The sequence below is a fragment of the Budorcas taxicolor genome, chromosome 4 (assembly GCF_023091745.1).
Source record: "Budorcas taxicolor isolate Tak-1 chromosome 4, Takin1.1, whole genome shotgun sequence".
NCBI lineage: Eukaryota > Metazoa > Chordata > Mammalia > Artiodactyla > Bovidae > Budorcas > Budorcas taxicolor.
The window spans coordinates 15,335,319-15,623,676 of NC_068913.1; the positions used below are offsets into that span (position 1 = coordinate 15,335,319).

The 288,358-nt window shown below is 43.0% G+C and overlaps 1 protein-coding gene and 1 non-coding gene across 4 annotated transcripts; one reads left to right on the forward strand and one right to left on the reverse strand.

Annotated features, from left to right (window-relative positions):
- Positions 1–309: 309 nt before the first annotated feature.
- Positions 310–230,305, reverse strand: SLC25A13 (solute carrier family 25 member 13). 3 transcript variants are annotated; one of them, XM_052638583.1, is made up of 18 exons: positions 230,175–230,305; positions 198,506–198,559; positions 182,814–182,956; positions 144,675–144,790; positions 106,793–106,932; positions 88,569–88,715; positions 86,092–86,230; positions 85,008–85,101; positions 84,716–84,800; positions 81,265–81,349; positions 80,636–80,794; positions 65,905–65,957; positions 64,496–64,576; positions 36,179–36,319; positions 14,166–14,304; positions 1,820–1,978; positions 1,636–1,726; positions 310–1,374 (listed from the first exon to the last, which is right to left on the reverse strand). In XM_052638583.1, exons 1-18 carry the CDS (start codon positions 230,187–230,189, stop codon positions 1,188–1,190), a joined length of 2,028 nt encoding a protein of 675 aa, XP_052494543.1. In that variant the 5' UTR covers positions 230,190–230,305; the 3' UTR covers positions 310–1,187. The 3 variants fall into 3 exon arrangements, with proteins under 3 accessions (XP_052494543.1, XP_052494542.1, XP_052494544.1); XM_052638582.1 differs by having other exon boundaries at positions 81,265–81,352; XM_052638584.1 differs by lacking the exon at positions 64,496–64,576 and having other exon boundaries at positions 81,265–81,352.
- LOC128047137 (small nucleolar RNA SNORA70) lies at positions 204,762–204,896 on the forward strand. The gene has a single exon (XR_008199323.1). It is a non-coding gene; the product is annotated as a small nucleolar RNA SNORA70 (small nucleolar RNA).
- Positions 230,306–288,358: the final 58,053 nt, after the last annotated feature.

Genomic DNA, 288,358 nt, shown 5'->3' on the forward strand with positions numbered 1-288,358 from the left:
CTAGAGCAAGAGTCAGTTTGCTAGGGCCCTCACTCATCGGGATCAAACGTAAACAGCCTCTCTTACTCACACTGAACACTGGCATACTGAAGATGTGTGCACATCCCCCTGAGAGACCAGCGAGACAAACCCAGGGGTTCATGAACAAGCCACCCTCAAAATGAGACTCCGAGTCCAATCATGACCACTCTTGCAGTCATTTGCCACATGACGTAACGAGCAAAAACACTCAGTAGCTTTAAAAATAGTTTATTTCCTTCTTCACGGACACACGAGCCTTCTGACCATTGTTTGAGGCACCACAAATTAAATAAAAATGCATATTATAATGTATTTTTCCATGATTCAAGATAAAGTGGATTTTAAAAGCAAATGGATGCCAACTACGGCGGGCTGGGAGGGGCGAGGGTAGGTATCAGTAAAGGAGAGCACGTGTTTTTCTGCAGTGTTTACTGAAACAGGTGGTGGTCAGCACATGTGCCTCCTACGAGCAGTCATCCCAAGCCAGGAGTGGGGCTGTGTCTCTGGGTTTCTCCGTCCGTCGAGTGCAGAGCCAAGAGTAGTTTCTCTAAAGTACAAAGACCTCCCCCTGGTAGCCCGAGTACCAGTAACAGAATATGATTATTAAACATCTTCAATGTGATTTTCATTACGAAACAACATGTTTCACATCAAAGCTTCATAATATAATCCAGAGTCAGAATTAGTGTGTGCTTAGAATCCGAAGCCGGGCTGGCTATTTCTGATAATACTCATTTCTCCCAGTGTTTTTTCCTCTTTTTATAAACATGCGCCCAGTCTCCTGCACAGGAACACTTGCTTGGAGCACCATGATTGCTTCTCAGTAGCTTCTTCTGGGCTGTAATCCTAATTTGAGGAGACTGGTTCTAATTTCTATTCAGACTTGCTTCTTCCTCCAGATCGGGTTAACGTTGGCCAAATCCCAGGAGATGTCAGGTACCAGCACAGGTTTGTGAGAAGAGGCCCAAAGAATAATTATGAATAATTTCACAATGATCTAGTTAGGAGAACACACAGAAAAAGGAATGATTTCACTATCAAAAGCCTCGACTTGAATTTAAACAGGAGATGTAAGTGACAGGGCTGAAGTGTTTCCACTGAGGTGGGGTGTTCTCTCCAACAGTCACACCAGAGACGCAGCGATGGCCCAGTGGGTGCCAGGCCTCCTACTGGCCTCCACCCATGGCTTGTGAGGTAGATGCTGACGGCTTGAAGAGAGGTAGGTAAAGTCCAAATTTGTTTTCAATCCCTGCAAATGTTGCAACTGCCAGTTTGTAGCCCCCAACGTGATCAGGATTGGGAGCAGGCAGGGTGATCCTGGATTTAGGAACTGGCTCTGATCCCATGGGTTTCCTACAAGAAGGGAAAATAGAGTGAGAATCTGAGGGTTTTTGTTTAACTTGGTAAAAGCAACATTCAAAAACTGCTAACATCTGGATCACAGAGGAGCTGTGGAATTCTGGTTACTTGTATGTTCCCTTTTGAAATGAATCTGATAACATGATTTCAGTATTTTCCTACATCTTTTCTACTTCATCACAGGGACTAAAAGGACATACCTTTCTGGATGACGACAGAGTATTAGAAGCAGCTGAAGTTTAGCAAGATACTTACACTCCTCCGAAATCAACGTAGAACCATCGCTGCAGCAATTCATAGGTCAGCAAAGTCACACCAAACTGCGGGGAGGACCGAAACACACGAGCTTGGGGGGAGAACAGGAAGTAACAGACAGGGTTAAGATTTTAAAAATTTGCCTGATACCAAAGGTTTAATCAAGAGCCAATTATTTCTGTACCGCCAGCTCCTTTCCACAAAGCTTTCGGGCCTTCCTCTCGCAGGATCTTCCGAAAGCAGTCGATCACTCCGCTGTAAGTGGTCTGGCCAGCCCGGGCGGCCACCTGTAATCGCGTCTTGATGACATCAGCAGGGGTCACCAGTGAGGCTGCAGGCATACCTGCCAGAAAAGACAACATCTTTGCAGTCGGGTCCCGTTCTCACCGTGTAAAAGACACTGCTGTGCACTGCCGGCCACGGAAAGAAAGCTGAGGCTGGGATTGAGTCAAGTGTCTGCTCGCTGTCGCCTCCGGGAAACGCAGCTGTGACTCTGGTCTGCCAGGCATGGAGGCTCCGCCACACCTAATGGAGTATACGCCTCGCCTCGCCTTCCCCAGACCACCAACTTCCATTAGTTACGCTGACATTCTTACACAGTCTCAAGGAATTATGTATCAACACAACTTCAAGTGGTTGAAAACAAATGGAGAAAGATTTGGGGGGTTTTTTTGGTTGTTGTTTTTTTACCTTTTTTTTTGTTATCCTGTTGAAATCAGAGTTATTGGGTCTGATTTTTCAGAGGTGAAGCTTGTTATCCGTTTCCTCTTCCTGCTTCTCTGCGGCTGCTGGCAGTCAGCGGAGGTGCCTTCTCACACACATTCAACCACTCGCACCCTCCAAACCCTAAGCTCTCCAGTTACACCAGGAAAGACTTTACTGATAGCTAAACAAACATTGTATGTGTGTGTATATGTGTGTGTGTATGCATATATGAAGGTGGTGGGTGACCTGAGGGGGACACACCCACAGATAATACTTTAGGATTCCTCTTTCCTATGACTGACATCTCCCGAAAAAAATATCTGCCAGAAATCTTAAAATTTATACTGGCTGATAATCAATGAAAAAGAAACAATAACAACAACAAAACCCTCCCAAAATTACCAATGGGAAATTTTTCTACAGTCATTTTATCCAAACTGGGGCAGCCCATGTTTAGATTTTTTAAAAGCGAGACTGTACTCAGAAGACGCTGTCTCTTATGGTTTTATTACTTTTCCATTATGAACCTATTCCAAACCAAATTGGTCAAATGCAGATGCATAAATCTCCTTTGCTTTTTTTAAGGCTTAATAATTCTGTAAGAATTTCGGTCCAAACCAACGTGGTCTGGCTCACGGCTCCATCTCATCCTTCTAAGAGACAGCTTTAAAGTTACAGGGTGTGCGTGTGCGCCCGGGGGAATCCGCATAGTACACGTTTGCATTTATATCGCTAAGCTGTATCTTCTTCTCCTCTTCCATCTTTCCTGAGGCTCCTCAACCGTTCATCTGAACAGTTTTTATGAAATACATGGCATCTTTGCATGTGAAAAAGCTCGCTTTATATCCAGCGCTTCACTGGATAAGTCATACTGAATTTCCTATTAGCTTAGAGGAATTATTTTAACTTTAAGCCAGGAATTTATCTTCCAACATAATGGAAGGAAACATGAAAAATGCTTAGAAACCCACTGTGTTCACACCACCAATTTTGTTTCACTTCCTGGTTTAGAAAGAGTTTAGCAAGGCTGTCTGCTTTAGACATGTAATAAAATCCTTCTTACAAGGGTGGGCAGGCATGGCAGAGTGAGACTCTGAAAGACACACAAGCAATAAAATGGGTAACAAGTTTCCTTCAGTTAGGGTAGTTTTCATAAATAGCTACTTGCTATGAAAAAAGAGAGAAGTGTTGGCGAGGGCAGGGAGGAAAGACACTGATCCGGGGAATAAGAATGCTAAGGGAAGCGTGTGAGATGTTTAATAAGTTGTCTGGCAAAACTGATTGGGATGTGTGGGTGTGTGTGTGGAGTCGGGGCGGGTGCTGGAAACGGGGCGGCCTGCACAGGACTCTCATCCTCTCCACCACCAGCTCCCACCTCTCCCTGGAGGACAGCTGCTAGGGCTGCCGAGGGGCAGAGCACATCCCTGTGGACGGGATTTCTGGTGTGGAGACTTGCTAAATTCACCAGTCCAGCAACATCAGGCTGCTCCACAGCTAGGCCAGGAGGGCAGCATTTACAGGGAAGAGCTTGGCTCCCGGACATGTGTGAATTTGGGGGATCAGGGATGGAAAAGACTCGGAGCAACTTTGCCTGGTTTCTCCTGGCTTGCTTAAGGATAAGATGACGCTGATCAAGAGGTCAAATTTTCTCCGGTCCCAAAGATGGGAGAGCGAGAGGAGGCTAGGAAAACAGGGACGGGACCCGCCTCCCCGCTGATGCTTCCGTGATGAGACATATGATGAGATCTTTGAACCACCTACTGCGTATGACAGGGATGTTCTCCAGCCAATCAAAAAAATAACAATTCTTTAAGGGGATGCCCAGCAGCTAGACGGTAGAAGTTTGTTTACCACAAAAAGAAAGCATGATTGGCAAAATACAACTTTGGTACAAGGACATATTGTATAACACGGGGGATGTAGCCAATATTTTACAATAATTACAAATGGAATATAACCTTTAAAAATTGTGAATCACTATGCTGTACATATGAAACATTATACTATATATAACCTGTACCTCAAAAAAAAAAAGACCCTAGCAAAGACCAATAAACAGATATCATAAGACAAAAAAAAAAAAACCCAAACCAAATCTGGGGTGAGTCATCCTTAATTTTAACAAATATTCCATTAGTATTTGTTAAAAAAAAAAAAGTGCTTCTCTGTTTATGGGACACAAAAGTTAATAGCTACTTATTTGGGAATCAAGGTTAAGCGTTTGCCAAAATCCCTCTGCACCCTTATGTACATTACGTACATGATGTATCAGTTGCTAAGAAAAGCACAAAGATTTTCATTTAGAAAGTATCACATTATCGTCATACTTCTAACTTGAGGTTTTATAAGACAACATTATGTTGATACTACAGTGAGGCTCCTTGGTGAATTTTACGTAAGTGTGAAATACGCCTCTGTGCTTCTGAATGCTGTTTTTAAACCCTGAATCCCATTCAGTTTGACATTATTATTGCTACACTTGCTTATCATTGGTATTTGCCGGGTACATATCTTTCCATCCATTCTCTTTCCATCTTTCTATGTCACTGTTTTCTCAAACTTCAGATGACTAGATTTCCTTTCACAACTTAGCTAAAAAGCGTTAGCTTTCACTGGGGGCACTGAAGGCATTCAGCTGTGTCTCAGAGGCGATTCCGGCCATCCTGGGTTGGGGTCCCGGTTTTTATTTTCTCTGCTTCTAGGTGTTTCCCTTTTGATTTCACCCTTTCCTGACTCGGTTCAGCTGAATAATGTGTGTTTGCTGCACAGGTGTGACAGTTACAGCGTGTGCAGCTGATGAGCCCTGACGTCTTCTCTGCAAGTTGAGGATCTGGCACCGCACAGCCGCCCCCCCCCCCCCCGACCCCGCCCAGCCTTGTCCTCCTTTCTGTTGCCTGCCTCCCAGTGACCCTTCCTGGATAAAAAACACAAACCAAAGTGAGCAGTTATGCAGACCGACTCTAGGGTCTAACTTTGATTTGCTCAGTTCTGTACATTCACATCCTCCTCTTCCTTAAATTCACTTCCATTCATTCTGCCTGCCAGAGGTCTGCGGGGGTCCCTGAGCCCTGGCTGGGAGGGACGCCCTCGGGACTGGCACCCGCTCCTGAAGGCGAGTGCGCCCACTGGGAAGGAGACTGCGGTTCATGCCCTCCCCTCCTGGGCTTGTGAGGGAGCCCGGCACCATGGACGAGCAGCCAGTCTTCCATTCCTGGCTGTTTTCTGTCCTCTTTGCCTTATACTTCTCCCTGGGTGAGTCCCATTAAACTGACGTTAGACCTCCCAGGCTCATCTTACCTACCTCTTAAATCTGTTATTTCTCGCCTCTGTATTTGTGATCCATGTACAGTTGCTCAGTCATGTCCGACTCTTTGCGACCCCATGGACCGTAGCACGCCGGGCTCCTTCTGTCCATGGGATTTCCCAGGCAAGTATACTGGAGTGGTTTGCCATTTCCTCCTCCAGGGGATCTTCCTGACCCAGGGGTCGAACCCGCATCTCTGGCATTGCAGCGGATTCTTCATCAGTGAGCCACCTGGGAAGCCCCATTTGTGATCCATATTCTAGAGGGTTTTGTTTGTTTTCTCCCATGCCTTTATTTCCCATGCGTCAAATCTGGTGTTTTTCTGTGGACTTTAAATTCTAGCCATCTTTTCATTAACTTTCGAGAAAGCTTCCTGACTGGTTGTTTCTTTCAAATCTGAGGACCTTAATTATAGTTCTTAACAGTCCTCCTCTGTTCCCTGAATGGCCTGTTTTCTCGGTCATTCTTCTGTTTACTTAGCTTATTGCTCCTCTTGTCTGAGGACCCCTGGCTGTCTACTGGCATTCAAGTTCAAAGGCCAGGCTGATGAGTGCTGTGGACGGCTCCCGCTGTACCCGGGTCAGCCTCACCCACGTGGCTCCTGAATGGAGGGCGGTCCATTCACAGGTTTTGTGAAATGGGTGAGGCCTGGTAACTGGACAGGAGTTAAAGATAGGCCTGCCGGGCAGGGACCTTCCAAATCCTGCCACGCTGGATGTAGAAGGAATTATTTCCTACCCTTCTTTGGAAGAGCTGCCGTTAGTTCATTTTTTCTCCCCCCTGCGCCTTTGGTAAAGGTCTGGAATTACCATAAACCTTGCCCTGCTCTCCAGTCTTTACAACTGCCCTCTCCAGGCAAGTGTTTCCTTTTTTTAGAACATAGCTTTGGGCTTTTAGCGGGGATTCAAATATTGCCTGAAGCTTCACATAAAAAGGAGGAGAGAGGAGCAAGCCGACCTTCCCGGCAGTAAATGAAGTTCCTTAACTCGTGTTAACCATTTACCCTACAACCTCCCTCCCACACTCCAGGCATTTTATCCATTGTTCACTTGGAGGTTGAAATTATCTGGTTGTGATCTGACAATAAAGGACAGAAATGGTATGGACCAAACAGAAGCAGAAGATATAAAGAACAGGTGGCAAGAATACACAGAACTGTACAAGAAAGATCTTCATGACCCAGATAACCACGATGGTGTGACCACTCACCTAGAGCCAGACATCCTAGAATGCAGTCAAGTGGGCCTTAGGAAGCACCACTAAGAACAAAACTAGTGGAGGTGATGGAATTCCAGTTGAGCTCTTTCAAATCCTAAAAGATGATGCTGTGAAAGTGCTGCACTCAATATGCCAGCAAATTTGGAAAACTCAGTAGTGGCCACAGGACTGGAAAAGGTCAGTTCTCATTCCAATCCCAAAGAAAGGTAATGCCAAAGAATGCTCAAACTACCGCACAATTGCACCCATCTCACACACTAGCAAAGTAATGCTCAAAATTCTCCAAGTTAGGCTTCAACAGTTCATGAACCGTGAACTTCCAGATGTTTAAGCTGGATTTAGAAAAGGCAGACGAACCAGAGATCAAATTGCCAACATCCACTGGATCACTGAAAAAGCAAGAGAGTTCCAGAAAAACATCTACTTCTGCTTTATTGACTATGCCAAGGCCTTTGACTGTGTGGCTCACAAAAAATTGAGGAAAATTCTGAAACAGATGGGAATACCAGACCACCTGACCTGCCTCTTGAGAAATCTGTATGCAGGTCAAGAAGCAACAGTTAGAACTGGACATGGAACAACAGACTGGTTCCAAATTGGGAAAGGAGTACGTCAAGGCTGTATATTTTTACCTTGCTTATTTAATTTATATATGGAGTACATCATGAGAAATGATGGGATGGATGAAGCACAAGCTGGAATCAAGATTGCTGGGAGAAATATCAATAACCTCAGATATGCAGATGACACCACCCTTATGGCAGAAAGCAAAGAAGTAAGGAGCCTCTTGATGAAAGTGAAAGAGGAGAGTTAAAAAGTTGGCTTAAAGCTCAACATTCAGAAAACTAAGATCATGGCAACTGGTCCCATCACTTCATGTCAAATAGATGGGGAAACAGTGCAGGTCACTTGCTGTTTTCAACTCTTTGTGACCCCATGGACTGCAGCACACCAGGCTTCCCTGTCCATCACCAACTCCCAGAGTTTACTCAGACTCATGTCCATTGAGCCGGTGATGACATCCAACCATCTCATCCTCTGTCGTCCCCTTCTCCTCCTGCCTTCAATCTTTCCCAGCATCAGGGTCTTTTCAAATGAGTCAGTTCTTCACATCGGGTGGCCAAAGTATTAAGAGTTTCAGCTTCAATATCAGTCCTTCCAAAGAATATTCAGAACTGATCTCCTTTAGGATGGGCTGGTTAGATCTCCTTGCAGTCCAAGGGACTCTCAAGAGTCTTCTCCAACACCACAGTTCAAAAGCATCAATTCTTTGGCGCTCAGCTTTCTTTATAGTCCAACTCTCACATCCATACATGACTACTGGAAAAACCATAGCTTTGACTGGATGGACCTTTGTCGGCAAAGTAATGTCTCTCTTATTTAATATGCTGTCTAGGTTGGTCATAACTTTTCTTCCAAGGAGCAAGTGTCTTTTAATTTCATGGCTGCAGTCACCATCTGCAGGGATTCTGGAGCTCCCAAAAATAAAGTCTGTCATTGTTTCCAGTTTCCCCTTCTATTTGCCATGAAGTGATGGGACCAGATGCCATGATCTTAGTTTTCTGAATGTTGAGTTTGAAGCCAACTTTTTCACTCTCCTCTTTCACTTTCATCAAGAGGCTCTTCTTCGCTTTCTGCCATAAGGGTGGTGTCATCTGTGTATCTGAGGTTATTGATATTTCTCCCAGCAGTCTTGATTCCAGCTTGTGCTTCATCTAGCCCAGCGTTTCTCATGATGTACTCTGCATATAAGTTAAATAAGCAGGGTGACAGTACACAGCCTTGATGTACTCCTTTCCCGGTTGGAACCAGTCTGTTCCAAATCAGACTGGAAACAATTCAATGGAAACAGTGACAGACTTTATTTTGGGGGGTTCCAAAATCACTGCAGATAGTGACTGCAGCCATGAAATTAAAAGACACTTGCTCCTTGGAAGAAAAGCTATGACCCACCTAGACAGCATATTAAAAAGCAGAGACATTACTTTGCTAACAAAGTTCCGTCTAGTTAAAGCTATGGTTTTTCCAGTTGTCATGTATGGATGTGAGAGTTGGACTATAAAGAAAGGTGACCACTGAAAAATTGATGCTTTTCAACTGTGGTGTTGGAGAAGACTCTTGAGAGTTCCATGGACTGCAAGGAGGTCCAGTCAGTCAATCCTAAAGGAGATCAGTCCTGAATATTCATTGGGAGGACTGATGCTGAAACTCCAGTACTTTGGCTACTTAATGTGAAGAACTGACTCATTTGAAGAGAAGAGACCCTGATGCTGGGAAAGATTGAAGGTGGGAGGAGAAAGGGACAACAGAGGTTGAGATGGTTGGATGGCATCACCGACTCAATGGACATGAGTTTGTCAACTCCAGGAGTTGGTGAGGGACAGGGAAGCCTGGTGTGCTGCAGTCCATGGGCTGCAAAGATTCGGACATGACTGAGCGACTGAACTGAACTGATCTGCATTAATAAAAGCAGCTTCTCCTGCCTGTTTTGGGCTATGGCTTTTTTTTTGCCATTTCAAATTTGGTTCCTGTCTTCTGAAGGCTGGTACTAATAAGGACTTATAGAAAGTATTTTCTAACATTTTAAGGTATCTGCGAGGCAAGATGGATGAACATGCTCAGTCCATTGCCTTCATCCACCTTCTCTACTACTAGTTTTTTTTTAAAGGATATAAGATCACTGACTCGATGGACATGAATCTGAGTGAACTCCGGGAGTTGGTGATAGACAGGGAGGCCTGGCGTGCTGTGATTCATGGGGTCGCAAAGAGTCGGACATGACTGAGTGACTGAACTGAACTGAAGAACTGCTTTTAAATTATCTTAAGCTTTATGTCTACACAATTTAAAAATTGTTATAGTTTATATAATTATGTGCCAATGGTACTTTTCTCCTAACTCAATTCTTCTAATACATTTGTGAAAGCATCATGATCGGTCGCCTCATAACTCTCCCATATCTGTACTTTGAACAGCTGTTAAAAGATATTCCTGAATTGCTACTTAAACTAATTAATTCAACAATCACAGGACCATCACTGCAGTCTGACTTGTTCCTCTACCTCACCACTCTGAAATTAAGACCCTCTGGGATGAGCTGCTCTGTAATATTTGATAAGTATTAGATATCCTTCATTTGATATTATCCATAAAGCACTTTGAAATGCCCTTCTTTAATCAAAAAAGCAACACTTAATTAGAGTGAATTAGACCTTGGTTCCTTAATTTCAGGTCCCTGGCGTTAACCCTCACCTTCTGACACGTGAAGCACTTTGGCTAATGAACATAAATTCAGACATCCGTTAGTCTTAACTCAGTCCTGTGAATTAATGGAGATGTTCCCAGTATTTAAAGATCTTCCAAGTTTATAACCAGATATACACAGACCCAAAACCTGTAATATTCTCTACATTTTAAGATACCAACGACCACATGTTAAAAAGTTGCATATTACCAAAGCAACCTGACTTTAAATCAAATCAAATTTTTTGGAGAAAGTCAGGTAATACTTACTGAATAACTGAAACTGCTGTCAAAACATAAAAGGGGAAAATCATATTCATTGAACCCAGATGGATCTTATGTATAATAGCATTGTCCAACAAAAAATATATGCAGCCTGTGTAAGAATCAACTGAAGTATAAGATATAAAAATTATATTTTGTATAAAAATGTGTATTCTGTCACATAAAAATAGTACTGAGATGTTTCTCATAGTAAGTAAGTTAGTGGTCAATTACTATTCCTTACAGCTTATTTTGAGATCAGATTTCCTCCTTTCTCTTAATGACAAAGATCAGTTTGGCCTTGGAACCCACCTACTCCCTGGGGTTCGTGACTATGCACCCCATCAACATGTCCTCTCCCGATTCATTTTTAGGTATTTTAATTTGGAATTTCAGGTAAATAATCATTTTCAAATGATAGACTCATTTCTTCTAATACGTATGACTGTTACTTCCCTTTCACGTTTACCATATTGACTGGCACCTCCAAAACAAGGCTCAAAAAAAGGGTAACCAAAACCTTAATTTTAATGAGACTGGAGGTCAGGACATTTGCCATGGCTTCTGATATTTGTTATGAAATTAAGGAAGTAGCTCAGTTCTCCTTACACAGTTGATGCAGATCTGTGGAATATTCAAGACCATCAAGCTTTGTGGCTGACCTGTGCTTTCGGGACCAATGACAACCTCTGTCTTACATATCGCCCTGTCTTACAGGGAAGGGGAGGTGGACAGTGAGACGGAGGGAAGCCTTCCATGGTCACAGGGCAGCTCGCTCCCAAATGAGCCTCAGTGGGCTTCCCTCCTGATGTTCTGACCTCTGCCTCTCTGTCGTCTCCGTGACATTACAGAGGCTGATCAGGATGACCAACGGGACAGTGTGGAAATGAAGGGGTGAGGCTGTTCATAAAGACACTGCAGCTTCTGCTTCCTCTTCTTCTCTCCTACCCCGCCCTCATCTTGCTCTGAGGGCAGCCAGCGGCCGTGGCATGAGGACACCCAAGGAGCCACAGAGAGGCCACGTGGCAAGGGATCGATGGACCAGCCAATGCCATGTGATCGAGCCATCCTGAAAATGCTTCCTCCACCCCGGCCAGGCCTTCCGGAGCCCTGGCTGACATTCCCACAACAGACTTGAGCTAGAGGGCACCCACGGAAGCTGCTCCTGACCCACAGATCCTGGCATAATAAACATTTGTTGTTTTAAGCTGGTCAGTTTTGGCATAATGTGTCATGTGGCAACCAATAACTAACATAGACGGTATCTGGAGAACAACTCTGAAAGATGATAGGATGGTTAGAGGGCTAAAATAATAGCAGCATGGGGATATAAACTAGTATGCCTTTAACTACATATATATATAATTATTTTTCACCAGCAAACTCATTTCAGAGAATCTATGTCTCCCAAAGAAATGATCTAAAACAGGGAGAAAAGTCTTATGCACAAAGATATTTAACAATATCATGTATTTACATTTTTTCTGAAAAAAGTTTATCATCTAAGATTGACGATGATGCAATAAGCATACAGAAATTAAAAATTTCATTTACAAAGTTTTAAATTAAGAAAATTAATACTAGTACTGAACATTCAAAAATACTTATTAGAAAAAAATAATAAAAATACTTATTATGTCCCAGGTTCTTTCCTGGATCTTTATATCTATTAATTTACTTGATCTTCATAATAGTCTTATGAGACTAAGTCTATTCTTAGCTCCATCCATAGGTGGAGAAACAGAGAGACATTAAGTAACTCATTCGGGTCACATAGCTCTCAATGGGGAAACTGGAATTTGAACCTAGATAGCCTGACCCCACAGCACCTGCCGTTTTGCATTTTGCCATGATGGTGAGCAATGCTTCAGACATGATCGTGAGTGAAGAGCATGCCCACAGTGTGATCACAACCCTGTTAAAAACCACCCAAGGGGGAGAAATCAGCAAAAATGTTAAATGATGATCATCTTAGGTTCACAGAATAATGGAGTTGTTGCTGTGCAGTCTCTAAATCGTGTCCCATTCTTTGGCGACCCCATGGACTGTAGCCCTCCAGGCTCCTCTGTCCGTGGGATTTTCCAGGCAGGAATACTGGAGTGGGTTGCCATTTCCTCCTCCAGGGGGTCTTCCCGACCCAGGGATTGAACCCTTGGCTCCTGCATCGGCAGGGAGATTCTAAGTGGTATGCTAGTTCTCCCCAGTAGGTCCTCCTGGTAAGCTGGTAAGTTTTTCACTTATTTTGGGGAAGTGATTTAAAATAAATGGTATTATAACCTTTGGGCTCAAAACATTGTCATTTATACATCTGTAAATGACATATAAAGGAGACAGTGAGTCAATGGCCAAACTGGCATTAAAACTGGGAATTCAATGCTCTAGTTATAAAATCATGACTTTCTGATGTAGGTAATCTCACTGTGGATTCATATAATAAGGCTCCCTGAGCTGCCAGGAAAGGATAACCCTGCCTCATACACCAACATCACGACCTTTGAAGAAAAACAATTAACCAAGAATTTAAGGCTTCCCTGGTTATTCAGATGGTAAAGAATCTGCCTGCAATGCAGGAGACCTGGGTTCGAGATGGACATTGGCTGAGCACAGCACTCAGCAGAATCGTAAGAATTTAAAGAGTAGTTCCAGGGGTTCCTGCCTCCAGGGCTCCTAGGCTACAGGCAGGACACAGGGGCTCACAAGACAGCAAAACGTTTCTCAGAGCAGGGGGTAGGTGTCCAGAGGGGCAAGCCACAAGTCTGAGGAGAATACAGCTTGTATGGAAACTTTGAAGCCAGGCACCCCATGACTGCCTCAGGGTCTGTTAACTCATTAAATGTTTGTCACCACCTGGGGAGTTAATCCAGATTGTTCTACCCTTGGGGTCTCTAAACAAGGAGCAGCCTCAAAGAGCACAGTCATTTCTGTTGGGGCTATAACCAAACTTCCTCAAGGGATTTACATTGGGAGTGGAAAAGCCAGCTTCCGCATCTGTTTTCTTCCCTTCATACTTGTACCGTAGCACTAGAGAAGACAGTCACTTCTCGCTGGGATTCAGTACATGCACAAACTCCAATCTTACAACCTTATACAGCTACCTGGAATCGGACCCACGCTGCTTCCAGTTCCACTACATTTCTTTTTCTCTGGATGAGAATAACTATTGCTTAAATTTCCTGGATGAGCTTTTATGTATTACTTCGGTTAGACACCTTTAGGGCACAAGTATTAACATTTATGTGATTCCCTGGTGGCTCAGATGGTAAAGTGTCTGCCCGCAATGTGGGAGAGCCAGGGTTCGATCCCTGGGTCCGGAAGATCGCCTGGAGAAGGAAACAGCAACCCACTCCAGTACTCTTGCCTGGAAAATTCCATGGATGGAGGAGCCTACTGGGCTACAGTCCATGGGGTCACAAAGAGTCGGACACGACTGAGTGACTTCACTTTCTTTTTCTCACATTAACAGTTAAAAAAAAAAAAAGTCTGATTGAATAGCTCTTGTTCTTACACTAGTAAGTGAAACTACGAAAGGACATGAGCTTGAATTGGAATCTGACAATGTTACAAAATGCACTGATCTTTAATGAGCCCCCCCACTTTTTTTTTGGTGGTGGTAGCGGGGGAGGTAGTTAACGAATTAAGCTTGTCTAACAGCCAGATCTGCCAGAAGTAAGATTCATTTCTTTCCCTTTCTTTTCAGGAGCTCTTCAAAGCAAACTCTGGCCATCTCACATCAATAATGTAAGCAAAGACCCCGGCGCAGGGGCATGGGTGGGAGCAGAGCTCCGAGGACACTCACCAGCTACGGCGCCAGCCAAGAGCAGGCTTCCAGGGCTAACCTGCCCGTCTTCGTTTGCGAGGGCCGCCTTCACATGAGCGTAGCACGGGAAGTAGATGGCCGAGAAAGGAATGTCCCGCAGGAAGCAAGCTTTGGCACCCTGTGCGTTTGAAAGGGAAGGGAAACCACATGAAACACATATCCCATTGAGAAGATCAAGCTTCTCTGGAACTACCCTCAGAACAAAATATTCTTGGAGAAGACCAAATGTGTACTTACAAGCTGAAAGGGGAATGGAAAAAAGTACATATAACCCGGATTCTGCAAGTAATAAGTCAGAATTTTGTAATTTGAAGTAAAGCATTTTATTGCATGGTATGAGCAAGAAGGGAGAGTTCTTCCTTATTCTAATGGTAAGGTTTTGGTGATTTGGAACTCTGCCTGCAACATTCTTTTGAATCCCTAACTGATGGCAGGTCACTGACATTTCAAGGAGGATTTGTTCTCAGAAGGTAGGCATCAACAATCAAGATGCCTCTTCGTTATACACCTGGAAGTGGGCAAATTATAGAGGTGGCAGGGGAAGGGGGTTGTGTTTTGTATTGTTTTTGAGACTCTCATGAAAATGTTGGATTTTTTCCCAGAAAAATTACACATATGTAAAAAATTATATACCTTTTCAAGGGGTTCATGGATCCCCCAATTTATTCATGTACTTACCCTACTCTCCAGGGTCTATGAAACGTTGATAAATGCCTGTACTAAAACCTTAAAATGTTTATAATAATTCCTGTACATTTAAGAGCTCTGTGTAGAACAATTAGCAGCTAAGGCAAGGTCTTCACCAAATCATTTCTGGTGCCAAAATAATGCTATGGGGAGGCCTTGAAAATTGATGCATGCCCAGAAACATGATATAAAATTCTACCAAAAACCACAAGACATATAATGTGTTTTAGGTAGGCTAAATGGGAAGGAAGCCCCCCTTTTCAACACCATTTCTTTCACAGATTTCTAATACCTAAAAATTTTCACCAAATTGAGAGAGTCTTCAAAGACAGGAATGAATCCATTCAATTCCACAGATCTAGCCAAGCCCAGTGACATTTATTGAGGTCTAGTGATGTTGGATCTCGGCTATTAGCCTGATGCCAGGCTTCAATCTGTCAGAGCTCCTTAACACTACACATCTGTTATCGTAGCCTTTCCTGCTCTGACACCCGAATTACACTCCTGACTCACACTGAGCTTGTGGGTAATAAAACCCTTAGTCTTTTTCATAGGAACTGTTATTAACGTAGGTCTACTGTAACTTAATTGATTGCCCTAAACAAGTAACATAAGCAGGGCTTTATGTTTAATCCTATTAAACTTCATCCTGGTTTGGCCCATCCTTCCAATTGGAACAAATGCTTGGAATCTGGATTCTGTCATGTTGGCTGTTCTTCAACCACCTCACCCATGGATGTGTTAATAAGCTGCCTCTGTCCACTGTGAGTACAGATATTCTAAATAAATAAATAAAGGACATATCTCTATCACATAGGGCCAATCAGCCCACACGTCTGTTAACCCAACCTGTTAAATGACTAACGGAAAAGAAGAACCACAGAATTCACCACAGCCAAATTCCTCATTTTATACATGTGCAAAATGATGCCCAGGACAGTTAACCTATCAATTGCATATTTATTAACGGCTTTGCTGTTGACTTGCTCAAGGGACTTCCTTGGAGGCAGTGCCAGAGACGGGTCCAAAATGTAGGATGCTCGAGTTTTTGCCATCTGGCCCAGTTTTTTCAAGAGGAAAAAGTACAGTATAAGACCAGTATCCATGCAGCATTCAATCCTTTCCTAATGATTTGTGTTTTTAAAGGTTAAAATCCGGGGAGTTCCTGTGTAGGGGTAATATTGTTACTCATAATATTGTTTGTCTATTTCCACTTCCTCTTCCCTATTTTGCCTCCAAACCTGCCTGTTAAGTTCTCTTCCCTATTTGCTCACAAGCAGAGTCTGTCCAGGAGACATTCAAATTAGATACCAAATGACCATCTCAAATTAAGATCAGTTAAAACTTCTTTGTGTTTGACACTCCCTCAGTATAGTAAAAAAAGCAAAGTGCCATTTTACTGACTTCCTAAACAAGTCACTTTGGAGTAATTGTTTAGAGCGATGTCACTCCTCACACAAAGCTAGCTACTAATCTGTTCGTTTTTACCTATTGACCTCATCTCACGAATCTTTGCATCTACAGAACTTTAGTCTATATGCTCTGGTAATACTACTGGTACTATTTTCCCTTTAACATATTTTCCTCTCTGATTATAAAGTATTAAGTGCTGATCTCAGACAATACAGGAGAATATTAACAATTTAAATTGCCCTTAATTTTCGACAACAAGAGATAAACACTGCAACTACCATGTATGTTTTGGAGCACCACCTGCAAAAGTAATAGTAACAACCATCCCACATTTGGGATCATGTTCCTGTGGTTCATTTACGCCTTTTCTTCTCCTGTAACTCATGCTATCTGGGTTTCTTTCTGTGGGCGAGTGAGGGGGTGATATGGTCTAACACAGCCTTAGCCAAAACGCCTAAATTTCGTTTCTATATGCTGTTTCAAAAACTCCACCGTCATCGTGGTCTTGGCTGTCCTTGGATTAGACCCGGTATTCTCACCTTTGTCAAAGCTTTCGAATGGCTTCCCTGTCCCATGTTCCTCTCCTGGGCAGCCTGATTCCTCTCAGTGAAAGCCTCATTCATCTGATCAATGAAGGCACACCTATCACTCTGCATCTTCTCTGATGACGGTTAAGCTAGGCACATGGAGCTCTCTCACATACCTCCTCTTCATTCATTTAAACCCAAACACCACTCTTTCAAAGTAAGTAGAAAACAGACAAGGAGGGGATTCCACACGGCTCCACACTGTCTGGCCTTCCCGGGGGCAAGGTGCTAAGGAACCCATCTGCCAATGCAGGAGACTCAAGGGACGCGGATTGAACATCACGAAGATCCCCTGGAGGAGAAAATGGCAACCTACTCCAGTTTTCTTGCCTGGAGAATCCCATGGACAGAGAAGCCTGTCCATGGGGTTGTGGAGTCAGACACGACTGAGCTTGCGGACACCACACTGTCCGAGACCTCTCCTCGACGCTATCCTGAGACCGCTTCCGGCTCTTCTGTCTGCCTGGATCACTGCTGCCTGCTTCAGAGTATAAACAACCGGGACCCAGAAACTACATCTGATTTAATTCAGCAAACAACAAACGCCTTGGCTGTTAGTTAGGGCCTAAGACACATTCCCGGTGACACGGATTTGGCTTTGCCAACTCCCATAGAAAACACCACAACTGAGAGGCTCGGGATACACCGATATGTGATCTGAAATGAGAAACATCCCTTACTCTGACACAGAAGAGTAAGGTGAAGTGAAGAAGCAGCTGGGTTTTCCTGAGAAGGAACTCTGCTTTCCTGAAATCATGGCAGTCAGCCATGTATCACTGTGAGAACAAGAGGCTAACAAGGGGTGTAGTGTGCTTTAAGAGATGTTTGAAAACAGCTCCAGATGACTAAGAAGAAAAATGACTTGATCAAAACACAATGAACAAACAAAACCCATCGAAGGAAAAGGTGGAGCTCCACTGTGAAACATGAAAGGAAAAACGGTCGGGAATTTGTTATCTTTTTTTCTACCAGGGATCAGACAATGTGGTCAAATAAGTTACATATGCTGGAGCCAAGGTGAGACCCTGCAAGAGGTTTTAGGTATCTGATTATCTGGAAAAAAAAAAAAAGGAAGAAAAGAGAAGAGTGGAAGGAGAAAGATATTTTGCAGAACAGCCACCATCTCTGCTCCATAGAAGCAGGGATGTCTTGTCCACAAATGAAAACTTTTAAAAACTCTGCTTTCCACGGAGTGAGTTGTGAAGGGGCCCTGGGGCCTAACAGATGTACCATCTCCTGGGGCTACATGGCCCGGCGCTAGAGGAGCAGGGAGGCAAGTTAAAGGCGAAATCCTCCACTTCTACCAAAAAGGCCGACCGAAGGTTGCCTGCTTTGGGGCAGGCAGGGGAACGGGTTTGGGAATCCACGAGGAGATAATTATTAAAGTCCCAGGTAAAGTATCAAGTCCAGTGCAAGTGTGAGGGCTGGTGGGGACGAGGAGGTCTGTGGTCCCTGCCTCTCCTGGCACCTGCACCCTGCCCAGATTGGCACCTGCTCGGGCATGTCTTGGCAGCCACGGCTTCTCCCTAGCCATGAGGTGCCCCTCGCCTCTCTCACACGCCAGGCGTTAAAGCCCAATTCCCGAGGAAAGCTACCTCTGAAAAGGGTTGAGGGAAAAGGCACAGACTTATTAAATTTCCCTGGTCTCCTTTCTCTCCCACTTCCTTCAGGTCTAGGCACAAAGGCAGGTGCCGATTTGTAAGGCTGCCTCAGGCAACACCTGACCTGTTGCTCCCGCACCTCGGACAGAGGCCGGACGTGAGGGAGGCTTTTCAAGTTCCAACAGTGAGAATGTTTCCCAGATTCACCCATTCTCCCGTCCTACATCAAAACATAAACCTGTTTGACTCGAATGCTACTTGCCCCACGTACAGTTTTTACTAAGTCGTCACCCATTCTGAACAGGCAACCTTATATTTAATAATAAAGGGAAACATTCCACACTGCCCAAAAGCCTGCGTCAGCAACACAAAATTAAGTACTTTGGCCATTAAAAAATTAATAAATGACAAAGGGTGTACCACCCAAAATAAATCTTTACATGTTCCTCCCCATAAGAAAAATCCACAGATTTCCCTGCTGTAGGCAGCCCTGCCCTCAAACATTCCCTGGCTGGCCCCGAATTTCCTTTGTACACACAGTAAAATCACTTGGGGGAAATTAATATATGAAAAATGCAATCATCTAATTTTCTTATTCTCCATTAAAGCACTCTTTCACTGAAAAGGGGAAATTATGTGTGTGTGGGTTTTTTTCTTGTTAATAAAAGACCCACTAATAACACACAGGAACAGTAAATGGCATCTTAGGGGAGACCTATATATGTATGAACTAGAATCAAAACTCAGATCTAGATTAATTATCAACTCTGGCTCCATTCCAATCCCATATCCATCCAGAGTCTCTTGATCACCATTGTATTTAATAAGGTCTAGGAACTTCACTTACCCCTGTGTTAATAGTCCATGATGGACAGGACAATTAAGACGGTTTAGAGACGCTGGCCACAGCACAGCCAGGGTAAAGGAATTATTTGTTTTGCGTCTCATTTTTTTTTCTCTTTTCCTGATGTGGACACTATGGTGAAAGCCCAAGGGAACTTTAATCAGTTCTTAAGTTGCCGTAATCATCCACCCAAGTTTACTCTGCCAGCTCTGTCTGGCATGAAATTGTCCAAAGATGTAGCACAACAGGATTTGTATTTGACACACACATACACGTTGCTATCTCCAGTGTCTTTCTCCTTCTTTGAAAGCTCTTCATCTTGGATGGCATCACACCTGCCCAATAATCCGAGGGGCGGCGGGAGGGGGTGGGGGGTGGGGAATCCTGAAGGATGGTGGCTGATAAAGAAGACAGGGCCAGGGCAGGTCTTTTCACATGCTAATTCCCGCCTATTCTAGCTGCACCTACAAATAGAGCTCCAAACAGACTACTTCTAATACAGGGGAAGGTAATTACACTCACAAAGGCACCTCTGTGTCAGGGCCCGGCACCAGGAGCCAGCAGGTCTGGGAGACGGAGGCTTAACAGAGACTCCTGCAGTGAATACACATTGTCTAACACGAGGGAAAACGCCAGACCGGGGGACCCTGCCGCCTGCAGCACAACAGTGGTGCACCTTGTCTGGGAAGGTTATTTAATGCCTCTGGCACCTGTAGGCAGAGCCACCCCTCTTTTCCTACCTTCCAGGTTTAGAATTTATTTGGCATGTATAATTGTATATTTTGATCCTGGAGCGACCAACAATGGGCGGCATGTCATGTCTTGATCCCTGAGCATTTCCTCTTAGTTTCTCCCAAGCGAGTTAACCCTTGGGTACTCAACCTGACAGCACCTTTCCAACCCAGTCAAGGGACAGTTAAGGATTTGGAAAGGGTGCATTTCAGCATCTTAACAGAAATACCACTGGTGCCTAGCCCGTTATGTTGTGTCACTGGTGTTAAAGCCGAATCAACCAGTCAACAATCGGAGACTCCATGTAAGTGACACTGAAGTTAACTTCAACTTGTATGCTGCTAAGTCACTTCAGTCGTGTCCGACTCTGTGTGACCCCATAGACGGCAGCCCACCAGGCTCCCCCGTCCCTGGGATTCTCCCGGCAAGAACCCTGGAGTGGGTTGCCATTTCCTTCTCCAATGCATGAAAGGGAAAAGTGAAAGTGAAGTCGCTCAGTCGTCTCCGACTGTTCGCGACCCCATGGACTGCAGCCCCCAGGCTCCCCCGTCCATGGGATTTTCCAGGCAAGAGTACTGGAGTGGGGTGCCATTGCCTTCTCAATGCTTATTCTTTGCTTTCTTTATTTAGTCCAGGGACTTTTAGGATATTGGTGTCTCTTTAATTTCATTGCAGTCCTAACAAAAGCACCTTGACAACTTGAGGGATTTGGGTAGGAAATGCCACACCTGCACCAGGTGTAATTCTCTAGTCTTCTACCATTGAATGTTGCTTTGCCATCAATGATGCTCATCATTCAGATGGGATGGAGAGCTTTACTACATGGGATTTTAGTCTCAAACAAGTTTTGTTTTCTTCACAAAGCTAATCTGTAAACTATGTCCCATGTTTTCAATTTTTCTTTCCTTTCATGCCTTCCTTGCCCCCAACTTTTCCGTGCTACTCATTTACAAGTTGCATACTTTGTTTCTAGTCTCAAGGTTTAGATCCTGAAAAATTTAATACAAATACCCTGTAATCTTCACCTTCCTCTTATATGATACTTGCACATTAGACTATTTAAATTATAAGCAACTCCATCTTATTGTTATGTATTTAATTCTAGCTCAAATTACATTAAGCATTATAATTACCATTATATATAGATATTACATTTAAACTCAGGCAAAGTTATTTAGAGTAAATATTTACCACTTTCTTTGCTCTTCATCCCTTGTTCCATCTCCAAACTATCATCTGGAATCACTTTCATCTTACCTGAAGTGCATTCTAGAGTTTCCTTTGGGAAGGTTCTACCAATGATACGTTTTCGGAGTTTTGCTAGTCTAAAAAATATCTGTATTTTACCCTGTTCCTGGAAGACATTTTCATAGGCCATAGAATTCTAGGTTGAAAGGCTTTTTTTTTTCCTGTACACACTGATGATGTCATTCCAATGACCTCCAGCTTCCTCTGTTCCTGCTTCTAAGTTAGCCAACAGTTCAACTGTTCCCCTTTAAAGACGATCTGCTTTCCTCGCTAGCCACCCTTCAGCTTCTCTTCAGCTTCAGTGTTTAGCAGTTTCACTGTGATATGTCTAGTCTGGATTAATTTATTCAGATTGGGATTTGCTGTACTTCTTGCGTATCCAGATTGATCGCTTCCAATAGTCGCAGAGAATTTCCAGCCATCATTTCCTCCTGGTTTTTGTTTATCCCCGTGAAACCAGCTCACAGTTTCCTCTGTACCACTCTATGCCTCTATTCCGAATAATTCTCCTATCTTCTAGTTCACTAATTCTCTCTTCAGCTGTGTTTACTTGGCTGTTAAAGGCAGAATTTTGAAATGTTGAATTTTAAATTTCAATCATCGTAAATATTTTCACTTCTACATTAAAAAACATTCACTTTATAGTGACAATAATTTTGAAATTTTAAATCTTTGAAGGTTTAAAATGCTGTCAGGTTGCGTCTGCCCTCTTTTCAAAGTGTCTTGTTTCCTTGTGTGATTTGAGAGGTTTAAGAGCTGCTCATTTTCCTTGGAACTATCTATGAAAATTGTTTAACATTTGAGCTGAAGGTGGGTTCATCTTGAGAAAACTTGTGTTCTTCTCTCAGGTAGCTAGAGGCACTACCAATTCAAGATTATTTAAAAATAAATTCCTGTATCTTAAGAGCTTTCGTATCACTGAAGAAACATAAATGCAGTCTGTAAACTCATGTGAGACAAGCTTGGCATTCCTGATGCTTAGGGAAGGGTTTTCCCCACCCCCTTTTCTCTCCCTCCACTCAGAAACAAAGCAATTTTCCTTGCTGTCTAGACAGTATAAGAGAGCATTAAAAAAAAGCTTTTTTTACTCAACTACACTTGATTTACAATACTGCATTAATTTTAGGTGGACAGCAAAGTGATTCAGTTATACACACACACACACACACACACACACACACACACACGCACATCTATGTGCAACTCTTCTCAAAGAGGATGAGAAGAGGTAGACTGCATTCAAAGAAATAGTAAAAATATATCATCTCCACTGTGGATCTATATCTGAATTCTGCCAGCTCCACATCAATGGCCAGGATACTGCAAGAGCAAGAGTACAGGCTGCAGAGTCAGAAACCTGGGCTCAGATCATTACTCTGCCACTGAACTACAGTATGTTGGGCAAAGTTCTTAAAACCTCTGCACCTCAAGTTCCTCTCCAAAACCAGCGAGGAACATTTGTACTGACATAAGATTTAATTTAAATCCAATGATTAATATAAAGTGCCTAGTACAAGCATCTTCAATTAAAAAAGTGATGCTATAAAGATAATTACTATTATCAGTGAAAAGCACACTGTCCTGTCAAAGAGGAAGATAGAAATAGTTGACATATTCTTTAAAAAGCTGGCACCTGGAGTACGACTCCTATATGGTTTCTACATGAATCACAGCGAGAGTTCTACCTTTACCAGGCTAAGAGCAAATCTTTTATTTGGCAACAGACCTAATTCTATCAAGTAAATTTAAAGACGTTTGCTACACTGATCATACCCCACATTGGACTCTGGCTGTCACGAGACATATCTCCTTTATTTTATATTCAGTGCATATCTCTCAGGTTAGCCATCTTTTAAACGCAGACCATGGTCAAAATTAGAAACGAGAGAAATGAAAGAACAAATTATAAGAAATATACCTATCACTTCTGGAAAATATATTCAGAGCCCTCTACGAACAGTGGATTGGTAGCATTGTTTTCAGTACTTCTAAATATAAAGGACAGCAAATTATATTCCAAAAGTTAAGCTGAAATAAAAAAAAGTGTTTTGTTGAAACTAATCCTGCAAGCACTTAGCAAAAAACAAAAACAAAGAAAAAACAAAATAAAAATACTAACTTGATAAAAATGTTTGCCTCTAGAAAGATAGGTTACCCATAGCATGAGGCTAGGAGATTAATGTTCTGTTATTACATACCTTTTTATAGATGAACTTTCTTCTTTTAAAAACTATACTACCTGTTAACATTAACTTTTGAAAGAACTTTACCTCCCTTAACACTCATCACTCTGAAGGCAGTGAGGCCACCCTCATCTACATAACTCAGCACACCTCATAGAAGGTCAGCCCTCAACAAATATTTGGTCAATGAATGGAAGAATGATAAAAAACCCAACCCATTTCTAATATTTTAAAGGATCTTTTTCTAGTTCTGTTCAGCACATTCAGTTCCTTTAGGCATCATTTAATAAAAAATATTTTTCACAGTATCTCCCTTTATTTGCTGTTATAAGTGTAGATACTAGTAATATCCCCTTTTTACAGATAATGCATCTGAAATGTAGGAACAGAGAGATTTAAAAAAGATTTTCTTCTAGTTTATTTTCTTTTAATGCAAATTTCTAAGCACTATATGGACAGTATTACATCATTTTGAATATTAGACACAAGTTCACACCACATCAGATACAAAACCCGGCCTCTTGATGTACTTGATACTCCTTAATTTCTAAAATTTTGCCTTTTAATAAGACAAAATGTCCCAAATGTTCATTTCATGGCAGATGTTAATGACAAAGTTGTCAGGAAGGCATAAAGTTATTTTCTAATACTATCATTTGAATAGCCACTTGGCTGTCAGATTATGTGTCTCTCTGCAAGGCAGGCAGACTGCACACTGCTACGTTGGTCAATGCAAGAGTTAAGGAAACAGAACTGCCTCACAATGGATAATTTTAATTTCTATAATTTAAAGAGCTGATAGAAGATCAAAGATAATGTGCTTATTCTAAACAACAAAACAAAGCAAAATTGAGTCATTCTATCTAACGTTTTAAAAAAGCATTTGGTATTAAAAGCAACTAGGAAAAAAAATGATCCTTTAACTACCCTAGACTAAACTATCACACAATTCATGGCATTTAGTGACTTCTCATCCCAGGGACGGGGGAGCCTGGTGGGCTGCCATCTCTGGGGTTGCACAGAGTCGGACACGACTGAAGCGACTTAGCAGCAGCAGCAGTTCTTTTCATTTCCATTTCCTTAGCAAGCAAGTGTCAACAATGACACCAGACCTGTGCACTGCTCCATATCTGTGCACAGCACGGAACCTTGTCTTTAGACTTCCTTGCATTATCTATCAGGCACAGGCTTTCTCTTACCCGCCTTGATATCTCTGTGTGATACCCTGCGTTCCACAGAGAGACTACACTGAGTTTGAAACCCAGCCTCCCACTTCCTTATAAGGTATAGGACCTTAGAAAAATTACCTAAACCCATCACGCGTTCCTTTCCTCAACTGTAACTTGGAACTGCTTAAAAACAAAACAACAATCTGCATCATAGGCTGTAAGTAACTGTTAGTCGCTCAGTCATGTCAGCTCTGCGACCCCCTAGACCATAGCCTGCCGGGCTCCTCTGTCCATGGAATTCTCCAGGCAAGAATACTGGAGTGGGTTACCATTTCCTTGTCCAGAAGATGTTCCCGACCCAGGAATCAAGCCCGGGTCTCCTGCATTGTAGGTGGATTCTTTACTGTCTGGGCCGTCAGGGGAGCCCATCATAGGCTGTAATAGGGATTAAACGAGGTAAACTGTATAAAGTGCTAAGTTAGAGGCCTAGCTCAGAGTGAGCGTTGGCCCTGAAGAGCTTGTGTGCACACATTAACACACTCACTCACACACATACACACCTAAGACTGGACCCTGCTTCTGCCCCTCCTGAAAGTCCTAGCACCATATTTGACCCTGCTATGTTTTCAGATTTTTCAAATCCTTCCATCGTCAGTGACTCTTCTGTCTACAGACAGGCATGGTTCTCCCAACAAAATTAGAAAAAAAAAACAAAACAATAAATCTCCCAACCTCTTCTCCCTGCTAACATTACTGCTCGGCTCCATTTTTTCTTCCAGTTGCTATATGCTTTCCCTTTTGTTTTTTGCACAGTAAAATCTTTAGACTGAGTGGTTTGAATCTGTGAATATTTTCTCCTCCAGATTTCTACCTCTGCCAGTCTCCTTAAATTGATTTCTGAAAGATAACCAGTGACTTCCATCTTTCAGTTCACAGGCCTTTTCTTGGACTTCAGTCCCCTGGTCTCTGCAGGACTTGAAAAGCACTCGCCTCCTTCTCCTCCACTTCCAGCTCGTCACTCCTGGGGCTCCCACCTGTTCCTCCCAGTTCTCCACTGGACAGCTGTTTCTACTACCCTCTGCCCCACACTTACTTATCCCTGAACCCAAACGAGGGCCGTTGTCGAGTTCCACAATTGGTGTCCCATCAGTTTGGGGGTCTTACCTCATGCACACACATGACCCCTAAAGAACATCTCAAGCCCCCGTCCTCTGACAAGGCTCGAGCCCTACATTCAGCGGGTGGAGTAAGAACACCACCAGAAAGGGGGTCAGGAGAAGTCTCGGTCCTAGCCGTGCCTCCACCTGCCAATCACCTAGCAGATTCTCCTGAGATTTCTGTGCTTTGATTCCTCAGTTAAAAAGGTAACACCAAACAGAAGGTTTTTTTAAGGTCTCTTGCAGCTTGTCAAATATTATGAAATTACAAAATTCACAGTATCATCAGCCACCCAGGTGCTCAAGCCAGAAATCTGGCTTTTAATCTTCCTATACTTTTCTTGTTTCGTTACTTTCCAAGACTCAGTAAGTCTAACTCTCACATACCTTTTAAACAGATCACCTCCCCCCAAAAACACACCCATCCACCCCCCCCACACACACACCATCGCTCCCTAGTTTAGGCCACGGTCATCCCTCCTCCCCGCCATCCCCAGCCTTCCTCTTGCTCTTGAACACGGCACTCTCCACACTGATGCTGAATGACCCCTCCTCAAACACAAACCCAATCATGCCACTTGTCTCTCCTTCTCCCTGGCTAACTACACCTCATCTTTCAATGCCATCTCCCCTTTGGAAGCCTTTCTGGCTTTCTTGCTATGCGTCAGCTCCATCTCTGTTAGAATGGGGCACGGCTGACCCTCTGACAGCCCTTCTCAATTGCACAAGTTGTAATTCAACGATCTCGTTACTTGTCTGACTGCTCCCACAAGATGGTAAACTACTTACTAAACCCTGCATTAGGGATGCCCTGGTGGCAGAATGGTAAAGAATCCACCTGCCAATGCTGGAGTCTCGGGTTTGATCCCTGGTCCAGGAAGATCCCACAAGCCACAGAGCAACTGAGCCCATGTGCCGCCAACTACGGAGCCTGTGGGTCATAACTACTGAGGCCTGTGTGCCTAGAGCCCACGCCCTGCCACAGGAGAAGCCCACACACTGCAGCTGGAAGGGGGACCCCACTTGCCGCAGCTGGAGGAAAGCCCACGCAGATGCAAGCAAACGAAGTCTGCAAGCCCAACGAAGACGCGAGCAAACCCAAATGAATAAATAATTTTAAAAGTATGCACTAGAACTCACTCTCATATTCCCAGTGCGCAGGGCAAAGCCTGTGGATAAATAAACGGAGGCCTCAGAGTTCGGGAAAGCGCTCTCTCACCTAATCTGCTATTTTCTTCACCTTCAGCTGCCCCAGTATCCTAGTGGTCTTTGGTCATTACTTGCCAACTTATCCTCTTTCTGTGCTTTCATATCCTTGCTATATGGCAACACCTGGCTTTTGCTTACCATTCATTTGCTCGACGAATATCGATCAAATGTCTACTCTTGCACCAGAGGCTGTCACAAGGACGCAGCAGTGAGCAAGTGAGGTCTCTTCTATCACAGTTCACTTTGGAGGAGGAGAGACAAGAGGGGAGTGTCAGGCGGTGATGGGCCACTTAGAGACCTGGATGAGGGGATGTGACAGCCAGGGACGGGGTGTCCCTCCAAGCAGGTATCTGAGGAGCCAAGATGTGAGGGGAAGGGCCTTCAGGCAACTGAAAATGAAGGGATGAGCCTAAAGGATCTGAAGAGGAAGGGCAGCCAGTGTAGTGAGCAGAGTAGGCGGTTGGAGGGGGTGGGGTGGCCGGGGTGCAGGGCGGAGAGGAAGGGCCGGCAGGGAAGGGGAGGGGCTGGGGTCTACATGCAGCAGCACAGACGCTGCTGGACAGGTTTCCACCAGAGACGTGGTTTCTGTCGGGCACACTAGCCTCTTCTTGCCTCTGGTTTCTTCTCAAATATCATCAGCTTAGAGATGCCTTTCTGACCACTCTACTACGTCCGAGTCAAGTATGGATGTGAGAGTTGGTACATAAAGAAGGCTGAGCACCGAAGAACTGATGCTTTTGAACTGTGGTGTTGGAGAAGACTCTTGAGAGTCCCTTGGACTGCAAGGAGATCCAACCAGTCCATCCTAAAGGAGATCAGTCCTGGGTGTTCATTGGAAGGCCTGATGCTGAAGCTGAAACTCCAATACTCTGGCTACCTCATGCGAAGAGCTGACTCATTTGAAAAGACCCTGAGGCTGAGAAAGATTGGGGGCAAGAGGAGAAGGGGACACAGAGGATGAGATGGTTGGATGGCATCACCAACTCAATGGACATGAGTTTGGGTGAACTCCGGGAGTTGGTGATGGACAGGGAGGCCTGGCGTGCTGCGGTTCATGGGGTCGCAAAGAGTCGGACACGGCTGAGCAACTGAACTGAACTGAACTGCGATTCCATGGACTGGGACCCACCAGGCTCCTCTGTCCATGGAATTCTCCAGGCAAGAATACTGGAGTGGGTAGCCATTTCCTTCTCCAGGAGATCTTCCGACCCAGGGACTGGACCTGGGTCTCCTGCATTGCAGGCAGATTCTTTCCCATCTGAACTAGGGAAGCCCTATTACAAGCATGCCCACCCCCCATCCCCCCACTTTCATCTGGAGTCGGCCCTTCTCCAGCCCTTCATCCTGCCTCCTGTTTCTTCAAGGTTCTCAGCCTCACTTGATGTCATACAGTCTTCTGAATGGCTGACTTCTTTTACCCACATGAGTGTCAGCGGGGACTTGGCTTTTCCTAGAGACATTCTAAACGACTAGACCAGTGCCAGGCACACAGTCAGAATGAGTTAATCTGACTTATATTTTAAATTTAGATCACTCTGGCTTCTGTGGGGACTGTGGACTTGAGGGAATCAAGAAACAGAGAAACCCACAAGGAGGCTTTCACAGAGCTTCAGGTGAAAGAGATGGATGGATGAATTACTGCTTTGGTGGTTGTAAAGCCATATAAACATCCCCTGATATTAGAAAATTAGCATGGCACGATGTCCTCCAAGTCATGACTAAACACTTGTTTTCCTTATGTGGGGCTAAGAACTCATAAGAGCAGGTATTTTTATAAACTGCTATCTTGAGAAATTACTCTGACGTATTTGTATATTGCTAAGATAAAAGTGATAAACTGATGGGATTTGACAAACTCTACTAATGCTAACAACTGCACATGCCCCTTGACCTAACAATTTCATTGCTAGGGATTCACTGTATTTATTCACAAAAGTATATCACAATATCTGCAGGGATATTCACTCTGTCATTGCTTGTAATGTCCCCAAACTACAAACAAGTACTCATCAGTAAGAGACTGCTTAAAAAAACAACAACAACAACAAAAAACCTGTATACAATTATTAAATGAGAAAAGAGCATTAAGATACACTGTGCTGAGATGGATTTTGTTTTTGTTAAAAAACAGATATAACATTGATGTGTGTGTGTGTGTGTGTGTTTGTGTGTGTGTGTACAACTTGTGATAGGAGAGAGAGAGGAGAGAAATAAATAAAAATTTAAATTATTTATAAAAATATATGCAGTGGTAATCTTTTGAAGACAAAATAGAATGGTAGGGAGTAAAGAGGAAATTTTACTTTCTCATAGACATTTATGAATTATTTGATTTTGTTTTGAAACAAGCTTGTATTTTACTTTAAAAGACCAAACAATATCCTTTTGAGATAACTAGCAGAATAATCAAGTCTAGAGGTCTCTTCAACAAAAGAAGACATACCAAGGGACATTTCATACAAAAATAGGCACAATAAAGGACACAAATGGTATGGATCTAACAGAAGCAGAAGATATTAAGAAGAGGTGGCAAGAATATGCAGAAGAACTGTACAAAAAAGATCTTCACGACCCAGATAATCACGATGGTGTGATCACTCACCTAGAGCCAGACATCTTGGAATGTGAAGTCAAGTGGGTCTTAGGAAGCATCACTACGAACAAAGTTAGTGGAGGTGATGGAATTACAGTTGAGCTATTTCAAATCCTGAAAGATGATGCTGTGAAAGTGCTGCACTCAATATACCAACAAATTTGGAAAACTCAGCAGTGGTCACAGGATTGGAAAAGGTCAGTTTTCACTTCAACCCCAAAGAAAGGCAATGCCAAAGAATGCTCAAACTACTGCACAACTGTACTCATCTCACATGCTAGCAAAGTAATGCTCAAAACTCTAAGCTAGGCTTCAACAGTACATGAACTGTGAACTTCCAGATGCTCAAGCTGGATTTAGAAAAGGCAGAGGAACCAGAAATCAAATTGCCAACACCTGTTAGATCAAAAAAGCAAGAGAGTTCCAGAAAAACATCTATGTCTGCTTTATCGACTACACCAAAGCCTTTGATTGTGTGCATCACAACAAACTGTGGAAAATTCTTAAAGAGTCAGGAATAGCAGACCACCTTCCCTGCCTCCTGAGAAACCTGTATGCGGGTCAAGAAGCAACAGCTAGAACTGGACTGGCTCAAAATTGGGAAAGGAGTATGTCAAGGCTGTATAGTGTCACCCTGCTTATTTAACTAATATGCAGAGTACATCATGTGAAATGCTGGGCTGGATGAAGCACAAGCTGGAATCAAGATTGCAGGGAGAAATATTAATAACCTCAAATATGAAGATGACACCACTCTTATGACAGAAAGTAAAGAGGAACTAAAGAGCCTCTTGATAAAAGTGAAAGAGGAGAGTGATAAGCTGGCTTAAAACTCAACATTAAGAAAACGAAGATCATGGCATCTAGTCCCGTCACTTCATGGCATACAAATGGGAAACAATTGAAACAGTGACAGACTTTATTTTCCTGGGCTCTAAAATCACTGCAGATGGTGACTGCAACCATGAAATTAAAAGACACTTGCTCCTTGGAAGAAAAGCTATGACCAACCTAGACAGCATATTCAAAAGCATAGACATTACTTTGCTGACAAAGGTCTGTATAGTCAAAGTTACAGTTTTTCCAGTAGTCATATATGGATGTGAGAGTTGGAGCATAAAGCTGAGAAGTCAAGAACTGATGTTTTTGAACTGTGGTGTTGGAGAAAACTCTTATGAGTCCCTTGGACTGCAAGGAGATCCAACCAGTCAATCCTAAAGGAAATCAGTCCTGAATATTCATTGGAAGGACTGATGCTGAAGCTCTAATACTTCAGCTACATGATGCAAAGAACTGACCTGTTAGAAGAGAACCTGATGCCGGTAAAGATTGAAGGCAGGAGGAGAAGGGGATGACAGAGGATGAGATGCCTGGATGGCATCATCGACTCAATGGACATGAGTTTGCACAAGCTCTGGGAGTTGCTGGTGGACAGGGAAGCCTGGCATGCTGCAGTATCCACGGGGTCACAGAGTCGGACAGGACTGAGCGACTGAACTGAACTGAATCGAGAACGTATTTCATTACTTCCTTTCTGATTTTATGAACAGTAGCTCCAATAACTCCTTTACATACACGCTTCGAATGAGAACACATATACAACATCCAGGAATCTGGATGGAATATACAGCTGAATGTGAAGCCTGTGCTACAGAGGACCAGCTGTATTCATTATTCTACACCATTTTATATACGGGACTTGAGCATCTGTCCCCACGGGTACTGAAGGGACATCTTACTCTGTCAAATGCAGTGGGGCAGAGACCTTTGATTAGAAAACAGCAGACAGGGCTCAGATTCCTAGGTGACTTTCCATGCTAGTTGGAAGTGTTTAATTTGCAATTACACAATCTGGAAACAATTTTCAACAAAGCTTGATGGATCTTTACCATCACTGCTTCACTGACCACTTTTTGTTCTCAAAAAGAGCCATGAATTATCCCATTGCTTCATACGGAAGCATCTTTCAGTCTACCTTAGCTGTGCTGCCATTTAACATTAAGTAAATCCTATTTCATTAAGAAGGTGCAATCTATGCCCTAAATAAAGCTCTGTTGGCACCTAAGGAAAAGCAATAATCAAAAGTAGATACGTATCGCTTATCTATATAGAATTTATTTTGCTTATACTTTAGTTACCTAATGAAAGGGAAACACCAACTCATGGTTTCTTAAGAAAAGTAGTATATGTTGTAGATTTTTAAAAACTACATTATATTCAAATAGCTCTTTTAAGGACAATTAATTATCCTGCCTTTACTTCAATTACCTGTGGACTCTGAGCTGTAACTCTCTAAATGTTACCAAAATGGGGGCGGGGGGGGGGGGGGTACTTTGTTTACAGAGCCCGCTTCTATCTAAACTATTTCTAGCTTTAGGAATGTGAAATGTTTACCACATCCACATTTTTTTTCAGTTGCAAATGTATATCCAAAGCAACTATTCTAATTACCTTTTACTGGGAAGTCACAGTTGGAATAGCTGGGTATTTTGCAAGTCAATTCAGGAGAAAAACAGAAAGCCTGGTTAAGTCCAATTAAGTGAGGTTAAACACTGCAGGTCTAAACACACAGACAGAGCCTCCCCTCACCCCTCCTAGATCCCACATTGTCATGTTAACAACAGCAAACAAAAGGTGCAATGGAAGGAAAAATGAAGACTATCTGTTCCACCCAAAACTAGGACAGAGGTCCTCTTTTTCCAGACCCACCCAGAAGGACACTGAACCAGATTTAACAGTATTAGTCACCCCAGGTCACTGACAATTTTCTACTTGGCACCAAGACTAGAAACAGAGAAAACTTGAGCACTGAAAAGAGGAATGCTGAAGCAACGACTTGGCACGGTACACAGCGATGCTGAAGCTGCGAACGTCGCTCGGGCACGTCCGACTCTCTGCAGCCCCTTGGACTAGCCTGCCAGGCTCCTCAGTCTGTGCCATTCTCCAGGCCAGAATACTGGAGTGGGTAGCTGTTCCCTTCTCCAGGGTATCTTCCAGACCCAGGAATAGAACTGGGGTCTCCTGCATTGCAGGTGGATTTTTTACCAGCTGAGCTACCAGGGAAGCCCTAAAAAAGAAAATTTTTTTTAAAATTTTATTTATTTGGCTGCACCGGGTCTTAGTTGAGGCATGTAGGATCTTTGATCTTTGTTGCTGTGTGTAGGATCTAGTTCCCTGACCAGGGATCAAACCTGGGCCCCCAGCACTAGAAGCATGCCGCTTTAGCCACTGGGCCCTCAGGGAAGTCCCTCTACTCAGTCGTGTCCAACTCTTGGTGACCCCACGGACTGTAGCCCCAAAGACCCCTTTGTCCATGGGGATTCTCCAGGCGATGCCCCTCAAAGGCAGAATCTGGAATCAATAGAGATTTCTGACCAGGGAGGATTGGGGCAAAGTAGATAAGCCCAGAGAAAAGGAAACTCACGGGAAAGAAAACCTAAGGCTGGAAAGCAGGACAAAACAAATGAGAATGAGCCAGGGTGGAGACACAGCCCAATCAGACTGAGTGGAGAGGGGTACTTGCTGACCTGCTGAGGACACCCGTGGCCAGCAGAATGGAAGGGCCTGCCTGCCAGGTCATTCTCTCGCAAGGCAATCAAGTTTCCAGAAGCTCAAAGCTCAAATTGTTAGTGACTTCACTTGGTAATTACCAATACACCGAAAGCAGTGTTTTGAAAAGCAGCAGCCAGGCCTGTGGAATGCCTCTGAACTAGATTAAGCCACCAGGCTAGTAATTAAACTAACTTTATATGGGAGAGGTCTCTTGCTCAAACTTGAGCAATCCTGCTCATGTCAAGAAAGCCATTTTAGCACAAAAGTGGAAACAAGAAACTTTTGAGCCTCAATTTCAGCTCAGATACCACCGTTGGCACCTCTGTTCTAACTACAAAATTAGGAGAATGACTCCTTCCAAGGGGCGTTAAAGAGGATTAAGATTATGAAATACTATGAAGATGAAAAGGACTGAGTCTGAGTCTTGAAAAATTTGCAGGTAGTTTAACAGTCTCTGTTTCTGTGTCAGCAAACAAGTTTTTACCATTTTATCCATCTAGACATTTCGATAGCAGTCATTGCCATAGCACCTAAGTGCTTTTTACCAGACAAGCCACTGAAAGACTGCTTGGCATCTTGTCAAAATGACATGCTGCTATATCATGTGGAAGTCTGCACGAGCCTAAAAATTCAGAACAGAAGATGACTTTTCTTCAAATTGATGATGAATGCTATGCCTCATGACAATCCTGTTTATTTCTTACAGCTGGATCACCATTTGGCAAATGAAACAGCCATCACATCGTGTTCCACTGCACGATCACACTGAGCATTTTAAGTGTTACTTAAAAAAAAAAAAAAACTAGCTTAAGACTTGCCTGGTGGTTCAGTGGGTGAAGAACCTGCCTGCCAGTGCAGGGCTTTGAGACATGGGTTTTGATCCCTGATCCAGGAAGATCCCACATGGCGCAGAGCAACTAAGCCCAAGAGCCACAACTACTGAGCCCACGGCTGCAACTCCTGAAGCCCAGGTGCCCTAGAGCCAGTGCTCCACAACAAGCAAAGCCACGGCAGCGAGAAGCCTGGACACCATGGCTAGAAAGTAGCCCCTGCTCGCTGCAGCTAGAGAAAGGCCCGCAGAGCAATGATCCAGTATCATGTGACGCCTTCTTAGTGTTCTGGGAAGACCGTGTTCTCCTTGCCCCCTTCCCGTGCTGAGGAAGGCACAGTCATGTCTCTTTAACTGGACACCTCTTGACTTTCACTTCATGGCTGCCTTTGTGTGCTTGGCTTTGAGTCTTGTGGTGGCAGTTGATTGCGCTTCAAGGAATGTTTGTCACTATAGCGTGAGGACTTGGGGGAGGCCAACAGGAGTCTCTCTGTGTTGGACCAGGTCTCTGGTGTTGACTCTCTTTTAGCCTCCACGTGAAGGAAACAGAGCCTGACCCAAGTCCTCCCAGGCAGGCACTATATTTTGATAGACCCAGCACGGCCAAAAATACATACCTAAATAAAATTACTTAAAAAAAAAATCAGCATGTTTATTCTTAAACACTACAAGATGTCTAAATAAAAGGCGAGGTTCTCCCCAAAACACTAAGAGGGCATCACATAATATTTGATCCTCACAAAGTCTCAGATCTTCGAGTACTCTTCCTACTACTTGACCTTGAGAAGTATGGAGTTCCAGGTGAGGAAGGCAGACTTGCTTGAAACAACCTCGGTTATCACTCACACTGACTGTTTACCAAGGTCACCTAAAAAACTGAGTTGAAAAGGATAAAAAAATATTCCTAGGGTATACTTCTATAAATGCTGTGCTGAATGGCAAAACTAGGCATTGAAAGTTCACTTGAAAAAGCAGTATGTTACACATGGACCATTTATATCCATTCAGGATAAATTGGGAATAGAAAAAAAAAAGGAACAACCCTAATGTTATGCGTCTGTGGGACAAGGTTTCCTGGGCCAGTATTACACAACGTCCAAAAGGCCTTCCTCTTGCCAGCGTGGAATGAAAATGAAGATGGCAGGCTTTGCAAAACCATATGAACTGCTGATTTTAATGTGGAGCAAGTGGTGATCACGAAACTGGTTCAAAACTCATATGAAGAATTAAATATTTCTAGATATGTTTACATAGAAAAAAGCTACATTAATTCTATACAATGTGATTTTATATATCTACGTGTAAACAAATGAAAGATATTTTAAGTAGACACTTGACTTACCTTCTTATATCCCTGACGGTTTACTTATTCAAATTGGCCATGAAACTGCTTTTTAAAAATCTTCTCATTGAAAAACAGTGGACACCTTATGTTTGATGAAGCCTTCCAGCAGGGCATAACATAAAGCTTAGTTCTAGTTCATTACAACTTATTTGGCAGAAAAGCATAAATAACAAATTTGAAGAATCTTCTAAAGTTTTTGTTTTGCAATTGTTCTCAAAATCTATTTCCTTAATGATAAACGGCTACCATGCAAAACAATTATGACAAGGCACACATGTGGATAGGTTTGGAACATAAATTCCTGATCTAGCACGGGCTTCACATGTGTGGGTAAACTGAACTCAGCCCGTCTCCTTGCAAGATGGCGCCCCGTGAGCCTGGCAGCTGCCATTCATGGGCAGCGGAGCTGAGAACCAGATTTTTACATCAGTAACGACTCGATGGACATGGGTTTGGGTGTACTCTGGGAGTTGGTGATGGACAGGGAGGCCGGGTGTGCTGTGGTTCATGGGGTCGCAGAGTCGACCCCTTGAGTCGACCTCACAACTGAGCAACTGAACTGAACTGAAACTGAACAGATCCAAACAAAACTCTAGCCAGTGCCGTGGCAAACTGTGTGCAGGGATCACGGCATCATATTCATCCTTGATTTATGCCTTCTAAGGACAGCTACTTGGCAGATGCCAGGAAGGGGCACCTCTCCCTAGCTGGCATGAAGATGTCCTATGAGCTCTGGCAGATCTTCTCCAGGTACACGAATGTGAGGAATCAATTTCACACCAATGAACACCTACTAGTGTAGGAGATGAGCATGCGCTCCAAGAAATGACTAACAGGACTTACCTTGTAGATCCCGAAGAAGCCCAAGTCCCTGACGACGGACAGCGCGCTGACTCGGGGCCCCGTGGTGATCTCTCCAGCCACTTGCAGACGGATCTTGACAATTTCCAAAGGGTTGGTGAAAATCACCTGGGAGCCCCCTGCCTAGAAAAGGAGGAAAAGAAAAGATTTAGTATAAAGCAGGGTGGTTCAGGAAGAGATGAGTGATTCTCCTCAAAGGAGTGGAGAATATTCTATTCTCAATAGACTGGAGTTTCAATTCTTGCCCCAACAATTAAAACAGCGATTATGAGTTTGAATCAAAATACAGTGCCTGCCTGGGAGGACTTGAGTCAGGCTCTGTTTCCTTCACGTGGAGGCTGAAAGACAGCCAACACCAGAGACCTGGTCCAACACAGAGAGACTCCTGTTGGCCTCCCCCAAGTCCTCACGCTACAGTGACAAACATTCCTTGAAGCGCAATCAACTGCCACCACAAGACTCAAAGCCAAGCACACAAAGGCAGCCACGAAGTGAAAGTCAAGAGGTGTCCAGTTAAAGAGACACAACTGTGCCTTCCTCAGCACGGGAAGGGGGCAAGGAGAACACGGGCTTTCCCATGATTTTTTTTTTTTTATAAATACTTCACAATTCTATCACTATTTCAAAAATTGCCAGAGAACAGACAAACTTAGATGAAAGCTATTTTACTTCTCTTAAAAAATCAGATCCCTCATCAAACACCATTTTATGGACTTAGGCATTATTATATTTTATTTCTGTATTAACCTGAGTATAGAATTGTTCTTTTCATATAAGATAAATATTAAAGTAGTAAAAAAAATATGCATTAAATCAATTACAGCCAAAACTACGAACAACATGTGTTCATTCTGGCAAATGGCTGGATGCCACACCTCCAAGATCATCTGTGGAAATCTCTAAAGTGCACACTCTAAGGGAAATTTTAAGCTATTTTGAAGCTATACGCCTATATTTATTATAAGCAATCACATTCTTACTATACTTCAACTTGTTATTCCTTGTCTCAAACTTATTACATGTTTATATCTTCCAAACTAAGGCTGACACACGCATGTAGTTCAGAATCTTCATTACGCAGCCACATCACCAAACCAGACCACAGACACGGTGCTGACGTTTACAGCTTAGCAGATGCTATCGTGGTAACAGGCACAGTTTGGGTGAATTTCATACCAAACTACTTCTTGCTAGAGTCTCTGATCCTACCAACGTGTGTGCCCTCAGAAAATGGCTTGTATTAATCAAAACCAGTTATAGGAATGGCCTCTGAAGTATTGTTTAATACCTGGAAATAAAAATCAGAAACATAAATATGCAGTGGGAAGGGACAGATTAAATGCCCTTGAGCATATGCCTGCAATGAGATATTATGCTGCCAATAAGAATAAGGTGGGAGACACTCAATACGCATTATGAAGCAAAAACTCTCAGATGTGTAAACACACGCATGCCTCTCTCCCTGCTATCCCTGACCATCACGTAGCAGAGATACAGATGGTTTATTTTCTTTTCTGCTATATTTTTTGTTTCTTCCACATAGACCATGTGATGCTTCCAGAAAGAAAAATAAACACTGCTGCATAACTTATCTAATACAAGAGGTAATGTTAACCAAAAAAAAAAAGAAAACCAAAGAAAAATGTTCATCCTTTAACTGTCTGAATCAAATCATTTTTCCATTTTTACCAAACTTAGTCAAGACACACATTCTTAAAAACAGTCTAGGATGTTCCCCTCTCCCCACATATAAACTATGGAGAAGTCTGTCTAGACAGCCACCGACTCCCTGTTTGTACTTGCTTATCTCATGTTTCACCCATCATCTTCATCTCTCCTGGGTGACTTAGGAAGTTGTAGAGAAAACCTGGTTTGGATTCATGAAAAGCCCCACAGAAGGCCCCCCTCTAGAGGGGAAGGAGAGCCTGCTGGGGTCTTCTGCCCACACGAAGCCATGCTGCTTCCCCTGCTCTGGGGCTCGGAACAGCCACACCTTGCTCACACGCCTGCGACCTGCAGGTGGGCCAGAAGACCCAACCCTGCCTGTCTACAGCCCTGGAATATTTTGTGAGTTTGCACCTGCATCTTTCCAAGTGACAGGGAGGGAGCTGCCTAAGGGAGGCAAAACGAAGAGCTGAAAGGGACCTGGCCTGATACCAGGGCTGAGGGCACAGTAAAGGACTGTGTTCGTGCTTCTGGACTTGAGTTTTCATGTTGCGAAGATAAATAAAAATTAAAAAACTGTTCCATGGGGCAGAACTGCTGGGAAGGATTTGCTGAGCTGGAATTAGCCTGAGGCTGACTTTTAAAAGCTCAAAAGTAGGGAAGACCATGTCCACCAAGGGTAGAATAGAGAGCAGTCGGCACACATGTACTTGGATCTTCTAGAAGAACAGAACAGAAATCCAACGCACACTCCCCACGTGCTGCCAAGAGCGGTTAAGGGGCAGCCGAGCATCACGTGTGACGACAGAGCCTCGGTCACTGCTAGTCGAACCATCTCACTTGTCATGAGGATCAAAGAGATGGCAAATGTACAGCAGCCGGCGCGGTGCTCAGTGATTCTAAACACACTGGTTTCCCTTCCTCTAGCTCTCAGGCTGATGACTGTCCTCCCTGGTGGCATGCTATGGCTGCTTGAAGAGCTTCTCAAAAGCAGTGACTCCTAGATCTTACTGTTGGCAAATTAAATGAGAATTTCTGCATCTGCCCCTCCCTATGTGATTAAAATGTGCAGTCAGAGTTGAGAATCATTTCACTTCACTACATCATCTCTAGGCTGCCTTTCAACTCTGAGAGGCTGCTTAAAGGGCTTAAGGCTTTGATTTCTAATTCTAGTTTTCTACATACTTTCAGAGAGAAACATTTACATGTTTTACATCTGCACTTCTAACAAACCTTTTATACATATCCAAGTAGTAATAACATTATTAAAGGTTATGATGTTTAGGTATAGAATTGCTGTCTTATTCATTACCTTTGTTGTTACTGTCTAGTTGCTAAGTTGTGTCTGACTCTTTAGCAACCTCATGGACTGCAGTCCGCCGGGCTCCTCTATTTATGGGACTTTCCCAGCCAAGAATACTGGAGTGGGCTGACGTTTCCTTCTCCACAGGATCTTCCTGACCCAGGGATCGAACCCGCATCTCCTGCATGGCAGGCAGATTCTTTACCGCTGAGCCACCAGGGAAGCCCATTCATTATCTTATAAATAATACTCACAAAAGTTAATATTATATACAATAAAATAAGAAATAATACACACCTCCCTTGACTCCAAGCCAACTGATACATATCAACCTTTTAGGACAGCACAGTAAAGTCTAATCACTAAGGACGATGCAAAAGTTCCCTTCAGAGAGCTGCAGAAAATAGAGGCAGTGGGGAGAAAAGAGTGCAGTGATATTAGGAAGAAACGATGATGGGCTCATTACCTCTGGGGCTTCAGAAAGAAAGAACCTACAGACTCAAAGTGGCACGCTGGAGTGGGGCTGAAGACGAATCAGTCCTTTGGAGTCAAACTGGAAGGAAATGAGAGACTCCGAGGCACCAAGAGAAGATGCTTATCATCAGATGCACGGGGTCTGGGCACCACCACGACCCGCTCACTGAATGGTGTGCCACGGCTGCTCTTCAGCCTCCTGGCCGATTGTCCATTCACAGCGCCGTACCCACACCCCTCCTCTGCAGAGATCAAAGACAGCTGAATCTGCAGACAGCGGACAGGAACACCTATTGTGCATGTGTTATCTCCGTGTCCCTCATCACTTGAGGCCTCTGGCTGGGAAGATACTGCTTTTTGTATGTGTACAATTTTGTCACAAAGCACTTCCCGGTGACTTTCTGGAGTCTGTGGCAAGCAGGCCAGGTGACAGTTTTGCACGTCAGAACCAGAATAAAATATTTACAGTGGGGACGCTGACTTCTTTTCAGGCTTCTCAGTATAGTTTTCATGATTGAAATCTTACTTAATATCCAGTATCTGGATCCACCTAAACAGAAACTCACGCGCCTATTGCAGATTCACTTCTGAGGCTTGATCATTCATTCATGTATTTATTTGACAAATTAAAAAAGAAACATATACATATAGATGTATATATTCGGCTGTGCTGGTCTTAGTTGAGGTATGTGGGATCTAGTTCTCTGACCAGGAATCGAACCTGGGCTTCCTGCACTGAGAGCCCATAGTCTTAGTCACTGGACCACCAAGGAAGTCCCAAGTCACCAAATATTTTTACCAATCAGGTTCCAAGTTTGTCCTAGCAACAGTAAGGACACAAGATGAGTGAGAAGGCATTCCTGTTCTCAAGGAGTTTTAAAGAGGACTGGAGGTAATAAACATTCATTAAGCATCCATCAGAGGCCATTAGGGTGTTGTCTTGCATGCATCAATATTCTATATGCTTTCTGTTCACTCAAGGGGTAATTTTTTCCCCAGATTTTACATAAGAGGAAACCGAGGCATAGAAAGATGGAAGCAACTATTATGTGCTGAACAGTATTCCACCAAAATTCATATATTAAAGTCTCAGCCCTTAGTATCTTAGAATGTGACTAAAATCAAATACAGGACTTCATAAGAACTAATTAAGGGAAACTGAAATCCTGTGGGTAGGCCCTAATCCAATGTGACTGGTGTCCTTACAGTAAGAGGAAGCCAAGATGCAGACACATGTATACACAGAGAAAGGGCCGTGGAGCAGAGCAAGAAGGCAGCCGCCTCCACGCCAAGAAGAGGAGCCTCAGAAGGAACCAACCCTGCACACACCTCGGTCTTGGACTTCCAGCCTTCAGGAATGTGAGAAAATCAATTTACCTTGTCACCCCACCAGTGGGTATTCTGTTACGGCAGCTCTAACAAACTAATACAGCAACTTACACTTCAGAGCTAAACAACCAACAAGCAGAAGGAAGGGTTTTCTACGGACTCCAAGAAATATATCCCTTTTGAATACAAAAAATGGCACGTAAGATAAATATGTGGGAAGAGCTAAGGTCCAGACACACTGCTGTGAAATTCAAAGGAGGGAAAGGTTTCTGCTAGCTTGGATAATCTGGGGAGGCAGTAAAATACATAAGGAGATAACAGGTGCACAGATGTTTTTAAAGTTGAGATAGCTTCATTTGTCTAACCTTGCTCCTGGGCCCTTGGTGTCATACCAAGAAATCACTGCCGAATCCAACGTCATGAAGTTTCTCCCCTGTGCTTTCTTCTAGTAGTTTTATGGTTTCAGGTCTTACATTTAATGTAAGGTTAGGGTCCAAATTAATTTTTTTGCATGTGGATATCTGTTTTTCTCAAGGGCTCCCCAGGTGGGAAAGAACCCCTGCCTGCAAATGCAAGAGACATAAAAGACGTGGGTTCATCCCTGCGTGGGGGAGATCCCCTGGAGGCGGGCACGGACACCCACTCCAGTATTCTTGCCTGGAGAATCCCACGGACAGAGGAGCCCAGCAGGCCACAGTCTGTAGGGTCACAAAGAGTTGGACACGACTGAAGTGACTTAGCATGCATGCATATTCAGTTTTCTCAACACCCTTTGTTGGAAAAAACCATTCTTTCTCCCACGGAGTGGTCTTGCCACTTCCATATGCACAAGGGTGTGTTTCTCAGTCCTCTATTCTATTCCATTAGCTTCATGTGCCTGGTTTTCAGCCAGTACCATGCTGCTTGGTTACCGTGGCTTTGTATAACTTGTCCTGTTTTTTTAAGACACCCTTTCCCTTTTACTGCTTGATGCATCTTACAGTAGATGTCACACAACAGAGTTTCTACCTCTACAGGATTCAGCTTGGCTCCCTAAATGTGCGGATATTTTCTAACAAAATCACAATATTATTTTCACTCATACTGTTTCTTTGGTATCATCTCATACCTAGTCCAAAGTTAAAAATACAAATTGGCTCCAAAATGTGTTTACTGGTTTCTTTGAATCAAGATTTAAACAAGGTTTCCACTTTGGCTTGATTGTATCTCTAAGTACCTTTTTTTTAAGGAGAATATTGAAAATATGCCAAAATGTCCATCAGCCAATGAATATACAAAGAAAAGGTGGGACATACATACATTGGACTGTTATTTAGGGAAGAGATTCTGCCACATGCTACAACATGCGTGAACCTCAAGCTATGGTTGCCAGGGATTGGCAGAGGGAAGAAAAGAGAAATTGTTCTAAGAGCAGAGTTTCCGTTTTTTAAGATGAAAAACTTCTAGAGATGTGTTGCATAGCTGTACGAATACAGGTAACACTACTAAATCGTACAGTTACGAATGGTTAAGGACTTCTCCTGTGGTCATGTATGGATGTGAGAGTTGGACTGTGAAGAAAGCTGAGCGCCAAAGAATTGATGCTTTCGAACTGTGGTGTTGGAGAAGACTCTTGAGAGCTCCTTGGACTGCAAGGAGATCCAACCAGTGCATTCTGAGGGAGATCAGCCCTGGGATTTCTTTGGAAGGAGTGATGCTAAAGCTGAAACTCCAGTACTTTGGCCACCTCATGCGAAAGTTGACTCACTGGAAAAGACTCTGATGCTGGGAGGGATTGGGGGCAGGAGGAGAAGGGGACGACAGAGGATGAGATGGCTGGATGGCATCACTGACTCGATGAACCTGAGTCTGAGTGAACTCCGGGAGTTGGTGATGAACAGAGAGGCCTGGCGTGCTGCGATTCATGGGGTCGCAAAGAGTTGGACACGACTGAGCAACTGAACTGAACTGAAGAATTTCTCTAGTGGTACAATGGATAGGAATCCGCCTGCCAATGCTAGGGCCTCGGGCCCGATCCCTGGTCCGAGAGGATCCTATATATGCAACAGGCAACTGAAGGCTGTGAGCCACAGCTACTGAGCCCACGCACCAAGAGCCGTGCTCTGCAACGAGAGAAGCCACCACCACGGGAGACTGTGCGGCACAACATAGCAGCCGCACTCACTGCAGCGGGAAAGCCCTCACACAGCAGCAAAGCCCAGCGCAGTCAAAACCAAACAGACAAATCAAGAAACAAGAACGGTCAGGATGGTGAATTATGTGTCATGTGTTTTTGCCACAACTAAAATTAAAAAATAAAAAGCAGGACTGGTGAAAGAAGACAAAAGTAGGTAACATGTAAACTGGTCACTGAACCGCAGTTAGGGTTTAGGTAATTCCACTGCAAGGAGACCCAACCAGTCCATTCTGAAGGACATCAGCCCTGGGGTTTCTTTAGAGGGAATGATGCTAAAGCTGAAACTCCAGTACTTTGGCCACCTCATGCGAAGAGTTGACTCGTTGGAAAAGACTCTGATGCTGGGGGAGATTGGGGACAGGAGGAGAAGGGGATGACAGAGGATGAGATGGCTGGATGGCATCACTGGCTCGATGGATGCGAGTTTGAGTGAACTCTGGGAGTTGGTGATGGACAGGGAGGCCTGGTGTGCTGTGATTCACGGGGTCGCAAAGAGTTGGACACAACTGAGCGACTGAAATGAACTGAATCCAGGCAAAGACACAGTCACCCTGACAAGAGCTTGTGCCACACAGAAGGGAAATAAAACCAGCAGCACAACTGTCCAAAGAGATTCCAATAAGGATAACTATGATGAAATTAACACGATCATCCCAGAACATCTATTGAGTGCTTGCCAAAAGCTCTATCAGACTTTCTCTTTGAGTCCTCAAAACATCATCAGATAGGTGATAATAGTATTCTCATTTTATAAGTAAGCAAGTGAGGCTGAAAGGAGGTTATGTACCTTGCCAGAGGTCACACACCTAAGAAGGTGAAGCCTGGATTCAAAACTAGACCTGCTGGATGCCAGAGCCTGAGCACTGATTTCCACTGCTAATCGTGGGAGCATGGAAGAATCATCGCTTCAGATGGCTGGAAGGGGTATGAGACGGTATGGTGGAAAATAAGACTCCTGGGGCCAGTGCGGGGAAGGCCTGCACTGCCACCGTCGGTGAGTGGAGCTGCCCCCTGGGGAGATGCCTGGGCGTGAGCCTGTGGTAGGAGGGAAGCTGGCAAGTTTAGGAGCCGGCCAATGTTGGGACTAGTATCCAGGTCTCAGAAAGGTGACTGGGCAGCAAAGTGAAGTGAAAGTCGCTCAGTCGTGTCCGACTCTGCGACCCCGTGAACTATACAGTCCATGGAATTCTCCAGGCCTGAATACTGGAGTGGGTAGCCTTTCCCTTCTCCAGGGGATCTTCCCCACCCAGGAATCAAACTGGGGTCTCTCGCACTGTAGGTGCCAGCTGAGCCACAAGCGAAGCCCAAGAATACTGGAGTGGGTGGCCTATTCCTTCTCCAGGGGATCTTCCCGACCCAGGAATCAAACCGGGGTCTCCTCCATTGCAGGCAGATTCTTTACCAACTGAGCTGTGAGGGGAGAGTTTACTAGGAGGGAGAACCCTGAGGCAGGGATAAAAAGTAAGCATTTAGCAGACTAGGTGAGAGAGAAGAAAGGCCGGAATTAGAACCGTTACTTGGTGATGAGGTAGGGGCGGGGGTGTGTGTTCAATCACTAAGCTGTGTCTGACTTTTTTGACCCCGTGGTCTGGAGCCCACCAGGCTCCTCTGTCCATGGACTTCTCCAGGCAAGAATACTGGAGTGGGTGCCTGCAGGGGAACCCTCCTCCAGGGGGTCGTCCCGACCAGGGATCAGACTCACATCTCGTGTGTCTTCTGCATGCACAGGCAGGTTCTTTACCGCTGAGCCGTCAGGGAGGCCCTGAGACAGGCGGTGGGGAGAAGCAGTAGAGATCAGCAGGGCTTGGAGCTGAGCGCGGGGCTAAGAGTGGGTAGGATCAGAGAAAGGATCAGAGTTTTTGCATGCGTGTAAAATGGAGGAACAAAGAGACCTAGAGAAATGACACATCCAGAGGCAATAAAAGGGCAAGGTGGGAATTAAGGACTGAGACACGGATAAGGGCATCACCCTACGTATGTGCTGCCTGAAGGCGAGGGTTCATACGGGGTGAAAGGAAGACGAAACACCCAGGAGAGAGGGCTTCCTTGGTGGTTCAGAGGTAAACAATCTGCCTGCTAATATCGGAGACGCGGGTTTGAACCCTGGGTTGGGAAGATTCCCCTGAAGGAGGAAATGGCAACCCACTCCAGCGTCCTTGCCTGGAGAATTCCATGGTCTTAGGAGCCTGATGGGTGACAGTCGATGGCGTCGCAAAGAGTCAGACACAATTAAGTGACTAAGAAAGCAACAAAGCGCTAAGAAATGATGAGACCCTCCAGCTGCACACCACGGTGCACGGTGACACAGCCACGGATGTCAAGAGAGGGGCTTCCTGAAGGGCAGAGGGCAGCCAGCCAAGGCTGCTGAGACGGGGAGGCCAAGTCCAGCGCGTGCAGCGACCTGTGATTGCAGAGGGAGGCTGAGAAATTAGAGAGCGCCTGTCATCTCCATTTCTCAAGGGAAGCGGAGAAGGAGAGAATGCTAGTCATTTACGGAAGCAAGCAAGGTGGAATGAAAATTTATTTAGGGTATTAAGGAGAAAAAGATCTAGGGAGAGTGAAAAGATAAACAGATAATTATGTTACACTTAAGCAGAACAGCACAAGTTCTGAGGCGAGGAGGAGGGGTGGAGGGGAGCTTTGTAAAGCTTGCAGATTTGCTTTAATGACACACACAGAGTTGTGGGATAATTTCGATTCACAGCAGAAACTGACAATTATTAGTCTCAGTCTTACTATATAGCCTTCAAAGATACAGAGAATAGAATCAAATGGATCGGGATTCGGCGTAAGGAGCCACAACTCAAGTTCTAAAGCATAAATCAAAACAGCAACGTAAGAGCCCTAAGCAGCAACAGCAGAGTTACTCTGGCTCTCCCGTGGAAGTTACGGCAGAGTCAGTCTGACCTGCAACATAGATGAGAGGATGAAGCAGTTAGTGACCTCTAAGGAAGAGCCCCAGGCCCCTGCTCATGCCTTCATGCCCTCTGCCCGAAGACTGGAAGATGGAGCAGGCAGCTAGAGTTTAAACACTACACAGGGCTGCTCTGATCAGGGCATCCAGTCCCACCACTCCATGGCAAACAGGTAGGGAAAGTGGAAACAGTGAAAGATTTTATTTTGCGGGGCTCCAAAATCACTGTGGGTGGTGACCGCAGCCATGAAATTTAAAAGATGCTTGCTCCTTGGGAGAAAAGTTATGACAAACCTAGACAGTGCATTAAAAAGTAGAGACAAAAAAATAAACAAGTAAAAAGCCGAGACATCACTTTGCCAACAAGGGCCATCTAGTCAAAGCTATGGTTTTTCCAGTAGTCATGTACAGGTGTGAGAGCTGGGCCACTAAAAAGGCTGAGAACTAAGAACTGATGCCTTCGAACTGTGGTGCTGGAGAAGACTCTTGAGAGTCCCGTGGACAGCAAGAAGATCAAACCAGTCAATCCTAAAGGAAATCAACTCTGAATATTCACTGGAAGGACTGATGCCGAAGCTGAAGCTACAGTACTTTGGCCACCTGATGCGAACAGCCAACTTACTGGAAAAGCCCCTGACGCTGAGAAAGATAGAGGGCAGGAGGAACAGGGGGCAACAGAGGATGAGATGGTTGGAAAGCAACACCGACTCACTGGACTTGAGTTTGAGAAAACTCCAAGAGATAGTGAAGGACAGGAAAACCTGGTATGTTGCAGTCCACTGGGTCACAAAGAGTCAGACATGATTTAGCTACTGAACAACAACAAAGAGTTGTAACCATTTCGTAGACTCATTGTGAGGACTAAATAAAGCAGTATGTACCGACACCCAGCACAGGGCCTGACACAGAGCAGCTGCTCAAGCAACGGGGGGCGCTGTTGGGAGTCGGTGTGGCCCCATGATTGACAGCCTAGGCTCTGACAAGCTTCTTACAGGCTCAAAAGTTACTTGAACTGTAAAATGGACACAGTGACATTAGGCTCTTCATGCTTTCAATGTGCCAACTGTATAATCGGGTGGACAGGAATAAACGAAACTGACCCAAATCCTCACCCTCGTGGAGCCCATATTTTGGGTGTTATTTAGAGGGTGATGAGAGCAGAACATGGAAACAAGAACCGGATTTGGTACCAAATCAAGTACCAAGCACCAGCACACCACAGCGCTCAATCAGTGGTACTGCTGCTGCTAAGTCGCTTCAGTCGTGTCCGACTCTGTGCGACCCCATAGATGGCAGCCCACCAGGCTCCTCCGTCCCTGGGATTCTCCAGGCAAGAACACTGGAGTGGGTTGCCGTTTCCTTCTCCAATGCATGAAAGTGAAAAGTGAAAGTGAAGTCGCTCAGTTGTGTCTGATTCATAGCGACCCCATGGACTGTAGCCTACCAGGCTCCTCCGCCCATGGGATTTTCCAGGCAAGAGTCCTGGAGTGGGGTGTCATTGCCTTCTTCGTCAGTGGTACTGAGTACCATTAATATATACATGATGGAACTCTGTTTAGGTGAATTTAGTTTAAACAAGCCTTTTTAAAGCCAGTGCAATTGAGTTTTCAAATTTTTCTTTCCTAGGAACTTGCAAATTAAACCTTTTTTCATAGGAAAGCACGGTCATAATCAGGATTCCTAGGAAGTGGCCTTATCAGGTCAAAAAAAAGGAGGGGAGTAAAAAAAGGATGGAAAGAACTCCTCTGAGTGACAGGTGATGCCCTAGAGCTCAGCATAACCTGATGGCTTTTGTTTAATACAAATTCATTCAATTATATTTAATGAAATTCACACTAACATTCAATACATTCTGGGTACTTATATATTTTGAAGTTTATTTTGTTTTTTGTTTTTTTTTTTACTAAGAAACAGTTAATCATGACGTCCTGGTAAAAATGACAGTGGCTAGGTAGATAACCAGCACAGGTTATAACACTATCTGTGGACTGGTCTCTGTTCTATTAGGTGTGGGCTGCTCTCAACAGCTGGCAAGCCGCTGTGGAAATGTGCACAGAAGGAGCTGAGAAAGAGACTAGACGGAGTGCAGTACAGAAGAGCTTCCCCTGCCGAAAACGACGCACCATGCACTCCTGATCAGGCGATACGACGGCTATAAGGGAAAGGCAACACAGTCACCCTTAATGCTCAAGATCGAGTTTTAATATTTGGCTTTTAAAGCCATCCCAACAGGATGCTAGGGTTTATGGTGGCACTCGTGATAAAGAATAAATGCCTGCCAATGCAGGAGACCTAAGAGACACAGGTTCGACTCCTGGGTCAAGAAGATCCCCTGGAGAAGGAAACGCCAACCCACTCCAGTGCCTGGAGAATCCCATGGACAGAGGAGCCCGCGGGCCACAGTCCATGGGGTCAACACAAAGAGCTGGACACGACTGAAGCAACGGAGAAGAGTGCAAGTGGATGCCAGACGCCTGATCTTGCTCCGGACACAAATGGAAGTGCACGTCTCCATATGCCAGTTTTAGCTGCGCGAGTCCCTCTAAAGTCCGTGATCTTCATCAATTCACTTCTGCTTCCAGGAGGGCTGAGAGCAACCAGAGAGGGACGTGGGGCTATGGAAGCTACAACTATGTCAGCATGAAGCCGGAGCACCAAGCTTTTCAAGTGAATGGCGCTCTATCGACACAAAGCATCATTCTTTACAAATGCTCTAATTTTTCCCATGATACGGGCCTCAAGCCTCTAAGTAAAATATAGGTTTTTTTCTTCCAATACCCCCTCTCTGAAATGGGTGAGATAGTGTGCAAAGAACCTGAAATGTGGCTTCTCTCACAGCTTTTGCTCAGTGCCAAGTGCTTCTGTCGGCTTGATTTTTTCTTCTCTTTCTCCCACTTTTGCCACCCAAATTCCTTCTGCCGTATTACATGATTTACTTCATTACTAACACTTCTGATCTGCACAGTTAACTTTATTGGGGGAAGAAATAGTTCTTTCTTAAAAACAGAATTTCAAGAAATTAAATATTTAGAAAGGCAACAGCGTCCAGAATCTTGCTGTGTTGCCCAAATTCTCTGTTCCAAGAACAGTGCTCTCCACTAAAATGCAACTTATTTTAGGGCCAATGGTTATGACCAAGTAGGTTTTAAAGTCATATGGGAATAGAGAATTTCCTGATAGTCCAGTGGTTAGGACTTGGTGCTTTCACTGCCAGGCTCCATCCAGGTTCAATCCCAGGTTGGGGAACTAAGATCTCTCAAACTGCGGGGTGGGAACAAACAAACAAAAAAGTTACACAGGAATTAAACATGACTTGAGGCATTCTGCTCACGACTACAATCACAGGAAACAGCAGCAGCCTAAACACATTATTGAAACGATAACCTTTTAGATAATGTAAAAGGCGTTCGGGAGCCCCCATAACTCATTTTCTCTCACCTGTTACAAACTAAACGAGCCTTTCTCTTAATGCTTCTGTACTAACCAAGATGCATTCCTTGAACATTCTTTCTCGGAATTTGGGAGGCATCAAAAGAACTCACGAGATGATAAAGCCCTTATGATCTCTGTTCCTGCCCCCACCATTCTAGGCAATAGTCTTGTGAATACTCAGAGAATAGTAATAGTGTTCCACGTAAAAAAAATTTTGATTCAGTCATCAATCTGCTGTCCACAGAAAACACAGCAGTGTATTTTTTTAACACAGTGTAATTTCTGCTATATTTTAAACTAAAAGCATTAAATATAACTATAATTTAATCACCTCCCTTTAATTTGAATTCACATGGTAGATACTTAGAGCTACTTAAAAAATTAAGTGGCAAAATGTATATGAAGAATATGTATCTTGATATTTTAATTATGCTCAATTGAATGTACTTAGATTTAAAGTGCCTTTCACAAGTGACATGTGCTAAGAATATCTAATTGCACAGTGACATTCAAATATGTGTGCTTACATGTGTCAAAAATAGATTAATATGAAGTTATGGAGTATGAGGTGTTTTTTAAAACTAAAACCTATGTACATTAATTTAATTATTTAGATACAAATAAAACTATAAAATTGTAACTACAATCAAGGTCTACACTAGTAAATGTCTAATGATTTGTGATTTAGTCACTAAGTTGTGTCTGACTCTTGTGACCCCATGGACTGTAGCTTGCAGGCTCCTCTTATCCATGGGATTCTCTAGGCAAGAACACTGGAGTGGGTTGCCACTTCCTTCTCCAGGGTATCTTCCCAACCCAGGAATCGAACCCAGGTCTCTTGAACTGCAGGCAGATTCTTTACCAACTGAGCTATGAGGGAATACAGCATGATAAAGAGTGTGATCTTTGAATAAACTGGGAAACAAAGATTTCTTAGGAAATCTAAGCTTCGACACATTTTCCATTTACTCTCTACCTCAGTGTTAAATGGAGGCATGAAAATAACTTGCATGCCACTTGTATGCAGTGCAGGTATTATCATGGTGTATGAAGAACACATGTACAAAAGCAGATATTCAGATAATAACAGTGAGTGACTTAAATTCAAACTCAGTGCCCAACAGCACTCGGCTGCTGTTCACAAATATTGAAGATGGGCAGGTGCTCGGCAATATTAAAGATAAACTGGCAAGTATGAGGGCATGAGGCTGAGGTGCCGCTCACTCTATCCAGCTGTGAAGGGAAAATGCTGGACCCAGTGGCCGCATGAGGGGTCAGCACCCTGCTGTGATCAAGAGCCTGAACCTTTACTGCAGCTGAGAAAAGAACTCTTAACTCCTGGGCTTATGGGCTGAATCCTGTCCCTCCAAAATTCATATGCTGAAGACCTGAGCCTATACTTCTTACGTGACTGAACTTGGAGACAGGGCCTTTTAAGAAGTGATGAAGGGAACATGAGGTCATATGCACGTGTGCTAAAGTCGCTTCAGTCATGTCCAACTCCTTGCAACCCTATAGACTGTAGCCCTCCAGGCTCCTCTGTTCATGGGATTCTCCAGACAAGAATACTGGAATGGGTTGCCATTTCCTCTTCCAGGGGACCTTTCCAACCCAGGGATTCGAACTTGCATCTCTTATGTCTCTTGCATTGGCAGGCAGGTTCTTTACCACTACAGCCACGTGGGAAGCCCATGAAGTCACGTGCGTCATGCCTGCTAAGCCGCTTCAGGCCTGACAGACAGTTTGTGAAGTCTTATAACTCAAGGCTCTCAGTCATGTCCGACTCCTTGCAACCCCATGGACTGTAGCCTACCAGGCTCCTCTGTCCATGGGATTTTCCAGGTAATAGTACTGGAGTGGATTGCCATTTCCTTCTCCAGCGGATCTTCCCGACCCAGGGATCGAACCCGGGTCTCCCGCATTGTAGATGCTTTAGCGTCTCAGCCACCAGGGAAGTCTTTGTGAAGTCTTATGGGTGTGCCCTAACTCAATATGACCGGAGTCCTTAAGAGATTAGGATAAAGACAATACACAGATTGAGGGGTTGGCCATGTGAGGATTCAGGGGGAAGATAGCCACCTGCAAGCAAAGGAAAGAAGTTTAAGAAGAAAATCAAACTTGCAGACACCTTGATCTTGGACTTCCTGCTTCTAAAAGTGTGAGGAAAACGTTTTCTATTGTTTAAGCCATGCTTCTATTGTTAAGCCTGTGGCATTTTGCTATGGCAGCCTAGAAAACTACTACACCTAGTTAAACTTATTAAATGCACGCCTCTTAACACAAAGCAATATGGAATTTTCTTCTTTGATTTGATGTGTAAATTAAGCTTTTAAGTGAAAAATCTGTGACTTGACTGTTAAGAATTCTGAAAAGAGAATAGATTCTTACCACTTACCTGTTTTTGAGACAGACACCAAATTGAAATCTCCTATTCTTAATTTCTTAACTACATGGCAAGGCAGAAAAAACGTACACTGTTAATGTGGTTTACAAATATTAAGCTTCAAGTTTTAATATGCCTATAGAAGCCTAACCAACAAACTGAAGTGGAATTGGTTTGACTGATATTAAGAACTATTTACGTATAGACCTGTCAAATACATTCACATTTGGGCTCTGCCTGTTATATTATGTCTATTTTGACTACAGAATTCCTTAATAATTTACAGACCTTCAATGTCTAAAGTATCTTAACTGTATTAAAGATGGGACCCAACCTTTCTTCATATTTTCATATTACAACAAATCCCTCTCCTATTTATTAGAAAACCAGAAGGACGACCCAGGGTTTGAACTGTGTTGAGTCAAACAAAAACTCAGAGATTTTCCCAAAGAAGGGGAAGGGAGGAGAACAGAAGAGCAACAGCTGGCTGGCTCAGGGTCTATCACGAGATGGACGTGCTTCAGGTCAGACGATGTCTCTGAGGCACCAAGGCAGCCTTTGGCTTCCCTGGGGGTTCAGATGATAAAGTATTTGTCTGCAAAGCAGGAGACTGGGGTTCGATCCCTGAGTCAGGAAGACCCCCTGGCGAAGGGAATGGCTACCACTCCAGAGTTCTTTACCCTGAGAGTTCATGGACAGAGTAGCCTGGTGGGGCACAGACCCTGGGGTTACAACTGAGGGGCTGACACACACACAAAGGCAGCCCTCAGCCAATTAGGCCAGCGTTTGGAACTCTGACTGCCATCAGATATCTTCTATTTTTTCCCCAAGTTCAAGTACAAGTCTGGAGAAAGAGTTTTCCATAGCACCAGGCAAGCCATAGAATTCTTACTGCAGCCCAGTGCCTTAATCCTACCCCCCAGAAGACTTACTGGGCTAACTGTGAAGGAGCAAAATTATTTTCGTAATCCTCCAAAATCCAGAGTTTAATTAAGGTTCACTCAAGGAGGTGTATAGTCCATAGGTTTGGGAAAATAGTTACTGACATATTAGCAGCGTTATACTATGGTTTTTCCAGTGGTCATGCATGGATGTGAGAGTTGGACTGCGAAGAAAACTGAGTGCCGAAGAATTGATACTTCTGAACTGTGGTGTTGGAGAAGACTCTTGAGAGTCCCTTGGACTGCAAGGAGATCCAACCAGTCCATTCTAAAGGAGATCAGTCCTGGGTGTTCATTGGAAGGACTGGTGCTGAAGCTGAAACTCCAATACTTTGGCCACCTCACGCGGAGAGTTGACTCATTGGAAAAGACCCTGATGATGGGAGGGATTGGGGGCAGGAGGAGAAGGGGATGACAGAGGATGAGATGGCTGGATGGCATCACCGACTCGATGGACATGAGTTTGGGTGAACTCTGGGAGTTGGTGATGGACAGGGAGGCCTGGCGTGCTGTGATTCATGGGGTCGCAAAGAGTCGAACAAGACTGAGCGACTGAACTGAACTGAATATCATACAAAGTATTTTCACTGCCCTAAAAATCCTGTGTTCTGCTTATTCATCCCTTCCTCCTCCCAACGCCTGGCAACCACTGACCCTTTTGCTGTCTGCATAGTTTTGCCTTTTACAGGATGTCCTGTGGTTGGAACCATACAGTATGTAGCAGTTTTAAGGCTTTTGCTGAAAACATAAGTTTTCAACCCCTTTGAGTAAATACCAAAGAATGTAGTTATTGGATCTTACTGTGAGAGGAGGTTTCGCTGAGAAACCTCCAAACTGTCTTCCAAAGTGGCTGCGCCACTGTGCACCATCACCAGGAACAAATGAGAGTTTTTGCTGCTCCACATCCTCACCAGCCCGGGTACTGTCAGTGTTCTCGATTTTACCTACTCTAGCAGGTGTGTTGTGGTATTTGAGTGTTGTCGGTCTTTTTTTTTTAAAAAAAGCCATTCTTTTCTATGATTCCTTCATGATTCTGACATAATTTCACATGTTAACCATCCAATAAAATCTTTTCTACTAAGAACATAAGCAATAATGAGTAAGTTATACCAAGTGCCCCAAGTTGTATATCTTCATCCTGTTCTTAAGATCCTGCATATATTTGCAGGTTAGTTTATTTGCCATTTTTAGAATTGAAGTCAAATAAACCAATATGAGCTTTTTAAACCTTGGTTCCTTTCCTGAGTGACCAATGAAAATATTATTTGAGAAACATCGGGGGGTGTACATGTGTAGGCATGTTAGAGGTATTCCCTAAGGTCCATCAATTCCTTCACCCTGTTCCAATCCCTGGAGGTACGGTGTCTTCACTGCCCATTTATAATTAAGTCAGTGGCAGCACAGTGTATCAAATGACTATCCTACATTACTGCCCTCATCACCAACACTAGTCGAGCATTTATTTAATCATTTCATAAATGTTTTTAAGCCTTTCCCAGATGTCAGGCACAATGTTCTGCAGAGGCAGAAGAGTGAGACAAGAGTCCTAGCCTGGGCATTTACAGATGTCTCAGTTCTGTCAACATCTACCCAAGGCCCCCAGGATACAATGAGCTGTCAGCACAAAGTTATAAAGGAAGAGCTCAAATAGCAAAGCAGGATCACATCTGACAAAGACAACAGGTCATGCATATTAATAATACCTGATACAACCTCTGAGCCTTGAAGTCAGTAGAGTTGGAAGTCAGGGAAAAAGCGTAAATACAGATTAAGAAAACTGACAATGTGAGAACTGAAGAATTATGGACAGTTTCTTTTGCTTAGTTTTCTACTCGAGCTTTAATATGGTTATTTTTTAAATGAAAAATCACAATCATATGTTGAAAGACAGAAAACGTTTATGATACAATCTTGACTAAAATACGTATGTTTGGTACAATTTTTTTGTTTGTAAAAATATGAAAATGATTTTAAATAATCGAAAGTTTATGAAACAAGGATAATTTAATTCACTATAATCTCGTTGGAAGTCATCTATTAAACTATTATTATAAATTACCATGGTGGGGGGAAGCTTACAACATGGTTTTGTATTTTCAGGGATATGCAAAAAGTCTCCTAGAGATACTCCAAATAAAAACAATAATGAAATGTAACTAGCTGTTAGATTTTCATTAAACTATAAATAAATTGCAATGTAAGTATTAAAACCAAAGCATCATTATAACACATAATAAATCTTGCTACTTGACATGTGACACAGCAGCAATCTCAGAGAAATTCAACTTAATGACTGAGTCCTGTATCAGTCTCTATTTCTAAGTAGGATATATGTCCCTGCACAGAGGAATGAGAATTCTGCCTTCAGAACACTATACCATGAGGCCACATCTCCACAGAAACCCTGGGAAGAGAATGATCACAGAAGACTTAAATCCAAGTGAGACCCTCTGACGACCAGCTCTGATTGCCAGGACACATGTGTTCATTACATGAGGGAATTTTCTCCCTGGTTTGAAATGACTGACTGGAAGGGATTCCACGCTCAGTCATAAGGAATAAGGCCTTGGGTATATTTTATGACAGAAGTACCTATACTGTTAGTCACAGGATACTTACAGAACTCAAACTAAGAACCAAAATGGTGCAGCAAGGGTTTGAACACATTTATAAATACTTGAAAACAAACAGATTTGTCAAGCAAAGGCATGAATATCTGGCATGTCATGGGCTTCCCTGGAGGCTCAGATGATAAAGAATCTGCCTGCAATGCCGAAGACTCGGGTTCAATCCCTGGCTCAGGACGATCCCCTGGAGAAGGGAATGCCAACTCACTCCAGTACTCTTGCCTGGAGAATCCCAAGGACAGAGAAGTCTGGCAGGCTACAATCCAAGGGATAACAAAGAGTTGGATATGACTGACTGACACACACACACACACACACACACACACTAGTGCTCTACGACCAAGCACACAAGTTGAGGCTTACCAGTCAAATTTCCTCTCAAAAAATTAAATGAAAAACAAAACAAAATTAAGCAATTAGCTAGAGCTGAGGATAATAATAAGTTGAAGGTCAAAATGTAAAGTGAGGGACCAGATGGCCAGCAAAAATATGAAAGGAATTCTTGAAGAAGTGAACACCATGAGGAAGAGAAGATGGATTACAGAAGTAAAGAGATGCATGGAACACCGACAGCACAAATGCTGGCACGGATGCAAAGCGGCCTTGCTGGCAGGATGCAAAATGGCACAGCCACTTTGGAGAGCAGTTAGGAGGTTCCTTAAAAACTAAACACAGTCTCACAGTGAAGATTCAACAATCGCACTGTTTGGTATTTACCCAAAGGAGTTGAAAACTTTATGTTTTCAACAAAAATCTGGCTCAAGGATGTTTACAGCAGTTTTATTTGCAACTGCCAAAACGTGGAAGAAACCAAGATGCCCCTCGGTAGGAGGACAGACAAACTATGACACACTCAAAGGAATACTGTTGCTGTTCAGATGCCAAGTCATGCCTGACTCTTTTGTGACCCCATGGACTGGTAGGCCACCAGGCTCCTCTGTCTGTGGGATTTCCCAGGCAAGAATACTGGAGTGGGCTGCCGTTTCCTTCTCCAGGGGATCTTCACGACCCAGGGATCGAAGGCAGATCTTCTGTTTGGCAGGTGAATTCTTTACCACTGGGCTATTAGGGAAGCCCTGTGAAAGACGTGGAACCTTAAACGCACATTACTAAGTGAAAAGAGTCAATCTGGAGAGACTACAAAACTGCATGGTTCCAACCATAAGACATTCTGAAAAAGGTAAAACTATGGAGACAGCAAAAACACCAATGGCTGCTAGGGGTGGGGCAGGGAGGAAAACATGGATGGATAGATGGAGCACAGATTTTCGGGGCAGTGAAAACACTCTGCATGATATTACAGTGACGGGTATATGTCATTATGCATTTGTCCAAAGCCACAGAATCCATGACACCACGAATGACCCCTAATGTAAACTATGCACTCTGAAGGACTAATGTGTCGACGTAGTTTCATCGGTTGTAACAGATGCACCACTCCAGTGGGGATGTTGATCATGGGGAGGCTATGCAGGTATGTGGGCAGGGGGTACATCGGGAATCTTTGTTTCTTTTTCTCAATGTTGTGAATCTAAAACTGCTCTAAAAAAAGCAAAGCCTTGTAGCTGATTCACTTCACTGTACAGTAGAAACTAACACAAACATTGCAAAGGAATTATATTCCAATAAGAAAAAAGGAAAGTCTTTTAAAACTATGCAGAGATGCAAAGTCACTGTGAGAGAGACCAAGCAGCCACAGAGAAAACAGAGAGAGTAGCCCACTTCAATTCTCAAGAGCCCTTGATTTCATATATACCCTTAATGGAAACTTTGACTGAGTTACTCCTTTTTCAGTGAGCTTCTGTTCCCTGCAACCAAGAGTGCTGTGGACCAGGAATGGGTTCTAGAATCACCAACAGGTCCTTGGAGAAGACGTGATTAACTACGAAACCTTCATAAAGTGCAGGGCAATGAGGATGCTCTTGTCCCATGACACTGCTAACTGAACCCTCCAGTGACAGTTTAAAGATTCTTTGCCGTCATTCTCATTCACTCAGAGACTGAGTCTAACTTCTCTCCTCCTGAAGCTGAACTGGCAGAGCGCTTGTCTGACCAACAGAATGCAGCGAAATGCTATTGAAAGCTAGGCCATACGAAGTTTTGCAGTGTCTACCCAGTACCCTTAGAATGCTTGTTTTGGGGAAGCATTCTCTTAGAATCAAGCTGCCAAGGTTTGAAAAGCTCAAGCTACAGTGAGGAACCTAGCAGGTGCTCTGGAGAAGAGCCCCAGACACTCCCGGGCCAGAGTAAGCACCAGCCATATGCGGGAGCCATCCTGGCTGTCCAGTACAGCCTTCAGACGATGCCAACCCAGCTGCTGTCTGCCCGTCACCACACGGAGATCACAGGCAAGAACTGCCCCAGTGCACCCAGTCAGCCCACAGAACCGGGAGAAAGAGTCGTCAACTGCTGTTTGAAGCCACTACTGTTTCAGGATGACTTGTTACACAACAATAGATAGCCAGAACCTCCTTCCTCCACAGTGATGGAGAAACACTGACATCATTCCCGTTAGGAAGAAGAGCAGGAGTCGGGACAGTAAGGCAGGTGGGGAGCTTGTGCACCACTCCAGTGGATGGAACTATCACCAGCCATACCGAGCCAAGTCAAGCCAGAAAGAGAAACAGTATATTAACACATATATATGGAATCTAGAAAATGGTACTGATGAACTGTTTTGAGGGAAGGAATGGAGACACAGAAGCAGAGAATGGAAGGGCTTGTGGACACGGTGGGAGAGGGAGCGAGTGGGATGAACGGGGAATGCACAATCGACACATATGCACTATCACATATAGGATGGAGGGCTGGGGAGAAGATGCTGGGCAGCACAGGGAGCCCAGTCTGGCGCCCTGTGATGACCCAGAGGGATGCAACGGGTGAAGGGAGGGAACTCAAGAGCGAGGGGATATATGTATAACTATGACTGATTCCTGTTGTATGACAGAGACCAACACAACACTGTAAAAATTGAAAAAAAAAAAAAAACAAGAAATAAAAAAATATACCATTCCAACTATATTTATGCAAAATCCTATAAATCCACACATCCGTAAGACAGACTGACTGTATGCCAGCCACACTAGAGCATTTGAAAATAATATCTGCATTTACTATTCTTTTCTTCCAAGTAAAGCACACAGTTGCACTAGGAAGAAAGTACGCAAAGGCGCCAGTACAGGAATCTCTGGGTCTGTGATCCTGTTGCACTGGGTCAGAACCAGGTATCCGAAAGCAAACACTGACCTAGCTTAGGGACACGCTCAGATGGCACAGTAAGTATAAAGAGCAGGTGTGGGGGTGAAAAGCACCAATTTCAGGGTAGGTTTATCTCTCGGGAGATGGGGGAGCTATTGGGACAGGTACATGCGGGCTTCTGGCTGCATTTATCAAGTTTGACATCTTAAGTGGTAGGCACATGGGTGTCTGTGTCTTTTAATTTTTCTAAACCATAAAAACTAATTGCAATTGAATGTAAAGCAAAAAAAAAAAGTTATAAAAACATCCCTTAAAAATGGTATTTTGATACACAGCTATACACACAGGCATAAAAACATCATGTATGTGGAAATTACCACAGTAATGGGAATATCGGCAACAATATTAGGGTCATACTTACTTCTGGGGGTGAGCAATTAACTTACTGAACAGAGACGTATTAATACATCTTTTGTTACTTAGACAGTATTGACAGGAGATATTTCAATATTTACTTACATAACAAATCAAACGCCCATAAGCATTAATTTCTGCAAAAATCCCCCAGTCAACAGTGTGTTGAGGTTGCTCCTCATGTCATGTTTTTCCATGAACATATTCTCACCAATCCCTTTCAGAACCAATGATGTGAACACATCAACTATTTCTTTCTCTTAAAACGAATATAAACTCCTATAAGCATTAGATAGATTCACATATACACACACACAAACGTACATGTTGATGGAAAAATTACCAATGGCATTTTTCAAAGAACTAGAACAAAACATCTTAAAAGTTGTATGCAGACACAAAAGACCCCAAAGAGACAAAGCAATCTTAAGACTTAAGAAAAAGGGAGCTGGAGGAATCAGGCTCCCTGAATTCAGACTATACTACAAAGCGACAGTCATCAAAAATGTATGGTACTGGCACAAAAACAGATCAACGGAACATGACAGAAAGCTCAGAAATAAACCCACATACCTACGGTCAATTAATTTATGACAAAGGAGGCAAGATTACACAGTGAAGGAAAGACAATCTCTTTAAGAAATGGTGCTGGGAAAACTGGACAGTTACATGTGAAGAATGAAATAAAACATTCTTTAACAACATACACAAAAATAAACTCAATATGGATTAAAGACCTAAATGTACGATCAGATATTATAAAATTCTTAGAGAAAAACATAGGGGCAAAACATTTTTTGACATAAACTGCAATATCTTTTTTGCAGTTTCCATTACTATCTTTCCATTACTCCTACAGTAGTGGAAATAAAAACAAAACAAAAAAACCCAAATGGGATCTAATGAAACTCAGAAGTTTTTGCATAGCAAAGGGATCCATAAACCAAAGACAACCCACAAAATAGGTGAAAATATCTGCAAATAATGTGGCAAATGAGGGATTAATCTCCAAAATTCACAAACTGCTCATGTGTCTCAACATCAAAAACGGCCAAACAATCCAATCAAAAGATGGGCAGAAGATCTAAATAGATATTTCTCCAAAGAAGACACACAGATGATCAACAGGCACATGAATAGATGCTCAACATTGCTAGTTATTAGAGAAATGCAAATCAAAACTATGAGATACCACCTCATATCAGTCAGAATGGCCATCACCAAAAACAAAACAAAACAAAACTCTACAAACAATAAATGTTAGAGAGGACGTGGAGAAAAGGGAGCCCTCCTACACTGTTGGTAGGAATGTAAATTGGTACAGCCACTATGGAGAACAGTATGGAAGTTCCTCAAAAAACTAAAAACAGACCTAACATATGACCTAACAATCCCACTCTGTGCATATCCAGAGAAAAACATGGTTTGAAAGGATATGTGCACCACGATGCTCACTGAAGCACTATCCACAACAGCCAGGACATGGAGGCAACCGGCATGCCCAGAGACAGAAGGTGTGCATACGCACAGCGGAATACTGCTCAGCCATGAGAAAGAGGGAAACGACGCCATCTGCAGCAATACCGACGGACCTAGAGATCATCATTCGAAGTGAAGTTAAGCCACACAAAGACGAACACCATAAGACAATGCTCACATCCAGAATCTTTTAAAAACGCTGATACAGATAAACTTTTTCACAAAACAGAGATGCAGTAGGAAATGGCAACCCACTCCAGAGTTCTTGCCTGGAGGATTCCATGGACAGAGGAACCTGGCAGGCTACAGTCCATGGGGTTGTGGAAAGCAGACTCGACTAAGTGACTGAGCGCTCATGCACACAGAAAAGAGAAACAGACTCATGGACTTAGAGAACAAACTTACAGTCAACTGGGTGGCGGGGGGTGGACGGAGAATGAATTTGAGATCAACATGAACACCCTGCTATTTTTAAAATAGATAACAAACAGGACCTACTGTGTAGAACAGGGAGCTTTGCTCAATAGTCTGTAATAACCTAAATTGGAAAAGAATTTTTAAAAGAATACATACATGTATATATATAACTGAATTACTTTGCTGTACACCTAAAACATAACACTGTTAATCAACTGTACTTCAATATAAAATAAAAATTTTTTTAAAAGAAAGAAAAATACTGTGGACCCATTATGTTCAGTAGCATTTAACTCTTCGTGACTCCATGGACTGCAGCCTGCCAGACTCCTCTGTCCATGGGATTCTCCAGGCAAGAATACTGGAGCATATTGCCATTTCTTCCTTCAGGGAATCTTCCCAACTCAGGGATTTAACTGGTGTTGCTTGCATCTCCTGCGCTGGCAGGCAGATTCCTTACCACTGAGGTACCAGGGAAGCCCATTATCAAAGGACTACTGTTCAAGAGTATATTTGCTTGTCTTTCCAAAAATTACTGCAGAATACTATTAAATTTTATTGGTATGTGATAATTTTTACTAAATACAAGCTTTATAGGATGGAGGTTTATCCTTTTTTGACATTTTTTCCCAGTGAATATCATTTCATTTCTTTTCATTTCAATGTAGATTTTCAGGCCAAGTAGATTAGACTGCTAATCTAATGATGCCATGATGGAACCATTTGTGTCTCCTTTTCAGACAGCCTTAAGATCAGAGATCAAATGCCAAAGACCCCAGTGCCTTCAGGATTTCAAGCCTCTATTCCACTAGAACAGGCACATAAGACTCACTTGAATTGAGGACTATAACCTACAGACCACATGGCACCGTATATGTTATTTTTTCTTAAAGCAGCAGCAACACTGTAATCACAACAACATACTCAGAGATGACATGTCAGGTTTAAAGTCACTGGGAACCTAACTGGAGATGGGTAGTGGCGACAGGTCCTCTGTCCTCTGCCCCATATCCTGAGAGCCGCCACCATTGCTGACCGTGACCACCCCAGAGCGGTCTCCCTCCTGGACTGAGCTCCCGACCCAGGAAGGAAAGAAAGGATGGAAGAAACAGATTGAATTCTCTTAAAAATTAACGAATGAAACCTATTTTATTCTCTCTCCTCCAACCCTTTCCTTCAAATTTACTATCATTTCTGTTGTTTTCCTGATACATATCTTATAAAACAAGCCTTAGTTTAGCTAGGAGACAGTTAAGGTTAGGAGACAAGGACCTCCTTGCATCTTACCCTTGTTTTTGTACGAAACAGATTACAAACTAACCACACACACAAAAACCATCTTCAAAGAAACCAGAATTTGGGGTTATAAGTGCAAAAGCCAGCCATGTATGCTAATCCTCTATAATAATAAGGCAAGGTGAGCTCCCGTGGCTGGGCAATGCCTGGGTGAGCTAAGGGGAACTGCCCATGTGACACCATCTTTTAAGCTCTCTGTTGTCCAGGCTGGCCAGCAAGGCAGAAGCACTCTCACAGGACCCTCTAAGGGGGCATGTGACGGGCTCTGAGGATGGGGACACGGCCACCAGGGCCTGCAGAGAAAGATGCGGCTGCTTACTTCCAAAACACACGCTGAATGCAACCAGCCACCCACTCCTCAGAGATCTAAAGGACCTGGATTGTTTGCCACCTACAGGATTGCTTACCTGAAGAATAAACTCCTACTTCTTAAAGCAGTGGCATGGGGGAAGGAGGGGCAGGACGAATCAAAACAGGAGACTTGAAACACGGAGGACCACTGTCTCCCCAACCTTTGAGATGAAGGATGGCAAACCTCATTTTGCAGATATTTTAAGTAGCTGTAAAGCCCCAGTGGCTCCAATTTTAAGCCTGTGTTTAGATCAGGTTTGCAAAGGGGCTGCACCACTTTACAATAACTAGGCACCACGTCTGATGCCAATCGGTGCTTTGTATTTGAAATGGGCGACCACAAACGAAAAAACAAGACCACCTACGGCAGACGATACGTGCCACGACCAATCTCCTTGGCACCCAGGCCTGTGTGTGGGCAAAATGCTTTCATAAAAAGAAAATAAAGCTCAAGATTATTGCCAAAAATCTTGAGTAGTATCACATAGTTAGTTTTCCACTTTAAATTCTTACAGAGATATATAATCATGTCTTTTCAGCAAGTTTAAAACCTGACTTAAAAAAAAAAAAAAACCTACCTGACCTACTGAAACGGCCCGTTTTCTCGGGCCCCTGGTAGCAGCCTTGAGGATACACTAAATATCGCCCATGGTTATGCCTAATGAAAATCAGAAAACCTAGTTATTCAACTGGAAGCTAGAGTTGTTTTAAAGGCATACTTACTGGCAAAAGCCATGTCTGCAACTCCTCATATTCTTTTTGATTATTATTGTGTGTCCTTTTCACTTAGGACATTAAAGGCTCCCTTTTTCCATCCTCAATGCTCCTAAAGTTACAGGACAAGGGGCTCTTACCTGGCCGTCTCTGACAGGTCAGTGATCAAACAGAAAGAGTCAAGCCGGAGCCAAATTCCGTCCGCCTCTTAAGAATCACCAGAGGCTAGGACTCTGTCGCTCCTGCTACACTCAGGGAACCCATTCAATGTTAGGACAATAAGCCCTCTCCAGACAAAGGTTTAATATTCTCGGGTGTTTTCCCAACTTCTAAACTCAATGACTTTTCAAGAAAAGATCATTTTATGATCACCAATTCCTGCACAGAACAAGTGAATTTTTTTTAAAAATTAAAAAGTGATCTCGTCTTTTGTATAAGAAACACAGGTTTAGATGGAAAATATACCCATATTTATTGCCCCAGTGATCAAAGACCGTTTACTTAACCAAACTTATCTTTAAATAGCACCCGTCTTTGTAGAAGAGTTTAACTTACTTAAGGTATTTACATTCACATGAACAAACCAGTACGTGAACTAAAAAAAGACACGATGTTTTGCCGAGCTCAGGAACAAGATGCAGATCGTTCGTCCACATAAAGAAATACTCATTCCAAGCGTTTCTGACAATGCAGAGCGCACTCTGCCCATCACCCCCCACCTCCTTCTCCCGGAAGCACGGGGAGCGCCTTGAAGACCTGCTGGTGTGTGTGAAGTAAAGCAAAGCAGAGGGCTATGGCTGCTGGCTTCAAACTACAAATTCCAGTGCCTGACCCAGCAGAGGGTGCCGTAGGAGAGACTGCACAAAAAATAAAAGTCCAGGAAAGGTCAGCAAAGATGTGCTCAAAGGCCAAACACTTCTGCCACAGACGACTTCTACTGCAGAACGAGCTGCAAGCAATGACGGATTTAACAGGCATGACTCAACAGGCAGTAAGACCAGAGACGTTTACCCCTTCCACCTCAGGAACGGCTGCCTGTCTAGGAAACGCCAGGGTGCCCTAGGAGACAGTGCCCTTGAGCAGGATCTGTGGGGAACAGAAGCCTTAGTCCACACTTGGGTAGGATGGTAGGGCTATGCACATGAAACAAGTCTCTTCAGTGTTGAGATCCGCAAAAGGTACTTACACATCCTCCGGCAAGAATTTCTGCTGCCAGTGGGACTGAGCCATCTTTGCGCATAAATTTATCCCTCACAAAATCATTCACCTTGAAGAAAAATATTTAGAAAAGCTAGTAAAAAATACAGAGACAGTCATCAAATACACATATACAACTGTACATAAATGTTATTTTTCTTTCAGTGTTTTGGAGTAATCATAAACTAAATAAAAGAACGATCTTAAGAGTTTGCTCTTGATCTCATATATGTCGTTTTTGAAAGCTAGAATATATAGACATGCATTCCTGATGTTTGGGGGAGAAAATAAATTAAGAGAGGTGGTTTAACAAGCCTAATTCATGTATGTCTGCAATTACCATAGCATAGAAAGAGAGACATATTAACAAAGAGACACAATTAAAACATACATTTTGTAACTTAAAAACTTCTGGAAGACTTGATTAAAAATCACTTTCAAGTCTTCTAACAGGATTTAATCTCAACAGCTTCATCACTGAAACACATTTAGCTGATCAGATCTTTCAGCGTGGTGGAAACTCAGCACCTCAGAAATTTCTCAAGGATTCTCAAAGAACATCAAGAGCATTAACTAATTAAGAACAATATTCTCAAAATGGTGTACACTACAAGCAATTTTAAGGACCAATCAGAAGATTAGCTGTCCCACCAGTCACATCGGAAGATGATAAAAGGACCATTTCAGCACCAACACTACACAGCCCAGTACAGAGGGAAGGTTTAACTCTCTGGGGCTTTATGACCTTAGTGATGAAAATGTGATCACTGACCCGTTCCAGAAATCCGTACTAACTACTTACCACCTGTCAGATAGGAGTCAGGCACTGGGAAACCAATCTGATGGAGCACCAACTTCAACCAGAAATCAGACTGCTCAACCTGTTGCTCTGGCAAATGTTACACAATACACCTCGAACACAAATTACTTGTGTACTTGAGTGATACGTTCTGGAGTCAGAAAAAAACTGCTTTTGGATTCTAGCTTTCCCACAGATGAAGTGTGCAAACGCAGGCAAATACTTCACCCTCGTGGGCCTCACTCTCCGTATCTGTAAACTGTACGCGGTGTGCGCGAGATGAAAGCAACCACAGGTAGACCGTGAAAGCACCTACTACAGTCAGCACTGAAGGGAATTTCGCTGCTGCCGCTGCCCCTGCTATGATGATGATAATGGTGACAACCACCAAAAATCTTGTTCAAATACATTATCACATTTTCGGATGTTCAGTAATACCTCGGGGAATAATAAAAAGCTGTGCGTGGTGAGTGCCCTACATTCGAATCAGTTAGCGCCTCCGAGGAAACACAGACCTGCTATTTCACGTAAGAATCTCTGCTAGATTCCTGAATATGTGCAAACTACCTTCATCAGAAGCATCAAATCAAAAGACTTACTGTAAGTTTTATGGCCTTCTCTGGGGCGACTCCCAATAACTGTGGCAACAGACCTGAGAAACAACGAAAAGGAGAAGCATATTAAATAAATTAACATTGACTAAACATATCAACAGCTCTAAAGAAGGGATCACCGTGTAAAAACCAGGGCAATCTGGGCTGCAATTTTCTGTTCTTACCTTTGATGAGAATACTCGAAACGGACTGTTTAGGTACTAATGTCTGAGAGCCAGGTCTGAGCAAATTCCCACTCACATTTTAGATCATTTGCACGTTGGGTAGGTCAACAGTGTCGGTGAATCAGGAAATCTCATTATTCACAAATTTGCTCTTTTCCCTCCCACCTCTTAAACAAGTGGACTTTAGTCAATACATTCTTTCTTTTAAATACTTTTCTCATCTCCCCACCCTGCTCCCTCACTGCCCACAGTTCAGCCATTTATACCCTTAGCAACTAGGACTTGGTGACGAGCACCAGACAGACAAGGTTCCTGCTCTGACCAGGGTCAGATGGAAGGAGGGGAGAGGCCTTCCTGCAAAAGTGACAGTTACTGGGAAGCAGGCATTTCAGGGAGGGGAGTACACGGGGCAAAGTCAGCAGAGCGGGAACAAGTCTGTTGTGCCCAAACATGAAGGGGCACATCAGCGTGCCCTCTTGGACGAGGCGGGCACTGGGAGACACAGCTGGGGCCAGGGGCAGGAGCCACACCCAAACCAGGACCCGGGCTTGATAACCTGCAGGTTAGGAGAGAAGGTTTTCCATCTGGAGGAGAGTGATGCGCTAACGCACACTGTCGAATGACTGCTCTTGCTCCTGTGGAGACAAGGCATATTGGTGTGCATTGATGTGTGTGGGTGTGAGTGTGTGCGTGCGGAGAGAGGGGACTGTGAGAGACAACCGTCTGACTGCTAGTGCTTGGTTTTTTTAGTACTAAAAAACTACCTGGTGGAAATGAAGATGGCTGTAGAGAGTAACAGGATGCGGGTGGAGAGGGAGGAGCTCAGGCCTGAGCACGTCAGCGGGAGTGGGAATCAATCAGCGCGCAGGGCTTCCCAGGTGGTTCAGTGGTAAAGAAGCAGGCCTGCCAGTATAGGAGATGCAGGTTCAGTCCCTGGGTCAGGACAATGCCCTCGGCAAGGGACTGGCAACTCGCTCCAGTACTCCTGCCCGGGAAACCTCATGGACAGGGGAGACTGGAGTGCTTCAGGCCGTGGGGTCTCAGAGTCAGACACGACCGCGTGACTAAACAATGATAAGAATCAAAACACGAGGAGGAGGTGTGGTCTTTGACAGGAAAGGGCCACTTCTAGGAAAGGTGGTTATGACAGTAGTGGGCCTACCTGTCTGAGCTAAAACTAAGTTATCTTTTCATCTGTTCTAAGAAAATAAAATCAAAGACAGATGCTTTTCCTTGGAAACCCAAGGGTCAGAATATATTGTTCCCGGGCCATGCTGCTATCCTTGGAAGGGGCTTCATGGTGTCATCCTTCACCAGTAAGCTCGCTTTCCTAATTCCCTATATAAAAAGCTCTGCTTCCAGCCTCTTTGGAGAGACCAGCTCTGGCCACACCATCTTCTTAAAGGAACAGTCTACAACCAAGTCTCTAGCGCCAGGGCTGTGTGCATCCAGTCTGCAGATGTGTTTTGCTGAGTAGCACAGGTTTGAAACCTAATTTGAGCTTATTTTAAAGATAAATAGATGTCTGGATGGACGACTGGACTGATGGACTGACTGGGTAATGATCTGACAACTCTGGGCTTCCTTCTGACATTATAGCAATCTATCTCCCTTTGGGGGAGGCTCCACCCTTTAGACAGGACCCAAGCATCAATTCAGCAAGGTCCCTACCACACCCTAATGCCAGCATGGCAATAAGGGCAAGTACTGCTCATCATTTTTCATGCTCTGTTGATATCCTCACACTAGAGGAGACATCTCTCTGTGCTTGAGGCTCTGCAAAAAGGGGAGAAACTAAAGCACTAATGAAACCAAGACAGCTTCATGTTTTAGGAAAATTGAGGAAAGTTCATTTCATTGTAAAAATAAATGACAAGGATGCTGATGCCAATCAAAATGTTCTCTAAAAACACAGCTAACATACTGTTTACTCTATGTCAGGGGTCATTTTAAGCACTTTACTAACTCTTTAATCCTTAATCCCTGCAGAGAGGAAACTGAGGCATACAGAGATTGAGTCATTTGTTCTAAGTTGTGCAGATGATAGATAGTGAGATTGGGATTCAAGTCTAAGCCCTCTCCCTCAAGAGTCTATGCCTTTAGACAACACCCAACTCTGCTGGATGGCATCACAGACTCAACGGACATGAGTTTGAGCAAGCTCCAGGAGCTGGTGATGGACAGGGAAGCCTGGTGTGCTGTAGTCCATGGGGTCACAGTCAGACATGACTGAGCGACTGAACTGACTAACTCTGTCCTATGCCTAATATGTGGAGAGGGAAATAGCAACCCACTCCAGCGTTCTTGCCTGGAGAATCCCAGGGACGGCCGAGCCTGATGGGCTGCCGTCTATGCGGTCGCACGGAGTCGGACATGACTGAAGCGACGCAGCAGCAGCAGCAGCAGCAGCAGCAGCAGCATGCCTAATACGCAAACGTGTATCTGCTCTTCCATATCCAGCCTCATTTGTTCACTGCCTGGATCCTATAATTATTTGGGTTTGCAGCATCTTCTCTAGCCAGCCATGTTTGAACCTCCAGGGCTACAGCTGATTGGACAAGGCACCCAAAGGCGAATAACCGATGAGTTCAGCAACCTGGACCTCACCACAAGCAGAGCCATGGAGTCCAGAATCCTTCTCCCAGGAGCATGACAGAGTCATCAGAGGGGGCAGTGTTGTTGAGTTGCTAAGTTGTGTCCAACTCTATGACCCCATGGACTGCAATGTGCCAGCCTTCCCTGTCTTTCACTATTTCCTGGAATTTGCTCAAACTCATGTCCATCTGAGTCTAGGATGCCATCCAACCATCTCACCCTCTGTTGCCGCCTTCTCCTCTTGCCCTCAATCTTTCCCAGAATCAGGGTCTTTTCCAATGAGCTGCTTTTTCACATCAGGTGGCTAAAGTGTTGGAGTTTCAGCATCAGTCCTTATAATGAATATTCAGGGTTGATTTTCTATAGGATTGACTGGTTTTACCTCCTTGCAGTTCAAGGGACTCTCAAAAGCATCTTCTCCAGCACGACAATTCAATAGCATCAATTCTTTGGCACTCAGCTTTCTTTATGGTCCAACTCTCACATCCATACATGACCACTGGAGAAAGCACTGCTCTGACTATACGGACCTTTGTTGGCAAAGCAATGTTTCTGCTTTTTAATACTCTGTCTAGGTTTGTCATAGCTTTGCTTCCAAGGAGCATGCGTCTTTTAAATTTCATGGCTGCAGTCACTGTCCACAGTGACTTTGGAGTCCAAGAAAATAAAATCTGTCACTGTTTCTACTTTTTCCCCTCTTATTTGCCATGAAGTTACAGGACCAGATGCCATGATCCTCATTTTTTGAATGCTGAGTTTTAAGTCAGCCTTTTCACCTCCTCTTTCACCCTCATCAAGGGGCTTTTTAATTCCTAAAAGGTGAGGAGCCAGCTAAAACAGAGGCACAAGCTGAGAAGGTGCCACGTGGCATGGGAAAAGTGGCCAGTCGAAGCCACGTATGTGTGAGTGCCAGAAGGAAGTAGAGACTATGATAGGAAAGGAAGTGGCCTAGCAGGGAGGAGAAATGTGCCACAAATAGAATACGGACGCCAGAGAGAACACACAGGCTGGAAGGGTGCCCCGATGGGAGAGTCGCCCTCAACCAGCTTCTGGTCCCACTGGGGCCAGATTCCAGTGAAACTCCTGCCCGGGGATCCCTGTGAGTGCTTGGTTTCCCTTCTCCCTCATGAACTCTTACGGAACGTTCCCCTATGCTCTTGCTAGCTTGAGTATGGCCATGCTCTTTTTAATCTAAATGAACCGAAACAGCACAGAAAATGTGAACATGGAACCATCTGGGCAAAGCAAGCACTCTTATTCAAAGTGAGAATTTCCTCCTCCTGAACTATACTCACTTATTAGTCCTTTACTTACACCATGAGATAATATCTATGAGGGAAAAAAGCACTATTATTACTTTATGAAAACACAACATTCATTTCTACCAGTAAAATTCAGGCATAAGCCATTTAAACTACATCGTAACATTCACAATTTCCATTCTACTCTCTACATTGAGGTCAAGTACGGAAATGTTTAGTTAAATATTTACTTGCTGGATGTATTTTTCTCATCATTAAATTGCAGACCAAAACCATGGATGGGTTGATGGCACTGTGATTTGCGTGATGATCTCGTCTCTAGCACTACCCTGTGACAGTCTTTTTAAATGACTAATGAAAAACAGCCCCCACAGCCAAATGACTACAGCGTTAGAGACAATCACTCCAGCCAGGCTTTTAAGCGACCGAGATTTGTCTTTCTCACTATAAATTTAGTAATGCCCTGTGAACAGCAGAGACCAAAACAAAACAATAGAGAAAACCCTGCATTTAAGACTAAATATAGGGCGGCAAATATTTATTTGTTCAGCAAACATTTACCAAATGCTCTCTGTGCCTGGTACTGGAAGAAACTAGGTTGAAATAGTAAGATCTGCGGCGTCGCCTGGAGCCAGCGTCAGTTTAGAGAAAGAGGGAGACCCAGGTGTCTGTGTGTGCCAAAGAGGGGACACAGCCCCTAAAAACAGAGCGTCGGGTGTCACAGCCCTGGGGCACCAAAGAGCTCTGGGAACACAGTGGAGAGAACCAGCTATTCTGCGTGCAGGGTGGAGCAGGGCCTCAGAGAGGAGACACTGCGCGTGATTCTTTAAGGACAAGCAGAGGTTCACTGGAGGAGAGAGACACGAGTAGGATGGAGAGCCAGGCGGCCTGTGCAGAGAGAACAGACTGTGAGAAGGCGCCCAAATCTCAAGTTTACAAGTTCACGGCACAGGCAGGGCCGGGGCGAGGTCACAGACCTCGTAAACACACAATGGTAGTAGAGGTCATTGAACGAATCAACAACAGTGGAGATAATGACGGTGTCGGGGGCACTTATTACATGCCACACACTACTGTGTGCTGTACGGGAATCAACATATGAAACCCACGCCACAGAAAGTGAAAGTGTCAGTCACTCAGTCGTGTCCCACTCTTTGCAACCCCATGGACTGTAGCTCGCCAGGCCCCTCTGTCCATGGAATTCTCCAGGCAGGAATACTGGAGTGGGCTGCCATTCCCGTCTCCAGGGGATCTTCCTGACCCAGGGATTCAACTCAGGTCTACGGCATCACAGGCAGATTCCTTCCTATCTGAACCACTAGGAAAGCCCCAATGTGAAACCCACAGCACGGAAAGTGTTAGTCACTCAGTCATGTCCAACTCTTTGCGACCCCGTGGACTGTAACCCACTAGACTCCTCTGTCCATGGGATTCTCCAGGCAGGAATACTGGAGTGGGTCGCATGCCCTTTCCCAGGGGATCTTCCCCACTCAGGCACTGAACCCAGGTCTCCTTACCGTCCTTATCTCCAGGCAGACTCCTTACCATCTGAGCCACAAGGAAAGCCCCAATATGAAACGCACACCACTCAGTAGCAAAACTCGGTGCATGTCATTTTTATCCCATCAACGGATGAGGAAACTGAGGCAGACTTCCAGAAGCCGGCCCAGGGTCACTCAGCCGGTATGTGGGGCACTGGAGTTCAACCCAGGCAGTCTGGCTCTCGGGGGTGCTCCTGAACAAGTACACTGTGCTGTTTCTCCAAGGGCCACGTGAAGGGGCTTGGGAAAAAGTCTGGGTGGCTTTTAAAGAGGAAACTTCGAAAAGAAAGAGAGTTCTGGAGGCAGGTGAAGGACAGATGGTAAGGGCAGAGACCCAAGGCAGGAAGAATAATTGGGAGGTTAAGGTAATTTAATATTAGGCCCTGAGTTTCACTGTATAAAATGAGTAACTTAATCCAGTAAGAATAAAACCAAAGTACAAATCCCTTCCTAAGACCTAGGCCAGATGCTGGCACTCAGGGAGGCACTGGATCAGTATCATTCTTGTGGTGGTGACCCTGGGAATCAAGGGTGGCTGCGAATGGCAATCTGAGAGCCAGCAGAGATGTGGGCCTTGACGCCATCAGTCGTGGCCAAACGCCCTCCGGGAGGGGTCCTGATCTGCAGGACAAGGGAAGCCAGAGAGCTGGGGATTTCAACAACCTCCTGATTCCCTGACCTCAGAAAGAGGAAGAGTGATGTGGCTGGGTAATGCCTAAAACAGCCAGTCTGGTGAAGGCGGCTCAACACGATCACACTGAAGTTTAAAGCACATGTGTGTCTGACAGCTGGATAACTCAGCAGAAAAATTAGGCTTCTAATACAAGATGTTTCTGTTGGATTCTGGAAATTCATTTTAACCATTAGAAACAGAGAATGCATGTGTGTGTTGTTTCTGACTTGTCAAAACAGCAGTCTGTTTTCCAACTGCCTCAAATGAAATTTATTAGTGTGGTTAGTTTTCTAATCTTCTCATTTCAGTTCAGCTCCATCAGCACATGTGGCAATCTTCCTTGGCAAACTTTACCAGAAGGCCGCTAATGCGAGAAAAGATTTACAGGGTACAGTATTAATGTAGTATTTTGTCTTCAGATTTCACGGGGTTGAGATATAAATCACACTATCCCCTCGGATCCCCGTCCTTTATGCAACTCGATGAGAAAGGACTGAGCAAAAGATGTGGAAGCTAAGCCCACACCACGAACCTCAACTGCAGGCTTTACACAGAACCCCCAAAAGGAAGTTTCTGAGAACAGTATGCTGACCAGAGGGCTACTGAGCTGCAGTTTTTACTTAAAAACTTTTTTAGAAATAAAAAATCTCACCCAGAATCTCAGGGTGAGAAGGGACTATGAGAGAAACTCATTAATAACAGTGGCATGATTAAAGCTACCTGTTCCCAATGGCTTGGCAACAAAATGAATGGCTTGGAGCATTAGGGCCTTGGAGGTTGACAAACCAGGACCAAGGAATCCTAGGTCTGCCCTGCTCTCATGCTGAGTGATCTTGGGGACGTTATCCTTTGAACTCTTAAGTTCCTCATTAGTAAGCCAAGGAGGCTAATTACGACTCACTGGTTTATTATGATAATGATATGAGTAACTGTATATAAAGAACCAGACACTGTTCACAGCCTAGACTGTATTCCGAAAAGGTCACGTTTCTCTCCACCTATCTGTTCATGGCATATTCTTGATTCTCCTCTTGCCTCTAGAAGGCAATTCACCCCGAATAGTGCTCACAGTCAAGCATGAGGAAAGTATGGGAGTATGGGAATTAGGGGAGTATGACAGGAGTATAATGCTCTTCCCCATGGCTATGCCCCAAGCTCAGAAGCACTGACAGCGTCCAGCAGCACCACGTACTTTAGCAAAGGTGAGGAAGCAGTACAGACATAACACCACATCTTCAGCTAGATTTTGAGCTAAAATAAAATGCCTTAGCTCAGGACTCAAAACAGTTCTCAACCTCCGATGATAAGCAACTTTTTAATTTCTCCTGAGGGGCAGAAGAGCCAGGTGATTAACAGCATGGAGTCTGAAGCCAGGCTGTTGGGTTTGAATTCTGACTCTTGTTATTTAGTAGCTGTGCAGTTGTGATTAAGTTACCCCCACCTTCCTGAACCTCAGTTTCCGCATCTGTAGAATGGGGATAAGCACAGCACCATGCACACGGGGCAGTCCTGAAGATGCAACAATACACACAAAACCCTCGGAGGCATATCAGCACACAGCAAGCACTCTAGATGTGTGTTTCGGTTGTTGTTCTTTATGCTCTTCATCGTCACCATCCTCCCCCTCCTTCAGGGAAAGTGGCTCTAAAAGGCTGAGCAGTGTCTCCCCAGTCCCTCACAACGTGGTGCCTGTGCAGTGGCTGAGTTGAATGTGGCCCCACTCCGCCTCTCAAAACAAGGCTCTCTGCCCCTCAACGCTCATTTTCCGCCTGTTCACCCTAGTGGACTTCCTGCTCCAACCTCCTCTGGTCTACAGAGGCATTTCTTCCAGCCCAGAATGTTCTGCAATGCTTCTCTGAGCGCCAGTTGCACTGGGCTGGCAGGTTGCACGGCTGGGCCCTTTCCCACTGCACAGAAGGGAGAAGGCACTGGCCGGCAGAGGCGAACTGCAGGTTACGACCTGGTGAACAAGTGGGAATCAGGGCGCAGCTGGGGAACGAGGCTCAGAGAAAGCAGTGGGTCAGGGGCTGGACTGACAGCCCAACCACTATAAGCGTCACACGGCGTGTGTCCCAACAGATCACTCTGGACAAGACACGGGAGGAGCACAGATGATGCAGGGCCATGACAAGGGAGAAATCTCATCACATCACTTCTGTATCAGCTCGGACAAAAAACAAGTTCCAAAGTGACCGGCCCAACCTGGAGAAAGGTAGCTTAGAGCGTGTAAGGTGGGGTGGAAGGCAGGCAGGGCAGAGCCAGGCTGCAGGGCCGGTAGACGATGTTAATGCAGAAAATACTCCTATTGCTGTGGCCGGAGCCACATCCAGTGCCCCCTGTTATCTAATTTCAACCCCGAGGCGGCCCCTCCGAGGTTAAATTCTTAGCCTCCTGACCTCTTCACGGAGGTCCCTCTACTTGCTCCCATCTTCCCAGAGAGCCTGCCTTGCTTTCAACATCAGATTAACCTTTATTCTGGAGCTATCAGCGCCCTGCGCACCCTGCCTCACGGCTTTTATTCCTGCTCCTATTTCCGTGGCCTTCTCTCTTCACTTGTTCAAGCTTTCTTCCCTCCTCCCTTCCCCTGTGTCTGTCTGTTTTTGATTCACACAGCCCCCAGGCATGAGGCACCCCCCCACACCCCCACCAACTACACTATCCCCTTTCATGGCCCTTCTTGCAATCCAGTTTTCCACCGGCTCTTGGGGTGTCACCCCAAGGCAAGTGTATGGTGGAGCAGGGCACATGGCAGATATTAAGATTTAAATGCTTGCTTGTCTGGGTCAGATGCTTTTGTTCAAAATGTCAAGAACCATCTGCTATTTTAGCTAAGGCTCGGGATGGCTTTGGGAGACTGAGTGTTAAAGCACAGAGGGATGATATTGTCATGGTCTAGAAAAAGCACGGTTCCTGTGAGTCCTCCCTGGGAACTTCCTAGGAGATCATTGGGAAGAAGAACCGTACTGTTCCTCCTTGAGTTTTTCACTCTGGTATATAGCAACTTTCGGGGTCCTGGTTATCTTTTCTTCTATCTAAACTTCCTGGGTGCTGAGATTTTGTCTATTGCCCTTGTTTCAGCCTCAGCAATGGCAATGAAAAGTGAAAGTGTTAGTTGCTCAGTCGTGTCCGACTCTTAATGACCCCATGGACAGTAGCCTGCCAGGCTCCTCTGACAACGGAATTCTTTAGGCAAGAATACTGGAGTGGGTAGCCATTCCCTTCTCCAGGAGATCTTTCCAACCCAAGAATCGAACCTGGGTTTCCTGCATTGCAGGCAGATTCTTTACCATCTGAGCTACCAGGGAAGCCCTAGGAAAGGCAGTAGCTAGTTATAAATGATCATCCTTGAGGCCTGGAACTAATCTGTTCGCTAATTAATCTTCTCTTCTCCAGGCTCTGCCTAGTTTCCTCTTTCCCAATTTTCTAAGCTCCTCACTGTTCTCCATCAGGCCCTCTCCAGCCTCTGATGATCCACTCCCATCCACCCCAGTGGCGAGTCGCCATCACCTGTCTCCCGTTTGAAAGCTCTGTGCTCACGGTAGAGTTTTGGAGATTTGATTACCCAGCTCAGGAACTGTCCAAGCTTTCTGTTCATTTTTGTTTGATTTCCTACAACCAAATATCTGCTTTTTGATCTAGTCACAACTTATCGCCCTAAACGAAAACGTGCAGAAACTGGCCAAGAAAATGAGGAGCAAAACAAACCATTCTGCACTCGTGAGACGTGCTGGTGGACACTATGAGTCAGCACAGTGCACAGACTGGTTTGTGCCAAGACGCCAGCCTTCTTGTAGGACCTCCAACTGCTTTATTTTGGTGATAGGATTTTGGGACTTATTTTTATCCACAAGGATTAAAGAAGGGATCTCACTGTGGGTCCACATAATTTGGAGCCTCCCCTCTATAGAACCATGAGCCACATCCAGGAGACCTAGCTTAAACTAGCTGTCCAACCACACCTCCTTCTAGAATGCAAACATATCAAAAACTTCCTGAGATATCACCACATCATCCTCTAGATGTCACCTTGAGAACATTCCAGGATGGAAGATGACTGCTTTTGAAGCACACAGACAACCTGAAATAGATACATTTAAAACTCTGCAAGCCTGGTCCATGGGCTGATTAAAAAACATCTTCTTCTTTTTTTTTTCTTGCTAATTGCCTCAAAGACTAAGTAGTACTCCAAATTAAGTTTAAATCATAAAATTATCTAATTTCCTTTTCTGGCAGATTTTCCTCTTTTCCCCGGCAAAAGCAGAAGTAAAAAACTAAAACCTTCCTTTAAGAAGTATTTTTCCTGAATCCATCCTTTTCCCCATGGCCTTCCCTCCCCAAAACATTTTCCAGTTTCTAAGGGTACTCATGTCATTACTTCAAGCATCTGAGGGAGGAGAGTGTGACAAAAATTTTAAGGCAGAAATTAGTTATCCGCTGTGATTCATGGAGCTGCAAAGAGTTGGACACGACTGAGCAACTGAACTGAACTGGAACGTTAAGAGCATTTAATTATGGATGATCACTCAATCAATCGTTTCTCTTTAATAAGCCAAGTCTACAGCCGGCCAATAACTGATTCATCTGGTCATGCGGTTCATTCAAATCAAATGAGCTGTCAGGTAATTCATTAAGGATTTTAAACACCTCGGTGCATTAAATCAATTTGGAGACTGGGGAGGAAACAGAGGAAGACTTTTACATGTGACTTCAGGGAGATTTGGATTATCTTGGGTGTTATTTCCTGTGATACAGATATACTTAGCCTAGGGGGCCTGAATTTCAAAAACTACAGGCCTAGAAAAATCAATTAATTTTCCTGTAAAGAAAAGTAGTCTGTATTACAGAGAATGGTTGCAGGGTCAGTCTCATAGGAAGGGGATCTTTCTAAGGGGATCTTTTCTAACCACCAAACTTACCCCCAAAGTTAAGAGGCTCTGATGGACAAAGAAGCGGGGAAGTGCACAGAAATATGGGGAGAGGACCTCACCAACTCACAACACTAGAAGCCCTTGGACTCAGCATCCATGGAAGACAACACGAACAGTCCCCAGAAGTACTTTATCGGTAGCCTCCCTGATTATGATCAGAAAACTTCCAGGACCACGAGCGATGCTGGCAACTGACAGAGAAAAGGACAGGGGAAAACAACTCGCGCTGAAAGCGTTCTTTAACAATAACAATCACTCGTGGAGTTCCACAAGAACTACTTCTAAATACAAAGCAGCTCCCTTTAGAATCCTGTGTTCTCACTGTAAGAAGGAAAAAGAGAAAGAGGCTATATACTTTTTCTCCAAATATACACAAAGATAATTTTAAAACAGGGGCGAGAACTTACTTATGCAATATCCCCAAATTATCCTCCTCAGGAGATATTAGCAATTATATATGTCCTGATGCAGAAAAATTACATGTTAAGCAAAATTCCACAATAGGAAAAAATAGGCTCAATATTTTGAAACATGTTTATAAATTAGAGATGTACTCTGCCATCTTTTCAAGTATTGCTAGCTAGAGTGTGCACAGCAGCATTTCTAAGTTCTCAAAATTAAAATTTAACTATTTTCCCCTGGAATATTAAATTTTTAAACAATAAAATTACATTGAATAAGAAATTTATAGTCAAAGAATCACATGTGGGTGATTATAGCTTGATTTTGTATACAAAAGTTAGAATACGGACTCTCAGAAATGGTTGGGGTTTTTCTGTTTCTATTATCATTTTTTTGCTGGTAATGACAGTTTCCCATTTTCATCTGATCCTTCTTATTCAATGATAAGCATTTACAAATATGCAGTTACATATAATTATTAATCAATGATTATGTGCAAGGCACAAAAGGGAATTAGTCCCCAGCCAATCAAGAATAGGAATAATTCATTTATGAAGATTATAAACACTTTTTCAAAAACGCTGTCAATCACCTCTTTGCTCTCAAGATCCAAATTACAAAACAGAAACTAAAAAAGTTTTACAGTTCATCTTTTGTTCTAAAATTATCAACTAGAAGAGATAAGAAGTCAGGGAGAAATGAACGTAGGTGACTCCCAGCACTCCTCACCTTATATTCACACTCTACTCATCACTTCTGACAAGAGAACCCCTTAGGGATCAGACACCCCACACGGGTTAGATAAATGGCTCTTTCTAACCAGAAAAACGATGAGGAGTCGCCTCTTTGGTGTTCAAAGGGAGTCTCCATGCCTGCCTAGTAGGCGGACACAGCCCCTTTCCCTGAGGAGTTAAAACCAGTTCCTCCAGTCTCTCCGATGTAACTGAAACAGCATGAGGTTTAGGGGATGGCCCAGAGCAGCTCAGAACTCAGGTACACTTCAAGCTGTTTTGTCCATGGGGTCAAAAGGACAGGTCAAGGAAGGAATTCCAGGTGCTCCCAAGAATCAGGAGCCACCAGGTGTGGTCAAAGAGGAAAGAGAAGGGACTCAAAATTCAAACAAACCAGGTCAACACATTAGGGGCATTCACAGGACAGAAATTATTTTCTTACAATTCTAAGGCACCCTTGATCTTTAGCCCAATACCAAGGGAAGCCCACAGACCAGCGTGGTCCAGCTTGAGGTTCAAAACTGTCCCCGCAGAAAACAACCCACTTGAACACGTCAGGTGGTCGCCTTTGCTTGAGTCACTCAGCGCAGAGCAGGAACCGCGACATTAACCTTGTACTACTTGGGGGGACTTTTCATTTGCAAGGCTTGTTGTCACTAGGAGGGAGAAGTATTTCAGATGGAAGGCAGTGACCCTGTAGGGGTCATCATCAATCACCTGGGGTCAAAGACCTTCCCAATTGTGAGAAGAGGCAGGGGATGAGGGAAAGAGAGCAGAGAAAGATCAAAAGGCCTTTGATGGAGGTTATCTACCTGCACCAACGAACCTGCAAAATGGAGCTTCTCTGGAGTTTGAAACCCGCTCATTTCTAAGGTGCAAGATTTTAAGAGGGATCTTTGTTGTTGATTTTTTTTTTTTTTAACTTGGGTGCTTAAGAAGAAGACTGAAGTCAGCAGATGGCAGAAGAGGCCTAGCGGCACAGGCTTACATGGCTGCCAATTTCCGTGTCTGTCTCTGAAAGTATTAAATACCATTTTCTTCTTCAAGAGCAAGTACTGGTTGGGTAAGGGAGGGACCCCCTGCCCACCACCTTCCATCTGCCAAACAGCAACGTGGCTCAGCTGGAACTGTCTCACAACACTGGATTTTAGCTGAGGCAAATACCTTTACTTCTTTTCTCTTTATGCAAAGCAATCACAGAGGGAAGGGCTGGGACGTTAAGTCCTGGCTTTTAGGCCACTGGTCCGGCAGTCAGTGTCTGTGGGATCCTTTGTGATGATCCTTTTGATCACATACTTCTTGCTACTTTTCTTGTTGCTTAAATGAGCCTTAGATGATGAAAGGAACAGCTGGATAGAGAAGTCCCTGGCTACAGTGGCAGGTGAATCAACTCCCCTGGGTACAGAGTCTGAGGAAGGGAAAGGGGCAGCTTTAACTCAGGAAAAGACAGTGAATGATAGTCCGGGGACTAAGACTCCGGGGTCCCAGCGCAGGGGGTCCCCGTTGGATCCCACATGCCAAAACTAAGACCAGGTGCAGCCAAGTGAATAAATAAATATTTGAGGTGGTGAGGTGGCACTTCCCAGGTGGCGCTAGTGGTAAAGAACCTGCCTGCTGAAGCAGGAGAAGAAAAAGATGCAGGTTCGATCCCTGACTTGGGAAGCTCCTGTGGAGAAGGGCATGACAGCCCATTCCAGTGTTCTTGTTTGGAGAACCCCACGGACAGGTGAGCCTGGTAGGCTACAGTCCACGGGGTCACAAAGAGTAGGACACACGACTGGAGTAACTGAACACACACACGCTGCAAGCCCAGTGGTTAAGAGCCCACCTTCCAATGGAGGGGATGCAGGTTTGATCCCTGGTCAGGGAACTAAGATCCCACATGCTTCAGGGCAACTAAGCCTGAATGCTTCCACTAGAGAGCCTACACTCTATAATGAAAAATTTTTAATTTCAAAACTAAAAAAAAAAAAAAAAGACAGTGAAAGAAGGAGGGCTGCACTGAACCCCTGGTTAGAGGCTTGATGGATGATTTTGTGGAATTTTCAAGGAGAATCATTGTCCCAAGTAAGTTCTGTCCTATCCTCCAGCTGCTTTTCCCTGTTAACTGGTGAGCAGAGTTATTTCAAGAACACAGACACTATGAGTCTTTTAAAAACTTACTGGACATGTTTATAAAAATAATTATTTTTAAGAAACGAAACATACTGCAGAGCAATATAAATGGCTTTCAGATTATGGGCTGTTTTGATTCGCCATGCCCTAGAGCCTCCAGCCTACACCCATCAGCATGGATAATTGAGAATCTGCTGTATTTCCATTTTAACACAGTCTCTCTAATACATTTCAGGCATTCAGATGGAAAAACCAAACCTCCGACTACTATTTCACCTTTCATGAATTTAGCACATGGCACTAACCTCTATACAGTCCAAAGAAGCCTTCATAGCGCAGCACTTTCTTAAAACAGTCAAAGCTGTTTTTATACATAAGTTCTCCTACGAAAGAGCCGGTCGATCGTTGGTTCTGCATTCGAGTTTTTACCAGATCGATAGGATACACCGCAGTGGCTCCGACAGCTACAATCAAATAATACCAATAATTCAGAAGAAATTAAGGTCACAGGAAAGAAAGGAGGTGGTTAAAGTCAAAGATAAGATTGATGAAATAAAGAAATTGTGCACATGTTAATTTTAAAATGAACTTTCTAAACAACAGTGGCTTTCACTCAAGGGTCTCCTGATAAAAGGATACCACTGAGTTCAAATTTTAAAAAGCAGATCACTACAGCCTAGCCTCATTACTAACCAATATCTAGAAGCCCACCTGCAGACAGATGTGAGAAAAAAGTTGCTTCTAAGTCCCTGATCAAATGCAGGTACGAAGCAAAATTTCCCTTTGTTGTTATCCCATCACATAGATACAGATTTGGTAACTAGCTTGGGAAAAGACCAGAGAAGGTTGTTTCCTTCGATATTTCAAAGTGGAAAAAATCAGAGGAAAAACAGGAATAATAACAATGAACAATCTGCCCTCATCCATGACTCACCTCCAGCAATAGAACCGAGACCAAACCTGTAGGCTGACTCTGCAATCTGCAAGAGAACTGGTCGAGATGAATCAACTGATGCCTTCTTCTTTGCGTGCACAGGAATTGCAGAGTGGGAAGACAGGAGACGGAAAGGAAATTGAAACAAAAATGAGCACGCTATTTTATTTTTAAATTACAACTGCGTTCTTAAACTCATGATACAGCTAAAATGTCAAAAAGGAAGAAGGTATGGTTAGATTTTTATAAATTCTTGTTAATAAAAAGCAATTATTGCCGTCAATTTTTAAAATCAAGTTTCAGTATAATGAAAGACACTACTGTGTCCCCCAAAATGTTATGAATATGAACTCATCTTCAAATGTTCAATTCTCATTAGTGATCAAAGAGATATAAATTGAAAACCACTAATGAGACATCATTCTTCAACAAATTGTCAAACTGGTAGGTATGGGGAGTTTTGTCTGTTTTTAATGGCAATGCCCAACCTGGCAGAAGATGACAAAAAACAGGGCTTCTCAAATCTGCCATTTAATCAAGTATAAACTGAAGGGAAATTTGGCAATACACACTGAACACTTAAAATGTACAAATGCTTAAATTGACCCTGCAATTCTACTTCTAAAAAGTTAGGCTAGAAAATAATCATCTATATAAACAAGGATCAAGCTACAATAATAATAAAAAGCAGTACTGTTTAAAAAAAAAAAAAAAGGCAGTACCATTTTAAGAGCAAAACCTCTGAGAATACCCAAAGGTCCAATAACGGAGGACTGGTTAAAAATAATGCTATAGCTCTAAAACAAAATTGCATGTCATTAAAAAACAATACTGTGAAAAATATTTGATGTTCAGAAAAAGTGTACATACAGTATTATAAAGAAAAAACAGGCTAAAAAAACAATATGGTGCGTAGACAGGTATTTATTATCTATTTCTCTCTACCTTTTAAACTGTATGGAATGTTTCATGATTATCTTTTTAAAACCAGTGTTGAAGACTGTGTGTGAATATGCTGTGCTTTTCATTAAAATTATTTTGGTATGTATATGCATATAAAAATAACACTAGCGTTTTGGCTATCACATCACCCAGAGATACTGAATTGTTTATAGTGGCTACAACTAAGTGGTTATATTACAGGTGATCTGATATTTTCTCTTTTTTGTCCATCTCTTCTAAATTCACACTTCAGGCCAGTCAATTGTTGTATTATTATCAGTGTTCTTTTGACCTTCTGTTCTTATGGTGTTTTTGATGTCAGAACATTTCAGAGTATTTTACTCCTCTGTCTACATAAATAAAACAGTAATTTTAGGGCACACAGAGCTGTCACACGAGGGTGGCATATAGTTAGTGCTTAATAAATACCTGTTGAGTGAATAAATACATTCAATAAAATTTGTTTTTTCATAAGCCATGATAATTAAGATTGGTGAACAATGAAAATAATTACCCACCCCAACTATCAACCCACTGAATTTTAGTTGCTGTCAGTGGAGCAATTCTAATACAATGAGATAATTTGGAATCTCCTTCCAAGTGAACTGAAAATAGCTTTATGCAGAAATACGCATTTTTAAGAAAGTAAAACATTTCTTCTGCAAATTCCATGGGGTGCTTCCAAGGGTATCCCCGTATAGATGGATGACCTCCATCTATATCTATTATGCATAGTAACTTCATTTTGACAGCTGCATCGGTAAGAAAGGCACTGCTTTATGTACACAGATATAAACTGGCAATACGAAAAAAGGTTCTGGCATCAAAACAATGAGTGAAAATACTTTGAAAACAACAGGTTGATACCTACCACTATCACTAATTCATCTAAAGACAAACAAAACCCCAGACTTTCAGATAACTTTTCTGAAGCTAGAAGTGTGGCATCCTCACAAAACGAATACTAGAAAAGATTCCTCTTCCCACACTCCTCTCTCGAGGAGAAGAGTTAGCTCCCTAGCCTGGCAGGCGGGTGACCTCTGTTGCTTGAGTCTGCCAATGTTGTCAGGCCCACCAGGGTTCACATAAGTAAAGAATATTCCAGGCAAGGCCTCAGTGAATTGCTCTGAACCTCCAAGCAGCAGCCAATCATTTCCTGCTGTAAAACCTCATCAATCTCATCCAACCCTCTCATGGACAGGATCAGGAAGCACCCACCATCAGAAACTTGCTAAAGCTGCAGAGAGCATAGAGGAGAAACTGTGGGGCACCACTGTCACAGGAGAACAGCGGGGATCTTTTTTTTTAATTCTCTTTTTCTTAATCCCCCAATTTCTACAGGAGTTAGTAGCACAAAGGCAAAGAGATAATCATCTGGTAAGTGGTGTTTAAAAATCATAGGGAGGGGAGAGTGGGGCTGTGTCCCCCTCTCCATGTGATTCCACACTCCTCTCTCTTGCACTCGGGGAAACTGGCTTCCTCTTTTAACAGCGACCAGCTGGTTTTCCAGAGGTGCCTAGCGAGGGTTTGCTGCGCGCACGCCCACCACGCTGCACACAGAACCCGCCGCTGCCATCGGGTGGGAAAGAGCTGAAAGGAGGGCGTCCTGGCTCCAGGCCTGCCCGTCCTAAAAATGCAGCCCGCATCAACCCATTGTGGTCAAACTGGCGTCTCAGTACAGACCCAGAGCTCCCAGCCAAAAACTGTTAAGTCTCACAGGATTCGGAGATGGCTTTGCCTTAAAGGAGGTATTTTTCTGAAACGACGACGCTCGTCTGTGAGGGGATTTATTTTACAAACATCGTGGAAGCACAACAGACGCTCTGAAGGCTTTTATTCTCTAATCCCGATCTATAGAAAGTCGAGCAAGAGTTAAGCGTAAGGGGTCCCAAGTCTTAGGTTTCTGACTCCCACAACTTCAAGAGATTGGTTTCTGTTAACCATAAAATAAAATTTAGCATTCCTCAAATTGTTTCCACATAACTTATGAATCCTTTCACAAAGAAAATAGGTCTAAAAGCCTCCAAACTATGACTCCAGACTAAACAAAATTATCTCATTTTGATATTCAGAAAAACGGCAGGCATGGCAGTCAGGCGGTGCCCTGCCGGAGCGCCTCTCTGCGAGGCAGAGCCGGCCCTCATGTCTCGACATGATGCTGGGACGTGACACCCAAAGCGGGCTGTGGCCCCAGCTCTGCCAGCATAAGGCTGCGGGAAGGAGGAAAGATAAAGATCTTCCTCCTCTTTGGGGAGGGTGAGGCTTCCCATGCAGCTAAGAAATCATCCCATCTTCCGCAGAAGAGAGCAAATGCCAGTTATCTGTTACTTAGAACATTTTTAAGTAAGTACTCTTTCCAGCCTTCTGAAATAGTCTGGTTTTCTTTTTTGGTGCAAAACAGAGAAACGGTAGGTCAGGAACCAGTGCCTCAAAGGCAACTGCAAGTGAAAAGGGGCTGTGGGGCCTTATCAAGGCAACACCGGGAAGCATGTGTGACCCTTCTGCCCACCTGCCTCTGGGCTTCAGCCAAGTTGAAGGGCAGAGTCCCCTCCTCCAGAGGAGCAATCCGTTCGATGTCGGCCAAGGTCATGCGTCTAGAACGAAAAGCAAACATAAGCAACAGCAAAACACAAATTAAAATTTAAGGTATGGAATTTTAAAATGTTCCTTTTCTTGTTTCCCACATTTCAGAGTCACCTTTAATTTGGTTTCTTTTTCTCCAGGCTTGCTGCCCTCCCCCTACTCCCACCTCCTAACCTTCCTTTATTAAGCTAATTAAAAGAAAAAAAAGGCCAACTTACCCCCGTGGCTCATACAAATCTGCTAACTGAAACAAGATGTCAACTTCCATGGGTGTAACCTGACCAAATTTCTGAGCTGCCAGAACAAACTCCTCTGTATGGAAAAAGAGTTAAAAGGGAAAGATTCAAGAAGGAATAGCCACTAAACGCAGCATTAACTCAAGGCACTGGAATGAGCGAACATCACCAAACTTTATTATTAACAGTCACAGAAAGCAAGTCAATCCAAATAGGGTAGGAATTTTTGCAGTTCTTTCATTCGTCTGGAAAGAGTGTGCAGAATGCTTGCTCTAATAGTGACTTTAAAAGGTTGGTGTCACCTGAAGGCTTTGAATAAATGACACAGGAAGCCATTCAAATTGTAAGTCAAGGAGAACCAGGAAGGAGATATGAAATTCCATACACATAGGTCCCAGGATATCATATTAATGAAGCTGGGATTTCCAAAGGGAATTCTTGTTTCTTTTTTTTTTTTAATCCCATTAAAATGCTGATATCTTGATCAAAGATTGTCGATCAACACACACTGTCAGCAGTATAAGTTTAAGAATTCCTTGTGTACTTTCGAGGGTCATTCTAGAGGATGTCAGTTTAGTTTAGGTTTTATTAAGATTTGAAAATATTTCAGAAACTTTGGGGGCTTCCCAGATGGCACTAGTGATCAAGAACCCGCTTACCAGTGCAGGCAGACTTAGGAGATGGGTTTGATCCCTGGGTAGGAAGGATCCCCTGGAGGAGGAAATAGCAACCCACTCCGGTATTGCTGCCTGGAGAATCCCATGGACAGAGGAGCCTGGTGGGCTACGACCCACAGAGAGTGGGACATGACTGATGAGACGTAGCACACACGCAAGACACTTTACATGGTTCCCTCATTCAAAGAAAGCCTTGGATTTATTTACAATGTGCTGAAGACTGTTTCATTTGTTTCAAAGAGTGGAGAACACACAAGTACCAAATGGTCAATCAGACAGAAAACTAGGGATAGAAAACTCTATAACATCAACTTTTGGTTGTCTTCTTCCCTCTAATAATACTTCACCAAGATACTTGCCGGCAAGAATTCCAACTTAGTCGCACTCACCCTTGGTCACCTCTACGTCTTTCCTGTTGCCAGCCAGAGTGCTGTAGATCTTTCTAATGAGTTCCATGTTGTTCAGGAGCGAGTTAAATCCATTAAAATAGGAGAAACTAACTTGATGGGATGTGGTACCTCCAGCAGCCTCAAGTAAGTTGAAAATAAGAGGGGGGGAGAAGAAAAATAAACAAAGGATTTATAGAATGAAGAAGATTCAGAAGTACGTATATCAAATGCTAGTTTGGGAAGTAATCAAAAAAGCATGTATAGCAAAAAGTGGCCAGAAGTATTTTTCTTTCACATTAAAAGAAAAAAAAGCTATAAATGATTTTTAGAAGTAACTGCAACTAATCACGACCAGAACTTGTACTCTCCACACACAGGTCCTAGAAAACTAAATAAATACACATGTAGGATTATAACAACAGGACCAGTAGTAATTTACAGAGTTCAAATTTCCATTGGAAATGTTTTATAAGTTTGTTTATTTCATCTAATGAGCAATTCTTAAAAGCTTAGACATGCAAAACTGTATTATACACAGGCCCACATGTGTATACTTAAGCATGCAGAACTGTTATACCAACACAACATGCTGTGAGAAGTGGCTAATCTAACACTAATATCATGATTTGTCATGTTACTTCTAAGTAGTAATAAATAATCATTTAAGTACATACTTTGTATTGGTAGGATTTCCAGCAAACAAGCACATTATGATAAAATTATGAGATGTCATATGCTTTGATGGGGGTTAAGACTGGCCAGGACTCTTGATAATCAGAATTTGTAAGAAACCATATTTCTTCACAGGATAAGGGAAACAGACAGCGTGTCCATTATAAATGGAACTTCAGTTTGGGGTTTCAAATTCTATCCTTCCCTAACAAGGCAAAATATTTTTATTAGGAAAGCACTTCTTTATAAGGTAACAACCACATAAATCTTCACTTCATAAACGTTTGAAATAGCTGACATGAGAGTTTAGATTGGGCTAGGGACGGGAAGGACCAAGAAAAGGAGCTAGCGTGCCAGAGTGGGAAGTCCTTATTAGAACACCATTATCTTCAAAAAGAGGGAGCAGTGAAAATAAAGAGGAAAAATGAAAAGCTACTCTGAGTTCTCACTTAAGGTAAGCATTATGGGAAACTCAGATGCCGGTGAAACACTCAAAAAGTCCTCTCCCCAGGATTAACACAAGAAGAGTTACCACTGCACATGGGTCCAAAATCTAGGGGCTCATCACAATTATCTGAGAAGCTCTGGAAATTAGGTATGAGGACTTCCCTGGTGGTCCAGGATTAAGAATCTGCCTGCCAGTGCCGGCACCACAGGTTCAGTCCCTAGTCCAGGCAGATTGCACGAGCCACGGGGCAACTAAGCCCAGGTGCCACAGCCACTGAGCTCAGGTGCCTGGAGCCTGTGCTCCACACGAGATGCCACCGCGACCAGGGAGCAGCCCGGCTCACAGCAACTGGAGAAAACGCATGCACAGCAATGGACCCAGCGCAGGCAAAAATGAGCAACTAAATAAAGCTTAAAAAATTTAAAGGAAAATAAATCAGGTCACCACTGTGGATGGTGGATCAGGAGGCCCAGGAAAGACCTCAGAATATGCACTTTTAATAACAATCCCTGATGATTCTTAAGCTCCGTGATCAAGGCTTGGGAACCACCACCATGGAATGTTCCAGGACATCCTCAGGGCCCATGAGAAGCTCCACAACAGAGGACAGCAGAGACCTGCCCGCCACATGGGCCACTGCTGCCTCAACACACAGGGTGCACGAGTGACTGAACCCAAGGCTTAGAGTTGCTCTTCTGCCGACTCCTCAAATATATCTATGCACACTTTTTTTTTTTAATACCTTTTCTTGGAGAACTTGTAAAAGTGAAGACAAGCATTTGACATATCTCAAAATACAAAGCAAACCAATATGCAATTATATAGCTGTTTTTCCTTTTGTTAAAAAAAAAGCCTAGTTAATACATTTCTTTAAGATATTTCATACTATCCAGCTAACAAATTAAGACACCCACTAACACTGACAAAGCACTTCCTGTAACTTTGGTAATGGATGCAATACCATTGAGCAAAGAAGAAAACGTCAGTGCTTAAACAGAAAAAAACTCTACATAATTTATAAGACTTGTTCTTACAATTCCTTATCTACTGAGCTTATGCCAGATAGAATAAATTATTTCATTAGGGCAAATTACAACTTGGGGGGGAGACATAAACTGGGAGATTGGAATTGATACAGACACACTACTATACATGAAAGAGATAATAACGACCTACTGCGTAGCATAGGGAATGCTACTCAATATTCTATAATGACCTCTATGGAAACAGACTCTTACAAAGAGTTGATACACAAATATGTAGAGCTGATCACCTCGGCTATATACCTGAAATGAGGACAACATTGTAAATTAAAGTATACTCCATCAAAAATTAAAAAACAACACCCCCTACTTACTGCCACTAGACATTCTTCTACAAAAGGCGTCAGGACGTGAGGGCGAATGGTGACCATGATGTCCTGGAAGTCAATGGCTGTGACTTTCCCAGTCCTGGCATTGTCCCTCTGAACAAAGGCTTGCTTTGCATGTTCCAGCTGTATCTCCTACAAATAAAGAAGGTGAATGTATATGTCTGGCTGCATTCCTTTGCTGTTCACCTGAAACTATCATAACACTGGCTTCCCTGGTGGCTCAGACGGTAAAGAATCCACCGGCAGTGCAGAAGTCCAGGGTTCGATCCCTGGGTCAGGAAGATCCCCTGGAGGAGAAAAGAGCAACCCACTCCAGTATTCCTGCCTGGAGAATTCCATGGATGGGCTACATCCAGTCCACGAGGTTGCGACAGGGCAACTAACACACACACCACAACACTGCTAATTAGCTATAACCCAATACACACTAAACGCTTAAAGCTTGGAAGAAAAAAAAAGGTGGAATTATTTGTATTTCTCAGTTACTATAAATGACATGTATGGATGTGAGAGTTGGACTGTGAAGAAAGCTGAGCACCGAAGAATTGATGCTTTTGAACTGTGGTGTTGGAGAAGACTCTTGAGAGTCCCTTGGACTGCAAGGAGATCCAACCAGTCCATTCTAAAGGAGATCAGCCCTGGGATTTCTTTGGAGGGAATGATGCTGAAGCTGTAGCTCCAGTACTTTGGCCACCTCATGCGAAGAGTTGACTCATTGGAAAAGACTCTGATGCTGGGAGGGATTGGGGGCAGGAGGAGAAGGGGACGACAGAGGATGAGATGGCTGGATGGCATCACCGACTCGATGGACATGAGTTTGGGTAAACTCCAGGAGCTGGTGATGGATAGGGAGGCCTGCTGCTGCTGCTGCTGCTGCTGCTAAGTCGCTTCAGGCATGTCTGACTCTGTGCGACCCCATAGACGGCAGCCCACTAGGCTCCTCTGTCCCTGGGATTCTCCAGGCAAGAATACTGGAGTGGGTTGCCTTTTCCTTCTCCAATGCACGAAAGTGAAAGGTAAAAGTGAAGTCGCCCAGTCGTGCCCAACTCTTAGCGACCCCGTGGACTGCACCTTATCAGGCTCCTCTGTCCATGGGATTTTCCAGGCAAGACTACTGGAGTGGGTTGCCACTGGCGTGCTGCAATTCATGGGGTCGCAAAGAGTTGGACACAACTGAGCAACTGAACTGAACTGATAAATGACTGTTCAATTTCAAATCAGGGTGAAGAAACAGATATTATATCTTGAATTACCGAGCCCCACACTTGTTCAATAGCACCCCCAAGTTATTATCTCCTTCCAAAGAGGAAACTTTGCTCAGACTGGTGAATATGTCTTGAGAAAGTGCATCCCCCCCTTAAATCTCTTACCCAAAGAAACCAAATCACTTCTGTTCGAGTCCAAAGACACGAGGGAAATAAAAACTAGAATGAAGCTTGCTAGGCTCAAAGAGGGCTTCCTTGGTGGCTCAGATGGTAAAGAATCTGCCTGCAATGCATGAGACCTGTGTTCGGTTCCTGGATTGGGAAGATCCCCTGGAGGAGGCCAGGGCCAACCCACTGTAGTACTCTTGCCTGGAGAATCCCCATGGACAGAGGAGCCTGGAGGGCTACAGTCCATGCGGTCACAAAGAGCTGAACACGATTGAGCAACTAAGCACAGAACAGCACGCACGCAATGATCCGGCCAAACCCTGCTTGGGTGATGCAAGTGATCAAAGGAAAACCAGCTAAAAGGACGTTAACCTCTCCCCAAAGAAGAGAGAAAAATTCTTAATGGTAACTTGGTTCACAAACACGGGATGTAACAACGGATTGAAAAGGGTGGTTCTGCTCCAGAAGGTGCTATTCCTCTACGTTACTGGTGCCTGGGGGTGGGTGAAGCCTTCGTTACATGGGCTTTTCTGAGCATTCCTCCCCTCTCTCCACCAGATACTGCAGCCCCTTTCCAAGGCCATGGCAATCAAGAATGTCTTCAGGGAGGGCCTTACGTCCTAATTGAGGACCAATGCCCTAAAATTAGGAATTGAATGGTATGTGGGTCAGAGATGGCCAAACTGTGGCAGTGTCGCTGGGACGTATCTTTTAATTCGTATGATCTATGGATGAAGAGCCCAATCGTAAGATCTCTTTTGATATTCCTGGAGATAAGTGTGCACACATAATAAAACACAGCCTCCCATCAGAACCCAGTGTGTGCCACGTAGGAGGTGCATTCATTCTACAGAGAGTCTTCCTCACAACACTCTGCCCATTTCCCAAACGGGCCCTTGGAGTGAGATCTCATCTCAATGAAATGAAACGGCATCATGGATGAGGGTTTTGAGGACCTTAAATTGTTTCAAGTTTAATAAGCTTTGTTAGATGATATTGAGGAGTTAATAAATACTGAAAATGATAGAAGCTGGAGTGAGAACATGGCAGGTCATGATTCCCTTACCTTTACTTTCGTGCAGTTTGAAAGTGTCTACAATAGAACCTTTTTAAAGACAAAACAACAATAAGAACCCGAGTTCTAATTCTATGGAAAAGCCCCTTTTCAGTTATACCATCTGCCAGTGCTGGCCAGGCCCATCCCTGCTGGAACTCTTGCCTGGGACCTAATCTTGCCTCTTCCACTCACTCCTTAAATGGGAGGCACCAATCAGCCCTCTGTCCTTGGGTCCTGAATCAACTCTGCTCTGCAAAGAACTCCCCTCCCTAGGTCTTCTTTTAAGACCTCTCATGGGTCTGGATTCCCAGATCCAAGTCTCTCGCTCCTATCTTCTGCACCAGAACTCCTGACAGCTTAGAGAATCTACCCATGGGGGATCTTGTAAAGCCCGTAAAATTCCACGTCACTCAACGTGCTGTTGGGTGTCCCCCACCCAGCCCTCAAATCTGGTCTCTCTCCTGTGTTCCAAACTTCATTATTAGCATCTTGTTTTCCTGGTCATCTACCCTGGAAACCGGTCATTTTCAATTCTTCAAGCTTCTTTCCCTCAGAGTAAACCAGTTACTAAATTAAGTCACTTAGACCTTTGAAAGTTCACTCAAATGCATCTTTTCCTTTTCATTCCTGACACCACGCATTCAAGTCCTCCTCAGAACACGGCTCAATGGCCACCATGAGTCCAACTTTCAGTCTAGCACTCTCTCTGATCTCTGCATGCCCCTTGCACACAACAACAGCTGCCTTTAAGCATCTCAAACCCGACTCCCACCACCCTTGCCTGAACCCTTTCATCATAAAGATCTGTCTCCAAAGCAAGACTCTTGAGACACTACAAGGCGTTACTCTCAGCCTGGTCTCCAGTACCCAGGCCCAGCCCAGCCAGACCTTCCACACACCCAGGCCTTTGTCCATACTCTTTCCTCCGCCTGGTGCAGACCATAGCCTTCTTCTCTAGCTCCTGAAATCCTCCAATTTGCTGGCTCAAATGCCACCACTTGGGTAACTATAACGAGGCCTCCTAACTGAAAATAACTGATCTGATCACGTGGTCTCCTGAGTGGCCCTCAATTATAAGACTTTGTCTTATTCCATCCTACATTAAAATCAGTTGTTTGCAATCCTGTCTTTCCCCCACCTTCCTGTGCCCTGCTCATCCTCCTTGCGGCGTGGGCAGAATGCTTTAGATATAGTAGGCACTCAATAAACCACAGACGTATCATCAGTGATATGAAATTGTATAAAACCAACTGAGTGAAGAAATTACAATGTATTGAACAAAAAGGGGTCCTCTGCACAAGTGTCTCCAATTTATGAGGAAGGCTGGAACCAACTGTTAAACACCCTGTAGTGAAAAATGACCACAGTATGTATTCAATTGGAAGTAAATGAACAGAGTCTTTGAATTGCCAGACCCACTGCTAAAACTATCGTAAGCCAAGATTGCTCTTGACCATACCAGACCGTGTGTTCAGTTATTTACCACTTTCCCTACTTTATAACTAAAGTAGTCTTGGGGATCCTCAGATCATTATACCCCAAACAGTATCACTTTCCCTGGCCACTCCCCCTCCTCAGAGAGCAGGAAGCCACCACATTGAGACCAACCTGTCCGAAATGTTGAGCTGGGAAGCGGACACCCACCTGGGGGCTGATGCTCCCATTACAGGACGGGGTGCACTGGTAACGCGGATGAACACCGTCACCATGGACTTTGGTGCTCGATTAATTGTAAGCGGCAGGGACCCCGCAATCATTGGGGAAGAAAGCACTTTCAGCCCTAACGAAGAACTTGAGAATGCATTTCCAACAGTTCTTAGGAGACTGGGAACACTATAAATTCCATGAAAAACGTGAAGGCAGATCATGCAGTTCTCTATTAATAGCAGGAAATAGTAAAAACGTTGAGCTATGTGTTTCCCTAAACTTAAAAGTAGCTTCTGAAGATGGGGCCCGCCTTCTGAAGAACACCTGTTTATGTCATGACTGTTTCTTGCTCTAGGTAAGGAAATGAAAACTATTACCTCAAACAATAAAACAGAGACAGTAACAGCATTTCGTGAGCATGCATCACCCGCCAGACTGTTCTAAAGTACTCTGCAGTACCACTCATTTAATGTTCACAGCAACCCTACGATTTAGGAACCACTATTAACCTTACTGCAGCAGATGAGGAAACGGAGGTCTCACTGACAGGAGGCAGCAAAGCTGGCCTTTAAGCCCAGGCGGCCCCACTGCCCTGACCTTGCTCCTCACACCACACTAGACTGCATGCGAGCCTGCATGGCGCTGCTCTCAGGAACTGGATTACAAAATACTCGTGACACTTAGGAGAGGATGAGCTTTCAATCTGCTTTTAAATTATTCTCAGGCTCTAGATTTTTCTGTTGCCAACTTTCATGAGAAAACAAGATAATTTCCGAAAGCTTTTCATTAAGGCAAAAATGCTCGCAATTGCCACAACCGTCTTCCTAACAACAGCAGAGAACCTGGAAGAGAGAAACCACATCTACAAGGCCTTCTACCGGCCGTGCACACAAGCAGAAGACTGAGGAGGACAAAGATCAGCAAGGAGGCCTGGGGGAGCAAAGACAGGGCCTCTATAAATACTGAATTCAAGAATGAACGACTTTTGAAACAAAGCCAGGCTTGCTACTTTTGGCAGAGGAACTTCTAAGTTCTCCTCTGACACCTCTACAGCTGATTAAGGAAAATGTAGTCCTATTCTGTGAGGGCTGGACATATCTGAATCCAGAAGGGTAAGGCTGGGACGGAAAGCTTTTGGGATGCATGGTGTGCAAAGCATGGGTAGCTACTGGTCATTTCCAAATGAAAGGGGCCAGAATGGATCAACTCGCCCTGTGTGTGGGAGAGAGGAGAACAATGGGAGAAGCAATAGTTACATTCAAATATTTAATGGTCTAAAGGACTACCAGGTAAAAAGAAGTTAGACTGCCTCTCTGTTATTTACGAAAGAAAATCAGTGGAGAGAAAATAGAGGGATCAGGTTTTGGCACAAAGCATAGAGGTATTTAGCCTACACAACTATTCAGCAATGAAATGGGCTACCTTGCAAAACAGCAGGTTCCCAGTCACTGGAAATATCTGTTCAACTACCGGCTGAGAAACACATATCAAGGAATTTAGTTTAATTTAGCTTTATTTAATACAGGGGGTTGTGGAAGCAAGATGTTATGATGATAAAAATCTTAAATCTGGGACCGCAATGGGCAGAGCTCAAGTCTCAGTTGTGGTGCTCCAAGTTGGCAGGGCTTAGGGAGTCGTGTTTGAATCTTAGAATGAAATACCCAGCAACACCATGCCGTACAGGGTGGTAAAAACTAGACGTCACGTGCAATAGGCACTTCATAAAAAGGAGCATTAATTTTGGTCAAAGTGAATGGTTTAAAAACCTCTCCAATCCTTTCCAATATAAGTACTTTGGAGTCTTTCAAAAAATCCCTAGTAAGGAACAGTGGTACTGCTAAATTACTCTGAACCAGCAAGAGGGACAGAGAGTGAAACCCAGTTAGGGCAGAGGGTGACAGAAACAGCTGAAGGCCTGAACACTTCCTCTAGGCTGGGGACTCTGTCAAGAACTCCAGAGATGGTATTTCATTCAAGTTTCACAATAATCCTGTAAAGTAATAACATCTTCATCTCCCAGAGGCACCTGAAGCTCATGGAGGTTAAGTTACTAGTCCAAAGTCACACAGTGAGGAGGAAGCCAGGCTTCGCTCTCTACATCAAAGTATTATCAGATTCCAAAACTGAGATTTTAACCACTAACTTATGCTGCCTTGGGCAAAACCTTAAGTAAGGGGATCATAAGTGATGTGGACAGATAACTAGAAAAGAGATTTTTAAGGAAAGTTTGGGTGGTGATTCGTATCTAAAAATGGAACAAGAGTTTCTAAAAGAATTCTCACCTTGGAGAATGGGGGAATCTGCCACAAAAGAATATGCTTCAGGGGAAAGAAATGAGGTTGTTGACCATGAGGGAGAACCTGGAGTGAGATGAGCTTAAGTTATACACGAAAGTTAAGCAGAAACCAAAAAACGTCAGAGATGTGTGTGGAAGCATACATCTGGGAAATGCAGACAACAGACTTTTAGAAGAAAAATGCCCGCAAGAGACCGTGAACGTGAACGTGAAGTCACTCAGTCGTGTCCGACTCTTCGCGACCCCATGGACTGTAGCCCACCAGGCTCCTCTGTCCATGGGATTTTCCAGGCAAGAGTGCTGGCGTGGATTGCCATTTCTTCTCCAAGGGATCTTCCCAACCCAGGGATCGAACCCGGGTCTCCCACATCGTAGACAGACGCTTTACCGTCTGAGCCACCAGGGAAGTCCCCAAGAGACCATGTTTACCATTATTCAGTGTAGGTTATACTGAATGTGTAGGGACAGTTGCATTTTCCTACTTCATCATCTCAATAGCCTTCTAAGGTGGGGCTGCCCATCACCTCCATTTTGTAGCTGGAAAAATAAAGGAAAGGGCAGCTGGGGGTCATATGACACTAAGGGTGAGGCTGGATGTGCAGCGGGGTGGTCTGGCTCCAGAGCCATATTCTTAACCTTCACGGACTTCCTGTTCCTTTGAAGGGAAGGCCTGCCAAAAACCAGAAGGAAAAGAAAAAAAAAAGTTGTACCAATGGATGAGATCATCCTAGGATACACAGAAAGAGTGGGCAGGTGACAGAAACAGAACCGATACCTATAGGAGTACAAACGATAAATCTGAGGGGCCTGAGACCCTGTGGAAAACCCAGAGAGCCGGGGGGAAGACGGCTCTACGGAGAATGAGGGCTCTTATCAGTAACAGGCCACGGGGCGCTTCCTAAGCTGCTGATGGAGCCAGGAAGAACTGTGCAGAGAAAGGGGGCTCCTTCATCTAAGGCCAGGGCACCGCACCAGCACACAGCTGGGCCACGGCCTCTAAGGCGGTCCTACCCCTGCACGTGAAAGGAATCTCCCAGTTTCTTTACATTTGCAAGTGAACTATTTTCTGTCCCCTCTCTTCTGGGGCATAATGATTAATGGACTCGCCTTCTCCTTTAGCAGCTTCCAGCACCTTCAACACAACCATTCAGAATGCTATAGGAAGGGGGTTAAAAAATCAAACTCTTCAAAACTGCTAGCTGTACAGAAATACACATATATAGGGGTTACAGCACTTTCGGTTTAACATTCATGCTTCTTCTAAAAGTTCAGGCTTGTCATTTCCTTAATAATTTCCAATTTTCAATTGGGTATATTTTGAATGCAGAAATGTTCTCTACTTCTATTCAGACACATAAGTTTGTGCTTCAACCTCAACAATGTATCAGGAACCAAAGAAGGGGGGGGGGGTGGGTACAAAAAAAGACCCCTTTTCATTTTTTGTGTTTTGTACAGTTTTGAAATTAAAAATAAATATCTAAAACTTTAATAAAACCAGGGACTATCAACAAGGATTTGTATCAAATTTATACTGTTATGATTAAAAAAACTCCTTTTGAAAGTGGTGGTTTAAGAATTCTGAGGAAAATGCAGGTTAATTATTTATGAAAACGAGGAATAAAAAGGTGTAAAGAAGGTTCGCTTACAAAATATGGTATCATATTTTGCTCTATTTCAAATAAATTGTATATTACATCAAGTATCAGGACCTGTACCATTTAATATGTTAAGTATCATTTTCATAATCCTGTGCTAACTCAGAGGAAAAAAATTCTAGTTAAAATAAAAATCCACATATTTTTAAACGGAATCAAAAAGAGAATCTGGCGCTGGAGCAGGCAGAGAAAGCAGTTGTTCCCATCGCAACATTTTTCTGTGCTGCCCACATTCAGCCTAAGCAGTCAGACTTCCAGAGCTTGGGGTGAAAACTTATCCCCATTTCACTGGGTGGGGCCTCTAATTTTTAAAGTTGTCTTAAAAAAATTAAAATTAAAATTAAAAAAGGGTTCTTAAGAAGCAGTAATTATTTGGCATGTAGCATGTGGAACCACCCACACAGCAACACCTTGGCGGCAACCAAATACAGAGCTTTTCCATCTCAATTTCCTGGCTCTCCTGATTCAACGTTAAACTTCACAGTGGGTAACAGCTGTATGGTGTGTTCATTTTCACCAGGATGTTACTGTAAACGCTTGCACAACAGGCCACTGCACAGAACAGCAAGCTGACAAACACCGTGGACACGACAGCACAATGAACTCTGATTTCCTGTGCCCAGAGAGCAGGAAGTGCAGAGTGAATGAGACGAGTCCTGCATGGAAATCTCCAAGTGACCAGGCTTTTCCCACACCTCTCGTCACCCACTGCCAAACCGGCGGTGGCTGCTATTTGGACACAAAACACGATCTCATCTCTTAGAAAAGCTGAGAGCAAAACGACGTGAGTGACACCTTTACTCATTATTCCATCTTGGATCATCAAGGGGCGCTGTGTTTATGAAGCAGGACCAAAGGCGTATGGCAGATCCCATCTGGTCCAACTTAAAATCAACATAAAGAGCACATGCGTGTTAAAAATGCAAATATAATCATGGTCTCTGGCTACTTAAGATCCATGGTCTAGATATTTTAGTTAATACAGATGGCAAGCTGGGAGAGCCAGGGGAGGCACACACGGCTTGGGTTACTCAATCCTAAGCAAAGACTTGGTTAGCGGTTCACTAACTGGTTGAAACAATCGTGGCTTCAGCAAGTCCTACTTACAAAGCATTATTTTTTGTTAACACCTGAAATGCTCTTTCAGTTTCAAAGCTTGAGAACTTGGTGTTGCCGAGGTTGAAGGTTATGTTTCTTTTGTTTGGTGATGTTAAGAGTAGCAGCAGGGGGAACAATTTCTTTTTTTAACAAGATAGCCTATTGTGTTGAAAGTTTTGCCTTAAACTAGTATACACTGGGGCTTCCCTGGTGGCTCAGATAGTAAAGCATCTGTCTGCAATGCAGGAGACGAGGGTTCAATCCCTGGGTTGAGAAGATCCCCTGGAAAAGGAAACGGCAGCCCACTCCAGTATTCTTGCCTGGAAAATCCCATGGACGGTGGAGCCTGGTAGGCTACTGTCCATGGAGTCGCAAAGAGTAGGATACGACTGAGCAACTTCACTTATGTATACACTGACATACACAGTCGCAAACCTATGATGAAAAACATCTGATTAGGAGCAGTGAAACTCTGGCCTCAAGAAGGACTTGGGAGCTGCCCACTTTCAGAACTCTGCTCTCTAGGACCAAAATGCCCATTTTACACAAAAGACTTGGGTTGATCTGTATGCCGTGCCGACCCATAAGCCAAAATACTGGTCAATTTGATTAAACAAAGAACCAAAATTGTTCAGCTGTGTTGTTTGCATGAATATGCTTTGGCATCTCACAAAGTTATCTTGGGGCTTACGTGATCTGAAGACAAAAGCTTTGAGGAATATGAATGGCTGATCTGGGACACAAGACAGCTCTGAACCCTAGGTTCTAGTCCTGGCTCCACCAACTATGATTCGCCTCTCCTGGGGTCACCATTCTTCTGACAAAAGGAGGACCTGAATAAAGTTATGATAAAACACTCATACCTTCATGATGAAGGCTTTCTGTTGGGTCAGGTAACTTCATGCCCAAACTCTATTTGATAAGACAACATTAGAAAGAATTATTAGCCCCACTCTCTCCCGAGTCAGCTATCCCATTTCTTGGCTAACGAATGGAATCCTGACACTAATATCTGGTCTCTCTACCAATTTAGAGCACTGCTACTTTCTGAATGAGTCCTCTTCCTACAGCAAGAGGAGGAAGGCCTCTAGAAACAAAGAAATGTCCTGTCTCCGCGAAATGAAGGAAAGAGAATTTTCTTGGAAATGCCCAGGTCTGTGGGGCCATCAGTAGGGCGTCTATGAGATCCTAACTCCAAGGAACTGATGATGAGGTGGAAACAACTCAACCACACACAAGTCACTGGAGATTATGTGCAAAGCGCTCCTAACAGCCCTTCGTCCACATGCTCTCCATCCCTGCCCCCGCTGCCCCCAACCTCAGTAAATCACCACCGTCCGTCCACTTGCCCAAAGCCTAAAATACAGGAGAGAACTACACGTTACGCATATGCGTACCTGTCCCCATCCTAACAAATCACCAAGCCTGGCCAGGTCCATCCCTTTAATTTCTCTTGAAACCCATCTTCTTCAGCTCATCACTGTTCCCAGCTGTTACACTGGAAAGTGGCCAGCTGGTCTCCCTCTCTCCATCACAGGACTCTCCACTTCATTCTCCACACAACAGCCAGAGTGATCCTTCTGAAACACCAACCTCATCATGTCTGCCTCTCTGAGCTCCCCATCAACCTTAGGATGAGACCTGAACACCAGATTCTGTGCTTTTAAATGGTCAGGGTTTGTCATCTAGATCAGCGTTTCTCAGTGTGTGGCCCTCGGACCAACTGGGACATCACAATTCAGGATGCTTGTCTGAAAGGCAACTTCTTAAGCCCTATCCAGACTTACTGAATCAAACTTTGTGGGGACAGATTGGCCCAGGGTGCAGCCTTTTAAAATAATCACTTCAGAAAAAAATTCATATAAAATTTGAAAACACTGCTAGAGATTTAGGAAACTTAAAACCAACTTGTGTTCCACCTGTCTCATCTTGAACAAAATCAGAAAACTCCATGCTTCTATGTGCTCATCTTTCATACAGAAACAGTAGCCACTCAACACCTAAAGTGACTGTAAAGACCAACAAAAGCCAAAGCACTTGCCAAGTTGGAAGATGCTATAGGAGAAGTAGTTAACAACCAACAGCTTTCTAGTCAACAAGTATTTCACAATGGGGAGCAACCCAAGATACTCGGAGACAGGAGCCGTTGGAAACTCCTGTGTGCAGATTATTTTTAAACTGTAATTCAGTTCAGTTCAGTTACTGACTCTTTGCGACCTCATGAACCGCAGCACGCCAGGCCTCCCTGTCCATCACCAGCTGCCAGAGTCTACCCAAACTCATGTCCATTGAGTCAGTGATGCCATCCAGCCATCTCATCCTCTGTCGTCCCCTTCTCCTCCTGCCCTCAATCTTTCCCAGCATCAGGGTCTTTTCAAATGAGTCAGCTCTTCTCATCAGGTGGACAAAGTATTGGAGTTTTAGCCTCAGCATCAGTCCTTCCAATGAACACCGAGGGCTGGTCTCCTTTAGGATGGACTGGTTTGATCTTCTTGCAGTCCAAGGGACTCTCAAGAGTGTCCTCTAACACCACAGTTTAAAACCATCAATTCTTCTGCACTCAGCTTTCTTTATAGTCCAACTCTCACATCAATACATGACTACTGGAAAAACCACAGCCTTGACTAGACGGACCTTAATTGACAAAGTAATGTCTCTGCTTTTTCATATGCTGTCTAGGTTGGTCATAACTTTCCTTCCAAGGAGTAAGCGTCTTTTAATTTCATGGCTGCAGTCACCATCTGCAGTGATTTTGGAGCCCCCCAAAATAAAGTCAGCCACTGTTTCCACTGTTTCCCCATCTATTTGCCATGAAGTGATGGGACTGGATGCCATGATCTTAGTTTTCTGAATGTTGAGCTTTAAGCCAACTTTTTCACTCTTCTCATTCACTTTCATCAAGAGGCTTAGTTTTTCTTCACTTTCTGCCATAAGGGTGGTGTCATCTGCATATCTGAGGTTATTGATATTAAATATATACACATGATTATAAAACACTATCAAAAAATAACTGGAGGGGAATTCCATGGCAGTCCAGCGGGTAGGACTATGGCCAGGGCCCAGGTTCAATCCCTGGTCGGGGAACAAAGGTCCCACAAGCTGTGCAGTGAGGCCAAGAAAAGAAAAAAGTAACTGGAAACAACAGTAACACACACCCTACTATGGCTTTATCATCATATCTGGCAACTATTGGGCAGGGATCAAGAATTCTAAATGTCCAATAATGCATGACTGTACATCCCCATTAAGAGATATGGCCCCTCCAGGAACCGAAACTGACTTCACAGCACAGCCCTGGAGACAGTGCAGTGGGGTCTAACTGGTCATGGCACCGTATTGTTTGATTCCTCACATGTCTGTGATCTTATGGAAGAAGTTAAGCTCCAGAACAGTTGTTCTGCACTCTTTGGGGATATTCCTTTTGTAACCTAATGAAAGTCATGAGCATTTCCCAAAAACAGTATCTGAAAATGCAAAATTTTACCCTAGAGTCTGTTTATTCTTTTGCATATAATAGGGGAGAATGATCATAACCTCTTAGGATACTGGGGATGCTATTGTCAGAAACAGAATATTTTAAAAAGCACTTCGTAAATTACAAACATTGTTACTATTATTCCTTTTTTTTTTTTTCTGAGTGACTGTCACTGCCGACTCTACAGAATTATTTGGCAGAGAAGCTTAAGGGCCTTCCTTTCACTCTGTGCTCACAGTTGCCTACAACTCCCATCCAGTAAGAAAGGCGGTAATGGATTTCAGGAGATATACCTTCAAAGAAAACATACAAGTGGCAACAGGCATATGAAAAGATGCTCAGTCACAGGAGATACTGCTAAGAGACTCTAATGTAAAGGCCTAGTCTCCTCATCTGTAAAATGAGGCTGTTAACTACCTTAGACGGGTATCTGGACCTTTAATTTTGTACTTTGGATGGCTGTTATAACCAGACTCTGAAACTACTGGTTTCGAATTGACACCTGCCTCAAGGGTTTATGCTACAAAGCTTCAAGGATTTTTGTTATAAAAGAGCACCTTCATAGGGTATACATTGTGTATCTGCTTGCAATTGCGCCTTTTGAGCTGTCAGGCAGAAACACACAGGAATGATGCTCAGACTTGTACACTGTGTCCCGAAAGCTGTCATTCCCTCTGCACCTCTGAGTCTTTTGCACAAAGCCTCTTGACAAATCCTACATCCCCAGCAAGTATTTCTTGAGTTGGGTGGATTGCTCCATGCAAGTAACAATCACAGAAATACTCCCAAACAAGATATTCTATGCTAATATCATTTATGAACAGGAATTCCATCAGGCACAGGATACAAAAATTCCTCTGAACTGGTTTCTAAATATACTGCTTTCAGTATATTAAAAACCCATTTTTCAACTCAGAATCATAAAATTACAGCTTTGCCCGAAGAGCTGAGAGGAAAGAGATGTTGGAAATGCATATAGACTATTCTAAAACCCCCACATATATACCCATATATAAAACTATATTCACGGGCTTCCCCGTGTTTCAGGGGTTAGGGATCCACTTTACGATTCAGGGGACACAGGTTCAATCCCTGGGCTGGGAAGATCCCGCATACCATGGAGCAACTAAGCCCGTGTGCCACGTCTACTGAAGCCTGCACACCTTGAGCCGCTGCTCCATAACAAGAGAAGCCAGAGCAATGAGAAGCTGGCACGCTGCACTGGACAGGAGTCCCCACTCACTGCAGCCAGAGAAAGCCCACACAGCAACGAAGACCCAGCGCAGCCAAAAATAAATAAAACTGTATTCACATTCACACGCACACACCACCACTCATGCAGTTAACTAGAGATGACAGAACCAGGCATAAGAAACCAGCAGCAGTGGGTGCAACGGTCTCAAGGATGGTGACAGGGCTGTAGCCATTATCCCTTCTGAAATCCTTCCCTGTCTTGAGGAACAAGACTAGGTAGCAGGCTTTGCATCTCTGCTACTTGCTTCAATGCTATCATTTAGATACAAAGTACAAATGAGGCTTTGTACTTTGTATCTAAACGATACAAAAAAAGACTGAAGGCCGGAGAAGGGGATGACAGAGGATGAGATGGTTGGATGGCCTCACCATCCATGAATTTGAGCAAGCTCCAGGAGCTGGTGATGGACAGGGAAGCCTAGCATGCTACAGTCCATGGGGTCGCAAAGAGTTGAACACAACTGTGCGACTGAACTGAACAAACAAGGCAAATGTAGTTCAAAGTTTCTCAAACTGATTCACCCCTTTATGACAGAAAACAGCATGCCAGCTCAGCATTCAACCCATGCCCGTGACCAGCACCGCCTCAGACAATGCGCGGACGAGCCTGTGGACACATGGAGCCCTCACAGCCACATGGCGGCCTGTAACAAACACACACCTGCTCCCGCATGCTGAAATATTTTTTAAATGAAGGGGGAAAGTAACTGACCTCGCAGAGAACAGCACTGTCCATTGGGCACAAACAGGAGCACTTATATGAGCACAGGTAACACACCAGACTGTGAGGCTGCGTTAGCTGAAACCAATCCAAGCCACCGTCTAGGACCTCCAGGCTCCTTGAAGCCACAAGCGTGTCTCAGCTGACCCCACAGTTGCTCCTCCTCCTCCTCAGGTGACAAGCAGGGACACGCACAGTGGCAGTTCTTTCAAGACCCGGGCACCAGCCAGGGAGCTGGAGCCTGTGTTTCTATAACCTGCCCCAGAGCAGAAAGGCAGGCATCATGCTTAACACAGCAAGAGCCCTAAAGGCCACTGACATCTTTAAGAAGTTCCCTTAATCCAGAAAACAGTCCAAAAGGACAATTAAAGTGTTTAAAGTTGAGATCATTCAGAAAAGACTTCAAAGGAAGCATCTGAGTGGGGGCAGTGGGAGAGAGACCCAACGGCAGACGTCAAAACTGGTAATACACTGGCATTTATATCAAGTCTATCACGACACACACATCAGTTCTTTGAAATCTGGGCCTGGAGTGGAATCAAAAGCAAGGCCCGAATTATCTACCTAAACCATCTTAACCTAGTCAACGTTTTAGCACTTGTAATCTTGCTATGAAGTCAAAATCATCCCATGAAGGGCACCGAGGGATGAATGCATTCACCATTACATAGAGAATGGAGTCGGATACAAGTAAATGCCTGCAAGCTGCAGCTGGAAACCTAGTCAGTAACCCCTGAGTCATCTCATCTCTGCTTCTGGCTCGTCCGTATCTCGAGGAAGACCCAGAAGAATCTGGGTGGCTTACAGCTGACTCATGAGTCCACATAATTGATATCTGCTTAAAGGGAAAGGTGATCATCCTTACTACTGCTAACAACCCATTAAGCCTAAAAGTTAATTAGGCTGTATTCCATAAAGTCAATTGGAGGCATTTGTCTCAATAGCATTATCGCAATTATTCCTCATCAAAACGAACACCACCTCCTACTGCGCATGATGTCTTGCGTAAACAACAGCACAAACCTAACTCATAGGCCATCTCCACCTGAGTTACGTAAGCAGGTTGATGTTTATACAGAACTGCAACCAGGAATTCATAGATATTAACACGTTTTTTAAAAAAATACAAAGGCATGTATTTAATAAATCTTGTTTTATATTTTCAGAGGTTGGGAAAATAAAAGTGTAACAAATTCTATATATCATAATGATGCATGTGAAAGTCAGAAAGAGAAGGCACCTATGAAAGCCAGCCAGTTAGAAATGCTGGCGCCTAAGAATGGAGCCCACAAAATGCTGACTGAATGGCCACAGGGCACAGCACACGTGCGCCCTCAGACCCTCCCCCTCCACCCAACAGCTGTGCTTCAAACCACTCCTCAGGGTTCCAGCAAGGTCTCAGGCACACAGGAAACAGGCATCACGAAGCCCACTGCCATATCCACTGCTAATGTTACTAATAACAGAAGAGAAGGTGGCTTGAGGAGGTGGATGGGGTGGTGGCTGGGATGAAAAGGTGATGGAAAGTAAGAGAGCGGTAAACCTCCAGGAAAAAAAAATCAATAAGCCATGACAATGTCATATACAACATGAGGGTTATGGTCAACACTGTAATAACTTTGTTACTACATGTAACTACATGTTACTAGACGTATCATGGTGGCCATTTCATAATGTATGGAAATGTCAAACCACTATCAGTTCAGTTCAGTTCAGTCGCTCAGTCGTGTCTGACTCTTTGCGACCCCATGAATCGCAGCACGCCAAGCCTCCCTGTCCATCACCATCTCCCAGAGTTCACTCAGACTCACGTCCATCAAGTCGGTGATGCCATCCAGCCATCTCATCCTCTGTCGTCCCCTTCTCCTCCTGCCCCCAATCCCTCCCAGCAGCAGAGTCTTTTCCAACGTGTCAACTCTTCACATCAGGTGGCCAAAGTACTGGAGTTTCAGCTTTAGCATCAGTCCTTCCAAAGAAATCCCAGGCTGATCTCCTTCAGAAAGGACTGGTTGGATCTCCTTGCAGTCCAAGGGACTCTCAAGAGTCTTCTCCAACACCACAGTTCAAAAGCATCAATTCTTCGGTGCTCAGCCTTCTTCACAGTCCAACTCTCACATCCATACATGACTACTGGAAAAACCATAGCCTTGACTAGATGGACCTTAGTCGGCAAAGTAATGTCTCTGCTTTCGAATATGCTATCTAGGTTGGTCGTAACTTTTCTTCCAAGGAGTAAGCGTCTCTTAATTTCATGGTTGCAGTCACCATCTGCAGTGATTTTGGAGCCCCCAAAAATAAAGTCTGACATTGTTTCCACTGTTTCCCCATCTATTTTATACAGTACACCTAAAACTAACATAACACTGTACATTAACTACACTTCAATTAAAAAAAGAAAAAGATGATCTCCTTGGCAAATTTTTCCTGAGGACCCAGAATTAAAACACAGCAAACCAATTCTTTTAAACAAGTCTTTTAAACATTATGTCAATATTTAATAATGTATAAATAAAATCAAATTGTTAAGAGAAACAAAACAAATGCATAAAAATCTGAAAGAGTGGTTTATCACGCAGACCTACATATTATACAGATATTGATCTCTACTGACTAAACAGTATCAGAATAACACCATCTTACGCTTTGGGAGGAAAACTAAACGGTGGTCATATTTTGTTACGAGTCTTCTGTTGGCGTCATCAATGGCCCAGTGAAAGCACCCCAACGGGGGAAGTGAAGAGTGGAGGAAGGAGGGACTGGACCGAGGGGCATGCCAGAAATGCAGACAACTCCCGCAGAGCTGAACCCCAACTACGGATAGCATGTGCCCTGAACCGTGTTTCTCACACTTAGCTACACAACAGAAGTGCCTCAAAAGACTCCAAGCACCAGGCAGGCCCTCTCTGCCCTTCACCACAGACACAAACACACACCCGACACACAGACTCTAATCTCTAGCGGTGGGGGACCAAAACAATAATAGTTTCAAAAACTCCCCAGGTGATTCCAATATGCAGGCAAGTTTTAGATCCAATGTCTTGTCTATAAAAGGCTAACAATCCTACAGTTAGATGCTGATGATGACATCTGTCCATTTCTCAAGGGATAACAAAATTATTAGTAAGTAGTCGTGGAACCAGTCATAAGCCAAGAAGTCAAACTCGCCTGCCAGTGCAGAGGTAACAGATGTGAGTTCAGTCCCTGGGTGGGCAAGATCCCCTGGAGTAGGAAATAGCAACCCACTGCAGTATTCTTGCCTGGAGAATTCCACGGACAGAAGAGCCTGGCGGGCTACGGTCCGTAGGGTTGCAAAGAGACACCCCTGAGTGACTTAGCACGGACACAGTAGTGGAACCACTCATAAGCCCAGAGTTCGGGTTCTAATTCGCCCCTCTTGATGTACATAACCTTTCAGCAGATCACTTAATTTCTGGGGTCCTCAGAGTGTATTCCATTAAGCATGAAATGGTTCTACAGAGTGTGTCAGAGCGTGTTTAACCCTATAGTTTCTACATACTAATGAAGAAATACTTCCGAATAGGATGGTTTGGCCAGGGTTAGCAAATTTGGATTGGGATCCTAGTTTTATTTATTCATCCATTCTTTTTAACTTTTTACAAGAGCTGGACTCACCAGTAAAAACTGAGTGAATTCTGCGTAGGTCAGGTGTCTTTTTCTTTCTTTTCCAAAGTGTAGTTGCACAAATTCTGAATCCCAGTTAAATGGAATATGTTGATGGATTGTCGTCTGTCCAAAAACTTGCTTAACGTCCTCTGAAGAAAGAAAAAGAAAGGCTGATTACAACAAAGCAAATCAGGTACTTCCTTCTAAAACCTGTTATTAAATGCATATTGCTACGCTCTTTATATAAAAAGGAACTCCACTTTAAAGACGCAGGTTTTAAAGTCATGGCAGAAATAGACGTAGGAGTCTAACGGAGTAGAAGGAAACAATCCCATCCAATAAAACAGAAAAAATCAAGAGGTCACACAAACACAAAAAGGCCTGAAGGCAGCAGCAGGCCAGCATCTATCAGCTAAGTCTCGTATCATCATCTGTTCAGTTTCAACAAATACTATTTTCTAGGCACAGAAAATATAAATCAGTCTTCAGTGGCAGGAAGCTCACACATTCATAAAGACACACTGAGAACGCAATACAACTCTTAAATGTAGCCCTCCTTATCAAGCCGTTAAAATGTTTCTGAGGACTTGGAAATGAGATATAAACCTTCAAGCATATATTCAACAGCGTTAAGACTTAAAAGAGTTTTAAAACATTCCACTGTTCACCAGGCCACACTTGAAGGCAATGGGGAAACGAGCCAACAGTCCAATCCTTTAACTTTATCCTGAACACTCCGACTTGACACATACCGATTCTCCCCCTCTTTTTATCCTCTACTATGGGGTTTTCCCAGCAGCTCAGACCGTAAAGAATCTGTGTGCAATGCAGGAGACCCAGGGTCCATCCCTGAGTCGGGAGAAGGAAATGGCAACCTACTCCATCCAATAGTTTTGCCTGGAGAATTCCATGGACAGAAGAGCCTGGTGGGCTATAATCCATGGGGTAGCAAAGAATTAGACAGAACTGAGCAACTAATACTTATAAATAAAAAAAAAACCTAAAGACAAAACTGTAAGGGGACTGGCAGAGAACAGAAAAAATGATACAAAAAAACCCCTACTTTTCTAAAGCTTCATGTTTTTATTTACTAGTCTCCCCACCTTCCAACAAGAGTACACGCTTGGAGGGTACAGGGACACGAATCACATAACTGGATTTGTCCTGGCCTTCACATCTTTAAATATATCTACCAAACCTGCTCACTTTTATGAGCAAACTGTGTCTACTACCTTGTTCTCCTTCCCCTTTGCAACTATTTTAAAAAAGAAAAAAAGAAGTAAATTCTTTAGTTCTCTAAAGGGTGCCAAAAACTTTGGCATGTATTTCCACTGATTCCCCCAAATTTCCTACTTCCAACCCCCCTTACACCCACAAGTTTTTATTCCATGCTTTTAAAGTTTCCAGAGAGTTTTTAAGTCTGGCCATGAAGAAACAGGAGTGCTGCCATCAGCATAAGATTGGGTGTGTATCTGCACGGAGGAGGCAGTAAAAATCAGAATTATGCCAGGCATAAATTTTATAAAAGATGGCAGAAAACCTCAGGCTGGCCCTGATGAGGACAATAAAATAAAAACTTTTTAAGTGTAACCCTCAGTTTCTTTGCATTTATTCCGTTTCTCTACTTTAGGAAGAAAAGAAAAGAGAGCGCCAGGACATAAGAAAATGAAGTGAAACTAGAATTGAGATTTAAGAATTGAGCCACTGGTGGCTCAGTGGTAAAGAATCTGCCTGCCAATGCAGAGACACGGGTATGACCCCTTGTCCAGGAAGACCCTACGTTCAGTCAGTTCAGTTCAGTTGCTCAGCCGTGTCTGACTGTGACCCCATGGACTGCAGCACGCCAGGCCTCCCTGTCCATCACCAACTGCCGGAGTTCGCTCAAACTCAAGTCCATCGAGTCAGTGATGCCATCCAGCCATCTCATGCTCTATCATCCCCTTCTCCTCCAGCCTTCAATCTTTCCCAGCATCAGGGTGTTTTCAAATGAGTCAGTTCTTCGCATCAGTGGCCAAAGTACTGAAGCTTCAGCTTCAGCATGAGTCCTTCAGATGAATACTCAGGACTGATTTCCTATACGATGGACTGGTTGGAAGTCCTTGAAGTCCAAGGGACTCTCAAGAGTCTTCTCCAACACCACAGTTCAAAAGCATCAATCCTTTGGTGCTCAGCTTTCTTTATGGTCTAACTCTCACATCCATACATGACTACTAAAAAAACTATAGCTTTGACTAGATGGACCTTTGTCAGCAAAGTAATGTCTCTGCGTTTTAATATGCTGTCTAGGTTGGTCATAGCTTTTCTTCCAAGGAGCAAACATCTTTGATGTGACCAAAAGAAAGAAACCTTTTAATCTATAAAATCTATTAATTTACATTTTTAATCTATAAAAAATGTTTATATACTATAATAAAATTTTAGAGAAATATACAAACAAAAATGACTTTCTGGCCATTTTTCTGACAAGCTGGAGAAGTGGAGTCCTTTCTGCCAACCATTTTGATAAAATAATGGTCAACGAAATAATCATAGGATAACTATCAAAAATGAGGTCCTTCCTTTTCTTGATCTCTCCCTCAATGTCCTATAGGAAGTAAGGAAAGATATTAACTGGAATCATGGGTGGATGGAAAATAAGTAAAAGTCATAAGGAAATGATGTCTCTGGAGAACAAAACGGCCAGCACTGCAGACCTTGAGGAGGTTAGCGATACAGCTGAAGAGCCAAGTTCATGATGAAAGTTTAGTGTGCCGTAACAGAAGACTTCAGAGGTGACAGGACATGAGATCTACGTGCTGTGCTGTTTTTGTATTGTTGAGGTCATGGCCCTTAGAATCTGAAAAGTGACTACTTTGTGCCCCCATGGACTGTAGCTCACAGGCTCCTCCGTCCCTGGGACTCTCCAGGCAAGAACACTGGAGTAGGTAGCCATTCCCTTCTCCAGGGGATCTTCCTGACCCAGGGGTCAAATCCAGGTCACCTGCACTGCACAGATTCTTTACCATCTGGGCCACCAGGGAAGCCCAAATGAGGCGGTGGCATAAAATAATATGACTTCCATCCTTATTAAGAAAAACAGGTTAGGACATGGACATGCAGAGGAAGACCACGTGAAGTCACAAGGAGATGACTATCATTTACAAGCAGAGAGGCCTCAAAAGATACCCACCACGCCAACACCGCGACCCTGAACTCTTGCCTCTAGAACTGTAAGAAATTAGTTTCAGTTGTTTAAGCCACCCAGCCTGTGGCACTTTGTTACAGCAAGCCCAGCAAACTATTACAATGAGCAACAGGAACTTCCCTGGCAGTGATGAGGAAAATTACCCTCTGTATCTCCTGCCAGCATCAGCAAGATGAGAGACATTTACAAAAGCAGGCATGTTATAAAAAGGGTGCATCGGCTGGATAGTAAAATCAATTAAATGTAGCAAAAATGTGTTTCAGGTTAAACACATGCAAACTAAATGTTTTAATACAAAAAAAAAAGTAACAGAAGATATTAACTTGACATTGGCATATAAAGCTAAGGCTATTTAAAATCCATTTTAATATTTATACGCTATCAGTTCAGTTCAGTCGCTCAGTCACGTCCGACTCTTTGCGACCCCATGAATTGCAGCACGCCAGGCCTCCCTGTCCATCACCAACTCCTGGAGTTCACTCAGACTCACGTCCATCGAGTCAGTGATGCCATCCAGCCATCTCATCCTCGGTCGTCCCCTTCTCCTCCTGCCCCCAATCCCTCCCAGCAGCAGAGTCTTTTTCAATGAGTCAACTCTTCCAATGAGGTGGTCAAAGTACTGGAGCTTCAGCTTTAGCATCATTCCTTCCAAAGAAATCCCAGGGTAGATCTCCTTCAGAATGGACTGGTTGGATCTCCTTGCAGTCCAAGGGACTCTCAAGAGTCTTCTCCAACACCACAGTTCAAAAGCATCAATTCTTCGGCGCTCAGCCTTCTTCACAGTCCAACTCTCACATCCATACATGACCACTGGAAAAACCATAGCCTTGACTAGACGGACCTTAATTGACAAAGTAATGTCTCTGCTTTGGAATATGCTATCTAGGTTGGTCATAACTTTTCTTCCAAGGAGTAAGCATCTTTTAATTTCATGGTTGCAGTCACCACCTGCAGTGATTTTGGAGCCCCAGAAAATAAAGTCTGACACTGTTTCCACTGTTTCCCCATCTATTTCCCATTATATGCTATAGAAGTATAAATTAAGTAAATTTAGTTACTCAAAACTTAGTAAATGAATTTAAAATACATCTCATATGTCCCTTCCCTCTTGAACCGCCCTCCCATCTCCTTCCCCATCCCACCCCTCTAGGTTGATACAGAGCCCCTGTTTGAGTTCCCTGAGACAGCAAATTCCCATTGGCTGTCTATTTTACATAGGGTAATGTGAAGTTTCCATGTTACTCTCTCCATACATATGTACACCTATGGCTGATTGATGTTGATATTTGACAGAAAACAAAATTCTGTAAAGCAATTATCCTTCAATTAAAAAATAAAATAAATAAATAAAATGCATCTCACTCTAACCAACAATCTTATTTTTCCTATAAGTAACTATCATTTATTGCTTACTAGAGTTCTGACTCGAATTCAAAACTGTGAACTCTGAACCCTAAGTACAGAGTTTTCTCCACTATTCCGTGGGAGTCTGTCTCTCTTACGCAAATGTCTGCCTGAAGAATTGAAATCTCATCCCCCTGAAGTTTAGAGCTAAATGTGATCTCTGAGACATGTTATCTCTACAAACTGTCTATCCTACAGATCTGAACTACTGATGTGTTTTCAAAAAGATAGGTCTAAGTATGCAGTTAGGTCTGTGTGAATATACATTTTTTTATCTATCTTTTCTTTCTACATAGATTATTAGCACCTTTCTACACAGAGGAGAGTGAAAAAGTTGGCTTAAAGCTCAACATTCAGAAAACTAAGATCATGACATCTGGTCCCATCACTTCATGGCAAATAAATGGGGAAATAGTTGAAACAGTGGCTGACTTTATTTGGGGGGGGCTCCAAAATCACTGCAGATGGTGATTGCAGCCATGAAATTAAAAGATGCTTACTCCTTGGAAGGAAAGTTATGACCAACCTAGACAGCATGTTAAAAAAGAGAGACATTACTTTGTCAACAAAGGTCCATCTAGTCAAGGCTGTGGTTTTTCCAGTAGTGATGTATGGATGTGAGAGTTGGACTATAAGGAAAGCTGAGCGCTGAAGAATTGATGCTTTTGAACTGCGGTGTTGGAGAAGACTCTTGAGAGTCCCTTGGACTGCAAGAAGATCCAACCAGTACATCCTAAAGGAGATCAGTCCTGGGTATTCACTGGAAGGACTGATGCTGAAGCTGAAGCTTCAATACTTTGGCCACCTGATGCGAAGAGCTGACTCATATGAAAAGACCCTGATGCTGGGAAAGATTGCAGGTATGAGAAGAAGGGGACGACCGAGGATGAGATGGCTGGATGGCATCACTGACTCGACGGATGTGAGTCTGAGTGAACTCCAGCAGTTGGTGATGGACAGGGAGGCCTGGTGTGCTGTGGTTCATGGGGTCACAAAGAGTCAGACACGACTGAGCGACTGAACTGAACTGACATAGATTATTAACAAAGACTATATTTTTCCCATCTGGTTCTCCCCCACGCCTGCACCATGGTGGGCATAGAGCAAATAAATACTCACTAAGCTGTGGCTGAATTTATGAATTTAACTGAAGAAGAAAAGGTTTACAACAGTGTAGCGGGTTGAGGACAGTGGCATTAACCTTTTGAGGCACTACAGTTTGCACCCTACTGAAGTCACTTCATCAATCATATCCTAAGATTTTAGTGAAGTGCATAAGGATCGTTAACTGGGCTTCCCTGGTGGCTCAGTGGTAAAGAATCTGCCTGCCAATGCAGGAGATGTAGGTTCAATCCCTGGTCTAGGAAGATCTGCTACAGAAGGAAACGGCAACCCACTCCAGTATTCTTGCCTGGATAAGCCCATGGACAGAAGGGCCTGGCTGGCTACAGTTCATAGGGTCACAATGAGTTGGACATGACTTAGGGATTGACGCCCCCCCCCCCCCACACACACACACATAAGAATTATCAGTCTTGCTTATAGAAGTCTTCAGGCCCTCGCCTAGGCTGATACAAGTGGACTAAAGAAGCTGCATTTTAATTAACATCCTACATTTTTCTAGGACTTCCCTAGTAGCTCAGCAGTAAAGAATCTGCCTACAATACAGACCCTGGGTTTGATACCTGGGTCAGGAAGGTCCTCTGGAGAAGGAAATGGCAATCCAGTATTCTTGCCTGGGAAATCCCACGGATAGAGGAGCCTGGCAGGCTACAGTCCCTGGGGTCGCAAAGAGTCAGACACGACTTAGTGACTGAACCACCACCGTATTTTTCTAATTTAAGGGTCCAGAACCTCTGAAAAACACTGTCCTAACGGGCTATAGAAGGGTTTTAAAGCCCGGATTGAAACAGACCAAAGATATGAAAGGAAGGAAGTAGGAAAGATTTTTCAGGAGGGCTAATGTAAGGCAGTAAGGGTACACACTGACCACCTGGAGACCCCGGAGACAGGCAGGTCGTACAACCCGGTGAACAACATTCACGTCCTGGCCTATGTGGCCGGTGTTGCCTGGAGCTGGACAGTGTCCAAACTACACGAGCCTGGGAACGGTGTTCATCTTCAGGTCTCCTTTGTTCTAACACGCTGGCCACTTAAAAAATGCCAACTGTCAGCCAGCCTACCCAGGTGGGAGCACTGTGCCAGGTCCGGGAAGCAGGAGGGCCAGAGAAGACACAGTGCCGACTCCAAGGCCAGTCCTCGAGAAACAGCTGAACAGCACATCCACACACCATGCTGGATTAAGGGCTAAAGGGCCAGGGTCCCTAGCAGCAAGGAAACACAAGTCTAAGGATGGATGCACTTACAAAGTGGGAGAGAAAAGGCTTCCCGGAGAAGATAAAGCTCGATCTGGGTCCTGAAAGTTGTGGAGGATTTATTCAGATGCATCTGTGAGGGAGTTTTTTCAGTAAAGAGCAACAGCATGAAGAAGAGTTCCTTTCTTCTGAAGTGAATTAAGGGTCCAATCGGAATACTGAGGATCAAAGCCAGCTGGTGTCACTGAGACAGGACAGATCCTGGCTGAGGTACTTAATAGATGCTGGCATCACTTGCCAGCAGCAGGTATTATTTTTCAGATCCTAAGATCTTGACACAACATTTGTGGTGAAGAAAAGGTCACTATGGGAAGAACAACTGGTCATGGAATTCTACAGGAAAAAAAGAAAAAGTAAAAAAGACCTGGAGTTTTTTTATTATTTGGTAAAATCTCTACAAAATTTCTTTTTCACTCTCCAAACTTAGCTAACAGAGGTGTGTGTACTAAAATATTGTAAGATTACCAAATTCTAGTTAAACAAACCAAATGATACGTGTAAGAGGGAAGAAGGACTGTGGACAAAGGAAAAGTAGCAAGGTTTCTGTAGTCATTTTGGTTGACTCATTGGAAAAGACCCTGATGCTGCGAGGGATTGGGGGCAGGAGGCGAAGGGGACGACAGAGGATGAGATGGCTGGATGGCATCACCGACTCGATGGACGTGAGTCTGAGTGAACTCCGGGAGTTGGTGATGCATAGGGAGGCCTGGCGTGCTGCGATTCATGGGGTCGCGAAGAGTTGGACACGACTGAGCGACTGAACTGAACTTTCAAGGCTAATCAACTCTTAAGAAATTAAAGTATTAAATCTTGTCAGTTGTGAAAACTCACACTTTTTCTCTGAAAATATTTTATAGATACTTAAGTATTTGAATACTTCATCCTGTTCCAATAAGTCACTCTGGGGTACTGGTTTTCTTGGCCTTGACATTTTCCTGTGCATTTATGAATAGGAATACTGAAAAGCCCAAGGGTCACACTGAGTTCTGAAATTCCTTCCTCACTTTGGAAGACACTCTAATATCATCCCTGGTTATATTCTTTTCTCCTTTTAGGAGACTCAAATCAGTTTTTCATTTAACATTTGATTAAGATTTCCCCATGCCTTGATGAGGCATTCAGAGGTAATGGTACCCCTTCCATCACATAACTGGAAAATGAGAAACTAAAAACCAAAATATTTTCAAATTCTGCGCTGTACTCTTGCTTTCATGGAAAATTCCATGAGTTTTACCATGAAAGACTCTAGCAGGCTATCTTAGGACCATTCCTATCACTAAACCTTTACCATTGAGCTTTCTAAACCTATCATCCTAACTTGTAGTTCTGGAAAGGAAAGGGGAAAATGTTTTATGCTTTTTGGTTTCTTATTTGGTTCAGTGAAATAAATACATATATACATACTTACATACAGATGACTGTAATTCATAATACACCAGCTAATGGCTTTCAAATAAGCATTACTTGGCAGATTCATTACTAACTTAAAAAATTAGATGGTCCTCTCCCCAAAGTACAAGGTCTTAAAAATCATACCCGAGGTTGAGCCCATATAGGCAAAGAAGCAAAACTGAATTAGAAGTAAAATTTAAATGAAATCAGAAGTGAAGTGAATTAGAACTGAAATATAAATACCTAAATATTAGATATATATTTTGGATATTAGTTTTCTCAGCTCAATCACTCCTTCTGAAAGTAAAAACAAATTAGAATGCTTATCTCTTAAAGTATAATCATTGTTATTGTAATATGGGCCAAACAAACTACGTTTGGAAGGTCAAAAGTTCCCATAATATCACAAAATAATGATGATGTTATTTAAAGCAAGACTTTACCAAATAAACTCAGAGTCTTTGAGTTTATTTTGGGGGACTTCGACTTCCCTGGTGGCTCAGAGGTTAAAGTGTCTGCCTGGAATGCAGGAGACCCGGGTTCAATCCCTGAGTCAGGAAGATCTGCTGGAGAAGGAAATGGCAACCCACTCTAGTACTCTTGCCTGGAGAATCCCATGGAGGGAGGAGCCTGGTAGGCTATAGTCCATGGGGTCGCAAAGAGTCAGACACGACTGAGCAACTTCACTTCACTTTCACTTTGCTTCCAACACAAATGTTTCTAGCTTAAAAGTCTGCTGCAATTTTTTTTTAAGATCATAAAAAGACAATTACAAAGTGATAATCACTTCTTTCCTAAATATAATCTCAAAAACTCAACCGATTCTCCTCAATATATTTCCCAGGACACACAGTATTATTGTAGTTAAAAAAAAAAAAAAAAGAGCTGTGATTTTTAAAAGCTGGGTCATAGATGACATGACCTTATATTCAAAGTCCTAAGGAATCCACTAAAAAACTCTTTGAACTAATAAACCCAGCAGTGTTGAAGGATACAAGATCAGTGTACAAAAATCAAATGTACTTCTATGCACTGGAAGTAAGTAACCCCAAAAAGAAATTAATAAAATGATTCAATTTACAATAGTCTTAAAAGGAATAAGTATCTGAATGCAGAGTTCCAAAGAACAGCAAGAAGAGATAAGAAAGCCTTCTTCAGTGATCAATGCAAAGAAATAGAGGAAAACAACAGAATGGGAAAGATTAGAGATCTCTTCAAGAAAATTAGAGACACCAAGGGAACATTTCATGCAAAGATGGGCTCGATAAAGGACAGAAATGGTCTGGACCTAACAGAAGCAGAAGATATTAAGAAGAGGTGGCAAGAATACATGGAAGAACTGTACAAAAAAGATCTTCATGACCCAGATAATCATGATGATGTGATCACTAATCTAGAGCCAGACATCTTGGAATGTGAAGTCAAGTGGGCCTTAGAAAGCATCACTATGAACAAAGCTAGTGGAGGTGATGGAATTCCAGTGGAGCTGTTTCAAATCCTGAAAGATGATGCTGTGAAAGTGCTGCACTCAATATGCCAGCAAGTTTGGAAAACTCAGTGGTGGCCACAGGACTGGAAAAGGTCAGTTTTCATTCCAATCCCAAAGAAAGGCAATGCCAAAGAATGCTCAAACTACCGCACAATTGCACTCATCTCACACACTAGTAAAGTAATGCTCAAAATTCTCCAAGCCAGGCTTCAGAAATATGTGAACTGTGAACTCCCTGATGTTCAAGCTGGTTTTAGAAAAGGCAGAGGAACCAGAGATCAAATTGCCAACATCCGCTGGATCATGGAAAAAGCAGGAGAGTTCCAGAAAAACATCTGTTTCTGCTTTATTGACTATGCCAAAGCCTTTGACTGTGTGGATCACAATAAACTTTGAAAATTCTGAAAGAGATGGGAATACCAGAGCACCTGACCTGCCTCTTGAGAAATCTGTATGCAGGTCAGGAAGCAACAGTTAGAACTGGACATGGAACAACAGACTGGTTCCAAATAGAAAAAGGAGTACGTCAAGGCTGTATTTTGTCGCCCTGCTTATTTAACTTCTATGCAGAGTACATAATGAGAAACGCTGGACTGGAAGAAACACAAGCTGGAATCAAGATTGCCGGGAGAAATATCAATCACCTCAGATATGCAGATGACACCACCCTTATGGCAGGAAGTGAAGAGGAGCCAAAAAGCCTCTTGATGAAAGTGAAAGAGGTGAGTGAAAAAGTTGGCTTAAAGCTCAACATTCAGAAAACGAAGATCATGGCATCTGGTCCCATCACTTCATTGGAAATAGATGGGGAAACAGTAGAAACAGTGTCAGACTTTATTTTTTTGGGCTCCAAAATCACTGCAGATGGTGACTGCAACCATGAAATTAAAAGACGCTTACTCCTTGGAAGGAAAGTTATGACCAACCCAGATAGCATATTGAAAATCAGAGACATTACTTTGCCGACTAAGGTCCGTCTAGTCAAGGCTATGGTTTTTCCTGTGGTCATGTATGGATGTGAGAGTTGGACTGTGAAGAAGGCTAAGCGCTGAAGAATTGATGCTTTTGAACTGTGGTGTTGGAGAAGACTCTTGAGAGTCCTTTGGACTGCAAGGAGATCCAACCAGTCCATTCTGAAGGAGATCTACCCTGGGATTTCTTTGGAAGGAATGATGCTAAAGCTGAAGCTCCAGTACTCTGGCCACCTGATGCGAAGACTCGACTCACTGGAAAAGACTCTGCTGCTGGGAGGGATTGGGGGCAGGAGGAGAAGGGGACGACCGAGGATGAGATGGCTGGATGGCATCATGGACTTGATGGACATGAGTCTGAGTGAACTCCAGGAGATGGTGATGGACAGGGAGGCCTGGCGTGCTGCGATTCATGGGGTCACAAAGTCGGACACGACTGAGTGACTGAACTGAAGTGAAGTAAAAGGAATAAAATACTTAGGAAAAAAATTAACAAAAGACAGGCAAAACCTATAAAAGCTATCAAACATTGTCAGAAGAAATGAAAGACCTAAATAGATGGAAAGACAGACTGTAGCCAGAAGGACTTAATGCTCTCCAGATGATAATACTCCACAAAGTGACAGATTCAGTGTAATCCTTATCAAAAGTCCAGCTACTGTCTTTCTAGAAACTGAGAAGCAAATCCTAAAATTCACATAGAAATTCAAGGGGCCCAGAATAACCAAAACAATCTCAAGAAAGAAGAACAAAGTTGTATTTCAAATTTACCTCAAAGCCACTGTAATCAAGACTATGTGGTATTGGCATAAAGATAAACATATAAGACAAGTTGGAGAAGGAATTGGCAACTCACGCCAGTATTCTCATCTGGAGACAACTGGATATCCACATGCAAAAGAAGGTAGAACCTACCTCACATCATATATAAAAACTAACTCAAAAATGGAGCGAAGACCTAAATGCATGCTTGCTATGTCACTTCAGTAATGTCTGACTCTTTTAGACCCTATGGAGTGTAGCCAGTCAGACTCCTCTGCCCATGGAATTTTCCAAGCAAGAATAATGGAGTGGGTTGCCATTCCCTTCTCCAGGGGATCTTCCCAACCCAGGGATCGAACCAGCATCTCTTATGTCTCCTGCATCGGCAGTCGGGCTCTTTACCACCAGCACCACATGGGAAGCCCAAAGACCTAAACGTATGAGCTAAAACTGTGAAGCTCTTAAAGGAAAACATAGGCATAAATCTTTGTGACTCTGCATTAGAAAAGTTTCTTAGATATAATATTAAAAACACAAGCAACAAAAGACAATAATATATAAATTGGACTTCTTCAAAATTTAAAACTTTTCTACTCCAAACGATACCATCGACCAAGTGAAAAAACAGAATACACAATGGGAGAAAAACGCTGCAAATCAAGTATCTGATACAGAACTCTGGAATAACATAAAGACCTCTCGCAACTGAAATAATAAAAAGACGATTCACTCAATTTTTAAAATGGGCAGAGGATTTGAGTAGACATTTTTCCAAAGACAAATGGCCAATAAGCACATGACAAGATGTTCAACATCATTAGCCATTAAGGAAATGCAAATAAAATGAGATATCACAATGAGATTGCAGAAGGGCATGGCAACCCACTCCAGTATTCTTGCCTGGAGAATCCCATGGGCAGAGGAGCCTGGCAGGCTACCGTCCATGGAGTCACAAGAGTCAGACGTGACTAAACCACCAAACCACCATCACAATCAGATACTATTTCACCCCCACAAGCAGCAAGTGTTGGTGAAGACGGAAAGAAACCTGAAATCAACATACATTGACAGCGGGAATGCAAAAGGGCACGGTCACTTCAGAAAAGAGTTTGGCAGTTCTTCAGAAAGTTAAACACAATTACCAAGTGACCCAGAGCTTCCCTGATGGCTCAGACGGTAAAACAATCTGCCCGCAACGCAGGAGACCCAGAATCGATCCCTGGACTGGGCAGATCCCCTGGGAAAGGAAATGGCTACCCACTCCAGTATTCTGGCCTGGGAAATCCCATGGACAGAGGAGCCTGGTGGGCTACAGTCCATGGGGTCGCAGAGATATGACTGAGTGACTAACTACTAAGTGACCCAGCAACTCCACCCCTAGGCATATGTCCAAGAGTAGTGAAAACGCATGTTCACATAAAAACCTGTGCACAATGTTCAAAGCAGCATTATACACGACAGCTAAAAAGTGGAAACAACTAGATTGTCCGTAACTGAAAGATGGATGAAGAAAATGTGGTATATCCAGCAACAATGTGATAAATAAAAAGGAAAACAGTTCCATTCCAAGCTACAACATGGCTGAACCCTGAAAACATAAAAACCAGTCATAAAAGACCACATGTATGATGCTATTTATAGCAATGTCCAGGATGGGGTGTGAGGATTGCTAAGCAACAGTGTTTCTTGTTGGGGTGATGAAAATATTCTAAAACTTACGGTTGCAGAAATATGTGTATAGACTAAAAATCACAGAATAATACACTTTAGATGGGTGTACTATATCTCAAAAAAAAAAAGCTGTTTTTAAAAACTAAAAACCTGGAGCCCTCAAATCTGCTTCACACTAATGAGTGATATTAGGCAAATTACTTTCTCTAACTCCATTCTCTCAATGTATAAACAGAATAAAATACCTCAAGGGTTGCTTTGTAGCTAAGTGTGCCCAGTACAATTTTCTAAACCTAGTAGGTAACCATTAAAATGGTAAAGTTTCAAAATCTAAAGTCTTAATTATAATGAAGATTGTTATCTGGGCACCAAATATTTACAAATGATACAAAAAAATCAGGCATAGTGTCATTGAAAATATCATAGTTTATATATTTCTCAAAAAGCAATAATTTTCCTCAAACACTTAAAATTCATCTTTCTTTTAGTTCACATATTAAAATTTTGAATGAAAAGTGATCAAAAACTAATTTTCTATTATGTTTCTGAAAGTATGAAATTAAGAAAGATTAAGAACCTCCACTCTTTACTTTGAAGATCTTTCAGATACTAGAAATATTTAATTGGCAAATTACTTGCACATGCCATTAAGTGGTTAGACTGAATTTGTTTTTACAAATTCTATGGCCTCTTATTCCTTAACCTCCACCACACTATAATCTGAAATCATCGAGGTCTTCACTTATGCAAATTCTAACTTTCTACATTTTTGTTTCCATACAGTATAACTAAATTAGTGCACTTTCATTTCCAAAAGATTCACTTTTTGAAGCTGCAAATCAAGGAAAACGAGTTTCCCATTAAAATAAAAAAGGTTCATCAAGCTACATTATTCCAAACACTGAACCATAATCTCTCTCACTCTCATGGACCCTAAAAATTTCATTAATACAATAAACACAGAAAGGATGTTTCAGTTAAACCCAAAAGTAATCCATCTCTCTGAGGCAAAGGGAGAGCTGCGAACAGCGCCCTTTACTCCTCAACAGCTTCACTGGGGTGCTTTTTCTACTGTGTGGCTAAATCCTCAAAGAAAGTTGCAGTTTCGCTTGAAGGGATTTAATATTCCGCCCTGCTGATACGGTTAACAGCAGCTTATATGGCCAACATCTTCTAAGCAGAGAGCAAAAGACAAATTGTTGAATTCGGAAGCTAAATAACATAATGGAGCAAAGTGGATGCAGACCTGTCTCTACTGCCACACGCACCAGCATCAAGGTTTGCCATTTCCAACCCTTTTGACAAGTGCCTCTTCCTATTAATCACAGTTAAGGGTCTGAAGAGGAAAGAAGTGTTCTGGCTACAATTCAGACTCGCTCAAGGAAGTTCTGGGGGAAGATGGGTGCCATTAAAAGCACTTCACACGCTCGACTCTTCTCATTAAATTGAGTTCTCTACAAGTCCCTGTAAACTTTCTATTATTAGTATTATTATTATTCTGAGCATGCAGGTACAGTAGTAATAAGTATCTTTCAAAAAATAAGTGTACACACAGACTCATGTACACACACACAGTTAAGCTGAGCTGAACATAGTTTTGAAGCCATATGAGGTGTTGATGCATGTAGAAATTAGGGCTAAATTTAAACCTCTTCCAAGACATCCCTATTGGTCCAGTGGTTAAGACTCTGAGCTTCCACAATGAAGAGAGCATGGTTAGATATCTGGTCGGGGAACCAGGATCCCACATGCTTTGGGGTGTGGCCAAAAATATATAATAATAATAAAAATAAATAAATAAATGAAGGCTCAGAACCCCCCACACCACCACCAACAAAAAAAAACTCTTGCAATTCTGTGCAGAGAGATACATGGGACTATCCTGATATGAGGTCACGGGGCATTCTAGAAAATAATATCATCCGTCGGTTAGTGTCAGAAGACAAAGTTGTGGTTCCTATGAAAACAGTCACCTTCCCCTCCCTGTACCTGTTTCCGTGTCCATGAAATAAAGCCATAAGTGACACCAGCCATTGTTCGACTGCAGGGTGAACCGTGTGCCCTGGGAGAGCTTGTCCAAAACACATTCCCAAGCCCCACGCCCACAAACTTTTATTCAGCAGCTTTGCGATGGAGCCAGAGAGTCCAGAGTCGTAATGAACACCCCCCCCCCCGCCACTACTACAATGAGAGCCTGTGCTCTGGCTTATTGATAAGAATCCTTCCTATTCTAAAACGTGATGGATCTATTAATCCTCAAGATTAATACACTATTTAAGCCATCATAGTGAGTGCTGGTTCACAATGAAAAACGTTCCCAGTTGGCAACTAAGTGGCATTTGACACTAATCCTCTATCATAGGCACTATCTAAATCAAACAGTGAGAGCGGCCAACTGAGATATTTCCAACCTATCTGAAAGAAAAAGTGATTTTCAATTGGAGAGAATAAATCATTAGCAGTCTTCCATAAAATCAAAAGTAGGTCATTAAAAATGGTGTGTGGAGGTATACACAGCAGACTGCGGTCATTCTCCAGATGTGTAAGCTTGTATTAATTCTTGCTAATTCATCTGTTGTGTTAATTTCTGTTAACTTTCCTTACCACTGGAGAGGAACACACCAAAACACTCTCAACTCTCTGAAATTTTTAAAGCAGTACAAAGAATCCTGATTCACTCCTTAAATGCAAGTATAATCTCTCTATTGTTTAAAACACCAATTTCCTAAGCCAGTTTCCTTAGACGGATGTTATCAAAAATAATTTTCTTGCAAAAGCATTAACATACATTTAACCCTACTTAAATGCTCAAGAGCAGATGCACTACAAATGTACACCCACAGTGATCCCTTATTAGTATAAAACTGTTTTATTTCAATTAAAATGTCTAACTATCCACCCCCAACATATACCTAAACTGTAATTTTCTCTGAGAACTTCCAATATGTTCTTGATTTTGTTTCCTTTATCCACCTATCGGAGCAAAAACTGCCTTGCAAGTGTTGGAAGAAATCAGTCATTAGCAGCAAGATTACAGCAAATTTTCCAATTTAGAAAAACTGTATTTTTATCTCCTCCTATACTGAAAGAATAATGGTATAATTTTACTATTTTTAAGTGAGCAGAACAGTTTAAAAGAGTCAAATCTTCCCCAGGACTCCAAGTTTTAGGATTTACCGCTAGCTTTCTGGTTTCCACACCTTCTCTCCTGTTCACCAGTTCTTCTCTTCCTTCATCTTACACACACATGTGCACACACACATACACATGCGCGCTCACATGCACACCAGAAGCCCCCAATTCGGCCTCTCCACACTGACCAGCTTCTAAAGAACAGTTAACCTTCAGGCGATAGTTAACTAAGGAGTGGCTTCACAGGGTTACTGTCATTTACTCTCCGATTGACATTCCTTCACCTACAGGCCTCCCTGCCCCCAACTCCCTATTTTTAAAATGGAGTGAGGAAGTAGCAAAAGCAGCACGATATTTTAGCCATCTGAGCATGGACGAGTCTCAAATTATCCCACCAACTGGAAGTGCTCTCCGATACCACTATCTTTCAAAATTGAAGCCATTACGGTCAATCGTGCAAATCCGCCTTTAGCTTTTCGCAAATAGTGGATTTTTGACCCAATGAACTGGCACAGCTTCTGCGCAGTCTCTAGGATCTCAGACAAGCCACTCTGCCCCCAGGCACACCAGTTCTCAGCAATGTTGAGGTTATTTAGTCTTAAAATTCACACTGCTCTTACTCAGTATTTCCATTCTCTATCGGAATGTGCGTAAGAAACTATACTTGGGACCTCCCTAAAACATGAAATAAAATCTACTACAGGGTAATAATGTCCTCTCACCAAAATAACATGCTTTTGTGAAATATCAAAATCAGAATTTACATTAACAGTGAACTTTGCTCAAAAAATGGCCCTTATGATTCAACCATTTTCCCTCTCAGTCATTGTTCTCAATATTTCATTTCTCAAGTGTCTTTACAAAGGTAATAATAAAGGGCCTTCTTTCTAGTGGGCTTCAAAAAATTATGGCAAAAGTCCTTTTCTAGTCCAATACCTGCATTTCATTAGCTTTTTACATTTATTATTAAATTTGAGTGTCTATCTTCAAAACTTATTTGTGTGCTTTTTGCTCTCATCGTTTTCTTCAACTGGAATCAGAATGACTGAAGCAGGCTGTTTCCACATAATCCCTCATGTCATCTAACCTGTCCACGTTCCCAGAACATTCCAATTCCATTTCATCACAGCAGGTGTTCCTGCACAAATCCAACTGTGAACCCAGGAAAAGCCCCTCCAAATACCAACATACACGTCAGAGACTTAACTAGAGAAGGATGTTAGAGGTTGCTTCATTAGTTCTGTGGATTCTGTTTACGTCTCACACACAAAGGAATGGTAGGCTCTGTTCAAATAGTTGGACAAAGTTAATTTATTTTTCTCCGCAGGACTTCTCAGAGCCTTCGTAAAGTAAAAATTTGTCTAATTGGAGGATCCTGTCTCATACAACACTACCATAAACAGGAGATACCACTTTAAAGTAACCAAATTTAAGACTATCACTCAATAGTTAAGATTAAAGGACAAGAGGCCACTGCAGTTTACAATAAAAGATCAACATTGGGCTAGTTTCTTTTGGATTCCAGGCTAACTGACAGAGCTGAAACAGCAAAGCAGCCAAGTTTCCCAGTGTGGCTCAGAGAAAAGATGATTTTACAATTGAAGTTTTTAAACAGCAATACTGGAAAAGTCTTAACTGACATATGTCTACTCATTCAAAGTCCCTCTTTAAAAAAGCAAATAGTTCCAGTCATTCGGCAGATCACTGACTCCTTTGAGATCTGCTCAAAGAAAACGCTCATTTCGACAAAACATTAACTAACAACTGTGGCCATTCAAGGACTCTCTAACACTCATCTAGAACTAGACAGTTGAGAATCCCTGTTGCTAAAGGTCAGTTAAGAACTGTGGACGGACACACCACCAACCAAACAATGAAACTGAGTGCTTATGTTCATATACTAAGAATGGAAACTTCAAAACTGCATATAAAACATTTCATGAAATTTTGTTTACAAGTAATTAAAAAAAAAGTCAAAGGAAAACAAAGATGTGATGGCATTAAGCAAGTAAAACTGTTGCATTTCAACTTAAAGGGAGTACTCTGGTATACAATGTACTCTGAATTTTCAGAAGGTTGATTGGGACTTTCGCTAGACAGAGTTAAGATTCAGGTCCTCCACTAGTACTGAGTTAGGCTATTACTGTTGCCTACTGCAGATACAACTGCTAAGAAACACTGATCAGTAGGGTAGTTAATGTTAAATTAGCATCATGAGAAAACCAATCACTGGTAGGTGTACTAAATATATCAGATTAACAGTTTCACTAAACATACACACACCCCTTTGTTAAAATTCATAATGAAAATGCTTTGCTTTCGCAGCATTAACAAATAAGAAACCTGGGGAAATGAAAGTTTTGGAAAACCACCCTACACCAACTTGCTCAGAAGGTGGGTAAGTACTTTCAAACCCGGACTTTCAGTCCGTCCACTCACAAAATGGGAGTGGTCATCAACCTCTCTGTTTCAGGAATCCAGGATCCCAGGCACACCTACCTCTGGCTTTGCCCACTCCAGTCAGCACAACAAACCCTACCTTTTCCAAGCATCACTCGGATTCTGTCCCTGTCCTCTCAGCAGCACTGGAGGACTCCCAACTGCTTCTCCTAACCAAAAAAAAAAACCTGCTCAGAGGCCTACGGTGGACGTGCCATCACATGGGGCCCCTGCTCCCAGCACCCACACTTCAATCAAGGGACCGCCCCTACTATCCTCCATCTGCACAAAGGCCACCTCCCCTCCCCTTCCCACAACTCCATGACTCCCCCTTCACTCAAAAATCTGCTCACATCAAAAGATAAAGCCACCTAGGCAGGTAGAGCCCATCACAAGTGCCTCTTGACAAAATACTTGGACGTCTGTAACCAGGGCATTTCTATGTGTACTGAGAACTCTAATCCAGGGACCTTCTTATAATTACTTTCCAGTCTGGTAAATCTTTAATTAACGCATTTACTTGTTGTTCTTTACTTCTTCGCAGAAAAACTGCCCCCCCCCCCCCAAAAAAAAGGGGAGGTGAACGGGCACCTACGTGGATCACAAAGGCAGGCGGTCCTCACAGAACCTGGCCAGCGCCAGCGGGAGGCGGTGTGGCACAGAGAATGAGGCCGGCTGCTACCCCGCCTCCACCACAGGCAACTCCAGGACCACAGAGGAGCTACTCAACCTCCCAAGGCCGTTTCCTCATCAGAAAAATGAGAATTATACCAGGACGGGCCTCCAAGGCTGTGAGGGTTACATAGTTAATTACATGTAAAGCACTTAGCTCAGGTCGGGTATGAAGTGGTGATCAATAAACTTCAACATCACAATGACAGCTACTTCCCTTCTCTCACCAGGGCCTTCCCTGATGGCTCACCTGGTAAAGAATGCCCCCTGCAATGCGGGAAACCTGGGTTCGATCCCTGGGTTGGGAATCTCCTGGAGAAGGGAAAGGCTACCCCCTCTGGTGTTCTGGCCTGGAGAATTCCATGGACTGTATAGTCCATGGGGTCATGGAGAGTCGGACATGACGGAGCAACTTTCACTTGCCCTTCTCTCAGAAGATTATGTAAAACCACAAGTCATCGAGGGGAACAAGCTACTCCCAGGCTACTCCCAGGTCCCCGCCTCTTCCTTTCCTCTGACCCCTTTTCACCCAGCGCCAATCAGGGGCCAAGTCATACAGGACTCCTTCTTGGGAACGGCCCCGCTGGTGCCCAGTCCAGGCTTCCATCACCCCTGCCTGGACTGTCAGCACCTCCCAAGTGACCATGACCTCCAGGCCCCACAGCTCTACCTCTTCCCGAAATGTGAGCTTAGTCGGCTCGGGTGCGCCCAACCGAGTCTTTGCGACCCCATAGACTGTAGCCCACCAGGCTCCTCAGTCCATGGAATTCTCCAGGCAAGAATACTGCAGTGGGTTGCCATTTCCTTCTCCAGGGGATCTTCCCCACCCAGGGGTCAAACCCAGGTCTTCCGCATTGCAGGCAGATTCTTTACTATCTGAGCCACATAATTCATATCATGTCACTTTGGGACACAGACTCTTCCAGGTCTGCCTGGCCAGCCTCCATCCCTCCTCCCCACTGAGTCTGCTTTACCTTATGGATAGATAGAACCTGACATCATACTTAATTTGTTTCCTGTGTCTCTCTCCCTACAACGTAAGCTGCCTGAATGGAAGGATTTTTCCGTCTTGTCATTGCTGTACCTCCAGGCCTACAACATAGTAAGCATTCAATAGACACCCCATCTTAATCTTTTATCTTCCTTGTCCAGTTGAATGGCTTCATACACTACCTATTTGCTGATAACTACTAAATATCTATCTCCCAAATTCTACACTCATACCTAAGTGCCTATTTTATCTCCCCACTTCGATATCCAGTAGGCATCAAAATGGGCTTCCCACGTGGCTCAGATGGTAAAGAATCTGCCTGCAGTGCAAGAGACCTGGGTTTGATCCTTGGGTCAGGAAGATTCCTTGGAGAAGAGAATGGCAACCTACTCCAGTGTTCTTGCCTGGAGAATTCCATGGACAGAGGAACCTGGCAGGCTACAGTCCATGGGGTCACAAAGAGTCAGACACGACTGAGCAACTCACACATACACAGACATATGCCTTAAACCAACACATTCACCAGTGGGCTCCTGTTCTGTCCCCCAGCACCCTAAGCCTGCAGTCCTCCAAGTTATCAGCGGATACTCCACTCTTCCAGTTAATCTGGCCAGAGACTCTGGAATCGTTCTTGCCTCTTGTATCTCTCTCACAGCCCACATCCAACCTGTCACAGACCCCTTGTTGATTCTCTCTTCAAAGCATCCCTAACAGGTCCAAGCCACCACGACCCGTCGTTTGGGTACTGCACCAGCTTCCTAACCATTCTCTCCTCCTCCTCGAGCCCTTCTATGATCTGTTCTCAACACGACAGCCAGAGTGATGTGTTAAAATATAAGCCAGACTATGGCACTCCTCTGGTAAAAACAAATGAACAAATCCAGCAACCGGCAATGGTTTCCCAGTTCACACACCATCAAAGTCAAGTCCTAACCTTGGCCTACAGCGTCCTCCTTGAGCAGATCCATGTCTGAGCTCCTCTCCCACCAGGACCCCCTTGCCTCACTTAGTTCACATGGGTCCCCCTTGTTGTTCCCTAAACGTGCCAAGAACATACCCTCCTTCCAACCAAGGGCAAAGGCCATTTTCCCTCCCCTCCTTCATCCCTGTTCCATATGATGAACTACCTTACCTCTTTCAAATTTGTGTTCAAAAGTCACTTTCTCAAGCCAATCAAACCATGTTACACACAAAGAAGAGACCCTTCTTTGTTTCCCAGCTCGTGGCAGACACCCAGATATCACCACAACCAAACCATTCTACCAAGTGTCTTAATCCCTAGTCTTAACACCATCAACTGGAGTATGTTCCTGTTAATACACTGATGGAAGGGTCAGCGAATTATGATCCGCTGGCCACCAGCTGTCTTTACAAACTGAGTTTGTTGGAACACAGCCACATGCATCCACAGAACAGCAGAACTGAGTCACTGTGAGAATGAGCCTATGAACCACAGAGCCCCCAATATTTACTATCTGGCCCTTTACAGGAAAAAGTCTGCTGTCTCGGATCTACCAATTAAGGCCATAAAGCTCTGGTGCAGAACAGATAATTATGAGAGGACAGAGTTCAGAAACAGACCCACGCCTGACTCAGGACAGCAGTGTCACCGCAGCTCTGAAGAGTGGCCCTCTCCCAGTGGTGCTGGGCGAATCAGATGCCCACAGCAGGGCCAGGATCTCAACACCCGGCTACACCCAAGGATGAGCCACCAAAAAGCCAGCAGATCCAAAAAGATTAACATCTGAATTTGAAAGGAAAACAAAGCTTCTGTTAAGATAATATAGGAGGACCTCCCTGATGGTACACTGAACAAGAACCCGCCTGCCAAGGCAGGGGACGGGGGTTTGATCCCTGGGTCTGGAAGACCCCACATGCCATGGGGCAACTGAGCCCCTGCACCACAAGTGCGGAAGCCCACGTGCCCAGAGCCCGAGCATCGCACCTAGAGATGCTCTCTCCCCACACAGTTAGAGAAAGCCCGGGATGCAGTGAAGACCGAGTGCAACCAAAAACAGAAATATAATAAACAAAACTAAAAACAAATATAAATACCAAAAACATTAAAACAAAACATATTAAAAAATACAGGAGACGGGACTTCCCTGGCAGTCCAGTGGTTAAAACTGTTTCCACTGCAGGGGGAGAAGGTTCAGTCCTTGGTGGGGGGGACCTAAGAGTCCATATGCTGTGACGTGGAGCCAAAACATTAAAAAAAAAAAAGGTAGTATAAAAAATATCCTCATGACTGTGGGGTAAGCAGTGATTTCTTAAATCTAAGAAAAGCACTATTGATTAAAAAAAAATATTGGTGATATGAAGCATTTACAAATTAAAACTAGGAACTTTAAAATTAAGAACTTAAGTTCCTCGGGATTCCTTGAATTGAATAAAAGTACAAGTCCCAGAGTAAAAACACCCACAAAGGCCTTTTACCTAGAAAGCAGAAACATACTAAAGAGGACACTCAAATGGCCAATAAAGACTTTTCTACAGTTGTGCAACCCATAAGTAATCAGAAAAATGCAAATTAAAGCCATGGGTGGAACACTAAAATGAAACTGACTTACAACAGCAAGTGTCTGCAGAGAAGTACACTAACTCGAACTCTCACACACTGATGGCATGATTGTAAACTGCTACAACCACTGCGGAAAACTGTTTGGCAATATCTACTGAAGCTCAATACATGTATTTTCTATGCCTCAGCAATTCTGCTCCTACAATACCTACACACACACCATGCACACACACAAATATATAAAACTATGTTCAGAACTTACGGTTGCCGGGGGGAAGAATGGGACAAGATCTACACGCTGCTAGATTTAAAATGGATAGCCAGCAAGGTCCTACTGTGTATAGCACAGGGAACTCTGCTCAGTGTTATGTGGCAGCCGGATGGGAGTGCAGTTTGGAGGAGAATGGACAGATGTGTATATATGGTTGAATCCCTTTGCTATCTACCTAAAACCATCACAAGATTGTTAATCAGATATATTCCAATATAAAATAAAAAGCTTAAAAAAAAACCCAGAATGTTCAGAGCACCTTTGCAGCAATCAAAACTGAAAATGTGCAAATGTCTATTAACACTAGAATGAGTAACAATATTAGGGTATTAGTCATATTACGGAATATTACACATCGAAGAAAAAGAAAGTAAAAATACATATAGCAAAAACATGGACGAACCTCACAAATAACATGCGAACAAAAGAAATGAAAGAGTACATTCTGCATCACTCCATCTTAATTATGTTTAAAAGCAAGCAAATAAACGTCAGTTGTTATCACTGGGACCAGAGTGGGGTGGTGGGCACTAACTGGGACGGGATCTATTCTCCTTCTGATCTGTATGGTGGTAAAAACAAGTTATGATTACTGTGCAAAGTCATCAAAATTCACACTTATGACATGAATCCTTCTGCATGTATGGTCTACTCTTCAATAAAGTATACTTAAAAATCACGAGTAAATAATCACTATCACATAAAATAGAATAAAAATGCAAATATTTAGAACAGAATCTTTTTTTCCTTCAATCACACAGAACAGCAAACTGTGAAGTAGAATTTTCTACTTACACTGTTATGTTAATATACCTGTTGATATAAAATACACTTACAAGTATCAGGTATCAAAATAAGAAAACACGGTGAGAACAAGAATATTGGAGACATGTTTTCCCTCAAAGGAAATGGGAGAACATAATGATGTAGATATCAAAGGAACAAAATAGGCCTACTCAAGATCTTTTCATTGTAGCAAACACAGGGAGTGATCGAGACATGAAAATACGGTAAACATAAACAAGGTCTGGGAAAACACCGGGCAAGGATTCACTCAACAGTGACACTGAAACGCTCCATGAGATCTGTTTAGTGTGTATCAGAATCAGCATTAGTGGGAGCACGGGCATTGCTGCTTGTTGACAAGCACTGGTGCTTACTGAGCTTAGCCCTGGAAGCCCTGCTTCAAATGAGCTCTTACGTGGAAACCCAGTATGTATGTAAACAGATAAAGAATGTAACGCCCTCCTCTGGATGAAATACAAGGCCAGGAGACATGGAGGGTCTGAAGCTACTCACCGCCTTCCCAATAGCCCCTGGGGAGGCCACAGATGACTTGCTGTTGAGTGCAAGAACAATGCTCACCTTGTGACCACAGCTGACTGTACCCATCTGGGAGGCGAAAAGAGAGCCTTTCCTCTCTTGCCAGTCCATGGTTCCCCCTCCCAAAGATGCATACTCAGGTGGGAAACCTTTTGATGTACAAAAGGGTCACTCTTGAAAGAAGGATTTGCAGAGAGCTGAGGAAGTAACCCAAGGAAAGAGTGTGTCTCTCAAACAACCTCATGGACAGAGAGCCAGGGCACAGATCCAAATTCTCTTATAATACTGTGGGTTCTGAGACTGAAACTGACAGGGTATGTCCACTTTTCTGCCCAACTCCTAGAGGAGAACATAGGCAAAACACTCTCCGACATAAATCACAGCAGAATCCTCTATGATCCACCTCCCAGAATTCTGGAAATAAAAGCAAAAATAAACAAATGGGACCTAATGTGTGTTCTTCTGCACAACAAAAGAAACTTTAAGCAAGGTGAAAAGACAGCCTTCAGAATGGGAGAAAATAATAGCAAATGAAGCAACTGACAAACAACCAATCTCAAAAATACACAAGCAACTCCTATAGCTCAATTCCAGAAAAATAAACGACCCAATCAAAATGGGCCAAAGAACTAAATAGACATTTCTCCAAAGAAGACATATGGATGGCTAACAAACACATGAAAAGATGCTCAACATCACTCATTATCAGAGAAATGCAAATCAAAACCACAATGAGGTACCATTTCATGCCAGTCAGAATGGCTGCAATCCAAAAGTCCACAAGTAATAAATGCTAGAGAGGGTGTGGAGAAAAGGGAACCCTCTTACACTGTCGGTGGGAAAGCAAACTAGTACAGCCACTATGGAGAAGAGTGGAGATTCCTTAAAAAAACTGGAAATAGAACTGCCTTATGACCCAGCAATCCCACTGCTGGGCATACACACCGAGGAAACCAGAATTGAAAGAGAATAGCCAGGACATGGAAGCAACCTAGATGTCCATCAGCAGATGAATGGATAAGAAAGCTGTGGTACATATACACAGTGGAGTATTACTCAGCCATTAAAAAGAATACATTTGAATCAGTTCTAATGAGGTGGATGAAACTCGAGCCTATTATACAAAGTAAGCCAGAAAGAAAAACACCAATATAGTATACTAATGCATATATATGGAATTTAGAAAGATGGTAATGATAACCCTGTATGCGAGACAGCAAAAGAGACAGTCTTTTGGATTCTGTGGAAGAGGGCGAGGGTGGGATGATTTGGGAGAACAGCACTGAAACATATATAATATTATATATGAAATGAATCGCCAGTCCAGGTTCGATGCATGATACTGGATGCTTGGGGCTGGTGCACCGGGATGACCCAGAGGGATGGTACAGGGAGGGAGGAGGGAGGGGAGTTCAGGATGGGGAACACGTGTATACCTGTGGCGGATTCATGTTGATGTATGGCAAAACCAATACAATATTGTAAAGTAATTAACCTCCAATCAAAATAAATAAACTTATATTAAAAAAAATTTCTTTAACCCCATTGAGTTTCCTGAAAAACCAACTATCTGTTGGCTTCTTCTAAAGGTACAGGCTAAGAAAACACTCCTAAGGTTGCCACACTTGTTATACGATGTGTTTACCTGGCAAAAGCCTGTTGTACAGAGCACTCACCTCCACTGAAGGATTCTGCCTGACTCAATGAAAAATGTTGTCAGCTATTATTTTGCAATTTGATGGTCATTTGAGTATCGTCTTCATATGGCTCTTTCAATTTAATCCTAAATAGGTATTAACAGCTCAGAAAAGCCCAGGCTACATTTTATGACATCCACAGAGTGAAGACCCCATCAGCTCATCATCAACAGACAGAGGACACACCCTGTTTGTGTTCTGTGAGGCAGGTGGATTTTGGAACAAATTACCTGCACAAGGCAGGCTTCCGGGAGATAAGCTACAAACTCTGCCACAATAGTCACACACACCTGAGGACAGAAGCAGAATTTTGGCTGCCTGCGTGCGAGCATGCTAAGCTGCTTTAGTCCTGTCCAGCTCTCTGCAACCCTATGGACTGCAGCCGGCCAGGCTCTTCTGTCCATGGGATTTCCAAGGTAAGAATACTGGAGTGGGTTGCCATCTCTCCTCCAGGGAATCTTCTCCACCCAGGAATCAAACCTGCATCTCGTGTGTCTCTGGCATTGGCAGGTGGGCTCATTACCTCTAGCACCACCTGGGAAGGCTGTTAGCTGCCTAGAAGCCTTGATTTCTTATGTACTCTTCAGAAATAGACATTTGCCCAACACATGACAGTAAGTAAATTACTGGCTATCTGGTCAGTGATTAAACTGCAAGTTCAAACCCAGGTCTCCTGTACTGCAGGCAGATCTTTACTATCTGAGCCAGCTAGGAAGCCCAAGTTAACATAAAGGGTTTCTCAAACAAAAAAAGAAGGGAAAAAAAAAGAAAATCCTCCTTGTTCTCTCACATTACTTCTACTAATAATATCATTTTTAAAAATTTTTTTATTGAAGAGTAATTGCTTTACAGAATTTTGTTGTTTTCTATCAAACCTCAGCATGAATCAGCCATAGGTATACACATATCCCCTCCCTTTTGAACCTCCCTCCAGTCTCCCACCCCATCCCACCCCTCTAGCTTGATACAGGGCCCCTGTTTGAGTTTCCTGAGCCACACAGCAAATTCCTGTTGGCCATCTATTTTACAGATGGCAATGTAGGTTTCCATGTTATTCTTTCCATAACATCTCACCCTCTCCTCCCCTCTCCCCATGTCCATAAGTCTATTCTCTATGTCTGATTCTCCACTGCTGTCCTGAAAGTAAATTCTTCAGAACCATGTTTCTAGATTCCATATATGTGTGTTAGAAAACAATATTTATCTTTCTCTTTCTGACTTACTTCACTTGGTATAATAGGTTCTAGGTCCATCCACCTCATTAGAACTGACTCAAATGCATTCCTTTTTATGGCTAATATTCCACTGTGTATATGGGCCACAGCTTCTTTATCCATTCATCTGTTGATGGACATCTAGGCTGCTTCCATGTTCTAGCTATTGTCAATAGTGCTGCAATGAACACTGGGGTACATGTGTCTTTTTCAATTTTGGTTTCCTCAGGGTATATGCCTAGGAGTGGGATTGCTGGGTCATATGACGGTTTTATTCCTAGTTTTTTAAGGAATCTCCATATCATCTTCCATAGTGGCTGTACCAATTTACATTCCCACCATCAGTGCAAGAGCATCGCCTTTTCTCCACTCTCTCTCCAGCATTTATTGTCTGTAGACTTTTTGATGAGAGCCATTCTGACCAAGGTGAGGTGATATCTCACTGTAGTTTTGATTTGCATTTCTCTAATAATGAGCAATGTTGAGTATTTCTCAGGTATTTGTTAGCCATCTATATGTCTTCTTTGGAGAAATGTCTGTTTAGGTCTTTTTCCCACTTTTCAATTGTTTTTTTTTTTTTTTTCCTGGTATTAAGTTGTATGAGCTGCTTGTATATTTTGGAAATTAATCCTTTGTCAGTTGTTCCATTTGCTATTATTTTCTCCCATTCTGAGGGTTGTCTTTTCACTTTGCTTATAGTTTCCTTTGCTGTGCAAAAACTTTTAAGTTTAATCAGGTCCCACCTGTTTACTTCTGTTTTTATTTCCGTTACTTTAGGAGGTGGGTCATAGAGGATCTTGTTTTGATTTATGTCATCGAGTATCCTGCCTATGTTTTCCTCTAAGAGTTTCATAGTTTCTGGTCTTACATGTAGATCTTTAATCCACTTTATCTTGGTGTATGGTGTTAGGAAGTGTTCCAATTTCATTCTTTTACATGCAGCTGTCCAGTTTTCCCAGTACCATTTATTAAAGAGGATATCTTTGCCCCATTGTATATTCTTGCCTCCTTTGTCAAAAATAAGGTACCCCTAGGTGCATGGGTTTATTTCTGGGCTTTCTATCTTGTTCCATTGGTCTATATTTCTGTTTTTATGCTGGTACCATACTGTCTTGATGACTGTAGCTTTGTAGTATAATCTGAAGTCAGGAAGGTTGATTCCTCCACCTCCATTCTTCTTTCTCAAGACTGCTTTGGCTATTAGGGGTTTTTTGTGTTTCCACATGAATTGTGAAATTTTTCAATCTAGTTCTGTGAAAAATGTCATTGGTAATTTAACAGGGATTTCACTGACTCTATAGATTGCATTTGGTAGTATAGTCATTTTCACAATATTGATTCTTTCTACCCAGGAACATGGAATATCTCTCCATCTTTTTATGTCACCTTTGATTTCTATCATTAGTGTCTTATAATTTTCTGTGTACAGTTCTTTTGTCTCCTTAGGTACGTTTATTCCTAGATGTTTAATTCTTTTTGTTGCAATGGGGAATGGGACTGACTCCTTAATATTTCTTTCTGATTTTTCATTGTTAGTATATAGAAATGTAAGTGATTTCTGTGTACTGATTTTGTATCCAGCAACTTTGCTGTATTCACTGATTAGCTCTAGTAATTTTCTGATACTATCTTTAGGATTTTCTATGTACAGTATTATGTCATCTGCAAACAGGGAGAGCTTTTCTTCTTCTTTTCCAATCTGGATTACTTTTCTTTTTCTTCTCTGATTGCTGTAGCTAGGACTTTCAGAACAATGTTGAATAATAGTGGTGAAAGTAGATACCCTTGTCTTGTTCCTGATCTTATGGGGAATGCTTTCAGTTTTTTACCACTGAGAATAATGTTTGCTGTAGGCTTATCATATATGGCCTGTACCATGGTAAGGTAGGTTCCTTCTATGCCCATTTTTTAAAGAGCTTTAATCATAAATGGGTGAATTTTGTCAAAGGCTTTTTCTGCATCTATTGAGATTACATATGGTTTCTATTTTTCAATTGGTTAATACAGTGTATCCCATTGATTGATTTGCATATACTGAATAATCCTTACATCTCTGGAATAAACCCAACTTGATCATGGTGTATGAGCTTTTGGATGTGTTGCTGAATTCTGTTTGCTAACATTTCGTTGAGGATTTTTGCATCTATGTTCATCAGTGATATTGGCCTGTAGTTTTCTTTTTTTGTGTTGTCTTTGATTTTGGTGTCAGGGTGATGGTGGCCTCATAGAATGAGTATGGAAGTGATCCCTCCTCTGACATTTTTTAGAATAGTTTTAGAAGGATAGGCATTAGCTCTTCTCTAAATGTTTGACAGAATTCTCCTGTGAAGCCACCTGGCCCTGGGCTTTTGTATTTTGGGAGGTTTTTGATCATAGCTTCAATATCAGTGCTTATAATTGGGTTGTTCATAATTTCTGTTTCTATGAATCTTCCCATTTCTTCCAGGTTATCCATTTTATTGCCATATAGTTGTTCGTAATAGTCTCTTATAATCCTTCGTATTTCCACATTGTCTGTTGTAACCTCTCCTTTTAGATTTCTAATTTTGTTGATTTGATTCTTCTCTCTTTTTTTCTTGATGAGTCTGGCCAAAGGTTTGGCAATTTTCTTTATCTTGACTAAAAGAACTAGCTTTCAGTCTTATTAATTTTGCTATAGTTTCTTTCATTTCTTTTTCATTTATTTCTGCTCAGATCTTCATGATTTCTTTCCTTCTAGGAATGTTGGGGGTTTTGTTCTTCTTTTTCTGGTTGTTTTACATGTAAAGTTAGGTTGTCTATTCGATGTGTTTATTTCCTGGGGTAGGACTGTCCTGCTATAAATTTCCCTCTTAGGAGTGCTTTCGCTGCATCCCATCAGTTTGGAGTTGTCGTGTTTTCACTGTCATTTGTTTCTAGAAATTTTTTTATTTCTTCAGTAACCTGCTGGTTATTTTAAAATGTATTGTTTAATCTTCATATATTTGTGTTTCTTACAGTTTTTTTCCTGTGATTGATATCGAGTCTCATAGCGTTGTGGTTGGAGAAAACGCTTCATACGATTTCGATTTTCTTATATTTACTGAGGTTTGATTTGTGACCCAAGATGTGGTCTATCCTGGAGAATGTTCCATGTGCCCTTGAGAAGAAAGTGTATTCTTCTGCATTTGGATGGACTGTCCCGATGATATCAATGACATCCATCACATCTAATGTATCATTTAAGACTTGTGTTTCCTTATTAACTTTCTGTTTTGATGATCTGTCCATTGGTGTGAGTGGGGTGTTAAAGTCTCCTACCATTATTGTGTTACTGTCAGTTTCTCCTTTTATGTCTGTTTTTGTCTTATGTATTGAGGTGCTCCTATGTTGGATGCATAGATATTTACAACTGTTATGCCTTCCTCTTGGATTGATCCCTTGATCATTATGTACTGTTCTTCCTTATCTCTTAAAAAATTCTTTAAGGTCTACTTTGTCTTATATGAGAACAGATATTCCAGCTTTGCTTCCCATTTGCATGGAATATATTTTTCCATCCTCTCACTTTTGGTCTATATGTGTCTTGAGGTCCGAAGTGGGTTTCTTGTAGACACCATATAGACAGGTCTTGTTTTTGTATCCATTCAGCCAGCCTGTGTCTTTTGGTCAGAGCATTTAATCCATTTACAGTTAAAGTAATTATTGATATATATGTTCCTATTGTCATTTTCTCAACTGTTTCAGGTTGATTTTGTAGATCTTTTTTTCTTCTATTTCTTGACTATATAAGTCCCTTTCTTTAACATTTGTTGTAAAGCTGGTTTGGCGGTACTGAATTCTCTTAACTTTTGCTCGTCTGAAAAGCTTTTCCTTCTCCATCAATTTTGAATGAGATCCACGCTGGGTACAGTAATCTTGGTTGTAGATTTTTCCCTTTCAGTATTTTAAATATATCCTGCCATTCCCTTCTGGCAGGCAGAGTTTCTGCTGAAAGATCAGCATGTGAGGTTTCCCTTGTATGTTACTTACTGCTTTTCCCTCACTACTTTCAATATTCTTTCTCTGTGTTTAGTCTCTCTTAGTTTGATTAGTATGTGTCTTGGTGTGTTTCTCCTTGGGTTTATCCTGTATGGGACTCTTCGTGCCTCCTGGACTTGATTATTTCCTTTTCCATGTTGGGGAAATTTTCAACTATAATCTCTTCAAAAATTTTCTCATACCCTTTATTTTTGTTTTCTTCTTCTGGGACCCCTATAATTCAAATGCTGGTGCATTTGATATTGTCCCAGAGTTCTCTGAGACTATCCTCAGTTCTTTTCATTCTTTTTTACTTTATTCTGCACTTCAGAAGATATTTCCCTCATTTTACCTTCCAGCTCACTGATTTGTTCTTCTGCTTCCGATATTCTGCTACTGATTCCTTCCAGAGTCTTCTTAATTTCAGTAACTGTGTTGTCTGACTCTGTATGTTTATTCTTTAATTCTTCTAGGTCTTTGTTAATTGGTTCTTACATTTCCTCCATTTTGCTTTCAAGGTTCTTGAACATCTTTACTATCATTATTCTGAATTCTTTTTCAGGTAGTTTGCCTATTTCCTCTTCATTTATTTGGACTTCTGTGTTTCTAATTTCTTCCTTCATTTGTGAGGTATTTCTCTGCCTTTTCATTATTTTTTTTAAAACTTATTGTGTTTGAGGTCTCCTTTTCCCAGCCTTCAGGGCTGAATTCTTTTTTCCTTTTGGTTTCTGCCCTCTCAAGATTGGTCCAGTGGCTTGTGTAAGCTTTGTATAGGTGAGATTTGTGCTGAGTTTTTTTTTCGTTTGGTTTTCCTCTGATGGGCAAGGCTGAGTGAGGTGGTGATCCTGTCTGCTGATGACTGGGTTTGTATTTTGTTTTGTTTGTTGTTTAGATGAGGCATCCTGCACAAAGAGTTACTGGTGGTTAGGTGATGCCGGGTCTGCTATTCAAGTGGTTTCCTTCGTGTGAGTTCTCACTATTTGATACTTCCTAGGGTTAGTTCTCTGGTTGTCTAGGGTCTTGGAGTCAGTGCTCCCACTCCAAAGGCTCAGGGCTTGATCTCTCATCAGGAACGAAGATTCCACAAGTGGTTTGTTATGACATTAATGAGATTAAAACAAATACCCAAAAATGAGATACCAAAGAGGAACCCCAGACAAATGGCAGTTATAAAATCAGGCAAATAATAATTAAAATAATGGAATAGATACATACACATATACACCCATAAGCAAAGTCAAAACAGTCCAACTAAAAGTACAGTAGATTGACCCAGCGAAGAAAGGAAATCAAAAATTTTATTTACCAGTTAAGAACAAAACTAACTAAAGCAAAAACTGGAAAACAAAACTAAAGCAAGGTGCCAACTGGGGAATAAAGCAATGAAAATAAAACTAACAAGTATGTTGAGAGGAAAAGAAAGAAAGAATAGATATGCAAAGTTAAATAGAGGTAGCTAAAGAAGATTTATATACCTTAAAGATTAACTGCAAGGGGAAAAGAACAGTAGGAAAAGCAAAGGAATAAATGTAGAAAAAATAAGTTTTAAAAATTTAAAAAAGAGAAACAAACAAAAAAAAAGGAGAACACCACAGAACTGCAAAAGCCCAATATAGAGGCAGAGATTTATAAGAACAATAAAAAATGTGACTGAGGGGAAAAAAAAAAAAAGCTCAAAAGCTTAATTAGATTTCATAGTGCCAATAAAATTGACAACTACAATTGTCAATTGTAGAGAGGGGGGAATAAAAAGGGAAAAAAAAAAAAACAAGAAAAAAAATCCAAAAGAATCTACAGAACAAGTCAAAACATTAGAATAACAAAAGTTTCTCTAGAGTTACTGCTGTCAGAGTCCTTTCCCTCACTGGGGGTCAGTCCACGTCACCTCCGAGTATGCCCTCCAACTCTAGGCTGATCTCTGGACCTGCTGTGGGTGCAGCTCAGATTCTAATCTGGTCCTACTCCTGTGTGTTCTTGCCTCCAACATCCACAGCTATCAGAACTAGTGCATTTTCTTTTGTGGGAGCTCTCAATGACCTTTTATATATTCCATAGATACAGAGTCTGCCTAGTTGATCATGTGGATTTAACCTGCAGCTTGTACAGCTGGTGGGGAGGCTTTGGGTCTTCTTCCTTAGCCACACTGCCCCTGGGTTTCAACTGTGGCTTTATTCCCACCTCTGCATGTGGGTCGTCCACTGGGGGTTGCTCCTGAGGCTGCCCTGGAGGACTTGGGTCTGCCCCTGTGAGGGCCAGGTGTGGAGGTGGGGCAGCTGCTTGTGGTGCAGGGGTTCTGGCAGCACCAGTTACTCAGGGGAGTTGGCGGCTAGGGCAGCAGGAAATATAGTGCTCTAGAAGGGTATGGTAAGCAGTATTGGCCAATATGCTCCAATATTCTTGCCTGGAGAACCCCTCTGGTAGAGAAACCTGGCAGGCCACAGTCGACAGGGTCACAAAGAGTTGGACACGACCGAAGCAAACCTGCACACACAGAACCAAGACTTTTTTTTGCCTGTGGCAGCTCTGCCCTTGTAAGAGTTGGGCGTGAAGGTGGCGTAGCTGCTTGGCTTGCAGAGACTCTGGTGGTGCCAAGTGTACAGGGACACAGACTGCTCCCACTGCAGGAGTTATGGTCCCATCAGAGTCCTTTTTCAAGCCTATTGTAACTGGCGATCAGAAGGCCTTTTCAGCCAGTCTTTCTCCATAGCTCCGCCCTTTCAGGCACTTACAGGGCTCCCTTGCCTGGGGTCCTTCTCTGTAGATCAGCACATGAGGCACTTAAAGGGGCACCCTGGGTGGGGTCCTACTCTGTAATTCAGGGCGTCAGGCATTTGATGGGCCAGCCTCTCTATTATTCAGCGGCTGAAGCAGGCGTGTGGGGTGAGAGAGGCTATGGTTATGGGTACACCCACTACGGGTGACTCAGCAGTATCACTTTGCTTCCACTGCTGCCCAGCTTTCCTCCACAGGCACTCCCCACCACAATCTCCTCCCTCACATGCCCTTGATCCATCTCTCCTCAGTCAACAGCAGCCCTTGCCCTGGGTTTACCCCACAATCCCTAAACTCCAGCTCCCAGCCATTGCACCCTCCAGGGGACCTTGTCCCTGTCCAGGGTATGTATGGCTGCAGCAAGGACTGTCTGATTCTCATTCCATTTAGGCTGCCACAAATCAGCTGTTTCCCTCTCAGCCTTAAACGTTTCTCCTCTGACTCAGACAATTGCCCCAGGGTGGGGATCGGGGCCCTACCTCAGTTTCCCCACCTGCCGAGGGCCGGTCCAGTCCTACTAACACTCCTGTTTCTCCCCAGTTCCTTCTTCCTACAGAGTTTTGCGTGGGTCTATATATTCTTTTCCACCACAGGTCGGGTACTCCTGTCCGTTCTCAGCTGGTGTTCTGCATGCTCTTCTGTGTCTGAAGGTGTAGTCCTGATCTATCAGTGGAGAGAGATGTACTCCACATCCACCCACTCCTCTGCCACCTTGTTCCTTTTAGTAGTATCATTTTTGTAAAGGCTTTTGTTTTCCACATAGCCCGTTTTTGTGCAATAGGTCTTTTAACCCTTATGTAGTCTTGGAAGGCAGGTTATTACCCGAATTTTATAGATAAGGAAAATAAGACTCAAAAAGCAGAAATGACTTCCCCATCAACAGCCAGCCAGTAAAAAGCAGAAACAGAGTTTGAATTCCCCATCAACAGCCAGCCAGCAAGAAGCAGAAACAGAGTTTTCAAGCCACTGTTCTTCCTACAGAGCAAAGACGGCTCCCACGTACCTTCCTCCTGCTGTTTACCTGGTCTTTTCTTCTAGTCACACTAACACCCCTTGCAGCGCTGGCAAAAGTCTTTTGTTTCTTTCCTCCACCAGGCCGGCAGCGTGCTGGTGCCAACAGCAGCCCTCACCACCCCACACCCATAAAGGGAAGATGGACCGGAGTCAAGGAGAACGTCTGAAGTCCATTCCTCAGCCCTCCATCTCCAACCCAGCTCTCTCCCAGCCCTTACTCCAGACCTGCTGCAGAAAGGGGGAAAGCAATAGAGAGCGAGCGAGCATGCACCTGTGCTGAACTCACTGACGCTTACAGGCTCTCCCTGTTCATCCCAAGCCAATGCAATCATAACATCCTCATCAAACTGACTTTCACTGGATAAATCAACACCACCATGAGCTAGCCACTCATTTATTATTTGTGGACTTTAACAGAGACATTTTGACTGGGGTTCCATTGAAAACCTGTGGTTACAGTGATGTAAGAGGAATTAGGTGACAGAAAGGGAAAAACCTAAAATTATTCCCAGGATTTTAAAATATTAAATAATATTCATGAAGTGCTAATGGAAAGCATCTGAGTTGCTAGACGATATGAAACAAAATCAGGTAAATCTACATGTTTCACCTTTATCCTGGCTGGCCTAGCCTTAAGTAACTGTCATGTCAAATGAACATGGAGGAATGGGTGGAGAGGGGGAGGGCTAATAGGATATATCTATCACAGTGCTTGACCTAGACTTTATGTAATTATTATCGTCATTCCTCATAAGGAAAATCAAGACCTGAAAGGATCCTTAGCTTGGCTCAGAGACAGAAGTGGCAGAGCTGGAAGGAGTGCCGCTCTTGTTCAGTCGCTAAGTCGTGTCCGACTCTTTGCAACCCCGTGATCTGCAGCACACCAGGCCTCACTGTTCCTCGCCATCTCCTGGAGTTCATCCAAGTTCATGTCCATTGAATTGGTGATGCTATCCAACCATTTCATCCTATGTTGCCCTCTTCTCCTTTTGCCTTCAATCTTTCCCAGCATCAGGGTCTTTTCCAATGAGTCAGTTCTTCACATCAGGTGGCCAAAATAATAGAGCTTCAGCTTCAGCATCAATTGCTCCAATGAGTACTCAGGGTTGATTACCTTTAGGATTGATTGTTTTGATCTCCTTGTAGTCCAAGAGACTCTCAAGAGTCCTCTCCAGCACCACAGTTCAAAATTCTTCAGTGCTCAGCCTTCCTTATGGTCCAACTCTCATATCCATACATGACTACTGGCAAGACCATAGTTCCTTTGGAAGGAGCTAAGTCTCTCCAATTGTAGAACCATCCAGAATATATGGTGCTCTATTACACCATCTGTATTCCCCCATCTATACATTCCTTACGAGGAGGACAAGCCCAAGAGTTCTGAATAAATTAGCAACAACAGAGATGTTTAAAGCGGGTGCATTAGCTATTTCCCCTGAATGCACAATTTGTGCAAAGGAGCTCTGAAGTTCTTTATGGCAAAACTGTTTACACCAAGCTCACACACGCAGACAACATACACTGGACACTGCAGAGTCCGAGAGAAATGGGGTACATTCTGCCCAATGTAACCAGTGTATTAAAAAAAAAAAACTTACCACTGTCCTGGTTTCCCCTTTCTTCTAATCCATAAAGACTTCCAGGGTTTCTGCAGCTTAGCAGCTGACCCCTGTGAAGATGGCGCCGCCCTTTCAACAGAAGGTGGCGGTGGGATAACAGACGCCCTCAGTCCAGCCAAAGGGAACCGTGTTATTTAGAAAAGCAAGGTTCGCCACATACTGCTCCGAGCTACCATCTCACGTGCTGCCTCTGGATTTCAGCCACTCCATGAGCACAAGGTAAGGAGACAAGGTACTGGGAACACGAGCCCCCTCTGTTCTTAGGCACTGTATTAATGTCTTCACTAATCCGGAAAGGCACGACCAACTGCGAGGGGAATGAACCGGACACTCAAATCCTGTCTGCCTCTCGCCTTCTATAACCCTGTGACTGAGTCGTGCTCCATCCTTCCTCGCCTTAAACCACAGTGTCAGACCTACTGAGCCAGGACTCCTCCGGTGGTCCAGTGGTTAAGAATCCGCCTGCCAAGGTAGGGGACACAGGTTCAATCCCTGCTCCAGGAAGATCCCACATGCTGCGGAGCAACTGAGCCTGTGCTCTGGAGCCCACACCAAGAGAAGCCACTGCAATGAGAAGCCCACTCTCAGCAGCGAGAGAGGAGCCCCTGCTGGCCACAACTAGCGGGAGCTTGCGGCACAGCAACCAAGACCCAGCACAGCCAAAATAATTCAAAATCAATAATAATGAGCCAGAAACTTAAATTTTCATGAAGGAAGATTTTTGAAGCATTACAGCCTGAAAACACTGGGCTATCTTGTTAAAGTGAAAGTGAAGTCGCTCAGTCGTGTCCGACTCTTTGCGACCCCGTGGACTGTAGCCCACCAGGCTCCTCCGTCCATGGGATTCTCCAGGCAAGAATACTGGAGTGGGGTGCCATTTCCTAAAAGAAACAGCCTAACTTCTTAAAAGCATTTCTACATACTTCATTCTTGGGGAAGAACTCAAACTGGTCACACAAGTCTGCATGTCTTTAGGTGTGCACACACTCACATCACTTACCGAAAGTAACTTCTCCTTTGCCAGCTTTGTCAAACAGCTGGAAGGCCACCATAAACAGAGCATCCGGGGCACACAGGACAGATTCAAATGCCACAAATTCTTGAAAGGATATTAATCTGCAACATAAGATAAGCACAAAGCATAGCGTCAATAGCTTGTGAAAGATAAAAGCATACACAAATATACGGTGAGGGGAAAAATAAAACATCACTGTCAAACACCAAAATTCAAACCTAACAACATGTATAAACACTCAGCATTCCCTTTTACACAGAGTGGACTGAAATAACAACACAGAATCTAAAAGACACGACAGATTTGAGGATAGGGTGACACATTAAATACATTATAATTTCAAATGTAACTGTTTTACCCAACATACTACTTTTGTTTCGGGCATGTTGTTAAGATTCTAAAATTAGAGCTTAGACACTTTAGATTAATATAACAAAACAGCCAGCTCTGTCACTCATTCATACCTTTTCCACACCATGTAACACGGTTCACAAAGACTCACTCATTACTGGCACCTGCCGACCACACGCAGATTAAAGGATGACACCAGGGCGAGGGGTAAAATCCAGATAAATTAGACATGAAATGCGGCTTCCCCAGTGGCCCAGACGATAAAACATCTGCCTGCGATGCAGGAGACCCAGGCCAGGCTCAACCCCTGGGTCAGAAAGATCCCCTGGAGAAGGGAATGGCTACCCACTTTAGTATCTTGCCTGGAGAATCCCAAGGACAGAGGGGCCTGGCGGGTTACAGCCCGTGGGGCTGCAAAGATTCGGACATGACTGAGCAACTAACACTTTCCCTTCCAGACATGAAAAGTGACACCAAGACACTTGTAGTCTGGTAAAACAGATGATACTAACCTAGACTACTATACAGGGAAGACGAATCATACGACAGGCACCAATATGACGGCGACAGAATTTTGGTAAGAAATCGAGGAAAGCTTTGCAGAGCGGGTCTCAAAAATTAGTGAAGTTCTGGTGTGCAGTAGAAGTGGGGGAGGGGTCACCTTAGGGGAAACGGCTGCAGAAAGGCAGGTGCAAAACAGTATGGGAGTCTGTAAAGAAAACAGTGAGGAACTAATGTTCTCTGGACAGTAAAGTGCATCAGAGAACACTGGAAGGAGATCAGAAGTTGAGAGATATAAGTTTCTGAACAAGGCCATGATCTGATCAAACCTATCCATCAGGAAGAACAAAACAGGCCACAGAGGCTTTGACTTCCAACGAGTAAACAAATCCACGGAGGCTGTCTTAGAAAAGTTCTTTGCCAGTTTTGTATTGCTGTTTAGTCATGGAGTCGTGTCCGACTCTTTGCGACCCCATGGACTGTAGCCTGCCAGGCTCCTGTCCATGGGGTTCTCCAGGCAAGAATACTGGAGTGGGTTGCCATGCCCTCCTCCAGGGGACCTTTCCATTCCAGGATCAAACCCTCAGCTCCTGCTTTGACAAGAAGATTCTTGACCACTGAGCCACATGGGAAGCCCCGTTTTGTATTATAAACATCCAAATATTTCAGTGATACATTGGGATAGTCCAAGTCTCGAGGAGATAGAAGGAGAAAGAGAACAGGAGTGGTTTCCTCTGTTTCACTGAACACTTCTTAACATTTAACAGAGAAAACACATTTTCATACAGAGCATGAGCTACAAAGGTAACTTTGCTATTTCCCAGAATGTCACCTAATTATGACGATAATGCCACCAAGAGAGGAAAACTCTGGTGTGTTCATTACACCATCTCTATGTTGCTCGCTACGGGAAACACACCCTTCCGAAAGCAGGGGAACATTCAGGCACAGCAGGTGCTATGGGAAAACACTTGCTCAGAAGGTTTTCTCCTCAACCGTAGTCTGCCTCATGGAGAATCTCGCTGTGAGCAGGACCGGGCGTGCGTGGGCATGGCGGAGAAAGGCAAACACGGAGTGGAAGGTCCTGGCCTGGAGCAGCTGACAGCTGCTCGGGGGTGGGAGGCGGCCACATGCATCTGTCTCCCCGAGAACGCAAGCTGCGTGTCAGAAGTAAAACGAAGAAGAGATAAAGCGTTCGGGGGCACAGTGATTTACACTGCCTGGAAGAATGTAGGAAGGCTCCGCAAAGCTGTGGCATTTAAAGAGCAAATTTTCAAGCTGAAAAGATATTAGAGATCATCGACTTGCACCCCCTCCTTTTACTTGTGAGAAAACCAGAAGATGTTATGGCTTGTGTGAGGTGAGACAACTGGCTTCTGCCACTTTGGCCTAAGAACAAAGTCTCCTGGTTCCCATTTGACTGAGACCGCATTCCAAGTGGTAAGGAAGGATGCAGAGGTGAGAGAAGGGGCGGGGGGACGATCCACACGGAGGGAATAACTCCACACAGAGGTGACCACCAACAGAGCGTGCTGTGCTTGGAGAGGGACGGAGGCACTACCCACCCTGCATCTCGTGACCCTGCGGAGTCGAAGGGTGGTCGAGCTGTCATGCCAGCCACCTGTGAAGGCCTAGAAAGATCAGCTGGAGAATCCTGATTTTTTCTTTTCTTTTTCTCTTTTTGCAGGCAGTAAGAAATCACTGGAGGTTTGGGGGTTAAAAAACATCAGGGTCAGATATTCGTTTTATTTATTTTTATTTTTTTTTTCAGATATTCGTTTTAGAAAAGGAACTGGGACACAAGATGAACGTAACAGAAGAAAGATGAAACGTGGGGGAAAAGGACGAGATGTGGGGAAGACAGCCTGACAGCTAGAGTAAGCAGGGGTCTAAACCAGAGCTGGAACACTAGGACAGGAGAAAGGGGAAAGGAGGGAAAATACAACTGCCGCAGGAATGACTCAGCACGCACGCACGCACGCACGCACTGTGAATGAAGCTGCCCGCACGCGTTCACTCAGGGATGCGCGCGTTCACTCAGGGATGCGCGCGTTCACGCAGGGATGCGCGCGTTCACGCAGGGATGCGCGCGTTCACTCAGGGATGCGCGCGCACCCAGCTCCAGACCACGGAAGGGCAGCGCAGAAACGTGTTTCTGATTGGCTGCTTTCCTCTCGCCACCACCCAGCACGCCCTGGGACATCCTCAACGCCGCACCAACAACCCCACAACCACACACTCACCAGCTTAACCTTGCTGGCAGTTTGGCAAGGCAAAAAAATATTCACGTTCGCTAAATTACCCCTGCACAGATGGTGGTGAATTAAGACAAATCACAAAGTGTGAGTAGAAACGGGATGTCTCTTTAATGTGAATAAAGGAAGACGTAAATAACCAGAAAAAGAGAATCTCGTCTCTCTTAGAACGAAGCCTCCTCTGGCAACATCAGAGTGATTTCATAACTGGCCAAAGAATGCTCTGGTATTTTAGGCATGTTACAGATACCAAAAAGGTATGTAATTTGCTAATCCTGTTAGATACAAGCATCATGTCGATAGATCTACGTAGGAGGTATACAGATGAACTATGAAATAATAATGCTTTACTATTCATCAATGTCATTTTGGATTTTCAAGGTAATCTGACTAGAAGGCTATCAGAATAATTATATAGGACTATATTTATTTACAGTGTGATATCTATAAACATTGTGTGTACATATATATTTTTTTTCATATAAACAGTACTCCAGACTCACTTTACAGATTTAATGGGATTAACATAAATTACAATAAAGAATCCAAGCATAATCAGTTTCAGACCTGGCTGGTGAGCTCACTCACTTCCTTTTCTACCCTCAACTTCCCAAAACTTCGACAGGGGTGTGTGAGTGCTCAGTCACCTCAGTCCGGTCCGCCTCTTTGAGACCCTATGGACCACAGCCTGCCAGGCTCCTCTGTCCATGAGGTTTCCCAGGCAAGAATACTGGGGTGGGGGGGGGGGGGGGCGGTTTGCCATGCCCTTCTCCAGGGGATCTTCCCGACTCAGGGATCAAACCAAGGTCCCCTCCATCTTCTGTATTGTGACTGGATTCTTCACCACTGAGCCAGCAGGGAAGCCCTGGACAGTGGTAGATGCCCTCTCTGATAAATCACACAACTCTGACAAGCTCTGTGACTGGTCTCTAAGGAACAGTCACGCTGGGACACTGATGCTCACCTTCAGCACCTGACTGACAGTGGGGTACGGGGAATCTCAAGATTCAGGGAGAGTAGGTTTCCAGCTACACTATTTCATGGTTCTGACATGAGCAGAGAGTTTTGTGGGTTTTTTTTTTTTTTAAAGCAAATCATTTTTGTTCTCCAAACCACCAGAGCTATTGTTCTTCTGAAAGCCGTTTATAACAGCACCTACAAGTCCTTTAAAGTCTGGGTAAAACAGCTGAAGCACTGCACACTGCTTTCACACACCAAGCCAAGGAGGAAGGGGATTAAAAGTGGAGTGCCTCTTCACATTATGCTTAGGATGATGCAAGATTGCACATCTACTCTGGACAGAGGAAGATACCAGAGGATACCTATACCAAAGTGATGGCAGTGCTTCTTTTTTATTATTATTTATTTTTAATTGGAGGATAGTTGCTTTATGATGTTGTGGTGGTTTCTGCCATACAACAATGTGAATCAGCCATAAGTGTTAAAGTGTGTGTGTGTGTATCTCCTCCCTCTAGAGCCTCCCTCCCACCCTGCCCCGCCCCGCCATCCCACCCCTCTAGGTCATCACAGTGCGCCAAGCTGGGCTCTCTGTGTTATACAGCAGCTTCCCACTAGCTATCTGTTGTATTCCCAGTAATGTATATATGTCAACGCTACTGTCTCAACTGGTGCCACCCTCTCCTTCCGCCTCAGCAGTGCTTCTTTACAGTGGCATACTGTAGGCCTCCTCTCCTGCCCTTCTCATTTTGCAAGGGCTAGCTCTCAGCCTGGAGAGACTTACAGGAGAGAATATATACTGAAAATTATGACATTATGGAAAAAGTCATAAGCCACGTAAGAGACGTAGAGATAAACTGCTGTATGAATTCAGAGGAGGGAAAGGGTACCGTTACACTGAGAGAAAGGAGGAGATGGAGAAAGTAAAATTGGGAACACAGGGCATCAGAGGGAAGCTGTGACCACGTGGTCATGTAATGTTGGTCTTGTAGGAGAAAGCAGATGATCAAGTAGAGAGGGCAGGCAGGGGATGGAGAGACCGTTGACTCCAGTGGGAATCTGGGGTGGGTCTCTGTGCTGAGCACAGGCCCGTGCTATGAACACACAGAGGAAAAGTACAACTTCTGCCCCGAACACCTGGAGGTCTGAGGCTGGGGAGGGGAAGGGCAGCTGGTGAGTGAGGAACCAAGGAAAGCAGACTGCAGATGAAGAGCCACAGGAAGGGCAAGCAAGCTCGAGTAACGGCGAGTGCAAAGGCAGGCATGGTGTTTGCAATAGCAGATGAAGTCTGAAACTTTTAGTGATGTGATGTGTTTGGGCTTCAGACCATTCGATCTGGCAGAAGAGTGTAAAGTGAACTGGAGGGAGAAGAGCCTGGGTATGCGGAGACTGCTGGCTGTATCCAGGGTAGACTCCTGAAGACCTGAAGGAGAAAGAAAGGCTCCTTACGACAAGAGGATCAAAGCACATGGCACCTCGCTCTGCAGAGGGCAACCCGACAGCGCAGCGAGTCTCTCCTCTGTTTAACTGGAAGATAACTGCTTTACAGTGCTGTGTTGGTTTCTGGGTACAGCTTCGTGAACCAGCTGTAAGTGTACATAGGTCCCCTCCCTCCTGAAGCTCCCTCCCACTCCTCTAGGTCGTCACAGAGCACCAGGCTGAGCTCCCTGCATCATACAGCGAATTCTCATTAGCCACAGATAGAGTCTGAACAATGCCCACGCTCTTTGACACCACAATCCGACTTCTCAGAATTTACCCTAAAAAATAATCAACGGACATGTGGAAACTTAAACCTATAGGAATGTTCAAGCAGTATGGTTAACAGTGAAAAGAGGGAAAACCACCTCAATATGTGACAATGCGTGACTGATTAAAGAACCATTCATACACAGAAAACCATCTAACCACTACCAACTGCAATAAACAAATTCATGTCATTAAGTAGAAAATCGGTTACACAAATTATATACAGACAACAAGCCCACTTTGTTAAAAATGGACAAAAAAACAATACACAAAAAGAGTTTTGAGAATGGACACCAAACTGTTAGAGGTATCTCTAGGAAATTAAAAGATTAGAAATTACAATTTTTTTTTCTTTTTGCTTGCCTATATTTTCTAATCTTTTCAACACACACATACTGACTTACTTGTGTAGTAAGAAAAAAAAATTCTATGAAACAAAACAGCAAGGACCTAAACTTGGGTACTGGCAGAAAGACAGAATAAGATGGGGTGTGGGGGGAGAACTAAAAAAAGCAGCAAACAACTGTGGAGAGGCTCACACCACCGCTGGCCATCCAAGGTGGAACACCTCCAGTTCTCTTCCTCCCTGCTGTTGCTTATTCTTAGTGGGCAGTAGCTTGTACCCCATGAGGTCCCTTTCATCTCTCGCCTGGTTCCCATCTCCAGGCCAACTCTGCGGCTATGAAAGTTTAAGCAACTGCACATAAGGATCTGATCGCTTTAGACTCAGAAACTTCGGTCGTAGACAATGCACCATATCAAACTCCAATAACCACTTTTACTTAAGGTTCCTAACCACAAGAGTGCTTCGCAAAAATAACTTCTCCTTATAACCCTCTTCTGTGTGTCACAACAGAAGCTAAACAATTGCACAGATTAATGGCAGAGATAAAAGTAATATCTAACTCCAAAAGCTGGGTTCCAAACACCACACCACCAGGACCACAGATGGACAAAAAAAGAACAAAAACAGAACTAGGCTCTCCTGTGATCACCAGTTTATCAGAAGAGCTTTGTTCTCCATGACTTGAACATCTCTAACAGCTTTGGGGGTTTTCCAGTCTTTTATCTCCCTCCTGAATGCCTGGCAAATATACACTGTTCAGGCCACCGAAATATTTGTACCCTACACTTATTATAAGCCAGGCAATGCTCTTGGCACTGGGGATACCATGAAAACAAATAGGTGGACAGAATCCATGTCCTCGAGGAATTTCCAGTCCACTGGAGAAGGGAGGCAATAAGCACAAACATACACAAATAAAGATGAGATGATTCTAGATCAGGTAACAGTTGTGTAGAAGATAAATCTGAAAAAGGCATTAAAGTAGTGCTTCTTAGTCCTGGCAAGCCTATTTAATGGACATGAGGAGGGAGCAGATCAATCAACTTTTTATTTCTTTTGCTATAAACTTTTTATTTTGTATTGGGGGTATAGCCGATTAACAACGTTGTGACAGTTTCAGGTGAACAGCAAAGGGACTCAGACATATAAATGCATGTATCCATTCTCCCCCAAACCCTGCTCCCATCCAGGCCAGCACATAACACTGAAGAGTTCCATGGGCTGTACGTTGGTTATCCATCTTAAATATAGCAGTGTGTCAGTTCAGTTCAGTTCAGTTGCTCACTCGTGTCCGACTCTTTGCAACCCCATGAATTGCAGCACGCCAGGCCTCCCTGTCCATCACCAACTCCCGGAGTTCACTCAGACTCACGTCCATCAAGTTGGTGATGCCATCCAGCCATCTCATCCCCTGTAGTCCCCTTCTCCTCCTGCCCCCAATCCCTCCCAGCAGCAGTCTTTTCCAATGAGTCAACTCTTCGCATGAGGTGGCCAAAGTACTGGAGTTTCAGCTTTACCATCAGTCTTTCCAAAGAACCCCCAGGACTGATCTTTAGAATGGACTGGTTGGATCTCCTTGCAGTCCAAGGGCCTCTCAAGAGTCTTCTCCAACACCACAGTTCAAAAGCATCAGTTCTTCGGCGCTCAGCCCTCTGCACAGTCCAACTCTCACATCCGTACATGACTACTGGAAAAACCATAGCCTTGACTAGACAGACCTTTGTTGGCAAAGTAACATCTCTGCTTTTGAATATGCTATCTAGGTTGGTCATAACTTTCCTTCCAAGGAGTAAGCGTCTTTTAATTTCATGGCTGCAGTCACCATCTGCAGTGATTTTGGAGCCCCCCAAAATAAAGTCTGCCACTGTTTCCACTGTTTCCCCATCTATTTGCCATGAAGTGATGGGACCAGATGCCATGATCTTCGTTTTCTGAATGCTGAGCTTTAAGCCAACTTTTTCACTCTCCTCTTTCACTTTCATCAAGAGGCTTTTTAGCTCCTCTTCACTTTCTGCCATAAAGGTGGTGTCATCTGCATATCTGAGGTTATTGATATTTCTCCTGGCAATATTGACTGCAGCTTTTGCTTCTTCCAGCCCAGCGTTTCTCATGATGCACTCTGCATAGAAGTTAAATAAGCAGGGTGACAATATACACTCTTGACATACTCCTTTTTCTATTTGGAACCAGTCTGTTGTTCCATGACCAGTTCTAACTGTTGCTTCCTGCATATAGGTTTCTCAAGAGGCAGGTCAGGTGCTCTGGTATTCGCATCTGTTTCAGAATTTTCCACAGTTTATTGTGATCCACACAGTCAAAGGCTTTGGCATAGTCAATAAAGCAGAAATAGATGTTTTTCTGGAACTCTCTTGCTTTTTTGATGATCTAGCAGATGTTGGCAATTTGATCTCTGGTTCCTCTGCCTTTTCTAAAACCAGCTTGAACATCTGGAAGTTCATGGTTCACGTATTGCTGAAGCCTGGCTTGGAGAATTTTGAGCATTACTTTACTAGTGTGTGAGATGAGTGCAATTGTGCAGTAGTTTGAGCATTCTTTGCCATTGCCTTTCTTTGGGATTGGAATGAAAACTGACCTTTTCCAGTCCTGTGGCCACTGCTGAGTTTTCCAAACTTGCTGGCATATGGAGTGCAGCACTTTCACAGCATCATCTTTCAGGATTTGAAATAGCTCAACTGGAACTCCATCACCTCCACTAGCTTTGTTCGTAGTGATGCTTTCTAAAGTCCACTTGACTTCACATTCCAGGACATCTGGCTCTAGGTTAAGTCATCACACCATCGTGATTATCTTGGTCGTGAAGGTCTTTTTTGTACAGTTCTGTGTATTGCTGCCATCTCTTCTTAATATCTTCTGCTTCTTTTAGGTCCAGACCATTTCTGTCCTTTATCGAGCTCATCTTTGCATGAAATGTTCCCTTGGTATCTCTAATTTTCCATTCTGTTCTTTTCTTCTATTTCTTTGCATTGATCGTTGAGGAAGGCTTTCTTATCTCTTCTTGCTATTCTTTGGAACTCTGCATTCAGATGCTTATATCTTTCCTTTTCTCCTTTGCTTTTCACTTGTCTTCTTTTCACAGCTATTTGTAAGACCTCCCCAGACAGCCATTTTGCCTTTTTGCATTTCTTTTCCATGGGGATGGTCTTGATCCCTGTCTCCTGTACAATGTCATGAACCTCATTCCATAGTTCATCAGCCACTCTATCTATCAGATCTAGGCCCTTAAACCTATTTCTCACTTCCACTGTATAATCATAAGGGATTTGATTTAGGTCATACCTGAATGGTGTAGCGGTTTTCCCTACTTTCTTCAATTTCAGTCTGAATTTGGCAATAAGGAGTTCATGATCTGAGCCACAGTCAGCTCCTGGTCTTGTTTTTGTTGACTGTATAGAGCTTCTCCATCTTTGGCTGCATAGAATATAATCAATCTGATTTCGGTGTTGACCATCTGGTGATGTCCATGTGTAGAGTCTTTTCTTGTATCGTTGGAAGAGGGTGTTTGCTATGACCAGTGCATTCTCTTGGCAAAAGTCTATTAGCCTTTGCCGTGCTTCATTCTGCATTCCAAGGCCAAATTTGCCTGTTACTCCAGGTGTTTCTTGACTTCCTACTTTTGCATTCCAGTCCCCTATCATGAAAAGGACATCTTTTTGGGGTTAGTTCTAAAAGGTCTTGTAGGTCTTCATAGAACCATTCAACTTCAGCTTCTTCAGCGTTACTGGTTGGGGCATAGACTTGGATTACTGTGATATTGAATAGTTTGTCTTGGAAATGAAGAGAGATCATTCTGTCGTTTTTGAGACTGCATCCAAGTACTGCATTTCAGACTCTTTTGTTGACCATGATGGCTACTTCATTTCTTGTAAGGGATTCCTGCCCACAGTAGTAGATATAATGGTCATCTGAGTTAAATTCACCCATTCCAGTCCATTTTAGTTTGCTGATTCCTAGAATGTCGACATTCACTCTTGCCATCTCCTGTTTGACCACTTCCAATTTACCTTGATTCATGGACCTGACATTCCAGGTTCCTATGCAATACTGCTCTTTACACTATCAGACCTTGCTTCTATCACCAGTCACATCCACAGCTGGGTATTGTTTTTGCTTTGGCTCCATCCCTTCACTCTTTCTGGAGTGATTTCTCCACTGATCTCCAGTAGCATATTGGGCACCTACTGACCTGGGGAGTAGTGTACCAGTGTGTACATGCGTTTGTTTATTTTTTAAACTTCCCATGCAGCTGAGCTTGAGAACAATGGGGCTAGGTGGCGAGCAGATGCCTCTTGGGGAGGTGGCATTAAGATCTGAATGATGAAGAGGAGGGAGCACGGGAAGAACTGGATCAAGGGTATTTTGGTGGAAGAAAGCTCACTGTGAAGTCTGGCCCTACCACCTATCTTGGCAAGTTCCCAGAGCAGGGGGTGGGGGTGGGGGGTGGTGTGTAGTCAGAGAGAGAGGGATGAAGGAGGGTGCAGGGCACCCAGATTGCATTTCATCCACACACTTGGATTTCATTCCAAGTACATCACTCCCCTCTGCTGAGGACCTCCAGTCATGTTGGAGGGTCTTTGGCAGGGGGAGTGATGTGAGCTCCTGGAAAGAACACTCGGGACACCTTGGAGCATGGACTGCAGGTGAAGCAGTGAGTCCAGTTTCAAGTGGGTGGGACCAGGGCCTTGCAGGAGAGTGAGAAACGTAAGTGGCCAAATCCAGGACACGTGCTCTAGACAGAGCTGGTGGGCTTGTCCCAGAAGTCAAAGCACACAGCTTTTAAAGCCCCGGAGCCAGTCAGGTGTGCCCTGGGGACGCCCGGTGGCCTGAAGCCACTAGAGCAGCACAGACTACTAAGGATATGAGATCGGCTTCTTGAGCAGATGATGGAGGTCATAAATAAAGATTTTCTTCAATACCCAATAGACTGTTAGTAAGTACACAAACTAAGCTTCAATAGCCCTAAGCATATAAATTTAAAGCAACTGTTAACACTCTCTAGAAAGAGACAATGAGTTATGACCTCTTTTTATATTCTAACAACCAGTTATACATGGGAATCTAGAAAAGCGGTACTGATGAACTCATTTGCAGGGCAGGAAAAGAGACACAGAGGACAGAGGCAGAGGCTTGCGGACCTGGCAGGGGCTGGGGGGTGTGGAGGAAGAGGGTGGGCCGAGTTGAGAGAGGAGCCCTGACACATACACTGCTGTGCGTGGCACAGACAGCTGGTGGGAGGCTGCCGCGTGGCACAGGAGCGCAGCCTGGGGCCGTGGCGACCAGAGGGGTGGAGGGGCTGGTGAGGGAAGGAGGTTCCAGACAGAGCGGCGGAACCATACTTACGGCTGATGCATCTTGCTGTATGGCAGAAACCAACATACCATTGTAAAATAACATTGTAAATTATACTCCAATTAAAAAAAATTTTTTTAATCAGTAACAAGGTAGAAAGAAGCTGGAGTTCTAGTTTTCCCTTTGCCTAACTGGCAGCATGGTTCTGCTGGGCAGGTTGGAACAGACCTCCTTTCCTCATCTTTCACAGGTGCCCTACAGTTCCATTTTCTTCCCTCTTCAGGCACAGGGAGCCGTCCACAGCCACCCTGGCTCCAATGCCAGTTTGCATTTCCAGGAGGGCATCTGTTCTTGGGCCAACTGGGGTCCCCTGCTCCACTATGCATTCAGGTTGAAGTCTCACGGCAGCGTTTGCCAAGGGGCTATTTAAATTCATTGGCGGCAATGAAATCTGGCAGACTGAATATTGTTCAAACAAGCAGGCCACTGTCTGGCTTCAAAAACCTAATAAAGATTTTATTAGCAATTTTACTGTATTGTTATCATGAATTTAGCCTATAAATACCACCTCTGCATATATCATGGTCCCCATATTGCCAAAAGAAGATAAATATACAGGCTTTCGTAACTGTGAGCTTAACTCGGTAACTGATACGCCCATACTTCCAGAACTACCTGTCTGGCCACTGCCTTGCAGTTCATTTCAAACAGCATGTGAGCTGCCCAAGTCTGGCTGTTCCAAGCACTGGGGTTAATAGAGGGTGTTCTTCTATCTCTAATATTTTCTTCCTTATCAGAGGGATCAAACATGTTTAACACATGTGGTTAATCCCTGTTCTACTCCACTTTTGCTAACAGTTCATTCAGTTACATACCAAAAAGTATGTAACCTACACATCCGCTATACCCCATTGCCTCTTTCCTTCCTTGTTAAATGATACTGCCCAAGGACCTCAAGAGAACTGTCTGGCCACCTCCCATCTTTCAACCTCTGAGTTATAAAAATGTTCTGCTGCTAAGTCACTTCAGTCATGTCTGACTCTGTGTGACCCCATCCCTAGAAGAGTGATACTACGTTAAGAAAAAGAACCACCACAAACTTTGTAAAACTGAGAGAAAATCATATTCTCTGTCTCCATAAGATTCTATTCTGTTTTTTGTAAATAAATGATTATTTTAAAAAGGAAACTCCAAAAAGCTATCTTATTATATTACATTGTATCTATTCTGAATAGTTACCTATTTGGAGAGATTTCAATATGGTATACCACAAATCATCTTTATTTTAATTATATCACTGGGGCATTTTGAGTTCTGGCCAAAGACTTTTATTCTTTTAAATAAAAAGCCTACTCTGCTCCTGAGAATATAAATTGGTGCAGCCACTGTGGAAAACAGTACAGAGGTTTCTCAAAAAATTAAAAATAGAACGACCATTATGACCCAGCAATTTCACTCCTGAGTATATATCTCAAGAGGAAGAGAACACTAATTTGAAAAGTTACCAATGTTCACAGCAGCATTATTTGCAACAGCTAAGATAAGGAAGCAACCTAAGTGTACATGAACTTATCTGAATGGATGAATGGATGTGTACATGAATGGATAAAGAAGAGGTGACTGATACACAAAGAATGAACTACTCAGCCATAAAGAAAGAATAAAAATGTTTGCCATCTGTAGCATCATGGATGGACTTGGAGAATATTATGCTAGGTGAAATAAGTCAGACAGAGAAAGACAAATATTGTATGATATAAGTTATATGTGGAGCCTAAAAAATACAACCAACTAAAAAAAAAAAAAGAAAAACAAAATACAACAAACTAGTGAATATAACAAAAAAGCAACAGACCCACAGACACAGAGAACAAACTAGTGGTCAGCAGTGTTGGGAGCAAGACGGGGTGAGGTGAAGTATAGCGGGAGGGGATTAAGAGGTACAAATTATCATGTGAAAACTAAGCTACACAGATATACTGTATGACACAAGGAACATAGCCAATATTTTTAAATAACTAAAAAGAAATTAAATTATTAAAAGACTGATGAAAAAGAAAATAAAAGAAAAAGTATACAAAGTTACAAAAAAAAAAAAAAAACCACTATAAATGACTCATTTTAAACTGGGGATTGCCTGTAAAGGGGAAAAAAGCTGAAAGACAGAAAGACCATTGGTGAAAAAAGGGAAAAGCAGTTGCTGTAACTATATTGAAAAATCCATTTGGGTAAGAGATGGGAATACCAAAACACTTTACCTGCCTCCTGCAAAACACGTATGCAGGTCAAGAGGTAATAGTTAGAACCAGACATGGAACAATGGACTGGTTCAAAATTGGGAAAGGAGTATGTCAAGGCTGTATATTGTCACCCTGCTTATTTAGTTTATACGGAGAGTACATCATGTGAAATGTCAGGCTGGATGAATCATAAGCTGGAATCAAGATTGCCGTGAGAAGTATCAATACCCTCAGATACATGGCAGAAAGCAAAGAGAAACTAAAAAGCCTCTTGATGAAGACTAAAGGAGGTCAACCCTGAATATTTACAGGAAGGACCGATGCTGAAGCTCCAATACTTTGGCCCCTGATGTGAAGAGTCAACTCACCGGAAAAGACCAATGCTGGGAAACAGAGGGTAGGACGAGAAGGGAGCAACGGAAGATGAGATGGTTGGATGGCATCATCGACTCAATGGACGTGAGTTGGAGCAAACTCTGGGAGACAATGAAGGATGGGGGAGTGTGCTGCAGTCCATGGGGTCACAAAGCATCGGACACAACTGAGCAACTGAACACCACCAAAGTAGATTTTTTAAAAAATCTAGGTTTCTGAGATCTTCCCTAATTCTTTTAAGGCTGGATGAGAAGGCTTTCAATGCTATTTAAATGGTTAATGCCTAAAAATAAAAATAAAATGTAAAAAAAGGCACTTCCTAGCAGTCCAGTGGTTAAGACTCCATGCTTCTAGCGCAGGGGGCACAGGTTCAATCCCTGGTTGGGGAACTAAGATCCCACATGCTATGCAGCATGGCCATAAATAAATACATTAATTAAATAGCAAATGAAGAAGGATAGGGGGAGATGAAATGCAGATAAGCCTGATAAATCAGTAACTGAAAAGTCAGCAGGCATACACATTGTTAACTAGCATTTTTTAAGTGACCTCTATCACTGCATAACGCAGCCGGCTAGCTGTCAGATCACTGCGGAAATCAGTACTTTAAGTGCTTCCAGTAGACTACATGCCACCAGTCCCTTTGGAATATGCAACTTCAGTCTCCAGTTTGCTTAGTACAGTTGGGAGCTGAAAAGCACAAAAGCAACCTGCACTCCAGAGACTCTGTGAGCAGCTATAGCACAGCAGACAGATCAGGGGGCAACCTTCTCATGCCTCCTGTTAGCAGACATCCATGCTGCCTGGGTTTCCCAGGTGGCGCCAGTGGTAAAGAACCCGCCTGCCGATGCAGGAGACAGGTTCAATCCCTGGGTTGGGAACATTCCCTAAAGGAGGGCACAGCAACCCACTCCAGTATTCTTGCCTGGAGAACTGCATGGACAGAGGAGCCTGGTGGGCTACAGTCCATGGGGTCACAGAGAGTCAGACATGACCGAGCATGCACTGCGTGCTACCTGTGGGGCCGCGGAAGAGTCAGACACAACTTAGTGACCGAACAACAGCAACATGTTCCCTGTGGGGGTTTTTTTGTTCAAATAACATTTTAAAATACCAAAAGCTGATTGAGTCAAATCATTCTGTGATTGCAACACAACACCTTTCTCAATGAGTCTTTCTGATCTCTGGAGCAAAGTGACGATTAAAGTGATATTCAGAACCAAATAAGAGCATCTAAGTAAGCACTGGCACACAAAAAGTGGCAAGAGCAAAGTGCCACTGGCTGGCATCTGCCAGTGCAGCAAGGGCCTGGCTAGACACGCTGTGACTACAGAGCAGAAAGCCAAATTTTTTAAAAAACATGTGAAATCAAGTTTTACTGATTCCCCTTTGAAAAACCTTACCAGGTATTGAGAAATATTTTAACATTTTTCTTTCATTTATGAATTTCACATTATGGATACACACAATAAGCTTTTTTGTTGTGATCAGAACAGAAGCCCTGAGCACCGCAAAAAATTCAGTGGCTGAAATGGCCTTTATCATATTTTTCTAAATAAAATTATTCATGGTGTGGGCAGGAAGAAACAGAAGTACATAAGCTTGAGCCAGAATATCACATGCACACACAAAAAAAGCCAACATTAATATCTGCTGTGCCAGCTGAATTCAAATTAACCTAATTTTACATGTTAATTAAACCAGCTATTTTCTTCTTATTGTATTTTTGCTTCTTAAATAGTAGAGTCTACAAGTGGTTCCCAACAGACTTGTTCCAATAACAATGACGTATTCATTTACTTCTATTATGACCGTACAATACAGTAACTGAGCAGTAATTTTTCACAGTCAATTACATGTGTGGTTCTTTATGCTTAAAGATGCTGAAATAATGTGTACTATAGAGCCATATGCCTGACTCTCTAGTCTGCCTGAGGCAGTTGCCTGGGTAACACATTTTCTCTTCGGTTTAGCATAACCCTTCATTGAATATCATTAGGTGTCATTAAATAGCAAACATTAACATGAACTTCAATACACTACTTAGATAGAGTCATTTTACCCATGTAAACAAGTGCTCCATCATTTACAGGAAGCTTAAAATAGATTATGATTTTCTGTATTTAAGACCATGAAAAAGAAATTTTAAAAGTGCCCACGTGTTGATTCCAAACTGAATTTGCAGAAATTTCTCTTATATTAAGAAGAGAACTCAGACCAAGTTTCACAGGCAATACTTCTCATCAATAGGGTCATAATATTTCAATGTAAGCAAAGAAGGATTAGGGTTTTAAATTTTACTTTAAATTTACTCAAAGTTGTAAAATAACCATCGATCGCATCTCAGACCATCAAAGACTTTTACTCTCTTTTCTAGCGAGGCGAGAGGAAGCATGAGTTCGGTAACAAAATTAAGACTAAGGTCGTTAAAAATCAAGGCATATGGTAAGAAACAGAAAGTATGGGATAAATTATGCATTCTCTAAAACATTTTAAATTTAAAAATTTAATGAAGTGTTCTATAGCTCAGAAATGGTAATGTGTGGTTTATACAGGGTATTTCAGAGCAATGTCTGCATCAAGAATGGCAGCTGTCCCCAATAATCTCCACCAGGCCTCCACCCACCCCCGCCACTCCAGATGAGCATCCCTAAGGAAAAAAAATGACATTCTTGCTCCACAAAGTCTCAGCACTTAAGCCTTCTCCCTCCCCCCCCCCCACATTCCCAAGCAGATTACAGCTCCTAAACCATGGAATTATGATTTTTCTGAGATACATCGTAATTCCATGTAAGCCTAACCTCTCAACCTATAAACAATTACAACTTGTTCTTTATAACCTGCATCACAGAGGGCCTCCAAATTTTCTACGTTTATCTTAAAGGACACACACAAAAAGAATACGAATCATCAAATGGCACGGCTGTCTCCAACACACTTTCTCACCTTTCCTAGCAAGGGAGAAAAACCTGCGTGTGCTAGCTGCTTCACTCGTATCTGACCTCTTTGCAACCCTACGGGCTGTGGCCCGCCAGGCTCTTCTGTCCAAGGGATTCTCCAGGCAAGAATACTGGAGTGGGTGGCCATTTCTTCCTCTGGGAGTCTTCCCAGGGATCAAACCCGCATCTCCTATGTTTCTTTACCACTAGCGCCACCGAGAAAAGCAGGTTCTCCAAAATGCTGCAAGTGGGGGTGGGGGGTACTGATCAAGGTTCCAAAGGCAGCCCCAGCACTGTCCTTGGTCAGCCTGAGTAAAGAGACAGATCTGCCAAGAGCAAAGAGCTTCTTGCTGGTGAGGATTGAGATACCAGCAATAGCTCTGATGACGAACCGGGATCTTCTTTCTCTTCTCCACATCTGTTTCAAAATAAGGAAGAAATGGCCACACAGAACGCAATGACTTAGCCTCGGGTGCCACACTTCCACCTCCCACTGCCACACAAATGTTCACATAACTATCTAAGGAAAAGCTCAGTCACCATGTTCAGCCCAGCCACTGAGATGTGGTTGGCGAGGAGAAAATTATTTGATATTAAGTGTATATTCTGTTTTGGCTTCAACACTCTGAAGTGAGGTAAATCATGAGAAACAATTTGAGAGGACAAATAAATCTTTAAGCAAAACCTGTTCAAGGTATTACTGTGATCAGTATAGATTCAGTCACATCTTTGAAGCCTTTATAATTGGTATCATGAATGATTATCTAAGATACTCCAGGATTGAAAATAAAACTTTAAAATTAAAACTAGATTGTATACACTGTTATTGCAGAGAAAAGTAGCCTAAAAAGAAATATTATTAATGAGAATTGAAATAAAGAGTGATTTCTGCTTACATTATTCTGATTAGGTAATATTTCTGGATATTACCCCAAATCTACAATAAACAAAATGCTTTTTCCACCTCTATCTTCCATACAGATTAATTTAAATTTTACCACATAAGCATAATTTGCTTAAGAGCCAGCACAAGATCTGATAAAGAAAAATGTAAGTTTTTCATATTTAATTATGTTTTGCTAAACAAATAATCACTAACAAAACACAATAAATTCACCTATTAACACAGGCTACCCATGAACATAGAGTCTTATTAAAATAACCAAGAACATTTATTATAACTACATGAGTCTGCTCTACTTAGCTTTATAGTTTATTTTACTCTCTGGAAGAACCTACATCAATTCTCAAAAAAAAAGGGTAAGAAAAGAAAAATTTTTCCATCCAATATATTTCCCCATCCTATCCCACACAGTCTCTGCATTCATTAGCAAGTCCTGTTTCTAAAGATCTCATAATAATATCAAGGTTTTTAAGCAGGCAATTAGAACACAGAATAGCAATTGTAAAAAAAAAAAAAGCAAAATTAGAAACTGTTGGGAGTGCTTTTATACTTTTGCAAAAGCAAATTGGGCTACAAGACTTTTGAGACTTGCTTTTTCTAGGTACAACTATTGCTAATTGCGGAACAGCAACATCAGTGTTTTAAAGCCTTTTCCTTAAATTGACTTTCATTTCCTGACTAAAATTAAAAAAGAAAACCTTCTGAAATTATTACAATATTGTTTGTTAATGGATCATAACCCAATACAAAAAAAAAAAAAAAAAAAACCTCTGTAAGATTATACTCCAATACAAAAAAAAAAAAACCCAACTCTGTAAGAAAGCACTACTCAGGAAATTATAAAGCCATAGAAAGAAGCTTTACATGTTCAGCGAATCTCAGATACCTTCAAGGGAGGCTTTCCCTAGATGGAAATGCAATACCCCTAGTGAATTTTAAAAATTATATTCAAAATAAATAACTGGGAAATGATATGAACTAAACTCTATTAGAAGCGACATGGCTGCATTTCTTCAACTCTGCCACAGCAGGTTATAGCTTACCACACGATAAGCAGAGGACAGAGGGGCAGAGACAGGCAGTGGCATATGGTGCCCAGCTAGCCAACTCCTCGGCCTTCACAGGGCACTCAAAGGGACGGGAAGGAATCGAAAAAGGATCAGTAACTTAATCACATGGATGGTCTTCTCAATACAAAGAACCCCTCACAGTAATTTTACAAAAACAAAGACTGACCCCAGACTACTGTGGTACCAGCCTACTTGGAGAGGATAAAAGTGAAGTGAAAGTGAAAGTCACTCAGTCGTGTCCGACTCTTGCGACCCCATGGACTGCAGCCCACCAGGCTCCTCTGTCCATGGAATTCTTCAGGCAAGAATATTGGAGTGGGTTGCCATTTCCTTCTCCAGGGGATCTTCCTGACCCAGGAATCGAACCTGAGCCCCCTGCATTGCAGGCAGATTCTTTACTGACTGAACTAAGCCCACAGAAGTGAAGACAGGATAAGAAAAAAGATTAGCTAAAAGTTTCAGTATCTGTTACAGACAGATTCAGATTGCATAAGACGTCGTTAGAGTTCCTAGGAGAAAATGACAACCAGGGAGCTCAGTACGTTGAATTCCAGTACGGAACCAGAAAGACAGCCTGAGAATCCTGCTTCTGACTCATTCTATGAGACCACCATCACCCTGATACCAAAACCAGACAAAGACATCACAAAAAGGGAAAATTAGAGGTCAATAACACTGATGAACACAGATGAAAAAATTCTCAACAAAATCCTAGCAAACCAACTCCACCAATACATTAGAAGTATCATACACCATGATCAAGTGGGATTTATCTCAGGGACATAAGGATTTTTCAATATCACATATCAATCATGTGATATATCATACTAACAAACTGAAGAACAGAAGCCATATGATTATCTCAATTGATGAGGGAAAAACTTTTGATAAAATTCAACATTCATTTATGATAACTCTTTATAAAGTAGGCAGAGAGGGGACATATTTCAACACCATAAAAGACATATGTGATAAACCTATAGCTAACATTATACTCAGCGTTGAAAAGCTAAAAGCATTTCCTCTAAGATCAGGAACAACTCAAGGATGTCTACTCTCACCACTCATATTCAACATTATTTTGGAAATCCTAGACAACCTATGGTCTGGGAGAAAATATTTGCAAACAATGCCACCAAGGGATTAATTTCCAAAATGTACAAACAGCTCATATAGTTTAATTTTTTTTTTAAGTAAAAAAATAAGCAGAAGACCTAAATAGACATTTTTCCCTACAAAACGTACAGATGGCCAACGGGCATATGAAAAGATACTCAATGTTGCTAATTATTTTTTAAAATGCAAATCAAAATTACAATGCGGTATCACATCACACTGGTCAGAGTGGCCATCATCAAAAAATTTACAAGTAATAAATGCTAGGGAGGGTGGGGAGGAAAAGGAACCCTTCTACACTGTTGGTGGGATACGGAGGCTCCTTAAAAAACTAAAAACAGAATTATCATATGATCCAGCAATCCCACTCCTGGGCATAAATCCAGAGAAAACTCTAATTTGAAAAGATGCATGTACTTCAGCATTCCTAGCAGTACTATTTACAACAGGCAAGTCATGGAAGCGTCCAAAATGTCCATCAACAGAGGGACAGATAAAGAAGATGTGGTATACATATACAGTATATCCCATCACCTCACGGCAAATAGATGGGAAAACATGGAAACGGAGACAGACTTTATTTTCTTGGGCTCCAAAAAAAATCACTGCAGACGGTAACTGCAGCCATGAAATGAAAAGATGCTTGCTCCTCTGAAGAAAAGCTATAACTTATTTGCAGAATCTTAAAAAATGATACAAATGAACTTATTTACAAAACAGAAGTAGATTCACAGACATAAAAAGCAAACTTAAGGTTACCGATGGGAATAATAGGGGGCAGGGGAGGAAGAGATAAATCAGGAATTTATGATCAACATATATACACTACTAAACATAAACAGCAAATTCCTAGCGTATAGCACAGGAAACTATTCAATATCTTGTAATAACTATAATGGAAAAGAATCTGAAATATGTATGTATGTATGTATGTATGTATGTATGTATAATTGAATTACTTTGCTGTGCATTTCAGACTAACACAGTATTGTAAATTAACTACACCTCAATTTCTAAAAAAGCTTGCCGAATACATAAATAACCTGAGTTCATAATACTCATTATATAAAAAAAGAAACGTCCCCATTCCCACAAAACAACACCTAACCCATTGAGCCTTCAGAAGTTATTACACCAACTCCTTATGCTGAAAACTGGCTCAGATCAAGAAAGTAGTTGGGTTGACTCCTATTTCTAACCCAGACCTTTCCCCTGAAATTAATCCAATCCTTACAGTATCTGCCTACATCTCTCCAACTACATGTTTAATAGGCATCTGAACACTATCATGCCCAAAAGAAACCTTCCAAACCTATTCCTCCCTCAGAAGGCCTGGAGTCCCTGAGATGGCTCTCTCATATGTATATCCAACCTGTCAAGAAAATCCCAAATCCAATCACTTTTATCATCTCCACAACTAGCCTCCAAGTCCTGCCATCTGTTTTCTTTCCTTCACTCTGCCTGCTTTTTTCCACTCTCTGCAAATCAGCTAGAGAGATCCTTTCAATCTGTGATTCTGATGATGTCAGTCTAGTGCTCAAAAACTCATGACGTCTACCTACATGTGAAATAAAATACTACAATATCTTTATAATCTGGCTCCCGGATACCTTTCTGACTTCCTCCACACTTCTGCTTATCATCACCAGGCCCTAAACAAACTGGTTTCCTTGCTTCATCTCAAAGATGTCAAGCACACTTTTATCTCAGGCTCTCTGCATCTTGTATTCCCTCAGCTGGAAAGCTCAACTCATAGATTCGCACGTGGCTCACTCTCATTGAGGTCTCTGCCTACACGTCACTTTTCAAAGAGGTCTTCCCCGACCACCCTATCAACTGTAGCACCCCAGAGGCCACGGTCACGCACCATCTCCCTCCCTTGCTTGCTTTAACAGGTACAGCCACCCTCCTCTCAATCACGTGTATCTACTGGTTTACACTGTCTACTGGCTATATAAGAGCACAACATTTATCCGTTTTGTGTAGAACAGTGCCTAGCACATTTGCTGTGCTGTGTTTGGTCGCTCAATCGTGTCTGACTCTTTGCGACCCCTTGACTGTAGCCTGCCAGGCTCCTCTGTCCTTGGGGATTCTCCAGGCAAGAATACTAGAGTAGGTTGCCATGCCTGCCTCCAGGGGATCTTCCCAACTCAGGTATTGAACCCAGGTCTCCCACACTGCAGGTAGATTCTTTACCATCTGAAACACCAGGGAAGCTTCTAACACATAGCTGGTGTCAATAAATATTCATTAAATAAATTAATAAATCTGAAATTGACACAGATACTGAAAGTATCAATGTTTTGTCAGGTAGAGAACACAAGGCCACTCTATAAATCTTTTATTACAGGGGCTTTCTAGGTGGTTCAGTGGTAAAGAACCAGCCTGCCAACGCAGGAGACAACGGTTTGATCCCTGGGTGGGGAGATGCCCTGGAGAAGGAAATGGCAACCCACTCCAGTCCTCTTGCCTGGGAAATCCCATGAACAGAGGAGCCTGGCAGGCTACAGTCCATGGTGTCGTAAGAGCTGGACACAAACTTAGCAACTAAACAGACCTCCCTGGTGGCTCCGATGGTAAAGTATCCGCCTGTAATGCAAGAGAGCTGGGTTCGACCCCTGGGTTGGGAAGATTCCCCTGGAGAAGGAAACGGCAACCCACTCCAGTATTCTTGCCTGCGGAATCCCATGGACAGAGGAGCCTGGAGGACGACAGTCTGTGCGGCCGCAAAGAGTCAGACATGACTGAGCAGCAAACACACTAGCAACTAAGCACCAACAGAGACTCTATAATAAATATTAATGAAGGTTCTCTATAATTTCTGTGAAAGTTAAATAGTTATCTTCTTTCATCTCTTGCTTTTCCAGACTGAAGATCCCCAAATCTTTAAATCAGACTGCTGTGGCAGCGTTACCCTCCCAAACCTTCGTTAATTCTGAGAATCTCACTTGGTTCATTAGGAAGTGACTCACTGACAATTATGCCACCACCAATGGGAATGTTAACAGGCACGATCCCCTCACATCTGACTTCAGAAATTCCTCACAACTTAGCACAAGACTTTCAGTTTAAGCAACTGCCAAATCCTGTACCAACGACACTTCATCGCAGAAAGAAATCTGCAAGTGGCCATGAAGCAGAGCTTACATTCGACCCTTTCCTCTAAAATCTTAGATCTGAGTTTTAAACACCGATGGGGCAGATAAAGCAATGCCAGACAACCAAACAAGGAAAGGGAGAGGGAAGGGACAGCATTTGCTCTTCAAACATTTTCTGAGCACCCTGACATACTGGGAGGGACGTGGAGGAAAGGTTGCTATTTGCAGCTGGCCCAGAAAAAGCAAGCATCCTGAGAATCCTGGGTGCAATCTTACCTCAAGGTTGAGTCTGTGAGGAATAAAAGGGGAAGAGTATTCCAAAAACTATTCCTAGCCTTAAAAAAAAAAGTGAGGAATGTGAGGACAATTTTCCCTAAGTTTGTGGGTATGGATGAGATAGTTGGGATCATTCTCATGAAGGTTTCAGGTCCACCTTAAATTGGTCAAATAATCAGTCTTAGGAACTAAGGGTACTACAAAGGGCATCAGAACTTCTAAGCAAAGATGTATGCAAAGTTCTCATTCAAGGCTCCATTTTTAATATTCTTCTCTAAATACAAAGCTCATAGCAGAGCAGACTGGGCACAAACCAAAAAAGGACTGGGTCCAAATTCTAATTCCACCACTAGATATATTACTTCAAGAAAATTATACTGGACTTCCCTGGTGGCTCAGTGATAAAGAACCCGTCTGCCAATGCAGGGGATAAGGGCTCCACCTCTGGTCTGGGAAGAGTCCACATGCTTCAGAGCAACTAAGTCTGTGTGCCACAACTACTGAGCCGTCCTCTAGGGCCCTCAAGTCTCAGCCACCAGGCCTGTGCCCCGCGGTTGTAAGCTTGTGTGCCTAGAGCCCAGGCTCCACAACGAGAGAGGCCGGTGCAGCAGAAGCCCAGGCACCAGACTAGAGAGTGGCCCACACAGACAGCCAAAGACCTGGCGCGACCAAAAACAAACAGCATTTTAAACAGCAAGCCCTGAGAAAAACCAAACTTAAAAAACTGCTTAAACTTTATGATTCTGCACCTAAGTTTGTGCGAATGAGCATTAAGTACCTATTTTAAGGACCTGTTGCAAGGATTAAACAAGAAAAAGGGTGGAAATTATTAGCACCGGATCTGGAACCTTCTTTCTCTTTTCATCCTTTAACCATCTATGATAAAAAACATCAGCAGAAAGCTCCAATCCCACAAAATATTTTTGCTTTAAAAGTTCTTCAAGGGACCTCCCAGTGGTCCAGTGATGAAGACTCTGTGTTCCATATGCAGGTACATGGGCTTCATCCCTGGTTGGGAAAGGTCCCACGGGACGCATGGTGTGCCCCCTCCCACCAAAGTTCTTCAAGTAATAAGACTGCCCTTCCCCAGGTTTCCCTGCCTCTCTGTCTCCCAGCAGGCGCAATCTGGAGCCCTCAGGACAATCTCATTGTACCCTTTATCCTGTGCCTGTGGACCTCCGCCAGCAGCCCCAGACTCCCAGTTCACGCCTCTTCACCCACACCAAATCCCCACTGGGGCTCAGCTCTTCCCTATTCTGTCACCTCCCCATCTCCCAGAAACCCCCCAACTGCGCCCTCTAGAACTCACAGCCTGTGATGAGCACAAAGTCACCCTGTTGGGAAGGGAATCTCTTCCCAAGGAATCCTGTAAATATCCCTTCACCCATCCACTGTAACCAACACCTGGCTCCTCCCCGAGGTCCATGCCTCCAAGGCAGTGAGGAGCTTCCCTCTGCAGGCCCGGGTTGCACCCTGTTTATAAGCAGGGGAGGTGTACTTCTCTCTCCCACCATCCCCCAAGCCTTCCTTCCTAACCCCTTTTAAACACATCATCTGACTAGTGCACAGCACCTCTCCTTGTTTCTATCACCTAATAACCCCAGACTCGCACCTCCCCACCACGTTTTACCTCCTGCCTCCCTGATATGCTTGGCAACCTACTCCTACCTCAATTCTCAATAATTTCAAACACCCAGGCCTCCCAATTAGTTGAACTTGCCTCTTCCGATGATCTTTTCTTCACTCACTCTCAGTCACTCAGTCCCATGGTCAGACTCCAGACTTCTGCCAGGACCAGTAACTGCAACACCTCCTTATTCTCAATTGGATGCGTCTCACATTTTTTTTGGCCACTATCTTCCAGTTTTCCTGCTCACTCTCTCCTATAACCCAACTTCAACAATTGTCAGCCACACTGAAATCAACAATTCATTAAACCTACCCCCTCTTCTCACTGCTTCCTATTCCGTGTCCCTTGCCCCTTCATCCAGATTAAATCCACAGTCGAACATTATAATTACTCCCCTGCATGCCCCTCACCTCCCTGCTGTATCTCCTACTCTGAGTTATTCAATGGGCAAGCCTGCAACTCTGGTTATAGCCAACACCTCTGGCTCCCTGCCTGCCTCTGTGCAGCCGAACTCAGAAGCCAGAAAACAAACAGCCACGCTAGGTGGTCTCACTTGTGAATTTCAAGACCACAAGCCCATGGGTGGATCCTCAAGTGAGTCCCATGCGGCAGTCAGGCTACATTTCCTTACCCGTTCAGTTCTGAATAAATAGTTACTATTAATATATTCTCCCCTCTCCTCAAACTGTCAATACTTCACCTGCATCCTTCTTATCTACCTCCCAGAGAAAAACCAAGGAGATCAGAAGGAAACTTCCCCGAAATCCCACCACATCTACACAACACATCTGCCCCACTGTGGTACCTGACCTTCCACTTTTCTAGCTCAGCATTTTTCCCACTTTCAAGTCTCAGGAGCCCTTTGAGTGCTTTTGAATTACTGAGGATTCCGAAGGGCTTTTATTTATCTGTACCTATCATATCTTGTACCTATCATATTTACTGTGTGAGAAATTAAAACTGATACATTTTTAAAATGTTAATTCTTGCAAAGTGAATAAACCTATTACATGGTAATAGAAATAACATTTATATGAAAAATAAATAAAACACAAAATGTAGTGAGAAAAAAGTAGTATTATGTCTTTGCAAATCTCTTAAATATCAGATTTCATGGAAGACAGCTGCATTCAAAATGCTGTAATATGTTGTTTGGGTTGAAGGATATGAAAGATTTCAGCTTTATACAGATTCATAGTTAGAAAAGGAAGGAGCATTTTAACAGCCTTTTTTCATTATTATTATTTTAAAATTTTTACAATGTTGTGTTTGTCCCTGCTACAACAAGTCAAATCAACCATAATTATACATCCATCCCCCTCCTTCTTGAGCCTCCCTCCCTCCCCCTCAACCCCCCTGCAGGTCATCACAGAGCACCAGACTGGGCTTCCTGTGTCAGTAACACCTGGGGATATTCTGTGATATATCAAATCCCAACAAGGGGTAGTTTCTTAAAGATTAGTTGCAATATGAAATCTGAAACTGTGATCAATGACCTGTTCCCACTCTGTTACATTAAAACCCACCGGTCTGTCTGCACTTTGAATACAAGTTTGACTCAGGATTTTCTAACACCATGTACTGCGTAACAAGAAAAGATGTTTCCCTAAGTAACAAGAAAAGATGTTTCCCTAAGCTATGTAGATCTTCCAAATGTTGACACATTTCAATTGCTGCTAAGCCGCTTCAGTCATGTCTGACCCTGTGCGACCCCACAGACGGCAGCCCACCAGGCTCCCCCGTCCCTGGGATTCTCCAGGCAAGAACACTGGAGTGGGTTGCCATTTCCTTCTCCAATGTGTGAAAGTGAAAAGTGAAAGTGAAGTCGCTCAGTTGTGTCTGACTCTTCACGACCCCATGGACTGCAGCCCACCAGGCTCCTCCGTCCATGGGATTTTCCAGGCAAGAGTACTGGAGTGGGGTGCCACTGCCTTCTCCAACACATTTCATTACACTATGTTAAAAAAACCACATTATTACTATCACCACTAGCTACATCAGAAAAGGCTTTAAGTATCAGAAGGCTGTCAGGTGAAAATTTTCTCTCAAAAAGTTTTCCTTTGGAAAAAAAAATGACTAGCTCAGCAAGCACCTGAGTTGCTTCCCCTCTGACAACTGCTACAGGCCAGTGCCCAGCAGTCTTGACGCATGCTTCCCCCTCAGTTACTCGAATTTGTAGATGATACGTAGTAAAAGGTGAGATTTCATAGAAAGTCAGTGACTTTACTTCTTCTTCAAAGGCATTATCGTTACTGCCTTATTGTGAACTACTGGTGCTGAACAATACAATGACCACTCGTACTCTTGGGTCTGGTGTTGCTGCTGAGCTGCTGCTAACCAGCAGTTCTAGAATCTGGCTTTTAAAACCATCAGTTAAAGTACAACACAACAAAAAAAGGTAGATGATGTCTTAGCAATTTTATGTCAACAGTTCAGACTTCATGGACTCCTTATAAAGACCTCAGAGACCCCAAGCGGTCTACCGACCACACTCTGAGAACAGCTATCCTAAATGAACTTTCCATGTTATCAAAAGAGACCACCGCCCTCTCTGAATGTACCAGAATTTCCCCCCTCTTCTCTCTGACACTGTCAGTACTCCACTCACTGTATTCATTTCCATCAGCGTGCATTACGCTGTTCTCTACCCACTTTATAAAGACCCTGTCTTTCACCTACGTTCCCCCTCCAGCTATAGCCCCATTTCTCACCTTGCTTTGACAGCAAAACTCTGCAAAAGAGGGCCAGGCTTGGTAAGCAGAAGCGGGAAGAGGAGGAGGGCTAACTCTACATATGAATGAGGAGTGAAATCAGCACCTCGTCTTTAATCAATCCTTTCTGGAATTAAAAAGAAAAACAACCCAGGCACCTGACACTCCTAAAGGTTTGCTAATATACCTGCGACATAATACAAACCTTTTTAAGAGTTCTTTCTAATTTACTCTGCGCAGACAGCGTCTAGCCACCACACTGCACGCACCACCACCCCCATGACTTCAGACATCAAATATTAACACAAAGTGAGTAATGCAAAAAGAAAGGGGGTTAATCAGACACCTTGAGAGAAAGAAAAAATAACACTGATTCAACGAGAGCTGCTAATGAGGCTTTTTGTTTTGGTGGATTAATTTGGGAGTCTGATGACTAAGAAGAAAATTTAAGCTTCTCAGGTGACTGCTGTTGATTATTACCATTTTTTTTTCTTAATTAAAGAGATGCCTTTGCTTAATTCTACAGCTTATGAATTCCAGGTATTTATCTAAAATCTGTGTCCACCTGAGTAATGCAGACAACTATCCTCATTAGTAAATGGAAAGACCTCCTCTTATTGATTATGGATTCTATTTGACAGACAATGAACATTTCAGGCTGTGAACTGCTGTATGTTCAAATACATTACCCTAATACTCTTTAAGCATTGCCAATTGTCAACCTCATTAACTCTCAGCATGTGGCCAGGGCCTGGATTTCATCGCAACAGCCTCACAAAGTGAAAACAGGTATATAAAAATGATTTTATCATCAACAACATTATTATATTCTCCTTCACCTTGTGAAGTATTTAAAAGGCCTTTTTTTTCCCCTTCTCAGAAGGATAAACAGCGAACGTGGGAAACACAGAGAACACACTTTATTTATATAGCCGCGTGTTTTAAAACACAAGATTTCCTTTTTTATCTTTTCTCCTTTGACACCCTTATTCCTCATGCCTCAAAATGGGAACTGTCCCAGGACTGACTGACTGTACTCTGAAGAAAAAAAGACTTATTTGTGGATGCCAACTATATTATCATTTTGTTTCAACAGAACAGGAGGCTAACAAGGTGTTATGCTGGACGCGTCAGCTTGTCATGAGGAAATCAGGATTTCACTTTTCGGTATGGTTCAAATTTTTCATAATTAAAATGTCCGAGGAGGGGGGAGAAAGGAAATCAGGATTTCTAACATTGCTGTTTTCAAAAGAAAAAGCCAACTTTTGTTCTCTCATGGAGAACAAAGAGTCTCCACACCTGAGACAGAAAATACACAGTAAATTCATGCTTGACCCTAGCAAACCAGTTAGATACCAGTGCAGACCAGTACCCACCCCACACTGATGGGGTCAGACCTGTATCGGCCGACAGCATCCTGAGCCCAAGAGGCCAGGCAGCCCACACCTCCAGCTTCTTTGGGTGATGCTTTGTCTTCCCAAGTGACGCCAAGTAAACGCAACAGCATCTGCATTACCAGGATCTCCCTAGGCCCCTCTAACGAGACTTCAGTCCATAAACCACATCTAGAAACATGTTTGCCAAGCTCGAAGGGACACAAACACAATTTATTTTTCCCCTTGCTCTTAGGAGATAGCTAGGCGAACAATGTACTAAAACTGCAGGTAAAAAAGTTTCATTTTAAACAAAAACATAACAGGGACAACCAAACCGAAAAGACACACCAAAAATTATCCAAACACAACCTCAAGGAGAAAATTCACATCGTCCAGTCAAGGTAAGAGGACCTAAGTGGGAGGAGCTGAGAGACCCAACCTCTCCCCTTCTCCCTCCTCAGAGGCTCAGAAAACCCTCCGCACCTAGAGGCTCATTTGACAAAGAGCTTCCAGGCTTGTGCACCCTCAAGGAACCTCACACACTGATTAAACTCATCACCAAATCTATTAAAACAAGGGAATGCAGAGAAATCTAAACACAACAGGCAGTTAGAAGGGAAAGTGAGGACTGGTGAAATCAAAGAAGATTAATAGGGAAGATCGTGTTTAGCGTGCAGGGCATGCCAACCCTCCAGCTCACAGGACCCTGTGATGGCTCGTCATTGGTCCTGTGACAAAGACCCCCAACCTTAATATCAAGTACAAGTTCCCACACAGTCTAGCGTGGCCCACCTCTCCCCGACCATGCCCTGCACTTGCCATGCTCTGGGCCTGCCAGCCTCAGCATTTCAGAATGTGACTTTGAAGCTACTGTTGCCTCTGTCTCCAACGTTGTCCTCTGTCCCCAACGCCCGGCCCAGTAACCTTTCCAGTTCCCATGGCTCAAGAATCCTTCCTGATCTCCCCATCGGCATGAAGCCCCCAGGCCGTCTCCCACACCACCTCTCTGCAACATAACACCCATCACAACATCAATTCACATTTATTTGTGGTTCTCTGATGAACAGCTGTCTGTTCCACTAGTTAAGAAGCACCCAACGGACAAGCACTCCTTTTCCCCCCATTCACCACGGCATCCTGCACACACAGAACAGCGCCAGGCACAGAGATGAGGGTCTCAAACAGCTGCTAAATGACTGAGTGGACAGCCCTCCACAACAGGCTCACAGTGTGGAAGGCTGGCCAAGCCTCAGGAATCATTAAATTAGTGTCAAGAGGGCTCCAGGAGAATAAGATCCCTTTGCCAGAAAGCCTCTAAGTCCATGCAGTGCACAGGTGTTTAACTTCCATGCTGAAGTCTCCCCAACCCTAAGCGTAGCTGAAGCCTGCAGGAAGGGGCCATGCCTTCCAGAGAACAGTCCACAGCAGGGGTCTCTGCCCTGCCTGGAAAATGTCTGGACCTACGAAAAGCTACTACTAGGAAAAAAAAAAGCTGTTAGCACTTCTCTCGTGGCTCAGTGGTAGAGAATCCACCTGCCAATGCAGAAGACATGGGTTTGATCCCGGCTCCAGGAAGATTCCCCCACACCACAGAGCAACTAAGTCCATGCGCCACAGCTCCCTAGTCTGAGCTCTAGAGCCTGGGAGCTGCAACTACCAAAGCCCATGAACCTACACAGCCTGTGCTCCGCAACAAGAGAAAGCTCCGCAACTAAAGGCCCATGCACTCTAACTAGAGAGCAGACCCCACTCTCTGCAACTAGAGAAAAGCCCACGTAGCAACAAAGGCCCAGCGCAGCCAAAAATAAATAACTTTTCAAGAAAACCTTTCCTCCTGTATTAGGCTGATTAGGCTCTGTTCCCTGAAAATTCTTTACAACCACACGCCTTGTAATTGGGAAAGGAGTACAACAAAGCTGTATATTGTCACAGCTTATTTATATTGTCTGCTTATTTAATTTACATGCAGAGTATATCATGCAAAATGCCAGGCTGGATGACTCACAAGCTGGAATCAAGATTGCCGGGACAAATATCAACAACCTCAGACATGGAGATGATATCACTCTAATGGCAGAAGGCAAAGAGGAACCAAAGAGCCTCTTGATGAAAGTGAAAGAGGAGAGTGAAAAAGTTGGCTTAAAATTCAACATACAAAAAACGAAGATCATGGCATCCAGTCCCATCACTTCATGGCAAATAGATGGGGAAACAATGAAAACAGTGACAGACTTTCTTTTCTTGGGCTCCAAAATCACTGCAGATGGTGACTACAGCCATGAAATTAAAAGACACTTTCTCCTTGGAAGAAAAACTATGACAAACCTAGACAGCGTATTGAAAAGCAGAGACATTACTTTGCTGACAAAGGTCCATATAGTCAAAGCTATGGTTTTTCCAGTAGTCATGTACCAATGTGAGAGTGGGACCAACAAGAAGGCTGAACACCAAAGAACTGATGCTTTCCAACTGTGGTGCTGGAGAAGACTCATGAGTCCCTTGGACTGCAAGGGAACCAAACCAGTCAATACTACAGGAAATCCTGAATATTCATTGGAAGGACTGATGCCGAAGATCCAATACTTTGGCCACCTGATGCGGAGAGCTGACTCATTGGAAAAGACCCTGATGCTGGGAAAGATAGAAGGCAGGAAAAGAAGGGGACGACAGAAGATGAGATGGTTGGATGGCATCACAGACTCAATGGACATGAGTCTGAGCAAACTCACAGAGACAGTGAAGGACAGAGAAGCCTGGCATGCTGCAGTTCATCAAGTTGCCAAGAGTCGGACACAACTTTAGCGGCTGAACAACAATAAAAGGCCTTCTAATTCCCCAAAGAAAACAGCTCTGTAAGGGGACTCATTTCCCAGGGCTGCTATATCAATGACCACAAAGGGGTGGCTTAGCACAGCAGGAATTCATCTCCATCACAGTCCTGGAGACCAGATATCTGAAAAGCCATTCTCCATCCAAAGGGAGATTCCACGGGGAAGAACCACTCCTCGCCGCCTCCATCTTCTGGTGGCCCCAGATGGCCCCTGGCTGTGACCTGATCTCTCCGCTCTCAGCCTCTGTGGTCACAATGCCACGTGCCTCTGCAAGTGTTATGTCCTCTCTCTCTCTGCCTCTCATGTGGCTGCTTATGATGGCATATAAAGCACAGGTAATCCAGGGGCATCTCCTCAGCAGCCCCAATTTAGCCACATCTGCAAAGACACTTTTCCCAAAACGTCACATTTCCAAACTCTGGGATCGCTATCTTGATATCTTCGGGGGCCATATGTCAGCTTCCAACAATGAGTAACCTAGGATTTGAACCAGATCTTCCGTTTCCCACCACTCCTGGACTTTTGTAACAAGAAGGGGCAAAAATCTTAGTAAGTTTACCTAAGCTGAGCCAACCAATCGATGTGAAATGGAGGCCAGGTATTGGGCTAGACATGGAGGTGGTAAAATGTGCAGGGCCTGGCGCTTGGACTCAGGAGACCACGGCTAGAGGACCCATAATTAACTGAAAAGGAGTGTTTCACGTCTCCATGACGTCTGGACCAACACAGCTGTCATTGGTTTTAAATCCTAAAGTTGTCCATCTATAAACAGCTTTTGACATTTTAATAAAGTTGTGCACTAATATTCCCTCTGGTCAGTCAAGCCAGGCGCTCAGACCCCAGAGAGTCAGGCTAGAGGAGCGGCACCCCCTTCAGCACTCCCTTGCTGCTCTGGGTGTGCTGCGCTTCTGTGGGCCACCGTGTAGCTTCTGTCGTGTAATTCTTTCAAGGAATAGTACTTGATTTAGGAGCATGGTGTGTGACTAGTGAACCCGACAGATGCTATGATTCTAAAGAAAGGGAAAGGAATGGGGAATGCAGGCATCCACCACTTCACACTGAGAAGAGGCCTATGGCTAGATCGTTTGTGAAGTGAATATTGTGGAGCCAGCTGCGGGCTGGGGTTAGGGTGAGGGAAAACGGCACGGGCACATGTGAATGGGTCTTGAATCCTGGTCCTTTGCTACGAGCTCAATCAGCTTAAATACCAAACAAGTTCTTGTTCAGTTCAGTCCTTTTGGAAAGAACTGTAACAATACATATCACAGCTATAAAATATTCCTACCCTTAGACCCAGGAATCCCTCTGTTAAATCTAAGGAAGTGATTAAACAGATACCACATTAATGGCAGAAAGCAAAGGGGAATTAAAAGAGCCTCTTGATAAAGATGAAAGAGGAGAGTGAAAAAGCTTGCTTAAAACTCAACATTCAAAAAACGAAGATCACGGCATCTGGTACCATCAACTTCATGGCAAATAGATGGGGAAAATGTGGAAACAGTGTCAGATTTCATTTTCCTGGGCTCCATAATCAACACAGATGGTGACTGCAGCCACAAGATTAAAAGACACCTGCTCCTTGGAAGAAAAGCTATGACAAACCTAGATGGTGTATTCAAAAGCAGAGATATCACTTTGCCAACAAAGGTCTGTATAGTCAAAGCTATGGTTTTTCCAGTAGTCATGTATGGATGTGAGAGTTGGACTATAAAGAAAGCTGAGCAGTGAAGAATTGATGCTTCTGAACTACAGTGTTGGAGAGTCCCTTGGATAGCAAGGAGATCACCAGTCAATCGTACAGGAAATCAACAATGAATAGTCATTGGAAGGACTGATGTTGAAGCTGAAGCTCCAATACCTTGGCCACCTGATGCGGGGAGCCGACTCATTGGAAAAGACCCTGATGCTGTGAAAGATTGAGAGCAAGAGGAGAAGGGGGCGACAGAGGATGAGATGGTTGGATGGCATCACTGACTCAATGGACGTGAGTTTGAGCAAACTCCAGGAGATAGCGAAGGACAGGGAAGCCTGGCATGCTGCAGTTCATGAAGTACCAAAGAGTCCAACGTGACTTAGCGACAAATTAAACAGAAGGGGAAAATGCCATATACATGAATATATTCAGTCCAGTAGTATCGATTATAGAAAAGGAGAAACTGAAATAACTCTGTAAGGGCATGATTTCATAAAGTATGGTCTATTAGTCTAATAGAAAATGATGAAGCTATCTAACACTGTTCATATGAACAGTATATGGAAATATGAAAACTAATAAAGACAAAGATTATAAAAGAGAATTAAAACAAAAATGAATTCAAATTTTGGAAAATATTGATGCAGCATAAGTCATAGAATATACTGAAAAATTCAAAATACTGTGGCAAGCTGAGATGGTTATGGGTGGTTGTTTTCCCTATTGAAACTGAACTAGTCACTGTTAACACTGAAAAGGAAGAAAGGAGAAGAAAAGAAAAAATTAGTCATAGGGTAAAGGATTGAGACCATCAAAGATTTTCCTTGCCACAGTCAAATGCCAACATTTAAGATAATACAAAATCAGAAAGAAAACGTCAAGTTAAAGAGAACTGTGAGATGATGAGAGAAGAGGCCGCTCTGAACAGCGGAAAGGCCCAGGACTAGAGCCAGACAGGCCTGGGTACCTTTAGGCAGCAGATTGCTTGATCCCTTAGTTCTCATCTGGGAAACTAGGGAAAGAAAGCCAGGAATCTGTTATAAGCACATGAGAAAATACACGTTATATTACATTATATACATAAAATGTATGTTACATTGTTGGCGTGTAATGAATTCAAGGTTATATTTTTTGAAGAGTATATGTAAAAAGAAATAGGAAAAGCCAGTGTGTTAATAGGGGTGGGATGAAAAGGAAGCCAAGTACATTAGCAGATACTACAATCACATAAAATTAATGACTGTAAACATATTCATGTAACTAGGAATCAAAGTGTTCCCCTAAAAAGATACAAACACAAAAGAAGGGAAATTCCTGTGAGGTTAAATTTAAATAGGAACTATCATTATGAACTTTTGATTTTTTCTTTAAAGTATATTTTCCCAGCTCTTTCCACTGAAATCTCAGGGAGGCAGGACAGTCCAGGAGCAATGAGTTCATGCCCAGCTTCGTGTCTCCAAGCTCCAGTCCCAGCCAGGAGGAACCTCAGCCTTTCTTTGAGAAAAGATCTCCTGGACAAGGGCAGGACAAATCCAAAGCCAGCCAAGCACACCGTATTTACCAAAAGCAAGGAACACTCAAAGGCTGAGGGTCCAGGAGCCAGCTTGAAGGGACTCGCACTGACCACATTGGGACAATCTGAGTAATTCAGAGAATTTAGTGATAGATTCTAACACATTGACTTCAGTGTAAATAAATCCATGAGTTTACACTGATACAAAAATTAACAGAGAAAGAAAAGGGCGTGGAGGGACAAAAGCTTTTCCTTACCAAAGAATTCTAGACAATAAATGAGAAATAAAGAGTCAGAAAAATCGCTGTTTTTTCAAACATCAATGTAATGCCTCATCCAGAAAAGGGTCACCATGGATGTAATGCCTGGTCCACAAAAGGGTTGCCATGGATGTAATACCTGATCCAGAAAAGGGTCCCTATGGATGTAATAGCTGACCCAGAAAAGGATCACCATGGATGCCTAAACTACTGGGTGAAAGGCTGCTGTGAAACAGGATATTCCCATGTTCTGAAAGTGCCTACTTCCTAATTACAAAACAAAAGTGGTTCTGTAGAATGGAAATATCTGGTGGACACCATCTGAACCAAGTGATCAAACTGAGTTATCATCAGTGCTGGGACAAGACAGTAGGATCTCTCCTAACCTGCACCCCAACATTGATCATGAATCCAAGTCATAAGGAAACAACCAAACAAGTCCAGAACGAGGAACTTTCAACAAAATAACTGGGCCTGGGTTCGAAGGCATGATAGAATAATAAAACAAGGATGTGTTGTTCTTTCTCCTGTTGACTGCAAGATACAGTACTATTTTATATATTAAAAAATGTATATAGGTGTATATATAAATGCTAATTTTATTGCAGAAGTTTAGAGATGATAATGGTAGCATTTACGTTTGAGTCTGTTTTGGACAAATAAGCACTATGCTTTTCAAATGATTGGAAAATCAGTTTTATTTGCCTCTTTTTTTTTTTTAACAGTGGCTTGATTTTTTTAAGTAAAAAAATCACTAAACTTGATCAGTGGTTAAAAAAAAAAGGCAAGGGTCTGTTCTAGATTAGAAGATATACAGCAACTATATATAATACAGGAAACCTGATTAGATGCTGGATTTGAAAAACAAAAGGCAATAGAGCATTTGAGGGGTGAGTGGAGAGATCTAGCGTATTTAAAATTGACTGGATATTAGATATTTCACATGATTGCTAATCTTCCTAAGTATGATAACGGTTAAGAAGAATGCTCTTATTCAAAGTTAAACACTGAAGTATCTTGATGTCTGCAATTTATAGTTAACCGGTCCAGCCAAAAGAGGAAATTATGTGTGTGATGTGTAAAAAGTATATGTGTGTTAAAACAAATTTTAAAAAGGCACACAGGTTTTAAAAATGTTAACAATCAATCCAGATGAAGGGTATCTATTAGACATTCACTGAATTCTTTCCATTTTCTATAGCTTAAAAAAATTGTTTAACTATCAAGTAAGAAAAAAAAAATTGATCTTAAATATTGAGTCAGCTAACTCATACTGTATGTGAACTTGGTCACATTTCTTCTGCACCTTATAAGCACAGAAGATGTGGAAGCAATCCAATCTGCCTCCCCCCTCAACCACCACCACCAAAATGTTCGCTAGAATAAAGCTATGTTCTGTGCAGCTGTTTAGCCTGAATGGACTAGTGTGAAATATACCTCCACCTCTCTCCCTGCAGCTCCACAGACAGGCCCTGTGAGGGAAGAAACAGCTGCTCCTAAATGATATTCTCCTCCAAAGCAAAGAATCCCACCTTGGGAGGGATTACACAAATTGTGGAAAACACAAGTAGCCACCACTGGAACAGAGAAGGTATAATCTAGCAATCTGCCAGCCTATGACAGGAAGTATAATTGCCAATTTCCTCCCCACTTGCTTCCCATCTGCAAGACTTTCACTTTAGAGGGAGTGGCCTTCATGCATGATGGAACAACAGATGTATAAGCAAGTAAGGAGAAGTCCTGGGAAGACTGAGAGCAGTCACAGTGCATCAGGGAGTTTTCTTTGGTTGTATCTGAAACCCATGCATAAGAAAAAACAGACACAAGACCAAAAGAGGACGCTCAGAACAGAAGTACACCCCAGAAAGGCCGGTCACTAATCTATCAGAGGGGAGTGCGGCAAGTGGCGAGGGCAGACAGCTGGGTTCACTACAGTTCACACAGAAAAGGCTAGTTCTGACAGATTATATTTGGTTATTAGGGAATATTGGTGATATTTTGGAGCCCCAAATCCTGCACTTATGGTAAAAATCAACTGCATTCTTACACAACTTAAGAATGACTCACTTTTTAAAATGTAAACAGAAAATATTGGTAAAAGAAAAAAAAAAAAAAACAAAAGGCATTTTGCAAAGTGTCCTATTTAAGTTTAGGTGGTTCCATGTTTCTCTTCACACTTGGGCAGAATGCCTTTCTTGGGGATTTGGAATCATTATTCTGTCTGTCAGATTTATAGCATTTAATCATATGGGACGTTTAAAAGTTCCTTGAGCAGAAAGATTATAGAAAAGTTATGTTCACAGACCTACGTTTTACATTTATAATTTTTACAGTTGCCTTAAAACTTAAAATATACTACACACACTCAAGCGCATCTTCACACCACTCAACTACAATAGCTGTGAAATTATAAATAGTTGTTTAAATTATGTCAAGAAGTCCAGATATAGAATCCCCAACTGGGATAAGAACACTGAAGGAACTGTTCAGGGCACCATTCCTAAAATAATGCATTAACTGTAATAGGGAGAAAAAATGTAGGACATTGGCTTCCTAATCATTAAAGAAATAGAAAGCTGTTTCAAACAAAACAAAAACTAAATGAGATAATCAAAAGCAAACATACCCATCTTTAGTCTGATCCACCACACCACTTAAAAGTTCCACAGTCTTCGGATTAGGCTGGCTTTCTCCAAAAATGTTCAAATATCGGGTGACGAAGTCATTGGGAGACATGAAAAATTCACCATTTTTTTCAATGCTTGCATACTGTTTAAAAAAAGAAAATATATTTTATTCTCAAATGTATATAATCAGATCAATATGTTAAAAAAGCTGAAAGTATTCAATGGATAAAATACCTGAGATGACAATATACTATTACAAGGACAATTATTTCCCATCACTCCAAGTAAAAAGCAAAAAGACATTGAGTTTGCCAAGTTTTATCTTTATACCAGAGGTTCTCAGCCTGACTGTCCAGCTTACAAACACAAAGTCCCCAGTAGGCCATCTCTGTTATAATACCTGCCTTTCTTGGCTGAACTTCTCTAGCTCTGAGCAGCCTGTTTTCATTTTTCCCCACAGAGGGCAGAAGTAGAAACTGGTATCTACTTGGGACAGGCCAGGGACGCAGCTAAATATCCCCAATAAACAGGCAGGATGCCCACCCTCTACCCCCCAACCCAATTAGAGTCATCCAGACCAAATGTCAATCGTGCTGAGGGTGAGAAACCCATGTTGACAGAAATTTGGAAAGACAAATTATATCTTGTTCTTTAGCAAAGACATAGTTTTCTTGAAAAAAAAAAAAAGTATTATGAAATCATGAATGAAAACAACCTCATTCTTTTGCCCCTTTTCCTGTTTTGAAAGCATCAGTGATGGAAAAGAAAAAAGAGAATGACAGAGGAGAAACTAGAGAGCAAACTGTTAACAGCAAGGCTTCTGTAAGACTTCATGGAAGACGGTAAGAAACGCTGCTATGAATGCATAGGAAGTGTGGAGCACAGTGTTAGGTGTTTACATTCAATATCCCATTAGTATTACGCAACAGCTCTACAAAGTAGGTGTTCCCATCCACATTTTAGAGATGCAGTGGCTAAATCTTGAATGGTAAACTAATTCACCCACATAGGCAGGGGTAGAAACAATATTGAAATCCAAGTACACCTGACTTCAAGGTCTTCATTCTGCTTTTTCTCCAGAGCTCCTAAAAATTACATTTTTTTTTTTCACTTGAGCCAAAGAAGAAATTGGGCCCCTATTTTTAAAAAGACCATAACCATTAAGAAGGCTAAGCCCCGAAGACTTGATGCTTTTGAACTGTGGTGTTGGAGAAGACTCTTGAGAGTCCCTTGGACAGCAAGGAGATCAAAACAGTCAGTCTTAAATGAAATCAGTCCTGAATATTCATTGGAAGGACTGATGCTGAAGCTCCAATATTTTGGGCACCTGATGCGAAAAGCTGACTCATCAGAAAAGATCCTGATGCTGGGAAAGATTGAGGGCAGGAGAAGGGGGTAACAGAGGATGAGATGGTTGGATGGCATCATGGACTCAATGGACATGAGTTTGAGCAAGTTCCAGGAGATGGTGAAGGACAGGGAAGCCAGGCGTGCTGCAGTCCATGGGGTCACAAAGAGTTGGAAATGACTGAGCGACTGAACAACAAAATTAAAAAAAAAGAATTTGTGTCCTTTATTCCTTTACTATGTATGTTTGGATCATCCTTCTGTGTTAAGTCGTTACAGCGAATAAAGGAAGAGCTATCAGTTCCCTTCCACCTGAAAATGGGAACAAAGGGTATCATGAAAGAGGAAAATGTGCATTTATTTCAGTTCCATCTTCTCAAAATGCCTAACGTAGTAAGTCCTAAAGAGATATTGATTGGTGAATAAACAATGAGAGAGTTCCTGGAAAAGAAAAATAAAAAAGAAATGCTGCTATGGTTAATGTCCTCTCCATTCCAGAAGAGAGTGAATGAGTGAGAATAAGGTGGTGTGCGATGCTTTTTCACAGCCTTCCCCCCGTTCACACCATGGAACCTGCACATTACTGTTCTGCAGAGGTGGGGGGCTGTGAGAAATGCTGAGGAACAACTTGGGGGTCACACAGATACTTACAGAGCAGGAGAGGGGCTCTTGATGTTTGGGATCAAACAGTGTTTTGTGGTGGGGAGATGGGGACCTCAAGCTACAAGAACAGGGCTAGCTGGGTGACAGAAGCCGCCGTGATGGGGGAGCACGGTGAACAGGGGTGCAATGACAGTCAGACCCAATTAAAACTGCTTTTGCAAGTCACGTGTGGGCTTCCCGGAGATGCAGACATAGAGAACAGTCATAGGACGGACACAGAGAACCCCATGAACAGTAGAGAGAACCCCATGAACAGTAGAGAGAACCCCACGAACAGTGGAGAGAACAGACTTCTAGACAAAGAAGGGGACAGGCAGGGTGGAACGAACTGAGAGAGTGGATTGCGACATACACATTACCATATGTAAACTCAGATGGCCAGTGGAAATGTGCTGGATGACGCAGGGAGCTCAAATCTGGTGCTCTGTGACAACCGAAAGGGAGGGGATGGGGTGGAAGGGAGGTTCAAGAGGGAGGGGACACACGTCTACCTATGGCTGATGCATGCTGATGTATGGTAGAAACCAATAAAAATACTGTGAAGCAATTATCTTCCAATTAAAAATAAATACATTACAAAAAAAAGAATCTGCCTGCCTAACCCTAACCCTAATTGGGTTCCATCCCTGCTTCATGAAGAGCCCATCCGATGCGGGCAACTAAGTCTGTGCGCCACGACTCCGGAGCCAGCGCTGCAGAGCCTGCGAGGCCCAGCTGCTGGGCCCAGGAGCATCAGTTACTGAAGCTCACGCAGCTGCCGCCTGCGCTCCACAACAACAGGGGCCATCCGGTGAGAAGCCCGTGCACCCCAACCAGAGAGTAGCTTCTGCTCGCTGCGATGAAGACCCAGCACATCCATAAGTACATAAATAAATCTTAAAAAAAAAAGTCACTTGTTCTTTCTACATTTTAGTCATTCCAAAGCAGGACCGGCTCTTGAGTAGATACTCAGCTACAGGCTTTGGAGTCTCTCAGGTCTGGGATGCAGGCAGCTCTGCTTCTGCCTCTAAAGGACCTCAGGTAAGTAACTAAAGCTTTCTGGGACTCTGGCTCCTCACCTGTAAAATGGGGATAAGGACACTACCTGCTCTTAAGGTGATGCTCGAAATAAATGAATGGTCACGAAATACACTAGGCACAATCCCATACACACAATAGGCATCTTATAAAAAAAATGTTAAATAAAAACCAATAATCTAGCACATTTCTGTTCAGTCGCTCAGTCGTGTCCGACTCTTTGCGACCCCATGAACTGCAGCACGCCAGGCCTCCTTCTCCATCACCAACTCCCGGAGTCCCCCCAAACCCATGTCCATTGAGTCAGTGATTCCATCCAACCATCTCATCCTCTGTTGTTCCCTTCTCCTCCTGCCCTCAGTCTTTCCCAGAATCAGGGCCTTTTCCAATGAGTCAACTCTTCGCATTAGGTGGCCAAAATATTGGAGTTTCAGCTTCCAGTGAACACCCAGGACTGATCTCCTTTAGGATGGACTGGTTGGATCTCCTTGCAGTCCAAGGGACTCTCAAGAGTCTTCTCCAACACCACAGTTCAAAAGCATCAATTCTTCAGCGCTCAGCTTTCTTTACAGTCCAACTCTCACATCCAAACATGACTACTGGAAAAACCAGAGCCTTGACTAGACAGACCTTTGTTGGCAAACTAATATCTCTGCTTTTTAACATGCTGTCTAGGTTGGTCATAACTTTCCTTCCAAGCAGTAAGCGACTGAACTGAACTGAAATGAGCTAGATTACTGGTTTTTATTTAACAATTTTTTGCACAGTACAAAAGAAAAGCTCAAAGATGGCCCAATAATCATACTATTCTTGAGTTAGTATTGAATTTGGCTTTTTGCAAACGTGGAAGAATTATCATTTATTTTCCTAACTGAGGCAAAACAGGACTGAAATATAAAGGGAATGTCACTGTTAATTACAGCAATCCTATGATTTAGAATTATACCTATGTTTGCTTATAGTAGTGAATAATTCATTTATTTAAAAACACAATTTAACTCTCCTCTCACCATTAGACATTATTATTACTGGATTATCTCCAATTTTTCTTATTTTTTTTTTAAAGCTAAAGTAACCAGCTTTGCATATAACATCTGTCCAAATTCCTGGCAGTTTTCAAAGGCTAGACTCCCAGAGGAGAAACTGTTGAGTCAAAGGAGAGGATCTTTAAGGCTCTTGATACTTATCACACTGCTCTCCAAAAAGGACTGTACCAATTATACTCCCAACCAACAGCATGAGAACATGCCCTTTCCCCCTCTGTCTATCATATTTGCTGCAAATAGCTTGATATTTTTATATAATTGAGTCTGTCGATTTTTATCTGCTTTATAATTTCTTCCACTACTTCTAAGTTTAGAAGCTATTATAATTCTTCATCACAAGACTATGTACTCACCCACATTTTCTCTTAGCCCGTTTTGAATAGGGTTAGCTTTTCCCTTTAAGTTTCAATACATTATTGGTACTTTGTTTTCAATGTGGTTTGAAGTAAGGATCCTCCAACTTGAGTCTCTTCCACTTACTCTCTTGGTTGTCTCTCGGAAGGGAAGATCCCTTGGAGAAAGGAATGGCAACCCACTCCAGTGCTCTTGCCTGGAGAATCCCACGGACAGAGGAGCCTAGAAGGCTACAGTCCATAGGGCCATGAAGAGCCAGACACGACTGAGCAACTAAATAACTCTTGGCTGTCCTAGGAGCCCGCACATCAAATCATTCTCCCTTCCCTAAAGGGGATGCCATAGGCTAAATTATCATATGGTTGGGACCTCCCTGGTGGTCCAGTGGTTAAGAATCCACCTTGCAATGCAAGAGATGCAGGTTCAATCCCTGGTAGGGGAACTAAGATCCCACATGTCGCACAGCAACTAAGCCAACATGTCACAACTAGAGAGCCTGTGCACCACAACAAAGGACTTCCCGCATGATGCAACCAGCCCTACGCAGGCAGATACACAAATGCTTTCAAAAGTCAGCACATGGTCACAACGGAACGGCTTGGCAAGAAGTCCATCTCCTACACACTTCTGGTGGGCAACGCCTTCCTAAGTGAAGATGTACTCAGACCCAACTCCACGGGAGGAATGCCAGGATGAGCTGACAGCTCCTGTCATCACCACAGCGGGCAATGTTTCAGGACTAACCTTGGCAACTGACCCATCTGCTCTTGCAAGATTACTTGTGCCTTAATTGCCATAACTAGAGGGAAAGCTCTGCCAGGACAGAATTTCTTTTCCCCTTTCTCACTGTTGTGTATCCTCGAGCTCTAGACCGTTACCTGGTAGATAGGCAACATGTTCAATAAACATCTGACAAATGAATGTGGAGTAAAAAAAAGCATTGCAGTACTGGACTTTCCTGGTGGCACAGAATCCGCTGCCAATGCGGGGTTCGACTCCTGATCTGGGAAGATCCCACATGCCCCGAACAACTAAGCCATGCGCCACAACTACTGAACCAGCGCTTCAGAGCCCTAGAGCTGCACCTAATGGGCCCCTGTGCCGCACCTACTAAGTCCAGGCACCCAGGGCCCATGCTCCACAACAAGGAAAGCCACTGCAGTGAGAAGTCTGAGGGCCGCCATGAAGAGGAGTCCCTGCTCGCCTCCACTGGAGAAAGCTCTGGCAAAGCAACGGAGACCCAGTGCAGCCAAAAATAAATAAATGCACAAATAAACAAAAGAAGAACGCATCTCATTACTTTTTTTCTTACAAGTCTTCTTACAAGACTAATCACTCTTTTAGTTTTCCCCAAATGATCTTTAGAATCATTATCAAGCTCCCAACCCCTAAAAGAGAAATTTCCACTGAAAAGGCAAAATAAAACTACAATGCAATAATACCACTACTCATACACAAGATAATTAAAAAGAAAAAAGACAATGTTGGCAAAATATGGAGCAAATGCAACTGGCAAACCGCTTCAGAAAACTGCTTGGCAATGTCTACTGTAACTGAACGTACATGAGAGGACAGACCCAGCAATTTTACACCAGAGGGATTTTTCCCTTCCCATAATTTATTATTTCTCATTGGAACTTTTACTTTTTCACTTTCAGATGACCCTTTAACACGTTTTGTAAGATCAGTTTAGTATTAATGAACTCAGTTTCTGCCTGTCTGACCTCTTTGCTTGTCCTTCAATTCTGAATGATAATCTTGCTAGACAGAGTATCCTGGGTGGTAGGCTTTTCCCTGTTAACACTTTAAAAGTATCATGCCATTCTCTTCTGGTCTGCAAAGTTTCTGCAGAAAAATCAACTGATAACCTTATGGGGGTTCCCTTGGATGCACTTTGTTTTTTTTCCTGCTGCATTTAAAATTCTTTATTTTTTCTATTTTGATTGTGCTCTATCTTGGCATGGGTCTCTTTGGGTTCACCTTGTTTGGAACCCTCTGGTGCCTCCTGTACCTGGATATCTGTTTCCTCCTCCAGGTTTGGGAAGTTCTCAGCCATAATTTTGTCAAATACATTTTCTACTCTTTTCTCTTTCTGTGCTGTGCTAAGTCGCTTCAGTTGTGTCGGACTCTTTCTGACCGCATGGACCCTAGCCCGCCCGGCTCCTCTGTCCATGGGAGGCTCCAGGCAAGAATACGGGAGTGGGTTGCCATCCCTCCTCCAGGGGATCTTCCTGACCCAGGGACCGACCCCACGTCTGTTACGTACCCTGCAGTGGCAGGTGGGTTCTTCACCACTAGCGCCCCCTTTCTTTTCTGGGACCACTATCATGCAAATGTTAGTACCTGTGAGGTTGTCCCATAAGTCCCTTTAACTAGCCTCAATTTTTAGGATTTTTTGGGGGGGAGTGTAGTTCTTACTGGGCAGTTTGCATTACTCTAGCTTCCAGATCACTGGCGTATTCTTTGTTACCCCATCTCTTGTTCACATCCTCCAGTGTATTTTTCATCTCAGTTACCGTATTTCTCAGTGCCGTCAGCACTTTCCCAACATCATCTAGCTCTTCACAAAAATCCTCAGTGTTCCTCGATTCTTCCCCAGTTCAATTAGGATTCTTATCACCAATGCTTTGAACTCTTCTATCAGGTAAATTACTTATCTGTGTTTCATTAGGGTTTTTATCCCAGGGTTTTTTTTCCTTATTCTTTCATCTGAAATATATCCCTGTCTTCTCATTCTGTCTAACATTCTGTCTTTATGAAACTAGGTGAGAATCCACCTCTCCTGCCCTTGAAAGTGTGTCCTTGGAGCATTCCCAGCAGCTCTGGCAGGAGAAACAAAAGAGAGCACGAGCTGCGTCTTCCCCAGGCTGCGCTGGCAGCCCCCGTGCGGGGAGGAGGTGGGGCCGGGGCCCAGCCAGGTGCAAGCGGCCGTCTCCTCCGCTCAGCGGCCATCACTGCCCTCCCGGGGGTGGGAGCTGCGCTCTCTTGGGTATGACGGCACTCTCTGCCTCGGTCTGGGGCGTGGCCAGGGCCTGAGGGTCTAGGGCTGCATTTCCGTGCGGGTTTCACTGTTTCCCCCACGTATGCACCTTGTTAGAGGCTGGATGGGACTGGGGCTGGAGGGGGCTGTGCCACAGCTCTAAGCTGACCCCACCCCCCAGTAGCATTATTTTGGATAGCAAAGAAAAAAGTGGAAAATAACTCAAATGTCCACAGCGGAATGTTTCAATGAATTGTGGCATACTTACACAGTGGAATAAACTAACACCGACTACACGTGCCAACACGGATGAATCTTACCAATAAAGAAACAGAGAAAGAGGCCAGACTCATGAAAACATAGTGTAAAAAAAAGAAAAAGGAAAACACGTTGTATTATTCATTTTATATAAAGCAGAAAACCAGGCAAAGCTAACACGTGGTGACAGAAGTCAGATGACTAGTTCCCTCGGGAGGGGTGGGTATCGCCTGGAACGGGCGTCAGAGGGCTTCTGGTGATGGACAGGGAGGCCTGGCGTGCTGCGATTCACGGGGCCGCAAAGAGTCGGACACGACTGAGCGACTGAACTGAAGGATGCTGGTTACGCGGATGGATTCACTTCATGAACATGCATGGAGCTGTACAGTTCTGATTGATGCACTTGATTTATTCCTCAATAGAGTTTACAAATAAAAAATCTCAGGTCTTTTATCTGCCTTGTTTTTTCAGAGGTGATAAAACATCTCTTCAATACAAGGACATGTTAATATGGACACAAGAAACACAGTTTTCCTCAGTTTTAAAAAACAGCTCCCCACCAAGGCTTGGGTAGTCTACTTTGATTAAAGATGTCAAAGGTTCTTCCTTAGACTGATGAACAAAGGGTCCCTATCAGGGGACTGGACTATACCTTGCAGCTACCACACCTTCAAAATGTTATTTAATCCTTCTTCAGTAATAGATTTGATAAATGACCTGACACTTCTCTCCTTTACCATTTTTGGAAGTTCAATATGATTAAACATATATACTTATGAAATGGGAAGGCCTTTAGGATTCCTTGCATAACCTAGTAAAATACTAACTATGATGGTTAACTTCATGCATCAGCTTGACTGGCCAACAGGTGCCCAGATGAAGCACCGTTTCTGGGTGTGTTTCTGAGGGTGTTTCTGGATGAGACTGGCATTTGAATTTGTGGACTCAGTAAACTGGACTTCCCTCCCCAGTATGGGTGGGCTTCACCCAATCCATTGAGAACGGAATAAAAGATGGAGGGAAGAATTCATCCCTTTTTTCCCTGCCCCACTGCATAAGCTGGGTCCTATCTTCCTTCTCTGGCCCTCAGACCGAGATTTACATCATCAGCTACCCTGTTCTCAGGACTTCGGACTTGGACTGAATTACAACACAGCTTTTCCTGGGTCTCCAGCCTGCAGACAGTACCATCCTAGGACTTCTCGGCCTCCAAAATGGATGGTGTGAGCCAATTCCTCATAATAAACCTCACTAGGTAAGTACCTAGAGATGGAGCTCTCTCCTACCGGTTCTGTTTCTCTCAAGAACCCTGACTAATAAACCAAATGTCACCAGGAAGACATACGTCCACACCCAATGAATATGGTGGCAAAGGAAAGCAATGTGTCACGACACTATCCTCAGAAGCCAGGGGGCCTAACTGGCCTGCCCACTACTGGTGGAACAAAATAGTCTATCAACTGTGAACACGCCAGAACCATAATCACCAGTCATTCATTTCTGCCACAAACCATTCATGTCTGGAGGCTGAAGGGCAAATCTTCTTGAGTGTGTTCCAGCCACTGAGAAATGCTTTGCACACCTGATCACTGTGTTTGACCGTTCTACCCCTATTATGCAGGAAGAATAAAGTATTATACTTAAGAATCTGAAAATGGATCAAATATTGTATGTTATTCAGTTCAGTTGCTCAGTCATGTCCAACTCTTTGCGACCCCATGAATCGCAGCACGCCAGGCCTCCCTGTCCATCACCAGCTCCCGGAGTTCACTCAGACTCACGTCCATCGAGTCCGTGATGCCATCCAGCCATCTCATCCTCTGTCGTCCCCTTCTCCTCCTGCCCCCAATCCCTCCCAGCATCAGAGTCTTTTCCAATGAGTCAACTGTTCGCATGAGGTGGCCAAAGTACTGGAGTTTCAGCTTAGGAACTACAATTAATTTCATTAAGTGCACAGTGATATATATTATGGCCACATATAATATTTACTAACATATATTATGACCATTTCTCAATAGGGAATCTTAAAATTATTAGGAGCTATATGGAGATAGCTAACTTACACTGAAATACATCAGTAAATATTATATGTGAAACTAACGTAACAAAAATGTATTTAAATTAGGTGGTGGTTATGTGGCTACTTACTACTCTATTTTCTGTATATTTGTAAATTTTAATGAAACGGTTTAAATGTCATTAGGTATCATGAATAGTCAACAAATACATTGCTGACGATAAAAAACACAAATTTAAAACAAGATACAATTTTTCAACGAGTTGTCAGAAAGGCTTTTCATTGTTACTGCTCAGATTTTTTTAACAATCTGAGTTGATGTCACAATGTGGAAAAATGTAAACTTCCATACTCCCAACAAAAATGTGTATTGATGCAACCTCGAGAGGCAGTCTGCCAAGAATCAAAAGCCTTGAAATGCTGTAAATCCACTCTTAAACAATTCCACTTCTATAAATTTATCTAAGAAAATGCTAGCTATGTGCAAAAATGTAGTCTCAGGGCTATTCATTTCAGTGTTGTTATGATAGCAAAGCAGAGCAGACAGCTAAACATCCAATAATAGAGAGTGGCTAGATAAATTATGGTAAAACAGCCATATACAAGAGTATCATAGCAATAAAAAAAGCAGAAATGCTTTCAATTATAGGAAAAGGTATTCATAATGTATTAGGTGAGGGAAAAAATGAATACCAAATAGGATTTTTCCTCCTGTTAAGGAAAAAAATTATACTCATACACAGAGGCAGAGAAACAGGAACAGAGACATATGCATATATAAATAGATTTAAATAGATACATGTATATATACAGATAGACTTAAATATATATGGATCACAAGTTTCAGTTCTTTATACACATCTCTAATTTTCAAAAAATATGAACTGTTGTGTCATAAGCAAAAAAGGTTTTCAAAGTGGAAATTATTTTTCCAATTTTCCCTACAAAATCTTCTAAAAATATATATTATGCTTTTGTTGATGAATTATAATCATAAAATTCCAAATGCCATTCACTACATATTACTATCCCAATTTGTAATATGACCTGCTTCCCTTGTCTGGTCTTCCCGTCCTCCACATCTTACACCACAGTAAGGCATTTAGTTGCGTCCAGCTCTATACTTCTAAACAGTAACTATCACTTCCTTCACTCTCACTTGAGCTAATGGTTGTCTCCTCAATTTCTGCATTCTTAACACTGGTACTTCCATGCCCCCAGGCTATATATCCAGTGGTCATATTTCCTCCCTGTTCACGATCAATCAATCCACCCTGAATATTCATTAGAAGGACTGATGCTGAAGCTCCAATACTTTGGCCACCTGATGTGAAGAGCTGACTCATTGGAAAAGACCCTGATGCTGGGAAATGTTGAAGGCAGAAAAGAGAAGGGGACAACAGAGGACGAGATGGTTGGATGGCATCACTGACCCAATGGACATGAGTTTGAGCAAACTCCAGGAGATGGTGAAGGACAGGGAAGCCTGGCGTGCTGCAGTCCCTGGCGTCACAGAGTCAGACACGACTGAGTGACTGAACAGCCACATAATCATCCATCACACAAGATCACGCATTTTCAATCAAACGGTCCTGCAAAATGTGTCAGCTTGCCCATTCTCCATTCTTCCTGCTACCACAACCCTAACCAGGTTATTAGGGTTGCACACCTGGATTACACCCGCAGCTGCCTAACCCATGGCCTTCCTGCACCAATCCAATCTCAGACCCATCCTCCAAGTCACTGGAGAACTCAGAAAACCTTCAATGGCTTCCTATTGTTTAGCAGAAATGCCAGACTCCCAATTATCTTTCTAATTTTGTCAGCCACAACCTGTAAAACTTGGCAGACTCCTTCGCACAGGGCTGAATTAAGTAAACATTTGAAGAATGAGCAAAAATCCTTCCATCTGGGGGAGGTTTGCTCCCAAGGTGGTCCCTCCAATGTGGTCCTGGTTCCCAGAAGCCTCCGCTGCCCCCCTGGGTGCCTCCCCTTCACCCCGCCACCCGCCCTGGCTCCCACGCATCCGCGAGGCTCCTCAAGTCCCCACTCCAAGGAGCCTTCTCTGACCTCTCCCCACCACAGGGACTGCTCCCTCCTCCCATTTCCTGTGGCGTCTGCTTTAACCACACAAGTGACCCTTGACTGTGCTGACTTAGATACTTTTTTTTTTTACCTTCTGTGTGCCTATGAATTTTGTCTCCTGTATAAAACCTGAACATCTCTAAATAAGACACGGATGTTGCTTATACCTTTTTACACATCTCACTCACTGCAGAGTTCCATGGCATTTCATTTAAACTGTAAGCACTCAAATACACACCTGTTTATTAACATGAAACAGCACAGAAAGTGTCAGGCAGAGAAAAAAACTTAGGTTCCCAACACTTAGGCTGGAAACAAAGCTGGCTACACCTAGACTTCTACATCCAGACAAAACATTAACCGCCACATGTCACTAAAACAGCCTGCATAAAAAAATTCAAACGCCTTAGGCTGGAGATGTTTTATGCCAAGTTCCACTCTGCCCACCATTCTAGTACCATCTCCCAGCTTCTCTGAGCCAGGCCACCTCCACGCCTGGAGTTCTTTGCTTTTGCCTGCACTATATTTCCTTTGTCTTTGCTCCACAATCCTCCTCCACCATCTCCATCTGATAAACAGTAGCTCAAATATCACCACTGCCCAGCAATTGTAATGACCCTCTCTAGGAAGATGCAATTAGCCCCACATCATCTTCTTGCTAATTAATACTATACAATGCATATCAACCATATTATGTACTATATAATGTATATCAACCATATTGTGAATTTTTTTTTTAAACACTCACACACAGTGAGATAGTTAAGGGCAGGAGCCATAATTAATTCATCTTTATAACCCCAACATCTGACAGCAAGCAACTTCAGAAAAAGAACTGATTTTAACTCTTTTCAAAAAAACAAACAAACATAAAATAAGCCAGAACAGGGCTCATTTTAGTCCTCCAGGACCCCTCTTTCCTTATCTGTTTCGGTTCCACTAGGTCTCTCTGCTCGCCACAGCTGTCAACTCCCCCATTACCAGCACATCTGGTCTCAAAGGAACAATGAAGCTTCCCTCCACCTCCCCGAAGCTACAGGAGAATCACCTAACTAGTGTAGCAGAGAGGTTGGGATATTTATAAAGAAGAAAAGTCAGGAAAAACGTCAGAAAAAATCACCAAATAGGTTTACAGAGTGCTTGCTGCTGATCCGCTCTTGGAGCTAACAAGTCCAGGTGTACAGCCAAGTGATTCAGTTATTCATTGTCAATCAGCTATGCATGCTAAGTCCGACTCTTTGTGACCCCATGGACTGCAGCTTTCTAACTCCTCTGTCCAAGGGATTCTCCAGGCACAAACACTGGAGTGGGCAGCCAGATTGCCCTCATCCAGGGACTGAACCTGCATCTCCTGCATGGGAAGCAGATTTTTTACAGCTGAGCCACCAGGGAAGCCCCTCAATCAACTATACGCTAATACAAAGTAAAAATTTTTTAAATAAATAAATAAATGAACCACAATTTACTTACGCAAAAAAAAAAAAAAAAAGAAGAAAGCCCAGGCTCACTGGAGACGTGCCTGGCACAGCCCCCAAAGGCGCCTCGCTCCCTATTCTTCCCCCACAGCACTGTCTGCGGTAGAGAGTAAACAAGAGACCCTCAGCGTGCTGAGCCAAGATGGATTTGCGTTGGTACCACACTACCCAAGCCTGATGAGGTCACCCGAACCTCTGCCAGATCCACAATCCCTTCTAGAAACTGCTGATCACTTCTTTTCTTCAGGGACAGTTCTTCCCGCCCCCCCCCCCGCCCCCACATCATCCCATTGGACTCTAAGTCATCTGGAATTCTCACTCAAAAGCCACGTAGTCCCAGCCACACCAAAGGAGGACAGCACTTCCTTTCTGGTCCCAAAGATTCCACCCCAGCCTTCAGGCCCACCAACACAGAAGCCCCATAGGCCGCTCTCCAGAACTCTGCAGAGACTCCTGCCCTCCCCTGGGTTTCGCTGGCCAATCCCACTTGTCTCCAGTGAAACTCCCCTGTGACTGCGATGCAGCCACTAGAAAAGATACCTGCTTCCATTGGAAGGCTCTTAACCCAGCCTCATCCGCCACCACATGGCCTCAAACTGTGGTCGCAGCTTCTTTCCACTGAATCACATCAAGAAGACCAATAATGATCCAAGAAGCACCATCTACTGAGACCCTCTAAGCTGTTTCCATTTCCCGGTGTCCACAGCTACTGTTGGCTTAGAAAACAGAGGTCACAGATTCTGAGTTCCGAGGACGGCCGTGACTCTGCCGACTCAATTTTATGAGCTTCGTCCATCTCTCTAGGCGCTTTAGCAGCCGCCTTGCAGGCTCTTCTGCAAGTGGTCTTCCAGAACTACATCATTAGAGTTTTACGACAAAAACCTTATAAATACACAGCCTAAAAACATCTATGGCTCCCTCATATACACCTCAGCCCCGTCATGGGGGGCCCAAAGTGCGCAGCAGCAGACACCAGGTGAGAAACAAATGCGTTTCTGTTTTCTGCACTTTCATTACCGAAAATCCTTTTCCACCTTAGAGTCTCTATACCATATTTGCCTTTTCCGGGCAAAACACAAGCTTTATAAAGAACTCTGCCTTCTAATATATAACCCAGTCTACTTTACAAATTGATTCTTTTTTTCTCCTATTTTTTACCTATCTTCTCTTGGAGTCTTTGTCTCTATGAATGACTTAATTTCAAGCATTTACTGAATCAATATCTAATGCGTATCAGGTACATGTCTAATACACAGCATTTTCAGGTACGTTTTTGTCATGGACTCTTTACAACTTTTTATAACATTATGTAAATGTTCAAATATACACAAAGTAGAGTGAACAGTATAGTAAATCCAATATTCCATTTTCCAATTGCAGAAAATTATCATACTGCCTATTTTTCCTACACCACCAAAACTGGGTTATTTAAAAGCAAATCTCAGATATCACAATCTCACCTGTAAATACTTCAGTGTACATCTCTAAAAAACTCTTTATAAGTTTCCATATTCAGAATACTATTACCTAGCCTAAAAATCAATTAATAATTACTTAATATCAAAGAATCCTATCAGTATTCAAATTCCCTGATACCTCAATTTTTAACAGTAACACATTTTGATACGGAAAGTGATGCTAGGAGAATTAATAACCTCCTAAGCCATATATACACAGCAGCAGAACAAGTTTCTCACTTGAAGCCTTGGGTTCTCTTTAAATATAGCACACCTACCTTCTGACCATGTTTAGAAAAGGCCTACATATGTACTTTTTAAAATTATTTTTACAAAAATGGCCTTTCTTCTTTTGAGTACTTTTATTGCCAGTTAGATAACCTCAAAAGTGGTTCAGTATCTGGGACCTGAGGCAGACTTTATTATTAGAGTATTAGTCACTCAGTGCTCAATATCACAAGGAAGTGAAAATATAAGAAACGAAGGAAATAAACTTGTATAGTGTGATGCAGTATCTACTGTTACTCGTACTGAGGCCTCCTCAAGGGCACCACAGCTGAAGTTAAATGATATGATGATGGTAACATCAGCAATGTTCTGCTCAGGAGAGACCATTCTGGATGAATGAAAGATGAAGAAAGGTGTTTAAAAAGAGCTTTAAACTTAGGCCGGAAAGCTTTAGTATCATCTGCTGCATAGGACGATCTCGGAAAGGTAAATGGGTTGCGAGACTAAACTCAACAACTCCTTTTCGGTACTGAACATCATGTGAGACAACAAAGTAAAATGTAAACCATGCAGCCATCACAGACAGTCGCCTACAAGTACGGGATACATTTTAAAAGGCAGATACAAAATCGATCTCTTTTACAAGTCTTAAGTAAAGGTACTTCTGGGGATGTTTTTAACAACGAAATAGAGAGCTGCTTGAAAATAATCTTTAAAAATTGTAGAACACAAATAAGAAACAAAACAGATTCCTTTATACTGACCTTCAAAAATATTGTTTTAAGTTCAGCTGGATCTGCTCTCTTGGTTAAAGCCACCTATAAATAAACATAAAAATGTTTATATTATTAGAACAAAGCTGAGAAATCAAGCTCGCAGACTGAAAGAAAATAAACTCCAGGTTAGAAATCAGTGAATTTCATTTCTGCACTTAAAGCACTAAATTTACCCAGTGCTTAAACTACTCTCTGGATTTTAAATTAGACTTCTTATGAGGCTTCTGAAATGATAACATTCCATACAAGAAACAAAAGCTCCTAATATGCAGTGTTTAATATACATCATTTTTTTCCCAAAACGAATAAGAAAAAAAGAAAAGTTAAAACAGACTTGCAACCACCTGGCATTTTAAACTGCAATCCAGAGTGACCCAAACCCTTTCACAGGGGAATATTAAAGTACAACTTGTTAAGTATGCAAGAAAAACGTAGTTTTTAGAGAGGTTAGTGAGCAAAGCAAACAATATTCACAGACAGAAGGCAATTAATCCCCATGGCTCCACAATGGACAGGCATGAACACCCAGCAATCTGGTCATGTCCAGCAGTATCCTCCTCTCCCCAACTTTATAAAAAAATCCAGAAGTCTCCAATTGTACAGCATTGGGAAATACAACCATTGTTTTCTAATAACTTTAAATGGAATATAATCCATAAAAATATTGAACAATGTTGCACACCTGAAACTAATACTGTAAATCAACTGTATTTCAATGAAAAAAAGAGAAAGAAACCATAAGTCTCCAAATGTTTGATTATTATTTACCACATTCTTGAATACAAGGGGCTATGGTTACCTTTCAAGAGCAAAATTTGACAGATTAGCTCAGAATAGGTGTTGTGCTTAATTCTCCAGCCCACAAAGTCCAAAAACATCACTGGGGAAAGAGAAGACAAACTTGAACATGGCTGCCCCAGGCCAACACAAAAGAGTCCTTATGTGGAACCAAACAGTGGGCTTATTCAGCGTCCCATCACCCAATCCTGCTGGCAGAAACCGTCATGAGACTGAACTCTCCCCAAGCACAGCATCACCCCATGATACAGCCAAGGAGGGGTTCCTGGAACCACCCCAATACTGGAGCCATGTCGCCATCCATGGGGAGATTTATGCAAATTGTTCTAAATCCCTTCGGTGTGTTTGCAAAGGCTCTCCTGGGATCTTCGGACAATGGGTTCTCTGTCTTGAAATATGTAACTGCCTGAGCTCCTTGGCCCGCCACTGTCAGGAATAATTTTATTAACTAATTGTTGGAATAGGAGAGGTAGTTTTCCTGAAACCAGTTAGTTGGTCACCTTGTTTCCCAAACCAAGACTGATAACTCCTAACTTCTGCTGAGTACTTATAACCACCAATGCTATTTTTATCCATAAGAATTTGCCATCTTTTTAAAATCCTCAATCACTGAGTGTTCTCTGCTATTCAATTAGAGAAAAAAAATATAAAAGTTGACTGCAAAGCCAACTGAAGACGGATGATAGTGCTGCTGAGAGTCTCACAAGATCCCCTCCGTGTGGGCCTATATTCTGAGAAAGGCGGGAAGGACACTATTGGAGAAGGGACAGCATGAGAAGTTTCCATCCTTTTCTTTGAGAGAAAAGACACTCCCTCCAAGTTCTACATCTCAAGACCATAAGCAACATTTTTTTAAAAGGCATATGGTGACCCTCAGCACTTAACTGGGTTTCCTTTTAAAAGCAAAGGTAAGTTTCCACAAAGTGAACTATTCTTCCTCCATCTGAGTAACACATCCTTTAAAATCAAATTAATTCACTCTGCCACACACACTTCATAAAGCCTTCCCTGGGCAATGCTATTTCAGAGTGAACGCCGCCAGCCCTGACTCCCACAGCATTCTTCTCCTTACTGATCCCAGAATGCAGTCATTGCTCACCGCCAGGACTACACCTCTGTGAGAGAAAGCAAGCTTTCAGCCTGTAACACTCCCAGGGCGGAGGGCACGCGAGAAACCCATCCATATGGCGGCCCAACGCGCCTAAGCCATGTCACCTAATGTGTACAGCACACTGACAAGTTTTCAGAGCAGGACTATGACGTCACTGGATACTCATGGCAGACCTGAGCTCAGACAGAGCATATTATTGCTCTCATTTGACAGAAAGGGAAACCAAGACTCAGAAAGGGTCACTTATTTCCCTGAAAGTCAGATTTAGCAACAATTTTTGCTGACATTTCTAAGTGTTTTCTGAGCAGAGGTCAAGTTCCAAGTCTTCCATCCCCTTACTGCGCTGGTCTTCTCACTGAGTCACATTGTAGGCAGCTTTAAATTGACCGTAGCTTATGTTACCCCTAATATAAAATAGCACATGCCTAAAAAAAAGAGTCTCCCAGTTTCTCCTAGAACCACCAGTTTGTAGTGTCCATCCAGTGCTATGATTAGGAACATGTTCCAGTATCAGACTGCCCTTGACTGTCGGGGGCAGACCTGAGCTCTCAACTCACTAGCTGTGTGACCCTACGGTTTTAAGCCAACTCAGAATACCTGTTCAGGCAAGCTCACATTGCATCACCTGACAAGCCTTAGTTCATTAGGCTTTAGAAGATTCTCAAACTTTAGGTTTTTCTCCAAAGGCTAATTTTCATTGTTCTATATACAAGTATATATTTCTCAAATACGAATAGCATGTAAATATTTACAGCTATTGGGAGAAGGAAATGGCAACCCACTCCAGTGTTCTTGCCTGGAGAATCCCAGGGACAGAGGAGCCTGATGGGCTGCCATCAATGGAGTTGCACAGAGTCAGACACGACTGAAGCGACTTAGCAGCAGCAGCATTTACAGCTATTATTCTTAGTACCTAGTTGTCTGATTTGCTTTATCGTTACTGTTCTGAATTCGCATTTATAAGAATGGATGCCACCATTAAAACAAAGTTTTTATATCAAAAGTTTTAAATAAAGTAATTTTCAAACATTGTTAGGGAGTAAATCACCAAGAAGAAAAAGGATTCTTGGCAGATGACTAGGAAATATCACCATTTGCTACTTAATAATTTTATACACAAGCACATAACATTCACACCAAGTGGAGGTTAAGGAAGAAAGAGGTGGGGGGGGGTTAAAAATGGAAACTATGCATTATCTTTTTTTCCATAAACTGGGAGACCTTTATCTTTGTTAATGACAGTATAGAAATTTCAGGTCAATTTCCCCAAGGTATGTTCCATAAGGTATGTTCCATAAATAAGTTCCGCAAAATTTGAGGATCACTGAATATGTCAACATTTTTGACAAGACAAACATTATAAATAACAGTTTAAATAGGTTATCAATAGCATTTGCAAAATACATATACTGGCTAGGTACATTCCGAATACAAAAAAAAAAAAAAAAACCAGCCAACAATAATATAACTTGAAGGACTGGTTTTAAAAAGCGGGCAGTGGGACGCATGGCAAGGAAACCCAGAAAGATATTTTTGAGGACAAATAAATTCATTTTTGTTTTAATATGAGTTACAGCAGCCAAACAGAGGAAGACACTGGAAAAGATTTTTCTACGTGTAGGAGTATTGTTTAAACTGGCTTTCTTACACTGGAATCAAGACTCAGTTGAGGGCTCATTGCTTTAACAAACTGCAGAGGTACGGAACTGTGCACTTAAAATAGTTTCTAAGTCTAACCAGGGGTGTTGAGAGGGAACAAACTTAACCTACAAAAAAATCAGGGATATTAATCTGAAGAAGAAAGCATGCAGAAAAGCTCTCTTCTTACACTGGGAAGCTCGAGCCATGTAAGACCACCATCTCGTAGACACCTTACTCCTCGTGTCCCCTGCTCCAGTAAAGGTCAGAAACTAAGTAGGAGCTCTGAACATGTTCTTAAAGAAAAACTTCCAGGTGAGTAGAAATCAAATTTTACAAGGAAAACAGGCAGCTCTTATTAGGCCAATGCAAATTCTCACACTCTGCCCCAAATCTACCAAATCAGAAACTCTGGGGGCAGGATCAAGCAATCTATGGTTTAACAAGTCCTCCAGGTGATTTCGGAGAAGGCAATGGCACCCCACTCCAGTACTCTTGCCTGGAAAATCCCATGGACAGTCAGCCCTCTGGCCGGCTGCCGTCTATGGGGGTCACACAGAGTCGGACACAACTGAAGCGACTTAGCAGCAGCAGCCAGGTGATTCTGATGCCTGTAGGCTCAGAGGGTAAAGCGTCTGCCTGCAATGCAGGAGACCTGGGTTCGACCCTTGGGTCAGGAAGATCCCCTGGAGAAGGAAATGGCAACCCACTCCAGTACTCTCGCCTGGAAAATCCCAGGGACAGAGAAACCTGGTAGACTGCAGTCCATGGGATCGTAAAGAGTCGGACACGACCGAGCAGCTTCACTTCAAAGTGTGAGAACCACAGCTGTAGTTGATGTAAAATCCTGTCTGACTGGGCTTGAGATCCACTGCCCTGGCTGCATGTTTGCATTGCCTCAGGGCTTCCGGGTTTTATCAGTCCCCAGGCTGATCAAATTAGACAGCAAAGTCCAACTGAATTAGAATCTCTGGAATGAGTACCTTTAAAGCTTCACCACGAGATGGTGAAGGACCAGGCTGAGAACCACTGGGTTAGAACCCAGGACGCCAGACCTCATTCAGCTTGCTATCTCACTCAGCAACAGTTCTTCCATCACCCTACAAAACCTGAAAGGTCTGAAAGACAAGACAAGCTCAGACTTACACTGAAAATCCGACTGTCATGAAGTAATTGTTTACTTTGGATAGGAAGTGAAAACAGAGAGGCAGCTCATCGAAAGCTACTCGGTGTGTGTAAGCACATGCACGCTTGTCTGTGTGCACTGACAAGCAGAAAACGGAGAGGTGGGGGAAACCTCGTAGTGGGTGGTCCCGAATCTCATGGAAAGCACTACTGGGTGCGACCTAATAACTCAGAAGCTGGGGCTACCCTTTCTTCCCACGTGTCTTCCTATACTGCAGAGACTGGAAGGTTAAACTACATTTCCCAGAATCCCTTGCAGCTATGCGGCCTAGGTGCTGTCAATCAGACGAAGCTAAGTAAGGTGTGGGAGGCAAAGTTTTGGAAAGCGAAGATTTGGAAGGTAGGGGCCATGCCTTTGCTGTTTCTGCCAGCAAGCATCAGCCTTGGAACTGGCTGATCTTCCTGCGGCACATGGAAGTGTCCAGTTTTCCTCCTGCCATGTCAGCGGCAGCATGGTTCTGAAACCCTCCCGCTTTGGTGGGTAGTTTCATGACTGCACAAAAGGCAAATGCTCCCCTGGTGGCCTGCTCTGCAGTGAGGCTCTGTAAATCACTCCTAAGAGCTCAACCTGAAGTTTGTTTCTTCACCTTTCCAACAAATTCCATAAGCCATTTAACACTCTGTAATAAATTTCCCTCTGCTTAAACCAGCTAGAGTGGATTCTGCTCTCTGCAAGTGAACCGTGACTGATACAATCAGTAGCTGTAAAAGAAAGTTTGAAATTCCCCAAAACCACAGTCACCATTTACTCAAGAGGGATAAAAATGAAGTGTCTCATCATGTTTAAGAAAAAGAAGTTTTCATTGACTTCACTGAATCACTCATTCTTCATCCTACAGTTCCCCTATGGTCTAATAAATGAAGAGTAGTAACTATAAAAAGTTACTGAAATTAATATACAAACAAGATATCATGTTAAGCAGTATTCAAACCACAACCTTTCTGTGTAGTCAACCCTCAAATGTTCAAGTCACTCAACAGTTGACTTATAAAGCAGCAGACACCACAAATGTTAACCCGCTGGGTAACTACGCAAGTGGGTTATTTCAGGGATGTGGAAATATTTTATCAGAAGGATTCAATAGTTTACGAAATGGGTTGTAGACAAATATTAGACAATGATAAAGCCATCACCATTAAGCTTCTGTATGAAGAAGCAGAGTACAGCAATTAAGAAATGAATGGCAGTGTTTTAGCTGTGGGTGCTGCTATGCCAAAATAACTTTAAACACTCTAATTTTAGATTTTATTATTATTAAGCTAAAGCTAACATTCCAGTAAATGTTCCCAAGACTAAAAATTTGACAAGAGACAGTATAAGTCTCCTCTGAAATAGACATTCGTCTCTTTATATTTTCAACTCCTTATGGAGAAAGCATTGCTTGCTCATCGTGTCATAAGCAAACATCACCAGGTCTGGGGTTTCAGTATGTTGCTAACTTGGTGATCTTGGACAAGTCAGTTCGCATCTCCAAGTTTTAGTTTCCTCATCTATAAAAAGGGCAAAATCCTTTGCAGCCAATTAAGTCGACTATGTTCTTTTCCCCAGAGTGGCCCCACGTGCCATGGCTGCAAACAGCAGCCTCCTCAGCAGTGTGCACAGCCTGTCGCCTGCAGAGGCTGCCCTAAGGGGCCTTGGAGAAAACCCTTTCCAGTGCACACTCACAGCGGGCATGCTGTCCCCAGTGCAGGCTCCAGACATGCATGCCTGCTTTCTTTGGAAAGCCCCAGGGCAGTGGCCAGGGTCCACACTGGCCAAGTCTTAATGTCCATCTGCAGCAAGGTGCAGAACAAGGAGCCTGTGATTGGGGCCATCTGCAGGACCAAGTTCAAGTTCCCTGGTCACCAGAAGATCCACATCTCCAAGAAGTGGGGATTCACTCAATTTAATGCGGGTGAATTTGAAACCATGGTGGCAGAAAAGCGGCTCATCCTGGACAGCTTTGGGGCCAGATACATCCTGAACCCTGGCCCTCTGAACAAATGGTGACTGCATGCATGAGAGCGTTGGCACTGTTCCCTCCTTACTCATGCCTACCAATAAATCCTACTTCCCTGTCCGAAAAAAAAAAATAGGGCAAAACAACAAAATTTACTTATCTATTTCATAAAGTGATCTTAAGGATTAACTAGGATGAAGAAAAAGTGCTCTGTGAATTACAGAGTGATACATAATGCTGGTAGTGATTAACAGGTACCGTTAACAAATATAAGCCAAAAACACAGCTATCTATTTCTAATCCCAAATAAGAATGGAAGATGAGGAAGTAGGTCCAACGTGTATTCAACTTAGAAATAAGCAACAAAAGATGAAAAGCTGAGGAGAAAATTAAAATTCTATTAGATGATCACAGTTTTGTTAGGAAGCCTGCAGAATCATCAGCTTGAGGCTAAGGGGGCCACCAATGATGCTTCAAACGATCCCAGGATTTGAGGTGAGAAACCCACAACAAAAGCAGGTTGCCTAGGCTGCCTGTTAGGTCAGCTGAAATGGCAGCTTCACACACAAGCTGCTGTCAGTCACGTCAGACTCGCTGTGACTCCATGGACTATAGCTTTCTAGGCCCCTCTCTCCATGGAGTTTTCCAGGCAAGAATACTGGATGGGTAGCCATTTCCCCCTCCAGAGGGTGTTCCTGACCCAGGAATCGAACCCCTGTCTCCTGCGCTGACAGGCTGATTCTTTACCCCTCAAGCTGCCTGCCCTCTTCCAAATCAAACCCACACTGAGTGTCCACTCGGCAAAGCCAGATCAGGCGCTTGTGCCCTGGCTGCAGGGAAAGATGGGACCAAGTCTGACTCGTGTTCAGGCAGGCAGACCTTGTAATATGGGGATTTCCTCCAGTACAGGAGAGGCAATCAGAAGATGATGGGGAGACGTCTAGTTTCCAGCCCAGCATGCAGGGGCTTAGAAATGGTCAGTCCGTCATAAAAGCAAGTAAAAAGCCTAAATGCTGAAAAATCTACTACTCCCAAACCACTGCCCCCCAAAATGGAGACAGAAAGGCAGAACCAGAAAATCACAACTTGTCAGAGCTGAAACCCATCCTCTGAAACCTCTGCAGGAACCAGTGTTGAGAGTGGGTAATTCTGAGCTGCAGATGGACAACTGCTAGAGGCTCAGTGTGGACAAGAAAAGACCTGGCAAAACTCTAGGTGGACCTAGACATGATGGATTCTCCACACTTTTGTGAGTTTTACCTCCTGGAGCTCAACTTGGCTCTCAGTGACTACCAGGGAAAGACTACCTGGCACTTTCAGTAGGAGGGAAGGAAAAGGAACCAAGCTGAAATGCACAAGAGCACCCAGCTCTGCTTCAGAAGAAATCATTTCATAGACACCTAACCTGCGGGAGTATTGCCAGAGCCAGTTAACCAGAGAAAAGGCAATACCCAACGCCAGCCACCTTCAGCCATCCTCTCCCACCTGAGGGGAAGAGGAACTGAGAAACACTTGTGAAGTATACTGTCCAGGGACGTGGGCTCTCTACTGAACTGGGACCTGGTCACAGGACTGCAGAACATTCCTTCTCCCTCTACACCCTACCCTCACAATACCAAAGGACCAGTTACCGCCATTCCTCTTATCCAGTACATCACGTCTGGATATCAAGAAAAAAAATCACAAAAAATACCAAAAGGCAAAACAGCACAATCTGAAAAGACAGGGTGAGCATTAAAACCAGATTCAAATATGGCAGGAATGTTGACATTATCAGACTAGGAACTTAAAACAACTATGATTATTAACCTTCCCTGGTGGCTCAGACGGTAAAGCATCTGCCTGCAATGCAGGAGACCTGGGTTTGATTCCTGGGTTGGGAAGATCCCTTGGAGAAGGAAATGGCAATCCACTCCAGCACTCTTGCCTGGAAAATCTGATGGACGGAGGAGCCTGATAGGGTACACCCCATGGAGTCACAGAGAGTCGGACACAACTGAGCGACTTCACTTCATGATTATTAACATGTTAAGGGTTCTGATAGATAAGGTAGACAGCATGCAAGAACAGAACAGTGATGTAAGTAGAAAAATGGAAATTCTAAGAAAGAAAGAATGTTCTGATAATATGTCAATAGAAATCTCCAAAACTGGAAACCAAAGGGAAAAAAAAGACTGAAAACAAACAAACAAAAACAGAACTAAATATCCAAGTCTGTGGGACATCTACAAAAACGTCTCATATACATGTAAGGGGAATACCAGAGGAGAAGAGAGGACCAGAAGGAATATTTGAAGTAACAATGATGCAGAATTTCCACTCAATCGAAGTCAGACACCAAACCACAGATACACAAAGATTAGAGGACACCAAGGAGAATAACCAAAATCACCTTAAACATCAATGTACCAATTAATTGAAAGACAGAGACTGTTACAATGCAGCAAAAAACAAGACCCAGCTATATGCCATCTACAAAAAAGACACATATAGATTAACAATAAATGAACCGAGAAAGACATACCATGAACACACTAATCAAGAGAGAGCAGAGCAGCTATATTACTTTCAGGCAGAGCCTGCTTTAAAGCAAGGAAAGTTAACAGGGATAAAGAGAGACAGTATATAATGACATCAGGGTCAATTTTCCAAAAAGACGTAACAATTCTAAATCTAACAGGATAGAAAGCCTAGAAATGAAAAAGAAAAGTGAAAGTGAAAATCGCTCAGTCGTGCCAGACTTTTTTGGACCCCATGGACTACACAGGCCATAGAATTCTCCAGGCCAGAATACTGGAGTGGGTAGCCTATCCCTTGTCCAGGGGATCTTCCAACCCGGAGATCAAACCCAGGTCTCCCACACTGCGGGAAGATTCTTTACCAGCTGAGCCACAAGGGAAGCCCGCCTAGAAGTAGACCTTCACCAATAAAGTCAACTGATCTTTACAGAGGATCAAAGATAGTCTCTTCAACAAGTGGTGCTGTATATCCACACGCATTCATGACATTAAAAGACATCTGCTCCTTAGAAGAAAAGCGATGACAAGACGAGACAGCAGAGACATCACTTTGCTGACAAAGATCCACACAGTCGAAAGCTATGGTTTTTCCAATAGTCATGTATGGATTTGAGAGTTTGGCCATAAAGAAGGCTGAGTATCGAAGAACTGCTGCTGGAGAAGACTCCTGAGTCAACCTTAAAGGAAATCAGTCCTGAATATTCATTGGAAGGACTGATGCTGAAGCTGAAACACCAATACTTTGGCCACCTGATGCAAAGAGCTGACTTATTGAAAAAGACCCTGATGCTGGGAAAGAACAAAGGCAAAAGAAGAAGAGGGTAGCAGAGGATTAGGTGGTTAGATAGCATCTCCGACTCAAAAGACAGAAGTTTGAGCGAACTCCAGGAGATAGTGGAGGACAGGAGAGCCTGACGTGCTGCAGTTCATTGGGTCGCAAAGAGTCGGACACAACTTAGCAACTGAACAAAAACAACATCTGCCTGCAAAAAAATGATTCTAGACACAGACCTTACTCCCTTAACAAAAATTAACTCAAAATGGATCACAGACCTAAATGCAAAATTCTTAGAAGATAACACAGGAGAAAACTTAGATGATCTTGGCATTTGAGGATGATTTTTTGGATACAACACCAAAGGCATTATCCATAAGCTGGACTTCATTAAAGGAGATGTTTCTGCTCTGTGAAAGACACTGTCACGAGACTGTAAAGATAAGTGAAGACTGGGATAAAGTATTTACACAAGAATAGTTAGTGAAGAACTGTTACCCAAAATACACAAAGAAGTCTCAAAACTCAACAACAAGGAAACAAACAACTCAATGAAAGTCAAAATACGGGCCAAAGACCTTAACAGACACCTGACCAAAGAAGATACATAGACAGCAAATAAGCATATGAAAAGATGCTCCACACCGTCTGTCATCAGGAAAATACAAATTAAAACCAGGAAATACCACTGTATACCAACTAGGATGGCCAAGATCCGGGACACTGACAACACCAAACACTGGTGAAGATGTGCAGCAAAAGGAACTCTCACTGTTTGCTAACAAGAATGCAGAATGGCACAGCGACTTTGGAAGACAGACTGCAGGTTTCTTACAAAACTAACGTACTCTTAACATGAGCCAGCATTCATGCTGCTTAGTATTCACCCAAACGTGTCGAAAACTATCTCCACACAAATACCTGAATGGATGGATGTTTACAGCAGCTCTATTTGTAACTGTCAAAAGCTGCAAGCAACCAAGATGTCTTTCACTCAGTGAATGGATAATCCAGATAATGGAATATCATTCAGTTCAGTTCAGTTCAGTTCAGTCGCTCAGTCGTGTCCAACTCTTTGCAACCCCATGAATCACAGCACGCCAGGCCTCCCTGTCCATCACCAACTCCTGGAGTTCACCCAAACTCATGTCCATCGAGTCGATGATGCCATCCAGCCATCTCATCCTCTGTTGTCCCCTTCTCCTCCTGCCCCCAATCCCTCCCAGCATCAGAGTCTTAATGAGTCAACTCTTCGCATGAGGTGGCCAAAGTACTGGAGTTTCAGCTTTAGCATCAGCCCTTCCAATGAACACCCAGGACTGATCTTCAGAATGGATTGGTTGGATCTCCTTGCAGTCCAAGGGACTCTCAAGAGTCTTCTCCAACACCACAGTTCAAAAGCATCAATTCTTCGGTGCTCAGCTTTCTTCACAGTCCAACTCTCACATCCATACATGACCACTGGAAAAACCATAGCCTTCACTAGACGGACCTTAGTTGGCAAAGTAATGTCTGCTTTTGAATATGCTATCTAGGTTGGTCATAACTTTCCTTCCAAGGAGTAAGCGTCTTTTAATTTCATGGCTGTGATCACCATCTGCAGTGATTTTGGAGCCCCAGAAAATAAAGTCTGACACTGTTTCCACTGTTTCCCCATCTATTTGCCATGAAGTGATGGGACCAGATGCCATGATCTTCGTTTTCTGAATGTTGAGCTTTAAGCCAACTTTTTCACTCTCCCCTCTCACTTTCATCAAGAGGCATTAAGCACTTAAAAATGAGCTATCAAAACATGAACAAAACTTAAATGCACAAGCGACAGAAGCCAACCTGAAAAGGCTACATATGTATGATTCCAACTGCACAACATTCTTGAACTATGGAGACCATAGAAAGATCAGCAGTTTCGTCACCAGGGTTGAGAAACAGGGAAGGAAAACAGGCAGAGCACAGATTCTCAGAGCAATGGAAAGACTCTGTGTGACACTATGATGAAGGATACCTATCATTGCACAATTTGTTCAAGGACTGTTCAGCATCAAGAGTCAACTCAAATGTAAACCACAGACTTTGAGGGAAAAGGGTGTGTCAGTGTAGGCCCACCAACTGTAACAAATGGACCACTCTGATGGGGGATGATGATAATAGAGGAGAGGTTATGCATGCATGGGGGCAGGAGGTATACAGAAAATCTCTGAACCTTTCTTCAAACTTTGCTATGGAACCCCAAACCGCTCCAAAATAAGAATAACAGTAATAATACTAATGTCTAGTTTTTAAAAAGATCATGGGTGGCCAGGCCCTATCAAAGTGAAAGGAATCAGGCAGAGTCACTAGGCACACATCTGTATAAACCCCCTTTCTTTTCAAAGTCTCCTTGAAGTAGGTTGGATTCTTTTATTTTACAATTAAGAAAACTGCAAACAAACAGTTGATGGGTCCCAAGCCCCATGCCTTTCCCACAGGTCCGCAACCTAAGCAGTCAAGGGTTAGACCAGGGTTTCTCAACCATGGCCCTACTGACATTTTGGGTCAGATCATTCTTCATTTTGGAGGAGGGTCTGGTGCATCATAGGATGTTGAGCAACATCCCTGGCCTCCAATTGTTAAGACGCCAGTAGCAACCCCTTCTCCCAGATATGACAACCAATAGTCTCCAGATGTTACCAGGTTTTCCCCTGGGAGCAAAACTACTCCACCCCCAGGGAGAACCAGTGCCTGAGACGGCGCTGTTCCGCTTGCTCATGCGAGAAAAGACGAGCACCTACAGGAAGCCTACCATGTACCAGGCCCAGCACCAGGAATGAAGGGGACAACGCCCAACAACCAGAGACCCTACCCCTCTGGGGGCAGGGGAGGGGGACGATGACACATTTATCAGCAAGTGGCTGGTACAAAGCGTGTGATGATACACGCTACCATGAATTAAGAGTGATGGCAGAACTAAGACCATAACTGCTGGAGTCAGGGGTGGTGGAGGCAAAGTCTTGGACTGGGTTGTTTATCACTGGATTACAGCAATTAACACTGACTAGCTAACTTTTACTGGGCCCTTAACTCTAGGCTTAACTCTAACTTCCCTGGTGGCTCAGATGGTAAAGCGTCTGCCTACAATGCAGGAGACTGGGGTTCGATCCGTGGGTCAGGAAGATCCCCTGGAAAAGGAAATGGCACCCCACTCCAGTACTCTTGCCTGGAAAATCCCATGGACCGAGGAGCCTGGTAGGCTACAGTCCATGGGGTCGCAAAGAGTCAGACACGACTGAGCGACTTCACTTTCACTTTAACTCTAGGCTAGGCATGTCCTAAAGGCTGTACGCCTGATCTTTATGCCTGATCTCACTTAAATATCACCAAAACTATCTAAAGTGAAGAACCATTAATAGCCCCAGTCTTCACTCACAGAAAACAAACGTATGGTTGTCCGGGGGAAGGGACAGTTAGGGACTTTGGGATGGACATGGACACACTTGTGTGTTTAAAATGGATAACCAACAAGGATCTATTGTACAGCACATGGAACCTGCTCAATGTCGTGTGGCAGCCTGAATGGGACGGGAGCTTGGGGGAGAATGGATACATGTGCATGCATGGCTGAGTCCCTTTGCTGTCCACCTGAAACTATCACAGCATTGTTCATTGGCTATACCTCAATATAGAATGAAAAGTTCAAACAAACAAAATATCCCCAGTCTCCAGATGAGGAAGCTGTGGCATTAAGACACTTGGTCTTAAATGAGTGGTAGCAAATCACAGAGCAATAATGACCCTAGAGCCCAAGTCATTTCACACTAACTATACTATTAATACCTGGAGGATGTGCCAAGAATTTGGCGATCAAAGAGGGGTCTTTAAGCTATCCTTGCGAATGGTGCTACTGGACAACACTGTAGCTGAAAGCAATTTAAAATAAAGTCTTTTAATTTGGCATTATGATACATAAACACCCATGGTTAGGTGGATGGTAGATTTACCCAATGCAGAATATTATTCTCAGTATTATATGCTGAACTCAGTCTCAATTTTTTTTTAAAGCATCAAGGTTACAGTATAATTAGGAACCAGCTGCAGTTGTAATTACCACTCCCAATATAATTTGTTACATATTAGCAAGTGTCAAATGACTACTGCTCCTTAAATGAATAAAACTGATTGTGCTGTTCCGAAGACTGGGATGTATGTTCTGATGGGGAACAAAGGAATATAAAAAGTATATGACATATTTATAAAGTGCTGAAAGGTTCTACTTAGGAGATCACAGGTTGCAGGAGCCCAGATAATGCCACAGAAAGTTAAAATGGCTTCTGGGAGAGAACAGCTAACTTAATAAATGCAGAGGAAGAGAAAGCAGCAAGTCACAGGACAATAGAAAGTTGCTTTCACTAAATAATACCTTACCTGTCCAAATTTCTGCTGCATATCAGCATCATATAATTGAAGAATAGTCAAGAATCCAGGAAGAAGGTAAAAGAAAACCAACAGGAGCCCTCTGCATAGCTGGGATACTCGTCCCAAAGACTGTGCACAATTTCACTGGAGCAAGTCCTCCTCCACCCTCCCCCACGACTTCCAACATGACCCTGGGCACGTGCTCCGGTTCCAAACTCCCTTGGACGCTCACACTTCTGCAAAGCTTTCTATGTCCAGGCCCAGCTCTAAGCTTTAGAAACATGAGTGCATTAACTGCCCCCCACAATAACCCAAGAAGGACAAACAACCTTGGCCCGTTTATAGATGAGGAAGCTGAGGTACACAGAGGTGGAGTGACTTGCCCAGAGCCACAGTGTGAACAGAGCTCATGATTTCAATCATTGTGTTATAAAGACTTTCCAAAGGAAGAGAGAACACGTGATTAAGAAAGCAGAGGACCTGGAGAGTAAACAAAATTAGGTCACATCAACCAACCACAATCCTGGGCCTCATTTAGACGACCATTTGAGAAACAATTTTAAAAATTGAAAGATGATAGTGATGGTTTAGTTGCTCAGTCCTGTCTGACTCTTTGTGGCCCCACGGACTGTAGCCCGCCAGGCGCCTCTGTCCCTGGGATTCTCCAGGCAAGAACACTGGAGTGGGGTGCCATTCCCTTCTCCAAGATGATAGTGGAAATGTGTAAAATGTGTACAGAATAGATATTTGATCATACTGAAGAGGCACTGATTTTTCTTTTTAATGTGACAATGATATTTCAGTTGTGCTTTGGAAATATACCTGTTTTGGAGATATACTGTAATATTTACAGGTATGATGTTGGGGGTTTGCTTTGAAAAAATCAGGAGGATGGGAAGACAAGAGAAGGTGTGGTATAAATTAACAACATCATCCATAAATTGATAACTACGGAAAGTGGCAGGAAAAGGACATAAGAGTTTGTTATGCTGTTCTAATTTCCTGTGAAAATTTTCCATTATGAGACATTTTTTGAAAAAAAAGGGTATTTTTTTTTTTTTTAAGTTTTAAGTCAAAGGCCAGTTCCTCCTGGAAGATTTTCTAACCAGGTTTCCCACACAGAATGCTATTTGCCCCTATTTTATGGACTTTGCAAATGAATGTTTAAATTTTGATTCTCTCGCTAAGCAGCAATGTGACATAGTGTTTCTCTCACCTGTTGCCAAGAGAGGATGAGAGAGAATCAGGATTGAATGACAGCAGCATAGCCTGGGACAGAATCTAGCAGTTCCCTGCTTCCCAGCTACTTGCAACCTTTCTGTATTCACAGCGGCCCCGCTGACCGAGGCATCGGCGGACAGCTGAGCCCTAATGCAGGGCTCTCTTGGCTCCTGGAACGAGTCAGAGCCTGAGCCAGCAGAGTGTCCGAGCCGGCCTGGCAGCAGGTTGCCCTGGCTGATGATGTGGCACTGATGAGAGTTCATGACCGTGTGGGATGGAACAGCAACAAAAATTACACTGGCTCCCTACCTTTCATCTGATATCAAGCATGAGTGGTTTCTTGTGTAATACTAAGAGGGAAAGCTGTGTTTAAACATGACAGACGACCCAGAAGGCAGGAGCCACCATACAGGAAAAGATTAATGGCTCCTCTGTCCGTGGAATTCTCCAGGCAAGAATTCTGGAGTGGGTAGCCATTCCCTTCTCCAGGAGATCTTCCCGACCCAGGGATCGAACCTGGGTCTCTGGCATTACAGGCAGATTCTTTACCATCAGAGCCACCAGGGAAGCCCAAACATGTAACATACAAGGGTGTAAAAGTTGAAAGTGTGTATGAGCCAGTTAAACATCAAACAATTGCAAAAAATAAATATATAAATAATGTGTAACAGGACAAAAGGCCAAAGTTCTTAATTTAAAAGCGCTCTTGGACAAAGTCAATATGAGAAAGCAAATAACCCAATAGAACAGTGGGCAAAGGTCACGACCAGGCTCTTCTTAAGCTGCAGATGGACACCAAACATAGACTAACGGAAATCTCCAAGAACCATCATAAGAAAACCAGGGGCTGGACTACCTTTTACTTCTGGAGCTGAAATTCACAATGGAAAGAAAGTGGAATCCTGAAATGCAGACGCAAATCTACCTGCAATAACATAAATGCGTGGGATCTCCTTGGTGGTCCCGTGGTTGGGATTCTGCCTGCCAATGCAGGAGACATGGGTTTGATCCCTGGTCCAGGAAGGTCCCACAAGCCACGGAGCAACTAAGCAGGTGAGCCACAACTACCGACGCCCACGCACCCTAGAGTCCACGCTCCACAACCAGAGACGTCACTGCAGCGAGAGGCCCACACACTGCAACTAGAGAAAGCTCGCACGCAGTAACAGAGACCCACAGCCAGCCAAAAAAAACAAGAGTGTGAAGATTCACAGGGAATCAAAGTCCTTGCCAGGGGGCCTGGCAGAGTCCGGTAAGAGAGCTGACAGGTCACCAGCCTTTCTGGTCAAACCTCCTGCAGGACCCAGCATGCTTTTGGGAGCAGCTGGTCTGAAACAGCAACAGTGGACATACTGTTTGGACCTGCTGGAACTGTCTCCCTTTAATCCAGCCAGACCTTCTCAGTCACAAGGAAGCACACTTTTCTGGGAGCCTCCTTCCGAAGCAGCTGCTTTGTAGTCATGGAGACTCATCCACCTTGAATCGCCAGATCCCTGCCGGGCTTTACTCTGCAGCTATGATTCCCCATTATGCACGCTCTTGGAGATGCCTCACACACAGCTCCTCAAGTATTCCAAGTTAGTGTTTTTTGTTTGTTTGTTCAGTGAAGGATGGAGAGGCTTGAGAAAAAATGGTTTATGAGGGAAAGATAAAAGTTTCTGACAAACCACACACATGCAACAGAAAAATCTCCTGCCCCCTTTCATTCTGCCATGGGTGGCACCCCCAAATAGATGAACAATTCAACGAACAGTGTCTGAATGTTATGGAATATGTACTGTGAGGGTTCAGCTCTTGGCTTAAAATCTAGCGGAAAACATAAAGCATAAGAAACATAACCAGGACCATTTTCCTTCAGAACATCATTATCACTCTCTCCCCCGAGGCAATTTAAAAATGATTCAATATCTGTTATGGGCTGAACTGTGTTCCCCTTGCCAAATTCATATGTTGAAACCTTAACCCCCAGGACTTCAGAATATACCTGTATTTGGAGATAGGACATTCAAAGTAGTAATTAAGGTAAATTGAGGTCATTGAAGTAGGCCTTAAGCCATTAAGACTGGTGTCCTTACGAGAAGCATAAATGAGGGCACAGACACAGAGGAAAGACCACGTCAAGACACAAGGAGACAAAGGCCATCCGTGAGCCCAGGAGGGAGGCCTCGGAAGAAACCAACCCTGCCTACACCTTGATCTTGGACTCCTAGCCTGTAGGTTTGTGGGAAAATAAACTTCTGTTGTTTAGGCCACTCAGTCTGCGGTACTTGGTTATGGCAGCCCCAGCCAACTAATACAGTATCACTGAATGTAAACTCATTCAAACGGCTCCAACAGGACCATTCTTTTATTTGTTTTGGATCCAGTTTCAAACACTGCATTTGGTTGTCATGTCTGTTTGGGAGCCTCCTTTATTTGAGCCTTTTCATTCATAAGACTGGCATTTTTAAAGTCAGACCAGAGGTCTTACGAAATGTCCTACTTTCTGGATATGTATAATTGTTTCCTCATGATTAGATTCACGCACAACCCCTTGGCAGGAAATCTCTAAGGGTCACATTGTGTACTTTCCATCACATCACACCAGTGGGTGCTCCACGCTGGCTTCTCCCTCCTCCCGGTAATGTTAAATTGGATCACAGATGGAGGCCAAGTCCTCTGCTATAATGGTATCTATTCCCTTCTGCAGTGGGTAAGTAACTTATAAGGAAATCTTCCCTGGTGGTTCAGATGATAAAGAATCTGCCTATAATGCAGGAGACCCAGGTTCCATCCCTGGGTTGGAAAGATCCCCAGGAAAGGGGAATGAGTACCACTCCAGTATTTTTGCCTGGAGAATCCCATGGACCGAGGAGCCTGGCAGGCTACACAGTTCATGGGGTCAGACACAACTGAGTGACTAACTCTTTCACTCTGAGATGCAGAGAATTCCAACAATCTTTTACTGAAGATTTTAGCATCCACTGAGGACATCTGCCTGAATCAATTATTACCTGCATGTTGCCAAATAATTTTTTCTCTAGTTCTAGCATAACTTCTACTTTATTAGTTGGCATTGTTCAGAAAATAAGAACTTCACCTCCCCACCTACATCACTTTGACTCTTCTTGAGGAAGAATAAGCATCATGGAATGATAGACTTTTTTAAAAAATTCAGTATGCTACAATCCATTTTCAACTGATTTGCTTTTGTAGTCATAAAACATCCATAAAAATTAACATTTTAAGTGTACAATTCAGTGGCCTTGAGAACATTCACAATGTACAATCAACAGCACTATCCATTTCATCATCCCAAACACAAACTCCATACCCCTTTGATTAACATCCAGTTGACTTTAATAGCCACCATTTGTTTTAACTGTGACACACTCACTGTAATACATGTGAGGTGTACATATATATACGTGTATACAAACACACAGGCACACGTGTGTATGTTTAGAAGATGAATAAACACGATGCACGGAAAAGAACGGTTGTGAATATTAAAACCTAGCCAACTAAAATAAACCGTTATGCAAAATGCTGGTGGATCGGGAAGGCAGTATCCAAACCCACTCACCAAACATAACAACAGAGGAAATAACCAGGAATTATGTGCCTCCTGCTGCGTGTATCCAATACCAGGGATCCAGTAACCTGAGAGAGACAGCCAGCAACCACCTAGGAAGTATTCTAGCCAAACACAAAAAATAAAAATAAATAAAGCCTTAAAGTCAATCAAGCATCCACATCTAACTACCATTTGTCAGGAAACACTGGGGACAGGGGAACACGGTGGGGGGTGGGGGGTGCAGTCAGCAAAGTCCAAACTGTGGGAAACTACAGGAAAGACGACCCAATTCACTCATCAAATAAACTGCAAGCGGGCACACAAAAAGATGGGGAGCCAAACCTATAGATTCACAAGAGTTAAAAGACGTATCGACCAAATGCCATGTGCAGACTGTGTCTGGATCTTGATAGGGACAAACCAACTGTGAAAACTAGGGCATGGGTTTTAACATCCTTACAGATACTCCAAAGAAAGAGAAAACACAATTAAGACCGGTTTTCCCTAAAACTGAAGGAAAGAACTAAATATAAAAATAAAAATAAAAATCTGCCCACCAATGGAGAGGAAAGACAAGAAACATTCTTGCTTCTGACTGAGCTCTAAATTAAACAAATAAACAGGCTCCCCGCCACCCCCCCCCCCTTTTTTTTTCCTGCTACACTGCTGCCACAGCTTTATGGCAGGGAATCTGAACAGGGGTTGGACATGTCCCATTTATAATACAAACCGCTGTGAAGGGTATGAGAAGGGAACGGGCATGAGGTTACACTGGAAAAGTGAGACAACGGCCAAGACCGAGGCGGCAGAATCTGGCTAACGAGATTGCATTTTTATTCTCAGGGCATCACGCAGCCACACTGTGCAGCAAGGTCAACTCAAGAGGGCCATGCAGGACATTCGTTATGTGCCTTGACAGGCCAGGCTGCCTGTGTGCAAGTCACAGCTCTGCCGCTTGAAAGCTGTGTGGCCTGGGGCAAGTCACTGAATCTCTCTGTGCCTTGAGACGTAGCCATTCTGCACAGACGAGTTTCCCCATCTGGGTAATGGAAACAGTAATGGCACTCACATGCCACGGGACTGCTCTGGAGACGACGTGACTTCACACACGAAGTGCCCAGAACAGTGCGTGGCTTTCGTCGGCTGCTGCTGCCACTGCTACCTGCACAGCCCTTCTGAGCCTCACCTCTCTCTCAAATGAGGTGACGACACCTCCCCTGCTATCTTGCAGATGATGATAAAGATCAAATAACGAAGCCTGGGTCTTCATATACCTGGGCATTTTAATCTCTGTAGACCACGAGGTCCTGAAAACAAGTCCAACAGCTTACTCGTTCAGGGAAGACCAGCAATCAGCATCAGTCAGTCAGTCAGTTCAGTCACTCAGTCGTGTCCGACTCTTTGCGACCCCCTGAATCGCAGCACGCCAGGCCTCCCTGTCCATCACCAACTCCCGGAGTTCACTCAGACTCGCGTCCATCAAGTCAGTGATGCCACCCAGCCATCTCATCCTCGGTCGTCCCCTTCTCCTCCTGCCCCCAATTCCTCCCAGCATCAGAGTCTTTTCCAATGAGTCAACTCTTCACATGAGGTGGCCAAAGTATTGGAGTTTCAGCTTCAGCATCACTCCTTCCAAAGAAATCCCAGGGCTGATCTCCTTCAGAATGGACTGGTTGGATCTCCTTGCAGTCCAAGGGACTCTCAAGAGTCTTCTCCAACACCACAGTTCTAAAGCATCAATTCTTCAGCGCTCAGCCTTCTTCACAGTCCAACTCTCACATCCATACATGACCACAGTAAAAACCATAGCCTTGATTAGATGGACCTTAGTAGGCAAAGTAATGTCTCTGCTTTTGAATATGCTATCTAGGTTGGTCATAACTTTTCTTCCAAGGAGTGAGCATCTTTTAATTTCATGGCTGCAATCACCATCTGCAGTGATTTTAGAGCCCCAAAAATAAAGTCTGACACTGTTTCCACTGTTTCCCCATCTATTTTCCATGAAGTGATGGGACCAGATGCCATGATCTTCGTGAGGTGGCGTATAGCTGGAATCAATAACATACTTCAGTGCATTTTTTAAAGACTGTGAAGGGCTGTACCCAGGAACACAGGACTGCTCTTAACATGGATACAAGAACCAATTTTAGAAACGTCCTTGACAGTTTTAGGCACTCCAGAGTGGAGAGCAAAGTGAAGGGAAGAGATCAAAGGCAAAACCAGCTTAGAGCTATGACAGTGCTGGAGCTAAAAAGGAATGAGGACCTGAAGCCAAAACATGCAACAGATGAGACACACCTGCCCCAGGGACCCAGAAAGGTCGAAGTGACCCATCTCTTTCCCAGTGTCCAGGTTCCCACCAGTGGTGTCTCTCCTGGCTGCCCACAAAGGTACTGAGTGAACTAAGCAGAAACTTTAACTAGCAGGAAAGTTAAACTGCAGCTAAAGGTGAGGAGTGATCAAGAAAATGAATTCAACTCTAATGAACAGAGCCTGGAATATCTCTGAGACAGACAAGTTGAGATTTCCAACAAAAAGCCCAAAACACAAGGCTGGTGCTTGAGAGAGCTGCCGTGGAGCCCCAGGGGTCAGAAGGCAGAGGATCTCAGGTGGAGGCCTGGGGGACACCAACATTTCAGAGTGGGGGAGTCAAGGGGAGCAGAAGGACAAAAAGAAGCTGGCCAAGGAGAAGGGACCAGCGTAAGCTAACGGGCCAACCAGGAGAGGGGACACCATGAAAGCTGACAGAAGGCGTCCCAGCAAGGAAGGAGCAGGTCACGATCCTGTGAGGTCACAGATAAAGGAGAGCATGCCAACAGTTTCAGAACAGAGATCACTGGAGACTCTTGGAAGAAAATTTTCAAAAAATAGAATGGGCATAAGTTTATTTTCAAGGACTTAAGTACAAGTAGGCAGCAAAGAAATGGAGAAGGTTATAACCCTTAAATAGGCTTCCCTGGCGGCTCGGATGGCTCAAGAATCCAATGTAGAAGACCTGGTTTCAGTCCCTGGGTCGGGAAGATCTCCTGGAGGAGGAAATGGCAAGCCACTCCAGTACTCTTGCCTGGGAAATCCCATGGACAGAGAAGCAGGCCTGGCGAGCTACAGTCCATGGGGTCGAGAAGAGTCGGACACCACTGAGCGGCTTTCACTGACTGATTGACTGATAACCTCTAAACAGTAATTCAGAGACGTGTTCTAAAATAATACACTGGCACCGGTGGAATCAAAATTAGCCCGAAGAACCCAAAATTTTATACTGGGTTTTATCACCATGGATTTAATTCTGCAAAAACTGAACTGATTTACAACCAAATCGAAAGACACTGTACCCTTAGTTTAGAAAGGCAGCTACATTTAATAACACAGTGACAAGAGTTCCAGACCAATATTCTTGGAAATTTAATGCACAGACAGTACCCCTGGGAGCTATTTAAAATGCAGATCCTGAAGCCACAGAGTCTTTGTCCTGGGAAGAGTGTACAGATGCTGCAATTCTAACAAGCTCCTGCGTAAAACCAATGCTCTTCATCCTTGGACCATAAACTTCCAATCGCCAGGCTCCAGGAAGACCACCAAAGAGAATTTGGTTATTGAAGCAGACAGACTGCCTAGCCATTACTAGATGACTACTTAGTAGATCACGAGCTTAAGGAAGCACACCATCTTCTGTTCAAGCAGGTCAAATAATATCTGTGTGCATGCTCACTCAGTCGTGTCCGACTCTTTCCAACCCCATGGACTGTAATCCACCAGGCTCTTCTGTCCATGGGATTTCCCAGGCAAGAATACTATAATGGGTTGCCATTTCCTTCTCCAGGGTATCTTCCCAACCCAAGGATTGAACCTGGGTCTTTTGCATTGGCAGGTGGATTCTTTACCACTGAGCAAACCTGGGAAGACCCAAGTAATATCTATTATTACGTCCCCAGTTTTCGGCTCGGTGGAAATGTCCCACAGTCTCCAACACTTGACAGTTCTACAGCAGTTCATAGACCTCACATGCTTTCCCACATTATATCTCATTTGCTCATCACAGGCCTTGTTTTCCACAGGGGGGGACACTGAGCACCAGAGAAGTCAGACTTTATGTTCTCACCATCAGAGGAAGCACTGGACTGGTAACCTGGGTTTTCCTGCCTTCCAGTCCAAAGCTCTCTCACTCAACCAGAGCTACTGATTAAAAAAAGTTCTTGAGGCTTTCCCCAATTGAGACAGTGGTGCTGACTGAGCAGCTGGGGGTTCTCTGCATCTCAGACTACAACCGTGCTCAGGGTCGGACAGATACAAATCATGTCAAACTCAGAAAAACTACTAACTGTGCACTTAGGTCTAAAAACCCCGTTCAAATCAGACTTATGACAAGGTTCAGGACATGAGTCCTCAAAATGTGGTGCATTCAGTATCTCAAGCTGAAGGAGTTAAAGAAAACAGCAGAAAGGGGAACGTCACTCTGACCTTCCCCCCAACCCCACCTTCTTTCCTGAAACAGGTCATAAACTCCCCTGCAGAGAGTACCATCCCTGTACCAGGAGGAGGGAAGACAACCTTCTCACCAAAGATGGGCAATTTTGGACTGAGAAACGCGCACACACACAGACCTTGTTTAACTCACCCTTATCTTCCCAGTTACTTCTTCACCATTTACTAACCCTAGTGCGAACCCCTTTGTCTTGTCACCTCTTTACAAATTTATTTTTCACCGTCCAAAGGATTTTAAAGCTTTGTGCTCTGGTCACTTTCATTTCTTGTGCGGGTTCTCAGGCACACACAAAAATTCCACAAAATGTGTATGCTCTTCTTTTGTTCATCTGTCCTTGTCATTTTAATTTTCAGTTCCAGCAAGGAACCCTAAGAGAACTGAGGGAAACTTTCTCTTCCCCTACACTTACTTAGACAATTTTCTTACAAATTGTACCGTCTTATGCAAAAGATATTTTACCATAAAATAGTAAGTGGATCTTGAAATATCTGACTTTCATATCAAGTCAACAGTTTTCAGGGAAAACATGTGGAAACTGTGACTACATGGGGAAATCAAGACAAAGCTACTAGCCTAATAACAGTCATTAAATAGAGTGGTTTATTTAGGTTGAATTGCTAAGAATTTCAACACTGCCAACTTTGCTATGTTGTCAGCACCTAAAGTCAAAAGGAACCATCCAGGCCTATTTTCACTCATGCAACTACACAGCAAATTCCCAAAGGAAATGGTAAGCATGAGAGCTCCATCTTTTAAATGTTTCCAACCAACAAACCAGACCACCACTCTACAAGTTAGTCACTGGGGATAATTCTGAGCTAGGAGACCAGAGCCACCATTGATGGGGTCGACTTGATCCAACAAGAGGGTCTGGTCAGATGGGCATGGAAAACAGGGTTTGCTCAGTTGCTCTTAAGTACTGTGCCAAGGGAATTACATCACTATGCCAAGGGCATGTCCTCCTTACGCCCAAGAAGCAAGAACACCAGCAGGCTCACACATGCCTCTGTTCCAAGACCCACCCAAAGGCATCCAAGAAAACATGACGGGAAGGATAGGTGCTTACGAGGCAGCAAATGCCAAGCCGGGGGAGTAGGAACGGACCATGCTCAGCAGACCTAAACCTCACAGACAGTGGGCAACACAGGCAGGCATGCTTCCCTGTAACTCAACAAAAGCAGAGGCTGCTCATAGGACAAAAGGTCAAAGAGGCGGGAGGAGTCAGGAGTTCCTCCAGCAATTTTACAAAAGAACTTGATATCCAAGAAGACCGGCTGGATCTTCTTACCCTGCACACCAGCTTTCAGCACTTCCCACCCCTCTCCTCACCCCCAGCTCTCTATATGCTAAATAACACCTGTAGAGCCCTGTGACCCAACACAGACAACACATGGGCACCCAACTAGGTTAGCCAGGAAAAAGGCTGCAAGACCAGCGTTACAAGTCCTCTTTGTAACATTTCCCCTACAAGCACCTACACTGATAAAGAAAGCCACCGAGACTTCACTGGAGATAAAAGGAGCTTTCCATCAATTTGGTGATAAAACCTATATTCTAGGATAATTACAAACTATATAAACTTGATGCCTAAGCACGACGGTGAAATGGGGCAGGACTGGAAAAAGCTTGTCAAGAAAGAACTTGTAGGGATCCCCGCATATCCTTCCTCTGAAATGACACACTAGGGATTAGGGATTTACATTGCTCTCACTGCATTCCTTCCTTATTCCAAGGAACCACCAGAGGATCAAATGAAGCAAAGAGCAGGAAAAACACCCTAGAGCTGTGGCTGGCAACCTCAGAAGCATATTTGATTCACTTGGAGAGCATTCAAGAAACCCTGGGGTTCAGGCCACACCTAAGTCCAACTGAATCAGACCCTCTAGGTGAGACCCAGGCATCAGCACTTTTATCTCCATAGAGAGGACTACAATGTACTGGAACCTCTGGTCTACAACAGTGCAAAAAGCAAAGGAGTTTTGATTACAGGATCAATTACAGCCCTTCCTAGGACACCATTTCTTCATCTGGTAAAAGGGAACAGGATTAATGAAGGGAGGAGTAAGGAACACTGTGTTATGTAAACCGAAGGCCAATCCAGGGCCATCAATTTAAAAAACTCTAAATCCAAACATCGGTGGAAGCACAGAAACTTACCAACATCATGGCAGCATAAAAACGACTCACACAGTCTTTCCTTCCTGCCCAGTACAAAAACTGGTCTGTTTTATCATAACAGTATCATACCACCAAATACCTAGCAGTTTTTACCATAAGGGAAAGAAAACCTTCAACCTGAAGAATATCCTTAATAAACTCAATCACATTTTATCCTCAATAACCAATCTCAGAAGAAGGTATTACTATCAATGAGAAGCATGAAAAACACAGAGGTCAAATATATAGCCCAAGTCCTAATTAGTGAACACTGGATTAAAATTTCTACCTGGTATATGAAGAGGTGACGGCTGTGCAATTCCGCGAACATGCAAACCACTAACACCTACACTTTAAATGGGTGACTTGTATGGCATCTGACCTATGTCTCAACAAAACTGTTTTTTAAAAAAGGCATGTGACAATTTCTGACCTACGCAATCTTGTTCGAAAGCCACTTAAAAATCAAGCATATGTGTGTGCATGCATGCTAACTCACTTCAATCGTGTCCAACTCTTTGCAACTGGACTGCAGCCTGCCAGGCTCCTCCGTCCATGGGATTCTCCAGGCAAGAATACTGGAGTGGGTTGCCATGCCCTCCTCCGGGGGGATCTTCCCAACACACGTATCGAACCCCCATCTTTTCTGTCTCCTGCATCGGCAGGCAGGTTCTTTACCACTAGCACCACCTGGGAAACCCACCAAGCATATACTGAGTGCCAACGCGTTCTATAGATACAAACCACTGGATTGGGAGGATACATATGTCCATAATTGTTAGTGTGTGAATTCTCATATGCAAATAGAACTCTTCTTAAGGCCTAGGAAGGTAAGGCAGAGACTCGGAGCACAGAATGCCAGGTTTCAAATCCAAGCTGCAGAGCTTATTCTCTCTACAACCACGAGGAAACTACTTAACCTCTCTGCAACTCAGTTTTCCCACCTGTAAAATGAGGACAAAAGCAGACCACAGCTGCTGCTTTGTATTATGAAGAGTAATGGAATTATTATTTGTAAAGTGCTTGGGAAAGTGCCTGGCACACAGTAAGTACTGTGGAAGTGGTTCTCAAAAATAAAAGTCTGGTTTAGTTACAAGACCAAAATAAAAGTCTGAAGAAAAAAGAGGCATCTAATTTCCCCTCCCAAGTCATCTCCCCTGCCCATAAACGCTACTCCCCAGTATGCTAAACTACCAGGCAGACAGTCTGGTGGACAGGGGAAGAGCACAGACTCTGGAGCCAGGCTGGCTGATCTGAACCCCAGCTTCTTTTTAATTCTCAGGTCTTAGGCCACTTACATCACCCCTTGGTGTCCAGAGTGTTCATCTATAAACCAGAAACGACAGTTTATAACATATAAGAACGTTAAAGGTCTTTAACAATTTTATTAATGCTTATATAATAGGTCTTGTGCTTAGTTGCTCAGTCATGTCTGACTCATTGCGACCCCGTGGACTGTAGCCGCCAGGCTCCTCTGTCCATGGGGATTCTCCAGGCAAGAATATTGGAGTGGGTTGCCATGCCCTCCTCCAGGGGATCTTCCCAACCCACAGATCAAATCCAGGTCTCCCGCACTGTAGGCGGATTCTTTACCAGCTGAGCCACAAGGGAAGCCCAAGTCACAGCCTATGTCTTCTGCAGGGGATCCTCCCAACCCAGGAATTGAACAGGGGTCTCCTGCATTGCAGGCGGATTCTCTACCAGCTGAGCTACCAGGGAAGCCCATTCAGTTCAGTCGCTCAGTCGTGTCCAACTCTTTGCGACCCCATGAATCACAGCACACCAGGCCTCCCTGTCCATCACCAACTCCCGGAGTTCACTCAGACTCGCGTCCATAGAGTCAGCGATGCCATCCAGCCATTTCATCCTCTGTCATCCCCTTCTTCTCCTGCCCCCAATCCCTCCCAGCATCAAAGTCTTTTCCAATGAGTCAACTCTTCACATGAGGTGGCATCTGGTCCCATCACTTCATGGGAAATAGATGGGGAAACAGTGGAAACAGTGTCAGACTTTATTTTGGGGGGCTTCAAAATCACTGCAGATGGTGACTGCAGCCATGAAATTAAAAGATGCTTACTCCTTGGAAGAAAAGTTATGACCAACCTAGACAGCATATTCAAAAGCAGAGACATTACTTTGCCAAAAAAGGTCCGTCTAGTCAAGGCTATGGTTTTTCCAGTAGTCATGTATGGATGTGAGAGTTGGACTGTGAAGAAGGCTGAGCGCCGAAGAATTGGTGTTTTTGAACTGTGGTGTTGGAGAAGACTCTTGAGAGTCCCTTGGACTGCAAGGAGATCCAACCAGTCCATTCTGAAGGAGATCAGCCCTGGGATTTCTTTGGAAAGAATGATGCTAAAGCTGAAACTCCAGTACTTTGGCCAATAACAGTCTTGTTAATGCTTATCATTAAGTCTTATTAACTCATTTAATAATGCTTTTCATTATTACCTCCCTTAATACTGATACTTGGGCTTCTCTTGTGGTTAAGAATCCAACCTGCCAATGCAGGAGACACGGGTTCCATCCCTGGTCCAGGAATCCTACATATTTCACGGCACCTAAGCTCTTGCACCACAACTAAAACCCACATGCCCTATCGCTCATGCCCTGCAACAAGGGAAGCCAGTGCAACGAGAAGCCGTGCACCTCAACGAAGAGTAGCCCCCGTTCACTGAAACTAGAGAAAGCCCAAGTGCAGCAACAAAGACCCAGTACAGACAAAAATAATTAATGAAATTTTTTTTTTTTAAAGAACCAAATCTCACATCTAGTAAACGGTGTCAGCTACTCTCCTATTTAATGTATTACCTGTTATCCCCTAAATGCAGCAGGTGCTCTCACTTCTCTGCCTTTCAGTTGCTGTTTCCTGTCCCTGGTGTGACCTCCCCTCTTCCTCCAACCACTCCTTCTGAACCACCACTACCTTGGAGAAGTCCTCCCTTCCCCGCCCCCCTCCCCCGGGAGGGAAACAGGCTCCTTCTCTGATGCTCCTATTAGCTTTTGTTATGGCACTATCCTTACTTGGGCCAATAATCAAAAAAATTAAGAATAAGTAAGTGGTCAAGTGATCAACAAATTGCTAGGTGTGGCTAAATTCATCCAGAAAATATCAAATTGGCTTAAATATTCAAATGATTCACCACAGTGAGTGCTGGAATTCACCTACAAGTATTGAGTTTCAGATTCTGGGCCCAATTTCTTAGACACTCCATTGAGATGAGATTCTCTCCCTAGACAGGCTCCTCAAGTTTTAAGAGGGGATGTCAATCCCATCCCTATATAAGATTGCTAAGTCTATGGATTTGTGTTCAATATGGAATATCTGTGCTCCAAGAAAAAGCAAAGAGCATGGCCTTTAACAGGCTGCACAGCCCTGCCTAGTAGTGAACAAAATCAAGGAGCGTCCAAAGGTAACAAATAAGGGGCATTCCTGGCTAAGGCGGACCAGCACAGCTCACCTGGAGACCTTTTAAGACTACAATTAGGCCTCCATAGTGGCTCAGATGGTAAAGAATCTGCCTGCAATGCAGGAGACCCGGGTTCAATGCCTGGGTTGGGAAGATCCCTTGGAGAAGGGAATGGCAACCCATTCCAGTATTCTTGCCTGGAGAATTCCATGGACAGAGGAGTCTGGCGGTCTACAGTCCATGCGGTTGCAGGGTCAGAAATGACTGAGCAACTAACACACACACACACACACACACACACACACACACACAAAGACTACATTTACTGCACTGCTCTTGTGCTAGAATGAGAGACACTGTAAGAAATGGCCTTATGGAATCCACAAACATGTGTTTGTGGTTATGAGGTAGTTTTGAATGCAGTTTGCGCACTGCTTATAAAAAGAGATGGGGAGAAACTGCCCTCAGAGAGCAGAAAAAGGGGACCTCTCTCCCAAGTAACTGACCTCACTGATCACTTCCTCTTTGCTTTGGCTGCTAGAAGGTTCAGTCACCTCTAGCAAGTACCTACATCCTTTTTGTCTATTAACCTTACTCCTTGTTTCATCTTACTTTGCCTTCTTTCTGTTTTTCTCATCTACTCTGACTTGATTTTGACATGTCTTGTTGGTTTATAAATATATGTATATATGATGTCAGCCATAAGAAATCCTTAAAAGAGGCAAGTTTAGATGAATAAATAAATAAAAACACAAGTTCGCAAAGAGTAAAAATGAAATGATTCATTTTCCCTGACTCGCACTACTTGGCTAAAATTCAACTGCCCTTATTGATATGATGTGACAGTTTAATAAAAATACAGCCCCAAAGTTAAGCCTGTTTCCAGGTCATTTATTTTATTTCATACTAGTGAATCAGTATTATACTCCATCTACATGCCCACTCCTCCATTTAAATTCCTCACTCTATCTCCAAATTAAGTAAAATTATTTAATTCATCTACAGAAGCAAAAGTCAAGTATGGGTATCTACTCCCGCCTACTCTCCTGAAAGAGGTGACCTGGAGGGAACATAATTGTTCCCTGGTACTCTGATTGCACGTAAATTTAATGCAAAGAAAAGGTCAAAAGTTGTTAGGTTGGAAAGGGCTAAATGTAGGCTCCAAAAATGAATCCCAGTGGTTCTCAGAGAATCTACCTAAAACAGTTGTATATGTACATGTGTTTGCTCATGTATACTCAGAGTGCCCTTCTTAGGATGGAACCTGGAGTAATTACAGAAAAGAAAAGGGCCACTCAGGCCACATAATCTAGGAACACCGAAAAGCCTGCAGAGTTGGGGAGGCCTGGAGAAACTTCAGTCATAGAACAGCATTTAAATATATTTGTCTGCTTACAATTTCCATTGCAAATGTGATTAGTTTGCACAAATAAATAGGAATATGATGTGTTGGCCATGTTTTCCTCTTGAGGGTTATCACAGAGTTTTGATTAAGGACAAATGTCTGAAATGTTGGGTATATTTAAGTTCACGGCACTTAAAATGAGCTAGGAAGTTGTATAGGCTTGATTAAAGGGCTGCCTTCGTGAACTTAAAATTAAAAGCAATAAACTCCAATGAGTCAAGTGATTGGGACTAAATACGGTATTCTGCCAAAAAAGTTGAAATGGAGTCCAAAGAGACTGAAATGGTGCCCAGGTTTCAAGAAACGGTGAAAGAGGAAAGGTCAAGCTGTCGGAGTTGCCTTTCTCTGGGTTAGTGAATGAGTACCATTACGCAGAACTCCTTTTAAGTAGAACTTCACAGGAGTTACAGGCTCGCAGGACAATCTGTTTTGTCATTTCTATAAAGAAGCCTCTCAAACGCTCAGAGGCCGGTGTGTTAAGTGTTGTCAGATGCTCAGAGCAGAGAGAAGGATGAGAAGTGGGGGCGTGGGGAGGGGAGGTACTCCGGAGTTTTTATGCACACGCGCGCCGGCCAACTGCAACAGTCTCCAAAACGGAAGTCAAGGTGACTTCCCCAGCCGCGGGAGGGCGGAGCCTTTGAAACCTAATAGGATCATGCTTCGGCGCCGGCGGTGCCCCCGGGAAGCAGCTCGGGTCAGCAACAACCGGGGTCACGAGCAGGAGCGCGCTGGGGTGGCCGAGGGGACCTGCTGACCCGGAGCCCTCTCCCACCCCGGGACGCCATCGCGCCCGCTCTTCACCGGCTCAGCCCGCCGCGCGCCCGCCAGGCACCGACTCCCAGTCCCGGCCAAGTGGGAGGGTCCAGCCGGCAAAGTTTCCGCTGCAAGGCCGGGCCCTCGGGCCCTGGGCCCCGCAATCGCCGCTTGTGCTGGCCGGGAGGGACGGCGACCTCCGTCCTCCCGCTGCTGCAAGGTGGAACAGCCGCCGTGCGCCCCTTTCTGTTTCCTTTCCCTGTTGCACCAACCGAGCACGAGAACGCCAGGGCCCCTCGCGGCCCCCGGCCGACGCTTACCTTGGCGGCCGCCATGCTTCGCCCTGGGTGCGGGCAGCTGCGGGCTGCAGGACGCTCTCACTGGCTCGCCGGCGCTGCGGACCTGGGCGGCTCACTTCCCGTCCCGACGGCGGCGAGGGCGGCGATACAGCCCGGCAGCGTGCGCGCCCGGCCTGCTTCCCCACGCCCTCCTGCCGGCGCGGGTCATGCGGGCGCTGCCAGCCCATTGGCTGGGCCTGGCCGGGGCTGCCGGGGCGCGCGTGATCCGGACGGCCTCTGCCCTGCTGCGGGGCGGGCCCGGGTCTGGGGGCGGCGGACTGGCCCCGCGCACGTGACCCCGGCTGCGCTGTCCAGCAGGGCGACCTCTGCAGCGGGGGGCCGGCAGGCGGTGGCGGGGTTCACGACGGACTTTTGCGAGCAGGTGGCCTCGCGAGGGAAGCAGTTGGCTTCGGCTGCTCCCAGGGGCTGCTCCAGGGCCTCCAGACCCACAGGCGGGGCACACAGCTGGGGAAGTTGAGAACGACACTAAGGTGTTCCCTGTCGGTTCCCTTTCAGAGGGGCTCCCCTCTGGGGTGGGGGGGATGTCATTTAAGAGATCTTGAAGCATTGACTAGTCGATGGTAAATAGGAAAGTAGTGTCTCTGGCAAACCTAGTTTTAGATCAAATCTAGCCAAGTCGAAGTACCAAACGGTTGTATGTATAAGTGCAGAACTTACATGTGCTGGGGCCACTTCATTTTCACCCTACATAGTAGGATGGCAGAGATCAAAGAAACCCCCCCCCCCAAAAAGTAGGCCCTGTGAAAGAAACAGGTTAAATTTTAATGTAAAAATAGAATGTGTAACCCCCAGAGGTCTTTCTCTTCATAAGAATTTCATTCAGTTACCTTTGCTACCAAAATTTATAAGTAAGGCAATGGTGGTCAGTGAAAAGGGCTTTAAATGTTTTGTAGATTATGGATATAACCTAGCAACAAAAGTGTTTTTTACCAGTCATTTTCATTAATTAACAGGCACTGTGTTAGCTGCTAGGAACACCAAAATGACTTGAGAAATGGTCCCAGCCTTTAAAGAGCTTAAGGACTAATGGAAAAGCTGGCATATAAACACTTAACGTCCGTATAACCTGTCAAGGCAGCAACCTCTACCCAAGGACTATGGGACCCCTGAAGACTAGGGAAACCTCTTAGAGGAGATGATGCCTAGGCTGAATGCACTAAAGTGGCTGTGAATTAGCCCAGTAAAGTGGAGGGGGATGGTTTTCCAGCCAGAGAAAACAAGGAGGAGAGGAGGCCCAGAAATTACTGAGGAAACAGAACAAGTTATGAAAGTGATGGGTCATGAAAGGTAAGGAGCTGTGGAACTCGTGGAAGAGGCAGGTTAGGACCATTCATGGAGGGTGCTGGGTGCCACGGTGAAGGGTGTGCACCTTAACTGAAGGGCTTTAAGGGAGGTGGCGTGGCCAGGATTACAATATTGATGGATCCTGCTTGAGGTGTGGAGGACGGGGTAAGGCCACACTGTTGGGATGTTCAGATAAGACGGACTGAGGACCTGAAACCAGAGATGGGATAGGGCTAGAGGAAGGAACAGGAGGTAAAATTAGTCAATGTGGTGACTGATAATATGTGGGGGTAGGAGAGAGAAAGGAAGTCACCCTGTCTTGCACATTGGGCACTGGTGTAGATGTTGGAAAGACGTCAGAGATAACAGGTAATACATCAGTAATACAGGAGTGTTTTGAAGTGTGTGCCTCTTGTCTGTAAGGAGAGTGTATGTGAAATACACAAATTATACTGTAAAAGGCAAACATTTCAAAAGGGAGTGATTGATTAAGAGATTCTCAAGAGGTTTAACAAAGACTAGAACAACTCGAATGTGTTCAATAGGCAATAGAAAAAAAATAGAGACAAAAGCAAAACCAGGAGAAATGATAGCAAAAAGGATAGCAGGGGACAAGTCTACAGCTCATGCACAGGGGTGGTCCTGGCTGCTGTAAAGAGTTTTTAAAATGTGCAGAGAAAATACAATCTCATGTAACCAAGATCACATCATATACTGTATACTATTTTAAAGGGCATCACTGAAGTCTCTGTTTATAATACAGTGAACTTCTAAAAAATTTAAATGTATGTTTTCTGGAAATCTCAGAAAATCATATTAATGACAGTCACTCATATTTCTTGTATCAGAGTTAGCCACTGTTAACATATTACTGTTATATTCTTCAAAATGATGTCTTTATGTGTTCACGTAGTCTTTTTTTTTTAATTTAAATACAGGACTCATACTGTATGTAATTTTTTTTATGTCCACTTTAACAAAGCAAACACATACTGGGTGGTTTACAGTAACAAGTTTATTCTCTTCCCATTCAGAATTCCAGAATGAGTCCTAAGGGGCTAAACGAAGGTGGAGGGGTTGGGTTCCCTCCAGAAGGTGGAAGGGAGTATCTGCTTCTTTGCCTTTTCCAGGGGGCCCATGGCCCCTTCCTCCATCTTCAAAGCCAGCTCACAAACATCTCTCTGAACTCCGCTTCCCTCACATTTCCTCTTCTGCTGTGATCTTCCTCTGCCCCCCGCTCATAAGGACACTGTGCTGTGCTCAGTTGCTCAGTAGCCTCTGACTCTCTGTGACCCCATGGACTGCAGCCCTCCAGGCTCCTCTGTCCATGAGAGTCCCCAGGCAAGAATAGTGGAGTGGGTTGCCATGACCTCCTGCAGGGGATCTTCCCAACTCAGGGATTGAACCCAGGTCTCCCACATTGCAGACAGATGCTTTACCATCTGAGCCACCAGAGAAGCCCTAAGGACACTGACGATGGCATTTGGGATCCACCCAGATAAGCCAGGATAATCTACCTCCATATCTTTAACACAAGGGCATCTGCAAAACAAGTCTCTGCCATATAAGGTAATATAGGCTCCAGATACCCACTCCAGTGTTCTTGCCTGGAGAATCCCAGGGACGGGGGAGTCTAGTGGGCTGCCATCTATGGGGTCGCACAGAGTCGGACATGACTGAAGCGACTTCGCAGCAGTAGCACCAGCAGGCTCCACATATTAGGATGCAGACATCTGGGGGAACCGTTCGTCTACCTACCAAACCTACCACACTCTGGATGCAGATATAACCACATATGAATAAAAGTGTATTTCCACTTACAGTTGGAGTCAGACTCAGTCAATTAAGGTTTCTCCCTCCTAGAATTCCTCTAGAAAATATGAGACTTTTGAAAAATTAAACTGTCACAAGCCCTGAAATGTTGAAGGAGGCTCCCTGTCCTCCACATGACCTGTCAACAATGGGAAACATCATCTGAGAGGATGAAGTGTAAGTTGCCCAGTCACCTGCTGCTTTGTCTTGTCCTGACAGCCGCCCTCCTGATAAGTGATTCGGGCCATTCTTGTCCCTATCCCCAGACCACCCTCTTCCCTACCACTGAAAAGTAGCTGGCGCTGAATTTTGACTGAAGGGGCCCTGTTATGGGTTGTGTCTCCCTCCAGTCCTAATCACCATGACCTCGGAAAATGACTAATTTTGAAACTGAAGAGGTAATTAACAAAGATGAGGTCATACTAGGGTACAGTGGGCCCTTAACCCACCGTGACTGGTATCCCTATAAGAAGGCACAGAAACACACCAGGAGGAACCACGTGACATAAAGGCAGTGACAAGAGTGATGCGGCTGCAAGCCAGGGGACACCAAGGGGTAACAGCCACCACCAGAAGCTAAGACGAGGCAAGAAGAGATGCTAACCAGAGTGTCAAGAGGGCCCATGGCCCTGCCAACACCTTAATTAGGGATTTCCAGCCTCCAGAACCAAGAAAGAATACAATTCTGTTGTTTGAAGCCCCCCGAGTTTGTGGAACTTTATTATGGGAGCCCAAGGAAACAGATAAAGAGCCCAAAGCCACCTACATGTTGTTGTACCAGATGCCAACATGGCCTGTTGGGAAAGCGGCAATCCAAACCATGGTGAAACTCGAGGGTTGACAACATGAGCTCAAGCCCTGGGGTTCAGAAGAGTGAGCGGTGTGTCCTGTTCCGAGCTTTCACCTTCCTCAGAGTGGCGGTGCTTTGCACATGCCCCTTGACCATGCCCTTTAAACCATCTGGTTTTCCCCAGCTCCACTAAAACAAACAAGCAAACAAAAGGCACCACTCTCCCTATGAGCATGTTGCTAGATTAGACTGCAGGAAAGGGTATCCTGCGAGAATGCTTGCAAAGTGCCTCATCTACTTGGGCATATAACTGAGAATTATAATAACGATCTTTTGTGTGGATGGCTTGCTGCCAAAGTAATGCTAGGGATGGTAAAGAACATGTGTGACAGAGTGAAAGGAGCACCATGAAATAAGTCAATGAAGAGCTCCCAAGTTCTGCGGTTGCAGCTGAGTCTCGCCAGCTCAAGGACACAGAGAATCCCTCTGTTGCAGTCATCTGTCTTTGGGATCCTTCCAAGTGTCAAATCAAGCATGATAAGCCTTTCCTGAGCATGGGCAGAAGGTAGGTCGGAAATGAACATGATCTAGCTTCTTAGTAGATCCAAGGGAGAAAAGCTGTGTCAACATTTTTAGAGTTAGAGGGAAGGTAGGGGAGGGAGGAAGAGAGTAAGGATGAGGAGACAGGACACCTTGAGTAAGTGTGCTTGCAAACAAATCCCCAAGTTTTGAGAGCCTAGGCTCTGAAAGCAAGGCCTCGAACAACTAGGTTCTGAGAGAAGAGCAAGTATACAAGCCTGGGGACACCTGCCCCCACCTCAGCAGAACACAGAGAGACTTCAGTTTCACCAAATACAAAGTTGTAAGCATTGAAATTTACCCCAGAATGGAATAAGGGGCCATATTAGCAACTACCAGGGGTCTGCTGGGGAAAAGGAATAACGGGTATTAACTTTACAAGATAATTCATCATTGTGTCCTGGTCAGATAGCCAAATACCCCGATTTAGTGATAAATAATTAGATTCACAAGTACTCAAGGTACACAGAACTTTGTGAGAGGCAAAGAAAGCCTCTAAAATCTGATGCAGCCACTACAAATTTGGGGTGAATACACATGTCCAATTTCAAGCCAAGTCGCTAGCCTCGAAGGTTTATTGGTAAAGTATCTTCAATTGAGATTGGGGTGACAGATGGCACATAGTACCCTCAGAAGCTCTCAGCTTGAAGAGTAATGTGACTGCTCCATGTCCCAAGAGCACAATGAACTCTTCAGTAAGATTGAGCACATGGCTATCACTGACCAGCACCCATGGGGTAATGTACATCATTCATACCTCCCTGGGATGCATGCTGACCATCGCTGCCTCTGCCAACACAGTCTTACAATCTAGTATTAAACAGTTTCCCTGCCCTACACTATAAGGACTTGACCCTGGCACAGAAACAAAAGTGAAAAAGACACAGTCCAGGGACTTGAGAGAGCTCACAAATCTGTCATTCAAGTCTTTGTTGAATGTCACCATATCAGAGATGCCTGCCACCTCCACTCACCTGATGTTAGCATTTCATCCTATCTATCCCTTATCACCTGGCCACACATTTATTAGTTTACTGTCTGCCTCCCCATATTGGGATGAAAACAGGGATTGCATCTCTATTAGTTCATATCCAGGATATTATAATACTGTTGGCATTAAACAAGGCACTCACCTATTTGTTTAATGCATGCATTGGGAATCGAAACTCGTATGCTTGGGGCACCAAGACCAATAAAAATTGAAGAAGGTTATCCCACAGAAGCAATGCGTAGGAGTTTAAATTAAGGCATTTTGATGATTTGGTTTTGTCCACAATTGTATGGCATATTCTGAATTTCCTACGTGAAGATATTAGACCAGAGCATTTGCACTTCCCGATACTTTACTCCAGCCACCATTTCACAAGAATAATGTCCCCAAATCCTTTACAACACTGACAAGAAGGCAAGTAATTAAACAGGAGGAATATTTGGGAGATCCGACTATATGAGTACAGACAGTTCTAATGGAATGAGTACAGCAGATGTTCAAACCATACTGAAGGAAGTCTCATGCCTCATACTTTATTGTGTTATACAGACCAGGCTTGAAATTTTGGTGTATTGACACCAAACAGGACCCTCTGTTAGGGGAAACATCCTGGCTGAAACCACCCACACTAGCCAGGCCCCATAGTAACCATTTGTGTGAATTATTTTATGACAGGAGGTCCTGGTAAGGAACCTGGAACTAACAAGCCACCACCACCAGAAGAGTTCAGAAAGGGTTAAAAGGAGATGCCATGTGTCCTACCACCTCCCAGAATCCTCCTTACTGGCATCCATCTTGGCTGAGCAATGCGTGTGCCTACAGGAAAGACCCTGAGACAGAGTGATTGGCCAAAGACAACCTGGAAACTAATCCCATTACCATAAAATGCAAGACTGCAAGCCACGTGGCAAATTAGTCTTCCTAGGGTTCCCTTACCCTCCTGCTCTCCACATGGTGGCCCCTTCCCAATAAAGTCTCTTGTTTTGTCAGCACATGGGGGTCCTCAGACAATTCACTCCTGAGTATTAGACAAGAACCCCCTTTTGGGCCCTGGAAAGGGTGTCCCTTGCTGCAACACCTGTGGGGCCCTCTTGGGCACAAAGCCTTTCTGTGTCCCCCGTTTCTCCTTTATAAGGAATAGGCTTCATTCAGCCTCCTCAACCTTCCCTGAGTTCCAAAGGGCAGATTCAAACAGTTGCTAATCAGGGAAGGGAGGGAATGAAGAAAGAATGGAGGAACAGCCAGCAAACAATAGGACAAGCGTGGAGCAGAATCCTGGTTCCTCCTGAAGCGAAGTGAAGTCGCTCAGTTGTGTCCGACTCTTTGCGACCCCGTGGACAGTAGCCTACCAGGCTCCGCCGTCCATGGGATTCTCCAGGCAAGAATACCGGAGTGGGCTGTCATTTCCTTCTCCAGGGGACCTTCCCAACCCAGGGATCAAACCTGGGTCTCCTGCATTGCAGACAGAGGCTTTACCATCTGAGCCACCAGGAAAGCCCTGAAAGAATATACATAATAATACCTTTGAGTTCTTCTGCAGGAACTAAAGTCCCCACCCAGATGTTGCTGTTGTTCCGTCGAAAGTCATGTCTGGCTCTTTGGGACCCCATGTACTGCAGCACACCAGGCTTCCCTCACCATCTCCCAGAGTTTGCTCAACTCATGTCCATTGAGTTGGTGATGCCATCCAACCATATCATCCTCTGTCCTCCCCTTCTCCTCCTGCCTTCAATCTTCCCAAGCATCAGGGTATTTTCCAATAAGTAAATAAATAAAACTCAATAAAGAAACATTTTTTTAAGCCTACAACAACATAAATTTTTATCTTGCAGTTCTATAGTTCAGAAGTCTCAAATGGGTAAAATCAAGGAACCAACAGGGCTGGGTTGCTTTCTGGAGGCTCAGAGAGAATCCACTTCTTTACTCTTACAGCTTCTAGAAGTCAGGCTCATGACCCTTCTTCTCCATCTTCAAAGCCAGCAACAGCAAGTCCAGCTCATCTCCTATCACATCGCTCTGATCTCCTCTACTTTGCTCTTTTACGTTTAAGGACCCTTATGATCACACCGGGCCTCCCAGCTGGCAATCGTGGTAAAGAACCTGCCTGCCGATGCAGGAGACGTAAGAGCTGTGGGTTCTGTTCCTGGGTTGGGAAGATCCCTTGGAGGAGGGCATGGCAACCTACTCCAGGGTTCTTGCCTGGAGAATCCCATGGACAGAGGAGTCTGGTGGGCTACAGTCCATGGGGTCGCAAAGAATCAGACACAACTGAACAATTTAGCACACATAATTACACCAGGTTCACCCAGATAATCTGGCGTAAACTCCCAATGATTATCCTGATGGACAATGATGCTCGATTGATTAGTTTGTTAAGGTTGCCATAGCAAAGCACCACAGATTGGGTGGCTTAAACAACGTCTTATTTTCTCACAGTTTCAGAGGCTGAAAGTCTGAGATCAACGAATCAGCAGGGTTCATTTCTTCTGAGGCCTCTCTCCTTAGTCATAGATGGCCATCTTCTGCCTGGCCTTCCCTGTGTGCATATCCGTGTCCTAATCTGTTTTTTTTTTCTTTTAATGTATCCATTTATGTGTTTTATTTATTTATTTTTAATTGAAGGATAATTGCTTTACAGTATTGTGATGATTTCTGCCATACATCAATATGAATCAACCATAGGCATACATATGTCCCTTCCCTCTTGAACCTCCCTGCCACCTCCCTCCCCATAATCTTCTCTTCTTACAGAGACACCAGTCATATTGGATTAGGCCCCACCATAATTATCTCCCTCAAGTTAATTACCAATTTAAATACCATATTCCCAAATTCAGCCATATTCAGAGGCACTGAGGATTGGTATTTCAACATATGACTTTTGTGGGAGAGACAATTTAGCTCATAGTAATTAGCAGCTTTAATTCCACCTGCTACCTTAAGTCTCTTTTGCCATGGAATGTAACATATTCATGGGTTCTGGGTACAGACTTGTGAACATCTTTGCTACTGCTGCTGCTGCTAAGTCACTTCAGTCGTGTCCGACTCTGTGTGACCCCATAGCCGGCAGCCCACCAGGCCCCCTCATCTCTGGGATTCTCCAGGCAAGAACACTGGAGTGAGTTGCCATTTCCTTCTCCTGTGAACATCTTTGGGGAGCTATTATTCTGCCTAACACACCTGAAAATGCTCTAACTGGTAAAGCAAATCTACAGAAACCAGAGATCTTAGAGTAGAGTATTTGGTACCTATCACCATAGTCCTTGCAATCCCAGTGAAGCAAAACTGACTACTAAGGGAAATTACATCAAATGTCCTTAAACAGATTGAGCCCAGTTTCAACAGCCCAGAGGCAGAAAACCTCAGGGTCTTGCATCAAGTCCAAGTCTCTGCTCATGAATCTGCCTGAGGTCCTCTGGGCCCAGCGAACCACTCACAGTAGTGGCAAATGAAGCTCAGGCTGCCCTGGCCTCTCAGTACACTCAGGAAAGTGAAAAATGTGAAAAGTCGTCATGTCCAACTCCTTGCGACCCCATGGACTGTAGCTTGCCAGGCTCATCTGTCCATGGGGATTCTCCAGGCAAGAATACTGGAGTGGGTTGCCATTCCCTTCTCCAGGGGATCTTCCTGACCCAGGAATCGAACCCAGGTCTCCTGCATTGCAGGAAGATTCTTTTACCATCTGAGCCACCAGCGAGGCCCTGAATACTCTGGTGGACATATCAGAAGAGGCAGATGCACCAGCGCCCAGTGTCTGAGCAGCAGCGAGGAGCAGCAGCTAGAGATTCATACAGTGAGCTCTCCGGGCCTGGCCACCTGTGGCATTGCTCCTAGCGCAGCAGTTTCTTCTGCAAGAAGTCCCCAAACTATCAAGAATTCTACAATTCTTGAAAGAAATCTGATGCTCAGTAAGACAGTCTTACCAAAACTGGTTTAATGAGACCTATGTTTTTATAAAAACAACAACAAAGCAATAAGAGCAAAACTCTATACAGATGTTGTTTCTCTCTTACATTCTTCCTTACAGCTGATCAAATGCAGAAAAGTTGAAGCATGTATAGCGTTGGTCCAAAAGTTCATTTGGACATTAGGAAAAAAACCCAAATGAAACTTATGGCCAACCCAATATATTCTACCACTGGCTATTATCATTTCCTCATCATCCTGTCTGTCTGTCTAACTAGCTTCAGCTGGCATGAGTCAGTGAGCGTTAATCGCTCAGTCATCTTTGACTGTTTGCAACCCAGTGGACTATAGCCCACGGGGCTCCTCTGTTCATGGGATTCCCCTGGCAGGAATACTGGAGCAGGTTACCATTCCCTTCTCCAGGGAATCTTCCCGAACCAGGATCGAACTCAGGTCTTCTATGCTGTAGGCAGATTCTTTACTAACTGAGCCACCAGGGAAATCAGACAGACTATTTGAATCCCAGCTCTGCCATTTAAGGCTCTGTAACACTTGGTCAGTTAACAACCTCTCTGAGCCTCTGTCTCCTGATCTGTAAAAGAGAGAGAGAGAGGAAAAAAAAAAAACAACTCATTTTGCAAGGTTGCCATGATATTTAATTGAATGTATATAAATGGAAAATAAGAATATGTTGCAAATAATAATAATAGAATGAGAGAGTCAAAGCAGCTGTCCTTCTAGCTGTGGTAGTTATGATTCTATTCTTGTGCTATTCCTTCTAAGAGCATCCTGTCACCCAAATGAAGATGAGTTATACCTAGGCTTATTGTCTCAGAATCTTCCAAAGGCAGGGAAGTATAGATGTGGGGGAAGTAAGGAAGGTCAATCAATTTGCAAAGATTGGAAAATCTACTCTCAAAGCTGGAGACTGAAACTCTAGTGAGGCAGAGACCATGAAAGCACTTGAGTATTTAAGAACAATCTGTTGGTGTTTGCTTCTGACTTGAAGAGACTGGACCAGCTCTTTCATGTCTGAACTTGTTTGTCGGTTGGACACCCAAGTCCAGCCCCAGGACCAGCAGCCTTTGCGGTGCTTTATCATCTTCCCTCCTGCCACGACTGCCTGAATCCATTAGAGATACACTGTTAGGAAGAGAAGTCCTCACATCCAACCCCTACGGACTCTTGTGAGTGGCAGACCTAATTCTCTTAAGGAAGGTCGTAATGCTGTGAAGAAGATCTTTAAACAGCAACATTTAAAATTAAAAAGAAGCTCATCATATATCAAGAGAGGCAGAAGACTCAAACTCTAACCGAATGTCTAGGTTTTCTCTGTAAGGCTCCGAATAATATGGCCCCTGCTGCTTCTCAGGTCCTCCCGTCCCTTCCTGGCTGCCATCGCCTCCTCCACAGGCTAAGCGTGTCTTGCCCTGGGGCCTCTGCACTGGCTGTTCCTTCTGCCTGGAGCTCTGCCAGCCCTTTGCCCAGATCCTCTTCCTCCTCCCTCAGGCCCCTGGGGTCCTACCCCGACCTCCCACCTGAAGCGGGAACCTCCCTGTTATTCCCAGTCTCTGCATCCCGTTTCTGGCCCTTTTGGCACCTGTCACAGGGAGTAAGCAAGCCACACAGATAGCCCTGGTAGTAAAGGACCCGCCTGCCAGTGTAGGAGATGTAAGAGACGCAGGTTCAATCCCTGGCTCAGGAAGATCCCCTGGAGGAGGGCGTGGCGGCCCACTCCAGTGTTCTTTCCTGCAGAATTCCCACGGACAGAGGTGCCTGGCAGGCCACAGTCCATGGGGCTGCAAAGAGCTGGACACGACTGAGTGATTTAACACACAGAACAGTGAGTAACTGTTTGTTTGTTCTTTTACCTGTGGTGTGAAGAGGTGACCTACAAAAGGGAGGCTGGACTGAGCTGGGGCAGGCTAATGGCCTGTAGTTCCGGGGCAAATCCTGGAACTTTCTCCTAGTAAATGACCTGACATGTGAGCTCCATCAACACCTCCAAAATCAGTGCTCTGAGGCCTGACATAATGGAATGAGGGTCAGGGGGTCTGGATTGTAATCCCAACCCAACTCTGCCATTTAGCAGCCATGTCACTGTGAACAAGCCACTTGCCCTCTCCAGGATTCATTGTTTCACCAATTGGCGCACTTGATTTTGAAGAGGCTCAATCAACCACTAACATGCTTGTCCTGATTCATTTAGACAGACAGACAGACAGACAGCAAATAGTCACTCTCAGACTAAGGCAGAAGAGGAAGCTATTCACTCTGGTGATGATCGGAGGGGTGGATTAAGGATAGTGATGACCTCTGTATTCACATTGCGAGTGTCCTTTAATATGGGAATCGACCTCCGCTTGCATCATTCCCCACCCAGGCAAGATTCACCAGGCAGACAAATGAGTGCCTACTCTGGGTGGCAGAACCACAAAAGGCCCCGATCCCCTTCGTGGGGTGTGTGGCACGGTCTGTGACAGGAAAGTTCCTCCAAAGCCCCTGGCGAAATGTAGATAGCTGTCCTAGAGGAGTCCCCAAAGCCACCACCAGGCATTTACATTTTTGGAAGCCCTAAGCTAAGGGACATGGGACAGAAGTTGTAGAGGGAAAGATCTCTCCAGACCTCTGAGGTCTGATACTAAAATCACAAGCTCCGCATGGCTTCTGGGCACTTGAGAGGTGGCTGGTGTGAACTGAGATGTGCTGAAAAGATAAAAAGCACATTGGATCACAGAGATTTTAGTATGGAAAAGTATATGTAAAATGTCTCAATAAATAATTTTTAAATTTATGACATGTTGAAATGGCAACGATTTAAGACTTGTTGGGTTAAATAAAATATATTCTTAAAATTCATTTCATATGTTTCTTTAATATTTTTAATGTGGCTAATAGAAAATTTTTAAGGAGGGGCTTGTGTTATATTGCTCCTGAATAGCGCTTTTCTAGAGCTAGACTGATGTGTGTGCGGAGAGGGACAGAAGTTGGAGGAGTTGAAGCAGCAACGACTGATGGAGGAGAAGGGAGTGAGCCACAGAGACATTTAGCCTAGTATATCTCCAGTTTACACTGATTTGCACCATTAGTCAGCAAGCTTAGAAAAATCTGGCAATGCCAAGATCCAGGCTGGAGTTCCTGGGGGTAGAAATTCTAGGGATTTTCCGTACATGTGACTTGATACGAAGATGGGGTCTGTTGAATTGGGTGAGAGGGGCAAGATGAAGTGGGAGGCCAAGAAATCAGTTAGTTGGTGTTAACCCCACTAGACCACACCCCTCAAAACTTTGCTGGACAGTGCACTTCACACTGTGAGGAGAGTTACAGATGGAAAGGAGAAAGGCTACAGTGAGCTCGGTGGTGGATGAAACAAAGACTGAACTTTAGTGTAAGTTAGTTATCCAGGAATAAGATTTTGATTTTACTCTCTAAGGGAAATTTTTAAAAACATCTGATTAGACTATAAGGGGTTTTTGACGACATAAAAGACAACGAAGGAAAAATATCATCCATATTCCCCAACCCAGTTTTAACTATTTGAAAGTAATTTTGAAAGTTTTAATATTTGAAAGTAATTTTCTTCCAGTTACTTTTTTGCATGCGTGAGTGTGTGTTATAATGATGCATTACATTACTGGGATAACCTAATTTGTATATCTTACTGTCTCACTTAACAACATGTATACACTTACATGTATATACTACCATGTGTAAAATAGATAGCTCGTGGGAAGGCGCTGTATAGCACTGGGAGCTCAGCTCAGAGCTCTGTGAGGACCTAGAGGGGAGGGCTCAGTGAGGGGGAACCTCAAGATGGGGGGATATATCTATCCTGACAGCTGACTCAAGTTGTTGTACAGCAGACACCAACCCAGCACTGTAAAGCAATTATCCTCCAATTAAAAAAAAAAGAAACGATATGTATAAAACCTTTACTCTGTTATTAAATAATCTTGAAAAACATAATTATTAATGTTTTCCTGATATCACATCATAAGAATTTACCCATATCTCAACCTTTCTCTAATGGGTGGGTGTTTTAAACTCATTTATCATTTTTACCTATCATAAGTAAAACGTGATGAATACCTTTGTACATCAAAGTTGTTCTACGTTTCCAAGGAAAATTGAAGACATTTGTAAAAGCCACTATGGAGAATGCAAATGAAGAAAATGAGAATTAGTCTTTATTTCTCTTTTTAATGGAGAGAATCAGTGAATCAAGCTCTTTAAGTTCTTTTCCTACTCTGAAATTTTATGGCTGACTCTTTAGAAAAACATTACTTTTTGCATTCATTGGTGATTTTTTTTTTTTTTTTTGGTCCAAGACAATATAGGCAAGTATTTCTAATTTTCTATACTGTGAATGATTTAGAACACACTTTGACTATTATTTGGCTTTCCACATCTCTTTCAGAAATATCTTTCCTTTCTACTGACTGCAGATCAGTTCTCTGTTTGCTAAATCTCATTTTAGAAGGAATGGAACCACAAAGGCAAAATTTTAAGGTACATTAAAACTGAAAATGACTCATGTTAAATATTAGACATGTTGAAACCTAGTGTTAAGTGCTATAAAGGGCCTAAGATGCTAGTCTACCTGCAAGCTAACAAGTTTCATGGATGCTTGCAGGAGACACGAGACTCCTGGATTAGAGACAAAGAAGTCTAGTACTCCCAGAAGAGCAACAGCCAGAAAGTCAGCTTTGGTTTCCCCTAAGCCCAGACTCCCACAGGGCAACACAAAGAGGCCATGTGACACCCGCACAAGCTGTGGGTTGCATTACAGAAGAGGAACCCTAGTTAGGGAACCTGACTCTTCTCTAAGGGACACGAAGTATGCTGTTCTGTGTCCCAAAGCTTCTAAGTCCCTTTGTTATACAGCGTCCTGATAAGATCGTTTGGAGCAAGGCCATCAGAGCCTCAGCGCTTAAGATGTGCAAAAATGCAAGAGACTCGTGGAGAATTTTCTTTAACATAATCATGAAGGTGGAGTTAGAGTCTATTAATAGAGTATACGTGTACATTTTATTCACGGAGCTGTTATTTTCTGCAGGACCAAGCCAAGGTCTCTTTTTTGTCTGGCACTGTCTACTTTCTTTCCATGTTCCTTAGCCGCAGAAGTCAATTCCTTTGCAGCCTATGCAGAGATCTCCCATCAGAGTCATCTGTTTGCATCTGGATACTCTAGCTGTCAGTCCGCTTCCATGAATGCAGTCAGGACAGACCATCCCAGGTCTGCCATCAGCATTATAAGTGTCTGTGAAACAGACTAAGGGGCCCGCTCTCTCCCTCCTGGAGAGAAGAGTGGGCTAACACCCCAGAACTCCCATAGACTCCTTACAGTTAGCTACTTCCCTTTGAATACGGCTGAAATGTCACTGATCACCAGAAACAGTCTAAAAAGAGGTCTCCCCCCAAAGAAGATTTTTGTTCCCTAAGGGAAAACTCTTCATAACATTAGCATGAATAAGTTATGAAAAGCCATCACAACTGAGAGAGACATAATCATCATTCATGTATAACAGATCTGTTTATTCTGTAAAGATTCATTTCAGTTGATTAATTATCAGTATCTGCTGATGGAGGGGGGAACAAGGCTGCTCTGATGAGAGAATTATTGAAGTGCATGCTTAGAATATTTATCACTGAACACATATTGTATGAATTTAGCATATTTATCACCTTCTTTCTGGATGGGCTCATTCTTCCCCCAAAAATATCAAATAGTACTGCCATGCTGTTGGCACTCTGCCCTTCAAATATGGACCCTATTGTTTTTATACAGAATACTGATTTCTTCCTTCTATTTATTGAACATGATAGTAACATTATCAGTTGATTCTCTGCTAGAAGCCAAAGACTGAGATGCTTTAGTGCCTTTCATCTCCAGCACTCTTGTGGCTGATATTATTATTATCTCCTTATCATAACGTGGGCTTTCATGGTGGCTAAGATGGTAAAAAATCCACCTGCAATCCTGGAGACCTGGGTTTGATCCCTGGGTTGGGAAGATCTCCTGGAAAAGGGAACAGCTACCCACTCAACTATTCTGGCCTGGAGAATTCCACGGATGGAGAAGCCTGGTGGGTTGTAAAGAGTCGGACAAACTGAGTGACTTTCACTTTTCACTTTCACTTTTACTTAATCATAACTTGAGAAAATAGAGACTAGGCCACTTGCTTGGTATCATTTGGTTTGTATGCAGCAAGGTTGCATATAAAACAGAGACTGAAACTGCTCTCTTTCTGCTTCCTGAATTGGGGCTCTCAATTACCATGCTGGTTCTTAGGCAAGACCACTATGAGCAGGCGTGCTAAGGCTCTTCAGTCCTCCCCAACTCTTTGCAACCCCATGGACCAGAGCCCAGCAGACTTCTCTGTCTATGGGATTCTAAAGGGCAAGAATACTGGAGTGGGTTGCCATGCCCTCCTCCCCAGGATCTTCCTGATGCAGGGATTGAATTTATATCTGAGGCAGGTTGTTTACCACCAGCACCATCTGGAAGCCCCTAAGAACACTATACTGGGAGTCAGACAACCTGGACTGTGATCCAGGGGCAGTAATAATATCTTTGTGACATTTTTACCCTCTGTAGGTCTTTGTTTCTCTGTAGTCTCATCTCATCTCATCTATCTCTATGTTTACCTCTTTATCTCTCTTCCTAAGCCTCAAACTCACAACATTTATGCATTTGCCTTCTGGTCATTGATAGACTTCCCAGTGTCAGACTTTATTTTTCGGGGCTCCAAAATCACTGCAGATGGTGACTGCAGCCATGAAATTAAAAGACGCTTACTCCTTGGAAGAAAAGTTATGACCAACCTAGATAGCATATTCAAAAGCAGAGACATTACTTTGCCGACTAAGGTCCGTCTAGTCAAGGTGATGGTTTTTCCTGTGGTCACGTATGGATGTGAGAGTTGGACTGTGAAGAAGGATGAGCGCCGAAGAATTGATGCGTTTGAACTGTGGTGTTGGAGAAGACTCCTGAGGGTCCCTTGGACTGCAAGGAGATCCAACCAGTCCATTCTGAAGGAGATCAACCCTTGGATTTCTTAGGAAGGAATGATGCTAAAGCTGAAGCTCCAGTACTTTGGCCACCTCATGTGAAGAGTTGACTCATTGGGAAAGACTCTGATGCTGGGCGGGATTGGGGGCAGGAGGAGAAGGGGACGACCGAGGATGAGATGGCTGGATGGCATCACGGGCTCGATGGACGTGAGTCTGAGTGAACTCCGGGAGATGGTGATGGACAGGGAGGCCTGGCGTGCTGCGATTCATGGGGTCGCAAAGAGTCGGACACGACTGAGCGACTGAATTGAATTGAAAATTGAATTCAGGCGGTAATCACAATAAACTGTGGAAAATTCTGAAAGAGATGGGAATACCAGACCACCTGACCTGCCTCTTGAGAAACTTGTATGCAGGTCAGGAAGCAACAGTTAGAACTGGACATGGAACAACAGACTGGTTCCAAATAGGAAAAGGAGTACATCAAGGCTGTATACTGTCATCCTGCTTATTTAACTTCTATGCAGAGTACATCATGAGAAACGCTGGACTGGAAGAAACACAAGCTGGAATCAAGATTGCTGGGAGAAATATCAATAACCTCAGATATGCAGATGACACCACCCTTATGGCAGAAAGTGAAGAAGAACTAAAAAGCCTCTTGATGAAAGTGAAAGAGGAGAGTGAAAAAGTTGGCTTAAAGCTCAGCATTCAGAAAACGAAGATCATGGCATCTGGTCCCATCAGTTCATAGCAAATAGATGGGGAAACAGTGGAAACAGTGTCAGACTTTATTTTGGGGGGCTCCAAAATCACTGCAAATGGTGACTGCAGCTATGAAATTAAAAGACACTTACTCCTTGGAAGAAAAGTTTTGACCAACCTAGATAGCATATTCAAAAGCAGAGACATTACTTTGCCGACTAAGGTTCGTCTAGTCAAGGCTATGGTTTTTCCAGTAGTCATGTATGGATGTGAGAATTGGACTGTGAAGAAGGATGAGCGCTGAAGAATTGATGCGTTTGAACTGTGGTGTTGGAGAAGACTCTTGAGAGTCCGTTGGACTGCAAGGAGATCCAACCAGTCCATTCTGAAGGAGATAAACCCTTGGATTTCTTAGGAAGGAATGATGCTAAAGCTGAAGCTCCAGTACTTTGGCTACCTCATGCAAAGACTTGACTCATTGGAAAAGACTCTGATGCTGGGCGGGATTGGGGGCAGGAGGAGAAGGGGACGACCGAGGATAAGATGGCTGGATGGCATCACGGACTCGATGGACGTGAGTCTGAGTGAACTCCGGGAGTTGGTGATGGGCAGGGAGGCCTGGTGTGCTGCGATTCATGGGGTCGCAAAGAATCGGACACGACTGAGTGTCTGAACTGAACTGAACAATGCTGGAGACCTGGGTTCAATCCCTGGGTCAGGAAGGTCCCCTGGAGAAGGAAATGGCACCCCACTCCAGTATTCTTGCCTGGAAAATCCCATGGACAGAGGAGCCTGATAGGCTACAGTCCATGGGGTCACAAGAGTCAGTCACGACTGAGTGACTTCACTTACATTGATACTGTAATATGTCCAAATTGGATACAACCTCAACCAGATTCTCCCCTACTGACCTCTACCTGAATGAACCATCAGCTACTTTAGTGCCCAAAACAGAAAAATGGGCGTCATCTGTGGCTCCTCTCCTTCTCGGACTCTCTGCATCTGCTCAGTCCTTGTAGGTTCAAGTACTACAGATTCATCATGTCAATATCTCTTCTCTCAATACCACCGCTGTGGTAGTGCAAGCATGATCACCCCTCCTAAGGAATTTCTACATAATTTCTCACCGGGGCTCCTTGCCTCCAGCTTCACTCACCTCCACACTGTCCACCACCCTATCTCCAAAGTGGACTTCCAGAATCCAAACCTCATCAGTCCACTCCTTTACTCAGAATCTTCTGATAGTTCCCCAATGTCCTCAAATTGCATACTGGCCCTCTCTGCCACTGCAGCCTCATTTTTTGCCATTTCCTCCCTGCAACGTCTGCTTTAGTCGAGCTGAGCTAATTTCGGTTTCTTAAACTCTTCCCCCACTCTCATGTCTTGGTTCTTTTGTTCGTCATGCTGCAGGGAAGATGGTTCTCTCTTCTTACTACTCTTTTTTCACTTGTCTCCTAAAATGATTGCCTTCTAACACTACATGGGAAGGACACCGTTGAGTTTCCAGATCTAGTCTCATTTGGAAATACCCTATGCTTCCTGATTCTCTAGCATGACGGCTCAATTTGCAGCACTGGTAACATCTAGCCTGCTCAAGAGAAGGGCATGGCAACCCACTCTGGTATTCTTGCCTAGAAAATCCCATGGACAGAGGAGCCTGGTGGGCTACAGTCCATGTGGTCCCAGGGAGCTGGACATGACTGAGTGACTAAGCGTAACACAACCCTGCCCAAGGGAACCAAGTCCTTTATTTTCTCTCTCTGCTGAACCTCTCAAACATTTGGAAATATAACTGGATCATAACAAACACAGAAAGTAACCCTGAACATGGAAATAAGCAGTTTTCCCACAGGAAAAATTGATCTCTGATTGATTAGGTTGACTGATGATTTACAGTTGGGGTGTAGTGGGCTCAGCAGTTGCCAGGAGGCCTCATGATATCAAGTATTGCCATAGCCTTGACACCCATGTACATGTTAAACTGGAGGCTACTATTTGCTTTATTGCTATTACACCTAGACATTTATCACGCTCTTAAAACTTGTCAGAGACTCTCAGACATCGTGAGTCTTGATGCAGCCACATGGAGCTATATGAAGCCCCATTGTTTATGGATCACTTTCTTTTCCATTTTCTCCCTATTTGTGACTTTTTCCATCTTTTTTCAGCATTACAAAAATGCATTCAAAAGCTTATAAACAGCAGTTGGTAATCAGTGCATAGCAGCTTTCTGTGTATAATACAATCATTAGATGTACATTAGACATTTGGCATAATAAGAATACTGTCACTGTAATAGAACTCTGTCAAAGTACCAATGCCTCCTGCATTGAAAATATACAGATCAATTCTTCATCCCCTATGAATGGGGAATAGTATCATAGCTGCATGATATTTCTCTAACGACAAAGTGTCACTGATTTTACTGATCAAATTCTAAAGGAGGACAGTATACATGCAAATGTGTTCATACCAATCTCTCTTACATGGTACATAATATCCTTTAATCTCCTTCTTGTTGAAGCTGTATTCTTAATGTCTTTAAGCTAACTTTAAGCACAGTTTAAAATCATGTCCATAACTGGTATTAGTGAAAGAAATTTTATGCTGCTGAGAATTGAGCATGTTCCAGTTAAAACTAAAATGTGTTATTTATATGAAATATCCAGGAGAGACAGATCCATAGAGACTAAGGAACATTAGTGGTTACTTAGGGCTAGGCTAGGAGAAGGCAATGGCAGCCCACTCCAGTACTCTTGCCTGGAAAATCCCATGGATGGAGGAGCCTGGTGGGCTACAGTCCATGGAGTCGCTAAGAGTCGGACACGGCTGAGCGACTTCACCTTCACTTTTCACTTTCATGCATTGGAGAAGGAAATGGCAACCCACTCCAGTGTTCCTTGCCTGGAGATTCCCAGGGACAGAAGAGCCTGGTGGGCTGCCGTCTCTGGGGTTGCACTGAAGCGACTTAGCAGCAGCAGCAGCAGCAGCAGGGCTAGGATGGAAACAGGAAGCATCTACAAATGGGTGGGAGGCATCTTTCAGGGGGTAATGGAAATGTTCTAAAATTGGCTTTAGGTAATGGTTTTATGACTCTTTAATTACTAAAAATCACTGGCTTGAATATTTTAAATCAGATCATTTTATGGTATAGAAATTATAGCTCAGTGTTGATATTGTTGTGCAGTCATTAAGTTGTGTTTGACTCTTTGCGATCCCTGGACTGCAGCACGCCAGGCTTTACTGTCCTTCACTATCTCCTGAAGTTTGCTCAAACTCATGTCCATTGTGTAGGTAATGCCATCCAACCATCTCATCCCCTTCTCCTCCTGCCCTCGATCTTTCCCAGCATCAGAATCTTTTCCAATGAGTTGGCTCTTCACATCAGGTGGCGAAAGTATTGGAGCTTCTGCTTCAGCATCAGTCCTTCCGATGTATATTCATGTTGATTTCCTTTAGGATTGACTGGTTTGCAGTCCAAGGGAATCTCAAGAGTCTTCTCCAGCACTACAATTTGAAAGCATCAGCTCTTCGATGCTCAGCCTTCTTTATGGTCCAACTCTCCACATCTGTACATGACTACTGGAAAACCTGCAACTTTGACTATATGGACCTTTGTTGGCAAAGTGATGCCTCTGGTTTTTAATACTCTGTCTAGGTTTGTCATAGGTTTTCTTCCAAGGAGCAAGTGTCTTTTAGTTTTGTGGCTGCAGTTACCATCTGCAGTGATTCTGGAGCCCAAGGAAATAAAAGCTGTCACTGTTTACACTTTCCCCTATCTATTTGCTGTGAAGTGATAGCACCAGATATCATGAGCTTAGTTTTTTAAACATTGAGTTTTAGGTCAGCTTTTTCACTCTCCTCTTTTACCCTCATCAAGAGGCTCTTTAGTTCCTCTTCACTTTCTGCCATTAGACTGGTGTCATCTGTGTATCTGAGGTTGTTGATATTTCTCCCACCAATCCTGATTCCAGCTTGTGATTCATCCAGCTTGGCATTTTGCGTGATGTACTCTGCATGTGAGTTAAATAAGCAGGGTGACAATATACAGCCTTGACATACTGCTTTCCCAATTTTGAACCAGTCTGTTGTTCCATGTCTGGTTCTAACTGTTGCTTCTTGACCTGCATATAGGCATTGCAGGAGGCAGGTATGGTGGTCTGGTATTCCCATCTCTTTAAGAATTTTCCACAGTTTGTTGTGATCCCACAGTCAAAGGCTTTGGCATAGTCATTGAAGCAGAAATAGATGTTTTTCTGGAATTCCCTTGCTTTTTCTATGGTCCAAAGGATATTGGCAGTTTGATCTCTGGTTCCTTTTGTCTTCTCTTAATCCAGGTTTTACATCTGGAAGTTCTCAATTCAAGTGCTGCTGAAGCCTAGCTTGAAGGATTTTGAGTATTACCTTGTTAGCATGTGAAATGAGCATAATTATATGGTAGTTTGAACATTCTTCGGCATTGCCCTTCTTTGGGATTCAAATGAAAACTGACCTCTTCCAGTCTTGTGGCCACTGCTGAGTTTTCCAAATTTGCTGACATATTGAGTGCAATACTTTTAGGACTTGAAATAGCTCAGCTGGAATTCCATCACCACCATTAGCTTTGTTCGTAGAGATGCTTCCTAAGGGCCACTTGACTTTACACTCCAGGATATCTGGCTCTAGTTGTGTGAATCCATCATCATGATTATCTGGGTCATTAAGATCTTTTTTTTTTTAATAGTTCTTCTGTGTGTTCTTGACACCTCTTCTTAATCTCTTTTGCTTTTATTAGGTCCTTGATATTTCTGTCCTTTATTGTGCTTATCTTTGCATGACGTGTTCTCTTGGCACCTCCAGTTTCCTGAAGAGATCTCTAGTCTTTCCCATTCTATTGTTTTCCTCAGTAAAGCTTCCTTTAAAAAACCAACTAAATTATATTGAACATCCTTATATCTTTGCAATCTCATGTAAGTATATTCACAGAACTAATTTGGAGATATGCAATTGGTGGACCAAAGGAATGTCTATTTAAATTTTTCATAGGAACTACCAAATTGTCTTTCAAAGTTAATTTACCAATTTAATTGCCTACCAACAGTATATGACATTATCAACTTCTCCACAAAGTTGCTAGCACTTGATCATATTAATCTTATTTGGTTTTGATACTGTAACAGAATGTTGTCATTTTTTTTATTACTAGACTCTTTTAGCCATTTTTATATCCTCATTTAATCTGAAACTGGGGCTTCCTAGGTGGCATTAGTGGTAAAGAGCCTGCCTGCCAATGCAGGAGATGGAAGAGATGCAGGTACAATCCCTGAGGGAAGATCCCCGTGGGAAGATTCCCTGGAGGAGGGCATGGCAACCCAATCCAGTATTCTTGCCTGGAGCATCCCCATGGACAGAGGAGCCTGGCAGGCTGCAGACCATGTGGTAGTAAAAGTCAGACATGACTGAGCAACTAAGCACTTTATATCCATTTTTTTTTTTAAGGGTTGTTTGTGATTTCCTCATTGACATATATTCTATGTTTATGCATATTAATTTTTCCTGTTACATTCTTCAAATGTTTCTTTCTAGAAACATTTCTAGAAACTAGAAATGTTTCTTTCTAGTCCAGTGTACAAACTATAGCCTATAAGCCAAATCCAACCCCTGCTTGTTTTGAAATTCTATATTAAGTTTTTATTTTGAAATATGATTCATTATAACTGTGAAATTACAAAGATAGTACATAAAGATGTCAAGGACCCTTCACTCAGTGTCCCCCAAGGGTTACATTTTGCACAATTATAATATAATAGCAAAGGCGAGAAATTCATATTGGCACAGTGTGTGTGTCTCCAGCATTATATCACATGCCTACTTAGATTCATGTAGTCATCACTTCAATAAAGACAGAGATTTATTTCATTATCAGAGAAATCTTCCTCATACCACCTCTGTAGTCACAACCATGCCCCTAGCTCCAATAATTCCTAACCCCTAACCACTAATGTGTCTGTCTCTATAATTTTGTCATTTTAAGAAAGTTATATAAATGGAATTACATTGTCTGTGACCTTCGAGACAGACTGTTTCACTCAGCATAATTCCCTTGAGATCTATCCAAGTTGTGGCATGCATCGAGTTCATTTCTTTTTATTGCTGAGTTATAGTCCATGATAGGGATGTACCCATTATCTGTTTTTAAATGGACGCAAGCTTAAAATAATTTGTATGTATTCAATGGTTCTTTAAAGATCAGAAGGTGAATAATAATTTGTGACCTGAAAATCATATGAAAGGCAAAATAAAGTGTTCCTAAGTAATGTTCTATGGGAACATAGCCACACCCATTTACGTTTGTGTTGTCTAACTTACGGGTGCTTAGAGCTGAGCATTCATGAGAGTGACTACTGTCACCATGAGGGTATAAAACCAGGGAGAGGGATGGCCCTGCCTTGACATCTCCCAGGCAGGTCTCACCCCTCTTGCTTCCCTAGCTGGTTGGTTTGGACTTCTTCCTATAGTTCCGTGAAAGTTCTGCTTACTTCAACCTTATTTGCCCTGCTGAATGATACCTCTTGAGCGCTTTAAATCTCTACCCTAAGTGATTTTCATCACAGCCTTATTCCCCTTTACATAAAGGATATAAAACCTATTGTGGACATGCATAACTCTGGCATTTCAGGGCTCTGTTCTGGCAGAAATAGCTTAATCAAAAGCCTAAAGCAACTATGGTGCAACATCACAGAGAGGGGATATATAGAGAAGTTGGGGGGCAGAGCTTAGGTAGATTGTTTGACTCATATGAACCTCAACTTCATAACTGTAAAGTGGGAATCATCGTTAACTAGCCACGTTCCACAATATATCTTTTGCCTTTTCCCTCATGTATATGAATTTCTGTTTTTTAGCTTGGCCTGAGACTGCCCATAATAAAACCCAGATTACACAGGTGGCTTTGGCCAGGAGGCTACTCTTTGGCAAACAAGTTGTGAGCAGAACTAGTATATGCAAAGGGGAGGGAATGCAGATGGGGTGGAGAGCCATTTCGGACCATGCAGATGAGAATAACACCCAAAGGAGGCTGAGCAACAAGACAGAAAGTGTCTGGGTCCCCAGAACAGAACTGTCACACCAGTCCTGGAGCACCTACTTCTGGACTCTGGCATGAAAAAAAACAAAAGAGAAAGAAATTTCTACTTTATTTAACTCCTTCTATTTTAACCCTCCATTACACAAGTCTGCACCTTTAATCTAAACTACCCAGCCTCTCCCTGCTGTAACAATTAAAAGAAATTTAAAGCAGACACATAGAATGGGCTTCCCCAGTGACTCAGTGGATAAAAAATCTGTCTGCAATGTAGGAGACATAGGAGAAGCAGGTTTGATCCTTGGGTAGGGGAAACACCCTGGAGAAGGAAATGGAAACCCACTCTAGAGTTCTTGCCTGAAAAAAATCCCATGGACAGAGGAGCCTAGTGGGCTACAGTCCATGAAGTTGCAAAGAGTTGGACACAACTGAGCAACTAAGCATGCATGCACGTAGAATGGAGTCTATAAATATGACTTTCCTTTCCTTCTGTCTTCATTACTCATGTCTGTTTCCCAAATAATAATGTACAGAGATATACACACAAAAAGCATTAAATATATAGTTATGATGAATTGAATTGAACTGAATAGCCTGAGATAGGAACAGAGTCCAGTCTTCACACACACTTATACACTTGGCAAAACATATACGGTGGTTTATATTTCTAAAGGAGAGAGACTGACATTTATTCACTTGCCTCCACTGGACGATCCCTACTGTTAAACAGCCTGAATTCTTTTGCAAGTGTTTGAAGTCGGTTTCTATTGCCTTCTGGGAGCCCAGGAATTACATACCACCTACTATGCCTACTGAGGTTCCACGTGGGTCTCAGCAGGCGAGCCAGAAAGGCCAACCAAAGCTGTGTTCTCCAGGGGAGGCTGTGCTGCAGTTAACAGCCGCCCCAGGCCACTGCCCATCATAAATTATAAGAGCTCTTCACGGGGTCTATCCTTCCATGCATGAGTCCACAGACTACTCTCCTCAAATTTCCCACCTCTCCAAAAGGAAAATGACCCTATTATAGAATCCTGGGTAGCTGCCAAAATAAACGGTGGGGAGATGCCGTATTTACTGAGACCCTTCACTCAGTGGGAAGGTTGGGTTTTCTGAAAGACTCCAGCATATGAAGAGATTACTGATGATAACTCCCATTGCACAGCCCTGGCTCTAAGGACTGGGACTGTGACCAGATTTCTTCGTATTTGCGAAGCAAAGGAAAGAAGACACATCTGCTCCCACATGTAATAACACTATTTAAATCCTGTAAGAAACAAGTGATTTGATCATCCTTTTTTTCCCCAGTGTTATTAAGAGGTAACTGACATACATCACTGTATAAATTTAAGGTGTACAGCATGGTTGATTTACATATATTGTAAAATGATGACAGCAGATTTGGTTAACCACCGTCATCTCATGGATACAATAAAAAGAAAAGAAAAAAATTTTCTTCTTGTGATGAGAACTCTTAAGATCCACTCTCTTAACAACTTTCCTATGATCATCAGCAGTATTAACTACAGCCATCCCTGTCGGACATCATATTCCTGTGCTGTGCTTCGTCACTCAGTCGTGTCTGACTCTTTGCAACCCCAGGGACTGTAGCCTGCCAGGCTCCTCTGTCCTTGGGATTCTCCAGCCAAGAATACTCCCATTCTTTGATAAGTAAGTGGGTTACTTACTTATCTTATAATTGGAAGTTTGTACCTTTTGACACCTTCCTGCCCTCCTCCCTCCCTGACCCGCATGCCTGGTAACCACAAATCTGATTTGTTTTTCCTTAGTTTGGTGTGGGTTTTTGTTTGTTCATTTGTCCTGGGTTGTTTTATTTAGATTCCACATGTAAGTGAGAGCATAATGTACTTGTCTTTCTCTGATTTATTTCACTTAGCGTTATGCCCTTAGGGTCCATCTTTGTTGCTGTTCAGTTACTAAGCCGTGTCTGACTCTTTGCAACCCCATGAACTGCAGCACGCCAGGCTTCCCTGTCCTTCACTATCTCCCAGAGTTTGCTCAAATTCATGTCCATTGAGTCACTGATGCTACCCAACCATCTCATCCTCTGTCAGCCCTTTCTCCTCCTGCCTTCAATCTTTCTAAGCATGAGGGTCTTTTCCAATGAGTCAGTTCTTTGCATCAGGTGACCAAAGTATTAGAGCTTCAGCTTGAGCATCAATCCTTCCAATGAATATTCAGGACTCATTTCCTTTAGGACTGACTGGGTTTGATCTGCTCTCTGTCCAAGGGACTCTCAAGAGTCTTCCCCAGCATCATAGTTCAAAAGCATCAATTCTTTGGTGCTCAGCCTTCTTCATGGCCCAAATGTTACTTCCATACGTGACTACTGGAAAAACCATAGCTTTGACTGTACAGACTTTTGTCAGCAAAATGATGTTTCTTCTGCTTTTTAATACACTGTTTAGGTTTGTCATAGCTATTCTTCCAAGAAGCAAGCATCTTTTAATTTGTGGCTGCAGTCACTATCCGCACTGATTGAGGAGCCCAAGAAAATAAACCTGAAACTGTTTCCACATTTTCCCCATCTATTTGCCATAAAGTGATAGAACCAGATACTATGATCTTAATTTTTTGAAGGTTGAGTTTTAAGCCAGCTTTTTCACTCTCCTCTTTCACCTTCATCAAGAGGCTCTTTAGCTCCTCTTCACTTTCTGCCATTAGGGTGGCATCATCTGCATATCTAAGGTTGTTGATATTTTTCCTGGTAATCTTGATTGTAGCTTGTGCTTCATCCAGCCTGGCATTTCGTGTGATGTACTCTGAATACAAGTTAAATAAGCAGGGTAACGATACACAGCCTTGGTGTACTCTGTACCCAATTTTGAACCAGTCTGTTTGATGTTCCATGTCTGGTTCTAACTGTTGCTTCTTGTCCAGCATACAGGTTTCTCAGGAGGCAGATGATGTGGTCTGGTATTCCCATCTCATTAAGAATTTTCCACAGTTTCCTGTGATTCACACAAAGGCTTTAGCATAGTCAATGAATTAGAAGTAGATGTTTTTCTGGAATTCCCTTACTTTCTCTATGATCTAGCATATGTTGGCAATTTGACCTCTGGTTCCTCTGCCTTTTCTAAATCCAGCTTATACATCTGTAAGTTCTCAGTTCATGTACTGCTGAAGTTCTAGTGTGAAGGATTTTTAGCATAATCTTGCTGGCGTGGGAAATGAGTGGAATTGTATGGTAATCTGAACACTCTTTGCCATTGCCTTTCTTTGAGATTGGAATGAAGACTAACCTTTTCCAGTCCTGTGGCCACTGCTGAGCTTTCCAAATTTGCTGGTAATATGAGTGTAGTACTTTAACAGCATCATCTTTTAAGATTTGAAATAGCTCAGCTGGAATTCCATTTATGTTGTCACAAATGGTAGGATTTCCTCACTTTTTATGGTTGAATAATATTCCATTGTATCTATCTATATATTTATCAACCACAATTTTTTAATTCATTCATCCCCTGATGAACACTAAGTTTGTTTCCATGTCTTGGCTATTGTAAATAATGCTGCTATGAATATGGAGGTACAGATATCTTTTCATGTTAGTGTTTTCCTTTCCTTTGACTGTGTTTCCAGCGCTGGAATTGCTGGATCATAGAGTAGATCTATATTTAAATTTTTGAGGAAACTCTGTACTGTTTCCCATAGTGGCAGTGCCACTGTACAATCCCACCAACAGTGTGCAAGGATTCCTTTTTCTCCCCATCTACTCCAGCATTTGTTATCTTTTTTTTCCCCTTATCGTTTGATGACAGCTATTCTAACAGGCTTAAGATAATATCTCAGTGTAGTTTTAGTTTGCATTTCCCTAATTAAAAGTGATGTTGAGCATCTTTTCATGTTTCCGTTGGTCATTTTTATATCTTTTTTGGAGAAATGTCTATTCAAGTCCTTTGCCCAATTTTAAATTGTATTATCGAGGTTTTTTGTTTTTTGTTTTTTGTTTTTTTTTGCCATTGAGATGTATGAGTTCTTTACGTATTTTGAATATTGGCAAATATTTTTCCTATTTCATAGATTTTTTTTTTCAATTTGTTGATGGCTTCTTTTGCTGTGCAGAAGCTTTTTAGTTTGATGTAGCCGTATCTGTTTATTTTTTATTTTGTTGCTTGTGCTTTAGGTTCCAAAAAAAAAATCATTACCAATTTCCATGTCAAGGAGTTTTTTTTTTCCTGTTTTCTTCTAGGAGTCTCATGGTTTCAGGTCTTACATTTATGTCTTTAATCCATTTGAGCTAATTTTCACGAGTGGTGTAAGATAAGGGTTAAGTTTCACTCTTTTTCATGTGAATATCCAATTTTCCAAGCATCAGTTGAGGAGACTGTCTTTTTCCCGTTCAGTGTTCTTGGCTCGCCTGCCAAATATTAGTTGGCCATATACGCTTGGGTTTATTTCTGGGTTCTTGATTCTTTTCCATAGGTCGATTTGTCTGTTGATCATTCCTAGTTATTCCTTTCACTTAGCTGGTAAGAATTCAGAATATGAGACGGAGTACTTTTGTGTGTTGGGTTACATGGAAGAGAAATAAGATAAAGCATTTTTATGTGTTAGAGAAAAAATCTTGCATGTGTTTAACTGCACAGCTTTAACTTTTGAGAGGTACAATTGCTGCCTTTCTAATCAGCTTGGCAGTAAGGTTGCAAAGAAAACAGTGAAAGTTACATTGAGAAGGTTCAGGAACTTCCTTGGTGATCCAGTGGCTAAGACTCCATTCTCCCTGTGCAGAGGGCCCAGGTTCAATCCCTGGTCAAGGAACTAGATCCCACAGGCCACAGCTAAGAGTCTGCATGCCGCAACCAAAGGTCCCGCACGCTGCAATGAAGACTGAAGGTCTAGCGTGCCGCAACTAAGGCCCAGCACAGTCAAATAAATGAACAGTTTAAAAAGAAAGAGAGAGGAAGAAAGGCAGAAAATAAACAGTAAGGGATTTTATACTGATACACAGCGTTTATAAAAAGAACATAGGTAAACAAAATCGCCCTAAGAAAGGTGGCTCATCCATCTTAACACAAAGAAAGAATCATTGTGTCCATAAATTTCTGCCTTTTTATGGTACCCTTCCCAAACCACATTTGTGTTTTTAGTTAGAGAGTCTCCTAACTAACCTCTACAACCCTTTTTCTGGCTGGAGTTCATCTCTTGAAAGGAAATAGGCAAAGGGAAACCCTAACTGACAGAATCTGGTTTGGCAAATTAATGTGGGCACTGAGCAGAAATTACCGATTTGGGGGTGGGGAGATGCGGGAAAGAAGGAGGGCTCTCCAAGACAGCTCAGCTCTCGAGGATCCTGATGAGGAAAGGCTGAGAAACCATCTAGTTCCATAAAAATTGCTCTGAACATTGAGAAATGAATGGAAATTTAAAGTTATGATTCATTGAGTTATTTTATGCCAGGCATTATACATTATCTCATTTAATTATCACAAAACCCCCTGGCATGGATCTCATCATCCACATTTTACTAATGAAGATATCAAGTTGGAGAAATTAAGTACCCCAGGTCACCCTGGGGAAAGAAGTGACAAGGTGCTCAACTAAATGCATTGAGTCTAAAGCCACTGCTCCTCATCATGGTGCCTCATCATGCCTTTCTTTTAAATCACAGACTTCCAAAACACTGCTATTCTATTTGTATCTTAATTGTTCAAAGCAGTCTTACATCACTATTACCTTGTTATTCCATGTGACTGGATTGTCATCTCCTGGGTATCAGGACCTGTTTATACTTCTCTCCATCCCATTGCTTCCCATGTCCCTGAACACAATAGATTCCTAAGAATGAAGACCACTTTCCTGCTCTCTGGTGTTAGTGAGTAATGTTGAGCAATTTCAACAACATTATTAGCAGTTCATTGACTCAGTGGGACAGGCAATGGGCTCAATCTGAGGGCTACCCCTCCTCATCTTGAAAAGTTTATATTCCTGAAGGAGTGGAGTGGTCTAAAAACAACCAGCAAGCAAGTCAACCGAACAACAAAATTTCAGCTGGAGAGAAGTACTAGAAGGAAAAACGTCGGAGAAGGAAATCGTGTCGCTGACTTGGTGTATGAGTTTCTTACTGCTGCTGGAACAAATTATCACACGCTTAGTCATAAAACAACCAAAATTTATCACTCAGACCTGGAGTTCAGGACTCCAAACTGGAGTTTGCTGGGCCAAAATCAAGGTCTTGGCAGGACTGTGTTCCTTCTGGAGGCTCTAGCAGAGAATCTGTTTCGTTCCTCTTTCCCGCATCTAGAGGCTGCCTGCGTCCCTTGGCCCATAGTTCCTTTTTCTATCTTTAAAACCAGCAGCACAGCAGCTTAAATCTTTTCCCTGATTACCAGTCTCCTACCTCCACTTAAGACTTTCTGATTACACTGAAAACACCTGTATAATCCAGGCTCATTTTGCCATCTCCTTAACTTAATCATATCTGCAAAATCCCTTCTGTCGTGTACGGTGGTTTCAGGAATTTGGACGAGAACGTGTTTGAGGGGCCTCTGTTCTGCCTGCCACACTTGGTGAGGAGCTTCATAGTCCAGACAGACAGGACAGACATCAACTTGGAGGCGAATATTACTCTTCTGGTCTGGATTTTTTTTTCAGACTTTAAAACTTGCTATGTTGTATTGGGGTATAGCTGATTGGAGAAGGCAATGGCAACCCACTCCAGTACTCTTGCTTGGAGAATCCTAGGGATGGGGGAGCCTGGTGGGCTGCCGTCTATGGGGTCACACAGAGTTGGACACAACTGAAGCAACTTAGCAGCAGCAGCAGCAGCAGAAACCTGATGACTCACTACTTCATGTCTTTCAGTTCATCTTCTCAGTGACGCCTTCCATGAATACCCGTATCCAAAATGCCCTTACCCCAGGGACTTCATTCTCCTTTCCTGCTTAATTAACTAAAATTAAGCACCATTTAATATATTCTCTTAAACTCATCTTTTTTTCTTTTTTGGCCTATCTCTTCCTCTGAAATGGAAGGTCCTTTAAGGCAAGAATTTTTATCTGTTTTGTTCGGTGCTATGTTGCGTACGTGCATGTGTGCTAAGCGGCTTCAGTCATATCTAACTCTTTTTGACCGTATGGACCATAGCCTGCCAGGCTCCTCTGACTGTGGGATTCTCTAGACAAGAACACTGGAGTGGGTTGCCATGCCCTCCTCCAGGGGACCTTCCCAACCCAGGGATGGAGTCTGTCTCCTGCTTTGGCAGAAGGTTCTTTACCATTAGCACCACCTGGGAAGCCCTTCAGTGCCGTATTCCCAGTGCCTAAGTATGCTTGGCACATGTGGATGTTCAATTAATATATGTTAGAAGATTGAATGAACGCCTGGACGAATTCTTTAGCTTACTCACAGACTGATGTATTTTAAAGAGTGTTCATTTGTTGGGAAAACGTCCAGGTATCTGTCTATCCAAATATTCAGCTTAAGAAAGTTTAAATTTCTTTCTCTTTTCGAATAGGTTGGGAACCATATAGAGCTGTAGATGAATTATATAGCTTCTGATCATAAAAATAACAATTATTGTAGGAAATGTGGAAAATGCAGAAAAAGAAAATGAAGTTAACTTGTAACCCAACCACCCAAGACTGGTAACATTTTGTTAAACTTCTTTCCAGACACATTTAATTTCAGTGATATTTTATTTTCAAGTTTCCTTATCCCCATGACAAGAAATGGAACAAACAAACCAAGGAACTCAAAGCTGACTGTGGTTTCATGCTTCTAGCAAAACGCCATCCTCACAGTTCACTAACAGCCACAAGCACTTCCATGGAATTTTTGGGCGCTACTATTTTCCTTTTCCAAGAAAGCATGCTATAATTTGGATATTTAGGTTACCCAAACTTCCACTGAAGGATCTCCCTTCTAAAGTAACCTCAGAATTCCCAGAAAACTAAATGTTTGTAATTTGGAAACTCAAGTTGATTAATATTATGACCACCTCATTGGACTAAAAGCCAGAAGCCTGGGATTCTAGAACCAGTTCTACAACTTCCTGGCTGTGAGGCTTTGGGTAAGTCACCCACTCTTAACTTCAGGTTTTTAAATTAGAAAATGGAGATGATGTCTGTATCACATTTTACTGCAGAATCAGATACAGTGACGGAGATATGTTTTTAAACCTGAAATGTTATAATAATATAAGGGATTATAATTATAATTAAAATGTGATAGATATCGGGGCTTCCCAGGTGACTCAGTGGTAAAGAATATGCCTGCCAATGCAGGCGGCGCAAGTGACCTGGGTTCGACTGCTGGGTCGAAAAGATCCCCTGGAGAAGGAAACAGCAACTTGCTCCAGTATCCGTGCCTGGAAAATTCCATGGACAGAGGAGACTGGCAGGGTACAGTCCTTGCGGTCGCAAAGAGTCAGACACCACAGAGCAACTGAGCACACACACACAGATCTTGGGGCAAAAATGATACAAAGAGACACATTCTACCACTCCTAACAAGCCCAGGGGAGAAAGCTAATCAGTCCTAGCTGGATCTCTCATTCTTGTTCTGATGCTTTTCTAATCAAGGGTATGTGCTTTTCCCACCAGAACATGGACTCCTGAAAGAGAGAAACTTTTCTTCTCATTCACTGGTGAATCCCTGTTATTTATCACAGTGATTCTCAACATCAAAGACTTTTAAAATATCAATTAAAAAAATAATACACCACAGTAAACTTGTTAGCTAGTGTTGTGAGTACTTTTACATATCTGAATAGAGACACAGCAAAATTTAGTAGAAAGTAACCTAGGTTGAGAGGAGAAAAGCTATGTCCTAGTTCAGCCTGTTGACATGGGTCAGGTCAGTTTCCTCATCTGCTGGCAGGTCTGCTGGTAGAGAGAGAGGTACCTAAGGTCTCACTCAGCTCCAAGGTTTCATGAACTTTGACCCTTGCAATGATACATGCAGTCTTCAGTGAAACTCGTTTTTGAGAAGCGGGATTGAGTAAATCATTAGCTTAACGTAGACTTGCCTTAAAAAAACAAAGCTTCTGTTCTCTGTTCTGTGGGTTAGCATTTGGAATTTGTTAACTCATTAACAATAGGTTGTTTACTGTTTAGAATGTAACAATACTCTTTGATGTTCCCTAATTATCATGCATGTTTTAAAATGAGTTCTGAACCATTTCTCAGCCTAATGAACTTTCAATGAAAATTTGTTGAATTTTAAAGAAACATTTGATTTGCAAAAATAAGGCATATGCCAGTAACCTTCAGCATATCACACATGCAAAAAGCACAAAACATTTTTAAAAACAATAAGGTACTGTGAATGAGAGATGAGCCTTGAACAAAATATGAGGAACATTTGGAAAACATCATTTTTTCAAACTACTCTTTTTTCTCACAAATTCCTGCCGGTGGTATTTATTCTATTATTTTCAGTGGCTATTATACTCTTATTTGAAAGTCTGTGAAATATCTATAACTCCCCAAATTAAGGAAATTACTTTGGAAATTGTTCATAAATCACTCTATGGTAACATCAACTCAACAGAGATGTATTTTCATACAAGGATAGAGTTCATTCAACATTTAACTCCTCCTGTGAATCAATTAAATGTTTTCAGAGTTATTCATCTGCAGATATAGCCTCTGGATAATATCTTAGAAGTGCTGACTCATATATTGTCAGCATGTAAATTGGAAGAAATATATAGCTTCCTTCTAGAAATTCCTCCTACAGATACACTTAAATAAAACTGCAAAGAAAAAATGCTCATTGCAACACTGTTTGTACAAACAAAAGACAATATGACTGCAATACATATACATGGAGGAGAGGGGACAGGTTAGATTATGATCCATTCATATGAAAGTATACCATGCAGATATTAAAAAGATTTATGTAAAAACTTGCCTGCTAGTGCAGGAGACGTAAGAGATGAGGGTTCGATCCTTGGCTTGGGAAGATCCCCTGGAGGAGAGCATGGCAACCCACTCTAGTATCTTGCCTGGCAGAGGAACCTGGTGAGTTACAGGGTCACAAAGAGTCAGACATGAGTGAGCGAATGTGCACACACACGCACGTATGTGTATGTATAACCGATTCACTTTACTGTAGCCTGAAACTAATACAACATCGTAAATCAGCTATATGCCAACAGAACTTTTTTAAATTTGAAAAATAAAAGAGAAACAAGAGGACAAGTAAATTAATCCAGAAGTTATTTAGGGGAACATGTTACAGTAGACACAGCCAAAAATCCACATCTAAAGTGCAGGAGAGTAAGTGATCATGGTGAACCTGATGCACCCAGAAAAGTCTGGATTATTCTGCTTATCAAAGCAGAAAAATGTATGAGGTAGTTTTAAAATGTCTGTCAAAAACAGAGAAAAGCATCAGTAATTACAGTTAAGACGCAATTAGAAAAATAGGTCACCCCCACCTATTACAGGCACTCAAAACCGTATAACTGAGAAACTTTCGTATTCTAGCAAAGTGTTTTCTTGGTAGCTCAGGACCTGCAATGTGGGAGACTGGGGTTCGATCCCTGGGTTGGAAAGATCCCCTAGAAAAGGGAATGGCTGCCCACTCCAGTATTCTTGCCTGGAGAATTCTACAGACAGAGGAGCCTGGCGAGCTACAATACATGGGATCGCAGAGTGGACATGACTGAGTGACCCATATATTAATAATAGAGTGTTTTCATTTATAGAAAAGAAGTACTTAATTTTAAAAATTGATTATTTCTCATTACATCGTATTATCAAATATTTCTTGAGCCTTAGTCAGAAGACCAGATATTGTGACTTTAAAACCGCACTATAGTTTAGATAACAGAACCCGTATTTTTAACTAATTTGTTTAAAATTTAAATAATTTTTAACTAATAATGTTTAAGCAAATTGAAATCTGGAATCATGAAGTTATGAAAATATTCAGTATCATTACGTCATCTACTATTGTTACAAATAAGTAAATTTAGCAGGAGCAATATCTAACAAGGAGATAACATACATGGTAATTGCTGAATGTCTAGATAAGAATAAATATGTTAGCCAAATAAAATAAAAGGACCAAAATTAGCTGAGTTGTCAAAAACCATGAGAAACTTGGTTAAAGTGAGATTGGTTGCCTTTCTTAGGCAATATACAATTACACTCATATCACTGCTTGCTCTGGGTTAAAGTTTTACTTTTTTTTTTTTTTTTTTTTACCATTTCTCCGTTTCTACTGAAAACATGTAAGTGGACATTTTTCTAAATAAAAGGCCTAAGAATGTATTTGTCCCATTCAGTTGGAGCCCTTTTTATTTTGTTGATAGTTCCGTTTGCTATGTAAATGCTTTTTGAAAATAATCTTACTTTATTTATTTATTTTCAGCTGTGCTGGGGCTCGGTTGCTGTGAGGGCTTTTCTCTGGTTCTGCTAGGCAGGCTTCCAATTGTGGTGGCTTCTCGTTGCGGAGCTCAGAGTCTAGGCACATGGGCTTCATTAATTGTGGCACATGGGCCTAGTTGCTCCACAGCATGTGAGATCTTCCTGGATCGGGGATTGAACCTGTGGCTCCTGCATTGGCAGGAGGATTGTTTACCACTGAGCCACCAGGGAAGCCCCACAAATGCTTCTGAGTTTGATGTAGTCCCATTTGTTTTAGTTTTGCTTTTGTTCCTTGTCTGCAGAGACAGATCCAAAAAAATATTACTAAGGCTGATGTCAAAGAGATTACTGCCTATGTTTTCTTCTAGGGGTTTTATAGCTTCAGGTCTTACATTTTAAATTCTTCAAGCCATTTTGAATTTATTTTTGTGCATGGTATGAGAAAGTTGTCCATTTTCATTCTTTTGCATGTGGCTGTCCAGTTTTCCCCACACCATTTATTGAAGAATCTGTCTTTTCTCCATTGTATATTCTTGCCTTCTTTGTCACAGATTAATTGCCCATGTAAGTAAGGGTTCATTTCTGGGCTCTCTGTTCTGTTCTGTGTATCTGTGTGTCTGTTTTTATGCCAGTACTAGACTGTTTTGATTTTATTTGCTCAGGCTCCAAAATCACTGTGGATGGTCACTGCTGCCATGAAATTAAAAGAGGCTTGCTCCTTGGAAGAAAAGCTATGACAAACCTAGACAGCGTATTAAAAAGCAGACACCATTTTAATGACAAAGGTCAGAACTGTGGTGCTGGAGAAGACTCTTGAGAGTCCCTTGGACAGCAAGGAGATCAAACCAGTCAATCCTAAAGAAAATCAATCCTGAATACTCATTGGAAGGACTGATGCTGAAACTGAAGCTCCATTACTTTGGCTACCCAATGTGAAGATTCTGACTCATTGGAAAAGACCCTGATGCTCGGAAAGACTGAAGACAAAAGGAGAAGGGGGCAGCAGAGGATGAAATAGTTAGATAGTATCCGTGACTCAATGGACATGAGTTTGCACAAACTCCAGGAGATAGTGAAGGACAGAGAAGCCTGGCATGCTGCAGTCCATAGGGTTGCAAAGAGTCGGACACAACCGAGTGACTGAACAACAATGGCAATACTGTTTTGACAGCTGCTGCTGCTGCTAAGTCACTTCAGTCGTGTCTGACTCTGTGCGACCCCATAGACAGCAGCCCACCAGACTCCCCCGGCCCTGGGACACTCCAGGCAAGAACACTGGAGTGGGTTGCCATTTCCTCCTCCAATGCATGAAAGTGAAAAGGGAAAGTGAAGTCGCTCAGTCGTGTCCGACTCATAGCGACCCCATGGACTGCAGCCTACCAGGCCCCTCTGTCCATGGGATTTTCCAGGCAGGAGTACTGGAGTGGGGTGCCATTGCCTTCTCCGTTTGATAGCTGCAGTTTTGTAATATAGTTTGAAATTGGAGAGCATGGTACTTCCAGCTTTTTCCTTCTTTTTCAGAATCGTTTTGGCTATTCAAGGTATTTTTTGTTTCTATACAAATTTTAGAATTATTTGTTCCACTTCAGTGAAGAATGCCATTGGTGCTTTGATAGGGATTGCACTGTATCTGTAGATTGCCTTGGGTAGCATAATCATTTTAACAATACCAGTTCTTCTAATCTATGAACAGGGCACACCTTCCCATCTGCTTGTGTCAGCCTCAGTTTCTTGCACCAGTGTCTTACAGTTTTCCAAGTACATGTCTTTTACTCCTAAGTTAGATTTACTCCTAAGTGTGTTATTCTTTTTGATGAGTTTGTCAATGGAATTATTTCCTTTTTTTCTCTCTTTCTGAGGGCTCATTGTTAGTGTACAGAAATGCAAAATGATGTATGGAATGAAAGTGAAAGTCACTCAGTTGTGTCTGAGTTTTTATGACCCCCATGGACTATACAGTCCATGGAATTCTTCAGGCCAGAATACTGGAATCGGGAGCCTTTCCCTTTTCCAGAGGGTCTTCCCAACCCAGGGATCGAACCCAGGTCTTCCACATTGCAGGCAGATTCTTTATCAGCTGAGCCACAAGGGGGAAGTTCACGAATACTGGAGTGGGTAGCCTAGCCCTTCTCCAGGGGATCTTCCTGACCCAGGAATTGAACCATGGTCTCTTGCATTGCAGGTGGATTCTTTACCAACTGAGTTATCAGGGAAGCCCCTCTAATAAGGGGTTAATATCCAAAATACACAAATAACTCTTACAACTTAACATCAAAAAACCCAAACAACCCAATTAAAAAATGGGCAGAAGACCTGAATGAATATTTTTCCAAAGAAGATGTACAGACGGCCAGTAGGCATATGAAAGGTTGTTCAACATCATTAATCATCAGGGTAATACACATAAAACCACAATGAGATATCCCCTCACATCTGTCAGAATGTCTATTATCCAAAAGACAACAAATAAGTTTTGGCAAAGATGTGGAGAAAAGGGTATTCTCATACACTCTTGGTAGGAACATAAATTGCTGCAAACACTAAAGAAAACAGTATGGAAATTCCTCAAAAAATTAAAAATAGAACCATCATGCATGCATGTGAGCTAGGTTGCTCGATCGTGTCCAACTCTTTGCTATCCCGTGGACTGTAGCGCACCAGGCTCCTCTGTCCATGGGACTGTCCAGGCAAGAATACTGGAGTGGGTTGCCATGCCCTCCTCCAGGGGATCTTCCTGACCCAGGGACTGAACCCACACCTCTTATGTTTTCGCACCGGTAGGCAGGCTGTTTGCCACTAGCGTTACCTGGGAAGCCCCAGAACTACCATATGATCCAGCAATTACACGATATAGGAAAGATATGAAATGAAAGCACTACATAGGAAAGATACATGCACCTCAATGTTTTTGGCAGCATTATTTATGATAGCTAACATATGGAAACAACCTAAGTGCCCACTAATAGATGAATGGATAAAGATGATTTAGAATATATACACAATAGGATGTTACTCAGCCGTAAAAAGAATGGAATGAATCTTGCCATTTGTGACCTCATGGATAGACCTACAGTGTATTCTGATAAATAAAATAAGTCAGACAGAGAAAGACAAATACTGTATGATTTCACTTACATGCAGAATCTAAAAAACAAAACAAATGAACAAATATAAGAAAACAGAAACAGAGCTATAGATACAGAAAACAACAGGTGGTTGCCAGGGGAAATGGGGTGGGGGAACAAGAGAAATAGGTGAGGAAGATTTAGAGGTGCAAAACTCCCATTGCAAATTAAATGAGTCAGAGGTATGAAATGCACAGTGCAGGGAATACAGTCAGTAACTACATATGATGACATATTATAGCTAGACTTACCATGGTGTTCATTTCGAAATGTATAGACATATCATCACTATGCCACATGCTAGAAACTAATATTGTATTTTAGCTCAGTTATATCTCAAAACAAGCAAAGAAATTCATAGTGGTTACTAGAGGTGGCAGGGTGAGAGGAGGGTTAATTGGGTGGTGGTCAAACGGTACAAACTTCCAGTTATAAGATAAATCAGGACTAGGGATGTGATGTATAACAAAATAAAAATAATCCAACACTGCTGTATGGTACATATGAAAGTTGTTCAGAGAGTAAATCCTAACACAGGAAAAAAAGGTTTTTATTTCTTTAATTTGGTATCTATGTAAGATGATGGATGTTCACTAAACTTATTGTGGTCATCATTTCACAATGTATATAAGTCAAATCATTATGCTGTATACTTTAAATTTATACAGTACAGTGTATTGATTATATCTTAATAAATCTGAAAGAAAAATAAAAGGCCTGAGAAAGAATACAAATCAAAATATAAAAACTATCACCAAAGAAACTGAAAATTTTTAAATTCAGGATCTGGGGAAAATTAATGACTCCAGAATGTAAAAACAAATTAGATCCTCTATTTGTCAAGCTAATTCTATAGCATATTTCTTATAAGTATTAAGATATTGAAAAATAATAGTTCCCACAATATATTTACATGCTAACAGAGATTATTTGCTATTGGCAGAAGTCACTATGGTTGATACCCCCAAATCTACTTCATCTCAGATCATTCCTCTGCATCAGTCATGAAAATTCTACCTCTAATGCCAGTGATTGGTTCAAAATGGTCTTGTGACACAGTTCTAGTCAATGAGGTATAAAGGTCTTCTCCTGAAAGGTCCCCTGCCCCTAAAAGAAGGATGGAGAAAAGATGCTTTTCCATCTTGCTTTTACTATTTCACATCTGAATATAAATCCTAAAGCTGCTACCTTTCTTGGTATCAGTGAGATTCCAAAGAGTGAAAAAATGGAAAAATCTGAATTTTTAATGACATAATTGAGCTGCAGAATCAATCTACTGCTAAAATCTGCTGTACCCCTTACTTCTATATTCAGAAAAACTGGGTTATGCTTATCTTGTAAATAATAACAATCCCCAAATTTCAGTAGCTTAAACTAACAAAGATTAATTCTTGCTCATATTTTATGTCCATCATGAGTCTGAGGAGGACTGATCTCAATGTCTTTTTCACCCAGGATGCAACTTGATCAAGTTTCCCATAATCGGAATGTTCCCTTCTGGGTGCTGTGGTGAGCAAATAGGAATATGTTAAATAGTGCAACAGCATTTAAAGATTTCATTATCCAAAACATAACCTAAAAGGGGTAGGTGGAACATTTCTACTGTGTGCTTAGAAGGGGAGAAACAGTTAGTGACTGGCAAAATGGGAAAAAATAAATATGTAAGTATATAAAGAACTACAAAAATAGTTAATACGGTAAATCTGATACACACACACACATATTACAAAAACTGCATCCTAAAAATATAAACTAATTTCAGTTGCTTTATGAATATATAGCAGAAATTAACTACTTGTTAGGAAATTTGAAACAAAAGCTCAATAAACTTCAAAATGCAGATATAACATAAGCAACATTATATGATACAATGACATAAAATTATAAATTACAGACAAGCTTATGAAAAAAAATTCCTTCTGCCTAGAATCTAAAAAGTTCTTTTTTAAACAACTTCTCATCAACAAATCTAAACTAAAATCCTAGAATTTCTACCAAAGAATAATAAAAATACTAGATATCCAGATATGAAGTATAGAACTAAAGCAACCTTTAGAGGAAATTCAATAGCTTTAAATAACTTTATTAGAATAATTCAATGAAGCACAGAAATGAAATGAGGTAATACAATAGTGATTTAGAACTCATAAAATATAGAACTAATAAAGAAATATAAAAGGTTATTAAATAATAATAGGTAAAACACTAGGTAAGTTAATTTAAAAAAAGAACAGAAACAGATTTTAAAAATGTAATAGAGAAATCATGGCAGAAACAGGAAATTAAAAGAAAAATAAGAGAACACTCAGCTCTGTGGAAATATATTTGCAAATTAGGATGAACAGAATACCTCTCATTTAAGAAAATCTAATGGCAAAACTGATCAGAAGATATAGGAAAATCTAACCAAAATGATGTCCTTAGAAGAAATAAAATCAGTAAAACTCCAAGGCCATTTGAGTCTATGGAAAGTTTTAACAAACCTTTAAAGGGAATACAATACTAGCGCTATTTAGATAACCATAACATTAAAAAAAAAAAAAAACACTATTCCAAACTATTTTTACGAAGTGATATACTGATTTCAAAATCTGGCAGATTATACTTAAAAAGACTTATTGACCAATCTCATTTATAAATACTGTTTGGTTCATAAATCATGTCCAACTCTTTGCAACCCTATGGCCTGTAACCCACCATCCTCCTCTGTCCCTGGGATTTTCCAGGCAAGAATACTGGAATGGCTAAACTCGAAAATAAACTCTAGCAGCAAAATTTAAAATTAAAATATCATTAATAAGAGGAGTTTATTTCATGACTCAATAATATTTATATATTAAAAATTATTAAATTAAAAGAACTAATTAGAAATATCACATGATCATCTCCATGAATGTTCAACAGGCACCTGACAGAATCCAGCAATGAGTTTTGACAAAAACATTCAATTAAATGACTAGATTAATATTTCATTAACATGATTTAAATATATATTGTGGCCCAAAAGCCAGCATCACAATTAAGGGGGAAACACTGTAGCCATGCTACTCAAGTCAGGAAGGATTGACTTTAAAGTCATCTCGGGACTCCCCGGTGGTACAGCGGTTAAGAATCCGCCTGCCAATGCAGGAAACACAGGTTCAGTCCCTCCTCTGGGAAGATCCCACATGCCTCAGAGCAGCTAAGCCTCTTCTCCACAACCACTGAGCTCATGTGCTGCAACTACTGAAGCTCACTTGCCTAGAGCCTGCGTTCGGAAATGAGAGAAGCCTGCGCACTGCAGCAAAGAATTAGCCCTTCCTGGCTGCAATTAGAGAAAGCCGGCAGGCAGCAACCAAAGATTAAAAAAAAAAGAAAAAAGTCAGCTCTGTATTACCATTTCAGGGTAACCTTGTAATAGAGGTAACAGTACAATCAAATAAGGAAGTGTAAAATTCGGAAAGAGAAAGATAAAATACCCATCAACACAAGCAGGGATAAAAAAGTCTTGGAGTAGCTGTACAAATAAATACTATCCAGCAGGGACAATGAATGGATTACTGCTCTACATACCTTTGTGGCTGAATCTCAAAAACATAATGTAAACAAAAACAACAAATACACAGAAGAATGAACACGGTACGATTCTGCTTATATAAATATCAGTGCAGACAAAACTTTAGTGTTAGGTGGCAAAATTATATAATACAGCAAAGGAAGATTTAGCACAAAATTCAACAAAATGGTCACTTTCAGGGGAGGTGATTTAGTTGGGGACGCACAGGTATCTTTGAGGGGTACTGATAATATCCTATTTCCTATGCTGGGTGGTCAGTGCACAATTTTTCACTTGTTATTTTTAAGAAATATGTTCATCATACACTCTTTATATTTCATATTTTCACAATAAAACTAAACTTCATAATATTTTTGCTTGTAATTAAAATATACTGATTATGGGTATGCTTGTTTTAATATTTTTGACATTTAAGAAGGCCAAAATTTTAAGGAAAACATTACATATGTACCCTAGATTCAGAAAAGATGTATGTTGGCACTAAGGCAAAGAGAATTTAGCTGTGAAAATAACTGTGATGGCTATCTCAGAATTCTAAGAGTTGAGTTACCAGCAGGGAAAAGGGAGATGGAAAAAAGTTAAATAGGAATATTAAAGATGAAACAAGTAGGATAAAAATATTCTTGCTGGAGAATAAAAAATCAGTGAAGTTACTGAAAATTATAGATCTGTTGCCTTTATTTATGTTTTTAAACTTTCCCCCCTTTTCATTGTAAATATTTTAATATGTACATCTGAGAAATAAGAACTCCTTTAAAAAATACCAGTAACACACCTAAAAAATTAACCTTAATTCATTCAGTCAATGGTCAAATTTCTAAATATCGTATAAATTAATAAATACTTTAAAATGCAGGTAAATAAGTATCCAAGTAAAAATGTACATATTGCAATTGACTGGTATATCTTTTAACCTGTATGTTCCCTTTCATCTTTATTTAAATTGAGATTTATGTATTTAAGAGTATTTTTTCCTTTACCCACCCACAGTCTGGGATTGTTGATAACATCTCCATGGTGTTATCTGACATGTTCCTCTATAATTTGTAGCTCCTGTAAATTAGTATGTTGATCTAGAGAGGTTCTTTTCAAAGGGTGGGCTTGGACAGCAGCCTCAGGTTTACCTGGGGACCTGTTAGACATGCAAATTATTGAAATTCACCCCAGACTCACAGACTGAGAAACCCTGGAAATCAGTCCCACAGTCAGTAGTTAACAAGCCTTCCAGGTGATTTTGATTCTGGTGATGTTTGAGACGAGCTGACCTAGAGGGTTAGACGGTTTCAGGCTTGATAGTTTTTGTCAACGTCACTCTATAATAGTGGTGTGTTCTTATAAAAGGCATATAGTACGTGACTGTTTTTCCTTTGGTGACCATTGATGCTCAATGCTTAGATCTATGAGTATATTAAAGATCACAAAATGGGGCCAGTCTAATTCTACCATTCCTTCTTCCTTTATTACCTGAAAGCTTTCTAAGCCTTTAGCTACTATCTAGTAACCCAGTGTCTTCATAAACAATTTCAAATCCACTAAAACCTGAAATAATAGTACAATACACTTTTCACCTGGATTCACTAGCTCTTAATATTTTGCAGCATTAGCTTTTCTCTTTTTCTCTCTCTACACACACACACACACGCACACACAAATCCGTATGTACACTCGAAAGCAACTTCCAGATACGACCCTTTACCCCAAATACTTCAAGATGTATTTCTTCTGAATGAAGATAGTCGTCTACAAAGCCACCCAAGATATTTAATAATGAGCCAATAATACCTACCATAGAGTCCCTATTCAGATTTCTTCAATTGTTTACAAAATAATCCTTGTTACAGTTATTATTGACCCAGGATCCGATGAACGATTATGCTTTACATATGATGACCTTATCACTTTGGTTTCCTTTAATGTAGAATAGTACCATCTCCTGCTTGCCTTTCATAGCATTGCATTCCCTAAGGGTCAGACCCAATTCTTTTACAGCAGGGATCCCCAGCTTCCAGGATCTAATGCCCGATGATCTGTGGTGGAGCTGATGTAATAATAATAGAAATAAAATGCACAAAAATCATCCTGAAACCATCCCTTCTACCCCCTCGGTCCGTGAAAAAATTGTCTTCCATGAAACTAGTCCCTGATGCCAAAAAGGTTGGGGACCACTGTTTTAGAGAATATTCCATAATCTAGATTTCGTTGTTTCCTTGTGAACATGTTCAGATTAAACATTTTGGTGAGAATACTATGGAGGTTGTATTATGAGCTTCAAATAGCATTCCATCAAGATGGAGTGCAGTAATTTGTTCCATTACTAGGGATGCTACATTTGCTCATTTTGTTAAGGTGGTAACTGCTACATTTTTCTACTTTAAAAGAAGGAAAGTTCAGTAATTGATTTAAACAATTATATTTAACTTAATTGGCTACCCAGACGGTTCAGTGGTAAAGAATCCACCTGCCAATGCAGGAGATGCAGGAGATCCCTGGTTTGGAAAGCTGCTCTGGAGAAGGAGATGGCGACCCACTCCAGTATTCCTGCCTAGAGAATCCCATGGACAGAGGAGCCTGCAGTCCACAGGGCTGCAAAGAGTCGGACAGGACTTGAGTGACGGAGCATGGACATACACGCGTCTAACTTAATTGAAAGCATATAGTGACAATACTTAAAGTGACCTACCATTATCATTAAGCGGATTTAAAATTTAGCCTATAACTTTCCAAAGAGCATTAATCTACACAGAATACGGCCTGCTCTGCTTTTCCAAGCATCATGAAATTCAACCCAATCTTTTATCGGCAGAAATTCCCCAGTTGAATTTTTTTTTTCTTGTTCTTTCGTGTCCACTAAACATATAGTTAATAACGTGAATGTTTATTTTCTTAAAAAAATTGAAAGAAGATTATTTTAGACTCTCAGGGAAAGTATTAAAAAATTTACTTATAAAATCATAGAATATATGCAAACATGTATACATATACTGGGTACATTTTCAGCCTTTAGAAAAAATAACTTCTCTCTTCTTAAATTCTCAGTATTCGAAACCAGAATTCTTTCCTTCACTCTGTATATGTTTCAGGTAATTTTTGTTATGACTAGTAAGGAGGACTGGGGGCTGGCATCATGTGCATTGTTGTAATTCATACAGTGGAATGATTCCCTTATTCAACATGGAGCTTGGAAAACACCCCTGTTCTTGCCTTACTTTGATGTCTGAGGGCCAGCCTTCGGCCACTTAATCACATCATTTTAGATGGAAGTTTGTTTTGACTTCCAATTCTGCCCTACATTTTCCTTGGTTGTTTTGCTATACTTATTTTTCTCTTTTTGGTCCTTCCTTGTGCACATGCAGGCAGAGTCTACAGAAGACACTGACTGCTTTCCAAGTGAATTACCTGACAAGAATATTTTGCACTAACTATACTCACTCCAGCGCTCTTGCCTGGGAAATCCCATGGACAGAGGAGCCTGGTGGGCTACAGGTCATGGGGTTGCAAAGAGTCAGACATGACTGAGCACATACTTTCATATCTACCTTAGTTTGTGTCTATTTCTGTTCATATTGCATAAAATATCAGATTTCAGGCTGCATCATCACTGTCTTTAATAATACTAACTAAAATCTACGCCCAGGTACAATTAATTTTCATGAACTTGATAGACGCAGGGATTATAATTAACCTTGTCTCACACTTTTGTGACATGGAACGCCTTGGCTACAGCAAATGCTCTAAAGCCCACTATTAGAGCCACACTTCTGAATTATCTACATTTCCCCCAGGCTCTTATGATCCCTCCCTTTTCTGTTCTCTACCTCACTGTAGTCTATAGAACCGCATCCTGTGGTCTTTTGGGTTTCTTTCAAGTTTGGAGACCGGCATTTGAAGTTAGAAGCAAAATTCTTTTTTATTTAAGGATACCAGACCAGTTGTTTCAAAGAGAGTGTATTTTTTGGCTCACGATACTGTTTTCCATGCCTCATCACACTTTCCTACATGGCAATGGAGAAAGGAAATGTAGCGGGAAACAATTTGGGCCAAAATTCCCGGGGGCAGCAGCGGGAGGGTCTCAGCACCCAGCGTGGCTGGCCGCCTGACAGAGGCGGGCAGGCGTCCCCAGGCTGAGTCTCACGGGGGTCTGTGAGAATGGGACCTTGCTGATCGGGGAGTCTCAACATCTCGGCACTCAGTCCGTAATGGGCTACTGGCGCCCCGAGACCATCTCGTTCTTAGAATCCGCTCGCTCACATTCTGAGGGGTGGCTGCCTTCCGCTCCGCCAGCAGCCCTCGCAGCGGTCCCGAGCTGCAGAGAGCGCCAGAGCGCTCAGCTGCTGTGGGTCCGCTTGCCCAAGAGATCTAGCCCAGCAGAGAAACCATGTCGCAGTTTTATCCAGTGAAAGACCTCGGCCCTCCAAGGCAGTAAATGAACTTGTGTTCTCTCAGTGTGAATAGAATAAATTTTAAATTTTTCTGGGTTTTGGTAAATATCATGATTTATTTTCTTGACTTTCTATTTATCCCTATTTATTGTGACTGTCTATTTATCAGAGATGAATGCTCACCATCCTTCAAGTGATTCTTTAAAAAGGAGCCAGAGACCCTTAGAAGTATTTTAGTCTTGGTATTCTTTCAAACTTTTTTTTGGTTAAATGTCATTTACCATGCGCTGTAAAAAGACAAATAGTCACCACTGTCTCCTGGCATTTGCCAGCACATTGTAGTCTTTTTGTTTTTCCTTTTTGGTCAATCTAAAGTCACTACTTATGAGGGAGGAAAAAAAAAGGCTTTTTTTTGTTGTTGTTCAGAAGAAAAATTCAGTGCCAACAAAAATGAGACACAAAGGAACTCATTCCTTTGTTTATATTTGAACTTTGGTTCCCTCTACAAAAAGGCCAGCCTGACATTGGCATATTAACATAACTGCAAAAAAAGATGTTAAAACACAGACTTTATCAATCTGTGACTTTTAAAAATTGAACAGAAGAATCCTATATATAATAAATAAACCTCCAGATTCATTTATTTGGTTATCAATGGTGCTAATAAAAATAAAAATTATCTGTGTTTTAGCAATGGTTCACTTACTACACATGAAGTATGACATTAGTCATTGTGCCATTTTTTTTTTTAAGAGGTAAATTTTAGGCCAAGGAGATAAGTATATTTATGGGTCACATTTAACTACAAGGTGATAAAATTACCAGTTTTTTGGTCTATTTTTAAGCTCATGAATGAAATTTAGGTTGTTACTTGGAGGCAGATATTGAAGATAGCTGAGCCACCCTCAGCCTGGGTTTCTGAATGACCACCATGCAACAGAATCACCAACTGGCAACACTTCCTTCAGACTGGTCCATGATCAAGAAGGCAATTTGTTTCTTTAAGCCACTAATTCTTTTGTTTTTTGGCGGGGGCTGTCTCTTTAATGCAGCAGTTTATCCTTACTCTCACCAGTATAAATGTATATATGTGCCTACACTATGCAGAACACAAAGTGATCGGATAATAGCACTCTGAGTTTGTCAGGCATGAAATATGACAGGCATATTTAATGTTATTAAGTTGGAAATGTGGTGATGTCCATGCTTTTGCATATTGGAAAAATCTCAAGTAGAAAGCAACTGAAAGTGAAAGTTGCTCAGTCATGTCTGTCTCTTTGCGATCCTGTGGACTATACAGTCCATGGAATTCTCCAGGCCAGAATATTGGAGTGAGGAGCCTTTCCCTTCACCAGGGGATCTTTCCAACTCAGGGATTGAACCCAGGTCTCCACATTGCAGGTGGATTCTTTACCAGCTGAGCCACCAGGCAAGCCCAAGAATACTGGAGTGGGTAGCCTATCCTTTCTCCACTGGATCTTGCCGACCCAGGAATCAAACTGGGGTTTCTTGCATTGCAGGCAGATTCTTTACCAACTGAGCTATCAGGGAAGCCCTCCACAACAAATGTGAATTTAGACCTTCATTGAAGACTCAGACAAATTTTAGGCTAGACATACGGAAACCTGCTATAAAGCTGTGTGACCAGTAATAAATGACCCAAGTGAAGAATTGAAAGTCAGTCAGTCATGTCTGACTTTTTGTGACCCCATGGACTATAGAGTCCATGGAATTCTCCAGGCCAGAATACTGGAGTGGGTTACCATTCCCTTCTCCAGGGGATCTTCCCAACCCAGGGACTGAACCCAGGTCTCCCACATGGCAGGTGGATTCTTTACCAGCTGAGCCATCACGGAAGCCCCAAAGAACCCTTTTAAGTGTCAAAAGATTCTGAAAGTGGAGGAAGTAAAGACAGTTATGAGAACATACAGTGCAGTATATACTTTTCAGTTCAGTAAATTTATATAGTTCTCTTCGCAGAATGTGTTTGATCATAGTTCAAAAATCATTTTGCCTTCTTATTGTCTTAAGATACTACTTCTTATCATCTAAAGATATATTATATAAGTAAAATATAGAATATGCCTGCATGCTGAGTCACTTCAGTCATGTCTCTGTGCCACCCTATGCACTGCAGCCCTCCAGGCTCCTCTGTCTATGGGATTCTCCAGGCAAGAATACTGGAGTGTGTTGCTGTGCTTTCTTCCAGGGGATCTTCCCAAGCCAGGGATCAAACCTGAGTCTCTCATGTCTTACTTGCATTGGCAGGTGGGTTCTTTACCCCTAGTGCCACCTGGGAAGCCCCACAATATATAATATAATCAAAACCAATTATATATGTGTGTATGTATGTATATATGGAATCCCATGGACAGAGGAGCTTGGACGGAGACCATGGGGTCGCAAAGAGTCGGGCATGACGGTGGCTCAAGAACAACAGCAACTACATATATAAATAAAATATCTCTCTCTCGTATTTTTTGGCTACTCTATTGTCATTAAGGGTGTGATGCCAAGTGAAGGTGAGAAAAAAATTTCTTTTAACCTGATTTATTCCACCTGAAGCATAGTACAGATAACTCCAGAATTATTGCTCCAGAATAGATTATCTGGGGAACTCCCCTCCTCTCTTTTCAATTTATAGACAAAGGAGCTAAGACAGAGAGAGAGGAGGGGAGTGATTTGGCTAAGTCTCCCAGTGTGGCAGGTAGAACAGAGGTAAATACGCCTCAGCGTGTGTTGCCCAGTGGAATTTACGCGCGGATAAAGTATGAACAGGTTGCTGCCAGTGTGGTAGAACAGTAAATGTTCTTGAAGAGTCAATATTCTCCCGCAATTTTGCCAGGTTAGCTGTACAGATTTTGGGAAGCCCTAGACACCTGCGGATTGGGGGCTTCTCAAAATAGAGTGGCATAGATAAAAGAATATCGACTAAAGAGTTTTGCTTAGGGACACTCTATATAACCGAAAGACTCTTATAACATCGAAAGTTGGTATAGATGTGTTTCCTGCATTTCTCGTTGGACATAACGTAAAGAGGGAGTGTTAACCATGGTTTATGGCACTAGTGAATTCAATTTACTTACTTATATAGCATATAGGAGTTTATGAATGTTTTAACTTGGTATCCTAATCTGTTCAAGAACCTTTAAAGTTTTGTAATTATGTGTATTTGTGTTGCATTGATTCATTTATTTACTAAACTAATAATTTTTTAATGCCTATCAATGTGCCAGGCTAGAGATACCACAATGAATAAAAGAAACAAATATCTCTGCCTTTAGGAACCATAGATAGCTATCCGGGCCCTATTGTTTATAACTTTGGAAGCATTCAGCTACCTGGAACTCAAAAAATGTCAGGACATTTTCAAATGGAGCTTGGTAGGAATGACTTCCCTTTAGAGGACTATCTGGAGACTAGTGGAGAGTACACACCATTTAAGTGATCTGGAAACCTTCAAACTGAGAGGAAGTGGATGTGGGAAATGCCAGCAAGGCTGAGGTCTTGAATTCAATTCTGTCCAAACGAAGATTATTACCCTTGAAACAGATTTGTTGCAATATGGTTTAATTCATATGCCAGTACTAATAATCTCTGATAGCTCCCTATTTCTGTTTTATTATTATTACCAAACTTATGTTACCATTCAAGAGCTAGTGTTACACCATAGGATCATTTGGAAAGCCAAACTGAAGGTCTTTAGACACACGAGACCTAGGAATGTGAAAAGCCAACGCCAGTCTCCTGGAACTAAATAAACCCACAGCTAAGCTCAGATTTGCAAAACCCAGCAAGCACAGCAGACAGCCCAGTTTGGAGGAGGCCAAACACTCTTCTGAGACCTGCAAAAGCAACCGGCCATCATCCACCAGCAGAGAGAGGCTTCGATTAAGAGGGATGCAAGCAAACCCTCAGTCTGGCAAGCCCTCAACAAAAAATCTTCACATCTAACTGCACAGCTGAGGCTCCTGTGTGACCTATTTACTGAACGAGATGTGCTTCCTATGGTAGCCCACTTTAATAATAGAGATTAATGACCGCAGCCTTCAGTTTCCACCAAGACTCAGTCACTCTTAGTAGCTGAAATTAGACTTAACTGACAGGCCTGAAAGAGTTAATGTCATTGCTTCAGGACAGGGATTGCCACATGCCACCTGACAAGGGACATTTTATCAGAATGAACCGAGACGGACAGTTGTGAGTGTTGACTTTGAGGCATATTTTTCCTTGTCTTTCTCTTTCATTTCCCTCATTTGGTTCAAGAGGTGTGTGTGTGTTGCATGTGACCTTTGCTGAGTCTGGCGAAGCATATGAGGAATAATCTTTCTAAACTCATAAAATTAAATACTATTGTAAAGGTAACCAAATATGAAATACAGTTATCAAAATATTTAAATAAAAGTTAATTCATGATATGGTATTATATGTGCTTCTTTTTAACACATTAAACACATTATTTATCAAAATGAATACATTATTTATTAAACACATTATTTATCAAAATATTTAAATAAAAGTTAATTCATGATATGGTATTATATGTGCTTCTTTTAAACACATTAAACACCACTATTTCAAAATAGTGGTGAGCATAGAAGATATTTTGAAATGCTGCAACACTATAATGTGACATGAAAATATTTGTAATTTCCATGGGTGATAGTTACAGGTATTCCTATACCACTGTGGTTTGCTGCTGACATTCATAAGTAAGGAGATGCTAGATTTCTGAGTAAGAAATAAAGCATATAATTCATTTTCTATTATTTAATATAAAGAGAGATAAATAGATATATAAAAGGTATGTAATTTGTACTATATAAATAAAAAAATGGAGATATGTTTTTTTTCACATTCAGGCTCATAGCCTCTTGAATTCTATCCTGGACTCCAGGTTAAGATCTGCTGATCAATCAGTCAAGTGCTTTCTTTATCTTAGACCAGAAGTTACAAACTAGTAGCCTTTGGGCCATATCTGGTCCTTGGATGCATTTTATAAGAGTTGCAGTGTAAAATTTTCTGGTGTTTTATATATAACTATCCAGATCTGCAGCTTCCCTTGAAAAACGAGTGTGCCTGACAATACTGAACTAAATGCTACATGGCTATTCAGTTGACCTTGTGATGAGGGGGTTATCCTGCAGTATCTGGGTGGGCCCAACATAATCACAAGGGTCCTGAAGTGTAAAAGAAGGAGACAGGGCTTCCCTGGTGATCTAGTGGTCAAGAATCCGCCTGACCACTGTTTACAATAGCTAGGACATGGAAACAACATTGATGTCCATCGGCACATGAATGGATAAGAAAGCTGTGATACATGTTTATGTACCATGGAATATTACTCAGTTATAAAAAGGAACACGTTTGAATCAGTTTTAATGAGGTGGATGAACCTGGAGCCTATTACACAAAGTGAAGTAAGCCAGAAAGAGGAAGACAAATACTGTATATTAACACATACATGTGGGATTTAGAAAGATGGTAACAACAATCCTACGTACAGCACAGCAAAGGAGACACAGATGTAAAAAACAGACTTTTGGACTCAGTGGGAAAAGGTAAGGGTGGGATGATTTGAGAGAACAGCATTGAAACATGTACATTATCATACGTAAAACAGATGACCAGGGTGAACTCAGTGCATGAAGCAGGGAACCCAAAGCCAGTATTCTGGGACAGAGGGCTGGGTTGGGGAGGGAGTTTCAGGATGGGGGGACACATGTATACCTGTGGCGATTCATGCAGATACATGGCAAAAACCACCGCAGTGTTGAAAAGCAATTAACCTCCAATTAAAATAAATACATGAAAAAGACTCTCACAGTACTTGTCATGTGGTAAGTACTCAGTAATAGTTACTACTACTACCATTGTTATTGATGGTATTTCTGTTTCTTTTAGCCCTTTAATGTAACAAGTGTACAGCCACACTCTCATATCCTCAGAGTCATGTGACCTTGTCTTTTACATTCTCTGATGAGTGTACTGACCTATGAGAACCTGAGCTGACTTCTCCATTCTTAAGCTTTCTTAAAGTTCTCACTAATCAGGATGGATAAACCAGCTAGTCTTTTCACACCTGAAACACAAGTGTCTCACGACAAGAGCTGAACAGTTTTTCAAATTAGTTCTCAGCAGGTTACTACCTGCGTTGTAGTCTACCTAATAAACTCTAGGGAAATACAAGTTCTTAATCAGACCTCGGGAAAAAAAAAGAAAGAAAAGAATCTGCCTGCTAATGCAGGGGACACAGGGTTCGATCCCTGGCAGGGAAGATCCCACGTGCCACGGGGCAACTGAACCCACGCACCTACGTGCCATCAGAGCCCGGGTGCCTAGAGCCGCTGCCCTGCCACAGCAGAAGCCGCTGCAGCAGGAAGCCCGCCCAGCTCAACCGGAGAGGAGCCCCCGCTCGCCACAGCTAGGGAACGCCTGTGAGCAGCGATGAAGACCCAGCACAGCCAGAAAGAAAGAAAGAAAGATTAAAAAAAAAGAGGCAGAAAACAAAGAATCCGATAGATGGCAATGTAAAAATGACTATCCCTGACATTTCTGGCTTTGAAATTAGAGGAATGGGGCAACAAGCCAAGGAATATCGGTGGTCTGGGGTCGCAAAGAGTCGGACACGACTGAGCGACTGAACTGAACTGAACTGATGGAAGGCAAGGAAACAGTCTCCCCTAGGCCTCCCGAAGGAACTGATGACACTTTGACTTTAACTTAGTGACACTCATTTCAGACTTCTGACTCCCAGAACTGTAAGATAATTAAATTGTTATGTTGTAAGCTACTAAGTTACAGTAGCAATCGGAAACTAATGCAAGTGCCTAAGAAACATACTGAAGTTAGCTATTAGGTCATTCTTCACCAGAAGATTATAAGCGTCTTGTGGTAAACCACTAAGTCTTATTCAATTAAAAAAATTAGTTCCTACAAAGCGCTCAGTACAAAAGCAGCAATCAACTTGTGGAATTCAACTGAATTAATATTTCATGTATCATATTGATCTGCTTGATGGTTAGTTGATTGATAGTGGTTTACCACTATTTGTTTTTGCTTTCAGACAATAATTATAATTATAATATATAATATAATAATATTACAATCAGGCAGTTTTAGAGACGGAAGAGACCTCAAAATATAGAATACTTTTTAAAATTCAGTGAATTACTTTATGTGATATTTTTCTCTAAAAGTAATCTGCTTTTCTTTTTAAAAATTTATTGATTTTAATTGAAGGATGATTGCTTTACAATATTGTGTTGGTTTCTGCCATACATCAACATGAATCAGCCATAGGTATACGTATGTCCCCTACTTCTTGGCCCTCCCCCTCACCTCTCATCCCATCCCACTCCTCTAGGTTGTCACAGAGCACGAGTTTGAGCTCCACTGGCTATCTGTCTTACATATGGGAGTGTATATGCTTCCATGCTACTATACTACTTTGTAGCACTCACTGTTTCATCTGTTGACCATTTTATTTAGTAAAAGATTATTTCTTATCTACAGCCCAAGTTTGCGTTATTCTCACTTCTTTCAAGGTCCCAGTTAAGCTAAATTAATCTTAGCTTAGTTAAGCTAAGCCCTCTGGAGCAACCAAAAAGAATGTGACTCTTGCTTGTGTATCCTAGCGTTTCAACAGGTGAAGGTAGCTATCAGGAAGACTCCCATCACTACTCCTACACCTGCATACATTTTGTTTTACAATTTGGACAGATAACCCAAATGTTTTTACATTTTTCTCACAGGAGACCCTTTCCATTATGCCCATTCTCATCTGGACACTATCTCTTGATGAATGATCCTCTTAAAACACAGTGCCCAATGTGAAACAATTTCCAGATGTTGTCTCAGCATTGCAGTGGCAAACCCTGTTATCTTCCTGATTTGTCCATGAGGCCATGTAGCCTGTATTACTTTTGTAAGGAGAGGAAAGCAGCCTATTAATTCATATTTGGTCAACTAAATTTTATTTTTTTTTCACATGTTAAATTGGGCTTTCAATCCTATAGTTGTACCATTGATTATTTGAGCCCAACAGCACAAAATTCATCCATTCCTTTTTAACATTATTGTATTGAATATTTCTATTTTTGCTTTCTTGCAGCCTAATGAACTAATTTAGAATTGTGATTCTGTCCTGTAAAGTATCGTTTCCTCTCAATTAAATTCAACAAACATTTATTGAGCAATTACTAAATGCCTAGCATTGCACTAAATGTATTTGATCATCTGCCAGATTAATAATATATGTTGCTATCCAAGTGATTATGAATTTGATGAACAGGATGGGGTTTTCTGGGACTTCCATGGTGGCCCACTGGTTAAGACTGCACTTTCCCTGTGGGGGGCAGGGATTCAACCTCTGGTCCGAGAACTAAGATCACGCATGCTGTGACAAAACAGCCTAAATAAATAAATTAAAAAATAAACTAAATAAAGAGAATAGAGCCCTTCTTACAAAGTGTCAGACTGATTAATGAACATCCTCTGAGTATTGTCAAATTTAAATCAGGCTACCCACATAACCTTCTCCAGTCCGCATTCCTCCCCTTTGTTCCTTATTCTGAAACTTTGCCAGATTCCTTTTTGAAAGCCAGATGCTCTGTATTGCTCTGATTCAATATATGATGTCATATGTTTTAACAAGGCATGTATGTGTGCTAAGTCACTTCAGTCGTGTTTGACTCTTGGCGACCGTACGGACTGTAGCCGGCCAGTCTCTTCTGCTCATGGGATTCTCCAGGCAAGAATACTGGAGTGAGTTGCCATGCCCTCCTCTAGGAGATCTTCCTAACCCAGATCCCTGACCCAGGGATCGAACCTGCATCTCTTATGCCTCCCGCGTTGGTAGGCAGTTTCTTTACTGTTAGCGCCACCTGGGAAGCCCGTTTCAACAAGGAAATGCATTTAAATGTGGTTCTGTGATGCAGTATGTGATGAGTGACATTCAGGAGATCAGATGCATCTTCTCTCCCTCCCTTTCTGCTCTTTCCTTAGATAGGTTGCAAACAAACAGAATGATAGCAAATGAGGTCTCAAGATATCAGAAACTACAATCCCCTTTGCCTGGGAAATCATGTTCCCTTTCAAAGAAGAGAGAATTTGGGACTGGAGAAACTGACAACAGAAATAAAGTGGTTGCTAGAAAAAGATGTCCAGGTGGGATTTCTGTTAAAAGATACATGAAGAAGTAGCCTTGCTAGTTTCGGTTTGTAATTTTCCAAGCAACCCCAAAGGGTTTGGCCTGAGATCGAGACTGAGGGCAGCACGGTGCAGAGGGCCTTGTATGGAGTTGTCTTAGCAACCAAGCCCTTTTGCTGCCTGACTCAGCAAGGCAGGGAAGTGAGAGAAGCTTTGTGGAATGTGCTGAACTTTGCAAGAGGTTGGTTTCCCACTATCGGGAAAGTTAAATTAAAATTTCCTCAGTGTATGTGATATTCTTATTCCTAAGGCTTTTGGTTTAAAAAATTGGCCTGAGCAGCGTTCTGACAAACAAGGGGTGGTGAGAGATCTTAACGACATAACCAGACGGTTCACAATCAGCGTGTTCTCTGAAACCAGTCTTAGTGACTGTGCGTGTTCCGAGCCCACCTTGCCCTGGCTGCCCAGCTGGAGTGGAATACCCACTGGGCCTGGGTGTTCAGCTCGCCTACCACCAGTTTCTTTCCTTCGGCTGTCATCAGTGACTTTTCTAAAGTGAACGTCTGCACTTGATTCAAAATACATTGATAATGCCCGTTGTCTTTAAGATAAGAACCAAACTTAAGGCAATATACGGGACCTGAGAACACGTGGCTCACACCTCATCTCTGGCCACTCCCCCCAGCCCCCTCCTCAGCCTTCCTGCACTTCAGCGCTCTGGAACTACGGGCATGTCTTCGTTCCACCTAACTCCTTTTTGCCAGCTTTACCTGCTGCTCCCTCTGCTTGGGCTGCCCAGCAGCCCCCTCCCTCCCCATTCCCCCATCTTGTCTCAGACATCATCCACGTCTCTCAGAAGCCTTCCCCAGCTTCTCTCCCCTTTTCCCACTTTGTGAGGATAGTGGCCACATATATTATTTTGTAATAATGATTGCACAGGACAAAGCCCCTATTTAAATGCCTAGAGAGCTGCATAGGATTCATAAAATTTCTATCCATCATAGCAATTTATGCTAATGAAACACTCATTAGATACCCACAGTTAACTGGCTGGGTCAGAGTGCTTCTGCAGCTTGTGTCTGTGGAGGGCAAGTGATTCCACCAGATTCATGCTTGTCATTCACGAGCACTACAAATATAACCAGGAGCTGATCTCACCTCCATCTTCTCCAGCTCCTGGCTGGTCATTCAACACCATGCTCAAATGTGCATTTTCCACAGAGTCTTCTGTGTTCCTTTCAGCCAGAACTAACCCTTCAGTCATTCATATTTACTTTAACTTGTCCATATTTTTTAATCTAGGTAAACTGGGCAAGTTCTTGGTTCCTCTAATTCATTGATTAAAAAGAGGATTCCTTAAGGGACTGGTTTGTCTTACCATTTTGCATTTAAGCCAGGTTATATTGGATTAACAAAAATATCATTTACTTTTAGCCAGAAATTCTATATCTTCTTATGAAGGAGCTTGTTTTGGCTGGTACAGTTTCCACTGGCTGTTGGTGAGAGTCGGATCTATATGTATGGTGCGCATAGACCAACTTCTTCTCTTTTTTAAAAAAATAGTCTTCCCTGCTTGTCACTATTCTCATTCTAGCCACACCCTACTATTCTGCCTATATTCATTCTATACATTTCTTTTCTTTTTTTTTTGGAAAAAAGTAAACTTTTCTATTCATCAATGACATCAACACTTACAGAAAAATCACAATATGAGAGCTGATCATTTAGCTCAGTAATTTCTCAGTTATTTGGACAACCAACAGGAACCTACTGCATAGCACAGGAAATTCCACTCAATATTATATAACCTAAATGGGAAAAGAACTGAAAAAGGATAGATACATGTTTACATATAACCAGATCACTTTGCTGTACACCTAAAGCTAACACAACATTGATAATCAACTATTTGTTGTTGTTTAGTAGCTAAGTTGTGTCCAACTCTTTTGTGACCCTGTGTACTGTAGCCCACCAGGATTTCCCAGGGATTTCCCAGGCAAGAATACTTGAATGGGTAGCCATCTCCTCTCCACATTCCATGCCTTTCTTTATGTAGTTTTCTCTCTTGGAATGCTCTTCTTTCCCACATCACTATTGAATTCATACCCAGCTTCAAGGTTAAATGCAATCTGCTATGAAGCCACCTTGGTTAATGATCTGAATCTGATCTCCCTTTTTTGACCTCCCTCCTCCTGCCCTCAATGTCATTTGTTTATACTGTTCCAGAGCACATGCCTTTTCTTATTATTGGTTTTCATTGTTTCTGTATGCTCTTTCCTTCCAACTAAGTTGGAATTTCCTTCTCATCTTATTTATTGTATCTACATTACTTTGGACACCTCATGCGAAGAGTTGACTCATTGGAAAAGACTCTGATGCTAGGAGAGATTGGGGGCAGGAGAAGGGGACGACCCAGGATGAGATGGCTGGATGGCATCACGGACTCAATGGACGTGAG

Coding starts and splice junctions, on each gene's coding strand:
- SLC25A13 (XM_052638582.1), bottom strand. Junction 86,231..88,568: donor TAGAAGAATGTCTAGTGGCA/GTAAGTAGGGGG, acceptor AACTTACTTGAG/GCTGCTGGAGGTACCACATC. Junction 84,801..85,007: donor GATTTGTATGAGCCACGGGG/GTAAGTTGGCCT, acceptor TTTTCGTTCTAG/ACGCATGACCTTGGCCGACA.